General features: G+C 54.4%; 1 protein-coding gene across 6 annotated transcripts; it reads right to left on the bottom strand.

The window, feature by feature from the left end:
* Positions 1-172,100: 172,100 nt before the first annotated feature.
* On the bottom strand, positions 172,101-283,889 carry GRM4 (glutamate metabotropic receptor 4). 6 transcript variants are annotated; one of them, XM_036870021.1, is made up of 13 exons: positions 283,174-283,889; positions 271,600-272,496; positions 234,056-234,272; positions 208,229-208,364; positions 205,154-205,308; positions 202,878-203,018; positions 188,171-188,371; positions 187,844-187,980; positions 185,615-186,550; positions 178,618-178,650; positions 178,404-178,539; positions 176,901-177,031; positions 172,101-172,343 (listed from the first exon to the last, which is right to left on the bottom strand). In XM_036870021.1, the coding sequence occupies exons 2-13, from the start codon at positions 272,116-272,118 to the stop codon at positions 172,290-172,292; spliced, it is 2,796 nt and encodes a 931-aa protein (XP_036725916.1). In that variant the 5' UTR covers positions 272,119-272,496; positions 283,174-283,889; the 3' UTR covers positions 172,101-172,289. The 6 variants fall into 6 exon arrangements, 5 of the variants coding, with proteins under 5 accessions (XP_036725916.1, XP_036725914.1, XP_036725915.1 ...); XR_005021941.1 differs by lacking the exon at positions 176,901-177,031 and adding an exon at positions 176,379-176,544 and having other exon boundaries at positions 178,404-178,650; XM_036870019.1 differs by having other exon boundaries at positions 178,404-178,650.
* Positions 283,890-284,910: the final 1,021 nt, after the last annotated feature.

Raw genomic sequence — 284,910 nt, 5'->3', positions numbered from 1 at the left:
GAAAATGCTACCTTCTCTCTGGCAGCGTCCCTGCTGCCTCAGGTGGGATTAATTGCCACCTGCGTGCCCACTGTGCCTGTCAACGCCTCGAGCGAGGTCCCTCCTTCTTTCCTTAGCGCTGTTCTGTCTGTCTCACTCCCCATTGTGACTCTTCGTTTTCAGACAATGGGATTCTGGGTCTTATTCTTTAAGATTTTGCCAGGCACACAGTAAGCGCATAATAAACGCTTGTTAGGTTGAACAGATAAATGCCATTTGCACCATGCGTGAATCACTTCTTTTCCTTAAAAACTTTAAAAAGTTATTACAAAAATCATCCCTACGGGCTTTTTTTTTTTTTCTTTTTTCTTTTTTTGGCCGTGCCACGTGGCATGTGGGATCTTCCCCAGCCAGGGATTGAACCCGTGCCCCCTGCATTGGGAGTGCGGAGTCATAACCACTGGACCACCAGGGTAGTCCCCTACAGGCTTTTAAACGTCCATGACCGTACCGAAGTGGATAAATAAAAAGCAGAAATCCCTCATCCTTCTCTCCTTCCAGATCTAAACCCCTAGCTCGAGCCTGTGAACGGAGGGGAGAGTTTTTGCCTGGCTGGTAGTTCTCAGAGCTGGTGCCCCTTCCAGCTGCATGGGCCTTTGTTGGTAGTGCAGATTTGGGGCCCTGCACTCTATCTGTAGGAGAGAAGCACTGGAGTCCCAGCCTGAGAACAAGCTCCATGAGTCCTGGTCCAGGCAGGAGTGGAGGTGAGGCAGGTACAGCCCCCACCACAGGAGTTTGGAGCAAAACCCCAAGTCAGCTAATTTCCTGTCTTTTGCCTCCTTCAGCCTCAGTGGGTGGCAGAAGAGAGCCAGTGGGCTGGTGGCCAGCGCCCTCCCCTGGGGGTCCAGGCTGGGGTCGGGGATGGGGCTCTGGCTGGGCCACTAACTTGATTCGGCAAATCGCTGTACTCCCCTCATCTCAAAAAGGCAATGACTCTCTAGATATTCTCCAATGTGCCCAAGCAAATACATGAACGATAACAAAAATCTGTGCTTTGAGCTCTCTGAGTGCTTGCGGTCCGATACAGGGAATTTTATGGGGAGATGCCACCAGTTTCTAGATTTTCAAGGGGAGGGGCAAGACCCAGAAGTGACATGAAAGGGCTTACTTCTCCCCTGCACTGTCCCAGTGTGGACACACCCTGCCCATCATAGCCCGCGTGCCCGTGTTCGTGGATCAAGGCAAAGAAAAACTCCGCCGCATAAATTCACTCTTTGGAAAGAATAGGATGTAACAAACATTTCTTCAGCACCTACTATGTGCCAGGCACTATTGCAGATGCTATGGATACAGCAGTGAAAAAAATGGGCAAAAATAGCTGTCCTGATGGAGTTTACATTCTAGTCTGGAGAAACAGATAATAAACAAATAAAGAACTATGTAGAGAGAGTGTGGGGGAGAAGGGCTGAGGAGAGGAAGAGAGTGGGCGGGGTGGGCTGGGTGGGAGTGGCTCTCGGAGCACAGAACCAGCAGGCCAGGCCCCTCCTGTGCAACTGGAGGAGGAAATCTCCAAACGTTCCTCACCTGAGCCATGGTGAGTGTCAGGCTCTGCCCTTAAGGGGCTTCTGGTGTATTTAGAGAAATACACTAGACTGGCCTCAGGGCCCTGTGGGATTCTCCCCTGGACAGGATTCCCTTCACGAGCTGGCTTCAGACAGGTCGGGGAGGGAGTCAGCAGGTTGGAGGCTTCAGAGTGGGCTTCCTAGAGGAGGTGGCATCTGGGCTGGGCCTTGAAGGATGAGTAAACTCACAATTGCACAGGAGGGAGAGGGCACCCCAGGCCAAGGTACAGTGTGAGCCAAGGTGCGGCAGGGGCTGCTCCACCCACCCCGGCCCCGGTGCAGGAGGGGATGGGCTGCCCCAGCCCCTGGTCTGAGCTTGGCAGGTGCTGCCGGCACAGAGCCCTCCCTGCCCTGGCACCTTTTAGAGGCCTGTGATGCCAGCCTCTACCCTTGGCAGGACATTGATGACCTTCCTTTGTTTCCTCCCAGGCCTCACCTTCCCCTCCCCACTGCCAGCCTTACCCAACAAAGAGCTGTTTCCAGCAAAATCCAAAGAGAAAGTTTCCATCTGGGGGGTGGACTACAGGAAGGCACAGATATCATTTCTCTTTTCTTCAAGGAGACCCCAGAACCGTCATTCCATGATCTCAAGGACAATTCTGGTCCCCTGCAGGTCCCTGAGTGGGCTGGGAAAGCCAGAACAATGAGCAGGTCTGGTGGTCCAGAAAGGACTCGGGAATGTTCCTGTGCTGTTTCCCTTCTTGGAGTTGTGTTATGGAACTGGGGTGAGAAAGTCAAGGCCTTTCGAGCTCTGGATCTTGCATCAGAAGGGCCTGGCTTGCCAGTGAGACGGGGTGGGGGTTTTACATCCATCCTGCAGCTCATTACGGGCTTATAGGCAAGTCTGGGCCACAGGGCCCTGGGGTGAAATATAGCCCAGGGAACGGGAGGCTTGTGGGCAGCTACGCCTGATGAAGGCGGCCAGGCTATTACTTAACCAGCCTGATGGGCTTTACACTCCCAGCGGTGACATTTTTGCTGCGTTGCTTAAAAAAACAGTAGCAGCACTTCCCCCGGTCATTTTTCTACTTTTTCCTCATAAATGAAAAGGCAGATGTTTCCCAGAAGGGTTGCAGCTAGAATCTCATTTCTCCCTAGTGCCTGAGAGCTTGGGATGAGACGAGAGATACTGCAGCCCCTCCGGCCCACCCTCCCCTGCCCACCTCCTCTTATACCCTGGTCCCCCGGGGCCCCCAGTACCCCCCCACCCCCACCCCACCCCCGCTTCATTCCCCTCCTCACTCTCGTTTTCTCAGCTAAATCCTTTTGTCTTCAAGGTCTCTTAACTGCCACTCACTTTCACTCTGCCCTCCCCTCTTCCTTTTCAATCCTACCCCTCCTTTCCTCCCCATTCTCTCCTCTCCCCTCCTCCCTCAACCCTTCCTTCTCTCTCCCGCTTTCTAGGCCTCTCCCGGTTTTGCAGATGAGCAAAGAGAGACAGAAGGAACTTGCCCAAGGTCACATAGCTCATCCCCTTGGGTGGTTTGTGACATTATAGGTGCTCAGGGCCCGTGGCTCCCGTTTCTGTGTCTGCAGCACAGGGGGCTGGAAGATGGGCCCTCGGACTGGGTTGTCTGGGTTGCAGTGTCCACCTAGGAAGCCACAGGTCAGCTAGATCAGACCCTTGCTCTGTGGACCAGCAGCATCAGGGTCACCTGGGAGCTGGTTAGAAATGCAGGCCCCGTCACGACCCCATGCCCCCGCCAGCCTGAGACCTTTTGAATTAGTTTCAGCATTTTAACAATATCGCCCAGGAGAGTCATGGGTGCACGAGCGTTTGCACTGGAGTGCTTTCAGGGGAGGGTCTACATCCCGCTAGTCTTGTATGTCTGTATACCCCTCAGCCGTCCCAGGAGTGTGCTCACAGCCGCTGCGGCACCCCACTCCCCGCCCCTCTTCTGCACCTGGGAAAGCATGTCAGAGTCCCCACCAGGCTGCTGGCCCAGAGCGGGGTGGCAGTGGGCAGAGGCTTGGCTGGTTGCCTCAGGGTCTCTTGATGCTTGATTATGCCCTGACGAATAAGGGCTCGGAGATGTCTGGAGACCACAACCTGGCTGGGCCCTTCTACCTTTTTCCTGACTGTGGCCTGGGCCAAGCCCCCTGTGCCAGGGGAAGAGTGCACATGAGCCCAGCCCAGAAGCGGCGTCAGGATAGCAGGGAGATGGCCTGAGAGCTGGGATCCTGCTCTGTGGTGCCTCCCAAGAGCTGCCCAGGCCTAGTCTCAGGCCTCCCGACCAACATTCTGGGAGCAACCCTGGGAGGAGAGGTGATCTGTCTCCTGGGAGCCCTCAGGGAAGGCAGCTCCCAGCCTCTGTAGCTGGTGTCCCTGGGCTGGAAGGGACAGCTGTCTTCTAATCCAAACCCTTCACTTGACAGGTCCAGCAAGGGGAAGGGACTTGGCTAAGGTCACACAGCTTTGTCTCTTGAGTGTAAGATAATTGGGATGTAAACAGCATCCCCTATCAGGAGGTAAGTGGCCCAGCCCCCAAATCCTGGAGTCTCTCCGACCTTCTCTCCTATGGAGGTCAATGATGGCTGAAAATTCTCTGTTCCTCCTGCCACTGAAAGATGAAGGTGGCATCAAATCTCCCTCCCCTGAGTCAGGGCTGGGCTTGGTGAGTCGTTTAACCAAAGGAGAAGGTGGAATTATGTTCTGGGACTTGACCCTTGGTCACAAGGCACATTGGTCTCCTGGAACACCTGCTCTTGCTACCCAGCTGCTGTGTTATGAGAAGCCCCGAAAGAGGAACTGAGACCTCGGGCCAATAGCCCAGGCTAAGCTCCCAGCCCCGTCAGCACACACTTGCTGACACTGACTCACCTTGGCAGTGGCTCCAGCACCTCATGCCAGGCTGCCCCAGCCAATGTCACATGCAGCAGACGAGCCTTCCTTGTTGAGCCCTGCCAACTTGCATTCTCATGAGCAAAATAAATGACTGTGGCGGTTTGAAGTCACCAAGAATTGGGGGTGGTTTTTTATGTAGCAATATAAAACTGGAACACCCCTGAATCCAGTCTGTCAGCAAATCTTGTCAGCTCTGCCTTCTAAATATACCCAAATCCAACCTCCATCATCTTTTGCTTGGAAGATTGCAAGAAACCAACCCTGCCTCCGGCCCCTTGCCCCCTACGGTCCGTTGTCCTGCTAAAATCGAAGTCAGATCCCACCCTTCTGCTCAAACCTCTACAGGCTCCCCGTTTCACTCACAGTGAAAGCCAGGGTCCTTTCCACGGCCCATAAAGCCTTGTGGGCTCTGATGCTGCTTTCCTCCCTGCCCTCGCTTCCTCCTTCTCTCTCCTCAACTCTCTCCACTCTGGCCAATGGTCTTCCTGTTAGTTCTTGACCATCCCAACTTCACTCCTACCCCAGGGCCTTTGCACCTACCGCTTGCTGAGCCTAAAGCACACTGCTTGCAGATACCCTCCTGGCTACTCCCTCATTTCATTTAGGCTGTAGTCAAATCTTTTCAGAGGGGCTTCCGTGACCACGCTACAGAAAGCAGCATTCCTGTCCCTCCCCAACCCCCTTATCCTGCTGCATCTTTCTCCATGACACTTAGCACTGACATTCTATATGTTTACTTTATTATCTCTCTCCCAATTAGAGATAACATCTCTAACACAGACTTCTTGAGAGCAGGGATTTTTGCCTGTTTTCCCGAATCCCCAGCACTCAACTCAGTGCCTGGCCTGCAGTGGGTGCTCAGTACAAGTTGGTGGAGTGGAGGAACGAGTGCGGGCTGGCCTGGGCTGGGGAGCCTTGCAGGGCGGGGATGCTGCCAGAGCTCCTTCAGAGCCCTCCTGCCTTTCTCCTGGGAACTACACTTCCCAGGGCTCCTTGCCAGGGGCTTCTGGCTCCGGTTAGAGGGCGAGGAGGGAGCATCACTGCTCAGCGGCCCCCCAGCCTCCTCAGCACCTGGTGTCTCCCTCTGGGCCTTGCTCAACCCTCTGCCCCTGGAATGGCTTCCTCCAGTCTCTGCTGCTCATTGAAATTTCACCTGGCTGTCAAGGCTTGGATCTCAATGTCATCCATCTGCCACCTCCTTCCCCAGAAGTCTACTCAGATGGCCATTTGGGAGTTCACCCAGGCTCTGGAGGGCAGAGAGAGCCAGTGCCTGGGTGCCCGGTAGGCAGGCCATCCCCAGGGAGTCTGCCTCTGGGGTCTCCTGGCTGCACGTGGCCAGATGAGGTCCAGAATGTGCTTCTCTGCCCTCAGCTCCCCCTGCCTCGCCTCTCCTCCACGTGGCGCTCTCTTTCTGGATTCCCAGGCTTTTAACATCTGGCCCCCCAGAGGGCTGATACTCTTACCTGGAGACAGTGCCAGGCCCATCATCACTTTAAAAGGCCTCATTTTTAAAAGAGAGCCCCAAGCCCTCCTCCCCAGAAGTTCCGCACCCACGTTTACATCTCTGACATCCTCCCAGCTGCAAAGCAGCGGAAACTGCTTCCAGCTACTTTTATTTAGGCTTCAGAAGGATTGTGGCTGCCGGCAGATGAGGTCTGCAGGGCCCTGGAAGCGAACCTCAGCCCCGAGTCTCTAAAAATAATTTTCTATTTGGCTCCAGAACCTGGTTCTGCTCTTCATCTGCCTGCAGGAGGCCTTGGGAGGGCCTAGATCCTGAAGTTGTACCATGAAAAGCTGACGCAGGAGGTGCTGAAAGGTTGTCCAGCTCCAGTCCTCTCCCCTCCCCCACCTCTGGTGGAGGGCGGGTGTCACCTCTCAGCTGCGTCAAACCTAAGATACCATTCCTTGAAAAAGTAACCATTACGTTAGGTACCAGGAAGGGGAAAAAATGCTACTGATTAAACCAGGATAAGGCATCGATTGTTAGACATATTCCAGTTTCAGGGGTATTAAAATGTGAAAATACATGTGTATCTTAGATGAAATACAGTCCTAGTCTGGGTGGAGTCTGGGTAGAGCCCTTTCCTCTCCAAACCGACACTCTCTGGCTCACATCTTCCCTGGAAAGGAAGGGATAAAAGGTTTGTCTTGGATCCAAAGGCTTTTGGCTCCCACTCTTGCTGGGGTTGTGTGTGTGAGAGGAGACGGTGAAGGGGGTGATAGAACAGAGGACCCAGGGAAGTGGAGAAGGGGGTCCTGTCAGCTGAAAGTGGGAAGCCATCTGCCCCCCACAGAGCCTGCTGAATAATAAAGTCACAAGCCCACGCTGCTGCCTTGTGAGCTCAGAGCAAAACGCGTGGCCTCAGCCCCTGTCCCACTGATCTGAGTCACGGAGGACTAGCGAGTGGGAGAGGACTGTCCTCAGCCCTCCCGGGATTACGCAGCCCCCTGTGTTCTGTGTTCGGAGAGGCTCTCGGCCCCCAGCAGAGGAGGGCGCTGGAGGGAGCCTCGTCCGCTGCTTTCTGAGAGGGAAACAGAAGCCTGCAACCTGGAGCTGTCAACACCAGTCCAGGGAGATGGGGTGACATGGGAAGGACAGACAAGGGAGTGGGGCCCAGAAAAACTCAAGAGAGGAGCATCTGCCTGCAGCAGGAAGGACTGGAGTGAGACCTGCAGTAGGAAGGAAGTGATGTCTCATCCTTTGCAGACTATGGCGGGTACCACCATGTTGCCCACACCCCCCTTCAAGGCCCGAGTGCCTGTTCTCCCAGCAGTGGTGAGTGTGGGCAGCGGACTGCTCCAAGGTGAGCCCCTCTTCCTCGTGAGTGTTCTTGGCTGAAGGCAGCCTCCTCCCTCAAGGTCACCCCATTTTCTGGAGGCAGCCCACATCCAGTGACTGGTAAATGGACAGCATAAAGGATGGTCCCCCTTGCACCGTGTGGGACCACCTGCAGGGCCAGGGGTGGCTGAGGCCTTGGCTGTGACCGCATCACAGCCCAGCTTCTCACTCTGCCCAGTCCTGCCTCCTTCACTCCCCACAGGTGCTGCTCCCAGGAAATCTACACACGAATCTCCATTTCAGAGTCTGTTTCACAGGAGCCTGACCTGTCACAGAGACCCTGAGTAAACAAGAGGGAAGCAGACAGTTCCGCTCTGAGGCCCTGGAGACTCCTCCCTAGCCTGTGGGTCCTCTAGGCTCGGGGGGGAGCTCTAGGGGACTCCCCAGGAGTTTCCTCCAGGTCTACCTCAGCTCCCTGCCCATCTACCGACCCAGAGGAGAGGCAGCAGATACACGGACCATGGCAGGGGCAGGGGATGCAGACAGAGCCCAGGCAGGGGGACTCAGGGACATCTGGCAGGTGATATAACTGCTGGGGGACCCCAAGTGTGGCTACCCCAGGTGATATAACTGCAGGCTCCCCACCTATGTGCACAACAGAGCATATGTGAGCTATGCACAAAGCCGGGGGTTGGCCAGTGTGTAGGTCTGTAGATGATCACGTGTATGGGTACATGTACATAAATGCATGTGTGCACGTATGTGTGTGCACATGGAGGTAGGAGAAAGCTCCTATGTACCTACACCTGGCACGCAAGCATGTGGTTATGAGTGTACATGGCGGAGTCTGTAAGTAGGCGCGAGTGTGTGCAAACAGGCCTGCGTGTTTATCAGTGTGCCTGTGTGTGGGTACAGACAACTCACAGAGGCAACTCACTCTGTGTGTCATCTCCCTCACCAGCTCCAGCCTCTCTCTTGCCTCAGATTCTCTGCCTAAGCTGTCTTGAGAACAGCTTCTTTTCCTTGTGTCTCAGCCTCCTCCCAGAAGCCTTCCTTGGTGAAGCCACCAGAAATTCTAGGCTACCCTGTCTTGTCATGGGGTGTTTTCACCAAAACGATTTACTTATAGGCTTGGCTGTCTCTATTTGCCTGTGTCGCCATCAGACTGAGCGCTTTCTGAGGGCAGGGTTGTGTCTCCCTCATCAGACTGAAGTTCCCAACCTTGAGAACTGCCTCTCTCATCAGGCCAGGATCTTCCCAAAGATGGAGCCTAACTCTGTCTCCCAGACTGAGCTCAATAGGCCCCACTGATAATACCCCGAGAGAAGACAGAGAGCTGAGGACCACACTCCCCTTCCTGGTGACCTGTGTGGGTGTCCAACAGAATGAGCTGTGGGTTGGGCGTTAGGACATCTGAGTTCCAGTCTTGATTCACTGTGACTTAGAAAAACGTTTGCTTTTGGGGGTCCAGGTAGCTCATCTGTAATGTGAGGGGTTAGCTGGCCCCAGGGCACCTCACGGCCCTGCCCTTTGCCATCACAGCTCTGGTGACATCCAGCTTCCAGGGTCCTGTGCGGCCCCCTGTCATTTCCCCTGACTCCGGCCCACCTGCCCATCCCCACTTTAAGCTTGTTAGTTGACCGGCTGCCAGCAGCATCCTCTCCCTCAGCCACGTGGAGGGAATGAGGAGGGTCAGCGGGCCACATGTCCTGGGTTATTACATTGAATAAACTGACAAAAGCCATCAGAAGATATATTGTTTAACAGGAGATTAAAAACCAACGAGAGCGGCTGGGGTTCTGATCCTGACCTCTGTGTTTTTAATTTCTTTTGCCGCTCAAATCACCACATTCTAAAATGATAAAAGTAGCTGTGTTTGCTCAAGGGTTTTTATCGTTAATTGATTTGGCTGAAGTTTTCTCATAAGCCCCATCTTTTGGAACATGCTTCTCATTTTAAGCCTCTAGACTCAGTGAGAAGGAGAGGGTCAAGACCCGTGGGGGCAGGGGTGGGTGTCGAGGGTCACCTCGGCAAGCATCTCCCCACAGGTCAGCAGGCCCAGGTCCTGCCCAGAAGCCCCGGCCCCTGGAGCAGGCTTCTCCCCATCTTTCTAGCTAAAGGGCCAGAGTCTGCACAGTCTCCCCCAACACTAGGCGGGTCAGAGCCTGGCGGGTGCCCTGCAGAAGGCTGGCAACCCTAGGCTGCAGGGAGAGGTGTCTGGTCAGGCCTCATCTCCCAAATCCGTGCCATTCAGTGGAGATCAGAGGCCTACTTGGGCCCCCACTTCCCTAAAAGACCTTCCCCTCCTCTGTCCCTCCCCTCCCCATCTCCATCGGGACCCCTTCCTGGGGAGGAGCCACTACTGACCTTGTTTCCCATGCTCCAGGCCAGGCCTCAGCTCTGATGGCAGCTGGTCCGGGCTTCTGGCTGGGTGATTAGAAAACCTTCATGGAAGACAGATGTTTGTATCTAACAGTGAAAGATGAGGAAGATTAAACAATGACAGTAAGCGTTAAATTTCTGATGGTACATAGTAACATATGTGCCTACAGTAGAAAACATGAAAAACGCAGACAAGTCTTCCATGTTAACGCGAGACCTCGTGGGTGCACGTGAGGGGGCGCCGACTGGAGCCCGTCCCCGGGGCAGGAGGGGGGGTCACCGTAGTGACCGGAGGGCTGAGGTGTGTTAGACATGTCTGGCGGGCCCGCTTCACCTTCACTGCTTCTTTTCTCTTCAGCATGTGGCTCTCTTGGCCTCAGGCTCCTTGTCTCGGTGAGGCTAGAACGACAGCCTCACACCCTCACAACCTCAGGGTTGAGGGAAGAAAGGAGCGCTCTTCCCCAGCTCCAGTTCTGGAAACCGCAGGGAAGTGCTCTGATTGGTCTGGCTTGGGTCACATGCCTAAGCCCAGGCCAATCACGGGGCAGAATCAGGTAAGAGGCTAGCAGTTCCCATTGGTCCACATGGCGATAGCGGGTGGGAGGGTGAAGATTGGGGGCTGGGGGGGGGGTGGTGTTGCCTAAATTGGGGGTGGGGAAATGCAGAAAGGGACACCTCTGCAAATTGTGTCCTAATACTATAAAGAATATACAAATTACTTGTTAAACCACTATTAACACTGGGGTGTAGTTCATGCTAATATATTTTCTGTTCAAAACTCCTCAGTAGGTGAAGGAATTTAACAGAAGAGCAAAGTGAATTGGACACACGTGGAACGATGATGGATAGCACCGTAAACAGGGAAGCGCACTTGAAAACCACTATGAGATACAATTTCCTACCCGTTGGATTGACAAAAACGAAAATGTCTCTCCGTCAAGGATGTGGGAAACGGGAACTCTTCACTTGAACTTGGTATCACTCTTCAGCAGCGCACTCAGCAGTCCTTGTAAAGATGATGAGCCCCTTGCTACCCAGCTACTGCACGTAAATCCCCAGAGACAGTCTCACGTGTGTGTGTGTGTGTGTGTGTGTGTGTGTGTGTGTGTGTGTGTGTGTGTGTGCGCGCGCGCGCACGCACAAGAAGACCTAAGAGCTGCAGCATTTTATGGGAAAAAATATTGTCGATAATCTCACCGTTTATTAACCAGAGAAAGGATAAATAAAGTGTGGGATACTCAGAAATGGAATTCTCGACAGCAGTTAAAATTAACGTTACACGTTATCAAGATGGATTAAGTGCACAAACATACTGTTCTTTGAAAAAAAGCAGGTTGCAGAAAGTCTCGTGCTATTTATTAATATGTAAAAACATGTACAAATATTATGCATTACTTATGGATACATTCCCAGGAAGTAAATGTTTAAAATCATGCATGGGAATGATACCAGCTGAGAGGGACAGAGGGAAGGGGGCTATATAAGGAACTGGGGAGAGGTACACGGAGGATTTCAGCTGCATGTGTAATCTTTACCTGTTTTAAAATGATCTAAAGCAAAATAAAAATAAAATGAGGATCATTCTGTTTATATATATAAATACATAAATGTAGGTATATGGGTGTTTTGTGTCTCTATTTTCTTAATGTCCTGCTGTTCACTTAACGTATTATAATGAGCATGAAAACATGATTTTTAATGGCTGCATAATATCCCCCCAAAGGGATGTGTCATAATTTATGAAGCCATGTCCTGTGATTACCTATATAGGTTTTTTACTATTTTTTTCACACGGTAATGAGTGTCCTTATACGAATTATTTCCTTAGGGAAGAAAGCTGGGTCAAAGATTTGAGCTATTTTTAAGGCTCTTGATAATTATTGGGTGGAGCGTTAGCCAGAACTCTTTGGGTTACTAGTGACAGACCAGTTCAAACTGGCTTAAGAAGGGACATGTGTTGGCTTATGTTGCTGAAAAGGCCGGGGAAGGAAGGCTGCCTTCAGGGGTGACCCAGAGTCCTTGGGGACTAGTCCCCCTCTCTCCATCCCTCATTTCTGCTTTCCTCTGACTCATCGCAGGCAGGCAGCCCCTCTTCTCATGGCACAGGATGGCTGCCAGCATCTATAGGCTCACAGTCTAGTTTCCTAGGGCTGCTGTAATAAATGACAACAAACGTGGTGGCTTCAGGCAGCAGAAATGCAATCTTTCATGGTTCTGGAGGCCAGAATTCTGAAATCAAGGTGTCGTCAGGGCTGTGCTCCCTCCGGAGGCTCTAGGGAAGAATCCATTCCTTGTCTGCTCGGCTTCTGTGGACTGATGGCATTTCTTGGCTTGTGGCCGCATCTCTGCTAGGTTTTCATATTGCCTTCTCCTTTCTCTGTTTAATCTCTCCTCTGTGTGTGTCTGATTTCTCTTATAAGGATACTTGTGATGGCACTTAGGGCCCACCTGGATAATCTAAGATAAGCTTTTCCTCTCAAGATCCTTAACTTAATCATACCTTTTGGCATCTTAAGTTAATATTCACCCTTTGGGCATATAATGTAATGCTTACAGGCTCTGTAAACATTCCTAAACATTAGGAAGTAAATATATCTTTGGAAGGGAGGCATTTTCAGGCTACCATACCATCCCTACTGCCCAGGATACCAGAGGATCCCAGGGGAGGGCTCTGATTGGCCAGCTGGAGTCACATGCCCATTCCTAAGCTGATCACTGTGGCCAGAGCACAGAGGACTTCCAGTTGGCCTGGCCTGGGTTACACACCTAACCTTGCAGCTGGAGAGTGGGGCCAGCCAGCTCCACCTAATCACATGGACAGAGTGGTATCACTGTGGGATGGAGGAAGGGCAGCTCCCCAAAGAATGGGATGCTGGGCAGGCAAAATGCATGTCCTCCAGGGATGGGAGGGGATCTGCTGGGCATTCTAGATGGAGATGCAGTGTGAGCAGAGGCTCAGAACTGAGAGAATCAAGAGTGATAACAACAACTGCCCACATTTACTGAGTCCTTAAATGTGCCAGACACTATTCTCAGCATTTTGCATGTACTAACTCATTGATGACTTACGATTCCTTATGACACAGATGTACTGTTGTTATTGCCATTTTTACAGATGAGGAAACTGAGGCACAAAGAGATGAAGCAACTTCCCAATTTCTCACAGCTAAGAAGCATGGAGGCAGGATTTGAACCCAGGAGGTAGGTGCCCAAGTCTTAACCACCATTCTAGAGGTAGTAAGTGATCCTGTTTGGCAAGAATGTAGGGGCTGTGTGGGAGATAGCCTGAGAACAGGTTTGTTGAGGGTGGACTGTTGAGAGCCTGAGGTCAGACTGAGGCTCTGGGGCTCTATTTAGAAACCACAGGGCCCCAGGGGTGATAGAGCAGGGGAGTCATGGGACCCAGACAGGGCTTTAAGGGGGATGGGAGAGAGGGGGCTGAGGGGGGATGGGCGATGCGGCTTGAGTGAGGATGGGGGCGGCGCAGAGGAGAGGAGGGTCTGCCAGAGGGCCCAAGGGTGGGAGTGAGGAGGGGCCACATCTGGAAGGTAGAGCCGCAGGCCTCAGAGACTGGAGACCTGGGAGCCCCCGTGGCACAGACAGGGCAGTTGGGAGGAGGAAGTAGGAGGAAGCAGTTTGGGGGCAGAGGGAGGAGGGGCTTTCCCATTCGGGACACACTGAGTGGCTCCTCTGGGGGCCCTGGGCCAGGGGCTCGTCACAGATGAGCTGGAGCCCTCTCCGAGGGGAGGAGGGTGGAGAGAGTGCGTCGTCTCTGCCTCACAGCGGGTGGCATTCCTGGGTGGCCCGTCCCTATCCTCCAGCAGCCTGGAGTGTGCCCTCCCTCCTCTGGAGCTGTGGCCCCTTCATCTTCCCAGGGAGCAGTGAGTGGCAGCAGCTGAACTATTTAATAAGTGCCGGAGAGAGAGCAATTCCACCAAGGGCTTCGGCAGAGGATGCCCCTGCCACAAGGCCTCTCCACTCCTGGGTCTGGCATCTCTCGCCCTCTCTGTCCTGCCCAGGGCCAGTGACCTGCAGAGAGCCGGCCACTATCACTGTTCGGGGTAGAGGGTGACCTGAGCCCCAATGCTGGTGTGCCCCATTCCCACAGAGTTTCCCCCTGTGGCAACCTGAGGCCAGAGTGTTTGTATTGCAATTATATTTTGAAGAGAGGGATGCTCTGGGTGGCCTGGTTTTTGAATTGGAGACGCTGAGACCCCCAACAGATACAGGTCAGGGAGAGACAAAGACTTCGGCTTATCAGAAATGACTGTAATGACACAGGAGAGCTGGAGGGAGACCCTGGAATTTGTGAGGTTCTCCCCCCATCCCCCGCCTCCACCTCTGACTTTGCCACTCGATTTTAACTGCCTTCGCTGCTCCAGTTATCAGAGGCCTGATGAGAGTGTGGGTAGAGCCGGGCTCCATCTCCCAGCCCCTAAGATGCCCTCGCGCCTCTTTCCCAGATAGGCATGGGCGTGTGCGCGTACACGTACACACACACACACACACACACACACACACACAATCATAGACATGTACCTAGCTCTCCAGTCCCCTGCCCTCCATGGACAGATAAACCCTCTTGTGTTTACACAGCTTCCCCTGGAGCCAGGCCTCAACCAAGGGCAGTCAGCCCCCACTGGCTGTAAAAGACGGACCAAGTCAGCCTGTGGGGCCTCTGGGGAATCTGGAATTAGGCTCCGAGATCCGTGCTTGGACGCCATGGTATTCTATCCCTTCTGGTGCTGCAGAGGCTGCAAAGCTAAAGACTGTGTTTCCCAGACTCCTGTACACTGAGGGGTTCATGAGTAAGGTTCTGCTAAATAGATGCACCTGCGTGAGACTTGGAAGGCAGAAGTGAAATGCAGCCAGCTTCCTGGTCCTTTGGCTATTTGCTGATGGCACATGGATTTTCCTTCAGCAGCGTTCCTATGTCCAGTCGCCAGCTCTGTGGGAGCCCAGATGCAGATAGGTTGCTGACGGCAGCTTCCAGATCCTGGGATGGCAGCTGCAGCCCTGTGTCCCAGTGGTGGCTCTGGACTCCCCACCTTCCTGATGGGCCAGTTCAGCAGTGCTGTCCTGTCATTCCTGGACGCCCAGCCGGGAGCCAACTCCTACAGTACTTCCCATGGCTTTGTAAGCATCTGATTCCCTGTATTAATTCCCTCTCTGCTTAAAATCCCAAGGCTGCTTCTGTTTCCTGCGCTGGACCCTGATTGGAACAGACACAAATGCACTTTGTGCTAACAGTTGGGACTTTTAGCATGAAGTTAGCAGATCAAGAGGGGCCCCAGGACCACGGTAACTATGAAAGGCCAAAAAAAAGTGAATTCGGGAGTAGAATCTGCAGAAATGGCCCCCCCTCCACCCTACCCAGTGGGAGGAGGCACAGGGGCGCTTTCTCCCTTCCTGATGCTTCAGTGTTTGGGGCACCTGGCCACATGTGGCCTCGTGTGGCAGGATGACACGTCAAAACGTTCATTTGTATTCTGTGGTAACCCCCATCCTGACCTTGACTGTCTCCCCTTCAGTAGCTGGCAGGACAGCTGCTGTCTCAGGGAAGAGATGACTCAGCATAAAGAAACAAGCAGTCCTGGCCTGACTTCTGAGTTCGAAATCACAGCCCTCAAAGGGAGACGGAAACGGCTCACATGATTAACAGTTCAGGAGATCAGGGCAGGTGGATGACACAGAACATGCTTCCTACCCCTGCTTTCTCCCCCAGCACAGTTTTCTGTACTAGGACTTGAGGGAAAGGCAGAGGGAAACCAAGCAGGACTTGGGTCCCTGAGAAAGATGAGTCCTGAGGTCACATGTGGCCTTTCAGCTTGGCTCACTCTGCTACCTGATAGGGTTGCTCAGAGTCCTAATTCCAAATTCCTCCAATCTGATTGGCTTAGCTGATCTTTTCCAGCCAGGCCCCAAGTCAAGGTCAGTGACCAGCCTCTGAGGAAACAGTCTTTGGCTCCGGTGGCCACCTCTGGGCTGAGCAGCCTTGGCCGGGAGCTGAGTCACATGGATGGAGCCATGGGTACCACACCTCAGAGGGTTAGCAGGGGCTGCAGGTGGGGGCCCAGCAGACGCATCTAGTCCCCAGAGCACCCTGCTTCCTTCACAGCTGGTAAATCTCTTAAGGCAGGGTCTGTGCTTTACGGGGCTTTTGTGGTTCCTTCACCTCATTGGTCCATAGTGGAGTCACTGCCATGTCACTTCCAGGATCTAGGAGTTTGGCCAGATGGAATGTTTATTTGCTTTTGAATTTTTCCATGTTGCAGGAAACAACTGCTTTGTTTAAGAATTCCAGGTATCCCAGCAGCAAATTTCCAGCCCCAGTTTCTGCTAATGGCGAGCAAGTTTGGGGCATCACCCAAGTGCACTGTGCCTCAGTTTCCCAAAATGTAAATGCATTTACCAGCATAAAAATGCTATGAAGAAGCCCAAAGCAGACCCTGTAAATGTAAACCCTGTGGGGAATGGTGATCTCAGTCCTCCTCTTCCCTGTCTCTCCCCCAACCCGGCCCCCAGCCCAGGCCTCCCCCAGTCTACCCTTAGACCGGAGGTAGAGAGAGGAGGCACCCCCTGCACCCCCGGGCAGGCACGGTGAGGGGCTGGGTCTGGCCAGGCTGGGGCAGCGAGGTGCTGACAGAGCCTTTCCCCCGTGATGGATGGCCTGCCGGCTGGAGCCGCAGTTCCAATTTGCTCCCCATTTGGACGGACGCTTTACCCACAATTCACCTTGTCAGGGCCACAAATCACTCTGCGCAATCAGACCAAGGAGGCGGTGGGGGAGACGGGAGGCGGGACACAGTGGCTCCTGGAGCAGTCTGGGGAGGGGCGCCACGGGGTTGGGGTGCTGATGGTGTGAGGTTTGGCTCCATCATGGGCCCTCTTTTCCCTCCAAGCCTGCCTCCTGCAAGCTCAGCCATCCAACAGCTCCAGATGACCTGTTCTGTATTCAGTCCTAACCTCGCACCCCCTTCCCAGTTCCCTGCTAGGTGTTCCCTCGTCCTCCTGAAATAAGTACAATGAACACTGTGTTTATTGTCCTACTGCCCCAAACTGTCCTTTGCCCAGCTCAACCATACTGGCTCCATTATGCTTAGAAATCTCCAGGGCCTTCTGCTGCCTTCCGCCCCCTCCACGGGACAGACCCACTACACCTTCAGGCCACCATGAGACTTAGAGCTATTCATTCATTCATTCACTCATTCATTCATTCTGAAAACACCGATTAAGCATTCACTATGGCACAATGGTGAGCAAAACTGAGCCCACAGTCCATGGATGGCAGACATTAATTGAACAATTAGAGAAGTGTACACAATCTCAAACTGAGACAACAGCTGAGAAGGACATGGAGATGGTGGGTCGGCCAGGTCTCAGTCTCTCTCCACTCTCTTCCTTTAAAGCTCTGCTTAGGCTCACCTCCTCCAGGAAGCCTTCCCTGACTGCCCATCCATATACCCCATTAATGGACACTACATGATGGGTCTCTGGATTCAAGACTTCTCCTGGTGGTGTTTGTCTTTCTGTTTAGCCTCCAAGGGTGAAGACTCCCCCAGTTAGAGGCCTGCCTACTCAAGCAGGGTCTGGATATCAGCAGTGCCTTCTCAGGACTCAGTTCAGATGCTTCCTCCTCCAAGAAGCCTTCCTTGGCACATGTCTTGGGCCTGGAACCTGTCCTTTGGCCCCCACCACACCCTGGGCTCAGAAGACATTGGAGCTGCCCCGCTCACCTCCACTGGGTACCTCTGGGCCATCCAGCTTTACCCCAGGGCTCCAAAGATCTCTCCTCCAGCTCTGCTCCTGCCCTCCCCCCACCCTGGCCTCCCCCCATCTCTGCCCTCTGCTAATGATGATGTAGAGGCACAGAGAGCAGGCTTTGATCTACAGCAGCTGCCTCCCTCCATGATGGATTTCCCAGCCTCACATATCACTTTCCCTGGACTGGTCACAGTGTTCCTGGATTCATCTTGCTGAAGGAGCTGGTGCTGCTGTGCTTGGAATAAACAGGGAAGGTGACTCTCCCCGTGTCCCCGGCCAGCCAGGTCCTGGAGGCAGCAGACGGTGAGGGAGTCAGGCCCCACTGATGGCAGGGCTGCTGACTGGCAGGACTGAGTGGTGTCTCAGTGCTGATCCATCTGTTTACCTCTCTGCAGAATGGGGAGAGGCACACGGTACTTCTCCCTCTTGGAGGGACTAACACTTGCAGGGGTGAAGCAGAGAGAGAGGTGAGAGTGCTGGCAAGCTTCACCCAAACCCGGGGGTCTGGGAGGCAGAGGGGGCTGTCACCCATCTTGGTGGGGCCAGAATGTCCCCATGATGAAATCGTATAGACAGAGCGGGCCCACTTTCAATAGCTCCAATGTATGAGCATCTGCTTTTAGACAAAAACCGAATGGGGGACAACTGTTCTCCTCGCAGCGGAACTCACTCTAGGATCCTCAGCGATGCGTTTTCCTGTTGAATTTAAACGAGGAGTTTTCTGCCTGGCATTGATTTATGCTCCCAACCTTTCAGGCACTCATGGCTTGTATAAACGGAGGACCGTGCACATCAGAGGCGGGTCTGTGGAGCTGATCTCAGCGGAGATCCGTCCGCCTACCAGATATGAGGGAGCTGTCGCGGGTGTGGAGGAGGCTGAGCTGAGCGCCCCTGTGCCTCCGCCTCCCCATCCCCCCTCAACCACGTGCTCACATATCAGCTTCCTAGGGTGCGCTGTTCTGACACAGAGATCTGGGGCTTTGGACATTGGCAACGAGCCAGTGTTTCTAGGTGGGGCAGAGCAAAGCTGCTTCCACCCTCCAGGCCCTCTCCCCTCTCCTCTCTCCTCTTGCTCCTTTCAAGGCCCTCTGTTTTGCTCCGGCCCAGGTTTTCATCTCCCCTCTCCGTCCTCCGCTTCCCACAGGTTTCTCCCAATGCTCCCTCCACTGGACAGTCTGCATTCGCCCCTCAGCCCGGCTCTTCACCCTCTCCACGTGCCCAGTGCTGTTGGCACCAGCAGGCATCCTGCCTTGTGGGACTGATTGGGTTCGCCAATGGGGAGGTACCAGCAGGAGCTCAAAGAGTGTGCGGGCAAGAGGGTGGGGCATCTATAGTTGACAGCATCAGGCCCTGCCAACTCCTGCGGGTCAGCTCCTCCACACCCACCCTTTCCGGGCTGCTCTCCCCCGTGCCTCTTCAGGTCTACGGGTGGTCGTGGCTCCCCGTGCCGCCAGCCCCCAAGTACGCACCACCCTTGTTGGTTTCCAGGGTCCAGTGTTGCACCTATGACAGATCGTACCCGTTTGAGGGACTGTTTCCTTCCTCTCTGGTCCTCTATCCTTTCTTTGGTCCTTTTCCTGTCCTCATCTTTTCTCTTTTGCCCCTCCCGGGTCTCATTCCTGCTGGGAAGGGGCTGGTGGCCCCGTGGGGTCTGGAGTCTCCAGCGAGTGTGGTGAGGCCCTTCAACCACTTGGAAGATTCTGAAATTCAGTTATAACTGATTCATCCAGCACGTACAGGCCCAGGGGAGTTGCTTCAGGTTAGTCAAACCCTTAGGAAGCAGATTCAGACAACAGACCCCTTCCCTCAATGTATCTAACGTGGGGTCACATATCCAGTGGGATGGACATTTCCAGTTATTTGCCCAGGACGTGCCCTTCCAGGGCATCAAGGGCAGGGAGGAGAAATTTGATTCCTTGCAGCATTTTCCAGAAAAGGTTATCTCATGAAATGCTCCTTACAAAAGGGGGTTCCATGATCAAATTAGTTAGAGAAACTCTGCATTCTATAAATTTCCAATATGTTTCTTTCTAGCAAAGGCTCTGAAATGCCCTGAAGTAAAAAGTATTTTGTTCGATACTGTATATGTTTGGCCCAGTGTGCCCCAGGCTGGATCTGGGAACCGAAATGCTTTTTTCCCCCCAATGACTCATTCCCTGAGCCCTGGGTTCTACCGAACACACTTTGGGAAACCTTGATCTCAGGCCCAGCATGCGTGGTTCTATGCTGTAGAGTATTTCTTATTTAGAGCAGGCTTTGAGCCATGCAGATGAGGCTGGAGTCCTGGCTCTGGTTCTTAGTGGCAACCAGGTCTGGGGAAAAGCATTTACCAACTTTCAAGTCTCAGTTTCATCTCTAAAAAAAGGAAGAATCCATGGCTCTGAGGATTCAAGGTGATAATCATATCTAGGTGAAGATACTCTTGGTTGCAAGAACATGATTCACGTTAAACAGAAAGGGGGATTTATTGGAAGGATGCTGAGAGTTTTCCGGGTCCCCCGGGGCGGGAGTGCAGCAGGAGGGCCAGTGTCCACACTCCACCCTTCATCTCTGCTCCTCTCTGTACGTCTGCTTCCTCTAGCTTCCTCTGCAGACCATGTTTGTGGCTTCCAGGGGTGTGGGGCTGGATGTGCTCACCCGCAGCCCCCATGGCAGCCTCAGCTCCTGAGTTCCCGTCATCTCTTCCTTGCTGCGGTCTGGACTGAGAGGACTGCCCCTCAGACAAATTCCGATCCCCCAGAGAGAGAGCCTGACTGGCTCGGCCTCGTAAGTGTCTGCTCCCGTCCAATCATCTGTGGCCAGGGTGCCGGGGTCACCCTGGTGCCACATGCCATGGCCCTTCTGTCTCAGGAGTGGTTCTCAGCACACATGGTACAGGGACACCGGCTGAGCAGATGCCCACAAGGATGTCCTACAACATGTAAAGTGCCTGAAAGCAGGGTAAATACTCAGTTAAGTGTAGCTGGTATAATTAAGCAATTCTGTGTCTCTGGCTGAGAAGGAAGTGGAGGTTCGCAATAACAAGGATTGCCGTCCATCTGGAAGGGCTCCACTCACACCCCTCAAACTTCCATGTGTATAAAATCACCTGGACACAGAACACAAGAAATGTTACCCCTCTCCACCAAAAAACCCCCAAAGGATAATTTGGACTATATTCAAATGAAAAACTCTGTTCATCAAAGGATATCATTGAGTAAAAAGGCAGGACACCAAGTTGAAGAAGGTATTTACAATACACATCTCCAACAAAGGACTGGAATTCCAAATATATACAGAACTCCTATAAATCTGATTAAAAAACTGGCAAAAGATCTGAACAGGCACTTCATGAAAGAGGATGCCCAAATGGCCAATAAACAGAAGAAAATGTGCTCAACATCATTAGTCATCAGGGAAATGCAAGCTGAAGCATAAAATGATCCCACTACACACCCACCAGAATGGCTCAAATGAAGAGAGACATGTACCAACTGTCGGGGAGGATGTGGATCAACTGAAACTCCCAGACGCTTTGGGTGGAAGTCTAAATCGGTACAGCTACTTTGGAAAATCATTCACGGTATCTGTTGCACCTGCACACAAGCAAACCCCAGGATGCAACGTTCCACTCGTAGATATGCACCCTTTGGAAATGCATACAAACGTCCACAGGGGTACACGTAGTAGAATTTTCATAGCAATCCTCTTTTGCTATCCTAAAGCTAAGAAACAACCCGATGCCCACCAATGCAGACAAATTGTGGCACAATCATAGGTTGGAAAGCTACTTGGCAGTGAGGGGAAATAAACCACCTCTGCATGTAACAATATCAATGAGCCTCAGAAACAATGCTGGGCAGGAAAAGCCAGACCCAAGTGTCTGTAGAATTCCATACACGTGAAGTTCAAAAGCAGGCAAGACTGGTCTAAGCTGTTAGAAGTAAGGGTAGTGGCACCTTCTGGGGAGGTTGGTGGGAAGGGGACAGGAGGGGGTCTCTGAGGGGCTATTGATGTTTTATTTCTTGATCTGGTGTAGATTAAACAGATGTGCAGTTTGTGAGAATGCATTGAATAATTCACTTATGGCTTATACGCTTTTCTGTATTTATGTATCCACTAATAACATTTATGAAAAAAGTCCCTGCAGGGCTTATGTGAAAGTGCAGATTCTTATGCCCCATTTCCAGAGACTCTGATTCATCGGGTCCTGGGAGGGACCTGGGAGTCTGCATTTTGACCAGCTCCCTGGGTGAGCCTGAGCAGCAGGCTTTAAGCCTGGCCCTGGCCAGCGCTGGGAGGGTTGAGTGGAGCTTGGCTGTTCTTGGTGGCCTGCCCCATCAGCTTGAGGTGCTGGGGGAATGTTTTGGGGTGTGAGCAGGAGATGGGGAGGTGGAAGGGGCAGGAAAAGCCTGTGTACCCGAGGGAGTGGCTGCTCTCCGGAGCACTCACAGTAGAAAAGACAGTGAGTGGACTCCCAGGCATGACCCTTGGAGGGCCAGCCTTTCTCAGGGTGGGGCATGGGTACCAGGAGGGCTCCATTCAAGGTCCTGATTACGTGACTCTCTGGGCCTCAGTTTGCCTTGTGCGATGTGGGGAGGCAAACTCTTTACCGCCTCAGAGGTGGGTTCTAGCTTGAGTTCCAGTTCTGGTCCTGCCCTGGAATAACTGTGTGCCCTTGGGACAGTCGCCTGCCCTCTCTGGGCCTTAGGTTGTTCACCTGTAATACAAAGGGTGGGACCATGTGTTCACCTTGCCACCTGCAAGCAGCTCTCTCCTATTCTTAAGCTGAGACCCTTCCCTGAATACCTCTTGGAGGGTGCTGCTGTCGACAGCACTGGCCATGGACAGTCTGGGGAGCGTTGGTTTCATATCTATTTCCTCTGTAGCCCCGCCCCTTCAGCTGACCATGAGCTCCTGGAGGGCAGGCCTGGGCTCATTCATCTTTGTTTCCAGCACCCCATACCATATCAGGCACAGTAAATGTTGCATTGAAACCTCTCAGGGACTCCCTACCCTGACATGCTGGGGTTCTTTCTGGGAGTAGTACAAGGACACACAGGTCCCAAGGGTAAGAGAATCCACCATGCCATCCCACCTCCAGCTAGCCTATGAGGTGACTTGACTCCTGGTCGCCAAGGGGATCCAAAGAGGTACCGCCACCCCTCCTCCCAGCCTGGAGTCCTGGCAGGCTGGCAGGCAGGCACGTGGAGGGTTGGTGGTTCTGGCTGCCTCTGCTGAGTTCACTTAGAGGCTGAGTTATTAACTCTTGGCTTGGGCAGGGCAGCCAGGGCCCTGGGCGCCCCTTGGAACCAACAGGGGCAGGCCTGCGCTAATTGAAGGCTTAATTAATTTTCCCAGTGGAGGCTGCAGCCAGTGCCTTCTCTCTGCCATCTGGCCGTTTGTCTTCTCCTGGTGGGATCACCCTCTGCCTTCCCCGGGGAGAGCTGACTGCTCCTCCATCTGGGCCCTGAGCACTGTGGGCTCCCAGCTCGGGTCTCCACTCCAGAGAGCTCCTTCCTCGCCTCCTCTACCAGGTCCTGTGCCCCAGGGTCCCTCCTCATTCTTTGGCCTTCAGGGTTACCCCAAGCTTTGGGCGTTTCCACACAGGCCCTGGGGCCTTGCCAGCCACATCTGAATGGTCCACCAGGATGTTCCAGAGGTGGGCAGACTGAGCACTTTCTACTGGCCTTCCGGGTCATCCCTGAGGACGCAGGGTATCAATCTTCACACCTCACCACTGTGAACGAGGCATCCTCTCTGGCCTGATTCAAGAGGTAAGTGGGTGGCCCTGAGGGGTTTGCTGGCTACAGAGGCAGGTGGGGGAGAGAAGGGCTGCCCAGAGGTGACTCCCCAGAGATGCGGTGGGGACAGAGGAAGGAACTAAGGCCAGGGAGCTCCTACAACAAGCCAGGCAACGAACCTGGCCTCATCCAGTCCTAACACTCAGCATCTTGGGGCACCTGTAGGTCCCATTGTACAGATGGGGACAGCGGGGTGCAGGGCGTTAGCTCACTTGATCAACATCCTGCTGTTGTCACGTGGGGTCTCCAGGGCTGGCTGCTCCGGAGATCAGCCTCCTTCAGTTGCACTCCCAAAGAACAGAAGTTTGTCCTCATGAGATTCTGGCTGCACTCTGCATCTCCTCCACTCCTGAGCTCGGGGGCTGGGAAGAGGGAACCAGAGCTGCCTCTGAGTCTCTCGAGGAGCGGCAGGGAGGACGCACCCCCAACCACCCCCAATAGCTCCCAGCTCCCCCAGCCCCTCCCAGAGCCCTAGAGACCCTTCCTGCTGCGGTGCGAGCTGTTGAATGGGATCTTCATGGTGGCCAACATCAGAGGGTCTGGCTCTGACTCGTATAAGTGCTCAGTGGGGAACTTCCACCATTCTGGTGTCAGAGCCTGTCAGCCTCTTAAAGCCACTCTTGGGGGCAGGTGACCCTGGGGCTCCACTCGCAAAGCCATGAAGAGGCGCAGGGCCTTTCTTTCTGGCCTTGAGTCTGAGGTCTGGGGTGCATCACGCCTACCCCCGACCCCATGCCCCCTTCTGCACAAGGCTTTAGACCTGCCCCTCTCCTGGCAGGGACAGGTGACCGTGCACAGGCTAACACGGGAATGAGCCTCCCCTTCCCTTGTCTAGAAGCTCCTGAATTGTTTCCATCCTCTGGGGGTGTTTTGATATTGTCACTCAGAGTGGCGGCTCTCAGAGTCTACACTCCAGGGCCCAGCACCCTCCCCACTCCAGCTACCTGGAACGTGACTCCCGCTTCCTCGGCTAGGAATGCTGTTGCTCCACGAATCCATTACTAAATCTGTTCTCAGGGACCTCAAAGGCAGAAGCGGGCCTCCCTAAATCCTCGGAGCCCCGCCTGAGCTGTGGCTTGGGGACAGGGAGGTGGCTGGGGGCGGGGCTGCAGCTGGGTCCTGGATGAGTGAGGCGAGCCCAGCTACAGCAGTGGCTCCAGTGACAGCAGGACTGGGGCTCTGGAAAGCAGACCGTCTGCCGAGGGAGCATTCACCATGTGCCAGGAATGCAGACCTTGGCGTCATTTGGCCCTGTTGCCTCAGGCCTCACATCTGCAATATGACAGCGGGTCCCTGAGCCCCTTCTGGCCCTGACATTCTGAGCCACTGGGATCTGGCCTGAGAAACGGAGGCACAGAATGGGAATGATCTGATGGGGGGAGGGGAGAGGGTTAGGGTGGAAGGTTGGGGACTCAGAGGGGGAGAGGCTGGTAAGAGGGCAGCACGAGGCCTGCAGTGGGGGCAAGTGGGATCTGGAACAGACTCCACCCTCCTCACCACTGTTTGGGTCTCTCGCCCTTTTGCCGAGGGGGCGAGTGGCTCCTGGCCTGGGGACCCTGGGCTGTGCCCTGAGCAGACACTAGGCGGCGCTGGTCTCTTTGAGAACTTGGCTGAATTTACACCTTGGGAAGGGGTAGTTGGGGGAGGGGCACGTTTTTGGGTGGGATCATCCTGGGCTGACCAGCCAGGCTGAGGAGTGGGAGGCCAGCAGCTGGGTCCCCGTACCAAGGCCTGCTGCCTGTAGGAATGACACCGGAGCCTCTCGATAATGTCCCTGGCTCCCTATGACAGCTTGATTCCTTCTCCCATATCCAAGGTGGGCATGGCCTTCTTAGAGCTCCACCCCTTACCAACTGTTGACCTTGGGCGAGTTATTCAATCTCTCTGAGCCTCAGCGAACACAGTCAGGTTCCTTGCATATTCTGACCCCAGCAGTGAGAGCCTCCCCCGCTAGCCTTCACTCTCCAGGGGTGGAAGAGACAGTGGCTCAGGGTGACTCCTCCCCACTGCAGAGAAAGAGTGGGGTGCAGCCGCCGCCTCCCTGGGGGTGCCCTCCTGAATGGAGATGAGCCCAGGCCTCGGCCCCGCCCCTCTGCCTTGGAGCCGATGATGGCTGGGTGCCTGGGGCCCACTGAGGCCTGCTGACAAGAGCTCTGGCACAGGGGCCCATGGAACCCCCAGGGACTCCTTGCAGCCTCCATCCTCAGCACTCTATCTGCTGGCCCCAGCCTGGTCTTTGAGCATCTGGCTTGAGGCCCTCTCCCTGTGGAATTCTCTCCTCTCCCTCCAAGACAGGGCCTGATGATCCAGTTGGCTCGTTCTTGCCTGGAAGGTACTGCCGCCAAGCCTTCCACATGGAGCCTCCAAACACTGGAGACCGTATGTGTGGTGGGTACAGACCAGGGACTCTGGGGTCAGACTGGTTGGGGGTCTTTTAGAACTGGGGGCTTAGGGGCCTCAGCTTCCTCATCTGTAAATGGAAAGAATAAGAGACCCAACCTCCTGGGGTTGCTGTAAGGACTCTAGGTGATAATGCAGGTAAGTGGAGTGCCAGGCACAGTCAAGTGACCGGTACATTTTAGTTTTCATTTTTTAGCAGACCTCATAGTGGGGAAGAAAAGCACAGAATTTGAAGTCTGACCATTCTAGGTTCAATTCCTAGCTCTGATACTTGCTAACTCAGTTTACCCATCTGTAAAATGGGGTTTAAAGAACGAACCCCCCCCCACCGCTCCCTTCTTAGGTTCTTGTGGGATTTAAGGGGTTCATCTCTGCAACTTGGCTCTGGGTTTAGCACATAGTTGGCGCTCATTATCAACTTCTCCTACCTTCCTTCCCTCTGCTGCCCTTGAACCCTGAACCAGAATCTGAACACGCCTCACCTGATCGTCTTTTGCCACCAGGCCTCGACCCAAGTCGCTGTCTCGTCCCTGCGTCCCTCCACACTTGTCACTCTTGGGCTGCCACAAGTCAGGACTGCCCCGCCCCGGACGGCAGCTGCCGGGAACCCCACCATTAGGCCTAACTGCCCTCATTCCCCACGCCAGTCTCCCTGGGCTGTTCTGAAATCAGGCGAGACAACAGGTGGGAAAGCTCTTTGCAGGCTCTCGATGTGTGAGGGGTTAAGGTGCTGCATGCATTTGACACAAAGAGCCAAGAGGATGTGCCCGCAGTCCCCACAGAGCCCTGTGGAAGCAGAACGCCCTTGGCCCACCGCCTCCTCCAGAGCTGGCCTGGAGGCTGCTTCCCGCCAGCACTCTTGCCTCTCCATCCTAAATGCCGTTTCCCCCCCAACCCTGGCCCCATCTAAATGCCATTTCCCCTGTCTGGGTTTGAGCCACTGCCTACTGTCTGGGGCAGCTGGAAATTTCTCAAATGTCGCTTTGATTTATGGCTCTAGTTAATTCTCCAGGAGGCCCGTGAGATGCCCTGAGCTCTGGAGCTTCAATGGGATAAATCATTTAACAGGTGGTTAAATATTCTTTAAGGTCTGAGGAGCACAGGCAGGGTGTAGACTGGGGGGGGGGGCCCAGGCTGGGGGAAACTTGGCAAATTTCTAACCGGAAAAAGGGAAAACTGTGCGGTCATTTCAGAACCCGTGGCAGCAATTTGTCATAAGCCGCGGCTGAAGACAGAACCTGTGGGCCCCTTCCTACCCTTCCTACCCTCCAGGCATTGGAGGGTGTGGGGAGGGGGGCAGGAGGCAGAGGCGGCCTGCTGGGCCCTCCACAAGCTGTATGTTCCAGGCGTGTGATCTTCCTGTTGGGAGGTACCTACAGGACCCCAGAAGCTTCCAGTTGGGAGTGAGGACTTAATGCCACCAAACTTGGGGCCAGACACAAAGGCAGCCATATGACGCAGCTGGCCGCTCTGAGAGAACAGGTGGTGGGGAGGCCTGGCTCATACTGGACAGTGTGTGCTCTGCCTGATGGCATACAAATACGAGATGACACCAGGCCAGCCAAACAAAACAGAGCCAGGTTGGCACCTGGAGACCTCAGAATTATGCAGTCCCTCTACAACACATCTGCAGGGGGCTTTATGGTTTCAAAGCACATTCCCATCCCTTGTGGAGAAAAGGGAACTCTCCTACATTGTTGGTGGGAATGTAAGTTGGTGCAGCCACTATGGAAAACAGTATGAAGTTTCCTCAAAAAACTAGAGGGCACTTTCCTGGTGGTCCAGTGGCTAAGACTCCGTGCTCCCAATGCAGGGGGCCCAGGTTCGATCATTGGCCAGGGAACTAGATCCCATATGCCACAACTAAAGGTCCTGCATGCCACAACTAAAGGTCCTGCATGCCACAACTAAGAGTTCGCATGCCGCAACTAAAAGATCCCGCATGCCGCAATGAAGATCCCATGTGCCGCAACTAAGACCCGGTGCGGCCAAATAAATAAATAAATAATAATTTAAAAAATAGAATTACCATATGATCCAGCAATCCCACTCCTGGGCCTATATCCAGACAAAACTATAATTCGAAAAGATACATGCACCTGTATGTTCATAGCAGTACTATTCACAATAGTCTAGACATGGAAACAACTTAAATGTCCATCAACAGATGAATGGATAAAGATGTGGTACCTGTATACAATGGAATACTACTCAGCCATAAAAAAGAACGAAATAATGCCATTTGCAGCAACTTGGATGCAACTAGAGATTATCATACGAAGTGAAGTAAGTCAGAAAGAGAAAGATAAATACCATATATCACCGATATGTGGAATCTAAAATACGACACAAATGAACCTATCTGCAAAACAGAAACAGACTCACAAACATAGAGAACAGACTTGTGGTTGCCAAGGGGGAGGAGGGTGGAAGAGGGAAGTATTGGGATTTTGGGATTAGCAGATGCCAACTATTATGTATAGAATGGATAAACAAGTTCCTACTGTATAGCACAGGGAACTGTATTCAATACCTTGAGATAAACCATAATGGAAAAGAATATTAAAAAAAGTATATATATATATATATATGTAAAACTGAATCACTTTGCTGTACAGCATAAATTAGCACAATGTTGTAAATCAACTATACTTCAATAAAAAAAAAATTTTTAAAAAGGCACATTCCCAACCTTGATAACATTTGACCCTCACAACAGGCTCCGAGGTCAGCAGGGCAAGGGATATGAGCCCTGTGTACAAAGAAGTAAACAAGCTCAGAGAGGCTGAAATCCTGCCTGAGGCAGCACAGCTGGCTAGAGGCCAAAGGGAATCCAGGTCAGAGGCTGGGAGGATGCAGCTCACCCAGAGGGAAGGGAGAATCAGGAAGGGGCCCTAGAGATCATGAAGCCCAAAGCATCCTTTTTACAGATAAGAAGACTGAGGTCCTGAGAAGGGCAGAGACTGGCCCAAGGGCGGGACAGTGCTGGAGATGGGGATGAGGTCCCAGGCAGCAGGCCTGAGGGTGGATGCCTGCCCACCCTCTACCCCCGAGTGTCCTCCCCTCGGGACCTCAGTTCCTGGAAATGAAGCTTGCTAGTAGAGTCTAGGGAAGCTGTGTAAACGGAAGTGGCAGTAGCCTGGGTGGGAGGGGAGGGAGGAGTGGGAGACCTCCCCAGGACAGCCTCCCCTCCCTCCCTGGCACTCGCCCCCTGCCCCAGGCTGGCTGTATCCTGTGCTCGCATCTCCCTCCTGGTCCCCCACCCCCTCCTGTCCAAGGCAGCCCCAGGGTGCCAGGGCCAGGCTGGAGTGCGGCATTGCTTTGTGCTGTGGAGGAAGGTTCCTCTGGGGCTAGGGCTGAGCTGTGTGTGGTGAGGAGCAGGAAAGGCCTGGGCTTCAGACCACCCCCTGGGCTGAGCCTGGACCAAGATGGCCAGAGGGACCGTCCCCAGAGAGGCAGGTCTGCTCCAGGGCATGTGGGCTGGGGGCTGGGGTGGGGTCCCGGCATTCCCAAGAGTGACTCCTGCCCCAGCAGTCTGGGCAGGTCAGAACACACAGGAACAGGCACAGGGCCCACGCAGGGACGGAGGAGGCTGCCCTCACCTGCACGCCCACCTGCTTCCTATTAGGAAGTTGCAAGGAAGGAGGTTGTTTAGGCGGATGAATGGGAGGTTCTGAGGGCTCACGAGGCAGTGGAGGATGCTCAGGTTGTGGGCGCGACACTGGCTTTCGGGACAAGGCTAGTCATCCCTTCCCTCTGCTATGACCAAGCCATGGGGGTCCTGGAACTGCCATGGACAAGTGCTGGGGGTGGATCCCTAGGGCATCTGATACCCACCCCCACTGCTTGCAACTGTGTGTGTGTGTGTGTGTGTGTGTGTGTGTGACAGTTGGGCAAATGTCACACCGCGCCCATGCCCGTCTCTCCAGCCCACAGTGGCCAGTGCTGTGTGGCTGCCTGCTTGTGGTCTGGTTGCGACCGTACTGAGCCTGAGGTTACTCTCTCTCCCAGGCTAGTGCCTCCTGTGGCAGGCCGAGGTCTTGACCCCGGCCCCACCCCCAGGTTACATGGCACGGAGCGTGTCAGAGCATGCCACCTAGTCCAGAAGCGTTGCCAGGACTAGAGAGGGCAAGGGAGGGACCCAGGGCCCTCCAATGACCCTGGCCAAGTCCCCCTTGGGCTCAGGCCAGGGCTGGGGGTGGGAGTGAGAGGAGCGCGTCCTTCTGGGCAAGAGGCAGCACCCGGAGCATCCCCCCAGGCTGGGTGCCCCCGTGGCTGTCTCTTACAACGATGGAGGATGAATAAGTCACAGGCGGCTCTGGCTTTGTGAAGCATTCCTCTGTCCTTGGCCTCCAGGGTAATGAACTCACACCAGCACAGCGCAGCTTCATTATCAGCCTGTGAGTACCCAGTCCCCAGCTCTTCCGTCAACCTGCCCACCTGGACCAGGCTTCCTGGGAGGGAGTGACTGCTGGGTTGCTGAGTGGAGCCCAGGCTGGGTGGGGTTTGGGTTCCAGCACCTGGCTTCTCAGCCTGGAGACAACTGTTGCTCATGGATATTGCCGCAAGCTAGTGGGTTGCAGGTGAGATGCTTAGAAGGACTTCCAGAGGAAGAGGCTGCGATTGAGGAGAGGCTTCAGCCTCTGGGGCTGGCAGGAACTTTGGACATCGTTCTCCTTTTGTGGCTGGGGGCCCGGGGTCCAGCGTGGGGGAATTGCTGGCTCTAAACCTCACAGCTTGCTCGTGGCAGACAGGGGAGCCTGAGTTTAGTGCCTTTTGCATTAATTAGGCTTCTGTCCTCCCTGCTGCCTTGCCCCAAGCCCAGGATTGTCTCCAGTGGGGCGCTGACAGAGAGTGATCTCAGAGAGGCAGCAGTGAGTGGTGGCGTGAAGCGAGATCTTAATTCCCTGCCCAGGAATTGAACCTGGGTAGCCTGGATAAAAACTAGGAATCCTAGCCACCACACCCCCTGACTCTTGCCCCCAGTGAAAAATGCATTTCTCACGGAGGCAAAACTGTAAAAACAGGTACAAAGTTTATTATTAGAGACATAGCACAACAAGTGGGAGAGCACACAGAGAAACAGTTTGTTAAGATGGAAGCAAGGCAGAGATGCCCACCCGGAGAGAAACGGTGTGGGCGTTCTCCCTAATGAGGAGGAGCGCAGTGAAGGGGCGGTTAAATCATTTATGCAGAGCAGTTCTTCCGGGTCTTTGTGTACCATTGGCCAATTATCTGGTTTCTTTTTCCTGACCTGCCTTAGGACCCTCCCCAACGTGTGTGCACAACTTTTTTTCCAAGATGGATTACAGCCCAGAGGCCTATGGGATGGCCTTAGCATCACATATTATGGGGTAGTGCCCCCTCCTTTTTGACCCCCCAAGGAGCCTTTCTGTGCATGTGCAATATTTCCCTAGCCCCAAGGATGGGAAATGTATGACCTCTTGATCTTTTAACAGGGTTTAGTCCCACTCTGTCCCTGCCATAAAAATGCCCAATGTCTGGTTATTTACCCTATTTCTGGTGCTGGTTTTAATACTGAGGTGCAGATCTTGAAATACAGACAGGAGTCCGGTCATAGATATGTAGTCCTGGAGCCCGTTTGTCTCTTGCTTCAGGAAATGTAAACAGGGTGCTGAATGAATGTCCGGCCTGGAGCCCATCTTCTTCTCACCCTAGGAGGTGTGAACAGGAGGCCAGTTGTAAATGCTTAGCCTGGAGCCCATCTATCTCCTGCCTCAATAGCAGAGACACCCCTCCATGGAGGGTGGGTACTGGGGGACCTAGTTCACCCTGCCCAGGCCGCCCACCCCTAGGGTGCCTGGGAAGGGGGTCTGGCCTAGGGGTGAGGACCCTGGGGCGCAGGGAGGCACAGGCCCCTCCAGGCCTGGTTCCAGCCACTCAGCATTTACCACTCACCTCCCAGCTTCTGCGGCACCATCCCTGTCCTCCGGAGCACCCAGGCTGGTGGGGCCTGGGTGGGCTGGGCAGCTCAGAGGCCCAGAGTTAGGGCAGAGGGGGCACAGGGGCCCGGGGGAGCCAGGGGTCAGGCCCAGGACGGAAGATGCAACTGATGCCTTCTCTCAGCCTGGCCGAGGGCCCACGCCAGCCCGGAGTTGTTGGCTGTCTGGGGATCCCCTCCCCGGCCGGAACCAGAGATGGGCAATGGAGTCGGGAGGCAGAGCCTTGAAATGGAGTTCAGTGTAGGCAGTGAACCCCCAGTATCAGACAGAGTAGCATCCCCGCCAGCCCCCCTAAAGGCACATTGCACCTCGTCCTGTCTGAACTGTGCCCTCTAGAAAAGAACCTCGGGAACAAATGCACAGCTGACCACAGCTGACCACACAGGCCCCTCCTCTAGGAATCCTTTCCTGGTTCCCATCCTTTCCCTTCCCCACTCCCAGTCCCTGCCTGGGGATTGGCCCTCCTCTGGGCTCCCAACACACCTCTTGCATTAAAATACCTCACGTGTCTGTGTCATCCAAGCAGCCCTCTCCCAGCATCTAGCACGGTGCCTGGCATAGAGCAGCTGCTCCAAAAATCAGCCGCTGAGTCTATGGGTGGCCAGAAAACCACGGTATGGTTCTCATACCGGTTTGCTGTGTGACCTTGGGCAGATCACTTTGCCTCTCTGTTTAGGGTCGGACGGAGCTACTATTTTCTAAACTTTTTTGAAATGCATTTTAATATCAGGACAAAATATATACAATATATGTATCTACAAAACCTAAAACTGAGACAAAATTTCATGAACTGACACAAAATCTTGTGAACCAATGCTTTCTCTTACTATATGTGTTATACTCTGATATTTTGTGTTCTCTTTCCTTTTTTATCCCCCCCTAAAACAAAAGGCTGGTTGCAAACCATAAACTGACTCTCCCACTCATGGGTGGTAATGTACAGCTGGAAAATACTCCCTGATGGTCCCAGGCTTCTCTGTTGCTTGGTGCTCCCCCAAAGCCTTCCTAATGCCCCAACAAAGACATGGATTTTACCATCCAAGACCCAGGGGCAGCAGCACGTTTACGCCACTGACGTTCCCTTTCCTCAGCCTTGTCCTGGCCTGAGACATCCCACCTAGCCTGAGGGCTGCAACTGTGTGCTTCATTCTCAGGAATGAGGCTTGAGGGACCAGGGCGTAGTCCCCAACTGTCTGGGGGAGATTTCAGCCAAGCTGTGCCCGAGTGCCTCAGTTCACAGTAAAGGAACCTCTGCCAGGCTCCCAGAGCAGGGTGGGGAATTAAATCCCACCCTAAACCCCATGCTCCTGCCCTCAGCCTGGTTGGGAGCCTGGTGAAGAGACCTCTGGAAAACTCCACCTCCTGCCCTGTGTCCTAGCCTGGAGATACCTCAGCCGGCCCATGCCCCAGTCTTGCTGGGATGCCAGTGGCTGCCCTCTACCAGCCCAGGACCGCTCCAAGAGGGAAAGGGGGGTGCAATTAGAAGTTACACTGGGACAACAGGCATAAACCATCGTGTCTGGACAAACCATTAAGAGTGGTGACCCTGCGGGGCCCGTCCCCCTCCCCACCCCCAGGCTCAGAAGCAGGCATGAGCCTTAGTGCAGACGCCTCTCGTCAGTCTCTTACCTCGCCGTGGCTGACCACATGGCAATCTCTCTCCCCTGGCAGGCTCTGCTGGCCACTGTCCCCTCCTCCTGGCTGACCAACCCCCAATGTTGGGTGGGTTTTAAAGGGCCAGCCCCACAGGTGAACAGTGTTTGGTGGAGGGGTGACCACGTGACTCAGTCCTGGCCAATGAGATATGAGGGGAAGCCTGCGAGGGGCTTCCGGAAAGGTTTCACCTGACAAGGAAAGCCCCCAGGGGTGGAGCTCTGTGCCACTGAATCTGGCTTTGGCTGTCTGGGTGGGCGGGTGACAGCTCAGAGTTTCAGTAGTCATGGCTGACCCCGAGCAGGACAGAGCAGGACGATGGAAGGAGCCTGGGTCCTGGTTACGCGAATCCTGAGCTGGCTGAGTGACCTTGGACCAGTCACTAGGGCAGGTGTGATAGACACTGGTGGTGTTGCCCGCCCAACATCCATTACCCCTTCTACCACTAAGAGCCCTCCAGTTTTCCTCTGAGGAACCAGCCTTTCGCGTCTCTCAGTATGCTGGTTTGTGTAGGAGTCCCCCCGGCACACACAAAATGCCTCCTGATCCAGGCCGGGCCCATCAGCATTTTCTTCTTCCTGGTCATTATGATTGGTTCAGGGTGAGCACGTGGCGGTCTGGCGGGACCCATGAGGCTCAGTTATGGGGCTTCTGCTGGGACTTGTGGGGCACAGAAGCTTTTGCCTCCACTGGGGTCTCTAATAAGCTGGGACTTCTAGGATCTGGAGCTAGATACCAGCTCCACTTTGCCACCCTGGGAGGTACATGATGCGGAGAGAAAGTCTGAGCCCTAGGGATGACATTTGGGTGTCCCACAGTCAGTCCTAGTCCTGGATGTCCCAGTGGTGTTAGCCAGTACAAGTCACAATACACTTTGAGGACAAGGGTTTAAGCAGTAGTGTGTTAGTAAATGTTTACCAACATGCATTCTGGAGGAAAGTCCTGATGTGTAGTGTTTGCCGATTCCCACAGTGTAAATACTCCTGTGGCTGATTCAAGCTACCAACCGGATGACATTGAACATGGAGTTGGGAAGAGAGGCACACAATTGGCTCTTGCAAGTCCCTGCAGTCCAGCTTCTGCACAAGGCTGAGTGTAAGCTACACTGGCCAGGTTTTCTGACCAGAAAAATCTGACCTGGATACCCAGTCTTGCTATTCTGGGAGGGAACTCCTTCTCAGTTATGCTTGGGCTCCCCATAAAGGTCATGCAAGTATCTGGTGTCTCCATTCATTGTAACGTGGGGGCATTTGTGGTTTCTTTGGACTGCGCTCTGCTGCTTGGGGCTCTGGGGGAGACGGAGAGCCCCTCGCAGCCCCTCTACAGCCTGACCAGAGGCTCTGCCTCCCCTCCCCAAGCCCCACCAGATACTAGCTCATCTTTGCGCTCAGGCTCTGACCAAAGGCAAGAAAAGCCCCTTCAAGCAGCTTCTCTGTTCTCTGCCTCCACTACCTGGGACCTGGCTGCTCATATTTTGTCTTGGTTTGTTATGGGGAGGGCGCACAGGGGGGCAAGAATGAGCAGGAGGAATGCAGGACAGTATCTTAAGCAATTGTCCTGCCACCGGGGGCAAAAGCAGCACCTCTCTCTCCCCGGGTTGTTGTGAGGATTAAATGAGATCATGCCTGCAGAGTACTCGGGCGGGAGCCTCACACGTGTGCTGTGTTCCGTTCCTGCCGGCAACTATCACGTCTGTGTTGCCGTCCTGTCCGCACCCCCTTGCCCCCCGCCTCCCCACCAAGGAAAAAACCCTACCTGCTCCTCCTGAAGCTTCCCCATCTCACTGAATGGCAGCTCCACCCTTCCGGTCAGACCCGATCCTGGGAGCTGTCCTCGACTCCTCTCTCACAGCCCACACCCAATCCATCAACTGGCCACCAGCTCCACCTCCAGATGTGAGCTGGGTCTCACCACCTCCACGGCTTCTCCCTCTGGCCTGGCTGCTCCCTGTCTCTCCGGACGGACTGCAACAGCCTGGCCTCACCGCTCCCGCCCTTACGCCACACTCAACACAGCAGCTGGGCCATCTTGTTAACCCCAAGTCGGATCACGCCACTCCTTTGCTCTAAGCCCTGCGGTGCCTCCCATCAGAGTCCGAGTCCTCCTGATGGGCCCCACACGATCTGCTCCACCCTCAGCCCTGTGCTTCCTCTCCTGCCTCTCCCACCTCGTTCACTCTGGTCCAGCCACACCAGCTACACCCCACCTCTGTGTCTTTGAAGGTGCTGCTCTCTCTGTCTGGAACCTTCCCCCCCACAGTTCCCCCCTACTTGGTGCCTTCAAGTCATCTTCTCAGGAGGGCCTCTCTGCATCCCTGGTCACTCCATCTCCATCCCCACCTTGCCTGATTTGTTTCCCCCAGAGCTGATCAACGTCTCTTTCCCCTCTATGTTTGACAAATCATCTGCTCCTTGTCTACCTCTCCCGCATTGCTCCAGGAGGGCAGGGCGACCAAGTCACTCACCTCGCTGAGATGACACATTCCTGGCTGTCCCGGCGCGCGACCAGAGCCTGGCACAGAGGAGGTGTTCCGTGCATGCGTGTTTGACTGGCTGAGCGCACGGCTCTCTTGGGATAGATTTATGGCTGTTGCTCCCAAGGGGGTTAACGTTTGGAGCTGGTCCACCGTGTGCCGGGTGCTCTTTGTGGTGTGTGGGGATCCTGAGGAGCGGGGAGGAAAGCACAGCCCCTGCCCTTCAGGAACTGCACCCTGCCTGGTGTGTCTCACACCTGTGAGCCGTGGATGACCTGGCAGGTCATGTGCCGGGGGAATGGTACCCACACCAGGGCTCACAGAGGATGCAGGATCCTGTGGGAGGTGTGGGCCCCCAGGCCCAGCTGATTGTGCCTTTTACACCTTCCTCAAGTTCAGATCCAGTTCCTCATCCCTGTCCACGTCTTTATTATCTCCCATCTGGAATATTCCAGCATCCTCCCAGCCACCAGGCAGCTCCCCTTAAAGCAGTTATTCTCACAGCTGCCAGAGTCCCTGTTATAAAAGACAAAGCTAAACGTGCTGCTCTGCTGGTTAGGGCGTCTCCATCACCCACATCAGAGCCTCAAACTGGCGGTCCATGGGTCGAACACAACCCGCAGCCATGATTTGTCAGGACCTTCTTGGCACTGGCCTGCCCAGTGTTTCTGAGAAATTTAAATGCATTATCTTTTACAATCAGGGGACTTCACACATGAATCTGGAGTTCTGGCTTTACTTGAAAAAACAAAACCGGATGTGGCCCCATTGAGCCCAAATCTCTGCAGGCAACAGTGCAAAGGGGCTGAGTGGGGGAGGCTCCCATGAGAACCCTAGTGCTCTCTAGTTGGCCACCGTCCTCACCACTCCCTATTGCCCCTCAGTACCTCTGGGCTTTCTCTGTTCTCTCACACACGCCCTGCTTCCCTCAGTTAGGTCTCATGTGTGACTTTGACGTTTGGGTTTGTGATCCTTGGTTCAGAGAATGGTCTCAACTCCAAGTACACCAGGTCTTCTGTGATGGGCCCCTCCTCACAGCTCTGCTCCAACACCTGCTCCTCCTGGGTTTCTCCTTGGCTCCAATAATAAGGAGCTGCTCATAGTTTCCTACAGTCACAATGACCTTATACTTCTCTGGGCCTTTGCCATCTCCCTTTCTTAGTTCCTACTCATTTTTCCCCCTACTCACCTTTTAAAGCTCAGCCATAGTGGTTGCCTGGTGTGTAAGGCTTACATTAGAGCAAGAAAAGCCTTTAGAACAGGGCCTGGCACAAGAGGATGGTAGCTCTTCTTCTGTGTGCCCAGGGAAGCGCTAAGTGCTTGCACTGGGTCAAGCCTTGCACCTGTTTGTTAAGTTCCATCATTAGCATCTCTTCTGAGTTGCATAAGGTCATACATCTAGTGAGTGGCAAAACTGGGATCTGAACCCACTGCAGAGTAGGGACCCTCTCCTGGACTGTGGAGGGGCCCAGCAGGCAGGCTTCTTTCCATAGCTCCCCTGTCCTCCACAGTTTGGTTTCCAAGCCTGATACCACTCAGTAGTTGCCAAGATGGCTTCCAGAAGCTCTAGGGTCTGTGTGCTTCCAAGTTCATTTATGCAGGAAAGAAAGTGAGAAAGAGTAGCCAATGTCCTAAGCTACATTCCAATTGGACTGGACAGATGCAGGTCACATGACTAGCCCTGATCCAATCACTGTAGAAGACATACAACTGGCTCAGCCCAGGTCATGTGGTCCAGCTCAGGAGTAGCGTGTGCCTCCCCAGAGCCCAGGATCCCCCCAAAGAGATCAGAGGCTCTTGGGAAGAGGGGAAGGGGGAGGGCACAAGTTAAGGGGAAGAACCAGTGTTCCCCATGGATGCCCAAGGGCCACTCCCAAGGGTCTCTCCTCTCTGGGCCTTTCCTTGTGCGGGGTGGGGGGTAGGGGGCGGAGCGTGCTAAAGGGAGGGGCCCAGAATCTGAGGGAAAAGGCCCTTCAGGCAACCTGTGTTGTCTCCACATCCACTAACCCCCCATCCTTCCCTATCAACCTCTGCCCACCTGCCCAGACGGGAGGCCACCCACGGTCCCACCTCCCATGGCTTATCTAGCATTCTTGGGCCTGAGCTGGGGGCGGAGGGCAGGTTTGAGTACTTGGAGGTAAGGAAGCTTGAGGGAGAGACACAGGCATCTGAGGAGGCACGTATCTCCCGTGGTGGATCCTTTCCCTTCCTGGAACCTCATCCCCCTGGGGGGCAGGGCGCCTTCATTCATGAAAATGCCCTTCTTAAAACATCAGGGCAGTGACTTGACCCACAGTCTGAGCATCTCACAGACACCTGTTTTCGTCAGAACTAAACCAAGCCTCCCTGCAAGTGCTGGGGAGCAGCTGCTCCCTCTGGAGCCTCCCACACCCACCCACCCTCAGAGCCACTCAGCTTTTCCAAGAACTTCACTCCTACTCTGGGCTCCTGAGGCCTCTGTCAGCCGGACCTCCTCATACTCCACCCTCGGCCAGGTCTCTGAGGCTTCTGCGCCTTTGCGAAGGGTGCTGCCCTTTGCCAGGACAATCCTGGCACCCGCCCTCCCCTCCTTGGCACTCATGGCTGCCAGGATCCGTAGGATCCTGCATTGTCACGGTTGCCCAGCTCTATCTCCCATCAGAGAAGACAACTCGAGGCTAGGACTTGGCTCCGATGTCTCAAAATCACCAACCCTTCACATGGAGCATGGGACACAGTGGATGTTTCAGGAAGGTTAGTTGAAAAAATGAACGAACGCACACAATATTGCACAGTGATGGTTCAGTCTATTCAAAAGCCCTCTGGGTGACCCTCAGGAGCAAGGGGATTTGCTGGTTCCGTGGCAGCAACACGGAGCTCCTGCTTTGGCACTTGCTGCCTATGGAAATTACCAATGAGAGCAAATCCACAGGTTCGTGGGCTTTTAGTGAGCACAAAGCCAGGTGACTGGATGGTCCCTTTGACTAACTTTTCCTGTGCGGGCTGTGCAGACAGAGCACAATTTCTGAGTCTCTGCTGGTTTGTAGTGTGTGCGTGTATGTGTGTGTGAGTGTGTTTGAATGTGTGGGTGAGCGTGTGTAGTTTAACCTGATTCTACTTCCCTCCCCACCCCATCCTAGCCCTCAGGAACACATCCTGGAATCAAAATAGAAATTAACAGGGATGATAGGGTTGAAGGTACTCATTTTCACCCACATTCATATGGAAACATTAAAATCTGGACAAAATCCTCGAGCTACAAACAGGCTTCACATTGTTTTTGAAAAATAAATATTACACAGGACCCATACATGCACCCACATAACTTACTTAAACAAGGTTTCATAAAAATTTATTCTTCACTGCTTGCCATACCCGCTGATATATTCTACTTTGTGGGTGTGTGTATGTGTGTGTGTGTGTGTGTGGTAATTCTGGTCGCAGCCCATGAAATTGATTTCACTACTCACCAACGGGTCCCCATCTTGCTGTGTGAAATTCCTCAACTTAAGGCACTTCCCTCTGCTCTAGGGTCTGGTAAAAGTGGACATGAGAAGCCAGCTGTCCGTGTGGTTGGTGGAGAGAGGAGGGCGGAGAACACAGCACCACGGCCCTTGGCGGATGAGGTGATGACACAGGACGCGGCTCCTGAGAGGAGACCACCAGCTCTTATAAAGCCGTCAGCAAATGAAGAACCCGGTGGCCATGGGCTGCCTCAAGAGAGGTGGAGACTGCCATTCAGCTGCCAGCCTGGAGGTCATAGAAGTGTAGGCAATTTCCCAAGGCTGGGACGAAGACCTTCCCTCCCTCCCTTTCCTTCAGCCTCCCTGCCTTGCTCACTCTCCGCCTTTCCCCTCTCTCCCTTCTCTTCCCTAACTTCCTTTCTTCCTCCAAGGCCAGCAGGAACTCAGCAGCTTAGTCACCACCCAGGACCTGGCTGAGCTGGCTCCCTGTCTGGACCCTACCCCTCCCTGGTTCACGGCCCTGGCTGAGCCCCATCCTTGCTCAAGGCCCTGGGTGTGCTCCTCGCCCTCCTCATCATTTCTGAGAGTCCCTGGGGTGCCTGATGGCTGGGGGCTGGGCCAGAGGCCAGAGGGCGAAGAGCCTCAGAGGCCTGTCCATCGGTGGCTGGGTACATAATAAGCGGGGGGGCGGGGGGGCGAGGGGGGCAGTAGAAGGAGATCTGCAGATGCTGGTGTTTCTTTTAATGCTTTCTAGACGCGCCGTCCATCCCAAGCATATAATTTTCATTATATGATATCAACATTTAGCTTCAGCGATGGAAATGTCAACTTTAATTATTTTCAAGGAGTCTTGATGGCTCTGGGAATAAATCAATATAAATAATGTTTTCATAAACTCTGAATCATGCTCCTAATAGCTTTATATGTATAATTTTAATATTCAAAACAATTTTTCTTTGCATCTTAGCAATTAATTGTTGCCAAGGGCTCATTTATCTGTTCCCCATTGCTGTCAGCTCAGTGCCCAGGGGCTGGGGGGTGACATATTGGCACAAGGGCCACGTCCCCAATCCTGAGCCACTTCCTAACACTACTGTCCAAATGGTCAGGCTTAGTTTAATGTCTTTTCCCCAGAAAACCATCCCCTTTCCTCTCAGCCCATTTAGTTTACTCACCCTTCTGGCCCACCGTCTCCAAGAAGCCTATTCTGGCCACCACGCCTGGCAAGGATGGGTCCCTCTTCTGCACACACGCGGCATTCACGGCTCCCTACGACTCCCCGGGCTGACAGCAGAGCAGGTGGGGAGCTCGGAACTTGTCCAAGGTGTGCCACACCAGCTGTGTGACTCTGGACAGCTGACAGGTAGCAGTGCCAAGGGGTCATCTATCAGGCAGGGTTCTTATTTGCAGGTCACAGAGAATGACGCTGGTGGATGTGAGCAGAAATGGAATTTATTAAAAGGACACCGGGAAGCTCAGACTCTGCAAGGCAGTCGACTAGGAACAGTGTCTGAAATTCAGCCGCAGAGCTGGTCCGGAGGCCGCGACTGTCACCCCTGAGGTCCCAGCCCCTGCGGTTTACACAGTAGACAGACAGGCCTGGATGCTGGGGGCTGCTGGATGCTCTTGGAAGAAGAGCTGGCCTTGGAAACCAGAATGGTCAGGCCGCCACTGTCACTGGAACGGAAGCTTCTCCCACCCCCAGCCTCCCACTCGAGGCCTGGGATGCTGTGCGCCACTGGTGGGCCTGGGGCTCATGCCACAACCAAGCTGCAAAGGAGCGTGAAAAGTGAGTATCTGGTAGTTTGCATTTCTGTAAAAGGAGGCAAACTTTCTGCTTAGTAGGGAGAGAGGGGCCCCCAGGCATCAGAAAAGGGTTCAGAGGCTGGGCAGCTAAGAAGTAGGGCAAACTACCCCACTGGGGCCACAGACCTCCCTCTGCCCGATGGCTGAAGCCCCTTCATAGCTGTTTTGTTTGATGTTGATATTTTCTCAGTAAAGAACTACACAAATGCAGCTCCAAGGGCCTCCCCCTCCAGTCTGATTCCTGCCCCAAACTTTCAGTTATGATTTACCTTCCCACAGTGACTATTCTCCAGGGGGAAATGCGCTGATGGGTCCAACCTTAGGCTGTCGTCCCCATGACAGTTATATTTCTCAATGTAAATAAATAATTGGCATTCTGGTTTTTAGGGACTCATCCCTTGTGAAATTACAGCCTATGAACCAGTGCCCCTGTCCCTTCTGAGTCACCAGCCATCGGGGGTCCCTTTTTCTAAGGCTGGCGACCTGGTCCCAGTTCCTGGAGACAGGATGGGGCTGTCTGGACAGCTGCTGGCCCTGCCCATGACCCGGATCCAGCAGTGCCTTCCCATTCACACAAGCACTGGGCAGTGTCCTCCCTCAGTCACCGTGCCTTCAGAAGCAGCAATCACACTTGTAGCCTTTGTGAAGTCCCTCACATCAAGGTTTAAAAAAGATCAAGCCCATTAAGGGCTTTATTGAAACATCACCTTCCCTTAAAAAATGAAATTACATTCGATTGGGACTCTCTGGGAAATTCCAAGTTCCATGCTATAGTATGGATGGATGGACGGACGGACGGACGGACGGACGGACAGATGGATGGATGGATGGATAGATGAATAGATGGAGAGCCTGCCCTCCTATCCTAAGACATCAGGGAAGGGAGGATTGGGAGTAGATGAGTCTCAGCTGTGAAAAGCTTTGAGCACGAGATTATTCCTCTTTTGTCTGGGATGGTTGCGGGGGCGAGTTGGGGTCTAAGCAGAGGTAGGGGGATGGGTGAGATGATTTCCTGGGTCCCTTTCTGGGAATTTTCTCTGAAGACGCCCAAAGAGTCAAGACCTGATAAAAAGCAGGGCTTCCCTGGTGGCGCAGTGGTTGAGAATCTGCCTGCCAATGCAGGGGACACGGGTTCGAGCCCTGGTCCGGGAAGATTCTACATGCCACGGAGCAACTAGGCCCGTGAGCCACAACTACTGAGCCTGCGCGTCTGGAGCCTGTGCTCCGCAACAAGAGAGGCCGCGACAGTGAGAGGCCCGCGCACCGCGATGAAGAGTGGCCCCCGCTCGCCACAACTAGAGAGAGCCCTCGCACAGAAACGAAGACCCAACACAGCCATAAATAAATAAATAAATAAACAAAATTAAAAAAAAAAAAGTAATGGGCGAGCAGAAGGTGACAGGACCAGTATCCCTGTGCACATTGTCTTTAGGGATTTACCAAAGGCATCAAAAAATCTTCCCTTCATGCATGGAGAGCAAGGAGCGAAGTTTGAAAGCTCTTCTTTCAAACTGTGTTCCTTCTAATAAAGAAAGAATACAAGGGCTTCCCTGGAGGCACAGTGGTTAAGAATCTGCCTGCCAATGCAGGGGACACAGGTTCAAGCCCTGGTTGGGGAAGATCCCATATGCCGCGGAGCAGCTAAGCCCCTGCCCCACAACTGCTGAAGACCACGCGCCTAGAGTCCGTGCTCTGCAACAAGAGAAGCCACTGCAATGAGAACCCCGCGCACTGCAACGAAGAGTAGCCCCCACTCGCCGCAACTAGAGAAAGCCCGCGTGCAGCAACAAAGACCCCTCGCAGTAAAAAATAAATAAATAAGATAAATAAATTAAAAAAAAAAAGAAAAAATATACAAGTATTTATACTGTAGAGCTGTCCATTTGAGTGCTATACCCAGGGCGACCAATTCATATTATTCCCGAGCAAGATCTTCGGAGATTCACTCTGCATCCCGTAGGCCACTTATCTCTGACATCCAGGGGTTGGCGGAGTATATTTGCCATTATGGCTGCATTGTTTAAAGCTTCACCTCCTTTGCCCCCATACCACCCTTCTCCCCTGCCTCCCACCTGCCCAGATTTTCCATGACAAGCAGCTGCAAATGAGGAGCGCCTACAGGAGGGAGGCCCCCGAACAGGAATTCCTCGCCCCATGAAAAGGGGCAGTGGGATGGCACTGCGGCTTCAACAGAGGGGAGGGTGATGCGAGAGACAGAGAACCGAGGCAGGGCCGTGGCCAGCGTGGATCAGCAGGCTTTCGGAGGCTCAGACTGATCAGTAGGGCTATAAGTGTGTTTCTTTTTTCTGGAGCTGGCCTGAGAAAGAAGCCACCTGGGAGTAGGAGTAGGAGGAAACTGGGAAGGGCTGCCTAGGTGGGTGGTGCTCAGCTGAGGTCTTGAGGACCAGACCCCGGGCTCTTACCTGAGCCTTTCCCATTGGCTGAGCAGAGGAAAGCTGTGGGACAGCCAGGGGGGCCCTGCCAGGGACAGAACTCACCCCATCAGGCCTGGCTTGGAGGGCCTCTGGGGCAAGTGTATGAAGAGGAGCCTGGGGGGTGCAGGCCCCCAGGAGAGGGGCCCGGCTCCCTGGAGCTCCTGGGCGAGGGCCGTCTCTCTTTAGGGTGGCCCCTGCAGGACCTGTGGCAGCTCAAAATGGGATTCTGGCAGGCTGTCTGAGCCTTCCGGGGGTGTTAGTGCTGGCTGGAGAGATGTCCCTTGGGGACTGCAGGGGGGATGGGGTGGAGACGAGGTGCTGGTTGGGCCAGTGGAAATTCTGTGCTGCTGTCTGCCACCCCAGACCCCCCACCCCTTCCTCTGCGGAGGGACTCTGAAACTGTCTGCAGGGGTGAGGTGGGAGGGGAGAGGGTCTCAATCCTGGAGCAAGGGCCCCTCACCTGTCGACCCCTCACTCTCTTGCTTGGAGGCACCTTCCCAGAATGCTGCCCCATCCCTCCTCTCCCACCAGCATCCTCACCTCTTAACCACTGGCTTCATTTCAAAGCCAGCAAAAGGGCTCCTCTCCTCCACCCCTTCAGCCAAGAGATGCCAAGGTTCTGGACCCGAGAGGGGTATGTGGTCCCTGGGGTCCTCCTGTGAATGTCCTGGGTACTTTGGCCCAGGATCTGTGCAGATTCAGCTCTACCCCAGAGCTGGGCAGACCTCTGAGATGGATGCTGCGCTGGCAAACCCTACCCAGCCAAGAGCTGAGCATGGGCTTTGGGGCCCCCAGATGGCTCTCCTCAGCTGTCCTTCTGCACCACCGTCTGGATTTGGGCTTAGAACTGAGCTTCCCTTCCACCTCTGCTCTCTGGCCTCCACTTCCCACCTCCCACCCCACCCCAAGCCCTACTTCCACCTTTTTTCTCCTAAGACATCCCTACTGGTCAGAAAAAGTATATCCGAAGGGAGCTCTGGCCCTTAGCCATATAAACAGGGGTTCTTTCTCAGAAATACAGCAGCCATTTGCCTGTTTCCGGACACCCTTCTGTTCTGTCCTGATACACCACCTTCCCAAAGTGGCTTTTCCTCTCTGCCACCTCCGTACTGCAGCCGCTTTCTCCACCTGCTTGGTGCTCACTGGCCGGGCCCTGCACTTCTGCCCTCTGTGGGGTCCCGGGGCAGGGAGTTCTCCCATCACCTCGGTGACCTTGGGCAAGTCCCTCCTGCCCGAAGGGCCTGATTCTCATCTGTAAAATGAGGGGTTGCGGTCTCCACCATCTCCGAGATTCCTTGCACCTAAGAGTCTGTTTCTGTGATTATGTTGCGGTTTCCTTTGTTGATAAAATGCAGAGAGTAATAAATCCACGGAGACAGGGGATGTTGAGTATGAAGGCTGCTACCTCTGTCTTTTCTGGGATCAACACTGTCATCTACCTTCAAAGAAGGGAGGGGCCAGACCAGCGCACGTGTCAGCCCAGCCCGGAACCCGGGGCTCCCGATCCCCCTCCCCCACATCCCTCCTGCTGCCCACATCCCTCTAGGGAAGAAAGGAATGAGATGCTCTGCGTCCAGGTGCCCTGTCAGCAAAGGTTCAGGCAGATAACGCGGAGGTTAGTGTCTGTTCAGTTCAGTCATGGCGACCGGGCACGGCCCTGCCTTCTAGGGAGCAGACTCGGGTCTGCACAGGGTCCTTTTCTCATGTGACAGGAGCAGGGGTCTCCCAGGAGCTCCCTGTGAGGAAGAATTAACTACTGGCGAAAGGGCCAGGGCAGTCGCAGATGTGGGATAGTGAGCCCACCACGGAGCCCTGTGGAGAGGCAGGTAGGGGGTGGGAGGTGAGGAGCCCAGAAGCAGGGCAGCCATGTCTCCTCGGCCCGATAGGGGCTTTCCCGGAGTACTTGTGGGGAGGAAAATTCTTTGATGGGTACAGTGGATGCACGCCAGCAGAAGTGGAGGGGAATACGCCCCCCACTTTTGGGTCTAGAAGCAAAAGGCTGCGGTTCTGGCCTGAATCTGGGCAGAGGGCAGTTCCGAGCTAGGGGACCCATGGGGGAAGGGTGGGGGGCTTCCACACACACAGGTCACCATGCTTTGTACTATGTGACCCCACTGTGACAGGGCCAGGGGCGAGCACGAGGCCAAAGCAGCCCCTCTCTGCTGGGGTGCTGATGTGTTCTGAGGACGGAGGGGGTAGGGACGAGAGTCCAAGGAGGTGACGTGAGCCAGGAGCCTGGCAGGGCTGTGCCTGCCTCCACCCCCCAGCCCTGCTGTATCCACGACAAGCCTGTCTCCTAGAGGCCAGCTACCCGTTGACCCCCAAGAGCCCCGTCTCCCAGGTGGCCCCCCATCTTCCAGCAGCCGCTTTCTGCAGGGCTGCCTGTGTCAGATTCCTAGAGCTCGAGCAGCAGAGCTGGGAAGGCCCTTAGGATGAAGGGAGCCGCGGGCATCGCCCGAGGACCGAGGGCCTGGCGTGCTGTGCGGCTCCCGATGTACGGGTCAGGGGTTAACTGAAAGCAGAGATGTGAGCTCGCAGGGCTCCATGCTGACTGTTAATAATGATAATTCCATTCATATGTAAACCTCACACCTTTTGCATCATCTTACCAGGTCTTACATCAACCCAGGGCGGTGACCAGGGTAGGTAATTAATCTCCATTTTACAGCTGAGGAACCAGGCTAGAAGAGTTTAAGGACCTCTGAGAGCAGGAGCTCTAATGGTGGGATGGCAGACAGCGGGTTGACAGTTGAGAAATAAGGGGACCATCGACGCCCCCACCCATTCACTTTTCTCAAGACCTTCCGCAGGTCTGCGCCCCCTGTGCCCCCTGCACCCCGAGAACAGGAGCATTTCAGAGAGGAGCTGATTGGAGCCCATGGCTATGCCTCCTCTCCTCTGCGTGTCACGTGTCCTTAAAGGATCGGCCTTCAGACAGATAAGTAAACCCAAAGGGTTCCTGGAAGGCTCCTGGTCTGGGCCATGCAGCACGGAGGCATGTGGTCTGCGGGGAGGAGGCGGCACCGCAGCCCTTATGGACAGACAGACGGAGCCCCCTCCGCCCTTGCCCTTCACAACATTCTTTCATCCTCCCTCCAAACCATCAACTCATCTTCTGCACAGAATGAAGATAAATCACTTCGCTCCGGAAAACCACATTTAGCATCTCCTGCTCTTTGTGGGGCAGGGAAGTTCTCCTCGACAGAGCGCTCGCATTGCAGATGGCTCGCCATATGCCGCCTTCCCGCACGCTCTCACCTTATAAGCAGATTCTGTCAGGTTCTCGGAGTAAAAGCTTAATTAACAAGTGGTGTGTACAATGATGTACTTAATTATCTCCTGCTTTTATTTCTTTGTTGTTTCTTGTTTTTCAAAAGTTTGGTAACAATTACAGACGACTGTTCCCGAGCGCAATTTCTGCACCTCTTTTTTCTTTTCTTTCCCCCGTTTGGAGCCTGGCAGTGGAGTAAGAGGAGAGCTTCCTCTTTTCTCCTCGAGGCCCCTGCTTAGGGCCCGCAAGCTCAACTTGGCCCACTCCAAACTTGCTGGCCGAAAGCTCGGGGAGGCGGTCTGGGCACCTGTGTTTCTAGAAAGAGTTTCCTGTGGTGCTGACCTGCAGTCCAGACCGGGAGCCCAGGCCTCGGCCTCCCTCTCGCTGGGTGGGCGGTCGAGGTGATCCCTCATCTCATTCTTTCTCCGTCTCACCGGTCAATCCGGCACAGTGGGTGTGGCCGGGCTGGGGTGGTAAGAAGGACAGGGTGCTGGGGGGGTGGGGCAGGAGACACTCCTGCCTCAGGGTAAGGACGTGGGCAGTGTTGGGGAGCTGAGCACAAAAAGCAAGACAACTTTGAACAGAAGCACAAGAAGTAGCATATTGGAGGGCTACTGGAGGGCTACTGGAGGGCAAATTTGGTAGGCTGAAGCCAGACCCATGACTGGGGGCTTAGAAAGAAGTGACTGGATTCCCCTGGAAGCCTTTCTGCTTACAATCCCCTGTGACCTGAGGGCCGGGAAGCCCAGGTCTCTAGTGTGGGTGTCTTCTGGATGCATCAGTATGTGTGTGTGTTGGGGGGTGTGTCCTGTTTTAGCGAACCTCCTTCAGAGCTCCAAACTCAGTTATCAACTCGCAGTGACAGAAGAGCCCCCTACGCCCACCCCCCCCCCCCCCGCCCCTGCAACCCGAGCTGATGGTGGCAGAGTCTGAGTCACCACGGAGGAGGTCTTTGTGGCTTTTCAGAGGGCCAAGGGCTGGCTCTGGGCTCCTCAGCTAGCAAGGGAGGGAGTTCCTGGGGCCCTCCATCCTCGAGCACCCTCCCCACCACACCTACCAACATTAGCTGAAACTGGGTGCAGTCTGGGGAGGGCTGGGGGTGATGGGTGGGAGGAAAGGAGAAGACGCAAGGGCAGAAGAATTGCAGAATCAGGAGATCAGGGCTTCCCTTAATCCCTCCAAGTTGAGGGAGAAAGCTGACGGACACTTCCCTGAAATGAAGACAGACAGGCCACGGCCAGCACCACACCGGGAGCCCTTGGTGACTCCTCTTCCCAGGACATCCATTTCCTTGACTGCATCGAGCGGCAGGGGCAGGATGAGTTCTCTGGGCTCTGCAGACACCCCCCCCCCCATCTCCTATCTCTTAGGGAAGAGTCTGCCAGACTCCAGAGGGGTCTGGGGCTGGAGAAAGAAACGCAGAGGCCAGGTTGGGCTCCCTGACCTCGTGGTATACCCGAGCCTGGGACAGTGCCTGGCCTGTGATAAGGGCTCAATAGGCGTCTATAAAATCAATGAAAATTTAATAGACCCACCAGTTGCCGCTTTGCCATGCTCATGGTGACCTGTAAAGACAACTGCCCTGCCCCAGAGAGAGAGCCATAGTTTTGTGTGGCATGCCGGGTCCCAGCTGACCTAAGGGCAGCCTATGGAGACAAGTCAACTTGAGATGTGTCTGGCGGGGTGAAGAGAGAACACAGGGCAAAAGGATTCTGCTTCTCAGAAGGTTGATCTGGGAAGTGCTCAGGGCAGGAGGTGAATAGCAACGGGAGTTGAAGGTGAAAAGAATCGTTGGAAGGAAGAGGTCGCCTGGGGAAACGGGGAGCTAGACCATGGAAAGGATGGAGGAGGAGGAAACAGGTGTGTGCGGCCATCCTGAGGTGAGGGGGGGACTTCCGCCTGCCCTCCAATACCCACCCCACTCGGTGTCCCTCACGGCTTTCTGTCCTTCTGTGTAACCCTCCTCCCCTGCTCAACCTTCCGCTGCAACTTCCGTTAGCTTCAGGGAAGGCCTTGAGAAGGAAAGCTCAAAGGGATGGAGGCAGGAGGTAGGTGCACCTTCTCAAAACCAGGACCCAAATATCAGAACCTGAGCAGTTCCAAAGGCAGAACGATCATTTGGGGACAGGTAAGGGGATCGTTCACCCTAGCTGGGATTCAGGGAGAAGCTCTGAGAATGACTTGTAGGGCTCCAGTAGGAGAATGAACAGATAATCACCAGGTATAGTTTCCCCAGTGCTGGCGTGGGGCTGGGTGAGGGAGCCGTGCGGGGAGGTGGGAACAGGCAGGAGGGGAGTCCAGGGGTGACTAAGAACTTCATTTTCACTGGCACGACGACACGGCTTCTTGAGATTTTTGCTGAACAAGGCAACACTGAAAGAAACACTGGGTCTCTCTCACCTTGGCGGACTCGGAGCCACCAACTTGGCTTTTTACCCATCAGAGAAAAAAACTTCTTCAAACGCATGGTCAGGGAGGCTGAGGAGAAAGGAAAGCAGAAACCAAACTTGACCTGGGGCAGAGAACAAGAGGGTGGGCTCTTTTGCTGACTCCACCTCTGCTCCAGGGATCCAGGCAACAGGGCCCTCTCCCACGTGACTTTCAACCATGGATACAGCCTCTGTCGCCAGACCCCATCCCCCCAATCTAGTCCTCCCCAGGAAGGGGCGGCAGCGGAGAGGAAGCTGCCTCGCGGCTAAAGGCCATCGTCTTGGAGTGGACAATCCCCCTCCCCAACCTGCACCCCGGCCACGGTTCAGGGCCACCTGGGTCAGGTAGCACTTCTCCCCCTTCTGTCCTGACTCATTCCTCAGAAGACCCTCAAGAGGGCCAGACTCTGCTGCACGGGGCTGCTGGGATTCCTCCACTAGGGCAGGGGACAGCTAGGAAGGGCAGGAGGGAGCCCCGGTGAGGGGGCGGTCAGTGACAATGCGGGGACTGCTGCAAAAGGCTTGGAGCTCTGGCCTCCCCGCAGAGGCGAAGGCTCGTTCACTTCCGTAGGTGTAGTTGCGGTCAGGCTGGGGTCTCAGACCGTGTTCCCTGCCGCTCTTAAGGACAGTAATTGTCCTCAGCCATGACACCACACTAGGTACTGGGGATGCAGAGCAGGGGAGGAAGCCCATTTCTTGCTCACTCTTGTTGGTGCTTATCATTTCTACCCTCCCACACCCTGACCAGAAGCTCACTCCTTCAGCCTCCCTGCCCCCCCCCCGCCGCCCCCCCCACCCTCTCACCCTCGCAGGGCCAGTTTGCCCTCTCACATCCAGTCTCTCCCAGGCCCGCCCTCACCTCCTCTGGGGTGGTTTCCCACCCTGAGCTCACTGAGGCCCCGACCTCCCCCCGCACTCCCCCAGCCCGCAGTGCTGGTCCCCAGCCCACCGCAGGGGAGTTTTGTCACTACGGAGACATCAGGGCACCGGGGAAGGAAGAAGAGACTGCAGGGAGGGCCTCACAGTCATCTAAACATCAAATCTGGTCGCCCACGATCTGCTCCTCTCCCACGCTCTGTTCCTCTCCTACGCTGGCTGACCCCTCTGGCCAGGCCAGCTCCATGAAGCATCTTGTGAAGCCTTGCTAGCCTCCCCAGGCAAAACCGATTGTCCCCCCTCTGATCCTCACTTACACTGGTTCACAGCCTGGTCACTGCCATACGCCACACCGTGCTAAACTCCAGGCACATCAGTCTCCCTGGCCAGAGCAGCTGCTCTCTCTCCAGCCTCCTCTTAGGCTCCTGTCCCCACCGGGGGCTTTCTGCTGAGGGTTCCTAGACAGACCCCACCTTTGCTGAGCCAGTCCATGGAGCCGCCCTTCCGATCCTGCTGCGCTGACCCAGCTCAAGCATCACCTCTGTGAACTCTTCCAGGAAGCCACCGGCCTCTCCTTGTCTGCAGAACACTCTGACCCCTAAAAAATGTGTATCACATGCTCTCATTTTAAATTGTTTTCAGGTCTGTCCTCTGCAGAAATCTTAGTCCTATTCACTCCTGTGGTGACAACATTCATGTCTAATAAGGGCTTCCCTTGCTGATGATGAGCATGACGTGGGGTGGGGTGAGGTGGGGTGCAAGAGGCCCAGATGTGTTGCTGGGCCAGGTCTGGGAAGCAGGGCCTTGGGTGCCACGGTAGGGGGCATGCAGGAGGATAAGAAATGGGATGGCTCGCTTTCCTGCCCCCTTGCTGATCAGATGCACCTCCCTTGGGCTTCTTCTACAGCTTTACACTAGACCCACCAGGAAGTAAGTGTTCAGAGAAATTAACACCCAGATATGGGGCTTGCAGTGGTGCCAAGTAGGGCGGTCTCCTTCCCAGGTGGCTGGACCAGGTTACCCTGAGGACATTCCACGTGGAGAAGGGGTGGGGGGTGTCGTGTCTGAAGATGTGCCTGATGGACGCCAGTGTGTGGAGGGGAGCCCAGCTCTTTCTACGAGGCCTGGGGTGGAGGCCACAAGGAGGCAGACAGTGATCATAAGTATCTGGTGGTGGACCCAGTTCTCTGCCATGGGTGTGTACAGGCATCGGCCCGGGGCTCTTTGGAGAGGAGAGGCAGTCTAGGTGAATTCAAATTTCATTCTGACCCTGCCCACCTGGGGGCTGAGGTGGGGCCTCTGTGGATAATTCCAGGTAGATGATTCTTCATGGAGTTGACTTGAAAGTTGATGGCTGGATCGCCAGTGTTCTTACAGCCTAGACTCTCAGAGCCAAAGAAGAGACTCTAGGGAAGTTCTGGAATCCAACCCTGGAAGAAACCAAGCCTTGCAGGCAATCAGTGACTGCACGCCCACTCAGCGATGGCAGAGTTGGAAGGACCAGGGCCCTGCTTCCTTCCCACACCACTAAGATGAGAACATGCATTTCCTGACATGCGGTCTGCTAACGTCTTGCAGGGCTGGGCGCGTGAATGTGCCTGGCCACCAGAATTCATGTAACACCTCACTCTGTTACACGTAATGACCAAGGAGTGTCTCAGACCATCCCACCCGAGATCAGCTGAGGTCCCCTTGAGTGGAAAGACTGGGGCCATGCAAGCAGCAGTCTAGAGCTGGAAAAAGCCAAAGAAAGGAAATGTTTCAAGGGAGCAAAGACAAATAAAGACCAAGAAGCAGCTCCCTTTTCTTCTCTCTGCCCTCAGCCTGAATGTTGCCTTTGGTTCAATGCCTGTTTGGGATTTGTGCAAAAATTTGCCAGGATGACTCCAAATTCCACTGGATGGAGGGTAGGAGGCAACTCTGGCAGTCGGGAGGAAATGGTTCTGGAGCTGCTTTGTGAACCGTGGAACTAAGACCACGCATCCCGTCTGGACACCTGAAGGACCCACTTTTTGAACCTGTGGCTGCCGGCCTGACTGGGTGCCGCAGAGAGAACCGTGCTCTCAAGGCCATGCTTGGCTAAACAGCGCACAGGTCCTTGGGGGGTGGCAACAAGGAATCCTAGCCTACAGTTATTCCTTTGGCATTTTACAGGTTTTAAAGCACATTCCCCGGCGGTGTGGGCAGCAGGCAGATGCCTCTCCAGGTGGATGCCTTTGGAGATGGACCATGGCTGCTGAAGTCTCCTCTTCACCATGGATGATGAGCAAGGAGAAAAAAAGCCTCCCTCTGCAGATGGTGAGATTGACACAGTTCTGGGGTGGGGCAGAAAGACGCCAGGTGGACCTGCGTCTCAGTGCCACCCCGTGTCCCCTTTCCCCTAAGAACAGCCACAGCCCCAGTGTTCAAAGGAAGCTGCCTTGCCCACTTTTGTCCCTCTAAGTGATCACTCCTCTGCTTCCCACCAAAATCTCCAACCCGGTTCCGGTCCCCGCCCCAGGCAGGAGGCTGCTGTCCCCGCTCCCCAACCAGAGCCTGCCCCTCGGGCCCCCAGACCAAGCAGTGAGCATGTTCAGTGGAAATGCTCCTCAGCCCAGCGGGGATCAATACATCAATAGAAATGTCAGGCTGAACATAAACAGAGGGAGGTGGAGGGGGCCAGGGGTAGGGGGCTGAGTGGGCTCTGGGAGAGAAAGAGCCAGACAGTCCTGTCTGGGGAGCAGCTGAGCTCCATCCAGGAAGCACCTCACCTGCATTGTCAACGAAGGGAAAGACTCATGAATTCAGGCCCCACTAATTAGGAACCCGCCATGCCTGAGATCCAGCACAGAGGCAAGTTTGCCTCTCTTCTAGGTCTGGGGAGAAGGGTCTGCAGAGCTTGCTGAGCTGGGTCCCCCGCAGGCAGGCCTTCCCACTTTGGCCTCACAGGCCCGCCGCATGTGATTTCGAGCCATTCCCTTCTTGGGACCATCTTTGTCTTGTGTCCCTTACCAGATTGTAAGTTCCATGAGAACAGAGACTGGGACAGGGAGCCCCAGGAGCCCCAGGAGCCACCCCCCCCTGCCCCCTCTGCCCAGCACACCGTGCCACTGTGCCGCAAGCACCCAGCAAACAGCCAGAGCCCCACCTTGGCTGACTGGGAGCAGCCCAGCCAGGCAGCAGTCAAGCAGGGAAGGCATGAGTCAGAACTCCTTGGCTTCGAGCAGGAGGCCAGCAGTTCTCGTGGAGATGAGTGATGGGAACCACCTGTGGCTTGAAGCAGCCATGGTCCATCTCCAAAGGCATCCACCTGGAGAGGCACCTGCCTGCTGCCCACACCGCCGAGGGAGCGCCTGGGATGACCCTGGATGGTCCTCTTTGCAGAGCTTCAGGGGATGGAAACGGGAACGGGCAACTTGTCAGGATACCAAATAACCAGTCGGCTGGAAACTCCAGGGAGTTCATTTCTGGACTTGGCCACAGAAGCCCCTGTCCTTCCCCTTGGAGAGTTTGGAAAAATATGCCCAGACCAAGGAGAAACGGTTTGGGGGTTTCTTATAGCACGGCTCCTCTGTGGAGGTGGATGGATTTTGGGGGGATTCTCCCTCATGTATCCTTTGATCATGTTTTTTAAAGGAAACAGGAGGAAGCTAACAGGCCTGGTGAACATTCTAGGGTTTATTAAACGTGGCAGGGCTTTTTCAAAGAGGTCACCACACTGCTAATTTTCATTCCTCTGGGAAGTGCTCCAGGTCCCCAAATTCTCTGAATAAAATTACTTTAAAACTTGATTCCGGGCTTCCCTGGTGGCGCAGTGGTTGAGAATCTGCCTGCCAATGCAGAGGACACAGGTTCGAGCCCTGGTCTGGAAGATCCCACATGCCGCGGAGCAACTGGGCCCGTGAGCCACAATTACTGACCCTGCGTGTCTGGAGCCTGTGCTCCGCAATGGGAGAGGCCGCGATAGTGAGAGGTCCACGCACCGCGATGAACAGTGGCCCCCGCTTGCCGCAACTAGAGAAATCCCTCGCACAGAAACGAACACCCAGCACAGCCATAAATAAATAAATAAATAAAATTTAAAAAACAAACAAACAAAAAAACTTGATTCCTTTATAACTGTTACCTTGCTATGTCAACCCACTCAAGGAACAGAAGTTTTATGAGGGAGGCGGGGTGCAGAGTGAGAGAGAGGAAAGAGAAGCAATTCTTGGAGACCAGCAGGGCAGGGCTGGACACCCAAGAGTTCAGCAGGAGGCGGGGACTTGTGTGTCTGCAGAGCAAGGGGAGGCTGCTGCCCGAGCCCCTGGTGGTGGCATCCACACACACCCCTGAAAAATCACTTTGGAAATTCTGTGCTCTGGGTTGACAAAGAATTGTCCCCTTAAGTATCAACTGATTCAAGGGTTCATTGGGTTAAATAAGGGGAACCAGCTAGGCAGAAGAATCTGGGGTTCTTGGGGTGGATTAGGAAGTTATCACTGGAGAGAGGTTTAGGGCAGCTGCTGCCCCAGCCTGGTACCTAGAAGGTCTTCAGGAACTCGGGGATGCCTCTGGGCAGCTGCCGGGCCGAGCAGCCTCAACCAGAGCCAACAGGCCCCTTGCTAAGGAGGCTGGGGTCCTTGCAGACACCCATTCTTTTTTTTTTTTAAATGTTTAACATACTATTTCCCCCTGTGTTATTTCATGGACATGGGTATATTATTATTATTATTATTATTTTAAATTTATTTATTTATTATTTTTTTGGCTGTGTTGGGTCTTCGTTTCTGTAAGGGCTTTCTCTAGTTGCGGCAAGCGGGGGCCACTCTTCATCGCGGTGCGCGGGCCTCTCACTATCGCGGCCTCTCTTGTTGCGGAGCACACGCTCCAGACGTGCAGGCTCAGCAGTTGTGGCTCACGGGCCCAGTTGCTCCGCGGCATGTGGGATCCTCCCAGACCAGGGCTCGAACCCATGTCCCCTGCATTGGCAGGCAGATTCTCAACCACTGCGCCACCAGGGAAGCCCCCAGACACCCATTCTTAAGAATGAGTGGGGTTCAGGACAATTTGAGCTTAAGGTAGGTAGGCAGGGTAGAGAGCAGGGCTCGGAGCCGATGGCCTCCTTCCTCCTCTGAGGGATCATGGGGAAAAGGATGAGTAAAAAGAAAGGATGATGGGGGAGTGGCTCTTGGGGGGATACTCTGGATCGGTGACCCTCAGGTTCTCCACATTGGCCTCAGGTGGAGTTGCATTTGCTTTCTCTAAGTTTTAGACTTGCCTTGGTGGGGAGGTACACAAGAAGGTGCAGGTCCCTGATGTGGCAGGGATACAGAGACAGCAACAGGCCTGGGGACGGACCATAACGGCCTCAAGACTGATGGTGGCTGGGTCGGGCCTGCTGGTGACCTCTTCACTCAGCCAACGATAGTTACAGCATCCTACAACTCAAGGGCTTGGAGATTCACAAAAAGTCCCATCACATCCATTACCTCACTGGAGCTTTCCAAGGGTACTTTGAGATGGGCAAGGAGAGGCAACTGGGTCTCCAAGAGGTGACTTCTCCAAAGAGATGTCACATGATGGATTAGTGATGGAGTCAGCGCTAGACTCCACGCTCAGAGTTCTCGTTTCTGGCCCTTCACCCTCCTGCCCGCCCCACCTCTACCCAGCTGCAAAGGGCCGCTCCCATGGGGAGTCTCCAAGTCACCCCAAGGGAGAGTCACTGGAATGAGAGGCAATCCAGCACTCTCTCTGCTTCTGGTCACCTCCCTCCACATTCAGGCACTTTGCAAATCCATCCTGGAAGGATGCGACAGGGGCACGGTTGCTGGTTGCTACATGGGACAAGAGGTGTTCCCACTCATCAGAACACTTAGAACAATTCACAGCTGGCAGTAAGTGGGGAGAGGGCTGCCTGAGCCCCTTGGGGTACCTGGTTAGCCCTTGTGGAAATCCAACAGAGCCTCTAGGAGCAGGGGCTGCCCAGGGGCTCCACCAACTCAGTGACTTGTAGATGATCCAAATCCATGGGGGCGTGGTGGGCAAGGCAGAGAAGCAGCCTGCCCCATTGCAGCCTGTAGGATCTGCCATCAGGGAGGTTGGCTGGCCTCCCACTGGGGCTGCCCCAGCCCACTGCGAGGCTCAATGGCAGTTAAAGTGGGTGCCCCCTGGGCCTGGGCTCTGGACTCTAGGTCTTTCTGGGTGGGGAGAACATTGGAAGTGGAGAAGAGCCTTCACTTAGATCTTGAAATTCAAGTCTTCTGTTCCTGGCAAGGAAAATAGGGTGGATTTGAAAAAAACTTTGATCTTGAAATAGGTAGTCCTGGGTCCAGGCCTTGGATTTGTCACTGACTAGCTGCGTGTCCTTGAGCCAGTCCTTTGATATCTCTGTAAAAGGCCCCTCACAGAGTGTCTGTAAGGATCAAATGAGGTGACGGGTGGGAAAGGGCGTCGCCATCTGTCAGGTGCTGTACCAAGAAGCGGCTTTATTGTCGGGATTTGGGGGCCCGGGGGGAGGGGTTGGATGCTATGGGGGAGGGACAGGGGCTCTCCAAAGTGTGGGGGCTGCCGAGGTGGGCAGGAAATGCTCAACATGGTTAAAGGGCCACCGAGCGGAGAGAAATGAACCGTCACTGGCTGCTCGGCCTCCCCTGATCTTTTTACTGCGCATCATAAATTATCATCCTGTTTTATTCTCGTTTTATAGCCTCTTCCAGGCCATTTCTGGCGACTTACTCTCTGCTCTGGGCCAATGGTATTAGAAACAGTTTCCTGGTCTTTATCTTTCTCTGTCGACACCTCAAATTCCTGGTAACTGACCCAGCAACTGGGGGGCTTCTGTGACCACCTGTTAGTTGGCTAGGGAAGCATCGGCGCTGGTTGCTGCAGGTGACACCAAAGTTGGGCAGCCTACTGACTGCCCTAGAGTAGCTTGGATGAGCCAGAGGAAAGTAATGCTCTGATTCCACGCTGTGTGCTTGGGCTTGTCAAGCCTGCTTCTGGAAGAGAGAGACTCTCCTCCTGGAACCTGGGCCTCTAACTCAGGCAGCTGTCTGATGAAGACAAACTCTTCAGGGGAGTCAGCTTCCTCTCAGGGTGGATGGTCCAGCCTTTTTGTATTTGGAAGAAAAGTGTTAGGAAGACCTCCACCATACTTTCCATTGTCAGCATCCGGTGGTTCTACCACTGTGAGAAGCTGGGCTGGGAGTGGGGTGAGGTGGAGGAGGGTCCTGACTTTGCATTTGACTTTGTGGAACTAGTCTCGGTTCTACTACTGGTTAGTGGCCCTAGGCAAGTCTCTCCCTCTCACTGGGGGCCAGTTTCCTCATCTGTAAGTCAAGGGGACAAAGCAGATGCCTTCCCGAGTTCCTTCCAGTGCTGCCAAGCTGTAACTCGAGAGAGGTTACTTCTCACACACTGGACACCCAAGCATTTGTTTGCAAAGTAACAGATTCACACAACAAATTAATGTACTGTCAGTGTTACGCACAACACTACTGTCTTTAAGGAAATGCTGGCTTTCAAATGAAGGCAGTGGATTAGGGCAGATTTGAATGATGCTCATGAGCCTTTGGTATAATATTTTTACTGAGTTTTTTGTATCCTGATCAAAGGAGAGGCAAAACAGCAGCAATGTTGTCTCTCCTGTCATTATTCCAACAGAGGAGAATTTTTGTTCCATATAATTCTTATAGTAAATTGTCAATTACCATTTTCCTGATCCATTTCTCTGGCATGACTTTCTCATGCCATGATTTTGTGGATACGAGGTGGTAAAAGATAAAGCAGCACATGCTGAGTTTGTGATAAATGGAAGGACACGGATGGGGACCAGCATTGCAGAACTCACAGTGGTGGGGTGAGGGGGGGCTCTGGGGGGAAGGAAAGAGGCCTACTTTCTACCATGCCAAATAAAAGAGGGTGGCATGGCACCAGAGAGAGGCAAGGTTGGTGCCACTCATACCGGAAGGTATAGGGAGTGAAGGCAGGAGGGAAAAGTGTAGAGGGTGCAGGACTGGGTGAGGGTGATCCCTCTCTGGGCCTCAGTTTCCTCATCTGTAAAATAAGGGCATTGTACCAGATGGGCTCTGTGCTTCGCCTCATTGTCCAGCTCAGAGCGGAGAGGAGGGAGGAGGGGAGTCAGGCTGGGGGTTGGGGGGTGGGGAGGAGACTGGGGTGCATCAGAACGGGCTCTTCCTGGCTCAGCTGCATCTCAGAGAGAGCCCCCGATGGTGGCAAGTTTGGTAGAATTTGCACTCAACCTTATTGATAAACTGATAAATGTCGAAACTGTGCTGTCTGGACTTTTGTTGATAAAAAGTAACCCCCTCCCCCCACCAAAAAATAACAGGTACAGTTTCCAAGGTGAGTCCTGGGGCTACAGAGAGCCCTCTACTCCGCTCTCCGGCCGGTCGAATGCCAGAGCAGTTCTTTTCAGGGTCACCTTTTCAAAGTCTGTTCAAATAAATCCATATTCCCAGTTCAAGTGTAGGTCACAAAATCACACACCAACGTGTGACCTCTTAGGATACCACCTCCCTGAAAAAATAAAATACACTAAGTGTATAATTGTGTGTGTGTGTGTGTTTAACGTTAGGGGACATTAGAAAGAATAAGCTTTTCATTTTCTTCTTTTCTTCTTTGTTTTTACTATGTTTCCTTTGAAAAGCTATGTGCCAGAGGTTGCAATGGTAGAAAGGAGGGGGTAAAAGGGAGACAGCGAGATGTGGTGGAGATATTTTACAATTTATCAAGATATGAGTACAGGTCCCTCTGTGTTTAAACCCCCAAAGAATTCCACGTTGAGCTTAAATTAGGAAGTAATGTTCTTAAGGGCCACCCCGAAGCAAGGCTACAGCTGGAAAAGAGCAATCTGAATTATTAACAGAAAGCAGGCTCAGGTGGCTCCAATGCTGGCTGAGTTTGGGGTTTGAGCCACCCCGGGGTGCAGCTTCTAGACAGACAGCCTGCCTGGGGTGCAGTGGGGGCCGGGATAGAGACTGGGGTAATGTTTCAGAAGTCGCTGGCCTTGGCAAATCTTGGCCCCAGTCAGCCTCAACTCAGGAGGTGAGTTTCCTGCTGCCATGCTATGAGCCCAGCTGTAAACTTCTGGTAAAACTCTGGTTCTGCGATTTGGACCTCCCCTTCCAGCTACCTGCCTTGATTTAACCTTTCTGGGTCTGGCAAAGAATAATCTATTATAATCAAAGCCATTTTGTGTACCATCTTTCACATGTAGAGCACTTCACCCACTCTCAGAGTGTATACACACATCTTATGAGACAATGTTAATTCTGAATAGGATTAAACAGCTCATAAGCCAGTCAGCTCCATTTCCTGAGAATTCTGGAAGGAAGTTTCAAGGGCTGTGAGATCAATTCCCTTAGCCAACAGAGGGTCTGAGAGAATCCCTTTAAAAGACTGGAAAAAAAGAATAAACTGAGATCTGAAAGAATGAGCTTGCAAATATACCACTGAAGGCAAATTCAATGTTTTAAATAAAATTTGACTTAGTGTGACAGGCACTGAGCTAAAGGGCTACCAGGAATGGAAAATAAGACCAAGCCCCAACACCCGAGGGGCAAACAGTCTACCTGGGGCATCAGTCAGACTGTCTGCAAATTCACGGGACAAATCAGAGGAGGGAGAGATCAAACTACACTCCATTACGACCCTGCTTCTCCCTTGCTCGGACCCACTCATTCCTTCCCTTGTCACTCTTGGCGCCCAGACCTCTTTGCGAAATCCTCCGTTCCCAGGTTTCTCCATTGTGACTTGCCGCCGGCCGCCAGTGATATCCACAGGGGCAGACCACCCATTTCTGCCTACATTCCTCCAACCCACCTTTCCTTCTTTATACAGCAAGTCCCCAGGGTTCAGTCCTTCCCGTTTTCTTAGAGAGGGATTTGGCTCCACTCAGGACTAGCAGCTAGAAGGGTGGTCTTCCTGCTCCCCACTTCCTTGCTGTATTCAGGGTTTATCTACAGAGAAATAAAGGAGTTGACTAAAATAGGAACATTCAGAAGTGATAAGATACAGGCTCTTCAAAGATTCCATCAGTTCTGGTCCCTAGTTTATAGCTTCTGATTCCCTTCTGGAAGCACCACTGAAGCTCTGCCCTCTGCTTTTAACACTAAGGGTGTACCAGCCAAGACACAAAGCTGCCCCTCTACAGAGGCTTTCCTGACCCTGTCCCTCCAGGAAGCCGGCAGAGGGCTTTGGAGGGAATCATGGTGAACTGCAAATGCTCCCTGCATTCTGAAATCCTCCTGCTGGGACCTCACCATCCCAGCTCCCCAAGCCTGGTTATCCAGTACTGATACTTGGTTAGCCCTCCCACAAGGCAGCGGCCCCTTTTCTATCATTACCAAGGTTTCTAAGGACACTCACTTTGGGGAAGTGACATAATGGAGCCAAGAGCCTGTCTTCAGGTGATCTGAACTTGGCTCTTCTGAGAAAGAATCTGGGAGGCTGTGAATTTCCCCTCTCAAAACCCAGCCTTTCTTCTCATAGCTCCCCTTCTCAGCTTGGTTCAAACACACACACACACACACACACACACACACACACACACACACACACACACACACACACACACACACACACACACACACACACCAGACCTGCCTTCACCCCCACTTCTACCAGAGACAATCTATGCTGCTTCCTTCTAGTCTGAGACATCCTCTTTCCTGGCGCCCTCTGGCTTCAGATATGGATGGACCACATTAACCTAATTGTCACAGGCCCTGGGGAAAATTCTCCACCTTTTTTTTACATCTCTCAGTATCTTCCCCTTTCAGACCATCACAACACACATCTGCATTTTAAAGGTAAGTCCCTCTAATTCTTGCTACTTTAAAGTCCAAGCTCTAATTAAAAATGGATTTCCCCTTCCTTCCTTCCTTCCTTCCTTCCTTCCTTCCTTCCCTCCTTCCTTCCTTCCCTCTTTTGGGTTACGCTCCCTTGCAATTCACCATGACTTTCTATGCAAGTTTGTCGTAGATGGATTGGGTGGGAGGGCAGGGAGAGGGTTACTGCAAGTGGATGGATTGGGGTCCTCAATGAAAATGTGGATGGTTACAAACTTTCTGTTTTCATGGATTTATGCTAACACAAATGGTATAATTTCAGAGCCACCTTTTGTTTGCCTCAAGGACTAGCCAATTCACTTTACATTTTGTAAAAGGTCTTCAGTTATTTAAAAGCAATGATGGAGGGGGGCGAGGTGGGAAGTATGTCAGAGATTGGTTGCAACCACTTTCAGTTTATTAAATTCCATTTCCTCCAGGTTCCTTCCTATTAGAACGGGTTAGAAGGAAAGGAAATTACTTTTCATCTTCTGTCTTTTCACCTCACTTTCCATCTCCTCAGCTGGAGTTGGGACCTAAGTGAGGCAGAAGGGCAGGGAGGGAGGGAGGGGCTCCAGGGAGTGGAGGCCCCACGGACTATCCAAGGCTCTGTCTGGAACAGAATATGGTGGGAAACGCAGCCCACCCACTCCCTGAGGGAGGAGGCGGCTGGTGGAGAAACTCTTTTGAGGCCCGCATTTTTTTCTTGAGGGAGCTAAGAAGATCCTTTGACTTCAAGGATGATGGGGAGGAACTGGAGGGTTCGGAGAGGAGTGGGGCTGGAAGGTGCCCCAAATTCTGGGCAGGGCTCTCAGTCTAACTGGGTGAGATGCAAATACTAGAGCTCGGGCAGACCCTACACCCACCTCTCTCCTGCTCAAAGGTCTTGGCCTTGGCACTGTCCATTCCTTCTCAAGGCCAAAGACTTGGTTAGATAACGTCTATAGGCCCCCTTCCCAGCCCCCCCCCCCCCAAAAGATGTTTCTGACCCTAGGGACAAATCTGGTGGATCAAGATATCTGGATTAGCTGGGACCTTCCACAGCGATCCTCAATCGCTTCTATTCTGCTCAATCTGAGGCTCTTTAGAGAGTGCATGCAACGCGCCGTTCTCCAAATCACAGGGAGTACAGCTCACTCTGACGACAGGACAGGATATTTGAAATCAGGGAAGTCTCGGGAAACCCTCTAAGTTGGTCTTCACCCCCGGGCCCAGGAGTCCAGAGAGGCAGAGGTCCCCAGAGTCCCACCCCCGGGGAATCTGGGAATCTCTGAGCCAGTGACCGGTGGTGGGGCGGGCCTGGGGAGTGTGGCGCGGGGCGGGGCGAGGCGGGGCGCGGGACGGGGCGCTGCCGGCTCCACCCCCGGTTGGGGGAGCTCTGGGCGGCGCTGGCCGTTGGAGGCGGGCAGGGGCGGGGCGTTGAGGGAAGCCCCTGCTCACCCCGCCCCGCGCGGAGGCCTCGGTGTAACTGTCATCCCCAACGTCTTCCTCAGTCCTGCCGCGCGGCAGAGCCACCCAGAGCTCCCTGAGGGCGAAAGCGGGTCTTGACCAGCAGAAGGGTCCGAGAATGGGGTGCGGGAGGAAGCGTGGATGGGGGGCGCCTTCCTGGAGGCTGGGGAGACGGGAGAGAGGCCCCCACGCTTCTCGGTTCGCGAACCCCCTTGGTCCCAGAGGGAGAGGACCAGCCACCGGCTGTGCCCTCGGCGGGTCGCGGGCCATCAGTCCTGCTGCTGCCAGGAGCGTCTGTTCTTGGTCACTGCCTGGTCCCAAAGCAGGCGAAGGGCGACGCTGGAACTAAAGGGGCTTGTGGGCTTCTGAGCGGAAGGGAGGCATTGCAGGGGCGTCAAGTTAGATGGAGTATGTTGGCGTGGAGGGCGCTCACCACAGAGGTGCAGGATTTGGACCCCAAATGGAAAGCAAGCAACTGTACCCCTCCAACGGGTCATAACACTGTGAGGAGCTCTGGGGGGCCGGGATCTGCAAACTTTATCCAAGTTGCACTTAGCAGTCTGTATAGCCCAGCCTACAACTTGGTTCCCGTGAAATGAGCTTGCTGGGACTGCCTCTGCAGGGGCCACTATGGGCATCCTGAAGAAATGCTGGCATGGAGGGGCTGTGGGGAGAGGCAGGGAGGAGCATGTGTGCAGGGAATGGGCTGGAGCATGCTCTTACAGAGCAGAAGTCAGTGGCATCTCCAGCAGACAGGCCCTCGGGGTGGGAAAGGTGGAAATCTGATGGACTTCAATCAGCTGACAACATGGGCAAACTCCAAGGTTATTACATGAGGACCGGGTGGGGTGTCATGGTGCAAAAGGCTGGGGAGGGCTTGAAGGGAAGAGGGTGAAGCAGTGCTCCAGGTCACCCAGCACCAGACATCTCATCAGCTTTTTGCTAAGAGTCCTCAGCTATCTTTGGGAGACATGTCCTGACCGTGGAATCCTGTTTGTCAGCAAAATGGAGGAAGAGGGGAAGTTTTGGGGCCTTACCAGGCTCCCTATATTAAGAGCCTCAGAGAAATATCTTTGTTTCACAGATTAATCCAGAGTACAGGAAAATCTTTGAGCCTGACCCTGAGTTCCAAAGCTTCTGGGTATCCAGGCCTTGAATCCAGCAGGCATGAGTGTTCGCATCTTAGTTTTTCCATCATGAGCCTCTGGAAAGGAGCTCTTTCCATACCAACATTCTCTCTTCTGGCTAGAACCCAGAGGTGATAACTGTCTCATGACAAGACTTTGCCTGTGTGGCGTATGTGGATATGTGCAAGGTCACAGAGGCGACGCTATTCCCTTATATTCGTCTGATTTTCCAACCTGAGGCAGACTCCCTGGTGGCCTCATTTACCTCTGGGCCCCTGCGGCTGAAGCACTGAACTGGCACAGGGTTGGCATTGGCGATGCACATACTTACTGTATTTTGAAGGCCCAAACCATAGGCACGTTTATACGATCCACAGCAGCAGCAGAGTGGGGAGGCACTGGGGAGCTGATTGAAATCACGTGAAGTATCCAAGGAGGAAGCTCAACGTGAGCTTTAACTACTGGAGAATGGAGCCTGAGCAGGCCTCCTTTGCTCACGCTTGTAGATAACTTGGATGTGCCTTCCGGGAATATATAAGAGCCAGTAGGAAGTTCCCTTCCCACTGGGCCGTGAAGGATTTCTGGGTGGACACTGGGTTATCTATGAGCCATGGCAGTAAATCCCCCAAGGCACCTTCCTACTCCCTAAAAAATGCATGGAGATTATATATTCTCACCTGCCCGATCAGCCTGGGCTAACCTCCTATAGACAGGAGCCAAGGAAGCCCTGGGCCTGCCTGCCCAAAGAGATCAGTGTTGAAAGGGAAATGTCTCTGAGGTGGGTGACAAATGGTCCTGACACTGGGCGGAATCTCAGAGTTGGGAAGGAAGTGAAGGCCCTGTACCCTTGCTGGTGACTTGAGTCTCCAGCTTCAGCGTCCACCCCATTGTGCTCTCTGGAGTTGCCCCATCCCCAGGGGTGACAGGCCATCCTCCCCTGTGTGCTGTGCTGTTCTCTACTTGGCCCTGTTTTCACTGGCCGTGGCAGAACCTTTGGTCCCCAAAGCCCAGGAAACAGAGCCCCCACAAGAACATCCCCAAAAGGTCCCGAGACAGCTGGCTGCTCCAGGAACGTAGGGACTCATGTGTGCCATGAGGGCTTTAAAGGCTATGAAGTGGGAGATTCTCAGATGTGGATCAGGGCTACAGGCCCCGGTGTCATCACATGCCACACATAAAGGTTGTGTTAATATGAGTGCTTTCCAGACCCTCTTCCGAGGCAAACTCCCTCACCTGCTCTGCAGAGTTCACTGTGGAGACATAGGGACTCAGTAGGCTTCCCCTGGCTCAGTGTAGCCCCAGCCCTTGGGGCTCAGGCCCAGGCCCCCACGGGGACAGTGGTTTCCCACTTTGCCCAGATAGAGGCCCCCCAAAAGATGAGCTCACTCACAAGAAGAGCAGATAAGAACCGCAGTATTAGGCCTCCAGAAAACTGAGAACTATCAGAGAATTCTGGACAGTAGTCCCTGTGAGGATCTGTGTTGCGGGCTGGGCGCAGCATCTTATCTCTCAGGGACCCCTGCAAGTGGCTAGTGACAACTATCAAATACTAGACAAGGCAAAGGGAGACTGTCATGTCTGGGGTCATAGTCATGGTTCCTTTAGACTTTAGCCAGAGGCAGAGCCCCCAGCCCCAGCCCCTCGCAGCTCTGCCTGGGAAGAAGCAGGGATGCTCGTTTCTCTCCTCAGCTCCAGGATCACAAGTCCCCTTTTGGGGAGGCAAAATAAAGTACGTGATGGCTCCTTACCTGTGCGTGAGGTCAAATGGAAGCTGGGTGTCAGCTACTTGAAACAGATTACTTTTGTTTGTGTGGTCCTTGTACATCCTCTGGGCCCAAGACATCCATCCATCCCTCCTTGGCCCAACGTCTCCAGTTACTGCAGAGTTTTCCTCCTTCCCTGGATACGTGTCTCTAATATTTACAGTGGGGCCCACAGATGAACGTTAGCCACAAATATAAGACAATGAGGAATTCACCTAAAAACGTGGTCCTGAGACAGTGATACCCCTGGGGGTCCAGGCAGAAGCAAAGCACATCTTCCCTTGGGCCCCTCCTCCCCCAGGCCTCCCAAGTAAATGTGGACTCTCAGGAGGAGTTGCTCTCACCTTAGACTATAGAACCACCAGTGAATTCTGGACCATGGCTCTAGGTGGGATTAGTGTTGGGGAGATGGGAAGATCAGTAATGGGGCAGAGGGGCTCACCCGGCCATGATTTTACTGCCGCTGCTCCCTGCACCTGCCCTTCAGACCGTCTGTCTGCTGCTGCAGAGCCCCTGAGGCCAGAGGGCACCTGCTGGAGGATGAAATGGGGCTCTGGTGGACCTGGGAATCCCTGTGGACTTCCAAAACACCTCTGTTTCTCACCAGCCAGGGGCAATTCCAGATCCAGCGTGGCCCCAAGCTCGGGGCTGGCAGAGGTCAGGGAAGAGGAGGTTGCTGAGGGAGAGCTCACCTTTCCTTCCTTCACCCTGATTGGGCAGAAAAACATGAGGTACAGGCTTGACCACCTCCTGGGCTGTAAATTCTTGTGGAGCACAGGGCCTCTGACTGTTTGGATCATTTATCGCCGCACCCTGACCCCAAAATGCTTTAAGCTACCCCAGTGCTTATCCAGCCCGCCCCCAAGGTTGCTGTGGATTTAGGGCTGGAGGGGCAAGTGTTCCCCAGCTTCCCCCAAATGCCCCCGTGAGAAGAGCCCTGTGGGGAGACACACACGGGGTCATTTAGTCCTGCAGCCCTTGTTTGGATTTTCAGGCTACTTTTTTTTTTTTTTTTTTTTAAAGATTGATTGATTGATTGCTATGTTGGGTCTTCGTTTCTGTGCTAGGGCTTTCTGTAGTTGTGGCAAGTGGGGGCCACTCTTCATCTCGGTGCGCGGGCCTCTCACTATCGCGGCCTCTCTTGTTGCGGAGCACAGGCTCCAGACGCGCAGGCTCGGTAGTTGTGGCTCACGGGCCTAGTTGCTCCGTGGCATGTGGGATCTTCCCAGATCAGGGCGCGAACCCGTGTCCCCTGCATTAGCAGGCATATTCTCAACCACTGCGCCACCAGGGAAGCCCTCAGGCTACTTCTTGATCCCAAATATGTTTTAATGGCCTGGCCTGGGAAAACTTGGCTGGAAGCCTGGCGTGCCAACACCCACATCTCACTGAGTAACCATTTGGTCCAAGCCAAGGACCGAGGTTCATCTTTTCTGGTTGGAGAGGAAAGGACAGATGACAATTCTTTCTTCAGATCACATTAGGATCCCAATAGGAGGAGACACCTTGGCTGGGATAGGGGAAATAAAAGATCAGGCAGCAGGCTGGAGGCAAGCTGGAAATACTCACGGCACAGGCTAGTAGGAGCACAGACTTCCAGGGCCAGGGAAATCTGCAGTTTGGTTTGTAGTAAATACGTACGGCTCTTCAAATAAATTGATTAGCCAAGGATCTCCACTCAACACTCTTTAAACTCTAACATCTGTTCCCAGTAAATAATTCACATACTAGATATTAATTAGAAGGCTTGGGAGGAGGGGATGGCAGCTTAAAATCTGCACTGAGATGCCTTTCTGCCAAGAAATGTGCGCTAAAACCCGCGCCCAGATGTGGAGGAGAAAGTGCTGTGACAGAGCGTCTCCCCCTTTGGTCCCTTAGTCATCCCCCCCGCCCCCAGCCTCCCACCGGCCCCACAGAAACGCCCCTGGAGACAGCTGCTCCAGCACAGCTGGCCACTGCCCACAGCCACAAGAGGGCTGTCCATGGACTCCTAGAACAATAGGCGGTGGAAGACAGTGCCCTCCCCACCCACTCCATCACACACGCCTGCCCCCGCCAGCAGGCAGACAACTATTTGCCTGGGAAAACACCATGTCCTGAATGCAGCCTGGAGGCTCTGCTCGAGCCCTCCTCACCTGGGCCCTCAGACACACACACCCCTCTGACGATGGGCAGAAGTCAGGGGTCAGCGATGGGAAGATCTTAGACCAACCCTGAGGAGACACTCCCCTCCCAACTTGGTGTTCTGGGGGTTCCAAGTCCCTTGCCTCCTTTTCTCAGCAGTTTCCTTTGGAGTTTTGGCATTTTTAGCAGATCATCATTGTTTTCAGTTTTGGAAGGAGCAGGGCTTCTGGGGAGCCCATCAGGGGGCCTTGCATTTACATGCCTGGACAGAGTGGATGGCTGACTTCTCTGGACTGGGCAGCCCAGTTCCTGTTTCCATGGAGTAGGAGGGGTGATGCTCTCGCCAGGCCTGGTCAGTGGGCAGAGAGAAGCGAGTTCATCGTACCTTCTCTGAATAGTTTGCAGCTCACTGAGACCAGCTGGGAATTGAAAGGATGCCCAGGAAAAGTACTTTACACCCTCTGATATCTACTCTCATCAAATATTGGAAGAGTTTCTTAAAGACTGGAGTAGAAGAGCTGCCGGAACTGGCCTGGGCCCTGCACCCATAAGCAGGTGCTACCCTCGTGGGAGAAGTGTTCCCAAGGTTCTGTGGGTGAACTGGGGTCACTGAGGGCTATCTCCACTAGTGCACTTCAGCCCATTTCGACCCTAAACCAGCACGCAGCCTGGGCCAGGAGGCAGCAAAACCTGGACGGGGGGCCCAAACAGCAGGTGTGAGAACTCTGGTGGGAGCTACGTGGCTGCCCAGGTGAAAGGAGTCCAGAAATCACCCACACACCTTTTTCTCCATGAATTAATTGAGCGTTTAATTCCTGAAAGCTTTGGTCTCCTGTACGGCTTAGCTCCATTTTTGTTTCAGAGTCTCTCAGTGCTGTTATTGCAATAAGCATCTGCCTTCTCATCAGAGGTCTTTGAAATGGAATGGGACTGGGCTCTTTATTCCACACTTTCAGAACCAAAATCCAGAAAGGAGGGTTGGTCTCCCAGATAGGTGAGTCCCTCCTGGGGATTCCCCTCTTTCCTACAAGGTCAAAGTTAGAGACCCAGCCCTTGGCGGATGCTTTCAACTCTGAAGGCAAGGTTTGGTGGTTGATAATCAGTGTGGACAGCGCGAGGGTGAACTCAAGTGATGTCACAGTGGGCTGACTAATGTGTGTAGGGCTGCTGTGGAATGGGGGTGGCCTATTTCTTGGAGAACTTTTAAGTCCTCACACCATGGGTCTCAGCTGCAGACAAGGGGGTGGGTGCTGTGTAAAGGAGAAGGGCCACTCTAATGTATTTCAAAATTCAGTGGAGGTGTTGGGGAGGAGGGCTAATCTCTTGAGGGATAGAGGCAGGGCATCCCTCTTACACAGACAAGGAGGCAGTCCCTTGGCTGGAGGTCAGTGTGGCCTCTCTGGGCAGATAATGGATGGTTCTTGGGTGAAAGGCTGAGGGGCGGCTGGGATGGGGCTCCAGACCCTATGCCACCTATTTTGTTGTTTAGGATGGTGCCCGTGGTATCCTCTGAGTGGCCAGTGGTCAGACCACCATTTGGAGAGATTTAAGTTAGATGGATGATGAGGCCGGTGGCCAATGGCCAAGTTAAGTGGCTTTCTTTTCTGTGCAGGGATCAGCATTTCTTAGCCTCTTTTGAGAGGTGCCCAGATTCCAAGAGCAGAAAATACCAGTGAATGAAAAACCAGAAACTGTCCACACACCCAGTAAGAAAGCATAGCCTGGCACAGATCCGCAGAGATGGGAAGAGCACATTCTGGGGGCCAGAGGTGGGCTTGACAGAACAGAAGAGTAGATTGATTGGTCAAAACCCAACCTACACTGCCCACCCTCGCTTTGGTCCAGATTCTAACTTTCTCTCCCCAGTGACTTGTAGGAAGGTTTAGAGCGTCCAGCTGAGGGAATTGGGTTGCGTCTGCAAAGGCAGAGTATAGGGATGGAACCAGGATAGTCATTGAAAGGCAGGGCAAAGGCCTCTGCTTCCTGCTTCTCTCCCATCAGTGCATCCTGAATCCGAGGTCCTGTGGTCTGAGAGGGCAAAGCAGGGGAAACAAGTGTTTTTCTGTTATTTCCTGTGGCTAGAAATGCAGGCAAGGTCAAGAGCGGGAATCTCACAAAACACACATCTTATTTAGCCCACTGCCTGCCTCTCTACCCCCAAGGCTTCCCGAGCCCTCAGGTAAATATCAAACTCTGTCCTCTCTTCTGGAGGTCCCTGGAGTGCCTTACTTCCCCTCTGGCCAGGCCTTCTGTTCCAGTGCAGAGAACTCTTCGCTGACCTGCTTCATCTGCTCAAAGCCTGCCCATCATTCAGATCTCAGTTCCAATGTCATTCCCTGGGGAGCATCTTCCTTGGCCCCTTGGACCTGGCAGCCATCAGGGACATCTCCATGAGCCACTTCCTTGTGGCATTTAGCACACTTTGAAATCATACATTTATTTGTGTGATTATTTGATTAATGTCCCTCTCCCCGCCAAGACTGGCCTTGCCTGGTTCTGCTCACCATTTTCCCTAGCCTTTCTTGCCACGCCCCAGCACTTAATAGGTACTCAATAAATATTTGTAGAATGTATGAATGGAAGGGGCAACCTGAGTTCTTTTCCTCACACTCACCTGTGCAACCCTCATTCATTGGGCAGTTCACCTGAATGGCTTGGCTGCCCGGATCCATGAGGTACATGTAAAGAAAGGGGTCTGGAGCTGCAGGGAGGAGGTTAAAGGCCCATCTGAGACCCATTAGCATAAAGATGATACAGGAGGCCATTCAGAAAACAAACGGAGAAACTCAGGAAACAACTTTCAAGAGCTCAGCAGAGGAAGATGGGCCAGTGTGGAGGGGCAGGGGAGGTTTGAGAAGAAGAGGAAATACAACTGCAGAGTTTGAAGGCGGAAGTGGGGGGCGGGGTCATTGCCGCAGAAGCCAGGAAGTCCCGCCCAGGCCTGGGCAGAAGCTGCCCTGCGCTGTGGGTGGGCAGGGAAGCTGGGACAGCCTGGTTGGAGGGCAGTTTGAAACATAAAAAGCAGTTCCACTTTGGGGACCCTCTCCAACAGAGATACTTGAGTAACTTTGTGAGGACCTACATGCAGGGATAGTTGTGGCAGCGTTGTAATGTTAAAAAAGTCATTAATTGGGGAGGGGCTAAATCCATGGTACACCCATAGGGTAGGATACAATTCAGCCTCACCAAGAGTGATGGGGATGCGATCGCTGACCAGGAAATCCATTGATCCGTTCACTGAAGCTACAGAGCAGTGTGTGCACTAGGATCCCATTTCTGTTTTTACAACAAACTTCTACTGTGTGCATGAAACTATGTGTGTTTGTGCATAGAAAATAGTCTGAAAGGATACATACATACTCTTTTAACACTTGTTTCCTCTGGAGAATGGGATTCAGGGTGGGCTAAGAGGGGAGTCACACTATTTGACCCTCTCTGTGGTATGATTTGGGTAAATATGTATTCTGTGATAAAAAGGAAAAGGAAAGGTTGTAGGGTGTGGAAGGAAGAGGGAATCCTGCACTCTGGGAGCTCAGATTCATTTGCTTCGGGGAACAGAAGCCAATGGCCTGGGTGGAGTTGGGGGGATGGATGGGCAAGCTGTCTACAGACTGCGAGGATCTTTCCAGAAGTTTTCTGGGTGAGTGCCATTTTTGAAAGAGGATGCTAGCTTAAGGAAGAGGCATGGTGGAGGGAAGGTTTATAGCTAATGGGAGGGGTTGGCATGTTGGTGGGCTGAGGGGAGGGAGGTAAGATCAGAAGTAATTTCACAGGACATTGGGGAGAGGGATATTTGGTTGGAGGGCCAGCCTGGGGTGAACCCAAGGGCCCAAGTGGAGGAATCAGCCAAAAAGGGTGAGGAGCATGCTGTGGGGGGCGGGGGATTTGGACGGATAACCTGAGGTTGGAGGGCCAGGGAGGGAGTTCAGAGTTGATGAGACCTTGGTTCTTATCAGGGAATTGAGAGTGGCTATGTCACGGAAAGGGAGCCGGCTGGGAGTGGGGACAGTGTCTTGAGGGCAAAGGTCTGGGAATGGGAAAAAAGTGTTCGTGAACGGCCAGCTCGCTGGCGGTGGAGGGCCCAGCTGCCTGGTGAATCACACCTTTGTGATGGGACAACCAGCAGTTCTGCTTTCTCTAGGCAGAGCTCAAGTGCAAGACTAGAGAAAATGAAAGTTCACACGGTTCCGAGGCTGGGGATGGCATGAAGGGAGGGGAGTGGAGGATTTTCAATGGGTTGACCATGAGGCAGAGAAACAAGATATGGAACTGGAGACCTGCGAGTTGGGATGAGCAACTGCAGTGATGAGCATTGGAGAGAATTGTGGAGAGCCAGGATGGACCCCTTAGGGGATGTCTGGGTTCGAAGTTTGGCTATGGGGATGGGTGGAGAAGAATGGGGACCGAGTTCCTCGGGAGTTGTTAAAATTGTTGAAGTAGGGGCAGTATTGGGGCAAAGATAAAACCCATCTGAGGCCAGAGCTTCAATTCATTCATTCAACAAATATTTATTGAGCACCTACGATGTGCCAGGCACCCTTCTAAGCCTTTCAGGATGGTGAACGCAGGAGGCCCTGGGGCTGCTGATAGATGAAGATGGGAAGAAGAGGGTCAGGCGGTGGCAGGGGTCGGGGGGTGGGACTCCAAGAGGAAGAGGAAGCGTCACCAAGGAAGGACTTAGAATGGTCAGGAAGATGGGGCAAGGAGCCGGGGGGCGCTGGCGGGCTTGGGGTGGACAGAAGAAGAGCAGCCTCACTCTTTTAGAGGAATTGGAAGAGGAGTACCATCAGGGAAAACAGGCTTCAGATGAGGGGAAGGTGGGTGTTAGTGTGTTTCGTGGCTTCCTCATTGTCCCCTGGCCACCTTCCCCCACACGTCGGGCCTCACAGAACGGCTTGGGGCTGGTGAAAGGGGAGAGGCAAGACTTTCCTCTAGGCCCGGGACTGTGACACTCTTCCCTGTGACTTCAGCTCCGGATTCTGGCCCCCAGCCATTGTGTGGAAGTGAGAGAAACGGGAGGGACGTCAAAGATACTCCTGGGAGAAGGGGGTGGATGACGCTCGTACACAGAGGGAAATGGGGCCACACACGAGAGACGGTAGCCCACCAGGTACATCTGCTTCTGCCGTGTCTCAGGGGTTCCCATTAGCCAGCAAAGCTCCCTCTGATGGCTCCTGCCTGTCCTTCAGGCCATCTTGAAGCCACGGGGGGGTGGGGGAGCAGTGGGAGGAAGAGGTCTGGGGGCAGTGGTGGAGCCAGGGGTGCAGAAAGGGCCTGGAGAGAGGTGGGTGGCAATGACCTGGTGACCTGGGTTCCCTCCCGGGAATCTCGGGGAGGACACCTTTCCTTCTACTTGAACACCCTGGCCTTCTCCCATTATGTCACCTTCCAGACTGAGCTCCACTTTCTAGGGTCACCTGCTGTCACTCTGTCCCATTCCCTACACTATTGACCTTGTCATTTGACTTGAGCATCCTGGTCTTCATTCCCCCCTTGGGGAGTGGGCGTGGGGATCCCCAGGTGCTCGAGACCTGCCCGTCTGCACGGCACTAGCAATCAAGTTGTGTTTTTTAGGCTCCAGATGAAATTTCCCGGCAGGATGACCTGGGGCCTTCGACTTCCCCTGCAGGCCAAGAAGGCTCTGCTCTTGGAGGAGGGCCAATTTGAGTCTGGAATGGTCTTTCTGGAAGAGCTGGATGCAGAAGCCATCTGAGGGTAGGAGGGGAGCTGAACTCCTGGCGGACGGATGTCTTTTTTCCTCCTTTTGCCCTCAAAGTCCTTGGAATGCCAGTGAGGGCTGGGACCTCTTCAGCTCCGCCAGCAGGTGGTCAGGCCACTCTCCCTTCTCCTGGCTCCTGGCTCAGCAACTGCTGCTTCTGGAGAAGGAAAAGCGCAGCAGCTGAGACGGGCAGGAAGGGAAGAGAAGGCAGCAGGAAGTGAGGAGCGGGAACTGGAACCCCCCGGGCAGGGACACCATCAGCCCTGAGAGGTAGAGGGGTAGGAAAGGGACCACGGCTTTTGGAAGGAAACACTGCCTTTCCACCTGCAGGTGGCCACGTGCGCGTAGCAGCAGATAATCCTAGGGGAGAATAACAGGAGAGGCCAAAAAAGCTTGCAACTCTTAGAAGAGGGTCCCAGACAGAAGAGGGGAAAAAAGAAAGTGCTGGAAACAGATTTGCTTCTGGGGTAGGTGGCATGGGACAAGGACACACATTCACCTCTACCTGCAGTTAAACCTGCTGGAGGACCCTTTGTCAGGGGGGAGAAGCGGCGCAGCGGTGGGAAGCAGCCCCCCAACTTGCCCCCTCCTCCTCTCTGCACTGCAGCCCCATGCGTGTGCTGGCAGGTGCTGTGCCATTACAGTTCTCACGATGGCCCCCCAACCGGTGCCGGGGGATGCCCTCGGGGCCTCGGACCTGGACCAGAACTGGAGACATGGGAGCATGGCGGGGGGTCCCTCACTGCTCCCGCCAGACGACCCGCCCCTCACCCCTCACCCCTCACCCCTCACCCCAAGCCTTGCGCTCATGAGCTCTGCTTTTCTGCTGAGACTATCGGGCCCACGGCTGTTTGGAAACCACTCTGGTTTCTTACACAGACCAAAGGTCTTCACCTGCCTTATCTTCACCACACCCAGGAAGAGCTCATAGGCAACAATGCCTTGCACACTCCACAGTGGCCTGGAATGTCGGAAATGCCGTGCCCGGCCCCCTGCCAACTTGTGGCCCCAGAGCGGAGCGGGGGTTCCCAGTGCTCCCCCCATAACTTTTATGGGGGCTCTCTCATGCTCTCGATGTATCTAAACCCTACTTTAAATTTCTTTTCAGCTTAGGAAACTCTCCTGAAACTACCTGCTTTGCTAAATGGGTCTTTCCAGCCCCAAAGGCTGTCCTGGTCCTGATGGAGTAGGATTTCAGGAACTGATCCTCGATCCCTGCTGACATATCCTTAGAGACTGGAAGACGCTACACACAGCCCAGCTCAACCCTCTTCTTTCTTGAATCCCTTGAGCTTCCTGGCACCCTTCTCTGGACTAGAAAAAGCCCTATAATATGTTGCTTGAGGTAGAGTGAAGAGAGCCTCAGGTTGGCCTCAGGTGTGGAAGCTCCTGGCTTTGTGTCGGGCTCAGATGAGGTTCTATTTTTCTTTCTGCCGACGATCCCATCGTTTCACCGGCCTCCTGTGCTCAGGAGGGCCCAGACCCTTGTCCTTATCTCAAGGCCACATTGGAGGCCATAAGTCTGTCCACCACGAAGTTCAAGTCTGCCGCCACTCACTTCCCTACTCCCCGAGCTGTGGCTCTGCAGCCACTCCCCCTCCTGCAGCTGGGAATGTAATTATTCTCTTTTTGTGCCCCATTCCCCCCCCACCCCTCTTACATAAGACACAGCCCACCAGGGCTCCTCATACCACCCCATTGATCACAGTTCTCTATTCAGAAACATCCACGCTCAGTTCTTCTTTTGAGTTTTGCTTTTGGGGACCCATTCCTCTTACCCGTACAAGTATTGGACACATCTTCTTTCTGTCTTGGATCTCTTCCTCCTCACACCCAGCCCCCAGGGCCCTGCCTGTTTCATCTTTTCCTATCTGCCTCTCCTGGCCTTCTCACTTGGTCGCAGAGGGAGAGGGATGGTGGTCTGGTTGACCCTGCCCCAGCCTTGCCCTAGCTCTCCTGACATTGGTTCAAGCACACAAGTCCTCTCTAGTGAGGGGTGTGATTGGTGACTGTTCCAGACAAGACGAAAACAGGATGAATGAGGGGAAGGTACGAAGGCTCCGGGAATGTCACCGGGTCCTCCCAGCTTTACTTCCTGGTCTGCAGCGTCAGGGACGGGCCTCCGTCCTCATTTGATGACTCATTGGAGGGGGATGCATCACCCTGTCCCTGCTCCTTCTCATGTTCTTCTCCAGAGCCACGTTCCAACCCCCTCCGAGGCCCCTCTGCCTCAGGCACAGGGGGCTGGCCGGAATGGACTACAGGGACGTCTCCCAGTGGGGTCCAGGTGAAGGCCATGATCAGGAGAGAATGAAGGTGCAGAGAGCGGGCACTGGCCGGGGTCCCTCAGCAGGAGGTTATGGCTGGCCCGGCTGCCCTCTCCAGCACACAGCTGTCCTCTCTGAGTCTCAGAGCTACATGCTCCCCTGACTTAAGGTCTTCTATTTCTCCCTGAAGCATGTCCTAAATCTCACCAGTCACCGTCATAGAGAGTGGGATCGCTGAGCTTTGCTCAAAGTCCCTGACGGGGCGGTGCTTCTCTCCAGTGTGGCTTCTCAGCTTCCTAAACTCATGTTTCCTTTCAGTGAACACACAGGCCTGGCGCCCAGCCAGGCATTCTGATGCACCTCTCGGGTAGTGCGGGAGGCCCCCAGCCTGCACGATCAGGCACCGTGTATGCTCCGGAGGAACAGACTGTCATTCTGCAGCCCACCTGCCCGGTTCTACTGGGCTCTGCACGGTGTGGTTAGTATTGTGAAAACACTCGCTGGTTTCATTTTCAAATGTAAAATTCAAACCAGAATATGCTCTTATTCAAAAGGCATCTCCCTGAGATGCTGAGGCTCTTCTGGGACCTCCAGATGGAATGGCCAGACAGGAAGCCTGAACTTGGCAGGGGTGGGGGGCGGGGGGGCAAGGTGGGACCAGGGATGGGAGAGGTGGGGGTCCCATAGTTGGTGTTGCTAAGAGGAGGGGTCCAGAAAAGGAAATGAACCCAGAACTCAGGTGAAAGTTGACACTTAAGAGGCAGGCCCAGGAGGAGAACCAGTGCGGGAGGATTATGAAAGGGCAGAGGTGGGAATGGAGAGAGAGGTTAGGAAAAATCACTGTCTCAGAAGTCATGGGAAGAGTGTCAGTAGAGGGAGCACAGGTGACCATGTCAAATGCCATACAGAGGTTACCTTTTGAAGGCCTGCACCGTATCCTGTGGACTTAGCAAGGCTGCTAGTGAGCTCTGCTGGAGCTGCAGCTGTGGGGTGCCGTGTGGCCCCGGCAGCGGGGGAAGGGGCTGAATGAAGGTGGTTAGCAGCTGAGGGGGAGATGCCCTCAGAGAGGGAGGGGCTGAGTTTCTGGATTGAGGGAGAACACTGAAAGGAGCGAGTCCCGAGGGGGCAGGGAGGGGGTCTCAGGCCCTGGAAGGCTCCACACACACACACCCCTCCCCCGAGATCCTGGAGGCCTTGGGAGAGAGGCAGGCAGGTGTTGTGGCACGTACGGGGACTCTTCCCGTGTTGGGGGATTGAAAGGAGACTGAGACAGGTGGGCAAGGGCCCAAAGGTGTGAATGTTGGTGAGACACGGGGTCTAAGCAGCGAAGGAAAGGAGTGAAGCCCAGATGTCAAGACCCCCAGGGCACTCCAGGACCTGGAGCTCACCATGAGATTGAAAATGGGGACATTTTTTATAACAACTATTTGTTTAATTCTGTAATCAAATAAAAAGGCGATTAAAAAGAAAAGTGGCCTGAATGCCCATCAACAGTATAATGGATAAAAAATATCGTGGTATATTTCTACAATGGGGTGCCATACAATTCCATGCAACCGTGTGAATATATCACAAAAACATAACTGTTGAGCAAAAGAGGTCAGACATAGAAGACTAGGGACTATTTGCAATCATTTATGTAAAGCTCAAGAAACAGGTGAAGTAACCGATGGGGTTAGATTTCAGGATAGTGATTACTCTTGGGGAGAGAGATCACTAGAAAGGGATGCGAGGAGCTCCTGGCAGGGGCGGGAAGGTGGCGGGTGGTGCTGCTATTCTATCTGCTGATCTCAGGCTAGTTCACGGGTCCATTCGGTGGGTGGGAGCATTGGCCTGTACATTTACAACATGGACATTTTTCTGTGTGTTTGTTCTACTTCAATAAAAAGTTTACTTTTAAAAAAGAGGGAGAGACTATCTAATGTGGAGCAGTTCCATTGGGCTCCAAGGCCAGTCACTTCTGAGGTCACCTCCAAGAGATGCTGGATCTCCTCCTGGCCAGCTGGAAACAGCAACCATCAATATGGCAGCCATTCTTCCAGTCCAGGTGCTGCACCAGGTGAAGAGCTTGCCACCTCTGTCTTCTCCCCCTGCCCTGGCCAGTGACAGTGAAAAATGTTCCAGATGACTAACCACATCACGAATACTAATGGCCATTTCCCCTCTGGAATTCTCCAGGCCTTGTATCCATGTCCCCTGTGGCAGAGCCCATAAGTATGGCCCTACAGATGGGGCCAGCCTGCTCAGCAGGTCGTGCAGGGCCCAGCTGGCCTGGATCCACCCAGGGTGGGGTGCCTTTTTCTAATTTGCCCAAAGGTGCCCAAGAGATTCTCAACAATCCTGCTAGAAGTTGCTGGGCAAATATTCTTTAGGTCTTACAAACGTCTGGCCTAGAAAAAAGTGAACGTGAAAGTTTTACCATAGTGTTACACTAACAATAGTGACAGTGCCTGTGGTGGGTATAGAACCTTTTCTTTTTCATGGCACTTGTGAGGGCATTATCTGTGACCAAGGCTTTGCTCAGCTTCTGGCAAGAAGGACAGAAGCATCTCTTCTGGCCATGATTCCTGTGACTCCCTGGGAGCTGACCAGGTGTCCATGAGAGGCCTGGTTCAGACAGTGTGGCCAAGAGTCCTTCTCCCTCGCCTCTGTGTGTCCCCAGCAGACGGCTGTCATTAGTTTGTAAGATGTGTGTGTCCAGGATCCTGTGCATCCTTTCGCCGATGGACTCCGCGTGCAACCCCACTTGTTCTTTAGTTCCTGCTTTTGAGGTTTGTGAGGGCCCTTGTCAGGGGCTCCCAGCTCCCAGACCCTCTCTCTGCTCATGGTGGCCTTGTGTTCCGCTGCCGGTAGCATCTGGTCACAGGTCTGGACTTTTTGTTCTGCAAGTCTCATTTTTTGAGGGTTTCGGTTTTTTGGGTTTTTTCCTGTTTTCAAGTATTCTCCAAGGCTTCCTGTGGGATTTTTGCTCTTTTTTCCCCTTACTATTGGCCACATTTCATCGTAGTTCATTTGCCTGAAATGGAGGATCTGCAGGGACGTATCTGGGCCTTCTCTCTGCCACCACAGCATTAAATACTATCAGGAGGCGTTAAGAGCCTCGGCACCATCCTGAGGACCCCTCCCACTCCAGGGTCTGTCTCTTTGGAGAACGAACCCAGCCTATTTCCTCTCTTTACGGATGATAAAACTCTGGATTGGAGGAGGCATTTATCTTAACCAAGAGCCTCACCTCAGGATCTCGTCCTGAAGAGGAATCAGCAGTCGGAGCCAAGAGAGGGGAGTTTTATCTTGAATAGTGAAATGGTAGCTGACTGACGGGGAGAACATATGGAACTCATCATACAGAAAATGGTGCAACTGGAAAAGAGAAAGTTCTAGACAGATTTGGGGACACCTCAGGGCAATCAGTGAAATGAGATTTAGTTACTGAAAACCCATCCATTTTGGCTATGTTACAACTGTTGGCTTATCCGTGTATGGTAGGCTGGGCTGTTTAACCAGCCCAGGGGGTGTAGCCACTCCTATTTTCTTCCTTCCTGTAGAATTTCCAGTCAGTCAGAGCTGCAGCCGTGGGTCAGTGGCCTTCCACCTGGTCTCTTCTACCCACTCCTGTCAAGGATGCACCAAGCATTCCAAGTCATTCATTGTATTTCTCCACTTGTGACATGCGTGTAGAAACAGTTACATACTTTGTCTTTGCTTTTCTGCCACTTCCCGGGCCTGTCGGTTGTCAGATTACATGGGAAAATTTCATCGTTACCCCGATTTTCTTCAAATCCCTTTACATTCCCTTCTGATCACTGCCTGTCACGGGGTAGGTACCAATCAGAATCTCATACAGGTTGATGCCTATTGGCATTTTCTCCTATTTGAGTTGAAAAACTACCCTGATTCCATTTGAGTCTCACTCTCAGCAACTTAAAACCATTCATTCAACCCACACATTCAATCTCACAGGCCCTGCCGTGTCTCGTGTCCTACATCTGAGGACCTGAGATGAGCAGGAAAATTGTAGGATGGAAACGCTGATGTTGAAAGTCCATCTATAGCAGGCCTAGAGGGGGAGGGGGAAGATGAGATGGTGAGCTCAGCCCGGAATAACCTGGGGCAGAGGGGGCAGCAGCAAGCCCTTGCTGTGTGTGGACTGATCTGGAGCTGGAGGGTTCTAGAATTCAGGGGCAAGTTAATTAAGGGGGCTGGGGAGACAGAGGATGATGCAGAGAGAGGTGGCTGTAGAAGACCCCAACATACGGAGAGAGAAGAGGCGTGAAGGTTCATGCTGGGGCAGATGCTCTGCCAACATGGGGTGGCTGAGCGGAGAGGCGTTCCGGGCCTTGGGAACAGAGAAGGGAAGTCTGGGAGATGGTGGCCCACATATGAGCCAATGATTGGTGAACTGATGGAAACCTCTCTGGGGCAGCCGCACTTGTGCTGCTCGGGGGCAGGGCTGCCTCACGCCTACTTTGGGAGGGCTTGTCTCTGGCGGTGACTCCTGCTCCTGCCTTCCCTCCCCCTCCCCCTGAGCCTGTGACAGAGTCCACGGTCAGCCTCTGGCCCGGGCACGGAGGTGGCCGTGCGCTGCCTGCCCCCAAAGCCAAATGACCGCAGTCCCTCCCTGCCAGGGCCTTTCCCCACTTGCTTCCTTATCCCCTGCAAGCTGACTCTCTCCAGAACCTGGCCCAGCCCTCAGCTGGTGTGTCCTCTTGGACAGGACAAAGAGTGGAGGGCCGCTTGGGCCTCTCCAGCCCAACCTCCAGATGCCTTCAGAAAAGCAACAAGGAAACAGCAGGAAACAGGCCTCCAAAGGGGTCCTCTGATGTCCTGGCCCCAGGAATCATTCTGTAGTGGCTCTAAAGAGTGCAGTGGCGGGCTTCCCTGGTGGCTCAGTGGTTGGGAATCCGCCTGCCAATGCAGGGGACACGGGTTCGAGTCCCAGCCCGGGAGGATCCCACAAGCCGTGGAGCAACTAGGCCCGTGCACCACAACTACTGAGCCTGTGCTCTAGCGCCCTCGAGCCACAACTACTGAGCCCACGTGCCACAACTACTGAAGCCCGTGTGCCTGGAGCCCGTGCTCCGCAACAGGAGAGGCCACCGCAATGAGAAGCCCGCGCACTGCAACGAAGAGTAGCCCCTGCTCGCTGCAACTAGAGAAGAACAACGAAGCAGCAACAAAAACCCAACGCAGCCAGAAACAATAAATAAATTAAATAAAATAATAAAATAAATTTATTTTAAAAAAAAGAGTGCAGTGGCTTTTTCTCTTTTGGTTTGGTTCTCTTGATTTTTTTGTTATCTAGTTATCTACAGCTTCCCACCCCACCCCTCGCTTCTCCTTATCACTCTGCCCACTCTCCATGGCCTGCCTGGGGCCCTTCTCCTCCAGGAAGCTTTCCTGGTCTGCTCCAGCCCACCATCTCCCCAGTCTTCTGACTACATAGAGCTTTTATTGCCTGCATCCCATATTTTATTTAGTGCTTTATTATACTCCACCGATGGCTTAGCTCTGTTTTAATCTCTAAAGAGTAGTTTCTTGGGCATTCTTTTCTCTATCTAACAAGATAATAAACTCCTTGAGGATAGGCCTAACCTGCATTTCTTTTAAAGCCCTTCACCCCTCACCCTGGGGGATAAAGAGTTTCGAGGGAAGCTGGCCTGTGTGCTAGCTGCCTGTGTAGTGGTGCTGATGGCTCAGTATTAAAGGGTGCTGAGTGAGCCTGGGCACTGGCTGGAAGCAGCAATGACATTGGCTCCAACGACTGATGGCATCTCAGTGGGGGTGGAAGAGAGGGGTTCTCCAAGGGCAATGAAGAAGCTAGACCTGGTACTTAGGACCTCCTCAGGACCAAGGGAATGTAGGGGAAGTTCAGACCCAGGGGGTGAGGTGGGAGTGAGGCAGGGGGATGAGGGGACCGAGAAGGGAAGACCTGCTTGGGAAGGAAGTAGGCTCAAGAACTGGGCTGAGGGGACAGACCCCAGGGTTTTCTAAGCCAGACTGTTGTCTAAGTGGGCGGGCTGGGCTTGGGAACTGCTGCTTTGTGTAGGGGACCCGGTGGGGGGGGCCCTTAATCAGTCCTGTCCCAGCCAGGTCAGCACAGAGGGAGGGCTGTGGAGAAGAGTGATAGGGTTTGTGGTACAGGGAGGGGAAGGAATGAGGTCCTTCCCAGGGTCCAGAGCTGGGGTCCACAGCCAAGCTCTAGGATGACAGGAAACGGGGCACAGCCACAGGGCACAGGGTGGCCAGTGAATACAGGCCAAATTGAACTGAATGACAGGGGTCCTCACCCTTCCGGCTCTGCTTAAATAACCCCCTCAGAAAAGTCTTCTCTGATGCTGCACAGCTCCACTGGCCTCCTTCCCCACACCAAGGCCATCCTGTCACCCTGCTTGTCCTATTTTCTTCATAGCACTTATCATTATCTGGATTTATCTTGTCCATCTCTGTTTCCTTGTTGGTTGTCTGTCTCTCCTCCCTGGCAGCTAAGCTCCATGCAGGCCGGGTCTGGTCATTCTTGGCTGCAGCTGTACCTTCATCTTCTAGAATGGGGCCTGACACCGATGGGCACTCAATGAGTATTTGTTGAATGGATGAATGGGTGGGTGACAACAGAGGGACAGACACAGGTTTCGAGTGGGATGGGGGTCAGATCAAACCTCCTTGACTCTCATCCCAGGACCCAATCCAGGGGAGCTCCCAGCCAGGGAGAGGGCCTACCGGGCGCTGGTAGAGAGCGTGTTCTGGGCGCAGGCCAGCCAGCATTTGCTGACAGATGGCATGCTGAGAGATTTGTGGAATGGAATGCAATTCCAGTTTCATTTGAGCCTGGATCCCTGGAGGCAGGGAGAGGAAGGGCCAAAAATGTGTAGTTCTGTTCCGCCTGCCCAGGTATGGGACCCAACAGTCCCGAGGGGTCTCTGAGGGAGGGGAAAGGAGAAGCATGCTCCCCAGGCTGTCTGACAGAGTCGGGGGGGCAGGTGGCGCTGGGCACAGGGAGCCTATGGGGTGTCACAGTCCTTGGGGGACATTGGCTAGTCCCGCAGTGGGCAGAGGGGAGGGCCTTATCCTGGGTGCAGGAAGGGTGGGGCTGTCACACTGCCCCTGTCCAGGCATTTGGGTGTCCCGGATGGAGGCGTTACCTGGGACCTCTTTCCAGCCTTAGTACGGTGGTTCCAGCTGATTTTCCCGCTCTTTTTTCCAGCTGATCGCACTGTCACTACTACATCTGAACCCCCAGCCTGGCCAACACAATGAGAAGCCAAAGGAATAGAAGGTACCTTGAGATTTCCCCCTGGTCCCTGGGGCCCCTCAAAGTTCAAGAAGTATCAGCTGAGGCAGGAAGGGGCAGGGAAGCTCAGAGAGGAACTCAAGAACGTCAGTGAAGGCGGGTTCTAGAATAGGTTGATGATGCCTTTTTCTCTCTTCTAAGGGGTTCGTTCCTTCCCTCTTTCTATACATGCTAGGGAGTTCCAATCTTTTATTTTAAGAAAGAAAATGTCTGAGCTGGAAAGCAGAACCTCAAGCTGATACCGGTCTGGGTTGGGGATATTTGAGGCTAGAGCCCCGCTCATACAAATGTGTCTGCTGGACAAAATTATACCCAGAGCAAGGATGGGGGTGGCAGACTGCTCTTTTCCCCATCCGTGTCCTCTTGGACCGCCCAGCCTTGGCTGAGCACTTCACCCCTAATGGAAGGTCTATAAGCACCCCAGAGTGTCACCAAAGAGCACTTGACTCTGAACCTTGGGGGACCTCTGGGCCTTGGTGTCTGGGCACAGGGAATGGAGAGTGAGACATGGCTTTGGGTGCTCCACCCTCGTTCCCCGGGCATTGATCAGATGAGCTTCTGGGGCCTCCCACACCGCCATCCCCACAGAGCAAGGGGTCCCACTGAGCATCTCCTCCACATGGACCCACCATCCTCCAAACTTGCCCCTCTTTCCCGTGTGATACCTTCAACTCCCCCACCCTACTCACTTCCTCACTCCTCGTCCCTGTCCCCTAGGTTTGCAATGGGGCTCTTGCCAATTAAGCCCATCTTGCTTCCTGGTCTTGGGTCCAATCTCTGTGGGTCCCTTTCTTGCCCGGGCCTCAGGGTCTTGGTGCAGCATCCTCTTCTCTTCACAGCTGCAACCACCTGCTCTATCTTCTGGGGCTCCTCTCCCTGCCCTCAGTAGTTGCCACCCAGCAGTGCTCCAGCTCTCTGCTTCCTCGTCACCTCCAGTCAAGCATGCGAGGCAACAAGTCCATTTTAAATGCCTCTCTGCTAAGAACAGTGGGGCAACAAACAACATAAGGATGTTCAAGAAATCTCAGAAACGATGATCACAGAGCATGTCCCTGACCAAGAAGTGGCTGGGAAGGCCTTTTCTTCTATCATGTTCTTTGGGGTCCCCAGGCTCTGTCTTCACTTTCCTACCTCTTAGGGTTTTCTTGAGTCTCCTGAAGGTCAGCTGAGGTCTAGTTTGTTCTGGATATTGTTTGTGGATTCACAGGCTGCAGGAAGTCAGGGGGCCAGAATCAGCCAGTTGGAGCAGCACCAGAAGTGGGACCACTGTCCCAGATGGTGGGAGCTGAGGCAGACAGCCTGAGATCGATGGGGCCATGACAGGTCCATGTATCAGTCCCCGAGCCTCCCTGGCAGCCCCTGGACCCCCATCGATCAGGCAAGACCTAGTAAAGGGTCTCATGCAACCCTCCGTGGATGGTCTAGGGGGAGGGGATTTTCCAGGCAGGAATGCCCACACTGAAGGTCTTCAAACAAGGGACTCCCCCCTCTTTGGGACTGATCCTGCCTGGTAGTCTGGTTCATAAGTAGGGGTAATGGAATCCAGGCTGGGGTATCTGGTTGCCAAGGTTTATGGGAATGCCATTTTGGTAGGGATCAGGGAATCTGAGGTTTGGCATAGCTGGTATTCTGGTTTCTGGGGATATGTAGGCTTAAGAAGTTAGAGTAAGTAAAGCCAAGGGGGTGGAGGGCTAACGGTGAGCCTCAAAGAGCCACCAAAGCAGAAACCTGTCTGCAGCACTCGGGATCCTGACAGCGGGGAAGGAGCAGGAGTGACAGTGGGAACTCTGGGGCCCCCTACTAGCAGAGAGAGCACAAGAATTGCTTTCTAAAAGTCTGGGTTGGAGTCAGGAAGGGGACTAAAACACTGTCCCTGGATGAAGAGCTTGGAGGCATGGAGGAGCTGGTGGAGGGACCCTGAGTCGGGACTGTCCATGGGGCCAGGTTCCTCTGGATCATGACCTGGCCTTGAACTTGGCCTGGATGGCCAGCGACTCTTTGGCCTCCACAGGGAACTCACGTTCCACTAGCCTCAACTTCTTGGGAAGAGAATATACACAAGAACAGGGATGAGGGTGGTTTGGGAGTAGAATGAGGCTTTGGGGTCTTAATGGACTAGGGCAACATCGGCTACCATTGTGGACTAGCCAGTTTTCATACCAGAAAAAAACACTTAGGAGCAAAGGAGCAAATCCAGGAATAAAACCCAGATAGAGGGGTGGCCCAACTTTGCAGCTAAGGTTGGAATGTGGGAGTGTTCTGATTTGTTCCAGAAAGAAGGAAAGAGGCAGTGGATGTAATCACCAGCTTCTGGTTTTGAGCAGTGCATTAACCATAATTCCAGGAGTTGACAAACTAGGTTTTGGTTCTGAAAGAAGAGTGTCTAACTTCGTTAATCATCCTCAGTAGGATGTTGAGGACCAGGCTGGGTGAGCTGGACTATGGAATTTTTACTTAAGTGAGGCCCAGGCGGAAAAGGAAGGTGCAAACCTGGCGCTGCCTGAACAGGGGACTCTGGGAAGGAGAAGAGAGAAAGAGAAGCCCCTCTCTAGGGTTCGGCCCCAGAGCAGGGAGCACGTTACCAGCTGAGAAAGCCAAAACCAAAGGCGAGCAGCCCCATGGCCACCTGAGCACAGACTTGCCCCTGGGCCACCTTTCCTGAAGGCTGAGGGGTCGCTGAGTCTGTTTTGATCTGCCGTGGTCCCCACGAGCGATAGGCAGGACCCAGAAGCTGTTTGGCTGCAGAGGTGCCTGGTGTGGGGTCACTCCAGTGTGGATACCAGGCTGGACCCCGTGGAGGCTCGGAGTGCCCAGAGGAGCTTTGCTCAGGCCACAGAAGGCGCCACAACCCTGCACCCAGGGAGGCAAAGAGCCCCACCGTGGGGACCAGAGCGGGCCACATCTGGGCCTGGGACTAAACTTTAAGTCAAACTGGGCATTTGTGCAGTTTTCTTTTAAAGCTATAGACCAAATAAAGAAATTTCATTTTCTCTGTGTTGGTTAAATGTTGCAGCCCTGCCCCATCAGCCACCACGGTTAATCAGGGATGTGGCACTTCTACCTCCAAGAGACCACCTTGGCTGCCAGTATTCCCAGGTTCTTTTCAAGATATTTACACGGTCATTAGTGTTGAGAAACAGAGAGCGAAGAGCTGATACTGACCGGGTCCACAAACGGCCGTGGGCTGAGAGTCCTGGGTCCTGCAAGATGGGCCTTGGCCCAAAGCCCACCGTGGGTGTGCCAACCGTGCCCATCTGGCCCTGGGACCAGAGAGGTGGGCCTGGCTGCTGCTCCCCAGCCCCAGCCTCAGGGTCCAGATAATCCCTGGAGGCTGGGTCAGGGAAATGCCTGCTCAGGGCCTCCTAACTGAACCCCCAGGTGTAGGGGACAAGCCTTGTGGGAGGGGGGTTTCTGGCAGCCACAACCAAGATAGGCAGGGGAGCCAGCCGGACCAGAGTTGGAGATCAGGCCCCTTCCTCTGGGGGCTAGTAGGACCAAAGGAACCTCAGCTCGGACTGAGGATTAAAACATAAAATTGTAAAAGGCTGTAAGAGCCTGGGAATATCCCAACTGGGCTCTCAGCCCAGGAGTGTGCCTGGAGTGGGGCCTCCTGAGCAGGGGGAATGGCACAGCGGCGGGGAGAGGACTTGCCTTCTGGTCCACAGTGGGCAGCCAGGACATTGAGGGGGGCAGATATCTCCCCAAGGGTCTTGGCCAGTGGTCCATGCACAGCACCCGTATCCACTGGGAGAGGAAGTGTGGAGGCTGACGGGCTGGGGCTGCGGCCCAGGCCATCAGGACATTGTCCACCTTTCTGCCATCCTTAGCGTGTCACCTCCATCCTCGTGGTTACAAGATGCTGATGCTCCTCTAGGTACCATGCCCAGAGGGGAGGGACAGGAGGCCTGATGGACAGACTGGGCCTTTTTAGGCTTCACACCTTCTGCTTACAGCTCATCAGCCAGAACCAGCTTACATGTCATCCCTCTGTGCAGTCACTGAGGGTGGCCAGGGAGGACGAAGGGCCTTGGGGTGCAGGCCAGCACCCCAGCCAGCTGTGTCCCGGCATAGCCGCCTCCCTGTCTCGTCCTCCATCCTATGCAGGCCCTCACACTAAGGGCGGGGTCGTGGCTCACTGACCTTCCCGCTGGCCCCTGCGGTGTTGATTGGCAAAAAGCAAGACAGATGTGGCCTCTGCCAGCACGGAGCGGGTGGCACGGTGCGATAAGGTGCAGGTTGGGGCAGCGCAGGGGGGATCGGGAAGCAAATAAGAGTGGTGCAAACCCCAGCGTGGAGGGGGCGAAGGACAGGGAGAGCTTCTCCTGGTGGAGACGCAGAGCTAAGCCCTCAAGATGGACAGAAGCAAGCGAGGGGAAGGAATCACAGAGGGTAGCAATGGACACAACCAAGAAACCGGAATGATTTCAGCTGGAGAGGAGGCAGGGCCAGGCCAGGGCGCACGGGGCAGAGGCGGGGTTCAGCGTGGGCTGGAGACAGGCCTGGGTCTGCAGGGGGTGCAGGTTGGGCTGGGGGCAAAGGGCCAGTGGGGAGAGGACTGCAGTTTGAAAGGCAGGGGTGACAGAGGCCTGAGCTCAGGAAATAAGGGAGATGGAGAGAGCCTCTGGAGACAGACCCTACAGGCTCAGAGAGTGAAGAAGGGGCACGCGGCACACTCAAGTGGCTGGAGAGGGAGAGAGAGAGAGAGAGAGAGAGCTGCTAGCCCAGGAAAGCAGTGGCAGGGCGGCAGTGGTGGCCTTCAGTGAGGGAGGGGACCCAGGGAGGAGCTGATTCTAGCCGGGAGAGGCTATGTCTGGTCGCAGAGGCTGGATTCAAGCACGTTGAGGAAGAGGTGGTAGTCGTGAGTATCTGGTCCAGAAGCTCGACAGAGTTCCGGCCTGGAGACTCAGCCGCCCTCCAGTTCTGTCCCCTGTGCAGACACCGTCACTAGGGACAAAACCGTTGTGCCCCTGGCAACCAGGAAACAAGAGAAAGAAGAGGATACAGAAAGGGTCTTTGCTTTCCTTTGGGCCACCTTTCAGCCCGGGTGGTGGGCCTTGGGTGGGCATCCAGGAGGTCTCCCTCGGGCTCTCCCTCCCTACCCCCACCCCACCCCTTGATCTATACTGCCTTCCCATCTCCCAGCCCCACCAGGGTCCTGGCTGCACTGTGGGAAGAGTCTGGTCAAGAGGCTTTGAAGGTAGCAGGGGAGGCAGCGGCAGCCTCTTTGGGCCTCTCGGACTGTTTCTCAAGGGGTCTGTAAGGGGCAAGCAGCTCCCACCCTGCTCTGGATGACTGGGGCCCCCTGAAGTGGACTTTGCTGCAGACCACACCCACCAAGGCTCTGACCCATTACAGACGGCGTTCACTCTGGGGCGCGCTGGGGGGATAGCTTCCCGTAGTGTGACTCAGCCATCCCCAGGGGGAATCCAGAAAAATCCCTGCCACTAGCTCCTTTAGAGCCAGATGGAGGCAGTGATCTGGGTTCCAGGCTCAGAGGTGCTGCTGTGAGGCCGCCCAGGAAGTTCTGTTTTCCAGAAAATGAGGGGCCTTTGAGTCTTTGAGGGGTGGGTGGTGCGGTAGAGCCTACGAAGACCAGCCCCAGTGTCTCAGGCACCAAGAGGCGAGAGGGGTGCGATTAGTCAACACAGACCCAAGGCGAGGCAGAGCACTGCTGCTGCTGGACAGCCCACACCGTCTGTCCTGAGACATCCCTGCTGCCCAGTCCCGAGAGCATGCACGCTACTGGGCACCTCTTAATGAATCCCCTTTCCTCTTGAACCAACCCGAGGGGCTTTTGTTAAGAACCCTGCACACAAGCGGGAGTGTGGGGAGGAAGCGTCCCAGGTGGTCCCACGGACTGATGAGGGGCTTCGTGGGACGAGGTAAGCCTGGATGGAGAGGGCAGGACCTCCCGGGTCCCGGCACAGATGAGGCAGAAAAGGAGCCCAGGATGGAAAACAGGGTGCGCAGGGCCAAAGCTGGAAGACCTGAGGAGCCAGGGAGGGGAAGAGTTGCTTTTGTTTCCTCACTGGTATAAACAGGATAATAAGAATCATTCACTCATTCATTCATTCATTCATTGAACAAGTATTTTCGGGCCGCAATCACGGGCCTAAGGCCTTGGGGATTCATCTCTGAACAAGACAGACAAGCTCCTACCTTCCTAGAGCTGATAGTCCAGCTGGGAGGGTGGGGGACAAGACAAATGAATATTATGTCCGACCGCTGTGTGTGTGTCCAAAGAATTAAAACCAAAGGATAGTAGAGCAGGGCTGCAGGCGGAGGCAGGCAGCTACTCTTCTCTGGGGTTGGGGCCCCCCCTGGCCCTGCAAGAGGAGGGAGCCACGTGGCTATGGGGTAGGGGCGGGGGCTGGGAGCAGGCTGGGCAGAAGAAGCAGCAAGGGCAGGCCCAGCTCCCTTAGCTGCTGCAGGGTCCTTGGGAGGATGACAGGCCTCAGCATGGCCCCTGTGTCTAAGGCCCTGTGAGGATGGAGGGCAGTGCTCCCACTGGGGAGGTGAGGCCTCACGAAGGAGAGGATGAAGTGGGGGCGACATGGAAGGGTGGTCAGGGTTCCTCTCCTCTGCTGCTTGTTCCTCTGTGAGGTAGGAGGTCAGGGAGGGCTCTGAGGACCAGACAGGACTAACTAGGCTCTACCTAGGTGCTAACTAGAGCTAACTAGGAGCCAGCCTGACCTGTTGGGACGTGTGGTTGGTCGCAGTGGTGCCCAGCAGCTCGGGGAGAGGGGCCTGGCAGCCGCAGAAGCTGGAGAACTGACTTGATGGACATGGGGATTTGGCCAAGACAGCGGGCGTTGAAGCAGGCCCAGTGGCCTGAGGCACAGAGGACCACAGTAAGGTCAGGCTCCCCGAAGGAGGGAAGATGGGAGTGGACGTGGGTCACTTTCTGGTAGAACAGAAGCAGCAAGTGGGAGAGGCCGGGTGGATTTGGCAGGGGGTGTGGCCACCGAGCCTGGCCTGGGAAGAGGGTACCCATGGCCACGCCACAGCACCCATCTTCACCGTTCCAAAACCCAGGCACCCGGTTCTGCCCCATCGTGGAACACAGACCTCTGTTTGGGCCTCAAAACTGCGTGTCTAAACATATTCAGCTTCACTAGCACACGAAATGGAAATTTGGGGAAAAATTAAAATCTCTCATTTGTTTAAACTCTCATAAAAGAAGATAGTTATTCATAGATTTTTATGAATAACCAGAAATTCTCACAAAGCACTTTGTGTTTTGATGGGGAGGAGAAAGGTGGGAAGAGTAATTAGCATTTATTTAGTGCCTACTATATGCCGCCTCCCCACTGGTGGGCAGCGACAGCCCATTCCCCACCCCGCTCCCTCCCAGTTCTAGGCCACTCCGAGTGAGCACGGGACAGCTCTTTTCCCAGAGTCACACCCTGTCCCCTCTGGGCCCAGGGATGGAGGTGCAACCCTGGCAGCCTTTCCCTTCTGACTGCCTTCTGAATCCTGAGTCGAGCCAGGAGGTGGGAGGAGATGCTAGGAGGTGCAGGTTTTATCTGCCGGGAGGTGGAGGGAGGTGGAAGGGCAGTGGGAGCCCTGGGGAGCCAGCATGAAGTTACACTGGAAGAGCGGAGGGAGCTGCTGGAGGGGGTGGAGCCTGAGTGGGCGGGGTTGGGTGGATGGCCCCCGGCTCTGCAGGGCTGGGATGCACCTCTCAGGGCTATGCGACAGCCCTCTGGGCTCCCCCCCGTTGCCCTCCATGGTACTTTCCAGCCTCTGAGCCTGGCACATCAGCAGGCAGCTCGGCAGTGAGTGAATGATAGCCCCACTGCTTGACAGCTATTCCTAACCCCTCTTAGCCTCACTAGCCTTCCCTGTAAAATGGGAGCAGCATGCCTCTCATAGGACCTCTGTGAGGGAGAAAACATGACTAAGCATTTCCAACTCTAAGCATAATGCTTGACACATAACAAGTGCTCAGGGAAATTGGAACAATTGCAGTAGGAGTCAGGGTTCACGGAACACATGCCTTAACCTCCCTCTCCACCGCCTCTCCCCACCCAGCCCACGCTTCTGGCCCCACCAAACCGCCAACCTCTCTCCAGATGCCCCCTGCCCCTTTGTGGTCTCTGCTTTTTGTTAATCTGAGTTCAGTGGGTCTGAAATGCCCTTGACTTCGTCCTTGACCTTGCCTCATGCCACCCTCCCAACCTTCGCTTTCTCCATTTAAGGCCCATTGCTACCTCCCTGGCTCCTTCCAGATCTCCTCCCCGCCCACCTACAGGAGTGCCCTGGGGGCCATGCTGCCAGCTCCTCGCTGCGTCCTCAGCCGAGCACACCTGTGCTGTTGAAGGAAGCTGCCCAGCTCCAAGGAGGACCAGGTGAGAATGCTGGGTCCCAGCCCTGGAAGCAGGGAGGGTCTTGGTGGCCCAAACCCTAAGGAGGTGTCAGCTTGCCCAGGCTCCCCAGGTTCCTGGATTCTGAGGCACTTCTGCCCATCCCCCCACTCCCTCCGGGAGCAGCGGGCACTGTGGGGTGTGGCAGCTGGCAGCAGCTGTGGTCAGGAGTCCTTCCCCCTTCACCAACATCGATCATCTTGATTGTCAGGGATCGTTAGGCTCTCACCATGTGACAGCTATCCCCTGCCTTTCTTAGCAATAGAATCTGCTTTTTAGGTGGAAACAAACTGGTAGCACCACTGCACAGTCCTCCTTGGCAGCCAGGAGTGGCCAGGTGACTGGCTGCCATCTCTGACCACCAGTGGAAGCCACGTTGTGACAATGGCTCTGGAGAGCCACGGCACCACCAAGAACCAGCCCTGGACCAGTCCATGTGAAGGTGAGAGAGAAACATCTATCTTATGTAAACCAACACCATTTTTGTGTGGGCAAACCTGATCCTGACACACAATGCGATGGTCCCTTCCTTCCTCCCTTCCCTCCACCGAGAGCCTCGCGGAGAGCAGAGAAAGGATGGGACGCTCCTAGAGGCGATTTAGAAAGGACATGGGTGCCGAGGAATTCGGCAATGGAGGCTGTGCACGCAGAGGAGGACAGAGCCTGGGGAGGGTTCATCAGTGCAATGGGTCCCCATTGAACTCAGGTCAGTGAACACACAGAGCCCTGCTGTGTACACTACATGTACACGGGGCCAGGCGCTAAGGACGTAACTCGGAGAAGGCCCTGCCCTGCAGCACCCAGGGCACACTGCCCCGGCAGGCTGAGCCAGGACAGTCGTGTGCTAGTAAATGCCTAACAACCAGTTCTCTGGGTTTGTAGTGTTTGCAGATTTCCGTGGTCTAAATCCTCCACCATGGCGATTCTAAGCCTTGAACACAAAGTGCCTGAAAGCGGAACTGGGCAGGCCTGAGATCGGTTCTCGGGGCGGCTCCAGCACACCACCATCAGGGCTTCTCATCACCTGTCGCAGGTCCCCACCCGTACCACGGTGTCTTGGCCCTGAGCCCACAGGTTGCCTGGCCTGGGTTTGGCCCCTGGGAAAGTAGGCACTGGGCCCCGGAGCCTTCCCACCAGCCTGTACCTTGTCCCTGGCAGGTCAGCCGTGGCCACTGTGTAGAGAGGAATCAGGGGACAGTCAGCCACAAGAGCATCCTCTTGAGGTGTCCACTCCCCCTGGTCTCTGCCACCACTAGCCACCCCCTCCAGGCCTTTTCCTGTTCTGCCATGGCTTTTCCTTACCTCCTCATTGTCAGAAGGGACTGTTCCCCAGCACGTGGAGCCCAGAGCCCACCCTCTCCCTCCCAGGCTCCCCGGCCCCGCCCCCACACAGTGCTTGGCAGCTGTCTCCTTCCTGGCCTCTCCTCCCCTCACCCCTGCGGCCCTGCTGCCAACCCCCTGCTTGTCCCAGAGGAGGCTTCCATAGACACTTCCTGAATGTTGCTCCAGGAAGACCGTAGTTCTGTCAGCTCTCTGGTGGCTGCCACAAACTGCTGCCTTTGGAAAGGGTGAATCATCCCCCTCAGCCTCCCTTCCTGGCTCTCCCATCCCAGCCCCAAGACATCCAGGCATCAGCTGCTCCACCTCCAGACAGCTCAGAGCCAGGCCCCCATCTACCCGGCAACCTGGGGGCACTGAGGCTTCCTGGCCCCTGGGTGGGACACTGATCTGGGCCCCCAGCCCCCAGGCTCCAAGGTGCCAACCCTGCAGGGGAGTTGCTTAATGACCTTGTGAGCAGTAATTACACCCCAGGGCCCACTCTTAATAACCACGTATTCTCCCTGTCAATGTGCCTTAATTGAAAATGAGTAGGCGATAAAAGTTGCTGTGAAGTTGGCTGGCAAGCCCTTAACGTGATATTAATTGTAGTAATTAGTAGTCACTTTGTGTTGGAGGCATCTATAAATAGGGGGTCCATTAGTTTAGCAAAAGAGCATGATTTAAAATGCAAATAAAAGCCCAATTAGACAGATAAATCACTCGTCTTTCCCAGCAAATTATCATCTTGTGGGAAGGTGGGGACAGCAGCCACTTTGAGGATGCATTGGTCAGCTCAGGGACTCTGGATTCTTACACCACCTGAGCAATGCATCTGGGAGACTCTCCCTTTAAACATGTTTGCCCAGGCTGCCTCAGGATGCCATCACTCTTGGGGCCCTCCCACAGATTCTATTGTTGTGACTGGTGGTTGGGCCCCCAAGTAGCTCCTCCCCCATCTGCTGATTGGTTCCCTCTGGCAACGTGGCGTACTTTTTAAAGGAACAGTGGCACAGTGTGCCTCTAGGTGCTGGGAGAACGGGCTGGGTGTGGGAGGGGTCCCGGCTTTGAATGCAGCTCCTCACAGTCCTGAGTGAACCCACTGGTGACGTGTGTTGTCCTGTGACACAAGAGTTAAAAAACAGTCACACAACATTGTTCTGGGGGTGGACAACTTACTCTCCACTTCCTACTCCCTTCCACAAAAAATACCTGTGGCAGTTGTTGGAGTCACACACACACACACACACATAACACACACAACATAGAGTATTTCTCACAGGCTTTGGGTAAACATTGGGGGTGGAAAGGGCTGGAAGTAGTAGGTGGCAGCTGAGGAGGTGTTAAGAGGGCTCAGCCTCACAGCCGGGGGAGATTATCTATCAATAGTTCTGCTTTCACTTGATTAGCGCTAGTTCCCAACCTCTTCTCCCAGGCTAGTGTTTCCAGTCTCACAGTTAAGGAGGCCGTGGAGATGTGCCTGGGGACACGGGTCCTTCCCTCTCAGGTCACTGGAGCTGCCAGAGACCTGGTGTTCAAAGAAAGTCCGATCTGAGTTCTTCCTGCCCCCACTTTCACCTGCCATCTCCCCCATCCCATCCTAGAGCCTGTCACTGCTTTATGGACTGTTGAGGCTGGCTCTCCCACAGTATTTGCATTTTAATGAAAGCTAAAGCCATTATAAGATAAAGCAGCCATTCCCAAACCCAGGTAAAGACTGCAATTGTTCATTCTAACAGTTTTCTCTGTTATCCAAGACTTGAGGGGAACATGGGCAATTTGAGAGTATTATCCTCTATTTTAATTTATCCTTTCTTTTATGACACAGGACTTGCAACAGGTGGTGGTACTTGTGATTTTTAATGTCCTATTTGACAAAATAAAATATTGGCAACCGTATGTGGATCCCCAAAATAGTTTTTGGAAATTTTACCAGGGTATCAAATCCAAATGTCTGGGAGCTGCTGAGCTAAAAGACTGAATCAGGGACTTGAGGCCAGATGAGTCAGTTTTGTGTGTGTGTGTGTGGGGGAGGGGGGGCCGGTGAAATAGGGAAGTTTATCAGTAGAGATTTCCCTCTCTCTGCAATAGCCCAGGAAGACAGCTAGATCATGGATAAGAAACTAGGAGGAGGCCCAGGCACCGTCCCATCAGATCTCCTTATATCACAGATGAGGAAACAGGCCCAAGGAGGGAGGATGGGCCAAGCCACACGGTGAGTCAGCGGTCTAGGCTCTGGCCATCGCACACTGAGGGCACCTCCTACATTCCCCACATGCCCCTCATCCCGGGGTTGGCCCCTAAAGGAAACGTCGGAGTAGATGTCATAGGATAGGTGGCATCTGCCTTGGCCTGCTCTCTAGTTCTTCCTTAGCAGGGGCCATTTGCTTACTTCCAGAAAGTAGAAAACAGCCCTGCCTACTATCAGATCAAGAATTTCCCAAAGGAACAAAGACCCTGATCAGAGAGCACACAGACAAGGCCATTCGGGACAGCCTCTTAGAGGGACAGTTCTCCTCCCCCAGGGACAGCTCTCCCCGCTACTTTAACCCTCTTAACTCCCAGATAAAAACTAAGATCCCAGTCACTGGATAGCCCCACTTCTTGGCAGCACCGACCCTAGATTGGCCTCTGCTTCCCCAACCTCTCCTCCAAATCACTCAGCACGGACCCAGACCCTCTAAGATGCACCTCTCAGAATTTAACTTTCCGGATGCTCTGGGGAATCCGCTGGAGGTGTGTTCTCCTTTGCTGCAGCAAGCTAAATAAACCTAAATTTTTTATTACAGGTGTGTTCCTGGTGGTATTTGGTTGTTGGGCTTTGAACATCCCACAAATATTCGAACCACAGTGTTCCAAGCAACGTGGCGGTGACGAAAAGCAACGGAATCCCAAACAGTGTGGCTTAAGAATAGACATGTGATCAATGGAATAGAATTGAGAGTCCAGAAATAAAATCATGTGTCCATGGTCAAGTGATTTCAACAAGGGTAACAAGACCATTCAATGCGGGGAAAGAATAGTTTTTTCAACAAATGGTGATGGGACAACTAGATAGCCACATGCAAAAGAATGAAGTTGGACTCTTACCCAACATCATGTACAAAAACACGAAATGGATCAAAGAACTAAATGTAAGGGGACTTCCCTGGCGGTCCAGTGGTTAAGACTTCGTCTTCCAATACAGGGAGTGCAGGTTCGATCCCTGATCAAGGAGCTAAGAGCCCACATGCCTCACGGCCAAAAAACCAAAACATAAAACAAAAGTAATATTGTGAAATTCAATAAAGACTTTTAAAATAGTCCACATCAAAAAAAAAAATGTAAGAGCTAAAACTATAAAATTCTTAGAAGGAAACATAGGGATAAATCTTCATAACATCAGATTTGCCAATGGATTCTTAGATATGACACCAAAAGCACAAGCAACAAAAGAAAAAATAAATTGGACTTCATGAAAATTAAAAACACGTGTGCTTCAGAAGACACTATCAAGAAAGTGAAAAGACAAGCAATAGAATATGGGGAAATTTTTGCAAATCAGATATCCAAAAAGGGACTTGTATCTAGAATAAAGAACTCTTACAACTCAATAATAAAAAGACAAGTAACCCAATTTAAAAATGGACAACAGATCTGAATAGATATTTTTCCAAGGAAGATATACAAATAGCCAATGAACACATGAAAAGGTGCTTGACATCCTTAGGATTCAGGAAATGCAAATCAACACCACAGTGAGGTACCACTTCACACCCACTAGAAGGGCTATCATCTAAAAATCAGATAACAAGTGTTGGTGAGGATATGGAGAGATGTAAACCCTCAGACACTTGTGTTGGGAATGTGAAATGGTGTAGCCACTTTGGAAAGCAGTCGGGCATAAAAAGCTAAACAGAGTTGCCATATGACCCAGCAATTCCACACCTAGGTATATACCTAAGAGAAATGAAAACATGTCCACATAAAAACTTGCACATGAATATTTATAGCAGCATTATTTACAATAGCCAAACGTGGAAACAACCCAAATGTCTGATGAATGGATAAAATGTGGTATATTCATACAATGGAATCTCATTCAGCCATAAAAAGGAATAAAGTACTGTTACATGCTACAACATGGATGAACCTTAAAAACACCATGCTAAGTGAGGGTTAGCATGAGACAAAAGACCACATATTGTGATTCATCTATATGAAATGTCCAGAGTAGGGAAATCTATAAAGACAAAGTAGATTAGTGGTTGCTAGCAGGGAGTGGAGGGTTAGGGGGCTGTTAAGGGTATGCGGGTTCTTCATGATGTGATGAAAATGTTCTAAAATTGACTGGTGATGGTTGAACTTATCTGTGAATATACTAATTCAATATACTACTAATGAATTGTACACTTTAAGTGGGTAGATTGTATGGTACGTAAATTATGTCTCAAAACAGTTTAAAACAAAATAGATCCAGCCCTTCCTCATGGAGGTTCCATTCTAGAAGAAATCTGCATGAAACAGAGCACCCCACAAACGTATAGTTTCCACCTGACACAGGGTTATGACGGAAAAGCAGAGCAGGCCGTGAGACAAGGCAAGGATGGCTGAAGAACAGGTGTCAGCGAAGGCTGCTCTGGGGAAGTGACTTTTTAAAATATCTTTTTTATTTTACAGCTTTACTGAGTTATATTTTATATATCATAAAATTCGCCCATTTCAAATTTACAATTCAATGATATTTAGTAAATTTACGTGTCGTGCAACCATCACTATAATCCAGTTTTGGAACACTTTCATCCCCCCAATAAGATTCTTTAATCCTATATACAGTTAGTCCTGTTCCTGGCAACCACTAATCTACTTTCTGTTCCTTTAGATTTGCCTTTTCTGGAAATTTTATATAAATGGAATCACAGTGTATGATCTCATATGTCTGGCTTCTTTCACTTAGCATGTTCTGAAGGTCCATGTTGGAGCATGGACCAGTAGTTCATGCCTTTTTATTGCTGAATAATACTCGATTGTACGGACAGACCCTATTTTGTTCATTCATTCCCCAGGGGATGGACAATTAGGTTGCTTCCAATTTGGGACTAGTATGAGTGAAGCTGCTATAAACACTTCACAGCTAGTCTTTGTGTGGACGTGTGTTTCCATTTCTCCGGTAGATTCCTAGAAGTGGAATTGCTGGATCATGCGGTACATGTAACTTTTAAAAAATCTGCCACGCTGTTTTCCAAAGTCTCACTATTGTACGTTCTGTAGGAAGTGACATTGAAGCTGAGACCTCACAGATGAGAGGGAGCTGGCCCTGCAAGGAGCTGGGGAGAGCATTGCCGCAGAGCAAACGGGGCACGTATGAAGGACTGAGGAGGTAAAAACTTACCTGGACAGAGCAGCTGGATTACAAGAGGCCGGTGGAGGCAGAGGGAGAGGATGCTAAGGGTGTGGAGGGGCAGTTTGGTGATGGGATTGGGGGGTGGGGTGGGGGGAAGGTGAGACGGAGCAGTCTAGCATGTCACCAGGTGTCTGGCTTGGGCTGAACACACAGCAAAGGACTGAAGGCTGGGATGTGCAGCAGGGCACGTACCCATCCAGAATAACTTAACATTTCCCAACCTTGCTTGCAGTTGGATGTGGTCATATGACTAAGTCCTGCTAATGCATTTGCAAGTGTCTATAGGGAAGGAGGTGTGACCGTCATCATTTCTCCTTCCTGATAGTTGGAATGTAGATGTAATGTCTGGAGCTCCAGCAGCAACTTTGGATCATGAGGTGGGGGTGACCTTGGGAATGGAAGCCACACACAATGGAGCAACAAGATAGAAGAAGCCTGGAAGTATCTACATTGCCCAACTCCAGGGGTCACCCTTTATGTTATATTCTATGGTGAATAGAATACAGTGTGAAAGGCACCCCCCAGAGTTTGCAAAGCAGCAGCCCTGGAGCTTGGGCTGCTGATACCAGAGTGCCATATCAGCCTCAGCTGCCTGCCTCTGAACATCATGCAGATAAGAGAGAAACAGACTCCATTGTGAGCAACTGCTATTTGAGGATTATCTGCTATCTGCAGCTGGATCTACCCCTAACACCCCAGGTCTAAAACCCAGTCCCATGGTCCTCCTTTCCTTTGCCCAGATCCATTTGTGCCCAGGATGAGCGACTGTTGATTCCCTTCAGGAGAAGCCCCACTTTACCCCTGACAGTGGCCCCACAAGACAACCCACAGAAGTGGAACAGCCGGGATTCCCCAAAGTCCAGGATATTCTGCCTTAAGTCTCACCTGGGCTCATCTTGTGTTTGGTTATCTACTGCCAACCACCCAAAACTTAGTAGCTTCAAACTTCAATTTATCTCTCATGGATTTTCTGGGCTCACCAGGCATTTCTAACTTAGGATCCCCCATGAGGCTGCAGTCAGATAGTGGCTGGGGCAGGAGTCATCTGAAGGTGCGACTGGGCTGGACGTCCAAAATGCCTTCCTCACACAGCTGGCAGGTGGTGAAGGCTGGGAGCTCAGTTGGAGCTGTCTATGGGAGCCCCCACTGGGGCCTCTCACAGCATGGAGGTGGGATTCCAAGGAGTGTCCCAGGAGTGAGCACTCCAGGAGACCAGGCAGGAGACGCAAGGCTTCTAGTGCCCCAGTCTTGGAAGTCGCACGGCATGGCTCCTGCCATGTGGTTTGGGCCAGCCCACGTTCAAGGGCAGAGGACTACACAGAGTGCAAATACTGGGAGACGTGGTGTCACAGAGATACGAGTCTGGAGCTTGGAGGGAGGCTGGACCAGAGACACCGTTTGGGCAGCAGCAGCAGCATGAGTGCTAACCAAGAGCCCGGGAACGGAGGAGCTCTGTGTGCACTTGAGCGTGCGCGTGGTGTGTGTGGGTGTGTATATGTGGCAGGTGTGTGTGTGTGTGTGTGTGTGTGGTATGTACCGTGTGGTAGGCACAGTGTGTGGGATGGGTATATGTGCCTGTACGTGGTTGGGCGCTGGAGGTTGACAGAGAATAAGTGGGATTCAAGGGAGGGATGTGCCTTTCAATTAGCCTTCAGGGGTTGGATTCCCTTTTCTGCTGCCTCCCACTTTCTTCCTTTCGTGCCTCAGCCACCTTCAGAGCTGCCCCGGCCGCTGTCAGGCAGCCCACCTCCCTCTTCGCTCCCCGAAGTGAGGCGGGCAGGGCTCATGGAGGCCCCTGCCTCGCCAGCAGCCCCAGAGGACATGGCTCTTGTCACAGGAGGCCTCCGGGGAGGGTGTGAGGTGCTGCCCGCCTGCCTGGGCCCCGGGGTCTGATAGATGTCACTCGGCCAGAAGTCAGGAGTCCTGGGTTCCACTCCTGCCACGTGGCTGTCGGTACCTCATTTGCATTCTCTGAGCCAAATAAAAGGACTGAATTAGAGCCCTAAGATTCCATCCAGGGTCCCAGGTGGCACGTGGCTACTCAGCCTCTCCCTCTCATTCGTGCTCTCCCATTTTCTCAGGTGAAACCTGGAGGGGGCCGCAGAGGCAGGAAAGCACCTAAGCTCTAGAGACCATCTCAGGCAGCCCCCTGCCTGGGTGCCAGCGTCATATCTGTCTGAGCCAGAGGCCCTCATCTGTCAGGCAGGGCTCAGCGGCTGCAGGGGATGGAGCAGAGGGGTAGTTAATCTTCCCTGGAATATTAATGGCCCCGTCAGGAGTCCTGGGGACGAGCTGAGCAGCAGTCTGCCTTTATAAAGGAGGCGGGTGCCAGCTGGAGCGCAGAGGCCCTGGGAGACAGAAGAGGAGAGAGCAGAGGCACCCAGGGGAGCCAGGAGGGTGGAGCGGCTGGTGGACAGAGGAGGGGCTGCCCCACTGCCACCTGGGCCTCAGAGCCCCTCCCACCACCAACCCCTCTCCCTACCCCCTGCTCCCACTCCCTCACCTCTTCTGTCCCCTCCTCCAGGAAGACTTCTGGCAGTCACACTTGGCTGGGACTCCTGGACCATCTCCATTTGGACTGTGCTTGTCATGCAGACGTGCTGCCCTCCCTGTAATTGTCTAGCCTGGGGGTTCCCAGGTCTGCCGCACACTAGAATCACCTAGAGACTTTCAGTGATCCTGATGTCCTACTCACACCTGGAGATCCTCATTTAAGTGGTCAGGAGAGGGCCTTGTTGTGGATGTTAATATGGTGTTAGTTTCCCAGGTGTTTCCAATATGCAGCCGGGGTCGAGAAGCCCAGCCCTGCTCTACCGAGGGGAGCCCCCTCACCTCTACCAGCACCAGGCTGCTCCCCCCGAGGGTGCTAACACTTATGTGTGTTCACCGCGGGCCAGGTACACTTCTATGTGCTTTATACACTCACTGACCCCTCACAACGACCCAGCGACCCAACTGGTATGCTCCAGTTTATATGGGGAAACTGAGGAACAGAGGGGTTAAGTAACTTGCCCAAGGTCACACAAACACAGGCAGTGGGGCTCCAAAGCTGGGCTCTTAACCACTCTGCCTGGAGCCTACCATAGGGAAGTAACAGATGAAGAGAAAGGCTCAAGATGCAGGTCCTTTGGGAGGAGACACAGGACCAGGAACCAGGTCTCTTTCTGGGAACAGATGCGATGAACTTGAGTTGGGTCCTGGGGAGCGGTGGGGTTCAGAGGGAGAGAGCAGGGGATGTGAAAACAAGCCCAGGCAAGCCTGATCAAAGGCCCGGGCAGTTCACAAAGAGCTTTCTTTCCACCAGTCACCTCAAGGCCCTCGGAGACCTGTTCCAATGCCTGCATTACTGATGGGGAAACCGAGCCTGGGAGTGGGGAGGGGCCAGGCCCACTTCAGGGCGAGTAGGGGTTGGGGTGGGCCCGCATGCAAGAATGTGCACAGCGCTTCCTCCCTGTCTGGGTGCATGTGTGCCCTGAGGTGTGGGGTGCGCAGGCGTGTGTGTGCAGGTCTGCAGGCGTTGGGGGGTGCATGTGTGTCCTGAGCCCACCTGGATGCCTGGCACGCACGCCACCCCAGGCCCCCGAGGGCAGTGGGAGGCAGAGTGCTCCAACTGTACGGGCCATTGGTTCCCCTACGAATAAGCCAGTATGGGGAAGAAGCATCGTTTCGCCAGCGTTCACTCCACTTAATTATTTAAGCCGCCAGCCACTGGGACAGGGTTATGAAGGTGAAATTAACCATCCGTCCTGTGGCTGGAAGGAATACGTATTTTGCCTTTTTCCCCGCTCTTTTGCCTTTTTTGTTCACCAGATTGAATCAATTTATTAAAGTTGCTTACAATCAATTTGGTCTGATTCTCCAACAGTGAAGAAGAGAAATGAGGCACTGGGGTCCCAGGGCCAAATTTCACTCATTCACATGAACCCGCGCCAACCAGAGGGGGCCCAGCCAGTCTGTCACGTGCCACCTGCCCCGCCCTCCACTGAGCTGTTCCAGCCCCCAATCTGAAGGCTGACCAAAGGTCCCAGGAGATGGGGACACGCCCACCCCCAGCTGCATCCTGAACCCTGGGGCCCCTCTCTGACCCCAAACATTTCGAATTGGAACCATATCCTGGCCCCACCTACTGCTCCAGAAGACGTCACATCATTTACACTTCAGTGAGCTGTGCTTTCCAAGGCAGAACCCCACAGGACAGGGGCGAGACAGACACCTAACTCCCCCACTCCACCACTGTGCCTCGGATGCTACCTTTGGAACCACAGGTCATCAGAGCAATGACAATATTTGCTAACCTCTATTGAGAGTTCCCCGTATACCAGGTGCTGTTGTATGAACTCACCTAATGATGTAGATACTATGATTATCTCCCTTTTATCAGTGGAGACACGGAGGCTGGAGAGCTTCCCCAAGGTCACACAGGCAGCACGTGGTTGCGGCACGCATAATGGATGTACTACCCAAAAGCTATTATCAAGCCCCCTTTCTCTTCCTTCCTTTATGGCTGGAAAGCTGAAAGGCTCAACTTCCCAGCTTCCCCTGCTGCTGGGAAGTAGCCCGCAACACAATTTTGGTCAATGAACAAGAGGTAAAAGTCTTCGGAGCACCTCTTTTCAAACAAAAAGAAAAAGCCTAGCTAGAGGAGAACCCTTTGTCCCCCTTTCCCTGCTCCTCTCTGGTTGCCCCTTTTCCTTCTGGTTATTTAAGGGGGACACAGACGTGATGACCAGAGGTGCAGCAGTCACCTTGTAACCATGAGGAGAAAATCAGTAACTAAATATGATGGAGCAGGAAAATCGAAGGATCCCAAGTCCCAGTGACATCCTTGAGCTACTGTACCAGCTCAGGGCTACCTTCTCCCAGACTCGTTCTTGGATGAGCCAAATAAACCACTCACTTGTTTAAGCCTCTCTATCATCATTTCCTGTTACTCACTGCCAAATGCACTCCTAGCTAATAAGATTCAAACACAACAGTTTGGTTCCAGAGCCCCCGATCTTAGCAATCTGGTACTACCTATCACTGAATTTGTAGAGGACATTTTGGAGGCTCTTCACGATACATCCTCTTTGGGGTTCCCTCCCCTCCAGAACTGAAGGGCTATTTATGCCGAGTAACTGGGCATCTGCCTGAGCACAGCTCATTGGTTTTAAAGCAGACACCTGACCAAGAGCCAAGCCAATCAGATTCTTTCTCAAGAACTTGAACCAAGCCCGGCACTCGGTCTCAGGTGGAGAACATTATGATGCCCTGCCCGGATCCCTCTTTAGGAATGGAGGGCGTGTTCCCCCCCAGCTGCTGGAAGTGCCGCTGATAGGAGATGTCTCTCTGCTGTCACCCCTTCAAAGACAGCCTCAGCTGAAGAGAGATGCCTTGCCCGAAGTCACGCCCTCTTCCCAGGGCAGCCCAATCCAATGGCTAATGGTGGGGGGGAGGGGTGGGGGAGGGGGGCGGTGGGGGTGTGTTAAAGACCCAGTCCTCTCACAATCTCAGGTCCAGAGCTTCCCGTGAGATCTGCTGAGGACATTTGGGGGATAGTATCACAACTCGACCTCTCCCTCTGTCTGCTCCTGCATCCTTCCTTTCCTTCCACAGGTGTTGGTCTTGAGAACCTTCCTAATGAACATCCTCCAGGATAAACTCCAACTCAGAGCTGCCTCCCAGGGGGACCCAACCCATGACACAGAGCTAGAAGGACCTGAGACACGGGCTGAAGAGACCATGTCATCCACAGCCAAGAGCCTGGAGCTCAGCGAGAGCCCAGGGAGGGAGCAGAAGAAACTGTTCTGATTCCTGACACTTTCCAGCTCCTGCTGAACCCCTCCAGTTCTGTGAGACATCCCTGATTTCTCATAATACCCCCTTATGTTGATAGCTTGAGTGGATTTCTACTTCTTGCCATCAAACTGTCCTTGAACAAGACATGCCGCTACTCTGCGTTTTATGAATAAGCCCAGAGGCAAGGGGTTTCCCTAAGGTCACAGCAGGTTAGTGAAAGAGGGAGGTCTTCATCCTTTATTCATGTAACAAATAGCTATTGAGGACCTACTCTGTGCCATGAATTGTGTCCATTTGGGGGTTATAACTGTAAACAAGGCAAACATAATCCCTCCTATCACTGAGCTCAAAATCTCGTGAGAAAGAAAGACAAGTAAACAATTACAATACAGGGAGATAAGTGCTATGGAATCACTTAGGAGGGGCACTTATCCCAGGAAGGGAAGCTCCCAGAAACTCTCTAGGGGAGATGACAACTATGCCGAGGCCGACAGGAGAGTAAAGCCCTCCAGGAAGAGGAAACAGAACGTGAAAGGGCTCAGAACTGAAAGGGAGTGATGTGTGGAATCCACATGCTGGTTTTGTCTGCTTGGCAGACAAAACCTTGGGGATTTTGTCCCCAAGGTTCCTTGGGGATGGGGGCCTCAGCTTCCCTGGCCCCATGTTGCTTCTGGGAGATGGTCAGTCACCACCACCATGTCCCTCACCATAGGGTTAGGTCCACGACCCAGTCTAGCCCAATCAGCACCTCCCTCAAGGGTCTGCATCTCTAATGGAGACACACAGGGGTGGAAGGTGGTAAGGCCTGAGGCACCCTGCAGCAGTGCCCTGAAGAGAGTATCCAGGCTACTTAGATGCCCAGAGCTGCCCTGGGTCCTGTCCATCCTGAGACCCAGTGTCTAGCTTTTCCTTCCATTCTGTGCCCTGCTTCACTGTCTCTTCGATAAATCCCCTGTTCTTGTTTCACTCTTTCAGAGTCAATTTTTGGTACTTGCAACCAAAGAATCCTGATTTCAGAAATTAGTACCAGCAGTGGGATTCACGACACAACCCTTAGGGATATGTGAGCTACTTGATATTGGTTTTCTTAACTCCATGGGGCCAAAATCAGTAGGACTCTGGTTCATATTATTTGACAGAAAAGAGGTTACTGATGGTAGGCAGTGGTGAACAGGTAATCGTGCTACACCCTCCAGTCACCGGGGACCATGTGCCAACTGAACGTGAGAGACTCCAGCAGCTGCTGTGGGCCAATTTATAAAGGATGAGGGAAGCTGGGACCATCGGCTGGACGGTTGTTCCTAACACTGGATAATTTAAAGCAAGAAAATGACAGGCTCAAATCAAAATGTTCACCTTAAGGCACGAAATAAAATTCAGGGCCATTATATGAAAGAATCTTTTATTGCATATAGCTACAGAGCTGAAATTGCTGAAGACTGAATTTAGAGATTGATTTTGAAGTTACTGAATTACAGTGTCAGTTGAATTTACAACCCCACTTGGTCCCTTTGGTGAATGGGAGGGCGCTGGTCAGGAAAACGTTAGTATCTTATTGGAGTGGTGGTATCTGGGGGGATGACGAGGACCCCAAGCCTAAGCAGCTCACTGTCCCACCCTTGCGTTCCCTCCTGACGCATCCCTCACGTTTTCTCCCACAGTAGTCAGAATCCAGACTCCGCGTGGTCCAGATGATACAACTCAGAATCAGGGGAAGAGAAGAGGTAGGCCCAGAAAGAATTGCAGGAATTCACTAATTTATATTTCTAAATATAAATTAGTGTGGAGAGGATTTTGAGAATGTCTTGATCAAGTCGGGAGGGATACCGGTGAGGACCGGGCTGCGGTTATTGATATGGGTGCCATCACCAGAAATTTCACATTGGAGGTGCTTTTTCAGGCAGTTGGCAGATGTTCTGACATTTGCAGAAGTCACTAATGCGAATCTGAACCAAATGATGATCTGCACTAATTGGCTAAAAAGGACCAGAAAATCCCTGGCATAATTAGGGGAATGAAGGCAAAACAACCAGAGACGGGAACTCTGAATGGATCTATCAATCGGCACCAATTCCAGGACACTCTCCCTTCCTACTCCCCTTGAGGATGCTATCAGTGAGATAAAGTAATAACCTTGTCTTTTATAATCAAAAAATTAGTGACGTGTTTCAGATATACAAAAGGCATAAAGAATAACACAACAAACATCTGTGAACTTCTTATCCAACTTAAGATATGAAACACGGGAGTTTGAGTCCTCCGGAAAGCAGACACCAAGATGGGATTAGAAAACGCCTGCAAAGGAAAATGCTGGGGAGGCAGAGGGGGTGGGAGGGTCATCAGATCACCACACAGTCTGACCCCTGGGAAGGACAGAAGGAAGGGAGGAAGAGTCCCAGACAGCCGCGCAGTTCGGAGAAAGTTTCAGCAAGGCCGCAGGGAAGTCCTGGAGCCAAAGTCCTCCCAGAGAGGACAGGGGTGGGAGTGGGGTGGTGGGTGGGGATTGAGGGGTTGCCTGGTATCCCTGCCAGGCCCACTCGGGATGGGTGCTGCCTGGGAAGTGAGGCCTTGACACAAATCCAGAGGAGGACTCAGTGCAGCAGTAGGGGGTCATCAGTCAATTATGTGCAGTAGGAGGTGCACATTTTCACGGCCACAGATGAAACATGGCCCAAAACAATCAAACTCCTTATTAACTGTCACCTCCCAAATCTTTAGAATAGGCTCAGCTATTTCCTCTCTGTAGTCTGGGAATTCTGGCAGAAGGGCTGCTGTTGCAACGGTATTTCTAATCTTAGGGTGGGTAGGAGGAGCTTGGCGGGCCTGCGCAGGTGGAGTCCTGTGAAATTAGTGGGCACGGCCATCCCCTAACAGGCAGAGGGCTGGGGGGCGGGGCTAAGAGCATCACAGGGGGCAGAGATTGCTGGACTTTGGAAATTGATCAAGGGTCCCTCGGGATGAAATGAGAGAGCAGCCCACTGAGGCCTCAACCCAAATCTGGGTTGAGTCTACAACCCAAATCCTCTAGGTTTCGTGAATCATGGGCTTCCTTGAGTACCTGTAACTGGGATAGTGTTCCCAGTCCAGGGCTGGTTTGGACCTAGAGATCCTCAAATAAAGGGGTGGGCAGTGTCTTTGGACAAGGACCTGTTGCCATAGAACAGAGGACATGATGCATCTTCCTTCCAACTTCCCCCGAAGGAAGCTGCTGCCCTTTACCTGGGTCGCTGAGCACAGGAGAAGCGGAGGGGACGATTAGATGAGTGACTGGCTAACTCTGACTCCTGGGGACAGGAAAGCCACGTGGTCTGGAGGTCAGAGGGGCACTTCAACAGCTCAGGAATAATGCTGGATCTCACCTGAATTCACCCTACACTAGGTCGGTGGGACCTCAACCCCCTCCAGGAGTTACTTCCCAAGTTCCTGAGAGGAATCAAGGTCCTTGTGGGTGACAGAAAGCCCACATCACCTTCCTGACCAGAAGACTAGGGCTTATTACAATAGGAAAAGCCAGGAGGAAGCCATTTACACTCCTACTACCTACAAATACAGTGAACCAAAGCAACAACGCCACCCCAAGGAGCCCACGAAGATGAGCATCCCCATCAGACACCAGAAAGGTGGAGTTGTGATGACCCTGGTCACACCCGCATTCTATCACACAGACCAACTAGTGTGAAGAATAGCTCGATCTTAGCCCGCAACAGTGGCGCATTGTAAACTTAAGCGGGCAGTGGCTTTGTTTGCAGCTGCTGTTCCAGATGTAGTCTCCGTGGTAGAGCAAATTAATTCAGCCCCGGCGCTTGGTATTCAGTTACAGATCTGGAAAATGGAACGTATTCCACGTGATAAACAGAAAACACCAGAAGCTGTTTGCTTGCACCTGATCAGGACGGTAGTAGAATGTTACTGCCCTGCCTCAGGGATGCTGTTCTTTCTAGCTCCTCCCGCAGCCTTGGACCACCTCCCCATGGGCATCACCCTGCCAATGGGCTTATGCTCTGTATTGGTAGCAAAACACTGATAGGGTCTGACCAGAAGGAAGTCACAAGTGCCCTGGATGTTTTGGTAAGATGTATGTGTGACAGGGCCTGTCGCCTCAGCGAGGATCCTGCCGGTTGGTGGTCTGAGGCCTGTTGGAATACTTTCTTCAAAGTGAAAGAGAATTTGCTGCCACTTGAACCCTCTACCTCTAAAAAAGCAGCCTGAAGATCAACTCTTCTGACACCTTTTCTAAGGAACCTGAAAGCACCCAGCTTTGAGGGGCCCCGAGCAGTGGAGGCTCTGCAGGGCCCCAGCTGTGCTGTAAGCCCCTCTGCCCTTAGCCCTGAGCCAGTGGTACTCAGATTGTCCAGGGCAGGGCACGATGCTGAGCGGGGCTCACCTGCAGCAAGCCCCAGTGGGAAAGCCCCAGCCGAGTCTCTAGAGCTTTTGAGTAAGTAAATCTAATCCTTTGAGGATTCTTGCCATGGGCTCCAGAGAGACTGAATACCTGACCTTGAGTCACCAAGCAGCAGGGGCCTGAGATGTCCATCATGAACCAGATGTCGCTGGTCTCCCTAACCCCATATGGGGCATGCCCAGCAGCCTCTGTCTTCAGTAACCCTGTGCATAACCTACACCAGGGCCTCTCCTTTCTGTCCCACATGGGAATGACCTTTTACACTCTAGGGAGCAGAGACCAGGAGTATCAGAAAGGAATATTTTAGTTGTAACAGAAAACACTGACTTAAAAAGTAGAAAGGCTCATTAAAAAAATACAAAGTTAACTGCTTCAGGTGAGGCTGGATCCAGCAGCCCAGTGATATCACCAGAGACCTTGTTCCTGCCTCTCCTCTCTGCTTTCCATGGTGTCAACATTATCCTGACGTTGCCCTCTCTGACCAGGATGGCTGTCGGCATTCCTGGTGCTACTCTGCTTCCTCCTTCAAGTCTGGTGGCAACTCTTGGGAAAGCAGAGGAGCTCCTTTCCCAGAATCCTCCAACATCCTGTGTCTCCTTGGCCTGAACTGGGTCATGTGCCCATCCGTGGACCAATTCCTGTGGCTGAGGAGCTTCACTGATGGGCAGCAGACATCCAGGCCCCACCCCTGGGGCTGAAGGGAGCCAATCCTATCCTAGTAACATGACCAAGAGTTGGGGGTGGGGATGAGGTGGGGATTTTCCAAAGGAAATGGGGTCTTTATTGCCATAAAGTGGGGGAAATGGATGCTGAGCCCTGTAAACAGCAGACTTCACACAGGGGACAGGGGAGAGGAGGAGAATCAGAGTTGATTACAGAATCATAGTCCCGTATTTTGGCTTGAATCTTATAAACTCTTAGACTCCAACCATGTTCCTGCGGTTTTCCTTCTTTGAGGCCTCTGCGAGCTGTGAGGAGGGGAAGAGAGCCATGGCCCCTGGGTGGAGGGAAGTGGGGAAAACCTCAGAGCTTCAACTTCGTCTGTTTTTCCTGAATTCTACTAATAAGGCTGGGAACCAGGGAACCAAGTCCTGGGGAAACACAGGCCTTTGGCTCAGGTTCTGCGCTTGGAGACTTTTTGCCCTACCTTGAAAGTTATACCACTTTTCACAACAGCCCCCCTTTTTTGTTATGAAAACATTTCACGCCAAAGCCCACTCATGAAACACACTTTTAAAAGTTATATTTCTGCATTACAGTTTTCAACAAAGACATACTTGTCATGTTTACTGGACTCTGCTGTCTCATCTCATGCAGAGATGGTCCTATGGGACACCTCTGTGTCCCGAGCCACGTTTGCAGGGACCAACTGCTTTGCTCGTTGTCATGCGCCAGGCGGTGCGGGGCGAGGGGGCCGTTTCCTGTTTCCATCTGCTTGAAAGTGTTCTCTGGTAAGCTTTCACTTTGCCCCGAAGTGTTTGTTCTCTGCTAGAACTCTGTTTTTCAGCACACGATAACTGTGAGCCCTGCAAAGCACTGCCCATCTCCCGTGCGGGAAAGAGAAATCTTTATCACATTACATTTTAGTTACGAGCCACAGTATTTAATTTCAGGTCGTTGTTTATTCCTTACATAAACTTGTTTTCCTTGTTCAATGGCTGTGTCTTTCTGTGAGAAATTGGGTGCCTTGGCAGGGGATAGAACGTACCGTCCTTTTTTCATTAAAATTAATGAAAATATTTTTTCATTTTATGGTTTTTCATCCAGGAGCAGGGTGTTCAGAAATTAAAGTCATGGAGTGAGGGATAGGTGTACTCTCCCTCCTGCATGTATCCCTGCTTATGACAAGGAACTCCACCTTGGCTGAGAAAGCCTCTTGGGAAGGCAGGTGCTGTTTCATTAGGCTCCTCCGGGCCCTTATATTTTCCCTTCACATGAGGGTGTCAGTTATTCCACCCCCCTCCCATCCCCTAGGGCCCAACAAGGTTCAGCCAAATCTAACTCACAGTGGGCAGGATGGGACGTGTTCTCTCTGGACAGTTCATCCTTGAGGGCATCTCCAAGATGGCTCTAGATTTCCACCTCCCTCTGCAGGAGGCTGGAGCCACGGTGTCTCCTGTTTGAGACACCCACATACCAGGCATTCAGAGCAGTCCCACCAGACGACGGTACCCTCCCTGAGGATCAGAGACCAAAGAGAGAGTCTGTCCCAAACAAACCTGTGTTTAGAATGATCCTCCAGCAGCTGGGCCATGGATGGGTGTGGGGAGAGGGCCGGCCTGGAGGTTGGGGGAGGGTGTGAGGGCGTTAACGCTGTCATGTGCTGCAGCAGTGGCCCAGGTGGGGTAAAGGGAAGCAAGAACACAGGGTGGGCCTGCCAGGACGGGGCTTGGCGGATGGGGGGGGCGGGCTGGAAGGAGGGGTGGAGGATGACGGAGGGGACAGCGGGCTATGATGGGGGCGGGGGCGGACGTGTTCAATCTAGGATGTGCGGCAGGTGGGGTGCGTACCTGCTCTCCAAGCAGACGTGTCCAGTGGGAAACCGGATAGAGAGTGTAGCTCCAGAGTCCAGAGGGAGGTCTGGACTGGTCTGTCTTCCTGGAGAACTGCAGTTTCCTCAAAGTTTGGGACAGATTATTGTCACACCCCCAGGGAGCACCGCACCTGGCACATAGTAGGTGCCGAAGCAATGCCTATTGAATGAACAGGTGCGCTCCAGGCCAGCACAGGAGGCGATCCCGGGGGTCTGTATACACCTACGCATGCCTCTTTGTGTGCCCGCATGCGGGTGGGGATGGGTGTGCAACGCCCAGTGTGGTCTGGCCTGCACCTCACCTCGCCCATGGAAGTTCCTGAGGGGCCACTTCTCTTTCCAGCTCGATTTGTGTGACAGGTGTTGGCAGTTTATCTAACTGGCTAATAAAGAGGATGAGGTGCTAATTCCTTCTCACTTTATTGAATCCTCCAATCCTTCACAGCGTTAGGGCCCTGTGTGTGTGTGGGGGGGGTGTCATTAAAAGACACTTCAGCACGCTGGTTATTGCCAATTAACAGACTCTAATATAAACAATTAATAAAGCCACTGTGGGGGGCAAGCGGGGAGGATTCAATGCCCCAGCCTGGGCCAGCTCTGCCAGCTCCTGGGCGCCGAGGCCCAGATACACACAGATGGCCCTGCCCTGGGGGCGGGTGGTTAGGAGTGATGGGTGCCCGGGAGGTGGTAGAGAGATCCAGGGGGACAGTGCTGGCAGCACGTGCTCAGCCTCAGACCTGGGAGGGGAGGGGTGCTGCAAGTCCAACCCTACGATGCCAAGAGACCATAGTCCCAGGAGGGGAGGGGGGTGGGCTGCCCAAATCCCCAGGGACCACCTGCACAGTGCTCTTTGGACCACACAGCCCACACCATTGCTCCCCCCGCCTGTCCCCCACAGCCAGGCAATGGCCAGGCCTGATGGGTCTCCTCCTCGACCCAAGTCCAAGAAGCCTCTAAGAGAAGCCGGTGTGACTCCGCCCCACCGCAGTCCCTGCAGCTGCTTTCTCAGGGATGGAATGTGCCACACCCGCCTGGGAGTGGCCGTGCCTCTTAAGGGAAACTTTCGGGGGTCGCTGTGTGAGCTTCCAAAAGGCTCTGGCACTAGTGAGCCCACGAGGGCCAGATACCGCCCGAGCTGATCCTGTGATATCTTCCAACCGACCTTAGCGGGAAGTTTGAGGTAAAGGTGGGGAAACACTCGCACCTGGAGGGAAGGGTGAAGCAACAAGCTTGTGTAACTTCATCCCTCTCAGCCAGTCAGGGGCTGGACTCGAGCCCAGGGCCAGGCTCCACAGGCCATGCGGGCTCTAGGCCACGGGGGCAAACTTATTCATAAAAGGGCCAGGCAGTAAATATTTGTGTTTTACAGGCCCCATACAGTCTGTGTCATGACCATCCAACTCTGCTGACATGGTGCAAAAACAACGTAGGCAATACATAACCGATCGAGGCCGTGTGCCAATAAAATTTTATTTACAGACAATAAAATTTTAATTTCAAATAATTTTCACATGTCACAAAATTTTCTTGCTTCTTTTTCAGTCGCTTAAAAGTGTAAAAACTATTTTTCACCCCAAGACCATATAAAAACAAGTGGCGGGCCAGGCGTTGCCCACAGCCCAGAGTTTGCCAACCCTGATCTAGGCTTCAGAAATCTTTGGGACTCCCTGGGCATCCCAAAGAGAACTTTCCTGGGGTATGACCCCTCCAGAGGGAGCCAGGAACCTAAAGTCCCACCACATAGCCTCACTGGTGGAGGCAGGGGGGCAAAAAAGTGAAGGTGCAGACCTGGTTTCACCAGAGAATCAAATGGCTCCAAAGGATGGCCCATGAGGGACAGAAAGAGGCTTAGAGGCAGGATGTGAGTGCAGACAGACAAACAGACATGGATGGGAGTGATGCAGCCGCTCTCCCACAGCCCAGCTGGTTTGGGGGCAGGGCATGGACAATCCAAAATGGAGGTCGGGCCTCAGCGTCTGGAACCGGGACAGCCTCCTGCCCTCACATGGGACTGTGGGTGCCTCTGATGTTCTGGGACGTCAAGGTAAATGAGAGAATAGACTCAGAGGGAGCTGAGACGTTGTCTTTCTTTCCTCACCCCTATTCACCTCATTCATTCAGTCAACATTTTCTTTGCATCTGCTAAGGGTGGCTTGGTTTTCAGTCTGAGACAAAGCCTCCTAGCCTTGCAGCTGTCTTTGGAAATGACCCTGGGCGAGGGGAAGTTGTGTTGTGTTTTGGGTTGCCAAGGACGGTCCTGAGCTGCCTGGGAAGTGAGAGTAAATAGAGGACATCCATGTCAACAGAGCAGGTAAGTAGTCTCTTGAGGGAATCCCTGGATGTTGGCAAAGCAAGTAATTTAGCAAAACCAGTCCTATGTAGAGGCAGTGGGAAGGTGTCCCCGAAGGCTTCATGTTAAAGGCAATACTGATTGATGGGAAAGAGAGAGTGTTAGCTTTGAAAAACCAAGAGGTGACTTTGCCATCTGGCCCCTGTTGGGTGATCCCCCCTTGTCCCTGCCTCAGCTTCCTCGGGGCACTTTGTCGGGCTGGGGACAGGTGGCAGAACCAGAGCTCCGCCATCAAGTCTCGAGCAGCAGGGCCGAGGCCCCAGAGTCATCGATGGGAGCACCAGGCCACTGGGTGGGGACATGAACTCCTCTCATCCCATACCTTCAACTCAGAAATCCTGCTGGCTCTACTTTGAAAATGTGCCCCAAATCTGACCACTTCTCCCCATGCTGCTGCCGCCCTGGATGAGCCTGGAAGAATGCAGTCGACTCCTCAGGGGTCCCCCTGCCCCACAGCGGGTCCTCCACATGCAGCCAGAGCGACCCTCCCTGGTCTCTGTGGTCCCACGGCCCTGCCATCCCTAGAATGCATCCAAATTTTCAGAAACCCTACAACCTCGTGGCCAACACTCTCTCCCTACTCAGACACACCCACTGCACTGGCCTCCCTATTTCCTGCTGATCAGCTTCTCCCAGGCACCCCCAGGCTCGCTCCCTCACTTCCTCCAGGTGACCTCTCACTGACTTGGCTCCTTCCCCCCACCTCCTCCTCATTTGTCTTCCCTGCATTTCACCCTTGCAGCTAGTTTATCTATTTCCAGGTTGTCTTCTGCTACTAGGAATGGCCTGGGGTCTACAGATCCCCAAGGATCCCTGTATAGAATTCTGGGGGTCTGTCAGTGTGGACGGGGAAAAAATCACATTTTTATTTCACTCATCTTTAGTTAAAATTGAGCACTTCCTTCCCTTGTGCATGTCAGCAGGGAACCACAGTATTCGTCACAGAAACTGTGGCTCTGTCACACGTAGAAAGTGCAGATCATTTCAAATCATATTATATTGCAGCAGAAATCTTGAAATATCATTTATACTCAACCCTACTTCAAAAGGATGGTAGTTTTATTAGACCCACTGCTCGATCTTATTATTTAACGCATTAATAAAGAAGCACATGTATTACTCCATCACAATTTTTTCTTAATATTTTGATAACTGCATTTTAATGTAATTGGTTTCCTTTGAATCTTAGAAATTTTATTGTGTGGATTTACAAATGTTATTCTGAAAAGGGATCTATAGGTTTCCCCAGGCGGCAGAGGGGTCCAGGCATCGCATCAGTGAGGAGCCTCTGTTCTAAATGGAAACTCCATGCAAAGAGGGCCTGACACAAAGTAGAAGCAAAATAAAGGTAAGTGGAAGAGAGGAAGGTGGGGAGAGGGAGGGAGGGAAGGAGCCAGCATAGAAGTGAATAAGGCTTAGTGGTGAGACAGAGCCTGAATCAAACTGCCCTGGGTGAACCCAGCTCCACAACATGCTCAGTGTAGAGCCCCGGGTGCATCTTGGAACCGGGCAGAGCCTCAGTTTCCTCATCTATAAGATGGAGTCAATCACACCTGCTTCTATAGTTGTGAAGATAAAATAGTATGCTTGGTATCCGGCCTGGTGCATGGTGAATGCTCAATAAATTATAACATATTTTGGTCAATGCCGTGGCTTCCCCAGTTCTGGGCTTTTGCCCAAGGATCTGGCTTCCCAGCCAGGAAGGCAAAAGCATCCCACAGAGCTCTCCCCCTCTGCAGAGGTCCAGGGCGTTCTAAGGAGACGGAGCCCCACTCCAGATAGGCTGGCAGGACTGGGCCACGGGCAGGGGCTGGAAACAGGGAGAACTGTCCATCACAGCTGGGCTGAGGGTTGTGCCTGCGCAGACGTGCTTGTATAGGGGGGTGTGGGTAGAATTCGAATCATGCCCCTAGACAGGAAGTCCTCCAAGACCCTAACTTGTGAGTCTGAGAGCATTTATGAGACTGGTCATGCCAGGAAGGCATCTGGGACAAACCATTCGGAAGGAGGGCCTGAGGCAAACTTGGCTCTACTGGCCAAGATCCATCCCCACCGCCCTGTGGTCTGAGATTCCCTGTCTTACTTACTCTAAGGCTGCATCCCAGGGGCCGGCACCCTCGTCCTTCCTGCTCAAGGAGCTCAGGTTGGCCTCTTGCCTGAGGCCCTACTTCCCGACCTTCTGCCCATCACAACACCATCACAACACACACAGAAAATGACAGCCATTTTCAAGGCACACTGTGAATAAGGACAAGGAATCCAGAGGCAACCAGCCTCGCCAGCACCCTGAGGGCCGAAGACGCACCTCGCAGCAGCCTCCTTGACCCTAAACAGGCCAGGGCCCTCCTGCCTCGGGGTCCTCACCCTTGCCAGGCCCTCTGCCCTATGTCCAAATGTTCACATGTTCTGTCACCGCCACTTCCTCTCATCTTGGCCCAAGTTCCAGCCGTCTCCATGACCTGCCAGAGGTCTGAGGTGGTGGAAAGATCCTGGCTTCGGAATTGTTCATCTGTAAATAGGACAGTACCATTGGCTTCCTGGGGTTGGCCGTGAGGACAGAGATGGTGTCTGGGCACCCCTGAGTGGAGCAGGCACAAGGCAACTGGGGCCCTGGGATGACCAGTGGCCCCGCCCAGCCTCTGCCTGGGTTTCCTGCCTGTTGTTCTGGACTGGGATCTCCATCCAGGAAGAGGCTCATCCCTCTTGGACCTCAAGTGGACCTGGCCCATCTTCCAGCTCTGCCTTACAGCCTCCCCAGCACAAGAGCAAGCTTTTGCTCATTGGCTCCCCCTAACGTCCTTGGAGGGAAGTGGGCCAACATCATTGTGCCCATTTTACAGATGGGGAATTCGAGGCTTTCAGGGACAAGGTGACACAGAGTCCGGATCTTTGCCCCTGCACAGGGCTGTATGCTCCTCGCCACAACCCTTGTGCTGGACTGAGGGGGCATCCGCTTAGACTCACGTGGGTTCTGAGGTTGTCCTGGGGCCCCATCACTATGCCGAGAGCGGGGCTGTGTGCGTTCGGGGGTCTGCAGTGATGCCAGCCTTCATTTATGAAACCCCGACCACGTGCTGAGCATTTGACTCTGGGACTTGTCAGACCTCACAAGTCCAGGAATAGGTGTCCCAGGCTGGGATGAGGAAGCAGAGCCAGCACCAGGAGTCAAGCCTGGTTCTGGAGATGAGAAAGTCTGTGCCCCTCCCGCAGCACTGCCGGGAGGCGGGGACCAGAGGACAGCTCACGTGGAGAGGAGAGAGGATGCTTGTCTTGAAGAAACTGTGAGTTTGGGGACTGGGGCGCTGGAAGGGAGGCCAGGGCTGGTGGCTGCTGCAGGAGACAGAGCTTTAGCCAGGAAAAGCAAGCCGGCACCCCCCCGGGAGGCACGCGGTAAGCCAAAGGAAGAAGGAAGCTGCCAGAGCATCTGCACCCTCGGGAGCCAACAATGCTTGCGGCAAAGCTGGGGTGAGGAGGGGACTCCTAGGGACCCTGGGATGATGCTGGGCCATGAGCCCCACCACTCGCCATCCCTCCCCTGCCAGACCTGGCCTCCAGGCATCTCAGCCCCTCCTGCCTTCCAGGGTCCAGAGGACCCAGGGACCATCAGATGCAATGGTTCGTGGGTGTTGCTGTACCGGTGTAAGTTTCTGAGGGCTGGTTTACCAGGGTTGGGTAGCTGGGTTTAGAGCACAAGGCATGAGGGCATCGTGTCACTTTTGGTGGCTAGGTGTTTGTGTGCGCTTATGCATGTGTGTGCTTATGCATGTGTGTGCCTGTGTGTACTAGACGTGTGTGCACGTCTTCATGCATGGGCCAGTGCATGTGTGTTTGCATGTACACATGGTGTGTGCATGTGTGTATGTGCATGCGTTCTGTGGCATGAGGTGTGTGGGTGCACAGGCCGTGTACACGCACCTGTATGCACGCGTGTGCATGTGTGTGCTGGAAAGCCCTGCAGAGACAGTGACTGAGGAAGGGGATGGGGGAGGATCCCTGCTGTTCCCATCATCCCCCCTGAAGCTGGCTGGGGAGGCTGTGCGGGGAGCCAAAGGCCTGGGGAGGCTTCTTTTCCCAAAGGTGCCACCACCAGCAGGGAAGGAAGGGAGGGAGGAAGCAGCACCTTATTTAAATGCAAATCACTGAAATACAACTTTCTTTATTAAAATGCAAATTGCACTTCAGTCTCTGACACCTCCCAAGTGCCAAAGCCACAGAACACAATCAGGAATCAAAGCTGCAGGACCCCCCAGTCACCCAGGATGGCAAGAGACCCCACTTGCTGGCATATGAATCAATGGAGGACGGAGGATGGGCCCCGGGTGGGCTTGGGATGCTGAGCCGGATGCAGGTCCTGCCTCCAGGGCTTCCCGGAGGGAGAAGCAACCACTGATGCCAGAAGTGGGAGCTGGAGGTCTGGGCTGTCACCCCAAGAGGAGATCAGGCTGGAACTTGCCACAGGTGGCCTGCTGGCTTCCTGCCTGGCTGGGGCAACACGCTGTGTGGTTTCCTAATGGGCCTGGTCTCCCTGGTGAGCCTGGAGCCCTCAGCTGGGAGATGGTAAGAATTGTTTGTCTGCTTGCCGACCTGGTTAAACGATTGCCTCTTAGGTGGTCGGAACTCGGCTGCTGGGGGCAGAGCACTGGGGTGTCCCGAGAGCAGCCCTCAGCTGGGAGCTCAGGCCCAGGGGCAGGCCTGCCCCCCTCAGCCTCTCTTCTAACCATGGGCTCAGGAGCAGGCTGCCAGGCTGCCAGGCACAGCTGTGAAGGTCATGAGGGCGCTGCCGTCTTCGGGCCCATGCCCTGCTCCCCAAGCTGGGTGACTTGGCCTGGGGCCCAATCCTCTGGGAAGAAGGGAGGGTGTCTTTTTCTTCACACACAGACACACTTGACTTACACCTTTTCCTAATTCATCCACCCGCAGAGGGCGCCTTTTCCCAGTTTGCACAGTCACTGTAGAGGTTGGGGGCCCCTCAGACCCCAGACTCCTCTTCCTTCTGCTCGACACCTTCCTTTCAGATCTTACCTCTCCTCCCTGCTCCTGGGTCCCCCACCCCTGTCTCAACACTTTGTTTCCTCCACTCCTTCCTTGCTCCTTTTCTTCTAGCCATGATCCCACCCTCTCCGTACCCACCCTCTATGGGCCCCTCTGGTTTGTGTCGCCAGAATCAGACTGACACAGAGTCCTTACCCCATAGGGTCTCAGGTAGGTGCAGGTAGTCCAGGGAAGGTGGGCCAGGTCCTTGATGGCTCAGGGCCAGGCTGGCACGTGCAGAGAGCCCAGGGGCGTGGGGGAGGGTCCCGCCCCTTCCATCTGCCGAGCGCTCCTAATATAGGCAGCAGCAGCCCTGGTGCCAAGCGGGGGAAGCAGGGGAAGCAGAAGGCAACTTGGAGCTGGAGGGTGACAGGGCTGCGCTTCCTCCATATAAATAGTCCCGTCTGTCGCCCTGGGGGTGGGTGGCTTCCTGGGGCACTTCTGATGTCATCAGCTTCCCAGGAGAGTTTTGCTGGGGTGAGGTGAGGGCCTATGATAGGGTCTGAGATGGGGAGGCAGCAGTGCTGGGGACCTAAGCCAACACTCCTCGGGGGCCAATGCCTTGGGCAGTTCTGGCCTCTCCCAAGCATTTTCTTGGCTGCCACAGACCCACACCTGGGCTGTCAGGCGATGGCTTGTGCACCTCTGAGATACCTACAAAGGGACCCTTCCTTGACGTCACCCCTGAATCTGTCAGCTGATCCCACTGAGCCCGGGCGCCTCACTGGTCCTGGAGGCCGCCCTGGGGGACCATGAGGAGATGGTAACGTCCTTTAGATCCCCACTTCTCGTGAGATGGGTCCAAGTAAGAGCAATGACGAAGATTTTGGTGAGAGATACAGATAGTCCCTGGCTCTTGCCACACTGGCCTCACCCTCCTCGGCAAGGCCCTGCCTGGGTCTCCAGGACCCGGTTCCGTCACCTCCAGAACTGAGAGCACAAAGCTTTCCCCTCACACCCACCCCAGCACCCCGCCCCACGTTCCCAGCTTCTGTCTGGTATTTCTGAGTGTCCACGTGGGTTTCTTCAATCCCTGCTACCCTGTCAAGAAGGTAGAGGAGACAGAGCTGCCCCGGGTCTGGGGCTGTGCCTCCCCTATCTGACTGGGAGCTCCCAGAGATGCTGCTCTGCCCATCAAACTGGGGGGGGGGGGCAGGGTGGTCCTTAAGGGCAGGTGGTACTGCCCCCTCCTCAAACTGGAGTCTCCCTCCTATGAAGGAGGTCCTGCTGGCCTGCTGGTGGTGCCCTGATCAGGCCCGGAAAGTCCCTGGGGGGTGACGGGAGCTGCTAGGGGTTCTCCCAGACCCTGACTGATAAGAATGGCCTGTGACCACAGTGGGCAGGGCTGAGGTTTGAACAGGAGACGGGCACTGGGCCGCTGCCGAAGGCCGGAGCCTCCCTCCCATAACCTCGGAGCTGAATCAGGGCGGAGGAGGAACCTCCCTCCCCCTGGGGAGACGGACTCAAATGCCTTCAGAGGAGGGGACTGGGGGACTGTGCGACAGGCAAGGAGGGCTGCCCCCTGCAGACCCCTTCGTGCCTGGTAGGTTTCCAACAGTGAGGCTCACACAGAACAGCGAGCACGCGACTCTGCCGCTTACTGGCTCTGTGATGCCAGGAAAGGCACTCAGCCTCTCTGAACCTCGCTTTCCCCCTGAGGGACCTGCAACACGGGGATGACCTAATACAACAGTGCCTGGCACACAGCAAGGACTGTCCTTAGGACCGAGGCCCTGGGGCCTCCACTTCCAATTCTTCTGCTGGATGGGGACCTCCTGGCCCAGGAGTGATGACTGGAGTCAGCGCCGCCCTCCAGCAGCAGCCCTGGGGCAGCCCCACCCCGTGTAGAGCCCTGGCCTCTCCCAGGGGTCCGCAGAGCCCCCGTGGCCTACGGCGCTGCCCTCCCTCCCTGTCTCCTTCCCCAGCCCGCTCCCAGCGTTTCCTGGGATCATCTCCCAGTTCAACTTGAGCGCAGTTGGACTTGAATCCTTGTCTCCGGGCCCTGGTCTGAGCTCTGCACAGCTGTGAGTGAGCTCTCCCCAAGATCAGTGACTAAGAGGCTGGAGCCGGGGTGGAGGGAGGGGTCCTCCCGAAGCCTCTCCAAGTGCCCCGGGGCCAGGGCTGTGAGGAGACGCTTTGTTATCAAGCTCTGCTGACCCTCTGCTGCCTTTGGTGCAGTGACAGGAGCTGTCTCCTGTCATGTTCTTGGTTCATGTTTCAACATCCTCTTATCAGTCTTTCTGAAGGAGGCTGCCAGCAGTACGTAGGTGGCAGCAAATCATGCCCAGTTCTTGAGGAGGTGGGGTCAGAAAACTGGAAGATTCTAACACATGCTAGGCGCTTACTGTGTTATATCTTTTTTACTCTCATGACAACCCTTTAGGCAGGGCTGCCATGTACAGTTGGGAAGGTTGTTCACTAAACAAGGGTATCTGGCCAAGAGAGCAGTCCATGATCTAACCAAGCAGCATACCCGGCATATACCTGTGTCTCTTGGAGGGGAGACGGAAGCTTTTCTTAATTTATGTAAAGACACAGTATGGACCATTCATGGTTATTGAGGTAAGGCCTATTATTATCTCCATTTTATCATTTGGAAAACTGAGACACAGAGAGCTTCAGTCATTTGCCCAAGATTTGACCAAGATTCGGAGCTGAGCTCTGAAGCCAAGAATTCTGGCTTCAGAGCCCGCACTCCTTGCGACACTGCCTCATATAGCCTTGGCAGGGATGAGCCAGTCACAAGAGCTGGAAATCTGCTGAGGGCCCTGACTGCTGGGGCCCAGTCAGTTCTGAGACTCAGGGACCCCGAGTCATCTCCCCTCGGCTCATCAGGGGTCTGGGGGCCTGAGCTGCCCTCCACAGGGGGGATATGGCTGTAGCTGGAAGCTCGGAGACTGGGATTCTGTGGCTTCGTGATTCCGAGAAAGTCACCTTTCTTCATAGAGCCTCAGTTTCCCCACCTGTAAAATGGGGTTGACAGGCCCCACCCTGCCTGCCTCATGGGCCAGGATTTAACCATCCGTTTGGAGGATTTGAAAGAGAAGGAGGTCTTCTCCAATGCCTAAAATCACACCTAGAATTGCCTCAGTTAAAGCTTAATAGGTGGGGGACTTCCCTGGCAGTCCAGTGGTTAAGACTCCGTGCTTCCAGTGCAGGGGGCAAGGGTTCCATCCCTGGTTGGGAATTAGGATCCCACATGCCGCGCAGCCAAAAAAAATTAAAAATTAAAAGAATAGAGTGTTTAAATTTAAAAACAGCTTAGGGCTTCCCTGGTGGTGCAGTGGTTAAGAATCCGCCTGCCAATGCAGGGGACACGAGTTCGAGCCCTGGTCTGGGAAAATCCCACATGCCGCAGAGCAACTAAGCCCGTGCGCCACAACTACTGAGCCTGAGCTCTAGGGCCCACGTGCCACAACTACTGAAGCCCGCGTGCCTAGAGCCGGTGCTCTGCAACAAGAGAAGCCACAGCAGTGAGAAGCCTGCACACCGCAACGAAAAGTAGCCCCCGCTCGCCGCAACTAGAGAAAGCCCGCGTGCAGCAACGAAGACCCAAAGCAGCCAAAAATAAATAAATAAATTTAATTTAAAAAAATAATTAAAATAAAAATAAAAACAGCTTAATAGGTGGGAAGGATAAATTAGGAGTTCGGGATTAACATATACACGCTACTATATATAAAATAGATAAACAACAAGGACCTACTGTATAGCACAAGGAACTATATTCAATATTTTGTAATAACCTATATGGGAAAAGAATGTGAAATGTATATATATATATATATATATATATAGCTGAATCACTTTGCTGTACACCTGAAACTAACATTGTAAATCAATTATATTTCAGTTTTAAAAAAAAAAGCTTAATACATATCTGTCATCTGCTTAATACAACTGTTATTTCCAGATCTGTCTGTGGAGGTCCCCCCAACACCCCACCTCTTACAGCCTGGGAGCCAGTCCTTCACAGGCTGCCCGCCTTCCTTCTCAGATACAGAACAACACAGCCCAAATGCCAGGGCGCTCCCAGCTAATGAATCAGCCTCCAAAACAAGCCCAAACATCTGGCTGACAAAGGGCATGGCTCGTTGGAAGCAGCTCCTTCTGCACAAATATGTTCTTAATATTCAATTAGTATTTATCCACCACGAACAACAATTACGCCATTGACTCTCAATGAAGTGCCTGGTTAATTAATTAACGCAGTCTTTAACACGCTGGCAGCATTTCTCTATGAGCACGACAGTTAAAATAATAACACAGTGACGCCAGGATGAGCCGCGGGCTGGCAGGGGCGCCCTGGGTTTCCCGGGCTCCAGATGTGAGTCTGGAGCTGAGCATGTGCCACACAAGCCATCTTCTGCAGTTTAAAAAGAAAAAGACAAAAACACACTGCAATTTTGAGCAAGCCACTTAACCCCTCCCAGCCGGCTTCTTCCTCAGGAGGGGGCAGGCCAGATGACACCAAGGTTCCTCGGAGTACTAAACGCATGGGTTCTGCAAGTGACATTCAGACCTGTATTGACCCCCCTGCCCTGCTAATTGCCGCACCCAGGGTCCTCCTGGGCTCCACACAGTCCCCTCTTTGTAAACCACAAACCCTACATGTCTCTCCCCTCCACTGGCCTCCCTGTCCCCTCGTTGCCAATTATTCCAGCACCTCCTTCTCAGGCCCCATTTCTTCCTCCTGCTCCTTCCCATGGGGGATCCCCAGAGCTCAGGTCCAACTTCCGGCTCTGATTCTGACCTCTTGCTTCTCCCAGCCTCCCATTCCAATTCTGTCAGCTACCAGCCCCCAGGTCCTGACTGCCCCTGTCTTTGCTTCCAGCTCCATCAGAGCCTGGGTTCACCCCAGCACTCCACTTACCAGCTGTGTGACCCTGGGCCGGTTACTCGACACCCCATGCCTTAGTTTCCCCACTTCTGTGATGGGGACAGTCACATGGGGCATAATCATTGCCTCCACTGCCTCAGTCAGGATGGGCTAACCTGCCCTAACAAATCCAAAATGCAATGGCTCGAACTCAATAGCGACGTATTTCTCACCGGCCAGTAGGCGGGTCCCTGCAGTGCAATGACTCCAAGGACCCAGGCTCTTTCCCTCTTGTTGCTCCCCCTGCCCCAGGGGGCTCTGTCATTGTCCTGGTGCTCCTGGCTGGGTCCCCATAGCCGATGTCCCACTGGCAGAGGGGAAGGAGCATGCGGGAAGCATGACTGCCTTCCTGAGAGCCCTGGCTGGAAATCACGTCCCTCAGTTCACATGGGTGAGAAGGGGTTACACAGACACACATGGCTGCAAGGGAGGCCAGGAGATGTAGTCAAGCTGTGTGCCCCGAGAGGAACGAGGGGACAAAGATGGAGCAGTGCAGCCTCTACCACATGCCCTCAGAGGGTTGTTAGGAAGGTCTAATGAGTTAATACATATAAAACCCTTAGCACTTGGCATATGGTAAATATCCTATAAGCGACTGCCATGATTACTGTGTGTGCCTACACTAGTTCTGTGAATACGATGGCTAATTAGACACATTCCGCATGTGTGAGGACCCCACAGAGGAGGGCGGTAGAGACACATAACTCACCCACCATCATTCAGAATGTGCCGCACCTGAGGTACATTCAAGGTGCCGTGGGACAGGCTAGAGGAAGTGAGGGGCTGGGAGGGGACGTGGGGCTGAGTCTCAAGGATTGGTGGCAATTGATCAGGTGGAGAGGGGATTCCAGGTCCTGGCTTCACGGGGGCATGGCTACCGACCCATGCATAGTTGTGGTCACACTATCAGGACAGAAAGAGTCAGGCTTTCTCCTGGGAGCACGGGGAGCCTCTGGAGGGGATGGGCTAGCACAAGGAAGTGATGTTATCTGACCTGAATTTCAGAATGTTCCTTGGGTGCAAAAAGGAGAGTGGGTTAGAACAGAGCAAGGGACTGGCCCTCAGCGTCCTTTCTCTCTCCCGTCCTGCATGCCCACCAAGTACTGCAGGGCCTGTCAAGCTGACGCTATATTTCCAGACTTGCTTGCAGCTGAGTTTTGGAATATGAATTAGGTTCTGCCAGGTGGAAGCCGTTGCCCATGATCTGGAAAATACAGTGAGGTGAGGCCATCTTCCTCCTTGTCCGTCCTCCACTGGCAAGCAGGGAGAGAAGACATTGAGTAGTTCTGCATCAGTGGTCCAGCATCCAGCTTCCTGGAGAGACCACAGCAGTGGAGACAGTGGCATCCTCATCCTGGCTTCCTGAGCCCTGGTCTCAGCCCTAGGACTCAGGCTGTGTTATTAACTAACGGCTCTAATGGTGGCCTTGGGATTCCCCACCTTCACGATGGAGCAGAGGCAGCAGCTCCCCTGGCGGGCCAGTTCTGCAGTGTGGTGTGGGCATCATTCTTTCAGGCCCTTCCAAGGACTAGATTAACACCTGGATGGCTGGAAATAGAGGCTAGCAGGGAGGCTTCAGGAGTGGTCAAGGCAAAAGATGGATAAAGGCTTGAAGCAGGGCGGTGGCAGCAGGCTGGGGATCTGAGAATAGATTTGAAAGACAATTCTGAGGAGTTCACTAGGCTCATCAGTCTATTTGGGTGTAGATGGGAGAGGGATTAAAAAATGCCCCCAATCTCCTGGCTCACGTGGCTGGTAGAAGAAACAAGCCACTGGTGGAGATAAGAAAGAAAGGGGAAGAGCAGGAACAAGGAGGGAGGTGATGATTCCAAATTGGTTCGTTGGTTTGAGGTCTTGGGGGACGTCCAGGTAGAGGCATCCATAGGCAGGTGCAGACTGGAGTCTGGAGCACAGGAGGAAGACTGGGACATGCTGGCCCAGAGGTGGGAATTCCAGCCACGGGGGAGATGGGTAGGAGGATGTAGACAGAGAGGAGAAGGGGGTCTCAGGGTGAACACTGGGGAACCCTGACATTTAAGGGGTGGACAGAGGAAAATCAGCCCAAGGAAAGGTGTGAGACGTAGGAAGGGACAGGGGCAGAACTGTCCCTCAGTGATGGCAGCAGTGTCACGGAGAGCACTGCAGGGTCAGATGGGGTGAGAGGGTGTCGGATGTCCTTGGGGTTGGAATGCCCTGGGACAAACCCTCCCGTCCTTCTAGGAGGCTACCAGCAGCCCGCAGCATCCTTCTGACGCACATACGGAAATGGAATTTTATCTTCATCTCGATTTCCTCGAGGGCTCCCTTATTCACTGAGCTTCTTGGTGGGCTCCCTGAGATCACTGTCAGTACAAGGTGGGGTCAGAAGCCACATTGTGAGGAATTGAGGAGCGGGTGGGAGTCGAGGAAGTATACTTGGGGAGCTCTTTCCAGGTGTCTGGAGGGGAAGGGGAGGGAAGGGGTGGGGATAGGAAGTGGGGTTGAGGAAAAGCTTTTCTTTGGGTGGGGAGGCGGGATGGGAGCATGACCGTAACCTGGAGTGGGGGAGACTGAAGAGTTGAGACGGCTCCCTCTCCTCCATTTCTACTGCTCAGACTGTGGACCACCACGGCCCGGCTCCCTCTCCAAGGTGTCCTCTCCACCACACCTTACCTCCCATACTCGGAATCACTCATTGGCTCCCCGTTGCCCAAAACGAAGTCCCAGACGCCTTGTGCTCCCAGGCAGAGCCCTCCCTAATCTCCCGCAGCCTCCCTTCCCAACTATTTATCTGCTCTTTCCTCACTGAAAAACCTGCTGCTGCAGCCAACCACTCTGATTTAATTTCCCCCAGATATGCCATAGTCATTCATGACTGGGAAGAAGCCATTTTTGACGCTGTTAAACACTTGTTTGGGTTTCCCTCGATGGTTTCAAAAATGTTGGAAACAAAAGGGTTTGACCCTTTGAGAAGGTGAGCTGTGACAGACACCCACCCAACAGACATGCCCCCATCTTCCCATGTGGGGGCTCAGGAAAGAAGCCTCCTCCCCCAGGGCCGCCCACCATTGCCAAAGCCAATCATGCCAAGTCCGTTGCTCCCTTTTGCCAGTGATTGGGTTAAAGGTGGGCCCGTGGCCCAATTTTGGCCAATAAGTCATAAAAAGAAGTTTTCAGGGCTTCCCTGGTGGCGCAGTGGTTGAGAATCTGCCTGCCAATGCAGGGGACACGGGTTCGAGCCCTGGTCTGGGAAGATCCCACATGCCACGGAGCAACTGGGCCCGTGAGCCACAACTACTGAGCCTGAGCGTCTGGAGCCTCTGCTCCGCAACAAGAGAGGCCACGATAGTGAGAGGCCCGCGCACCGCGATGAAGAGTGGCCCCCACTTGCCGCAACTGGAGAAAGCCCTCACACAGAAACGAAGACCCAACACAGCCAAAAATAAACATAATAAATAAATAATAAATAAAAATTAAAAAAAAAAAAAAAGAAGTTTTCAGGAAAGATTCTGGGAAAGATTTTACTCCCTGATAAAAAGAGAACCATATGCTAGGAGAGGAGCCCTCGTTACCTGCTTTTGGATACTGTGGTGTGAGTATGTGATGTGGCAGCCATTTTGTGATCATGAGCGAAAACCTGGCTGACACTCTGAGAATAGCTGAGTGGAATGATGAGCAGAAATGAGGTCCAGGATAATGTACTGTATCTACCCAAGCTCTTGGCATTTTGTTAAGCAAGCTTGTGACCTTGAGCAAGCTGCTTCTGCCTCCTCATTTGCAAAAAAATCAATAATAACACCTACCTCATAGGCAGTTATGAGGATAAAAGTGAGTTATTATTTGTAAGGCTCTTAAAGATATGCCTGCACAAATGCCTGGAAATATTGGTGTTAAATAAAGAGAAATAATAAAAACTCATATTGCCTAAGCCCCTTTGAGTTGGCTTTTCTGACACTCAGATGGTGAAGAGTAGGTGTCTTCAGCAGAAGGCAGGGGCTGAAAAGCAGGCACGGAGGAGCCTGTATGGAGCCAGGGTGAATGTGAAGGCCTGGAAGGATCTGGAGCCTCTGGAGGATGGGGTACCACGTTCGCCTCTGGCACACCAGCTGGGTGGTGGGGAGGGGCTGCCGTCTGCATGGTCTGGATGGTAGCGGGGGGGAGAGGGGAGACACCCACCCGTCTTCTTCAGCACAGTCTTGGCTCAGAGGGCCAAAGCTATGCCTGCTGCAGAGAGGATTCCAGCATGAACAGGCTGCAAATGGGATGTCCTTTCAGGTGCCCAGGGCAGCATAAGACCAAGCTCTGTGCATCTCAATCTCACCTCCAAACCATCTAAGAGCCATTTCCCTATTTCTGCTGTGAAGTTCCATACCTTTCTCCTTGGTAAAAACTGGTGGCTGAGGGTCCCATGAGCATTTCCATTTCTTGATGCCAGCTGTCTCCAGGCCAGGTAGAACCCCGGACCTCTTGGACTTTGAGTCATCTGCTGGATTCTGTGAGCCAAAGCTTCCCCTTCCCAGGCTGGCTTCACGGGTGTGTCCCCTGTACAGTCACACAGGTTCCCACGCTTCATTTACCACTCTGCTCTTGCCTTCTTGAAATTCTTAACGATTTTTCAACAAGGGGGCCCACTGGGTCCCGCTGATTGAGTAGCCAGGCCTGCTCTTCACCCAGGCTGCCTGGACAGAGCTTCCTGTTCTCCCCAGCACAGACCGGAGCACATGTACATCCCTCCCCTGGTTCCAGCAGGTGCCGCCCTCAGACTTGAACACATGGACACCTCCCCCACTCGCCCACCGCAGAGTCTCCCAAGCACCTCTTCCCACGGCCACCTCCTGGGCTCAGATTCCCACCTCAGCCTGGATGACTGACTGTAATAGCTCCGACCCTCTCCCTCCTCTGCACGGCAGCCACCAAGATCTTTCTAAATTACAAATCCGATCATGTCTCTCACCTGCTTATAACACTTCAGGGGCTCCCTGCAGCTTAAGTTATAAATTCCAAGCTTCTGTGGCCCAGTGCACAGAACACTTCCTGATCCAGCCTCTGCCTATGTATCTAGAAATCACGCCAAGCCATGCCTTCCCTGCCCCTCTCACTCCCCACCCTCGGCCTCACCACCGATTCTTTTCATTCCCAGAAACAGGCTGTTTCATGCTCTGTGTTTCTGCACACACTGTTTCTGCTGCTGGAATGCTCTTTCCCCCGTTCTTCATCCAGTTAACCCCTGTCATCTTTAGAACTCAGGTGCCACCTCCTCCACGAAGCCTCCCCCTGTGCCCACAGCCTCGAGGGCGTCTCTCAGAGCGGTGGCTCTGATTGCCCACTTGTCTGCCTCCTGGTCTCCTCAGCATCCAGCACAAAGCCTCCTGGTGCAGCAGGGGGTGCACTGACCCCTGGGGCACCAAAGTCACTTCCCCTCTCTGGACCTCAGTCTTATGGCTTATTCGTTCAGCAGCACATGCTGGGCGCTTACTCTGTGCCAGGCACTGAGCAGGCACCTTTCATGCAGCCGGGACCCAACCAGACACAAACCCTGGCCTCAGGGATTGCAGTGGGCAGAAGGAGGGGATGACAAGCATGTTAACTAATAAGAACGTGTGATAATGTCCAACGGTGATATATGCTATGAAGCAGGTCAGGAGAAAGAGAGTGACGGTGATGTTGCCTTAGATCTTAGATGGGATCATCAGCAGGGCCCCTTTGATAAGGGGACATTGAGCAGAGCCTGGAGGAAGCAGGAGGGAGCCCTGCTGGGGCCCGGGAGGTGGGGGTGAAGTTCCAAATAGAAGAAATAGTGAGGGCAAAGGCAGGAACGCTTAGTGGGTCCCAGGGACAGTGAGGACACCAGTGAGGCTGGAACAGGGTGAGTGAGGGGGCGGATAGAAGGAGATGAGGTCAGGGAGGAACCAGGGCCAGATCCTGGGGGCCCGCAAAGACTGCAGTGGAAGCCCTGCCCAGCCTCACGGTACCCTCGAAACCACCTGCTCTGGCCCCTCCCACTCCTACAATGAACAGGTCCATCCTTCCATGCCCTCTACCCTCTGCCCCTTGACCTCTCCGCCACCTCCTTCCACCTTCAACACAGCCCTTCACTCCTCCTACCCCCAAACCAAAGAAGCCAAAAGAGGGGAACCCCCCCATGGACCTCCACACTTCCCTGCCTCTTCTCCACCCACCCCATCCCTGTAATAATCCACATCCCGTCGGCCCTCCTGGGATTCCAGGTGCAGCTGTGTACGCAGTGCTCCACACTGAAGCATCCCACCTCGGGGCTCATCCACTCTCTGTGCTGGGGATGCGGTGGGACAAGGGTGGGACTCAGGCAGCCTGCAGCCCAGCAGACCAAAGCGCTGGGGGTCAATAGCCCCAGGGGCAGCCTCATCATGGAAGGTGGGAGCAGGCAGATACACGTCCTTCTGACAGATGATGCTGAGGGGCACCGTGCAGGCTCCTTGGAGGGTCCCCGCAGGACTGACCTCCAGCTGCCCGGAGTGGCAACTAGCTCAATAACACTGGCCCCACGTTAGCTTTTCTTCCTTCTTCCTCTTGTTCCTTCTACTCCCTCATTCGTATTTCCTGGGATCGCCTCCCAAATAAACTTGTCTCCAAGTTAAACGTGGAGTTTAACTTGCACCAAGTCTTTTCTCAGGCTCTGCTTTCAGGGAACCCAAATTAATCCAGTCCCTGTTGTTACACAATGAGAGAGGGGTCCCTCCTCTCCGCCCAGGTCACACCTGTACTCCCACCCCCACCTCCTGGAGAATCCTCCCCAATCCAGCCACCGCTCTCTCCACCACGTGCACATATTCCCTCTCTTCTGGATCGTTTACACTGAAACAGGCTCAAGTCTCTCCCAGCAGAAGGAAAGATGAAACATCCTTCAACCTCACATCCCTTCTGGCTTCTGGGACTCATCTGGCTCCACCTCGCTGGTGCTGGTGCGTCTGGCACCACTGCCCACTCCCTACACCTCGAGACACACTCTCTCTGGTTTCCCCCCACCCACCCTCTCAGGGATGCCTCTTCTCAGACTCCCCTGCCAGGTCCTCCTCCTCAACATGCAGGGACTCCTCAGGCAGAGCCCTGGGTCCTCCTGTCCCCGCAAGGCGTGCTCTCTTTCTGGAGGTCTGCCAGAGCCCCCAGCATCTGCATCTGTGTGTCCAACCCAGACCTCTTCCCCAAGCACACACCCAGATATCCAACCACCTGCCTTTCACCTCTACTTGGATGGGTCAAAGACACAAAATCAGTACATCCAAACATCCCACCACAGCCTCAACCTGCTCCTTCTCCTGGGTTCCCCATCTCAGTGCGGGTACCAGTCTCCATCCAATGAGGGCACAGGTCCCACACCAGCATGGGGTCATCCTTGTTCTTATCCCTCACCCCCATGTCCAATCTATCGCGAGTCCTCTAGATTTTGCCTCCTAAGCCTTTTCTAGATTAGTCTGCTTGTACTCATCTCATCACCACCAAGCTAGTCCTGGGCACTCAAAATTGGATTTGAACTAGGATTACTGGATCAAATACAGAATGCCCAATTAAATTTGCATTTCAGATAAACAATGATTTTTAAAAATATAAGCCTATCCCAAATATTACATGAGATATACTAAATAATTATTTATTATTTATTTGAAATTCAAGGGTAACTCAACAGCCTGTATTTTTTTAATGTCCTTTTCTAGTTAAAATTCCATGAAATCCTTGAACTATTTCAAGGATAGTCTTGTATTTTTATTTGCAAAAACTAGCAATCCTAATCCTAACTGATCTCCCTGCATCTCCACACTGTGGCCTGATGATCTTGTTCAAACAAACTTTGCTAAGTAGACAGTGAAGGGAAGTATGTATATTGTAATCACTAGATTCACCTCTTAACAAAAATACATGAAATGTATAACACAATGACTATAGTTAATAATACTGTATTGTATATTTGAAAGCTGCCAAGAGAGTAGATCTTAAAAGTTCTCATCACAAGAAAAAAAATTTGGAAATATGGTGGTGATGGATGTTAACTAGACTTATTATAGGTGATCATTTTTTTTAATTAATTTATTTTTATTTATTTATTTTTGGCTGCATTGGGTCTTTGTTGCTGCACGCGGGCTTTCTCTAGTTGCGGCGAGCAGGGTCTACTTTTCGTTGCGGTGCGCAGGCTTCTCATTGCGGTGGCTTCTCTTGTTGCGGAGCATGGGCTCTAGGCTCGCGGGCTTCAGTAGTTGTGGCACACGGGCTCAGTAGTTGTGGCCCACGGGCTCTAGAGCACAGGCTCACTAGTTGTGGCGCACGAGCTTAGTTGCTCTGCAGCATGTGGGATCTTCCAGGACTAGGGATCGGACCTGTGTCCCCTGCATTGGCAGGCGGATTCTTAACCACTGCACCACCAGGCAAGTCCCCTAGGTGATCATTTTGCAATAGATACAAATATCAAATCAATATGTTGTACACCTGAAACTAATATGATGTTATATGTCAATTATATCTCAGTTTTTTAAAAATAACAAATAAAATAAATTTTTTCTTTTTCAGGAAAAAAATAAATAAATATTAAAAACTTAAAAGTATAGGGAGGGATGGAGTGGGAGTTTGGGATTAGCAGATGCAAACAATTATATAGAGAGTGGATAAACAACAAGGTCTTACTGTATAGCACAGGGAATTATGTTCAATATCCTGTGATACACTCTAATGGAAAAGAATATTAGAAAAGAATGTATATATATATATATGTATAACTGAATCACTTTGCTGTACAGAAGAAATTAACACAACATTGTAAATCAACTATACTTCAATAAAATAAAACAAATCAAAAGCTAGAGGAAAAAACACTCCTCAGTTAAAAAAAATTAAAAGTACAGAAAATTCGGTTACTAGCATCAACTTAAATCAGTTAATATTATATTAAATGCCTATTGTGTACCAGGCGTGCCTAGAAAATGAAATGTTCCATTTAACCAAATATTCCAATGAGCCAAGTTATCATAGGAAATATAGATCACACTTGTGGCATCTCTATTAGCAAGGATTATAATATAACAATCTAAGCAGCACTAAGACTGAATTCAGCATTTTGAAACCATAGGATGTGTCAGGGTTACCTGTATAAAGCATCTTAGAGGCGCATAAACATTAACCTAGGATCTGGAAAGCACAAAGGGCTGAGTGCCAGGGACACGGAGGTCTGGTCCAGTCTCACTCATGCCTTGTTGTTGGATTGAGGCAAATCACTTCTCTCCACTGCAGTTTCCTTGTCTATAAAACAAGGAGCTAGACTAAATGATCTATCTCTAAGGGCTCTTTTGGCTCTGATTCAATTAACTTATAGTGTGATAGACTGAAGAAGTGCTGACTAATGGTGTTTCTGTTGAGAGAATGCTGAATATACTAGTTTTTACTGTACTTCTATAAAAATAAAAAAGTTCCTAACTTCATATCTCTGAGAGGAGAAGATTTATCATCACTGGACTAGAGGAAATGTGGTCAACTTAGTATGATTCTGTAAGAATGGCAATGGATTCAGAAACTTCTATAGGGACCCCAGAAATCCAAGGACAGAGCAGACATTAGATCCCTAATTCCCAGGGCAAAGGTTCTTGTGGAAAATCTTCACGATGTACTGAAGTCAACATCTGCAAAATGGAATACCAAAGTCTGGAGGAAGTTCACATAGCTTTTTAAGTAGAGCACCTTCCTCCCAGCTCAGGGAAATCCAGGTGGACCCAGTTCCTCAAAGGCATGCAGACAGTAAAATAAAATGGTGTGTTTTCAAGTGGTAGCTTGTGCTTCTCTGAGAAGTCTAAAAAATGAGGATCTAGACAGATTCTTTGATAGACTTAGGAGGCAGTCTGTAATGTCTCAAGAAGCTCTTGTGAAAACTTAGGAAAATAGTTTAGAATCTACTCAGCCTTCCTAAAGTAAAACAAAAAACACTGTAATTCAACTATACGTCAATAAAAAATAAATTTAAAATACCCCCATAATACAGAAAAATAGTCAAATAACCCAAAAGAAAAAAGAAAGGGGGAAACAGGGGACCTGATAACAGAGGTTACAAATGGAAATCAAATCATAAAATGGAAATTCTAATCCAAGCATATCAATAATTACATTAAATATAAATGATCTAAACTTACCAATTAAAAATCAGAGTTATTTAATGAATAAAAAAACTAACAAGACAATAATATGTTGTCTACAAAGAAATCCACTTTATAACGTAATAGTAAAAGGTTGGGAAAAGATATACCTTGCAAACAGTAATCAAAAGAAAGCTGGAGTGGCTATTTTAATATCAGACAAGGTAGATTTCAGAGTAAGTAAAATTACCATGGATAAAGAGGGACATTTTATAATGATAAAAGGGTCAATTCACCAAGAAGGTAACACCCCTAAAAGTGTATGTACTTAGCAACAGAGCTTCAAAATGCATGAAGCAAAAACTGATAGAAGTGAACAGAGAAATAGATAAGTTCTACAATCATAGTTGATTTCAACACTCTTCTTTCAGCAGTTGATGGAAAAAGTAGATCAGTAAGGATATAGAACTGAACAACAACCTTAACAAACTGGGTCTAATTAGCATCTATAGAACACTCTACCCATAAACAACAGAATACACATTCTTTTCAAGTGCACATAGAACATCCACCAATATAGACCATATCCTGAGTCATAAAATAGATCTTAACAAATTTTAAAAATTGAAGATATACAAAGTATGTTCCCTGACCATAATGGAATTAAATTAAAAGTTAACAATGAACAAGGTAACTGGTAAGTCTCCAAACACTAGAACTAAAACAACATATTTATTCAATAGAATACTACTCAGCAATAAAAAGAGACTATTGATTCAACAACTTGGGTAAATTTCAAAGGCATTATGCTGAGTGACAGAAGCCAGTCTCAAAAGGTTATATATGTAAGATTCCATTCATATGACATTCTGGAGAAGGCAAAACTACAGCAATGGAGAACAGATCAGGGGTTGTAGGGGGGACAGATCAGTGGTTGCAGAAGATGGGGTGACTACAAAGGGTCAACACAAGGGAGTTTGGAGCCGATGGAATTGTTCAGAATCCTGATTGTGATCGTACAGAAATTTAATATGTATGAAAACTCATAGAACAGTACAACCCGCCCCAAAGTCCATTTTTTACCATACATTAACTTTCTTTTTAATGTTTTAATTTGACCCTGTCATTCTCCGGCTGAAAATCTTTCATGGCTTCCCAGTGGTCTTGGACAAAAGCCAAACTCCTCAAAGGCAGGGTCTCCAGCCCATCAGCCAGCCTCCTCTCCCACCTGCAACCCTTCACTCTGCATCCCAGGCACATTAGCCTTTCCTCAGTTCTTTGAAGATGCAGGCTCTCTCTTACCTCAGGGCCTTTGCCCATGCTGGGTCCCCTTGCCTGGACGCTTCCTTCCGCTTCTCTGCAGCCAGCATTTGTGAGTTGCAGGAAGGGAGTGTGTGAAGAGGCACACTCTAACCTCTTCTCCAGCACCCCCAAACTGGTGGGCGGCTTCTCCCCCAGCCTACCCGGTTCACCTCTCCCCTCCTCTGCCCCAATCACCTCTGAACTTGTCAAGGTCCCCAAGGACTATGAGTTTAAAATGTACATTGCAAAGTAAACCTCAGAACGTACCCCTCACCAGGGATCTTCAAAAACCGGCGGGTTGGGGGTTGGGGGTGATAGGTGGAGAGATACTGAGGAATGCGGATATAGAGCATCTAACCCAGGAGGTTAGACGTGGGGAATCTGTATTTCTGCCAGACCCCAGAGGCCTCGGGTGGTCTTGGGACCTCTGTCTGGGAGGCACTGCCCCGTCTCCGCACTCCCCTCTTGGCGCAGAGCCCACGTGGGGGCAGCTTCGGATAGGCGCCCGGGGGAAGCACAGGGCCGAGCCCCCTCTTTGAAAGCAATTTGGAAACCTTTTCATTTCTTCCTTTGTGAGGAAAAAGGAAAACAAGGCTGATTTCTCTCCACATAATTGTCGGGGCACCGGAGAGCACGGGAAATGGCAGGTTTGAGCGCACCAGGCAATTTGCTGGCTTTCAGGGCTGGCGGTGCGATAGTCCCTCCTGGGCCTGCGCCCCGCGGCCTCCGCCTCCCTCCCAACCTGTAGCGGGCGGGGGAGGGGGGGGAGGGGTCCGGGAGCCAGGCTGGGATGCGGGGCCTAGGGTGGCGTCCAGACTGTGGATAGTCAGGATCGGGGTGCCCCACTGAAGGCTGGGGGTGAGGAGACTGTGGGGCCCCAGTAGGGACACTGTCCCCCAAGGCCGCCCCTCCTCCCTTACCCCGCCTCAGCCTTAAAGAGCCTTCACTACCCCTCACTGCAGGATCGTGGGTGATGAACAGAAGGGAAAGGCCCCGGTGGAAGGTTCTCCCAGACCACAGGCTGCCTCCAGAAGGCCCCTGAAGGTTCCTGGAAGGGGCAGAGGGGCCAGTCATCCAACTAAGAGTCGAGGTGCTGAGGGAGGTGGACAGTGGGGTGGGAGGCCTGAGGAACACAGCCCACCCCTGACTCAACCCTGGGTCTGTGCTTCCAGTCGGTTCTACTCTCAAAACATATCAAGTTGTACATCAACTATATCTCAATTAAAAAAAAAAAATCCAGAATCCCAGCCCTTCTCTTACCTCCACTGTCCCCACCCTCATCCAGGCCCCATCACCTCCCACCTGGACAGCCCAGGTAGCTTCCTCACTGGTCCCTGGCTTCTTGGTCTGCCCTCTCCACTCAATTTCCCCTCAGAAGCCACAGAAACCTGTTGAAACCTTGTCAGATCCTGTCCCTCTCCTGCTCAGAACCCTCCCCTGTTCCCCATTTCTTCTGAGTGAAACAGTGCACACAAGACCTGCACCCTAGTACCCCCCTGACCTCGGCTCCCCCCCCGCCATCTCCCCTCAAGCACTGCACTCCCACTTCCTCAGTCTCTTTCCTGCTCAAACAGACCAACCTCAGGCTTTGGCGCTGGCTGTTCCCTCTGCTGGATGCTCTTCCCCCAGATATCCACAAGGCTCCCTCGCCTGCTTCAGGGCTCTGCTCAAATGTCACCTTCCCAGAGAGGCCGTCCCTAATGGCCCCAACGTGAAAAGTTGCCCTCCTCCTGCCACTGCACAAAGTGTCCCCCCCCTCGCTGTCCATGGTGCTGACCATCACTTAAGCCTTTGTTTAACATCAGCCCCATGAGGAGCTGTGGTCACTGCTGTGTTCCCAGCACCCAGAGCAGTGCCTGACACACAGGAGGTGCTCAATCCATATTTGTTAGATGAATACGAGGATCCCAGGTCAGGACTCCCGCTCCCACAGATTCCCACCTCCCCATCTTCACACCTCACCCACCACCCACCAAGGAGGGAGGTTGGATGTAGAATAAGGTGGGGAGGGAGGCAGGGGGTGAGCCACTGCCCCCAGACACAAGCCTGGGACTCAGGCCAGGCCCTTGTCCACCAGAATCACACTCCACATTTCCTCGGCAGTGTGCCTCCCCCTCTCCTGGTCCCCCACCACCCTTTCCAAGCTGCTGCTCTCCCTGGGGCGTTCCCCACATGAGGACTGACAGAATCACCAGGGCTCCTACTGCTATGCCAGGTGCTCAGCCTTGTCAACTCACCAAGTCTCACAATAATACTACGTGAAGTTGGTGCCTGTGCCCACTTCACAGGTGAGGAAACTGAGGCCCAAGAGGCTTAAGTGACCTACCCAAAGATATACTATGAGAGTGAGATTCCCACCCATACTGCTGGATGCGGGGGCCTTTTTTCCTGATGCCGCAGCCCCAAATTCCAGTCCGCCCACAGACCTGTGAGCCCTTAGGCCAGGTAAGTCAGGAACCACCTGGTTACAAGTGTGGTTATCACTACCCACTCACCCCTTCCCCCAGCCAGGTGGCCAGAGCTCAGCACAGCAGTGGTGATTATTTGAGGGAACGGGAAAAACTTTTGTCTATTGAGTTCCTGCCATGGGCTGGTTATCGTGCCGAATGTTTTACATACATCACCTCCATGAGCCTTGCCATGACCCCATTACACGGATGAGTGGACTGAGGCCAGAGAGGTTAAGTAACCTGTCCCATGCCGCTCAGCTAAAAAGTGGCAGATGGGGCTTCCAGAGCGGCCCCAATACCCCAAGATGATCTGCCAAGTTCCTGAGGCTTTCCTGTCCCTCCTCCCACAAACCCCCGTGCCCTCTGCCTGGAAAAGTGTCCCTGCCAGCCCCTCCATGGCAGGGGAGAGAGAGCAGACAGTCCAGGCACAGCCACCAGAGGGTGGTGGGGGCAGCCGCCGTGTTTATTAATTTTCTGCCTCAGTGGGTCTGCAGCCCCAGCTGGAGCCTGCAGAGTTGCCATCCAGTCTATCAAATAATTCTATCTGGGAAGAACCTGGCCTGCGAGGGACCAGGCTGATGGGCCTTTAAAATTTAATTGCCGTACTAAGTGAGATTAGAAGTGGGGAGGTGGGCAGGGTGAGCCCAGATGAAAGTATGGCATGTTAGAGGAGGCAAGGGGGGCAGAGGAAACACATTTCTGTCAATCCCTCTGGACCCTGGCATCCCCCACCTCCTGCGCCACCTGGGTGGGCACCCTGGTCTCAGCCCCCTCAACCTCCCCATCACCTGGCAAAGCACTGGCTCCCTCGTGGCCCGCTGTCCCTCTGCTTCTCCTTCCCGACCCCACGGGCTCCTCCAGGCCAGCCACACCAGCCTAGACACCCTTTCCTGATGTTCTCTGCTCAGTCTGAGGTCTTCGCCTTTGCCCATGCAGTCTCTTAACTTAGGGTGCTGTTCTTCCTTCACCAACTCAAACTCTCGTCATCCTTCACAAGCCCTCCGGTGGTTTCTGCTCCCGCATCTCTTTTGCTTACACGTGCTCCCTATGTCAGGAAGCAGCACACAGCCTTCTCTGTGGGTGACCGAGCTTCCTCCACCACCACTGCCTCTGTCCTAGCCCTCCCTCCTAGGAAAGGTTGTTCATTCAGTGGCCCCCTGTTCATCCCTGCCCACACAGTGTACCCATCAAGCTCCTCCCCGGCCGCTGGCCATGGGCTTGGGGCTCAGAGTCAGGGGTCCACCATGGGTGCCAAGGGCCAGGCTCGCCGAGGCTGCAGCCTGTGTGGAAGGAGAGGCACGGGCTATAAACTCAAATCCCACCCACCTCACCCCACCTTGCTTGGAAAGGGTGCAGCCTGGTCACTTGGCTATGGTGACATGCCAGGATTTTCAAAGCCGAGCTCTTTTCTCAAATGAAATCTAAGTAGAATCACCATGTTGCAAAACAGATAAAAGTCAGATTTTGTTAGTACAAATGCACTTGATACGCTCACACGGATGCCATATTCTGATTGTAATAACAGAGAACAATTACAGTAAGATTAGATGAGAACAAGGCTGTTTGGTTGAACATAAGATAAAAATAAGGGATATACAGTGATGGTTTCCGTCCTCAGCCTCCAACTTGTTTCCACATCTTGCTTCTGTTGTACATTATTACTTATTCATACAGATAAGTAATTGCAAGTTAAAAGAGGGTTCTGTTTCTTTATTATCTCTCCTTGCAATGCTCTTCAGTTAAATACAGATCCACTCAAAGCAACCTTTCTGGTGATTTCGCATGGGTTAAAAGTTGTGTAACATAATTGCCAGCCTATATTTGTTTTGAAATAATGTCCTATCATAAAAAACGGTATTGTAAATGAACTTGAGTCAAACATTTGTGGAATCTGCAGGGCCTCCAGAGTGCCCCAGGGGTCTGCAGACGTGGTTTGTAAGCCACGGACTTTGCAGCCACGTCTCACTTAGCGATCCCTCCTCTTGGGGCCAGGGCCCTGCCCCCCAAATCTAGTTCATTCCTTGCTTCCCTCAAAGTTGGGAAGGATCCTAGGGCTACGTAGACCAAAACCCACCTTGTGCAGGAATTCCTCCATAGCCCCTCAACAGCTAGTCCTCCGGCCTCTGCTTGAATGCCCGAAGTGACGGAGAACTCACATTATGAGGCTGCCTGGTCCAGTCCGGTCCATGATGGAGCAGCTCTAATTGTTAAACATCTCTGTGAGCCTGTTTCCTTATCTGTAGAATGGGCATAATATTTATCAAGCCTGACTGCTATGAAAACCAAATAAGATGACACTGAGCTGGCACGTACTGTTTCCTGTGTCCTTTCCTGCCTTCAAAGCAGCGTCGTTTTAGAGATGCAGACAGCCTCAGGCCCACAGGACAGGTACATGGTATGGAATATGCCATGTAGGGTGGGCAGGGGTGGGGATGGGGAGTGAGAGTTCCTCTGGGACGTCGCTAAGGGAAGCGTGCCTGGGGAGGGGGCCCACGGGCGTGAAGGGGGCTCGAGCTCCCAGGGAGCTTCACCAAGTCCATGCGCCCCACCCCCTCCCACCCACAGCTCCACCCCCCACCCTGGCCTCAGAGCCTCATCGGTCTTCCCTCCTGTCACCAGAGCTGGAGCCTTGTCAAGGAGGCGAGGGGATTAAAGCCCAGGGCCAGCCACGCCCCCGCCAAAGAGCTGGCACTTCATTACCCGTCTGCCCCGCTGTCTGTGGCCATCGATCAGCCCCGGCCCGAGCGACCTCCAATCGATAGGCAGCATGTTATGTACTGGACTTTGTCCTGAGCCAGCTGGGAAGAGGGGAAAGGGGCCATGTTCCTGAGGCAGAGAGGCCCAGCCACCAGCAAGCCCCGGGGTGGGAGGGAAAACCCTGGGGCTGGCAGCGCTCTGCCAGGGGTCAGGGGTCCTGGGCCCGGCCCCCACGGGCATGGCAGCTGACACCGGCAGAGGTCTCTGGGCCTCAGCATCCTCTGTAAGAGAATCAGGTGGAGCCAGCAGGGCTTGAAAACTCAGCTCCCGCAGGGCAGCAGGTCCTGAGGATGAATGAAGGGGTGGCATGGGGCCAGTGCCCTGTGCAAAGGCAAGACCACCTTCCCTCAGATTACCTCACTAGTGTTGATCAGGAATTCCCAGACTAGTTGGCTTAAAATTTTACTCCTGGGAGAGGCTGAAACTGCAATCAGGTTAGTTATTAAGTCTTGATGGAGCTTAGCATAAGTGACTCCACTTGGGGCCTGTTGTTTCTTTTTAACATTCGCAACCAAAATATCTGAACTAGGACTTGAGCAGGAAAGGCATCCTGGCAGTGGGCACAACATGGGTAAAGATACAAAGGCAAGGAAGTTATAGGAAGTGTCCCCAGAATGGGGATGGTGAGTGGTCCACCCAGGCGAGAGCAGAGCAGGTATGTGGGGCTCATGTGCATACATGTGTGCACAGGCGTGTGCACACATGTGAGCCTGTGTCCCTAGGGAGTTTGAAGATGTGGAGGATCAGAATCTGGAATGGGATAAGAGGCCGGAAGGGTGGACTGTGCCAGATCATGGGGAACAGGAACATCAGGAAGCACCATGAACAGATGTCTAGGGCGTCCTAGACTGATCTGGCCCAGTGTGGAGTGGAGAGAGGCTAGAGGCAGAGAGGTGGCATGGGGATCTGGGATGGGGCAGTGGGAGAGTCGGGACCAGAGCTGACTTCCCTGGGAGGACATTGCCAGGGAAGAAGCATGGCATTGGATGCGGGGGACAGAGAGAAAGTGGGCTGCTATTTCCAATCTGGATGGCCAAGGAACTGAAGGGTTATTGAACTACAAAGAGAAGCTTGTCTTGGTTGGTTGGGTTTGGGACCTGTGGTTTAAAGGTGAAACTGGACCAGGCAGTTGGAATTACTGATCAGGAGAGAAGCTGGTGGTTTAAACCAACTTAGGAGGCATTGGCATGGAGGGGCCCACAGGAGAAGACAGGTTCTCCAAGAGAAGATGTCTGTACCCATCAGAGCTAGTTGCCCACCCACGGTCCATTCTGTGTCCAGTTAGAATTCTGACACCCATCCCAGTACGTGGGATTTTTCTCCATAAACTCAGTACATGCTAATAAAAGTAATATATTTTTGCAAAAGATAAGACAAAACAGAAGAGAGAAGAGTAGCCATGTTTTATATTTTTGCAGATCTCTTTAAATGTCTGGCTTAATAGATGGCAGCTGGGTCCTCGTATCTGCTTCTACATTCAGTCTCCTGCAATATGTTGTTTTGGTTGAAGTAGATAAAGAAAATCTGGCCTCCCCCAGATAATGGAGTGGAAAAAGAGGGGAATTCTGGTAGCCTTTTCCGTTGTTGTGGGCATTCTTCTCTGATACTACACCAAACCTTGACATGTGGTAGATTCTGGAATCCGAACATTTTCAGTTGCTTAATTCTGTTACATTCAAATCCACTGGTCTATCTTGCACTTTGAATGAATCTTTTACCCATGGATGATTTTGTGACATCTGCATTGGTCATTTAGAGACAAAAGTCTTGAAGTATTGGGAGGCTCATAGTAGTAGATAAAAGTTGTCCAAAATCCAAATTTTTGTTTGAAATCTCAAACTTTACCACCGGCAACAAATACTGTCAGTTGTTTTCCTTGAAGTGACAAGTTCCCTTCATTCATTTTCAAGAACACTTATGTCAAATGCCTAAGACTGAAAATCTATAGTTTGTCTACAGTTGTTTTTTTTTTTTTCAAGTAAAATTGGTGCCCCATGAAAAAAAATGGCTGTTTCAGCTTACAATTCAAACAATCACATAAGTGCTATCCTTGGAGACAATTACCGAACAACAGTGCCCCCCTTATCTATGGTTTCACTTTTCTCAGTTTGTTACCCACAGTCAACTGCAGTCCAAAAATATTAAATGGAAAATTCCAGAAATAAACAATTCGTAAGTTTTAACTTGCTCACCATTTTGAGTAGTGTGATGAAACCTCTCGTCATCCCACTCCCTCCAGCCGGGTCCTAAATCATCCTTTGTCCAGCCTTTCCCACCTGTTAGTCACTTAGTAACCGTCTCAGTTATCAGATCGACTGTCAAGGTATCGGTATCGCAGTCCTTGTGTTCAAGTGACCTTTATTTTACTTAATAATGGCCCCAAAGCACAAGAGCAGTGATGCTGGCACTTCAGATACACCAAAGAGAAGCTGTAAAGTGCTTCCTTAAAGTGAAAAGGTGAAAGTTCTCAACTGGATCAGAAAAGAAGAAAAATCGTATGCTAAGGTGGCTAAGATCTACGGTAAGAGCAAATCTTCTTTTTGTTTTAAGTTATTTATTTATTTATTTATTTAGGCTGCGTTGGGTCTTCGTTGCTGCGCGCGGGCTTTCTCTAGTTGCCGCGAGCAGGGGCTACTCCTCGTTGCAGTGCACGGGCTTCTCATTGCGGTGGCTTCTCTTGTTGCGGAGCACGGGCTCTAGGCGTGTGGGCTTCAGTAGTTGTGGCGCAGGGGTTTTGTTGCTCTGCGGCATGTGGGATCTTCCCGGACCAGGAATTGAACCCGTGTCCCCTGCATTGGCAGGCGGATTCTTAACCACTGTGCCACCAGGGAAGTCCCAGAATGAATCTTTTATTGGTGAAATTGCGATGAAGGAAAAAGAACCTCGTGCTAGTTTTGCTGTCACACCTCAAACTGCAAACGTTATGGCCACAGTGTGTGCTGAGATGGAAAAGACATTACTTTTATATCATAAGATATTTTGAGAGAGACAGAGAGACCACATTCACGTAACTTTTATTACAGTATATTGTTCTAATTGCTCTATTTTATTATTGTTAATCTGTTACTGTGCCTAATTTATAAATTAAACTTTATCATAGGTATGCACAGGAAAAAACATGCTATATACAGGGTTCAGCACTATCCGTGGTTTCAGGCACCCACTGGGGGTCTTGGGACGTATCCCCCGCATACAAGGGGGGGGCTACTCTACTTCAGGATGCGGCAGAAATACTTTCTATGTGCTTCCCATTCTATCACACAGAATATTAAGAAGATGTGTACTCAGGGACAAAGATTTAATAAAGTTAATGATTTTTATTGGCTCATCAAGGACATTCTTAGTGAAACTGGTTTTTTCCTTTCCTGCCATGCTTGCTGATGAAGGATGCCATGACTCCGGGTGCGGTCTGATGCCACCACCTAGATCTGTGCTAAGGCAACAACATTTTTAAGCACTACAGATTTGCACCATCAGTTCCAAATATCAACACGGTGAAAACGGCGAATAACATGTCTTCGTATCACTACGAAAATAGTTTTGACCTCTCAGCCCCCTGAAAGGGTCTTGGGACCACACCTTGAGGACTGAGCCCCTGAAAGTAGAAGCTATAACACTTTGTCCCTGGGTCCTTGGCACAGAGATGGTGCAGAGTAACAGTCAGCAGTGCTGAGCACTCACTGGGAACCCGATTCATCACCCTCACAACAGCTTTTGAGGCGGGTACTTTTAGTATCATGCCCATTTCACAGGTGAGGGGACTGAGGCACAGAGTGACCTCTCTGTTCAAAAGAGAATCGTGCCGACCTCCAAAACGAGGCTGGGAAATGATTACACTCTACGTTTCTAGTCAGCTCTTCAAATTCTACAGAGCTCCATCAGTACCTGGGAACCTCCCAGGCACTCCTCGACAGCTAGGAAATCTCCTCGCTTCTTCTCATCCCTACACTGCAGTCAGAGAAACAGAGAAGCCAAGAGACTAGAGCCCACGTCTGCCAGGGTCCCGGACAACAGAGCTAGCAAAGCAGGGCTCCGGCAGCAGTGCCCAGCCTGGCCCCGGGTGCCCAGTGGCTAAGCAGCCCCAGCCCCTCACCCCGAAATGCATCCCCTCCACTCTCCTCCTCCCCATCCTGGGACCCAGGCCCCGTGGACAGGTCCGGCTCTGGTTGGGCTGTGTGACCTCAGAGAAGTGACCTCCCCTCTCTGGACCACAGTCTCCTCATCTAGACAGTGGGCTGGTGGATGGTGGCCTGGCCTCACTGATTCCAAATTTCCCTCTGGCTCCCCATACCCACCGTGCATGCCAATCGCCTCTGGGAGCCCGCTGACAGAATCAGTTAACACACAGACGCCTCTCCTCTGTTTGCTGAGGCCCCTCGAGGCCCCGTGCTCATTTTCTCCCCCTCCCAGAATCGCAGAAAAGTAAATAACCACCCTGAGATTCTCCATTGGGTAAACAACCTAGAGTTTGCTCTCCAAATTGCCACCCGCCCCACCCCGAAGGCTGCACCAAAGACTGACAGGTTTATCTGTAATTCATGGCCCTGGATTCCCTGTCACCACTGCTCCCCACCTCCCCCAACGCGTGTGCTGTCAGGGTGCAGGGGCGGGAGGAATCCAGGGTGGTGGGTTGCCAGCCAGGACCAGGGGACCCCATGCTAAAAGAGGCTCACAAGGAGCCAAACCCCAATGTCGTGGTCCCCTGCATCTTGGCCTGTTCTGCGGCGGCGTGCTACCCAGAGTCACCTCCCCAAAGCTGCCCAGGGCCCTCTGGCCTGAGCTGAAACTCTCCTCTCTCTGCCCCAATTTCTTGCCACCCCAGCTTCTTCAGATCTCTGTCCCATCCTACCCCTCATGACCACACCCTCCCTGTTCTCACCTCCGGGTCCTCCTCCCCATCCCACTCTAAGGAGCCCCTATGACACCCACTTTCCCCGCCCTTGGGTCCCCCCAAGGTGTGTCTATCTATCAAGACGCAGCACCGACTGAGGTTATGGGGACCCAGGCCCTGAGGAAGCCCTGCTCTGAAGAGCCCAGCAGACAGACGGGAGGATCACACCATGACGGAGGAAGGGCTCTATCACGTCGCTGTGTCCCAGGCATCCTCCCTCCCACTTTTTCAGGTGAGGAAACCGAGGCTGGCAAGGCAAAGGGCTTGCCCATGGTGACACAGCTGGCAAGCAGCTGAGCTGGCCTGGGCTCCAGGCCTGTTTCCTGACCTTGGGAAGGACACAGCTGCAGAGCAGCCAAACACTTTGGACCTGGATTTCAACCCTTGGGAGTGTCTGTTAACAGCTTTGAGCCTCAGTTGCTTCATCTGTAAAATGGGAGCAAACAACCCCTGCCTCAGAGAGGCATCTGTCATCTAGCAGGTATTTTACAAAGCAGTAGCTCTAATAACAATAATGATAATATCCCACTGACACTGGTAATAATAATGCTATTATTATTACTATTACTAAAATTATTGTTGCCAGTCTGATGACAGTCCCCAATTCCAAGAGTGATTTTTTTTTTTTTTTTGGCCGTGTTGGGTCTTTGTTTCTGCGCACAGGCTTTCTCTAGTTGCGGTGAGCAGGGGCTACTCTTCGTTGTGGTGCATGGGCTTCTCATTGTGGTGGCTTCTCTTGTTGTGGAGCACGGGCTCTAGGCGCACGGGCTTCAGTAGTTGTGGCTCGTGGGCTCTAGAGCACAGGATCAGTAGTTGTGGCACACGGGCCTAGTTGCTCCGTGGCATGTGGGATCTTCCCAGATCAGGGCTTGAACCCGTGTCTCCTGCATTGGCAGGCGGATTCTTAACCACTGCGCCACCAGGGAAGCCCCTCCAAGAGTGATTTTTAAGGGGTAGTTTTGCCAGACAAACAGCCTCTCTGATGGCCCCAGAACGAGAGCCATTAGCCAAGGTTCAGACTCCCCCAACTTGGTTGGGGGAGTGAGGAGGGAGTGGAACCATCACAGCTGGGAACAGAGGGTAAGTCTGAGAGGGCAGAGGACACGGGATCCGACAGCTGCAAGTGAGGCTGGCCTAAGAATATTAAGATTTGGCGAGTGAACATCACCAAACATTAGCAAGATGGCAAGAGTCCAGTCGATAACCTGCTGAGGGACTGGATAAGGAAACCTCACCTCCAAATCCCTAAAGCCCCAGAAAGAGGGCCCTGGAAGCCCAAGAGGGTTGTCTGGGGACAGAGATGGCAGCCTGGAGCCAGCCCACAGGCACAGGCTAGGAGCTGGTCCAGACTGAGACGTCTGTGTTAGGAGCCGCCCACATTCGGAAGATTCTGCCTCAGGCGGGAAAGTCCCCTGCCCAGGGTCCAGGCAGGTGTCAGAGGGTTTCCCACGGTGTGGACCAGAGGGGGACCTACGTGTCCTGGAAGGTAACAATGCCCTGTGGCCACCTCAGGTGTGAGGCCCAGTGTTCAGAAACTGTGGCCACTGCATGATGTGAAATATGGGCCAGTGGGAGCTGGTCACAAATCCGTGGTATTGGCTGGCTCGGGTTTTCACATGCAGAGAAATACATTTCTATCTTGTTTAAGTCCCTCTTAATTTGGGCTTCTGCCACACGACACCCATTCTCAGTAGTAAATAACAGAACCAACTGCCCCTTTATCACTCCTCTGCCTGGGTGGGAGGGGCCAGTCACAGTCTCTACAGCAGAATCTCTTTTTATTATTTTCTGTTTAATCTTGTATTATAATTTACTTTTTAAAATAGGTAATAAATGCACATAGTACAACATTTAAAAGGCACAAAATTTGCCATTAAGACTAGGTTTGGGGACTTCCATGGCAGTCCAGTGGTTAAGACTCCGCGCTCCCAATGCAGGGGGCACGGGTTCGATCCCTGGTCAGGGAACAGAGATCTCGTACACTGCAAGGCACGGCCAAAAAAAAAGACTAGGTTTGACTGTAACAGAGACCATCATCTGACAGTGGCTGAGACAAGGTAGATGTTTATTTCTCTCTCACATGAAAGTCTGGCATAAGCAAGTGATCCAGGACGGTCCTACACCCCGGAGAGTTCAGGGACCCAGGCTCCTTCTGGCTCGCTGCTCCACCACCGTGCGTGTGTCCCCTCCTCCATGGTCCACTATGGTGGCCATGATAGCTGTGTCCCAGGCAACAGCAAGGAGGCAGAGAAGACAAGGAAAGGGGCCAAGGACACACCAGCTGTCTTTAAGGAAGGTTTTTAGAAGCTGCCTCACGATGCTTCTATTTACACTCCACAGACTAGAACTTAATCACATAACCATGAAGCTACAAGGAAGACTGGGAAACGTGGTCTTCCCCTCCGCAGCCATGTGCTCCAGGGGAGAGCAGAGATTGGTGAACATCAGTCATACAAAAGATGTACAGTGAAGACTCTCTGGTGGAGATTCTCTGGGACAGGCATGAGGGAACTTTCTGGGGTGATGTAATGTTCTCTATCTCGATGAGGTTGGATTACACAGGTGCATGCATTTTTCAAAGCTCAAGGAATGATCTACTTAAGATTTGTGCATTTCACTTTATGTAAGTATTATCTCTAAACATGGCTAACAAACACAAAAGAAGAACTGTAAACGAATACTGAGCTCTAGTTAATGATGCGCAAGCAGAAGTGTAGGGGGTGCGGTATACTGATGTCTGCAACTTACTCTGAAATGCATCAAAAAATAAGATGGGTGGGTGAACTGAGAGATGTGGGATAAAGTCAACCTAGTGAGATGTCAATTGCAGAATTCAGGTGGTGGATAGATGGGTGTTCTCTGTCCAACTCTTTCAACCTTTCTGTATGCTTGAAAAGTTTTATAATAAAATGTTTATTAAAAGGTCACCTTGGCCTCCATCCCATCCTCTAGCCACCCAAATCCTCCTAGCAGCTTCTGTGTATCCCACTGACAGTGGTCCAGGCAAGTGCAAACATAACGCATACCCAACAGTCTTTGTCTTATCCCAAGACCAGCCTGCTCCCTGTACTGCTTGCTCCTTGATTGAGAGAAACCCCTTGATCAAAACCCCCCTGGGAGCCACTGCCCCCTAGAACTGGCCCAGGCAATCAAAGGAGGTCCCCTCTAGGGACCTCCCCTCATCACTTCAACATCCCCATAGCTTCCCTGCTGCCCATCAGCCCCTGACCCACACCCCGCCTGCTCAGTGAGTCCCATCAGATCTAATGCCCTCCCTCTGCAAACTGCCACCATCTTCTTAGAACCTTCCTGCCACCTCAGGGCCTTGTGGAGCCTGGCTGGTTCCTTCCCAGTAACTGCTAAGCCCCTCTCCTGCACCACCCCCCAGCTCCTGCATACTTGAGGATAGATGGGGCCAGGAGGTATCCTCCTGGGCTCTCCTTGGTCCCTTGGTCCTCTTGGTCCAGACCTTTCTTTAGGTTCCTAACCCATGGGCTTCCTTGCCACCCTTTCTAGTCGGCCCTCCTGGTGACTCCAACGTCCTCCTGGTGGCCCTTTCCAGAGGTGAGGCTCTGACTGGGGCTGCAGGAGGTAGCGTCTTGGTGAGGTATTGAAATGGGAGCAGGGTTCTGGCAGGTGGAGAACGGAACATGTTCCCACAGGGCCGGGGGTGGGAGGGGGCAGGCTCAGTCAGGAAACGGTGGTGTGCCTGGGGCGGCCGCAGGGTCGGGAGGAGGAAGCAGAAGGACAGGAGGCCCCAGAGGGAGAGAGGACAGGGCCTTGACGCCGTGCAGGCAGGCACGCGAGGGAGGCTTTGGGGGGAGGGCGTCCACCCCATCTGAGCTTGAAGAGGACAGAGCCTCCCCAGGCCCTCAGGGAGGTGTGGGGTGTGAGGCTGGGAGGGAAAGCCATTCTTAATTTGGAAAGGCGTTGCTAAATTCCCCTCCGTGGGGACTGTGGCAGCCTCCTGCTCCCTCCAGCGAGGTTTGAGAAGGCTGCTTTGTTCCAGAGTTTCTGAACATGGTGCTCAGGCGCAGTACCTGGGGACCGACCAGGTATTGATTTTCCCCCAGCGGATTTGCAGAGAAGCCTCGCTCAATCCTCGGGTCGCCAGGGGCACTGCTCCAAAGCCCCAGTCCCTCTACCTCTCCCTCCCTTCCATCCTCCTCCTGCAGCTTCCCTGCCCATCACCAGGCTCAAAGCTGCAACCTCTGAGCTTCAGCCCAGGCATCGCCTCCTCCAGGAAGCCCTACCTGAACCGCCACCCAGGGGTGAGGAGCCCCTTCTCTGTGTGCCCACTCTGCGCGGGCTTTGCCCCACCCTAACCTCTGTGTGTCGCAACTCCTGGCTTAAGGTGGGGCCCCCATTAGCTGTGTCCTGTGTGTGTGTGTGTGTGTGTGTGTGTGTGTGTGTGTGTGTGTGTGTGTGTGGCAGGGGTTGGGAAAGTGGCCTTCCTGCGGCTTGTTGTCTGTCTTTCCTATGAGGCCCTAAGTTCACTGATAACTATTCAGCCATCAACATGGATTTGCCCCTGCTCGTGAAAGGGTCTGTCTCTGTGCTTCCTTTAAAAGAGGACACAGCTGTCAGAAGCCCAGGTGTAAAGACTCAAGTGGGACAAGTGGTTGATTCAGTTTCTAGCTGTCAGATTTGGGAGGGTAGGGCAATCAGGGGCAATTCCAAGAACTCACAACCTACAGATATGACTGATCTAGAAAGAACAATGGCATGTCACTGCCCTATTACCCTCTCGCAGCATTTTCTTATCATGAGGAGAGATGAAAGACATGAAACACCATGAAAGATGAGATAGAGGAAAGACCCAGGGAGATCAGAGCTCAGCACTGAGGTTCTGGGCTTGTTTGTTACCGCAGCATAACTCAACCTATCTTGACAACTACAGAAACTGCCCGGTCAGATAGGAGAACAGCCACCGTCTCACCTTTGTGTAGTCGAGGAGATGTGAGCACAGAGACACAGGGCAGCACATCCAGCCTCTCAGCACTCACCAATCAATCATTCAACAAATATTCATTAAGCACATACTATGTCAGACATGTTCCAGGCACTGAGGATACAGTAATGAAGAAGGGTTGAAAGTGCTTACCCTCATGGAGCTTATAGTCTAGTGGGAAAGAGACAGGCAATAAATAAATAAGCAACAGATGCATATAATGTTTTCACAGCACTTATGAAGAAAAAGCAAAGCCAGAGGATAGAGGCCTGGGGAGTGTATGCTGTTTTAAATGGGGTGGTCGGGGGCTCCTCTCTGAGGAGATGACATTTAAGCAGAGACTAGAAGGAGGTGAAAGGTGAACCATGTGGGTATCTGGGGAAAGAGTGGTCCAGGCAGAAGTGACAGCAAGTGCAAAGGTCCTGAGGTAGGAGTCTACTAAGCACCTGGTGTGCATCCTGAATCCTGAGTGTATCCTCGGTCTCCCTCGCTCTCTCCAGCAGCTAGGGAGAAGGACAATGTTGGACGAGGTTCAAAGGGAGTGAATCAGGCAGGCTGCCCTGGGACTTCCTCCCTTTGAGTCCCCCCAACCCACAGCCCTGGACCCCCTCTGCCAGCCCTGCCTGCCATCCCTAGTTAATAGGTATCCACATAAGCTGCTTTGTGCCAGGAATCCAGAGCATTGCCTTCTTTGCCTGCCAAGTCCCCTGATTTTTTACTCAAAGCCAAATGCCATTATGCCTAACTGCCTGTTATGGGACTCCCCAGCCTGGATCTTGTGGGCCAGGAACCAGACTGTGGCAAGTCCTGTTCCTGAAGAGGGCCTGGAGCTTGGGGCTAAAGGCCCAGTACAGGGTTACAGGAGGGGAAGCCCCCAAGTGTTCCACTCTGAGGCCAGCTGGCCAAGGGCGATGTTTCCAAGGAGGCCACCAGGGCTAGGGTTAAACCACAAGGCTGTGGAGCCAGGTGGCCTGGGCTTGAATCCCAGCTCTGTCCCCCGCTAGCTGCCCACTATGGGCAGGTTGATTACCCTGTGGGTGCCTCTCACCTAAAAAATGGGGGTGATAATAACAGGGTGAGTGCGAGGTCTAAATGAGATCATATCTGTAAGGTTCTTAGCCCATGACAAGTGCTATAAAAGTGTTTTTTAAGTAAAAAAGAAAGTGCTTAGTGAAGTGTATTTTAAAATCACTCTCTTCCATGTAATTGTATTGAAAATGTTCAGTAGGAAAAGGGTTCACCCCCTTTAAGAATAATCTGGAAGAAACTGCTTCTGTCAGCACAAAAGTCAGTGATTAGGAAACAAAGCAAGAGTTGCCAACAGTTTAATTAGTTCCTTTTAGCGCTTAAGGCCAAACCCAGAGGCCTGTACAGGTGGGAGCAGTGACTAGCCTGGGAGGGGCCAGCACACCCTGGTTTAGGGGCATCCGCTGGCAGGGACCCCCCACCCCAGCCTCGGTGAACACGCTGAGTTGAATGGGCAGAGCCGGGGGCTCAGCCTGTAGGCATCTGACCCGCAACAGCCAAGGAGGCCCAAGGCGAGGGGGACTGTGGGTGCCAGGGCCTGGATGGATGGATGGAACACAATGCAAGTGTATTGAGAGAATGAAAAGTCCAGTAGTAACAAGAGGAATAGAAAGTCAGCAAGCTACGTGGACCAGGCCTCCACTGTCTATTCAAACTTTCTGCACAGATATCATCTTTCTTTTTCCATCTCTTTGATTACTAAGGCACACTCTCAGTTTGTCCTTAAAAGGGGGGAAAAAGCACGACTGGAGGGTGCTAGTCATGAGCCTGGTGCTTTCCAGTTCTATATCCACGTTGGTGGCATCTGTCTTCCCTTGAGGGCAGAAACAAATGCCAATATGATTTATCAAGCACAGATAGGAAAACTGAGGTTAAGAGTTCTGCGAAATTGCTGAGCTCAGAGACCTCCCACAGAGCAGACTTTCCACAAGAGGGGTGTTCAGTGGTCAGGACTGAGGCTGGGGTCCCGGGTGTCCCCTTCCCTCTTAGATCTCTCCACCTGCCCCTCTCCCTCTCCCAGGACCTCGTCCCTGGTGTCTCCCTGAAGAGCTGCAACCGGACAACAAACTCCCTTCAAGCAACGGCAGTCACAGGGATGGAAGTTAATTTCTACCAAGTGCCAGAATGCAGTGGGGTTTAAAAGAGAAAGCAGGTTTGATTTTTGTATTTGATTTGTATTAGAAATCTATGACTATTCCCACTGCCACCCTTAAGTAAAATAAATCACCCTTAAATAAAATAAAATAAATCTCAAAAGTAAGTTAGCTATGGTGTTAGAAGTTAGGACAGTGGTCACCTTTAAGGAAGAAAGAAAGGTATAATTATATTTACTGACCAGGGTGGTAGATGTGTTCACTTTGCTGATATACAATGAGCTATAAACTAATGATTTGTACATTTTTCTGTATACATGTTGTAGCGGTTGCTAAAGCTGGTTCACCCTAGTTCATGAGGGCCAATTGTTAAACAGGAATTTGTGAGTCAAGTGTCAAACTGTTGGTAGCTTAAAATTAACCATTAAGAGAGTATTTACATCATTAATTTAACAAAATTTACAAATGAGTAATTTTTCTTTTCCCAAACTGCATGTATTTCTGTTATACTGCAATAAAAAAAGTTTTAAAAAAAAGAGAAAGCAGGATGCCTAGAGAAATTAAGGAAGACATTCATAAATAGAGAGCTACACCATGTTCCTAGACTAGATGACTCAATATCGATAGTGTCAATTCTCCCCAAAATGATCTGTAGATTCAGCAAAATTCCAGTCAAAGTTCCAGCAAGTTTTTTGTGGAAATTGACAAGCCTATTCTAAAACATACATGAAAGTGCAAAATACCTAAAATAGGCAAGAGGATCATGAAGAACGAAGATGAATGACTTAAACTACCTGATTTTAAAACTTTCTATAAAACTACAGCCATTAAGACACTGTGATATTGGTGTAAGGGTAAATAAATAGACCAGTATAAGAGAATAGAGAGAACCCCAAAATAGACCCACCCATGTATGGTCAATTGATTTACGACAAAGACACCACTGCAATTCAGTGGAGAAAGGATTTTCTTTGTCCCTCCAACCAGCCTGGTCCCATCATGGGCACCAGAGGGAGGGAGGGGGCTGAGAAAGGAGATGATGGGGGAAGGGGACTCACCCAGCTTTTGGTGAGAGGGGCTGGTCCTCTGTGTGTCTGTGTGTGTGTGTGTGTGTGTGTGTGTGTGTGTGAACAGCTTCCTGAGGCATCAAAGGCAGTTTTTTTCCCCCAGAGGGACACCAGGTTGTTGCATTGTTGGGCTGAGCCACACAGAATCAAAGTTGCTTGGTAATGAGGAGCCGCTGCCAGCTGGGGTGTGACCTGGGCAGCCCAGGTCCCTCCACCTCCAGAATCTGCTTCATCCAAAATCCAGGCCAGGCCAATCATTCTCCCCTCCCAGCCCCACCTTTCCACTAAGGATCTCTCTGGAGACCAGAGCAAAGGCAAGAGGCTTCAGAGGCAGCCAGAGGGCTTGAGGGCAAAACTAAGGGAGCACAGGGGCGAGAGGATGACAGTCAGAGAGACCAGAGACCAGAGAGGGGCGGTGGAATAGTGACGAGAGGTGATCTCTCTGCCCACACAGGTGTCCTATTTCACAAAGATTGGAACACAGATGGAAAGCACTAGAGATTTTTGCCCTCTGTGTGCTTCTGGCCAAGGACATCTGGAGAGAGAAGTTGCAGGAGGCCCACGAGCTCCTGGGCTGGGGCTGCTCTGAGAGAACAGAAGGAAAAGGAGAGACAGACCTGCACACAGGGACTTCCCCCTCCATAAAAACTGCGGCATGAGGTTTGAGTAATAAGAGCTTACACTTCTTGAAGACTCACTGTGTACCACCCCTGTTCTAAGTACTGTATACTTGACTCATTTAATCCCCATGACAGCGCTATGAGGTCAGTACAATTACTATCTCCACTTTGCAGATGAGATAACTGAGGCACAGAGATGTTAACTAACATGCCCAAGACCACACAGTAGATAAGTGGCAGAGACAGGTTTCTGACCCAAGTAGCCAAGCTGAACACGACTGCGGGGATGGGGAGTGGAGGAAGGCGCTGAAAGGATGTTGGGGAGCAGAGGGGCCCCGGCAGATCCGCGGGAGTCGAGTAGGGCGCGGCGGGCTTCCGCGGTCTCCATGGCAACGCGAAGGGTTGGGGGAAGAGGGGAGACGCAGGGGGAGAAGAGAGGCCTCTGTGCATTGATCTCGCGCCAGACAGATTCAATCCCGAGTGAAAATGGATTTTTTAATGCATCTATTAGCTGCTTTGAAAACGCAAATTGAGTTCAGGAGAGACGGAGGCCGCCATCAGAAAACAATTTGGCGTCTAAGACCCTGGGGGGCAGGGGGCGCCCTAGAACGAGGTGCCCATCCCCCAAGCCTGAGCTTAGCCTTGGTGAGGGGGGAGGGAGGAGGTACCCTGGGGCCCTTACCCCTCCCCAGTCCCCAGGGTAAGGGGATCTAGCCGTGGGGCAGCTCTGCCACAGAAAAGAGCACATTACTGCCCCAGAGGGAAGCCAGCTCTCCTGAAGGGCACAATACCGGAAGTCTTCCTGGACGAGGCCGAATTCTGAGGGGCCTTTGAAAACTCGCATTCAGCAAATACTGGGTTCAGGCAAAAATAATGCTCAGCAAGCTTTGGCCCAGCGCTTTACAATTTATAAAAGGCTCCCTCGATAGCTCTTAGTTGAGTCCTCCTAAGGGCTACAGAGAGCGGGTGTGTGATTCCGTTTTACAGTTAAGGAACTCGATGCGGAGGAGGTGTGTTGCCAAGATCACTCAGGCAGGGCCCAGGCTAGAATTCCCAGTCTCTGTTTTGTGAGACCCACGTCTCTGGGAGGGAAAGGAGCTGCAGGAGCCGGCCTGGGCCAGAGGGCTTGGTAAGCAGGGAGTCAGATTGACGTGGCTGCGGCCAGAGAGCAGGGCTGGCCTCTCCACCAGCTTTCAAGAGAGGCTGAGGGGGGCTGGAGGAGGCAGGAAGTAGAAGGGAGGGATGGAGGGGTGCGGGTCAGATACACAATTACTTCTCTTCATTGTCATTGGCTGTGTGTGGAGCCTTCTTTGCATATGCAAATAAATTCATCCTCCCACAATTACGCAGTAATCAGGAGCAAATTACCTTCTTGCTGTTTACTTTCAGCGTCCTTAATTAATCTGGTTATTAGATGATTAATGAAGCTTATTTGGTGAGAAATTCATAGCAAAAATGGAGAAGGGGATGTGTGTGTATAAGGGGTGTGTGTGTGAAGGGGGTGGGAGATGGTGCACTTACCCAGAAATTGAGGCAGTCCCTGGGCTTCCCTTCAGCCTTCTCAGCCTCTTTCCTGTCCTCCACAGTTTCCAGCACACACCCAGACCCACCTTTCCTTTCTCCCAATGCACCATTCCCAGCTCCCTCTTGCAGCCCATCACCTCCTCCAGGAAGCCTTTGGGGATTGGAAAAGTGGCCCCTAGTGTCTTCCAGAGTCCCTTGAAGGCAGTGGCCACAAACAGGGCTGGAGGTCGAGAGTTAGTTCCCTAGTCATCTCTGTTGCCCCCCAGGGCCCACTCCAGGCACCCTAATTCTCACACTGCCTCATGTTCAATGCCCACCCCCCTGCTGTGTCCAGGCAGTGTTCCAAAAGTGGTCCTCTGCCCTCTACAGGCAAAAGTAACCTCCCACAGCTTGTGGACCAGATCTCTGTCCAGAAGTTACCGAGTGTGTCCACCCTGCACACTCACACACACTGACTGGGCTGTGAAACCAGCAGACTCAGCTTGAGAGAACACTAAGATCATATTTCTTTTAATAATTTACCAGTAACAGTCTGAGGCCCAACCTGCTCATGCTGGCAGTAGTCAGGATTTCTCCTGAGGTACACTTCCCTAGACAATTTCTGGGCCTCCCAAGGACAAGTGTTCATGTCTCCAGTTTTATCCTGGAGTCATTTGTAATCTGACTTTTGTCTATCCAGCTGCTCTTAAGATCTCTTTGGATTTCTGCTGTTTCACTACAGTGTTTCTAGGTCTGGGTTTCTCTTTATTTACTCTGCTTCAATTCTTCATGCTTCCTTCCCAGGATTTGTCTTTTTTATCATTTCTGGAAAATTCCTAATCAATATCATTAAGTATTGCCTCCCCCAATTCCCTCAATTATCTCCTATGGAATTCCTAGATGACATTTGTTAAATTCCTTATTCTATATCCCATGTCTTTTTTTCCTCTTGTTCATATTTTTCTCTCTGTGCTGTGTTATGGCTAATGATTTCTTCAAATCTGTTTTCCAGTTCAGTAACTATCTCTTCAACTGTATTTAATTTGGTGTTTAACCTGTGCATTGGGTTTTACATTTCAATGTTATCATTTTCATTTCTGAGTCTATGTGTTCACTTTCATATTTGCCTGGTTTTCCTGGTAGCATCTTTATTTCTCTAAACACTTTTAACAAGTTTTTGTTTGTTTGTTTTTGTTTTTTTAATATTCTGGATCTGATCATTCCAGTATCTTAAGTCTTGAAGGTCTAATTTGGCCATTTGTTGTTTTTACTGACTCACTCATGAGCAGTTGTTTCCTCATGTGCTTTGTAATTTTGTATTGCAAACTCAAGCTTAGCTGGGTTCTACACCTGGGACTCCTGCACAGCAGGAGTTGAGGGTGTGTCCCTCCCAAGAGAATTTGCTTTTGCTTCAGCCCTGTGCCCCAGGGGCTACCAATACACTTGGAGTTAATTTCACTACTTGAAGTTTCCTTGAACACAGGTAATGCAAATGTTTATCCTAAACCCTTGTGTGGGCAGGCCTGTGGTTACAAACAAAAAGGCTTTTTTTTCTATCTAGAACACAAGCTGAAATAAACAAATATTCTTATCATTTCTCTTTGCCACTGGAGACTTTTTTTCTCTATCCTTTCACAAAACCTGTAGCTTTGAGAGTCCTGGTTTTTGTTTTTTCGTTTTTTTTGTGTGTGTGTAGAGGTCTCAGTTTCAGCTCCCCACCATGAGTGCCCACAACCTGTCTCTTTCTTCCTTGTGGAGCCTTTAACAAGACTCTAGGCCTTTGTTTCTGGGCCTGGACAACCATGTCCCCCAGAAGACATTTCTGGTTGTCACAACTGGAGGAGAGAGTTGCTTTGGCAACAGCTGTTACTCTTCCACAACCTCCCTCCTCCCCTGACCTCCAGGTCTCTTCACCCCCCTCGCTCACAACCTTAGAGAGAATGTCCTTACCTCCCCCCAGCCCAAGACCCCAGTAATTCCTGCAGCAAGAATATGCATCCCGGGCTTCCCTGGTGGCGCAGTGGTTGAGAATCTGCCTGCTAATGCAGGGGACACGGGTTCGAGCCCTGGTCTGGGAGGATCCCACATGCCACGGAGCAGCTGGGCCCGTGAGCCACAACTACTGAGCCTGCGCGTCTGGAGCCTGTGCCCCGCAACGGGAGGGGCCGCGATAGTGAAAGGCCCGCGCACCGCGATGAAGAGTGGCCCCCACTTGCCGCAACTAGAGAAAGCCCTCGCACGAACCGAAGACCCAGCACAGCCAAAAATAAATAAATAAATAAAAATAAAAATAGCTATAAAATTTAAAAAAAAAAAAAAAAAAAAAAAAGAATATGCATCCCATCCCTCAAGAGTCTGTGTCAGGCTTGTCCACTCTGGAATCCAGAGCCTGGCCCACAAGAGATGCTCAGTATTGACTTGCTGAATGAATGAATGAGGCCCTGCTTCTGGACCCAGCAAGGCCATTATAATAAGCGAACGTACATTTCCTGGCTTCTGGGTTATTCAACTTCAAAGTGACACCATGTTGGGACAGCCACAGTGCACATTTAGGGAAAACTTTTCTCTAATGCTTCAAGGGCACAGCCAGCCGGGCTAGAGGAGCTCCTGATTTCCATAACTAAACAGGGCACTTAACCTTGCAAACTGCCGCATCTGTGCTCCAATTTGTGGTGACTTTACAGTTTCCTCCGAGAACAAATAGGGCGGACTCTTGCTTGTTTGTAACTACAGGGCCCAGCCTGGGATGAAGACAGACAAAGCAAAGGGAGCCCATTCCAAAGCCTTAATTCTCCACCTCCAAAAACTCAAACTGCCGCAACCCCCAACACTCTCCCTGGAAAGAGCAAAACAAGGTCTTTGTGGTCAGAGCAGTCCCTGTAATTCCAAGGTCATTCACTCCATTCATTCATTCATTCAATAAATATTTGTAGAATATCTCCGTGTGCACCGTTTCAAGCATCTGAAGTTTAGTAGAAAATAAAGTCCCTGCCCACTCAGCGCTTTTATTCTCCTGGGAGAGACACCATCAATATACTATGCCAGGTGGGTGATAAGGTCTATGGCTGGAGTAATGGGGGGGTGGGAATGCCGTTTGAGGGGCATCAGAAAATGCCTCTCTGTGAAGACAACTTCGTTCAGTGAAAGTAAGTGCGCCAGAATTGGTGGAGGGGAGGGAAGTTCGGGAAGAGAAAGGGGAACATAGGAAGGAAAGGAAGCTGGAAAAACACTAGGGCCCCACCCCATTGAGCCTCATGGGCCTTGCCTAGAGATCTGAGGTTTATTTTCACCGTGATGGGAAACCTGGAGGGTTTAAAGCAGGGACATGAAAGAATCCGATTTACATTTTCACAAGGTCCCTCTTGCTGCTGCATAGGACCTGTGTGAGGAAGCAAGAGCTGAAGCAGGGGGCCTAAATAACCCAGGCTAAGTGAAAGACAAGGGAAGGGGGCAGGGCACAACTCTTTAAGAATTACATAGCCACACAGCTGTTGTGGATATGACATAAACTGGTTAGGACTAAGTCCAAGATGGTGGAAGATTCGACTTCCAGTGGACCTTGAGCCTCATTATACGCTCATTGTAATACATTAACTAAATGACACACCCACAGGTGCCAGGACAGTTCCAAGGCCAACCATAAAAGGCCAAAAAGTGGGCAGTGGCCCAATTCCTGGAAATCCCCGCCCCTTCACCAAAATAGTTGGAATAATCCTCCCACTCAATAGCCTATGAAATTACCCAGCCCATAAAAACTAACCACCCCATATTTTGGGGCCCCTCACCTCCTGAGATGGTCCACACTCTGTCTATGGGGTGTGTTTCTCCCAGAGCTGCTCTTGGCCTTTTGAGACGGACCACATGCTGTCTATGGAATGTGTATGTCTCTAAATAAATCCACTTACCTTTCAGTTTGCCTCTTGCTGAATTTCTTCTGCACTGAGACATAAAGAACCTGAGCTTCATTAAGTCCTGAGAACAGGTGTGCAATCTTAATTAAAAGACAGTGTGTTCGAGTCCCAGCCCGTGAGTTCAAGTCCCAATCTGAGTATTGGCTGAGTCCCATCTGAATTGTGCAATTTCATAAGGATAGTGGTGGTTTGCACCAGATGGGAAGGAGCGGTTGGATTTTGAGACACCTCCTAAAGGCAAGCCACCAGGACTCGCTGACACACTGGATGAGGGGTGGGGGTTAGGGGTCAAGGTTGATCCTATAGTTTCTGACCATGAGGCTGGTGGGGCCTTTTATTGAGAGGAGAGAAGAGGGAGGAGCAGGTTGAGGGGTGGTCGAAGGTCTGGATCTGCACATGCTAAGGTGCAGGTGCCTGGTGATGGGGTTCAGAACAGGCCATCCCAAAATATGACACCTTGGCATATGGAATATTTTAAGCTGAGTGTGTTTAAAAACGGCAGAAGCAGGAAGGTCACCCTGACCTACCTCCCACCTTCCTTCCCTGAAACAGGTCATAAAACCTTCATGAGACAGGTGCTCTCCCTACGCCCCATGAAAGGAGCTTCCTCATCTCCGAAGACAAAGTGGTGACAAGAAGGAACCTAACAAAGAGGCCCTGCTAAGTTCTCCTAAGTTTATTACACTTACCTCTAGAACTCTCTAACCTGTCATATTTTTGTTTTTTTTAAAGCTGAGGCTAAAGTGATTTTTAAAAATTAATTAATTATTTCTATTTTTGGCTGCATTGGGTCTTCATCGCTGGGCGTGGGCTTTCTCTAGTTGCGGTGAGCGGGGGCTACTCTTTGTTTCAGTGCGCGGGCTTCTCTTGTTGCGGAGCACGGGCTCTAGGCGCGCCAGCTTCAGTAGTAGTGGCTCGCGGGCTCTAGAGCGCAGGCTCAGTAGTTGTGGCGCATGCGCCTGGTTGCTCCACGGCATGTGGGATCTTCCCGGACCAGGGCTCGAACCAGTGTCCCCTGCACTGGCAGGCGGATTCTTAACCACTGCGCCATGGGGGAAGTCCCTCTAACCTGTCATATTTCTATGCAGCTGGCTTCTCTTCATCAAATATAGCATAAAAACACTCGGTTCTGTTTCTTCGGCTCTTCTTTCCTTATGAAGGCTCCCATGTCATGTAAAGCTTACATTAAATAAATGTGTATGCTTTTCTCATGGGAATCTGTCTTTGTCCGTTTAATTTTCAGACCCAGCCAGGGGTCCTAAGAGGCTGAAGGAAAACTTTCCCTCCCCTATGCTGGCAGAACTGGGGAATGGGGAAGGAGCCACACAAGTCAAGTTCAGGTGCAAGAACAGAGAGCTGGAGATGCATGTCTGGGAGTCAAAGCCACAGGACTAGCCCCTAGGGAGAGGGTACAGCTGGAGAAGGAAAGGAGTCTGTGGCCTGAGCCCTGGACACACAAGCATCCAGAGGTCATTAAAAGTGCATGTCATGCCCCATCCTGCTTAAAGCTTTCCAGTGGCTTTCTGGCTGCATGGTGCCGGGTCCTGGGTGATCTCCCCTTGGGGTCTTTGACTAAATGCTGCTCTGGTCCCATCTAACAAAACTTTAAAGCAAGACTTGAAAGGATTGAACCATTTCCAAGTAACTTAACCACATTCTGGACAAACCTCAAGAATATTTGTATGTACACAAAAATAACCAGCCCCCTAGGAGGTAAAATTTACAGTATCTGGAATCCAGTAAGAAATTACCAGGTATACAAAGACAGACGAAAATGCAGGCCATAATGAGAAAAGAAATCAATCAATTGAAACCAACCCAGAAATGACATGATGACAGAATTAGTAGACAAGGATATTCAAAAAGTTATTATAACTGTATTCCATGTGTTCTGGAAGTAGAGGAAAAATTGAACATTTAACTAGAGATATGAAAGATATAAAAAAAAGACCCAATCAAGGGGACTTCCCTGGTGGTCCAGTGGTTAAGAATCCACCTTCCAATGCAGGGGACACAGGTTCGATCCCTGGTCGGGGAACTAAGATCCCACATGCTGCGGGGCAACTAAGCCTGCATGCCGCAACTAGTGAGCCCACGCACCACAACTAGAGAGAAGCCAGCGCACTGCAACAAAGAGTCCGCGCACTGCAACGAAAGATCCTGCATGCTACAACGAAGATCCCGCATGCTGCAACTAAGACCCGAGGCAGTCACATTAATTAATTAATTAATTAATTTTAAAAAGACCCAATCAAGCTTCTAGAGTAAAAGAAAGCTACAACGCTGAGATTAAAAATGCACTGGACACAAACAACAGCAGATTGGATATTGCAGAGGAAAACGTCAGTGGACTTGAAGACACAGCAATAGAAACTATACAATGGGGAGTGTGGTCAAGACGGCAGAGTAGGAAGACCCTGACCTCACCTCCTCCCACAGGCACATCAAAATTACAACTATTTACAGAGCAACTGTCTATGAGAACAAACTGAAGCCTAGCAGAAAGGATTTTCCACAATTAACGATGTAAAGAGAGAACCACAATGAGATGGTAGGAGGGTTGGAGACATGGTATAGTCAAGACGCCCACACTCGGGTAGGTGACACATAAACAGGAGTGTAGTTACAACTGCAGAGGTTGTCCCCAAGGAGTGAGAGGGCGGAGCCCCACACTGGGCTCCTCAGCCTGGGGATTCTGCATCCGGAAGACGAACCTCCAGAATGTCTGGCTTTGAAGGCCAGCGGGGCTTGCCTACAGGAGAGGTGAAGGGCTGTAAGAAATAGAGATTCTGCTCTTAAAGGGCACCCGCAAAATCTCACCTGCTCCGAGTCCCAGCACAGAGGGACTGTCAGACCCACTTGCTGATCTTGGAGAGCCTCCTGGAGAGGCAGGAGGCAACTGGGACTCTCCCTGGGGACACGGATGCTGATGGCAGCCATTTGGGAGGCTTGTTCTACCACAAGGACACTAGTGCTGGCAAGTACCATTTTGGAGTCCTCCATCTCGCCTGTTAGTGCCTGGGGCTTGCCTGCCAACCAGCAGGCCAAGGACCCCCTGGACCAAGTAGCCAGCCACACCAGACCCGGCCCCGCACACCAATGGGCTGGCCCCAGCCCTAGGACCTGGCCCCACCCACCAGCAGGGGGCAGCCAACCAGGCCAGGGGTCGGCCCTGCCACCAGTGCGCCCACAGTAGCCAGCCCTGCCACAACAGAGGGGCCCATGCAGTCCACATGGGGGGCACCCTAGACTATATAGCTCTGGTGACAGGAGGGGAGCATGCTGCTGGGCCCCATTGGACATCTCCTGCCTGAGGCCACTTTTCCAAGATTAGGAGATGTAACCAACCTACCTAATACCTAATACATAAAATAAACACAGAGAGTTAGGCAAAATGAGGAGACAGAGGAATATGTCACAAATGAAGAAACAAGACAAAATCCTAGACGAATTAAGCTAAGTGGAGATAAGCAATCTACACAATAAAGAGTTCAAGGTGCTCTCACCTTCGGAGATGGCCACATCTGTAGAGTGTTTCTCCCAGGGCCATTCACACATTTTGAGATGAACCACATTCTGTCTATGGAATGTGTATCTCTAAATATATCCACTTCTTACCTACCAAAAAAAAAAGAGCTCAAGGTAATGATCATGAAGATGTTTAAAGAACTCAGGAGAAGAATGGATGAACCCAGGGAGAAACTTAACAAAGAGTTGAAAAATATAAAGAAGAACCAGAGGTGAAGAATACAATAACTGAAATAAAAAATATATTAGAAGGAATCAACAGTAGATTAGATGATACAGAGGAATGGATCAGTGAACTGAAAGACAGGTGGAAATCACCCAAGCTGAACAAAAAAAATTTTTTTTTTAATGAGGATAGTTTAAGAGACCTCTGGGACAATATCAAGCATACTAACATTTGAATTATAGGGGTTCCAGAAGGAGAAGAGAGAGAGAAAGGGGCAGAGAATTTATTTGAAGAAATGAGAGCTGAAAAATTCCCTAGCCTGGAGAAGGAAACAGACATCCATCCAGGTCCAGGAATCACAAAGAGTCACAAACAAGATTAGCCTTCAGAAGTCCACACCAAGACAAATGGTCATTAAAATGGCAAAAATTAAAGAATAAGAGAGAAAAGGGAATCTTCGTGCACTATTGGCGAGTATGTAAATTGGTGCAGCGCTGTGGAAAACAGTACGGAGGTTCCTCAAAAAATTAAAAATAGAACTACCATACAATCTAGTAATTCCACTTCTGGGCATTTTTCCAAAGAAAACAAAAACTTTAATTCAAAAATAGAGGGGCTTCCCTGGTGGTACAGTGGTTAAGAATCCGCCTGCCAATGCAGGGGACACCGATTCGAGCCCTGGTCCAGGAAGATTCCACATGCGGCCGAGCAACTAACCCTGTATGCCACAGCTGCTGAGCCTGTGCTCTGGAGCCCGCAAGCCACAACTACTGAGCCCGCGCACCTAGAGCCAGTGCTCCGCAACAGGAGAAGCCACCTCAATGAGAAACCCGCACACCAGAACGAAGAGTAGCCCCCGCTCGCTGCAACTAGAGAAAGGCCATGCACAGCAACAAAGACCCAATGCAGCCAAAAATAATAAAATAAATAAATTTTTAAATACCCAAAAATATATATGCACCTCTATATCACTGCAGCATTATTTACTAAAGTCAAGACATGGAAGCAACCTAAGTGCCTATAAATAGATGAATGGATAAAGAAGATGTGGTATACATATACAATGGAATATTACTTAGCCATAAAAAGGAATGAAATCTTGCCATTTGAGACAATGTGGATGGACCTAGAGCATATTAAACTAAAATAGACAAGTCAGACAGAGAAAGACAAATACTGTATGATTTCACTTGTACGTGGAATCTAAAAAACAAAACAAACGAATGCACAGAACAAAACAGAAACACACTCATAGATACAGAGAACAAACTGGTGGTTGCCAGAGGGGAGAGGAGTTGGGGGATGAGTGAAATAGGTGTGGAAGATTAAGAGGTACAAACTTCCAGTTATAAAATAACTAAGCCACAGGGATATAATGTACAGCATATGGAGTATAGTCAATAATATTGTAATAACTTTGTATGGTAACAGATGGTAACTAGACATATCGTGGTGGTCATTTTGTAATGTATAAAAATATCGAATCACTACGTTGTATGCCTGAAACTAATATAATATTGTAAGTCAGTTTTACTTAAATAAATAATTTTTAAGTTAAAAAATAGAAACTAGGGGGCTTCCCTGGTGGCGCAGTGGTTGAGAATCTGCCTGCCAATGCAGGGGACACGGGTTCGAGCCCTGGTCTGGGAAGATCCCACATGCCGCGGAGCAACTGGGCCCGTGAGCCACAATTACTGAGCCTGTGCGTCTGGAGCCTGTGCTCCGCAACAAGAGAGGCCGCGATGGTGAGAGGCCCGCGCACCGCGATGAAGAGTGGTCCCCACTTGCCGCAACTAGAGAAAGCCCTCACACAGAAACGAAGACTCAACACAGTCATAAATAAATAAATAAAAAAAGAACGTGAATTTCTTAAAAAAAAAAAAAAAAAAAATAGAAACTATACAAAATGAAACACAATGAGAAAAAAGATTGAAGAAAAAAAAAGAACAGAGCATCCCTGAGTTATTGGAAGAAGGTCTAATATACATGTAATAGAAGTCCCCCAAGGAGAGAAGATAGAGGGAGGACAGAAACAGTCCTGAAGTAATAATGACCCAAAATTTTCCAAATATAACAAAGACTATTAACCTACAGATCCAAGAAGCTCAACAAAATGCAAATACAAGAAACGTGAAGAAAACCACACCAAGGCACGTCACAGTCAAACTGCTTAAAACCAGTGATAAAGAGAAAAATGTAAAAGCAGCCAGAGGAAAGTGACATTATATACAAAGGGACAAAGATAAGGATGATGGCACATTTCTCCTTGGAAACAACACAAGCTGGAAGACAGGGAGCAACATCTTTAAAGAACCGAGATAAAGGCTAGAAGCTGGGAGAGGCACTGGGAGACTGTGCCCGCCACCCAGGGACGAGAGGTGGTGGGAGCGTGAGGTCCAGAGGTGGCAGTGGGCATGGAGGAGAGGACAGAGAAGATGGTGGGGACTTAGCCACACATGAGAGGTGGGGAGGGGAGGTCTAGGGGAAGGTTCAGGTTTCTGGTTTTCATGGCTGTTGATCACCAAAATGGGAAGAAAGGAAGCGGACCACATTTAGGAGAAGACTGAGTTCCACCGTGGACCATTCACAGAGAGAGAACCCTGGAGAATTGTAGCTAGTGCGGTGCTCAGAAGGAGGTTTGGAAGCTGGAAGAGAGATAAATTTGGCATTTATTTGATGATCTATTAGACAGGATAGGAAAAGCTATAAATTAGCAACCAATCCTGAAATCTCAGCATCCTAGCAAAAACGAGATTTATTTCCTGTGCATACAAAGTTGGCAGAAGCTCTCCTCCAATCCGTGATTCAGGGAGCCAGGTGACCTCCATCTTATGTGCCACCGTCTCAACACGTGACTTCCAAGGTTGCCGCAGCAAGAGAAGAAAAGTCTGGAGGAAGTACACCTGTGCGCTTCCGGAAGTGATGGACATTGTCACTGCCCACAGCTCATTGGCCAGAACTGGTCACATGGCCTCAACCCAACTGCAAGGGAGGCTGGGACATGTAGGGGGAGGACATGGAATATTGGGAAAGTACTGAGGTGGAAGAAGAAAAGAGCAAATGGACACTGGCCTGGAGCTCCAGAGGGAGCCCTAGCATTTGAGGAGTGGTTGGAAGAAAAGAAGCCCCAAACCACAGATGAGCGTGGGTGGGTGGGCAGAGGAGGAAAGGAGGGCACATTGTCCTGGAGGGTAAGGCAACCAGGGCTCCAGGGTGGGCTCATGTCCCCTCCTGACCTCCTGTGTTTTCACGATGCTTCTGTAATCATCTTCGGTAGATATTTATCTCCATTTTGCAGATGCAGAAACTAAAGTTGGGAGAGCTGAGTGACTTTGGTGCCCAAGTAACAGAGACCAAAGCCAGGGTTCTAGCCCCAGACCCCTCAGTGGCTCTGTGTCCCCTCCCCCGCCTATGCACAGCCAGGACCTGGCACAGCTGTCTACCTCCCCGGACAGCGTGCACAGGTGGCTCCTGCCTTCCAAGCTCGGCCCCCTGCTTTCCCAAGTACAAGCTCAGAAAGGACAGCGTTTACCAGGAAGATGGTTTGCGGGGCTCCCTGAAAAGCACTCCTCCCCTAACTTCCTAGGTTGACCAGGATGGTGGTGGGGAGGGTCATTCTGGGGCCTCTCAGATCTTGACAAACCTCTCGACTCTCTGGGCTCAATTTCCTCCTCGGCTACTGTACATGTGAGGGGGTAGAGTGCATGGTCATTGGGGTCCTGCCCAGCTCAGACGTCTAGTTCTATACCTACTTCACCAGCGAGTCCATCTCCCACACTGTGGTGGAGGGCGGGGCTGGCAGGCCCACCCTAGACTGGTCCCCAGCTCCCCAACAACCCCCATCATTTCTCCATCCTCTTCCGCTGCCCACAACGTTAATAAAGCCTCTTCCTCCAATCACAGACAGACCACCAGGGCTGGGGAAGCCAAACGAAGGGCCTGATTTGCAGGCCTTAGTGTGTGCACAGTTGCCATAGCAACTGACCCTAAAAGACTCTTCTTTGCATTTGCCTCACCTTTCTGTACACTGGAATGTTGGCTGCTTACCCAGCCTCTGAAGGCTCAGAGCTCAATACCTCATTTAATGGATGAAGAAACTGGGGCCTAGAAAGGGAAAGCAACTTGCCCAATGGCACACATCGAGTTAGCCGCCGAGCCTTACTTAGAATCCAGGTCTCCTGATTCCAATTCCAGGCTGCCTGTCATCCTGGGGTGGGGGTGAGGGGGCAGATGGGGGCCAGTTCCCTATCCAGTGACCAGAGTGGTACAACCATGCTCCCCTCAGGCCTCTGGGGAAGACCTTGGGAAGCTACAATGAAGAAATGAACCATTGGACTTTGGGCAGGGACTCAGTGATAGAGCTGAGGGCTGGGGGCTGGGGGTGGGGTGGTGGAGGTGGGGATACAGCTAAATAGGTTCCTCTGGGTCTCCAGTCCCACCCCCTCCCCCCAATCCATTCATTCAACTAATATTCATTATATGCCTGCTGTGTGCCAGGGACTGTTCTAGATTCAGCTGTGATCAAACTGACATTTGTGATTTATGATCAAACTGACAAAAAAATCCCTGTCCTGGTGGAGCTGACCTTCTGGTGGGAGGATGAAGATAATGAACAAACCACATGAACGTAAGATGATGTCTGGGGTGAGGTGGTCTCCAGAAAGTGGTGGAGGGAATGCTTGCTACTTGAGTTAAGGGGATCTGGGAAGTTCTTTCAAAATCAAGTCTTTCAAAACTTACCTGTCCCCGCAGTTCCACGCCTTCAGGGCAGCTGGTGTCTTGAAACCTGACTCCTATATGGTTGCCAACCATTGCCGTGTTTTAGGAGAACATGCCTCGACCCAGAAGCCTGAGACTTTAGCGGTAGAATTTGAGGTATCATAGATGGCAGGTGGGAAGACGTTTGGGGGCAGTGGCCTCCCTGAAACGACATGGGCAGCTGCCCTGTCTGTTCCCAGCATGGCCTACGGGCTCCAAGAGGATCACCCACCACCAGTCACCGGCACCAAAATAATGACTGAAATGCAGTTCTTGGTGCATAAGGAGCTCAGAGTTAGAGAGAACATCAAGTCACAAGTGCTCCTGAGAGCAGATACCAGGTGCCAGCCTCGGTTAGCAGACCCCTTCCTGGTGAAGGAATTTTATTCATTTATTAAGGAAATTTTCAAACATCTGTAGCAGGAGAGTAGTATCAAGAATTCGCAGATGCCCAAGCGCAGCTCAAGAACCATCAACTCAGGGCTACTCTGGTTTCAGCTCCACACCCTTTCTGCCCACTGGAATCCTCTGGTTTTCTGGAATACTGGAATACTGGGGCTGGTTTTATAAGGAAAGAACTGGAAGAACAGGAAGCTCGTCTCCCCCAAACCTAACCTGGAAGAGGAAGACTCCAGAAGTGCAAGCAAGGGCAGCCAACAAGGGGGGAGTCTTGGGCAGGAAGTACCTGGGGCAGACCCTGAGGTTAGGGAGGCTCCAGGGGTACGTGCTCCCAGAATGGGGCTCCTGGTCCTGCCGATGGAGCAGAGGATCCTGGCTGGGGCAGCCAAGCCCCGTTTCCTGCCCCAACTCCATCTCTCTTTGTTTTCTTTCCCTCCTCTTTTTGGCTTTTTTCCCTCTAATTATGGGCTTTATAAAAAAAAAAAAAAAAGGCAAATTACGGTGACATGCTTTAATTATCTGCCAAGCAATGGCGGGCTGAATTACACAGGCAGGGCCTTGGACGTTACCTAAAAATAAAGCAAGAAGCCTCATTAGATGCTAATTGCTGCTTTAGCCAACTGAAGTGAGATTTTGGCACCGTGTACCACTCGGTGCCAGGGTGTCTGCAGGGAAGTCGAAGCCCTGGGAAGCTCAGAGTGCCAGGGCCAAGGCCTGTGGGGCAGTGGGGCAGGGCAGGGCAGGCACAGGGGTAGAGAGGGGATCTCGTGCCAGGGAGAGCCCCTCAGTCTCCCCTCAGTGTTCAGTGGCTAGATGGAAACCCCAGGCTGGGGGGAGGGAGCAGCGTCAAAAAAAGTGAGAGCATCAAAAACAAGGGTCCATGGTCTGACCTCTGGCCGGGGAGGGGTCCCACAGCCTCCTAAAAGCTCAGCCTCCTCCTGCGGGCTCCCGAGGACCCCTCCCTGGGCCTGGAGGCTGAAGTGGTGCAGGGGACCTGGCGTGGTGCTAACAGGCCGCTCCCTGGCTCCCTTGCCTCCGCCTCTAGGGCCCAAGGAGACAGGATGGGAGAAACTGACCATAGGACACTGGAACTCAGAACCAGCCCATCTGAGCTGGAAGGTATCCAAGCTTAGATACTGCTTCCAAAGCTGAGTGCCCAGGACCCTGTGAGTTCCACAGAGGTGTCCCGTGTGCCCAGCCAGCCTGGGAGCTCAGTGGGCTCCTGCTCAGGGCAGGTAGTAGCCTGGTCCTGGTTTTGAGCCTCAAAAAGCTCTTGAATGGCATTCTTCTCTACAGGCTGCAGAAACCCCAAGGTCTGATACCACACCTGGCTCGTTCACCGCTGCATACCCGGGGCCTGGCTCACAGTAGGTAATTAATATCTGTTGAATGAATAAGGAAAGGGGTCTTATCAGATTTGTCTAGATTTTTCCAGGACTCTCTTGGTTTTAGCACTGAAAGTCCTGCATCCCAGGAACTCCCCCAGGCCCCAGGAACCCTAGGCCTGAACTCCACCCTCCCCCTGCCCTCCCACAAACATATTTCAATCTCACACATTGGTCTTTTAACACACAGTTAGTCTTAGGCAGTGGTTCTCAAACTTGGTTTTGCACAGAAGTGACCTGCAGGGTCTATAAAATGGGCTTAAGGACCCACCCCCAGAGCTTCCAGTTCAGCCCACCTGGGGCGGGGGTGGGGAGGAAGCCCATAATTTGATTTTCTAACAAGTTCCCAGGGATGCTGATGCTGATTTAAGGTTCTGTTGTTGGAACGTTGATTCACCTGGCCCACTGGGCTGCCCCTGATCTCCTGGGGAGCTTGTAAAGCACACTTGTGCCAACCCACCCACAGGGCCTCAGATCGTCCTTCTGGGGAGGGCCCAGCATCTGCATAGTCTAAAAGTTCTGGTGAGGTTAGAATCTCCACTAGCCTAATCCTTTCATCCTGCCCTGAGGAGAGCAGCCATGGGGTGTGCCCCTGACCTCACCCCTGGGCCTCTCACTCGGAGGCTGAGGCCCCAGGGGAGGGGTGAGTGCAGAGCCTATGGAGACCCCATCACCCCTCTTGCAGAGCAAAGGTTTCTGGGGGCTGCCGGCTTGGTCCAGGGAGCCAGGGACACTGCAAACCCCCCATCTCATTGAAATAGAAAATCCTGAAGATACAAATATCTGTCCACCTTTCTTGGGTGTCCCATGAGACTGGTGAATTAGTAATATGGGATGGAGAGCAAACATGAGCAGCCAACTAGCCCAGGAAGGTCTTCCCCACCATGTGCATCAGGGCAGGCCCCACCTGGGCCCACCTGTGGAATCCCAGCCCTGGCCTCATGGGCCGGGATGTCTTCCGTCCCACACTGCTGCTGCAGGCCTGACTTCCACAAGTCCTGCAGGGGACTGGTGCCTCCTCTCCAGCTCTGGACCACAGAGCCTGCACACCTCTCCTCTGTGCCAGACCCAGTGGCTCAGCATTCACACCCCACCTGAGTCTTCCCCACTTAACTCACTCGTTCCCATAATTATGTTTCTTTGGGACCATCAGCATTTCTAGGCTGTTTGGCTCCCTGAGGGCTGTCTCCCCCATCCAACTGGTGGCCTCCTGAGGGCAGGGCCTGGATGCCCCGCCTCCCACCTGCCCCTTCTCAGAGCCCCAGGCAGGCTGGACTCGGCCAAGCCTCGGGATGCCCGATGGGCCTAAGCCCCACCGAGAGCCCACCCTGGCCTGGCCCTCGGCCTCCTCCTCCCCCTAGGAGGCCTTGAAGGGAGGGGAGCAGAGGGGGCAGCACCCGCCTTGGAAGGAAGGTGATTCTCCCTAGAACCTAAAAGGGGGCTCCACAGATGTGGGGGACCTGGGAAAGTCCTGGGCTGAGCATCAAACCCTTGAGTTCCAGGCCAGACCCTCAGTCTAGGCCAGACCCTCAGTCTAGACTTGGGCCCCAGCATGGCGATCACTGTAGAGGGACATGGACCAGAGAGGGAACAAGGTGCCCAGGCTGGGGGTGCTATCAGAGAGCTGGCCCCACTCCCCTTCTACATGCAGCTCCTCCCCACCCCACCCCCACATATACTGCCCTGGAAGCTTCTGGAGGACGCTCTTGGACTGACACCCTAGTTTTGCCTGATTATCCTGGGGCACTGGGTAGAATCTATGCCGGGTGGCAGTCTCAGGGACCATTCTTCGAAAGCAAGATGATCAGTGTGAGACCTCCTTCCCTGCCCCTTCCCTTACACACATATTTACTGAGCATACAGTAGGCACTGCACACACACGCAGTCTCACACAGACCCTCGGGGAGAACGGACTCCCAAGTGCAGCCCGCCCCCCAGGAGTAGATGGGCTGACAGAGGGGCACTAACACGTGGCATGATTGAATGCCCCAGCCTCACCTCTCACACACGCCCACACCTAGTCCCCTCCTGCCCCACCAGGTCCCTCCAAGCCCCGCCCCCCATCAGGTAGCGGAGGAGGTGGAAGGGGGTACAGGCCTGGGGGTGCGGCAGGAAGGGGCGGCACAGGCAGCCAGGGCTCTAGCTGCTGCCTGTGGGCTCATTGTGTTACTGGCTCTATAATTTACCCCTGGCAGGGCCCAGCCCCTGAGCAGCTCACGCTCCCTATCTCCCAATCTGCCACGGAAGCCAGCTGCTGTGAACGCACTCTCACACTTGCCCAGGACAGGCATCCTCACGACATGGGTGTGATGTGGACTCACACCCACGTGCGCCTAAACAGACAGACAGACACTCCCACAAGACAAACAAGCTTGAATATGGAAGTGCAGGAGCACCTCCCTACACACAGATAAAACAGACACGCACAGGGCTGGGGGAAGACACTCACACACACACACACACACACACACACACACCTGTGCCGTGCACCTGGCCCACCTGGCCACGCACCACACACTCATCACCAAGACAGTCACACGTCAGCCCAGCACCTGTGACCTGAAGACAGGACAGGCAGGAGGGGAGGGCTGTGGATGCTGGGAGCCCCGGAAGGTGATTTCTCAAGAGGAGAGTTTCCTGGCTGGAAGGAGAGGAGCGGCTCAGGTTATGGGATGGGGTGGTGGGGCTCAGGCATGAGGGATGTGGGCCAGAGGAGAGGCAGGGCAGAAATGGTACCCTCCTTAGGGGCTGCAGGACAGAGGACAGGGACAGAACAGCCCCCTTAGGGGAGTACCAGGGGCTGATTTCTGGAACCTCCCACAGTGTCCTGGCCCCTCCCTGCCCAAGGACTCTCCAAGACCCCACCCGATGCCAGCCCAGGGAGCAGCCTCCACTGCCCCCAAGCCCTATGTCCCTATCAGCCATTTCCTCTTTCCCTCTAACTCCAGGCTCTCCAGCTTCAGGCTGGGCCAGGGGTCCCACCGCAGGACCCTCAGTGGATGTGAAGCCAGGGTGCAAAACCATGTGTTTACTTTTATTAGAAATGTTCTTGGTATAAAAACAATCATGCGCTACACATTGTCATCAATAACCATCACCAAACACCCAGGCACTGAACTCCGTGTCATCAGCAGGAGGGGCAGGCGGGCAGGACACATGGCAGACGGGCGGGGGCAGGCGGGCAAGCTGCGGGCCATGGGGACACACACAGAGGCCACCAGGAGGACGCAGCACTTTGCAAGACACTCGAGATTTGTTTTAGTTTTGGCTTTTTTGTGTTTTGATTTTTTTTTTTTTCCTTTTTTCTCTTTTGCGACATGTAAGATTTGGTGAATTAGGAAAAGATGGCAGGGAGAGAGAGCAAAGGTTGGATGTAAATGAAGGTGAGGAGGCGGCTGAGGACAGGAAACAAAAATGCACAAGAGGAGAGACCTGGGTGGAGCACAAGAGAAAAGACAGGAGAAAGCTGGAGACGGCAGAGAAAAGGCAGAGACAGAAAGAAGATACAGAAAAAGCAGACAGACACAGAGAGAACAGGCGATACAAAGAGAGAAGAGAAAATAAGGACAGGGATGGAGACAGACTGAGAAGGTCACCAATAGGACAAAGAGAGACAAGGGAGAGAGAAAACCAGCGTGGGGGCCCTCCTGTGGTTTGCGGCTGGGAGGGGCTTTGGTCCAGGACACAGGGTCTTGGGGTGGCCTGAAGCTTCCCCGGCCCTTCATCCTCCTCCTGTCACCAGCCCGGCTTGCCCAGGCAACCCAGCAGTGACCGCTGGGGGCTGTGCTATCTTCAGCACCAAGCCACGTCCGTGGGTGCCCACGGGCAGGTAGGACATCAGCTGGGCCCCCCTGGGGTGGGGGGCCTGGCCCGACGCACCATCCACAAGGGTCTGTTCTCCTCCTCCTGTGCAGCTCCGGTGGCCTAGCTAGATTGCATGGTTGGTGTAGGCGACGTAGGTCTGTTTGGTGGCCAGTGCTGGAACGAGAGAGATAGGGGGAGGAGGAGTCAGGGGCTGTCTTCTTCCAACGCCCCTTCCTCAGGGGTGTGGCCCTGCCCACGGCATCAAGTCCGGACCCCTGAAGTGAGCATCCCCCAGACCGGGGCAGGGTCCCACCCCGCCCCTCGCACCGCTTCCCCCAGACTCATCCCACCCACACCCACACCTGGGCTGCTGGCCGGGAGGGCCCTTCCCTCTTCACTTTGTCCCTCTAGGAGCACTGCCTCCCGACCCCAACCCTCTGTGAGTGTCACACCCCACACGGAGTCCCTGCCACCTCCTGGTTCCACCACACTTTAAGAGAATCGTTTTTATTTGTGATATACTGTCTTCAAGTATAATCAAGGGGGAGTTTTTCAGAAGTTCAACACACACTCTGGAAGAGCACATGTGAAGAATATACGTAGATGGCAGCCTAGTGGAAGTGAGTGGAAAATGGGAACAAAGGAGATAAATAATTCAACCAGAGAGGGGTCTTGCGAGGCTAGAAACTGAGGCGTATGACTGATTTGGCCCTCTCCCCATGCCCAAGGGAAACGGAAGTCCTCCAGGGCCCCTCAGGCCTCCGTGCAGCCACGCTTTCCATTTCTGGGTGTCCTGACTCGCCTCAGCCTTGAGTCTCTCTTATCTGCACCCAACACCCTGGCCCCTGCTCACCCCCACTGGGACCAGCATTGCCTCTCTGGGTGTCTCCTCTCCCCGCCACAGCCAGGTGACAACGTCAGCTCCCCTGGGCAGCACGAGTGCCCCCACCTCCACCCCGCCGGGGTTCACGCCTCACGGCAGCCTCGCAAGGAGGCCAGATAAGCAGCACCCCCATTTGACAAATGAGGAGCTGAGGCCAGAGGGGTGAGGAGCCCAGCCAGGTCCTGGTTTTTGTCCTGTCCTGCCAGGGTTCAGGGTCTCCCTCTGTGGCCTGGGGACAGCTCAGTGAGAGTAATTGAGGCTGGTCTGCTGGCGCTGAGAGAGAAGACTAGATGGGGGAAAGCCCTGGTGCCCTTGGTCATAAAACTGCCTTGACTCCGTGAGGATCCTGACAGCTCAGAAAAGAGGGTACATCTGCCAGGCGCAGCCAGGGGTGTCTGCCTGGAGAAGGTGACATGGAGGGGAGCAGTGTGGTGGGCTGCACGCTGACCACCCCCAACCCTCTCTCCCCATTTTTCACTGCCAAGTTAAGGACCACGTTTCCCAGACTCCCTTGCAGCCCCACGTGGCCCTGTGTGACTACATTCCTGCTAATGACAAGTGTCAAGGGCTGTGTGCAGCTTCCATGTCATCTGACTAAAATAGACTGCTTCCCCTGTACTTCCTCTCTTTTCCCTTCCAGGGCCAGAACAGACACTTGAGGTCAACCAGCCTCGGCCATGAGGATGAGGACAACCCTCTCGGAGCTGATGAAATGACAAAATGGAAGGAACCCGGGTCCCTGCACCTGCCCATCCCCCATGCACTACGATATCAGAGAAAAACAAACATCTGTCTGATTTGAGCCACTCTGTCCTGGGGCCTCTTTGTCACAGCAGCGTAACTAGAAGCCCACTCATACAGGCAGGACTACTGTGTCACCCTCTCAGGGGTTCCCCCGAGTGTGGGAAGAAGCAAAGTTGCCGGGGTGGGGTGAGCAGAGGGGACACCATGGGACCAGTGCGGAGGCATGAGGGTCAGAGTGCAGCTGAGCTAAAGGAAGAACTCTCTCCTGGCCTGAGCTGAGAGCGAAGTGGGTCGCTTTGTGCGGTAGGTGAGCTGAAATGTTCCCTGTCAGCAGAAATATTCAAGCGGAAGATGAACAATCACTGGGCAGGGAAGTTTCATGTTTTAGGTGCTACTGGAAGGAAATGGTGCCCACGACACACAAGACAACATTAAGAACACAGCACAGCGCCTTACAGTTTGTGAAGAATGCCCACCTTCATTTCTAAAATGGCCCAGGTCCCTCCAGGATGCTGGAGGACCAAGAGGGGAGAAGAAGCACAGACCGGGCATCATTAAGGAGGGGCCTGGGCTGGGAGGCACCAGGGGAAGAGAGCTGAGCGACAGGAGGCTGGGACCTGGGGGTGGCACAAGGTGCTGAAAAGGAGGCGGAAGGTGGGAGGCCAGCGCAGATCAGCCTCTGGAGACCAGGGCCTCAGCCTCCCTCTGTGACTTCAAGCAGCTCCTCCCCTGCCCTGTGAGGCTGTGGTCTCCCTGCCAGTAGCAGGAGAGGAGTAGCCCTTTTTGCCTAGACTTCTTTTTCTGTGGGGCTTTGGCCACCCCCACCTCTCCACCCCACTCTCTCCCCCACCACCAAAAAAAGAGCCGGCAGCTGGCTCTGTGAATCACGAGCCCGCAGGCCAAGGCTGGTGAGAATCAATTCCCCAGGGCTCCATCACCCCTTGGGTGAACTGATAATTATTGAGATTCTAAACCTGTAAACCTGTCAGCAGCTCCTGGCTCAGAGGTGAAGGAAAACCTCAGCAGCAGCAGCAGCAAAATCTCCACTGACTGCAGGGAAACGGGAGCCTGAGGGTGGCCGTAGCAGCACCGAGAGCAGTAGGGACGAGAGAAAGTGGCGGGGAGGTGAGGGACAGCTGGGCCCCTCTTCTCCCTGAAACACCAGAGCTGCCTCCTCTAGAAAACCCAATCTGTAGGTTTCAGAACCTAGAAGCACATTCGGCCCTCAGCTATAAGCTAGGAGCCCCAGAGTCCTTCAGCAGAGCCTCAGTCTGACCGTCTGGAAAATGGGAGCAATGATTGTGCCCGGGGCCCCCAGGAGCTGTGAGGCTCAAAAGGAAGAGTTCTGGCCAAGAGTCAGGACACTTGAGGTCCAGCCCTGCCCTCACTGGTGTAGGGGATCTCAGCACCTGCCACGCGGCCTTTCTAACAAATTGAACCTCTCAGAGCCTCAGCTCCCTCATGTTAGATGGGATGATCATAAACCCTTAGCTGCTTTCAGCCACGGCATGGATAGAAATACACTCTAAACCCTGCAAAATGGTAGGCGAAGGGGCAGGGCTGAATAACCACAGTGATGAGGACAGGATGGGGACAGCGACACTCCAGGGGCAGCCTCGGCATGGGGGGGAGGGGGGGAGGGTGTGGGCAGAGGGACCCGACCCATCCCTCGCCGACGACAGGCCCTGGCTGCTGGCTTTCAGTCCCCACCGCCTCAGATAACAATTAGCTGGGCAGCGGCAGGCAGAGCTGTCAGCCCCCATTTGTCGGCCCCATGTTTCCTTGCCTAATCTGCCTGCAATCGCGTCCCTGAATTATTTATTCTGTTGTTTGTTTAAAGATACGTGGCCTGCCAGTGACAGAGTGAAAAATGTCTCTGCTCCGCGGGAGTGACACCTCCCCACTCCTCCCGCTCACACCCCCTCCATCTGGCTGTTCCCAGAATTAATCACCCAGCTCCTGCCCAGCGCCTCCACGGCCCCTGTTGTTACCGAGCTGAGACAGTGGGGGCAAGGGGCACTGGCCTCTGGTCCTCAGTGCAGGGCGCCATGGGGAGGGGCAGCTCTCACCCTTCCCTCACAGGAAGCAGGGGCTGGGAAGGCTGGGTCTCCCCTCGCCATGCCTGCACACCCCTCCTTGTCCCTTGTCCCCAGGTGACCAGCCGGAGCAGAGGCAGAGGCAACAGTGTCAATGAGGTGACATCAGCACTCTGTGACAGCCCTGTTCCTGTGGTCCCCTCTGGCCTGTCACAGCACCATGAGGGCCACCCTCTGGGATCAGGGTGCTATCTCCTGTTAGATACCCATGGTCTCCAGAGGGCTGATGCCCCACTCAGTCTCAAGAGCCCTGGAGCAGAGTAGGGCCTGGAGGGATGGGACCCAGCAAGGGCGAGTCTCCATGGGAAGGAGGAAAACTAAGTCAGGAGCCTGGGGCAGGGAGTGGCGAGGGGTCCGTGCTTAGGATAGGAGGGCCTGGTTAGGGGCGGCAGTGGGGGTTTCTGCACATCTGCGTCGACAAGAAAGGCCAAAGGTGGGGAGGCCCACAAAGACACTGCCCCTTCCCATCGCAAGTAGAGGGCCCACCTGGCATCTGAAGGGAATATCCCAGGCTGTAGGTACAGGGAAGCTGGTGCTCTGGGAGAAAGAGCAGGACTGGAGAGAACCAGATGTCATCTGGTGGAGGGTGTGGCCAACAGAGTCATCAGGGGTGTCCATCAAAGGGGGGGGGTGGTGCTGGAAGCCAGGTACACTGCTCAGCAGAGAGAGAGAGGGAGGCCATATGAAGTCAGGGTCAAGGGAAAGACACTGGGTGGGGCCAGCCAGTCACCACCTTGCTATGTGACTTCAGGAGAGTCACTCACCCTCTCTGGGCCTCAGCTGGGGATCCAGCCCAATCCGGGCCTCACAGGACTGCTGTGAAGATCACTCACAGGGGAGAGAGCTCTGGGAAGTGAAAAATCCTGTTTGGATGTGGGAAGCTACTTTCCTCCTTTCCACGGCTGATATTCCTTCTACACGTGGGAATGATGTTGAGAATGGAAGATGCTTCACCCAGAGCCCCAGCGCGGGGAGCCTGTAAGAGGGGCTGTCCCAGTCCAAACACACCTGTGAGGGGAGGTCTCCTGTTTCTCCTGATCTCTTGGTGGGTGACAAAGGGGCTCCTCTCTGGAGCCTACGCTCACCAATGTCCCTCCTGCTGCCACCAACAATGTCCACTTCTGGCCTTTCTCCCAGTACTAGAGGGAGAAAGCAGAGTGCTAACCCCAGGTGCCACCAGGATCTGAAACTCTCCTGGGGAGAGGGGCTCTTCTCCTCCTCCCCCACCAACGGAAGCCCCCCAAGACTCTCAGAGAGCAGGGAGGCAGGAGGAGCTGCTATGTTAACCATTTGGACACTTACAGGGTGTCCAGGGAGGGAGTCAGGTGTGCAGTGGGGCAGGGGTGACCACAGCAACCCCTCAACCCTGTCCGCCCGGGAGCAAACAGAAGCGAGGCCCCTGGAGGCCCAGCCCACAGGCCGGAGGCCTCGGTCTCTGCTCAGAGGCAGCGGGGATACCACGTGCTGCTGTGTGGCCTGGGTGAGTCCCTCGCCTTTCTGAGCCTCCCTTTCCTCACCTGTAGCAGCAAGTAACTAAAAATCACTGCTTTCAAGGTGGCTGTGAAAATGAAAACTGGTTCCTGGCAGGTGTGGCCCACAGTTGGGGTTCAAGAAATGGTCACCACTGTTACTGGTCCCCCAAGGCCTAACCTGTCCCTCACATGCCCTGCCCCTCTCTCCTCTCTGTCCCTTCTCGTCACACCGAGGGCCAGCTCCAGGGGGCACAGGGAAGTAGGCAAAGATGGTGGCCCTGCTCCCTCCTGTACACATCCCTCAACCACTGAGGGACCAAGTCCTGCCCAGGCTTTGGGTCTGCCCCTCAGATGCTAAGGGTCCCACATCCTCCCCTCCCCCAACCCTCTCAAAGCACAACCCTCTACAGTTGAGGTCTCCTTGGACACCTCCCTGAGAACCACGGCTCTGCGGGCCCTCCTGCCCGCCCCAGCCCTCACTTATCCATCCCAGGGCCCGTATTCTGAGTCCCCATCTCTCAGGGCCCTGCCAGGGGGCGGCTGGGCAAAGCCAAGCCGAGGGATTTCAACTGTTCTGGCACCAGGGCCACAGCTCCCAGGTTACCAAAGAGCCCCAGAGCAGTGGCCCTCCAGACAATCCCTTCCCCAGGGAGACTGAAAGGGCACAGGCCCAGATGTGGACTCCAGGGCAGAGAAATCCCGAAGTCTCAGGTCACTCTGCCTGAACCGAGGCCCCCCCAACACCCCCCCACCCCGCCTCTCCCTAGGTAGGCAGGGATCCCTGGAAAGGAGAGGCTAGAGCGGAGCAGGGGGCGTGTGGAGCGGGACCTGGACAGACCACATTACCCGGTCAGAGTCGGGTAGAGGGGGCTAAGCTAGAGCCTCAAGCCTCTCTTCTGGGTGGGATCGGCTCACCTGCGGCCTCAGGGCTCTCCCAGTGCCCTCATTGGACCAGACTTGGGGGGGAGGCTGACCTTCTCCAGGAAGGGGGCGGGGCCTGGGCGGGCCCAGAGGGAGAGGGGCGGGGCCAGGCACTCACCTGGAGCTTCCAGGTTCTCGCAGAGCTCGGACTTGGCCTCGCCGTTGGGCCGGAGGCTGCCCTTCTGCGTGAACTTGTTGGACATGGTGGCGGCGGTGACGACGGCTTTGAGGCTGCGCTTGCGCTTGGGCACGTTCTGCTCCGGGTGGAAGAGGATGATGTAGACCTTGGGCATGTAGAGCATCCCCAGGGATACCGAGGCGCTCAGACTCACCGAGACCGTCAGCGTCGTCGTCTGGATGTACAGCTGGGGGCAGGCCGGGGGCGGTGTCAGGGCGGGCTCCGCCCCGGCCTCTCGGGGGCCGTGTCTGAAGCCCACGCCCTAGACAGACACAGTGGGGGACAAACCCAGGGACTGCCCTGTGTCCCGCTGGCTTCGGGCAGAAGGGAGTTGTGGTATAGAGCTGGGACTTTAGACCAGAATCCCTGGATTCAGCCGGGCTCACCACTGTCACTGTGTGATCTGGGGCAAGTCACATCCTTGGGCCCCAGTTTCCTCGGGTATAATATGGGCATGATAATTATAGCCCTTTCCTCATAGGGCTGTTGTGAGTTTGAAATGACTTAATAAATGGCAAAAACATGTAAAATAATATTTGGCACATGGTCAGTGCACAAAAGTGTTCACCACTGTTATGTGCTATTTGGTAGAGGCCCCTAGGGAGGGGCCCTCAGGGGACAGCTGACCCTCCTTGGGGGCAGCGCCCCCTGCACAGGGCTGGGAGTGAGATGAACATCTGTCGGTGCCTTGTAGTAACTCCCAGTGGCCATGGCACAGCCCCTCAACCGCGCCCCCCATTCAGTGACTGTCCCCCCACATGCCACCCTGTGCAGAGCAGGCCGCTGGCACAGGAGCTGTGGCCTGATCGTGATCCACTGATGGCAGCCCAGTCAAAGCTCATTTCACGCTCACTCACCAGCACTAACAGTGACAGATGTTTAGCAAAATGAAAGTCCATTAATCTGGGTGTCGGGTAATCCATTCTTCAATAGTGGGGCCTTCCAGGCAGGGCCCGACAATTCCCACCACCCCCGCCTGGGATCCCCTCCCCACCTCCTCCCTCCCTCCGGGTCCTCCAGGCCTCAGCTGCCCCTCTGGCCCCCTCAGCCAGGGTGGGGCCAGGGGAAGCCCAGGCTGTGGCCCCCAGGTCTGGGTATGGGAAAGCAGGAAATGCTCTGCGCCCAGATCTGCCGTTTCCGGGCCTGGGCCCCTCCCCTGGGGCCTGGCTAATGTACCACCTCCTCCAGGAAGCTCTCCCTGAATCTCAGCTCTAGCCAATCCCCCATGATAGCCTTCACTCCTTGCACCCAGCCCAGCAGTGGGGGACCGAGGTCTGGACTTGCCTCCTGAGGTCACAGGAGCCCTGAGCTCATCTGGAAGTCTCTCGAAAGGAGGGGCCAGGTCCTCCCATTCTCACATTCCTCCCCATCTCTCGTCCCTCTCGTAAATACCTCATGACCTGGATCTGAAGGCCTTCATCCCAGCCACTCTTCCCCGGGTCTCCTTTGGGAGAGGGGCTGGAGAAGCTCTAGGGCCCGAGAGGAGAGAGGTGTGTGACCCTGAGGAAGTCTCATCCCCTCTCCGGCCCTCAGTTTTCTCAACAATGCAATGGGATAATAGCACCTACCTCACCCAAACCATGAGGCTACCCAAGTGCAGACTGTGAGGCCACATGAAACTTACAGGGCACCAGAGGTGGGTGGGGGGGAAGGAGGCTGGGAGTGTAGAGAGGCTGTTTCATTTGCCACCATTCAGAAAATGTCACAGGCCTGGGGAAATGAGAGCTTGTTCCCTAGTGAGCACACAACCCTCTGTCCTCACACGCAACCCACACCCTCACCGACAGGCACAGTGCTGCCGCCCAGCATGTGGACCGGGAGACGTCGTGACAAGCCAGTAGGAGGGTGCTGGCCACCTCTCCCACCCCCTGGATGGCACTGGGGGCCAGGGCGGAAGGAGTGAAGGGGGACAGTCTCCAGAATATCATAACAGACCCTTGGAGAAGACAGTGGAAATCTGGGCTAAGCAAGAACGGGCTTGTTACCTGGGTCTTCACTATTGACTGGGGGTCCCGTGGGGACAAGGTGTGTCTCCCTCATTAGACTGGGGGTTTCCTGAGGGGAGGGGTGTCTCTCCTTTTGCACTGGGGGTTCTTGGGTATAAGAGTGTATTTCCAGGGCAGATATCCATCTTAGGTCTTTTGCCCCCAGCTTGTTGATGGGAAGGAGGTATAGTTGGGCCAATATGGGGATGGTGGGACAGGGGTCAAGTACCCTCTCTGGGCAGAGTGAGGCCTGCAGTGGACACAGCCCTGTATGGGGGTCAGGGGGCTGGGTTCCAGATTCCACTCTGCCCTGACCCACTGAGGGATGCTGAGCCCCCTCCACTAATACAGGCAGAGTTCGCTCCATGGGCATGCACACTCGGTTTAACACCTTGCGGCCGCCACCTTGAATCCTGAATAATTTTTGAACAAGGGGCCTTCGTTTTCATTTTGCTCCTGTCCCTGAAAACTATGGAGCCAGCCCCGAGCACAGGCCTCGGTGTTCTGTTCTAATCTGCTTTTCGGCCTAGGAGCATTTCTGCACACAAAATACAAGGAGGGGTGTAAAGAGATCAAACTTGGACAAAGCTGCCCCAGTCTGCTGGGGCCCCTCCCCGCCAGCATGGGCCCTGGGGGCTCCTCTAGCCATGCCCAGGCTGGGGGCAGCTGGCCCTGTGCACAGAAGTGGGGCTGTGCACCCCCAGCCCCTCTTCTTGCCCCAGGGTCTGGAGTTCTCACCCCACCACTGGCTCCAGCATTGTTCTGGGGCCCCCCGGGATGAAGGTGCATGTCATCACCAGGAGGTGTAGCGTGTTAACCTTGTCAGAGAAGCAGCGGTCCTCTGGAACCTCTAGCCTGCAGGGATGGGGCCCAGGCACGGATGCAGGTCTCAAACGGATGCAGAGTAAGAGGCGGCTTCCAGGATGTGATTTTACCTTCTCTCTTCTTCCAGGATGTGATTTCACCTTCTCTCCCATCCACCCATCCTCCAGCCTGAACTGCCACCCCTCCTGCTCCCCTCTTTGACTTTGGTCAGGCCCTTGCTACACTCCGTCCTCTGCAAGGAATCCTGCCTTAGCCTCACGAGTCACTGCTCCCCAGAGTGAAGGAGGTTGTCAGAGCTGGGTTTGATGGGGGAGGACAGAGGTCACCTGGGGTGAGGCCAAAGGCAAAGAAAGGAGCTGCTGTGGAGGTGGACAATGCAGTTCCTGTCTTGTGCTCGGTCTGGTGGGGGGCACGGAGGAGTCCGCCTGCTTCGTGTTTCTGCCCAGGCTGACCCTGGTGGGTCCTGAGATCCTCAGTCTAACAACCAGACAAATGACCTTCCCCACAACCTGGCCGGCCTCTGAGGCCACGGCCCGCCCCAGCCTGGCTGAGCAGTAACCCCAACCGGTGGAGAGACGATGCCCCAGTCAGCTCAGGGTAATGGCACGCGGCTACGCAGGTGAGCCCTGGAAATCCAGGCCAACATGGGAGATCCATTCGCCTGCTCACCAGAGCAACATGGACAGCTTCACTCGGCGCCACCTGCAGCCTGGGGGACAGGCGGGGTTGCAAGTATGCATGCGCACACACCAGGGCATGCACAGATGCTCACAAATCCACACTCATGTACCCATGCAACCCTGCATTCACACACACACACCTGAACTCACAGCCGCACACTCCTACCTGACTCAGATACACCTGGGTTCTCACACACACACACCCCTTCATGTACCTGGGTACACACACATGTGCACACACAGATGCACTCAACACACCTGCACACATACTTGAACACACACATACACCTGTGCACACACACACCTACACTCAAACATCTGCACATACACTGCTGAGCATGCACACTTAATCTGCACACCCAAATACACCCTAGCAGCCATGAACCCTCAGTGCACACACCTGTCCATCCCCACTCAATCTGCACACACACACACACACACACACACTGCCCATCCACTGCTCAATGTGCACAAAAAGGCACACACACATTCTGTACACACACACTTCTGTACCCATAACACAATTCCCCATAGTAGCCCCACTCCACTCCATCTACACACACACACACACACACACACACTAGCACCCAGGACCCAGCAGTCATTGGGGCTGTTTGTAGCTCAGACATGACACAGCACAGATAGAGCCCCAGGGTTGCCTGAGCCTCTAAGAAGCCTGGTGGTCTGAACTGGAGGGACTTCAGAGCTCCCCTCCCCACCCTCGCCTCATTCAGAAGCCCAGAGAAGGAGGGGGTGTATCCCATGTTGACACCATCATGAGCAGAGCTGGGTCTCAGGACCATACGCTGGTGTGGGCCAGCCTGCTTTGTGACCCTGGGCAGGTCCCTCGCCCTCTCTGGGCCTCAGAGGAGATCATCTCAGAGGCTCCTTTTCATAATCTGTACTGAGAGGAGCCTCCTAAAAAGGGAGAAATCAGAGGCAGGTGGGGTGGCCTGGAGAGATGGGGGGAGGGTGCCAAGAGGGGGGCTGGGCCCCAGCACCTGGAGGTGGGAGGGTCTGATAGCAGGATGACAGGGACCGCACTGGGAGCAGCGTGCTGGCAGGCAGCCAGGGGAAGTAATGGGAAGGCAGAGCAAGGGCCTGAACCGCCATGCTGTCGGCCACCTGGCTGTGTACCTTTACACCCTGAGGAGGCGAGGGAAGGGGCCTCCTGGGATTGTTGAGGGTAATGTCTCAAGCTGCCAGCTTCCTGGGGCGTGGGCGGCTTCCACTGATGGCTCCATGGGCCCCCTGGGTGCTGCGGGGCGTGCGGGCCTCTGCCTGCAGCGGGGAAGGCCTCTCGCTGGCCTGCTGGGGGTGGAGACCCAGCCCACCGTGTGAGCTGTTCCTCAGCGGCGGTGGCTTTGGCTCAAGTGTGCAGGGTGGCCTGGAGCAAGGTCTGGTCTCAGACCTCAGGGCGCTCACTGCCAGCCTCAAGGTCTGCTTCTCAGAACCCCCAGCCTGCTGGGTCACCATTGGAAGACAGGCCACAGGCCTGTCTGCACCAGACCCAAGGGATTTGGGGTGGAGGGCGCAGCTCCTGCCCTTGAGGAGCTGCTGGAGAAGGGGTGGGCGCCTACCAAGGAAGGCCCAGGGGGAGAGGTGCCCCAGAGCTGCAGGGAGTGGTGTGGGCTTGGGAGGGGCTCCTGAGTTAGACAGAGTAGGTTCAAGTAGTCCAGCCGTGCCTCCTACTGGCTGTGAGACCTTAGACAAGTCACTTCACCTCTCTGTGCCTCCACGTCCTCATCTGTAAACAGGGATGGTGAATCTACGCTAGCCCACTCTTGTGGTGTCTGCTGACCACCAGGTGAAGTGCCTAACATGTGACAAGCAGCCATCCGTGGTTGCTTTGACTGCCGCCTCACTGAGGCCAAGCATCCCTAGGAGCTCACACCCAGGCTCACCCTTCAAATGCTGTCCACAGGACGGCGCCTCCCCCAGGTACAGATCTAACCCAGCCCTCGTCCCTGAACCCCAGACTCACATAGTCAACCACTGACTCAACAGCTGCACTTGGACGTCTCATGGGCATCCCAAACTCAGCACCTCCAGAGGACTTCCGGATCTCCGCCCCCCATAGGCTCCGCTGCCGTCTCTACCCCGCCCTGCACCCCCCCCCACCCCAGTGCAGACACTCCTTCCTTCCCATCGCTCACACCAACGACTGTGGAGTCATCCTGACTCCCCTCTGCGCCTGTCATCCCACATGCACTCCATCGGAAACCCAGCCAGCCCCACCCCCCTGACACAGCAGGAATCCCCCGCTCCTCACCACTCCTGCTGCCAGCAGCTCCTGTCTGGATCATTACAAGCACCTCCAGCAGGGCTCCACCCAGCAGCCACAGGGATCCTTTTAAACCTATGTCCCAACGCATCCCTCCCTGCCCAGAACCCCACAGTGGCTCCCTTCTCACTCCCAGTAAAAGCCAACATCCTTCCCACAGCCTCTGGGTCCTACACCATCTGCCCTGTCTGCCCCTTGACCTCGTCCCCTCCACCCTCCTTCCCAGCCCCAGCCTCCTTACGGTGGGTAAACGGCTTTTACACCCCTCATGTTGTGTGATTGTTACACCACCTGTAAGGACTGCAGAGGAAGGGTCATGGCCCCAATCTATTGATGAAGAAACTGAAGCAGAGAGGCCAGCTGGCTTGCCCAGGATCCCACAGTTAGACACAGAGCTGGGGTCCTCGGTCCCTCTGATTCTCCCTATCTCTGGCCTCTGACTTCAGTGACTCCCAATCCTTCAAGATAAAACCCCCTAGCACTCAGGCAGCGCTGGGGCAGTGATGTGGGCAGAGTCCACGGGGCCCTTGGGGTGTATCTAGACCCTCAGGCCAGGCTGGCAGGATGGCCTGACAGAGCCAGCAAGAGGCGGCTCATCGGCAGCTCCGGCCAGTGGAGGGTGGACCCTCAGCTGATGCTGCCAGGTACCCCCGCCTGGCCTTCGGGCTGGCTTGGGGCCAGGGAGAGAGGGAGCGAGTGCCCAACACATCACCCACCTCGGGGACCCACGGGGATCCTGCAAGGGCAGAGAAGAGGGTGGAGAGAGGAGGAAGAAAAGAGGAGTGGACAGAAAGGAAGATGGGCTGAGTAGGGAGAGAGGTAAGGGAGAGTATAGAAAAGAATGGGGAATTCCCTGGCAGTCCAGTGGTTAGGACTCCACGCTCTCACTGCCGAGGGCCCGGGGTTCGATCTCTGGTCGGGGAACTAAGATCCCGCAAGCCACGTGGCACAGCCAAAAAAAAGAATGAAAGCGGAGGCAGCATCCCAGGCTGGCAGAGAGGAGAGAGGAAGGTGGGAAAGAGATGGGGAGGAGAAAAAGGTGGGGTGGGAGAGGCAGGGATGGAGAGATAGGGAAAGAGAGAGGAGAGGGAGAGAGGAGAGGCAGAGGGTAGAGAGAGGGTGGGAAGGAGCAGGAAGGAGAGAGATGAGGAAGCGGAAGGTGGGGGGGTGGGCAGAGAGAAAAGGGAGAGGAGGCAGGAGAAGAGAAAGGGAGAGAGAGAGGAGAGAAACCCAGAACCTCGAGAGAAAACTGAGACAGAGAGAAGACAGAATGAGGCAGGAATGAAGGCACTTCCAGAGCAAGGTGGGAGGCCAACTAGCCCCAGGAGGCTGCCCCCTGCTTACCGCCCTCACCCACCCCCAGCCCCTGCCGCTCACCTTGTCAGCCGACTGCGAGGTACCAAAGAAGATGGGGATAAAGGCGAGCCAGACGATGCAGGTGGTGTACATGGTGAAGCCGATGGGCTTGGCCTCGTTGAAGGTCTCAGGCACTCCGCGCGTCTTGATGGCGTACACGGTGCACGTGACCATGAGCAGCATGCTGTAGCCCAGCAGGCAGATGAGCGACAGGTCCGAGATGTCACACTTGAGCACGCCCCTGGCGAAGCGGGGGTCGAGCGTCCGCTGGTCCTGGAAGTCCACCACCGAATGGGAGGGGTCCACTACAAACCACACGCAGATGCCCAGCAGCTGCAGGGAGATGAGGCTGAAGGTTATGGCCAGCTGCGAGGCAGGGCTGATGAAGCGCGGGGCGCTGACCGACCGCTTGCCCTGCTCGAAGATGCGATAGATGCGGTTGGTCTTGGTGAGGAGGGCCGCATAGCTGATGCTCATGCCGAGCCCCAGGAAGATCCGGCGCAGAGAGCAGGTACCCAGGTCGGGCTCGGCGATCATGAGGAAGGTGGTGGCGTAGCACAGGAAGATGCCCGCCAGCAGCACGTAACTCAGCTCGCGGCCCGAGGCCTTGACGATGGGCGTGTCGTTGTAGCGCACGAAGGTGACCACCACGAAGAGCGTGGCAGCGATGCCCACCACAGCCAGGAAGAGGGGCAGCACGGCCCAGGGTGAGTCCCACTCAAGCTTGATGATGGGGATGGGCTGGCAGCCCGTGCGGTTCTCTGTGGGCCGCATGTCGTAGGGACACGTCTTGCAGGTGTAGCGGTCCACCTGGTACTGGTACCCCGTGCAGGGCTCGCAGTGCCAGCAGCAGGGCATGCCCTTCACCGTCTTCTTCCGCTCACCCGGCTGGCAGGGCAGGCTGCAGAGGGAGCGGGGCAGCTGCTGCCCGCTCCCCGGCCATTGCATCCGCTCTATCTGGCAACAACAGCGCAGAGGAGCGGGCCTCAGGACGTGCCGCCAAGTGCCCTGGACCGCCCCACTGGTGGCACCAATCTGAATCACTTACTTAGTGATTTTAGTTAGATGGCTAAAATCCAGCTGCCCGGGCCCTGCCAGGATCAGCTGAATCCAACAGTTGCATTTAAATAAGCTCCCCGGGGCAGGATTCAGACCCAGCTGACCATGGGGGAATCCTGCTGGAATACAAAACTCCCAAGGGTCATATGGAGAAACGCCCAGAGACTGGCAGTGACAACCTAGGGTCACATGGCAGAGTGGAGAGAACCCAGCAGTCCCGACTCCCAGCCCCATGAGGCCTTGCTACTCAAAGTGGTCCCCAGACCGGCCACATCAGCATCACCCAGGAGCTTGTTGGAAATGGAAATTTTTGGTCCACCCCAGACCCACTGACACAGAATCTGAGTTTTAACAAGACCCCGCGGGTGACTCCTGTGCACCCTCAAGTAGAAATGTGCTATGGCTCAGCCCACTGGGCCTCCCCCAGGCAGCACAGGGACTTGGGTTCAGAAGAGAACAACGAATAAACATTCAATCAGAGGACCAGTAATGTGTGCCCACGGGTTAGCGTTTCTTTGCATCTTGCTCTAAATGAGTGCTAGTCACTGTTACATGTCTCTGAAGACACAACTGCTGCAAGCTAAGGAGCGATAGAAGCTGGCACGCCCTACTGAATGTGTCACAAAGTTCTGGAAAGTAAGCGAGAGCCCCATAGAGCTCCAGGCACTGGGCAAAGGGCGCCTGACTACACCTGGGAGCCGTATTCAAAGCATCAGTTCTAAATAAGTGGCGTTTAGGAGAGTTCATGCTTAGAGAACAGCAGGCTGTGCTCTTTGCCTTAAGATGTCGTCCTCCTCTGTCCAGACGCAGTCCTCCCCTTCCTCACCTCTCTCCCCCCCAACCACCCCAAAACTTTGAGCCCCTGAACTCCAGCGTGACTTCATCTATCCAGAGTTCTTGCCCTGTGAAGGGGCAGCAGGCAAGAAGACCCCAGGCCAAGGGAAAGGGCAGGGGCAGGAAGGGCAGCAGAAGCCCAGCCGCCCTGTTCTTCTGTTTCAGGGTTGGGGGGCTCAGGGCCCTCTGAGGTCTATGGTGGGACATGGAAGGAAGCCCCAACTTGGCAGCAGCAAACCCGGGGGCAGGGCTAGTCGGCAGCTGCCTCCCCTTGGCCTCCCCTCCCAGGGTTGGGGTGGCCTCTCTCCGCCCCCTAGCCCCCTGGGACCCCTCCCTGCCCTCCCGCCAGGTGCTTACTCTGAGGTGCAGGTGGTCAGTCCAGGAGCCGATGACCTTGTACTCGGCAGAGCCGTTGTGCAGCTGGTACTGGTAGATGTCATAGCGCCCAGGTGCGTCTCCGTTCTCATTGAAGGTCACAGGGTTCCCCGCGATGCCTGCGGGGGCCCGTGGGGGTCACACACTCAGTTTCTTTGCTGAGCCTTCACCCAGAGTCAGGAAGGATCGTGAGCCCAGGGCAGAGACACCTCTGTAAGGAACCCCTTGGAAGCATCTGAAAAGACCCCCCCACACTCCCACCCCATGGAGCCCCAGGACCCCTTCCCCAGGGTTGGGTGGTGCCCCCACCTGAGAAATTGACGCTGCGGATGTACTTGAGCAGCTGGGTGCCGTCCACAGGGTCCATGCGCGGGCAGAGCCCCACGCGGCCCGGACACAGGTCACGGTGCATGGCGTGCAGCGCGTGGCCCATGGCGTACACGGCGTCAATCACAAACTGCACCTTCCCCTCCTGCTCGTACGCTGAGTCCTGCCCAATGCGCTCGCGGTCTACAACGAAATATTCAGAGTGGGGGCGCCCATGAGGCCCACCATCCTCACAGATGTATGGTGGGAACCACAGCAGCCCCGTGGGGCCCGGAGAGCCCACCTGGGCACACCTAGGTCTCTGGGCCCCTGGCCCAGTGCTCGCTCCATCACCCCAGGAGATGGTCTTGTGGAGGGCCTGGGGGATGGTCCTGAAGGTCTGCTGCCCTCCCTACTGTACCGCTGGACCCTGTGCCCTGAGGCCCCAGAACAGCCAGGGCAGGCTCCCTTGTCCCCATCACCCTTGGAGGGCAGTGAGCCTGCGGGTCTCCCTGTGGCCGTGGTGCTTGCCTGCCCTCCCCCAGCCTGGCCTGGACCAAACACGGGAGCAGCTGGCCCTCACACAGGCAGGAGCTGTGACTGTCGATGAGGGCAGTGGTGCCCTACAGCAGCTCACCCATGGGTAGCCCCAGCACAGGGTACGGGTGGGGAAACTGAGGCCCAGAGAGGGTGAGGGACCTGCCACAGGTCCCTCAAGATTCAGGACACCAGATGCCCTCAATGACTTCCAGATGCCCCAGACACCAGAAGGCACCATCATCCCCATCCACTCCTCCCCCATGTCAGTGACATCCCCCCATTAGCCACAGTGAGTGAGCTTTGCAAAATGGGGAACCCACCCCACTCACCCCCTTCTCACTGCAAACAGCAGTGGCTCCCCAGGGCACCGTGGCCTCCCATCCTCACCCTCTGGGCTCTGGGCACACCCAACCCCTCTGCTCTGGGCCCTGTGCAAACTCCTTGGCTGCTGGAGGTCTCGATGTCCTCTTGGTAAAAAGATCATCATCCTGCCTCACAGAAGTGCTGTGAGGCTTAAATGAGATGAGATACAGAAAACATGTGGCACATAGTGGCTGACTAAGCCACATTGTTATTATGCTTAAGTGGTCAGAATAGAGGGTTTCTAAGGTGGGCTACAGAGGTCCCGGGGCCAGAGCAGGCCAGGAAGTCTTTCTGGAGGAGGAGGAGCTCCTGGCCTGGGCCCTGGGTAATAATGATGATGAAGAATAAGGACTGCTAACTTCTTTTTTTTTTTTTTTAACTTGCTCCTGTTTATTGTTTTTTTTAATTTTTAATTTATTTTTGGCTGCATTGGGTCTTCGTTGCTACACATGGGCTTTCTCTAGTTGTGGCGAGCAGGGGCTTCTCTTCATTGCGGTGCACAGGCTTCTCACTGTGGTGGCTTCTCTTGCTGCAGAGCACGGGCTCTAGGCACATGGGCTTTGGTAGTTGCAGCATGTGGGCTCAGTAGTTGCAGCATGCGGGCCCTAGAGCACGCGGGCTTCAATAGTTGCGGCACGTGGGCTCAGCAGTTGTGGCGCGTGGGCTCTAGGGCACATGGGCTTCAGTAGTTGTGGCACACGGGCTCAGTAGTTGTGGCTCACAGGCTCAGTAGTTGTGGCACACGGGCTTAGTTGCTCCGCAGCATGTGGGATCTTCCCAGACCAGGAATCGAACCCATGTCCCCTGCATTGGCAGGTGGATTCTTAACCACTGCACCACGAGGGAAGTCCCAAGGGCCGCTAACTTCTATGGAGCATCCACTCTGTGTCAGGCACTCTTCTAAGCTCTTTATGTATATTAAGTCATTGAATACTCAGAACAATGCTATGAGGTGAGTAATTATCCCCATTATAGAGATGGAAAAACTGAGGCACAGAAAAGCTCACTGGCATTCCAGGACCACAAAAGCTGGATTTGACCAGGTGCTCCAGATCCCAGCCTGTGCACCACACTACACCTGAGAGATTGTAAGAGCCTGACTGCAGGGGGAGGGCAGGAAAGTGGGGGGGGGGGATGGGGCAGGGGCTCTGAGGTGAGGACAGAGGGGCCGGAGGATGACAGAGGAGAGGAAGGGAGAGTGCTAGGGAACCCCAGCTTCCCCTCCCACAGCCCCTGCATACAGCATGGCCTGCAGCCTCCTCCCTCAAGGCCAGGACAATGAAATTTACCCTCACACACACACACACACACACACACACACAAACACACACACACACACACCCATGCCTCCCTGTTAGAGGGCCAGTGCTGCACCTTACAGAAGTAATTCCCCAGCGGCCAGCAGGGTGAGTGGCTGCACCTGTGTCCCACCCCATGGGCCACAGGCCTGGGTGTCCCATGTCTGTCATGTGGGGGGTCAGGTTGAGGCCCCAGGGATCCACAGATCACCCCCTAGATTCCTCTATTTTTAGCCAATGCATGGTCACTGTGACCTGCTGCCCAGGGCTCCCATGGAGCTGATGGCACATCTCATATCCCTGTCTTGGCCACCAAGACTCTGTGACCAAGGTCAGAACCTGACTCCAGTACCCCAACCTCAGGGTCAGAGATCAAAGGTCCCCAGTACACAGACTGGACAGTTTAGGGGCAGATGCCCAGTTGGCTCTGGGGGCACTGCTGGGTCCAGAGAGAGCCCACAGCTTTTACGGCATGGCCTTGGGGCTGGAGACAGGGTAGTCTTCAAGGGGGCTCACCTGGCTCTCTCAGGGGTCAGCTAAGCCCCTGGCTACCCACTACACTTCATTCACACAAGACTGTCTGGGCTGAAACCCCAGCTCTACCATGTCCTCTAGCTGTGATCTTGGACCTGCCACCTCATCTATCGGGCTTCAGTTTCCTCATCTGCAAAATGAGGATAATGATGGTACTTACCTCATAGGTCGGGGTAGGGTCCCTATGAGGATAAATGGGTTTATATTCACAACGGGTCATAAGGAGGGGCCTGATGCTTGCCAGGTGCTGCAGAAGTTTGTTAAACACAAGGGTACAAAGAGTTCTAAGCCCTGCCTGCCTCGGAGCTCCTGGGACAGCAGAGCTTTGCTAACAGGCAAAGCTCTCTCTAGGCCACGGCACAAACGGAGATGGATGGACAGGAGAGGCGAGTTCTCCAGCCTCAGCAGCCTGCCCTCTTGTTCAAGGCTTCTGATCACAGCTTCTGAGAGCCAGGAGAGAAGCGCAAGGGACAATCCTGTCCCCAAAGGGTGACAGAGGGGCCTGGGGCAGGCTTGCATGGAAGGCTCCAGCCCCAGACCCCACCATCACCCCCAGCCCCCAGGTCCTGCCCTCTGTATCCCGCTGCTCCATGCTCCCAAAGCTCCCATCACGCCCTCATTTCATATGGATGAGAGACTGAATTACTAACCAGGACGGAGGGGGAGGCTGCAGCCACTGCAGAGAAGAAGCAGCTCTATCCCAAGGCCAAGGACACACCAGGCCAAGGGACCCTGGCTGAGCTGCCCTCAGCCCCCTCCTCTCCCTATCTTCCCAGGGGTCCCTCCTCAGTGGTCCAGCTGAAGCATCCATCCCTGGGCCACGTGCTCTCACTGGGGTCACGAAGCCACCTGCACTGGCACTGGAATACAGATGACCCCACAGGAGGTCCTCACCAGGGGAGCCCACCTCTGCCTGGGGAGGTTCCCGTGGGAAGGGCTTTGGGGTCCTGTGGGCTGTGGGCTGTCAGCAGCCCTTGAGCACTGCCCCTTTGGGATCTCCACCCCAGAGTTGTCATGGTGCCAGCCATGGACTTCTAGAGATTTCCCAACACACTTTCACGTCCTTGACTTTTGTCTCAAGTCTGCCCCCAATTACAAATGAGATAACAGGGCAGTGAGGTGCCCTGCAAAGGGCCTTAATTTGAAAGGGAGCGGCGGGCCTTGAGTGTGACTCCCTACACACACACACCCCTCAAACTCCAAGGGCACTTCCCCTGAGCCCCACAGGAAGCAACAATGACAGAGCCTAAGTGTGCTCCCTTTGGGGGAGGGGGAAGGGATCACAAACACAAGTCAAACAAGGTCAAGACATGCTGTCCTGAACGTCGGAAGCTGTGCCCATAACCAGTGCAGCTCTCCGCACACCCTCGACTCTTCAGCAAATAACCCTGCAGCATGGCTGGTGCTTCCTCTCCCCCGAGCCTCTGGGATGTAGGCCAGACTGGCCCCCATCACAGAGGAGGTAACTGAGATTTGCAGGTGGTCGAGTACGGTACCCAGAGCCTTGAGGGAATCCTGGCCCCCAGCAGGTGTTCCTACCCACCTGGGGATTGGCCTGGCTGGTGAGTAGCTGGGATTTGAACCTGGATCTCTCTGGCTCCCAAAGAATTTCCACCACCCTGAACTGTCTGCCTCCTTCTTCTCCCTCCATCCAGCCCCGACCTGCCTTTCCCCTTCTCTGGGGCTCAGGCCTTGCCCCAATTGTCTGGCCAGGCCTAACCAGGAGCTAAGGATCCCTGTCGCCAGGGCTGGAGGAGGCAGATGGCCATGGAGGGAAGCGGGGGGGTGGGTCAGAGAATCCCCTTTCATGGGTGGTTGGGACCCCCAGGCCCAGACAGGGGAACCACAGTTCTGGCAGGAAACAAGACACACATTTCTGAGAGCTCCTAGAGGAGATAAATTCCAGACACATGGCAGCAATGACAGCAGCAACAGTTTGAAGATGTCCTAATTGTGTCCCGAGGCACAGTGAGCCGGAGATGTGTTTGGCTCGGCCACGGATGACAGCCAGCCCCGGAACCATCCTGGAGAGGATTTTCTCCGTCCAAACCCCGCAGCTGTGGTTACTACAGCGACTGCAGCCTTTGTCTGCAGGTTGTAAATTGTAATTGAAATGAGTTTTCAAGGTTGAAATAATCAGAGTTCCTCCCTGTCTCCCTGCTCACCTCTCCACGACTACTCACCCCACCCAGCCACAATCCTCCTGAGTTCTAGGCTCATGTGTACACACACACACACACACACACACACACACACACACACACACACACACACTCCCTCACATAAAGGTATACAAAATCAGCCACATATACACTCACATATTTTCACATCTACACGTATAAAGTAGCAACACACAAACCTGCATGCATTTATATACATCCCTATACACACATCTATGTTCAAACATGTAGAAACATAAGTGTCCATATAAACACATACTCTATATATTGGGTTGACCAAAAGTTCGTTCGGGCTTTTTTTAAGATTTTTTTTTTTTTGATGTGGACCATTTTTAAAGTCTTTATTGAATTTGTTACAATATTGCTTCTGTTTTTATGTTTTGGTTTTTTGGCGCGAGGCATGTGGGATCTTAGCTCCCCGACCAGGGATCGAACCTACACCCCCTGCACTGGAAGGCGAAGTCTTAACCACTGGCCCATCAAGGAAGTCACTCGTTTGGGTTCTTGTAACATCTTACGAAAACCCGAACAAACTTTTTGGCCAACCCAATACACAACTACACAATTAACATGACACTCCTACAAGCATGTGGTCATTCAGATTCACTGTCGGCTGAGAAGTCCCACAAGCAGGTCCTGACAAGGATGTGAGTACAAGTGTTTCATCTGGGTGGTGATGGCTGGAAGCACAAATCGGGGGGTGAGGAAGTGAGGCGGAGACGGGAAGGGATGGGAAGACACTAACGCCAGGTGTGAGGCTCAACCCTGTGGGGGGCTCTAGAAAACTGTGTAGCCTATGCCTCAGGGCTGTCCCATCTGAGGGGATAAATAGCCCCGCTCCCACCAGTCTCAGGCTGCAGACTGCTCCCGGGGGCATTAACTCCATTGGCAAAGCAGGGCTGGGGAGCGCCGAGGGGACCTGGGGCACCACACCCACAGGTTCAAGTCCACACGTGTAATCGGCGTAGGTGTGTGGACATACCACACACATCTACACACATATAAACTTGCACCTACATACAAATGCACAAACATACACACCGGTTTTCATCCCTTGTGCAAACTTCCAGGGAGCAGGATAAGAGGGTCCTAGGATGCCCCCCCCCCCCAGGGAGAGCTGTCTAGTGTGTGGTTCTGCCCTGGACCAGCCATATGACCCTGGTCAAGTAAAATTTACATCCCCCAGATGTAAATCCAGGGTAATAATACTTACCTTGAGGGGCCACTGAGAGGATTCAAGGAGGCGCAGACGTAAAACACACAGCATCATGCCTTATACATAGTGCTCTCGAAGCCTCCGTTTCCCTCTCCTCCCTAACACTTCCCCGCGGATAACTCCCCACCCCCGGAGGCCTCCCCCCCAGCCCTGGGCCGCCCCTCCATCCTGTCTGCAGCCCGGCACGTGCTGGGTCTTCCCAGACCCCCAAAAGATGAGGGTGGGGGGCCCAGGTCAGCTCACCCACTGACACTCAGATGGGGGAGGAAGCTGCCACCTGTGCTTCCTGGCCAGTCCCCCTCTTTCCTGACTCTGCCTGTGGTTGAGCCATTCTCCTCGTCACCTCCCTGGAACACGCAGGTCTTTCTGAGGGTCCCTGAGTCCTCTCCGGAGGCCAGGCTCCACCACCCCGGCATCCCCAGAAGTCACAGAGCAGGCTCCCCCTCCTTGTCTGGAGTCGCACCCTTGTTCTTCAACCCCACTCACACCACGGTGTCTGCCAGCCCCTCCCCTTGAACTTTCAACCTCCATCAAGCCACCTGTTTTCCGGGTAGGGCACCTCTAAACAACTCAGCCTGGTCCCCCCACCCCTAGATCTGTTCCGCCAAACTCTGCCACAGCTCTCCGCCAACTCCCGTCCTGGGGACCCCTGAGCCAGCCCCAGTGTCTTGGGGGGTTAGGTGTGGGGGCCCGTAACGGTCACCCCCTCCGGGGGCGGGGAGGTGAAGGGTCTTGCCCAGCAGTGGGGGCAGGGGGTGGCGGCTCCTGACTGTCTCCCAGGTGCTCTCTTTCTGGCTCTCAGTGGTGGTACAGCCCAGGGCTCCCCGAACTTGAGCCAGCCTCAGGCCCCTTTTGAAGGAAAACAATTCTGTCCCAGGATGATCCTAGGATGAATATGGCCCCAGGATGAAAATACTGATGTCAGAGGCTGAAGCCCTGGCAGTGACAGCTACTGCCAACTGCAAATGATCACAGAAGCAGAGAAGTTGTCTTTGCAATCTGTAAAGACCGCTTTCGGAAGGCCGTCGAATGAAAATGCCAAGTTCAAGAATCGTCATGGAACTCCTAGGTCCCTGAGAGTCTGACCTCAAGAACGTATCCCCAGATGTCCACAGACCCTAGTTCAAGAAACAGGACGTGGACGTCCGGCCAGATGGGAGCAGCTTGACACCCCACTCCCCCGCCCCCCCATTCAGCCTCTCACTGGCCTGCTGAGTTGCTTAGCATCTCTGAGCTTCAATCCCCTTGTCTGTAATGAGGTCGGCTCCCGGGACCATTAGAGAAGAGTGATACCTGCAGCAGAAGCCACACTCGGCACCTGCACAGGCCAGCTCCCAGGGAAGGCCATTCTCTACCCCTCACTGGTTCTGCCCAGCCCAGGGGCCTGGGCTTAGCTCTCCCAGACAGGGTCAGACTAGGGCCAGGGGTGAAGGGGAGGCAGCTCGCAGGGCCAAAGTCACAGCCAACTCCCCATGTGGATGCCCCTTCTCCCCCATCACCCAGCCATGCTCCTTTTCCTTCCAGGAGCATCTAGTTCTTCCTCTACTGGATCTTTGCTGTCAACATAGAAATATGTTTTAATTTCTTCCATTTAAACAGAAACCGTTTCTCGACCCCACTTTTCCCCCAGCTAGCATCCCTCTCTCCCTGTTTACAACAAAACTTCTCAGAAGGGTTGTCCTTACTCACTGTCATCAATTTTTCTCTCCTCCATTTTTCTCCTGACCAACTGCAGTCTGGGTTTTGCACCCACCTCTCCCAGGAATCTCCACGTGGCTATGCCTGACCCTCCACCCACCCCCCCCCATCTCAGCGCACCACCAAGAACCTCAGAGTCATCCTTGATTTTCTGTCATCTTTCTCTCACCTCAAATCCTTTAGCAAACTCTGAGGCCACACTGCAAAACTGATAAAGAATCAGACTCCTTCTCACCATCTCCATGGCCACCACCGGCTCCAAGTTCCCATCACCTCCCACCTGGACTACAGCCCCGGCCCCTGACTGATCTCCAGCTCTGCCCTCACCCCCATCTCTGCTCCAGGAGGCAGCCAGAGTGAGCCCATTATAACATAAATCTGATCACGTTAATCCTTTTTCAAACCCTGCCATGGCTTTGTCTCATTTGGCATTAAAAGACTAAATCCTTACAAATTGCCAACAAGGCCCACAGACCTGTGCCACCCCGCCCCACCTCTCAGACTTCATCTCCTACCTGTTGATCTCTCTGCTCCAACCACATGGGTCTCCTCACTGCTCCCCAGACCTGCCAGGCCTGAGCCTACCTCAGAGCCTTTGCACATGCTGTGCCCTCTGCCTGGCATGCTCTTTCCCAGTCACCTTCCCAGTGAGGACTTCTGACCTCCTGATTTAAAGGTGCAACATCCCTAGTCTCCCAGAACTCTCCAGGAGGCCTCCTGGATCTGTCCTCTCTGGTCTCATGATTAAGCTCTCTGGAGGCTCTCAGCTCTGACTACTGGGACCACACCATCATGTACCACCTTGTCTTCAAGGCCATATCACCTCCCACCTGCAGGGGGAGCTCCCCAGGGCAGGTCTGTCCCCTTCACAGAGCCCAGCACAGGGCTGGGGACACAGTCAGCCTCTGAGTAAATGCCAGCTGAACAAGTAAGAAACAGCACTGAGGGGAAGGGCTCAGGACCCCTGTGGCCACCAGGTGGCTGTCGGCTTGGGCAAATGTGAGTTCCTCTAATGAGTGGCACAACATGGCGCATAGTAGGTAATCCTAAATGTGGGTCTTCCTTCCTTTCCCCAGGTTCCTTTAGGAATGTGGAGGTGAAAAGAGCCACAAAGCCAGGCTGGAATAGCCAGAGGGCCCTGGGGCTAGGACACCAGCTGGCATGAGGCAGGACATCCCTGGAGCCAGATGGCCAGAGTTCAAATCCCAGCTCTGCCATTTACTACCTGTATGACCTTGGGAAAGTCTTTAACTTCTCTGTGCCTCGGCTTTTTCATCTGTAAAATGGGTTGCTGTGAAAAGCAAATGCAAAACACTAAAACAGAGCTTGCTTGACATGTAATAAATGCTATATAAATATCAGCTGTTATTATTGTTATTGCTGCTAGCCCAGGCTGGGTGATCAGCATCTCCCCACACATCCCCAGCTGCCATGCGGCCACCCTCCCTCTCAGAACTCCCGGCCCCTGGGAGCAGCAGGCAGTAAATTTCTCCTATCTCCTCATAAACCAGGCCTTCCTCCGCTCAGCCATCACCTGGCTGGCAGTCCTGTCAAAAAGACGGATGCCACATCTGCCTTGTTTACAGCTTTAATTCCCAAGCCCTGCTCTGCAGGCTCCTGGGGAGGGGGCCAGGAGAGGAGGTGGGAGGTGGGCACTGCCCTCCCGCAGGCCTTGACAGCTGCAGAGACGCCCTGCTCAGTGACCCCTATCTCGCTCAGGTGTGCAGCAGCCCCGCAGGCCATCTTCTAGTGCTTCCAGCAGATCACCTCCACTCCTTCTCTGGGAAACCATGAGCGAGGCAGCTCTGCTAGGGACAGGGCTCTGGGGGATGGAAGTGGGTAGTATGATCCCCATTTTACAGATGAGGAAACTGAGGCCTCAAGAAGTGACCTGCCCCAGGTCGCACGGCTAGGAAGTGGCAGCACTAGGATTCACACCCAGTTCAGGGGGACTCTCACAGTTGTGTACTTGAGAAAGAATGGGTGCCCACGACCCCTTGCCACTTTGAGACACACCAGCCCACACCAGCCCAGTCTCCAACTGCCAGTAACTGCCACTCTTCTGAGACTCTCTGGCCACAGAAGCCCTCTTTGCCAGCCACTTGGCATCTGGAGGTACTGAGGAATTAACACCCTCTGGGAACAGCCAGCAATGATTGACGGGAGTTGGTGTACACACACCCCAGCTCCCTCACACCTCCAGAGGGATGACTGCCAGGCGTGCTCCTTTCTGTCTCCAGAGCCCCCGGGGGGAGTGAAGCTCCAGCTGTTCACAGTGGTAACCTGCTTGGTATCACACCCTTTATGTCTGCCTTCCCTCCCCTACCAATGTTTCCTGGGATTCTCTCCCAAAGAAACGACTGGCTCTCAATTCCTTGTCTTGAGGGGAATTCAACTTTTTTTTCTTGGCCGCGCTGCACGACTTGTGGGATCCTAGCTCCCCAACCAGGGATCGAACCCGAGCTCTTGGCAGTGAAAGTGTGGAGTCCTAACCACCAGACCACCAGGGAATTCCTGAGGGGAATTCAACTTAACACAGCCTTGAAGGATGGATCGGATCTTCCCAAGTGTAAGACCCCAGCATGAGAAGGTCCTTCCCACCCTCTGAGAAGGTCATCAGGCCCATCTGTTGCCCTGGGGAAGGAAGGCACGGACTTGGCAAAGCAAAGGGCAGTGGAACACAGGAGTGGCACTCGCTCATGCTGAGATCGTGGGCCGGGCCTGAGGGACTGAGACAGGCAGAGGTTGACTACTGAAACCATTGAGGGGACCAGAGTGGGCCCACCCAGTGTGGATGGGCGGGCAGCCTGGAAGAAGTGAGCGTGAAGCTAGGCTCGGGAGACAGAGTGAGGCAGGTGGAGAATACAGGGCTAGCTGAGGGCAAGCTGAGGGCAAGCGAGAGGGTGGCTGGGGCCGTGGGAGGAAAGGAAGTGGGAGAGGCAGGTGGGGCACCAGCTGGAGAGCCAGGTTGCCTGGGTATGAATCCAGCTCTGCCAATTCTCTAGCACTGCGATGTTCACCAATCACCTCAGCGTCCTCTTCTGTAAAATGGATGCAACACTTGTGACAGCCTATACCACCCACCCTCAGGATGGTGTCCTCCCCATCGGGGATCCCACAACCGACAGAATCCTTACGGCAGACTTGAGCTGTTAAATTACCCAGTTGTAGGTAAATCCCACCTCTCCCCCTCCCTCTCTATCAACAACCACCACCATTTTATCAGCGCTGATCATACACATCCTTTTTCAGCCAGCTTCTTCATACTCTTCAAACACATCACCAATCCTCCCAACAACCCATTGAGATGGGTGGTGACTTCCCTGCCTTCTCTGAGACTCAGAGAGGCTAAATAACATGTCCAAGGTCACACAGCAGGGAGGAGGCAGAGTCGGACCCAGACCCTGACACGTTGACAGGTGCCCGGTCCAGAGCCCGTACTCCATGGGTGTCACCCCAGCCCTCCTGGCCTAAGGTACAAGCTCAGCTCAAACCTGGGTGGGGCCATGAGAAGCCAGAGCTGCCTCCCCCTCACCCAGGGTGGGTCTGAGGTCCCACAAACATTCCCAGCAGCTCCCCCGCCACCTCACCCAGAGATGGACGGGCTCACTGTGCCTGACGTGGGGCCACCCAAGGACACTTACCAGCCTCTGCTGGGGCTTCAGATGCAGCGAGAAGGATCCAGGTCAGCTGGAACATGCTGTCCTTCCACCCCTCCCTGTGACACACACCCCAAGCTCATCCCGGGCTCTGAGGCTTTGCTCACGCCTTCCCCACTGCCTGGGGTGCACGCCGTCACCCCTTCTATCACCCACCTCTCCTTCTGAGGCAGTGGTTCCCATACTTGGCTGCACAGTAAACCACAGGGGCACCTTTTAAAAATCCTGATGCCCAGGTGGCACCCAGGGCCAATTACATCAGAATGTCTGGGGCTGGGAGCCAGGTGTCAGCATTTGAAAAGATCCTCAGGTGATTCGATGTGAACAAAGCTGCTCTTGCCCAAGGTTCCCAGCCCTAAATACACATAAAATCCACTGGGAGAGCTTGAAAAACAATCCACCCCTGAGGTTCTGCTTAGTGGGTCTGGGGGTGGGGCCCTAGTAGAGCTCTAAAAGTTCTAGGTGATTCTGATGCACAGCCAGGCTTGAGCACCACCCTCTTACAGTTCACCAAGTGCCTCCAATCAGCTTTCTCACCTGCACCCCCAGACACCCTCTGGGCTGGCTCACCACCAATCCCATTTCTCAGATGAGAAAGCTAGAGTCCTGACAGGGTACAGCTGGCCTCAGGTTCCCAGTGAGGCTCTACACTCTCCTGAATCCTGCTCAACCCCTCCTTCCCCACCTGCTCTGACAGCCCACACACCTCCCTGAGGGCACCTAGAGAGGTGCCCGCCTCCCGCCCCAGTTCACCAGCAGCTGGGGAGTCCTGATGAGGACTGGGAGTCTGGAAAGAGCTTACAGGGACTGACCAAGGCCTTCTCCCTGCCTGCCCCTGCCAGACCAAGAGGAGACTCCAGAAAGCCCCTCTCCCTTGGCGAGCCAGACACAGGGACCGAGACGCCCCCTTATCCATGTTGCCCCCACTTTCAGTCTCACCCATCCCCATCGCCAAGCCAGGTCTCATGACCTATAATCAGGGTGAACATACAATCTTCCATCCCCACTTGGGCACTTTTGAGAATAAAAGGGGATGCTCTCAATAATTATGCCAGGAAAAGAGAAGTACACAGGATGCTCCTACCCATGAGGGCCCAGCCTCCCACGCCCAGGCATGTTTGTACTTCTTACACCTTTGTTGTGATTACTGCCTCATAAAGACCTTTGCTGTGCAGCCTTGGGCAGGTTGCTTGACCTCTCTGACTCTCCATAGCCTCCATAATATGGGGGTCATAAGAGCCCCTAGAGTTGTTGTGAGGGTGAAATGAGATGATGTTAAAATGTCTGGAACATAGTAAATGCATAGTAAAGAGAGGTGTTTATGGTTATTAGCTCACCCAAGAACGTCGCCCCTACGTAAGACAGACATGCACATATATACCTTCTCTTTTAGACACTCATGTACATACACAGTCACATACAGTCACACACACAAGGGTGTACACACACTGCTGCCTACACCCACAGGAGTTTGCCTGAGTCCCCAGGGGATACCCACAGTCCTAAGTAGCCACGATTGCCCTGGCCACCAGAAGTCAGCATGCTCCCCACCGGCCCACCCACCTCACCATGCTCCCTCCTCCCCTGGCCCTAGTGGACCAACCCCCCTGCCCCCAACTGCCAGTGATTGCATGCAGCATGTCCCTGCGGCTGATCCAGTGGCCCTTGCTCATCTGGCCCTCTGCCCAAGCTGCACCCATCAGTCCAGGAGACTATAAGAGGGAGTTCATCATCCTTGCATGGGCACCACTCACGGTTGAGGGGTACACAGAGCCCTCCCAATGTCCCTGACACCAGGTCCTGCTGCAGAGCTACCCAGACAAAGAGCGCACAAGGACCCACATCCAACTGTATCAAAGGTGAACGCGCCAAGATGGCTACTGTAGGGGTCTGAGGGCCTAGAGCTCAGACCTGGGTCCACATCCTGCTCCACCACCTTTCATCTGCGGGAACTCAGGTCCCTTTACTTACCTTCTCTGAGCCTCTGTTTTCCAATCTGTAAAATAGACCCATCGTCCCAGCCTCCCGTGGCTCATTCCCTGTCCTTTTCAGGACTCTGCTGAAACGTTACCTTGCAGGGAGGCCATCCTCTTTCTTATCTATTTTGTTTCTACTGCACTTTTTCCTTCTGACATAGTCTATAGTTTACTTACTTATCTTGTTTATTGTCTGTCTCCCTGTTAAAATAAAAACTCCAAGAGCTTTTTGGCTCTTTCATTCACTGCTATATCCATGTTGCTTAGAAAAGGGCCAGGGAGGGCTTTCCTGGTGGCACAGTGGTTAAGAATCTGCCTGTCAATGCAGGGGACATGGGTTCGAGCCCTGGTCTGGGAGGATCCCACATGCCATGGAACAACTAAGCCTGTGCACCACAACTACTGAGCCTGTGCTCTAGAGCCCGCGAGCCACAACTACTGAGCCCACATGCCGCAACTACTGAGGCCCGTGTGCCTAGAGCCCGTGCTCCACAACAAGGGAAGCCACTGCAATAAGAAGCCCGTGGACCACAACGAAGAGTAGCCCCTGCTCACTGCAACTAGAGAAAGCCTGCACGCAGCAACAAAGACGCAAAGCAGCCAAAAATAAATAAAATAAGTAAATTTATAAAAATAAATAAATAAATAAATGGTAGGGACTGTGTTTAAAAAAAAAAAAAAAGAAAAGGGCCAGGGAGTGGGAGTCAAACTGGTGTCTGTTGAGTGACTGTGGGAACCTGGAGGGGTTAGAGATGGTTTCTGTAAAGTGCTCAGACCGGTGAGCGTTAGGATTCACAGGGCAGCTGGGGTCAGTCAGTTCTGTGGGCTTGCCAGAGGGGCGTCCAGATGAAGCCCAAGGTAAGCAGCCAGACGGCACCTCTGCCCAGACCCAGGAGCCCCTTCCCCTACTCAGCAGCGTCCTACGGCTGATGGTCTGAGAGATCGAGGAGGTTTCATCTACCCTAAGCCCACCCATCGGCAAGGCCCTGGTGTCAGACCTTCAGTCAGTCCTGGCCCCGCCCCTTCTGTCCCCACCACCTGAGGGCTCCGCCCCTTCTGGCCCCCAACTCTGCCCCCAGGCAGCACCGCCTGGGCCCCTTGACACTGCTAGCCCTGCGGTAGTGTCCCGTAGCCCACCCCACTTGACACTCTCAGCCTTCTCCCCCATAGCCCCACCCCCTCAGGGCCCACCCTGGCCCCGCCCCCTGAGGCTCAGTCCCACGCCCCGCCCCACGCGCGTGCTCACTGGTGCACTTCTTGACATGGCTGCCTTTCTTGAGCGCGTGGCGGCTCAACTTGCAATGGAAGTTGTCCTCCCAGAACTCAGCAAACCAGATGTTGCGCCGGTTGTTGTCCAGCGTGCGGCTGGAGAAGTAGCGGTCGAAGCCTGGCAGGGAACCAGGATGTCAGGACCTCGCACCTCCCTTCCCCACCCGCCCCCTCCCCTTCCCGCTTCCCGCAGCTTTCATGTGGCCCAGGCAGAGGGAGGCGGAAGGGAAGAGCACATCCTCTGATCCAGGGCCCAGCCGGAAAAAACAAAATGTGGACCATTTCATTTTCTGCACAATGAAAAGAGCTGTATTAAATTCCAGGGAGAGCCTGTGTAATCTTACAACTGCTTCCTTTATGGAAGACGTACAGGATGAGGGTGCTTCCACTGCTTCTTAACCACCAAAATGGTAATATGGGGCCTCTTTGAGAAGGAGTCACCTGGGGGCCCTGAGATAAGAGCAGAGAGGCTGGTGGGGGGCAGGCACCCAATCCTGGGAGCACCTGGGCGTTCTAGTTCTGAAGAGGAGACCGGACCAGAGAGTGTAGGGAATGACCCAGGTCACACAGGTAAGATGGGGAGCTGGATCTTCCTCCTTCAAGTCCAGAACTTCCCCATCACTGACAGAGGCAGCCTCCTTCTCCAAATGCTCCTAAGGGCTTACCCACTCTGCTCTAAGCCTAGAAAACCCCATCCCAGGGTAGGCAGGCTGGTGAGTGAATATCGCCTTCTGTCTCCTACCAGTGCCCCTTCTATATATATCATGATCATTCCGTGTCATGGGCACAGTTGTCTGACTGTCGGAGCTGTCAGGGAGGTGCTGGCACTGGTGGGGGACTGGCCTTAGAGCAGAGTTTCTCAACCTTGACCCATTGACACTAGGCCCGATCATTCTTTGCTGGGGTGGGGGGCGGGAGCAGCAGGGGGCTGTCCTGTACATTTCAGGATATTGAGCAACATCCCCGGCCTCTACCCACTAGATGCCAGAAGCATCACTCCCTAATCGTGACAACCAAAAATGTCTCCAAACATTGCCAAACGTCCCTTGGGGATCAAAATCACCCCCAGATGAGAACCACTGCTCTAAAGGCTCCTCTGATGTCCCAGAGAATAAAGGGATTTGTCGGGCAAGTCCAGGGTTCAGATCCCAGTTCTGCCACTTAATAGCAAGTATGTGTCACTTACTGCCACTACATGTCACTAAATCTCTCTGATCCTTAAACATATTCACCCACTAAATGTGGATAAAAGTTTCTTTTGGGGTTGCAGAGAAGATTGAATGAGATGTCTGTAAGGAGCCTGGCGTTTGCGGGTACCAAGAGCCATAGTTATTGTTATTTTGTGTTTATTATGGCTTGAGGCTGAGAGGGGAGGTGTGGAAACTTCTGCAGCCTATGCTCCCTCTGCCTCAGGGTGAGTAGAGGACACGGCGGTGTGACCCACATCCCTCCCCTGCTCAGGTCTCTTGGAAAGTTTGGTGGAAGCAGATGTCTGCAGGCCTTTCCCCCTCCATCAATGCTGGATTCTATTGACCGGAGCAAGAGCAGGGGAGAAGGCTCTGGGAGCCTGCTTCCCCCATGGGGAGGACAGTGAGGTCCCTGCCAAACTGAGCCATTAATAGGAACTTCAAGCCTCACGCACAGCAAGGTTCTGGCCACAGCAACCTGTTCCTTCCCAGGGTGACTGGGTTCTGCCCCAAGAGGAAGGGATGCTGGGCAGGGCAGGCGCAACCCCTGCCCCCACACCCAGGGCCCGCCAGACCCAGGGGGGCTCTGCAGGGAGGCCCCTGCCCCCTGGCATGGCACCCTCTTCTTGTAGCTTGCTGGCAGTGCCCAGCCCCATTCTGGCAGAGGATGTGCTCCAGGCAGGGCAGGGATCTCACCTCTTCTATCCCAGATGGGAGAAGGGATGAGAGTATACAGGGATGAAGGAGAGTCCTTGATAAGTAAGCCTCCTATACTTGCCACCATCTCCCACACCCACAAATATCTGAGACGGAAGGAAGAAAGGTCCTGAATCTGGATTTGAATCCCACTGGGTTAAGTGTGGCCAGAAAGGCTTCCTATCCCAGAACCTGAGCACAAAGAAGCTGTGAGCCAAGGAAGAGGAAAGACAGGATGCAGGGAGACGAGGAGCGGGAGAGGAAGGGCATGGGGCGATGATAAGAAGGAACCATCGGGGTGACGCTGACAGCGGTGGTGGATGGTGCCGGGTGAGGGCGGCGGGCGTGCCGTCCGGGCTGCCGGGCCTACCTCGCACGGACATCCTCTTGGGGAGGATAGTGACGGCACCCTCGGCCACCTCCTCCAGGTGCAGCACAGGGGCGATCTTGGAGCCCCAGCTGTCTGAGCCCATCCAGAAGAAGTGGCCGGTCTGGTTGGCCTTCCGGGCCGCCTCCAGCACACGCCTGTGGGAACACGCACCAGCCCAGCCCAACCCAGCCGTGTCTGCCCACGCGGCTGCCGCCACCCTGGCCACGCCTGCCCTTGGCTGACCCCTTTCCCCGAGGCCCACACCTGTCCCCCTCCCAGCCTGTGCCTGGATCCCCCATCCTGACCCACATGAGCCCAGGGCCCATAGCCGCCCCAGCACCCATGTCGTACCCCCAGGCCCACAGTTCCCTGCTGCCCTGGCCCACACCTGCCCATAGGCCCACGGCTTCCCCTCTCACCCATACGGCACCCCTAGCCCCTGTCTGTCTCCCAGACCCACTCCTGTACCCTAGGGCTACCTCAGTCCCTGCAAAGACCACAGCTGTTTCCCTCAGTTTGGACCTGCTCCACATCTGACTCAGGTCCCCAGAACCACATCTGCCCAGGCTCTGTCCTCTCAGGTACATGCCACCCTGGTCCTAAGCCCAGACCCACATCCCTTGGCCCTTTCTCACATTTATATCCACTGTCTCTCTCTCTCACACACACATACACACACACACCCCACTACACCCTTCCCCCTCTGCATGCCACCTCCTTCTGTGACAAAAGTCCAGGTGCTTCAAAGAGCTGCTCCCCACACCCTCCTGGATGGATGAAAGGGTGTGGGCAGCCAGGGCCTCACCCCTCCCCAGGCCCCCAGTGACAGTGGTCCTAGTCAAGTCAGGGGCCCTGGAGCCCAGCACAGGGCCCAGCCCACAGGAGGCTTTCAGTCGGTGCTTAACGGATGCTTGAACTAAGTGGCCCCTCAGAGACATCTAGGAGGAGAAAAATAGGAAGGACTGGGCAGAATTCTCCCAACGCACCTCCTTCCACGGGGGAAGAACGGAGCAAGCAACTTGCTCAAGATCACACAGCAAGAGGCCAGGATACTAGAAACTGTCCAGGCCCTTCCCATGGACAAGGCCAGGACAGACTCCAGGGCTTGGGGTGGCTGCCGGGCCTGAGCAGCCTGGGGCTGCCAGGGAGAAACATGTTTCCCAACCCTGGGGCCCACACCTGCCCTCCTCCATCGTCTCCTGATGGACGTTTCCAGACCCCCAAAGCTGCCGCAGCCCAGGCAGGGCCCAGTAATTGTAGGTGAGGCTGCTCTCAGAACCCACACCACAGCCTATCGATACCCGCCTGCATCCGGCCAGCCAGAGACGACCAGAGCTCCCAAGGCTCCATCTCTGTAAAGTCACCTGGGTTTATTTTTACTTCTGTTTGCTTCTGAACCGCCTGTGGATTTCCAGAAATGCATCCCCCTCCCTCACACACCCCCACCCCCCGCAGCTGCTCAGGGAGTCAGTCTCAGGCCCTTCCCCCTCTCCCCCAGGGGCCTCTTCTCTGGGACACGTGGCACCTTCATCCTCCACTCCCCGCGTGTGGGTCCGTCAGAGCCGCACAGGAGGCCTGGAGTGGGGTGCGTCCCGGGGTGCAGTGGGACCCAAGTAGTGCTGGGCTTTGGGGTGGGAGTAGGGGCAGGGGGGCAGCGACTGGTGACTGCAGGGAGGGAAAGAGCTCAGAAGGAGCCCCTCCTGCCCCAGTTGCCAGCAGACCTGTGGCAATAGGAATTTAGGGGATCTGAAAGCTTTGAGGGGGTCAGGAGCAGCCTCTGTTTTCAGCTTGGAGGTGCCAGATGGATCCTGAGGACTCCCACGCCCTGGTCCTTCGAGGCCTGAGAAACACCTATTAGAGTTGGTCCTTGCGGCTTTTGAGGCCTTAATGACCTTCCCGAACATCCCCCTCCACCCCTCCAGGGACCTGACAATGTCTCCTGGGGGGATATCTGTTTTGCTGAAACTCAGGAGTCCAGGATGGGGTCTTCACAAGTGGGAAAGAGTGCTGGAAAGAATGCGACCCAGAGAAGATGCTGGTTAGCAATGGGGAGGCGGGTGCACAGGGGGTGGACCAGGCAGGCTGGGCTAGGCAGGTGGGCAGGTCAACCGGAGGACACAGCGGGCTCTGACAGCTCAGGCCAACTATCTGAGGGAGGAGGCCTGGGGAGAACCACATCTCCTCTGCCAATCAGACTCTGAGCAGGGGCTGTGTCTCCCACTCAGACTAGGGAATCAAGGAGGCCGGCCCCTCTTTGCCCTAACATACAGTCTCAGAGGGGTAGTAGTGAGAGAAAAGGCAGGAAGAAGGGAAGTGGGTTAGGAGGGGTGCTCAGGGGTCATCTTTTAAGGGCACCTGAGTTTCTGACCTGAGACTCAGGACCCAGGGGCAGATGTGCAGAGAGGTGGGGTGGTCCAGGGTTTCTGCGCTGCATGGTTCTGGCACCCGGAGTCCACCTGCCCCCAATCTGCAGATGTGGAGACTGAGGACCAGGGAGGGGACAATTCTGCCCACAGTGAGTGTGTGCCCAAATCAGGACTAAAACCTCAGCCCAGGCCTCCTCCCACTACTCTGAGCTCACCGAAGAAAGGAGGGAGGGGCTGAGAGGTGGCCAACCTTGCCAGCCTCTGCTCGAAGCCCCTTATGAACATTCCTGCATTCAATACTCAAGCAACACCATCAAGCAAGCATAATTAGCTTCTCTCTTTTTTAAAAGCAGAATAGAAGCCCTGAGAGGTTGAGAAACTTGCCTGAGGTCACATAGCTAGCAGGATGGAGAGCAGGCGAGGAACCTAGGTGCTCTGACCCCAAGCCCATGGCCTTAGCCCCTCTGTAAAAGTACCTGCTTACCATCCCCAGTTGGTAGAATGGATGCAGGAAACAGCGAGGGGAAGGGGAGCCCATTAACAGTAGCCTGTGCCCCAGCAAGAAGGGTCTCCCCACCACCCACTCACTGGCCCACCCCATCTCTCTGGACCCCAGGCTGGGTCAGGCTTGCCTAGGAAGGTCTCCAGCAGGGATCCCCGGCTCCCAAGCCCCATCCCAAGCCCCACCCCAAGCCCCACCTGCCCTCACCTGATATCATCCTCATTGGCAAAGATGATGACCGCCCTGGCGTTCGAGGTCTCCAGGAGGCGCCGGATGATCTTGTCAAACTCCCCAGGCTTGGGTTCCCGTGGTATCTTGACCGACTGGGCAATGCACACACCCCCTGCAAGAAGGGTACCAGTCAGCCTGGGGTGGACAGAGTCTCTCCCCCAACCCACACTCCTGGGGGCTGCTCACGGCCCTGTAGCCTGACTCTTGGCTCCCAGGTCCCCATCTCTGGGCACGAGCTGTGCAGTCGGCATAGCCACAGTGGGAATTTCGGCTCCACAACTCACAAGGTTGGTGACCCTGGACATGTCACTTAGGTTCTCTGTGCCTCAGTTTTCATAAATAAAATAGGTTGTTAGCAAGAGGCAATGCAGCATTGTGCTTAAAGCTAGACTGCCTGGGTTCAAATCTCAGCTCTGCTACTTACCGCTGTGTGATCTCAGGCTGGTTACTGAACCTCTCTGTGCCTCAGATACATCATCTATAAAGTGAAGATAATGATACTACCTATTTCATAGTGTTGTTATAAAGCTACGTGAGTTCATGCATATAAATACAATAATATCTGGCACATAGTAAGTGCTCAGTAAACATTGGTTCTTTTCAATGTAACCACCTCATAAGGCTTTTTGGAGGAGTAAATCTGAGAACGAGAGCAAATTGCCCACCCTGGGCCATTAGTGCCTCTGGCACCCACATCCACACACACCTACCAGGGCTCTTGTCCCCGGGCCCCATGCTCATCAGCAGGCCCCTTGGTAAGAGCAGTGCGCACACGGCTGCTGACTCATGCCCACATATCCTGGGCAGCGATGCTGCAAGCCCAGCTACAGTCCTCATCCAGGTCTTCCCAGGTTCCCTTCCAGGAACCCACAGGCCACTCAGTGTGTAAGTCTCTCCAGCTCCCACCCTGGCCTGGCAGGGTGCCTTGATACTCGAGGCCCCGCCCATCATATTTGTGATCAGATTCCTAGCAGGGAGCTCAGGAGAGCCCCGGAAGGTCATTCTAACCGGAGTGCTTTGGGTGGAGGGACTGGAAGAGCTCTGATTGGGGTCAGAAGGTCTTTAGGGGCCCTCCTGTCACTCCTTCTTCTCTGGGCCGCCGCCTACCTGGCTGGGTCCTGGGGGAGGGGACCCAGGGCCTACCTGCCTCTCAAGCTCATGCCTCTGCAAGAAGCCCAGCCGCCAAGTCTGCAGGAGCCAGGATGCAGTCAACACACCCCGGAATTCACAGCCAGGCCATGTGGCTTACAGAAACCCTGGGAGCACTTTCCACTTCACCCAGCCAGTCCCCAGCCTCAGATGTGTCTCTCCAGTGCTGGCAGGGGACAGGTATCATGCGTGTATTTCAATCTCCCCTCATCTCCTGCTACAAAAGCACTGTGCACCACTGTTTCTATCAACTGCATTTGACAGATGAGGAAACCGAGGCTCAGAAAAGAGAAGTGGTTTACCCAAAGCCACACAATTCCCTGCCCTACTGAGGTACAGAATGGGGGGACCTCCAGGGAGTAAGACCCCCCCAGGACCCCAGGTGGCAGAGTCAGGGCTCAGCTGATGGAAAAACATGAGGGATTACTCTTGATGAAAGCAGATCCTTTATCTGAGACCACTACCTTCCTCTGGGTCCCACTCAAGGGTCTCAGCCCAACTCCACCTCACACAGGATCCCTTTAGGGCCCAACCAAACTATCCACCTTGGCTGCGCACCTGGCTGTCACCCCTGGGCACCCCCGAGCCTTCCGCACAGACTCCACGCACCTCTGCATGGAGGACTGGCTGCAAGGGGCTCCCAGCGCAGCGAGATGTAACACACCCACCTGCCCCCTGGGGAAAGGTGCCAGCCCCCAGCTCCACCCAAGGAGGGCCCTTTACTCCTGGGCGTAGGTGGCAACCAGGGAAGGCTGCCCAAGGGCGGTGACCCTGAGCCGAGTCTTAGCAGGAGGAGGCGCAAGCAGCCGGGGGTGGGGCATTCTGGGAGAACAAGGTACTCACACTAGAATGGGGGCTGCTCTGTGCCAGGCACCTGCAAGGCCTGGAGCCACACGACACAGACACATTCTCACATCGCCAGGAAGTAGTCCCCCTGGTTCTCTGCACCAGTCAAGGCAGCCACGGCCCTCTGCCCCCTGCCCTGACCAGCACCCACCTCCCTTACTTTCTGCCACTTCCGGGCAGACCAAGCTCCTCAAGACCTCCTAAGACACCCAAAGAAGTCCCAAGCACAGGAGAAAAGCAGGTCGACCAGGGGCTCATGGGGGAGGGAGAGAAGGAGAGAAGGAGGGAGGGTCTGGGGTCAGGACGGGGCCCCTCTGGTCCCGGCTCACAAAGAGAGCCCGGGGAGCCAGTCTGCTGCCCACAGCGCTGGCTCTGCCCTAACAGAGGCCGGGCAGACACTCGGCTCCCAGCTAAACCCTCCATATGGTTCCTTTCCAGTTAGAAATTGGCCCAATTGCTACATTTCTCCCCCTATCTGGGGAGACAGATGGACAAGAGGAGGAGGCTGGCTGAGGGGTTAGGACGTGCCACCTGGCTCCAGGAGGGAGGAGGGGGCAGAGGGGATGCAGGCATAGAGTAGGAGTTAATTGTTCTCAAGGAGGGAGAAACTTTTAGATTAAGTCATATTTCTGGGCAATGCTCCCCTAAGAAGTTCCATAGGATGGCCCCACCTGACACGCCAGGGTATATCTTGCAGGCTTCGTTTTGCTGGTGAAAGAAGAATTAGGTGACCACAGCTCGGTCAGCTCAAATGTGAGCGAGTCACAAGGTACTCGAGATGAGAGCTGGTCTGAGCGGGATGCGATATTCTTACAACCACAAGGGTGGGGGGACTGGAGGGGAGTTTGGGGGTTTATGCAGAGCTCAATACCAGTGAACGTTTATAAAGTGCCTAATGCCTTTGAATATTATTCTGCATATTTTGCATGGATTCACTCATCTGAGGTCAGTATCATCAGCACAGCTCCAATTTAGAGATGAGGACGCAGAAATGCAGAGAGGTTAAGTGGCTTCCCCAAGGTCACACAGTGAGGCACAGAGTGGGGTTTGAATGCAGGCTGTCTGGCTCCCGAGACCACCCCTTCGCCCAGTCCAATGTGTCACGACCGGTCACGTGGAGTCAGGGACCACCTGGGACCCATAAATATGGCTGGGCACAAGGCTTACCCTGGGCTAAGTACCACTGGTGTCACTGGCCCCACAGTGAGAAACCAAGTGTCTCCACGGCCCTCCTGACCCCATGCCACAGCCAGAGAGGACTGGAGTGGCCCAAGAGGGACCGCATTTACTAAGCACCCACGGCATGTCTGGCACTCAGTGAATCCTCACACAACCTGGGGCAGGGGCTAATGGCCCCATCTTACAGATGTGGAAACTGAGGCTTGGAGGTGCTAAGTAGCCTGACGGAGGTCACATGGCCGGTCAGTGGGCCTGTAATCCAGGTCTGTGTCCAGAGCCTCCCTCCGGCAGAGAAAGGGAAGGCCCCAGTCGCTGGGTCTCTGTTAACCCCCATCTCCTGCAGCCCCTCCCCACCCCTGGGAAGATCCCAAGTCTCATGCCAAGCCCGCCAGCCCTCCCATGTCCAGCCCCTGCCTCTGCAGGGGACCATGTCACTGTGGGGACCATGACTAGCACTACCCTGGGACGCCCTCTTCAAACCTCTCCACCAGGGCGGGGGCACTTCTCTGCACCCCTCCTCCTTTACCACAAGGACTCTCTCTTTGGATAAAAAAAAATCCATGAGTCCATACTGAGAGCAAATATAATCAAATTAAACCCAAGCAGCAAGGAACAAGCCCATGCACTATCTCTGCACAGAAGCTGGAACCCTCCACCTGTCCCAGGCTCCAGGAACAGGATTATAAGAAGGGGGGCATGAAGGAGTCTGGGGTTCCCCGTGGCTCCCCTAGGCCTTCCTGGGTCGCCCTTGGCAAGCCTCTCACCCCACACACAGCCCCAGCCCCAGCCCCCTGTCCAGCACCAGTTGCCACATGCCAGCTGCAAGCTCCACCATCCGCCCAGCCAGTGCCTCCGTGCAGGGCCAGGGGCAGGAAGCCACAAGCACTTGCCAGGAGCATCTGAGTGCCTGGGGGCAGTAGGGACCTTGGAGAGCTCCTGGCCCAAGTGCTCTGGGAACAAGGAGACTGAGGGCAGACCGCACCAGCGGGTCTAGAATCCTACAAGCCAGCGTGTCCCCCTCCACATCCTTCCAAGAGAAAGTCACACACGGGTGCAAGGGAACGTGCCCAAAGATGGTCACTGTGGCGCTGTTTGAAACAGCAAAAAAATGGAAACCACTTAAACATTTTACAACAGAAGAATGGCTAATCTGTGGTGTGTTTGCACAATGGAATATTATGTAGCTCTCATGTATCAGCACGACAAAACCCTGAAAACATAAAGTTGGCTGATAAAGCAAAGTGCAGCACAATCTGTCCCATTTATGTAGAAATTCAAAGCCACATATAATAAGATTTATTCTATATGGACACACACATATATACGAGCAAAAGCTGCATGAAGGCAGATTTGGTCTATTGTATGCACTGCGATCTCCCAGTGCCATTAGGTGCTCCATAAATGCTTGTTGAATGACTAAACAGGGACAAGAAGGGAACTCATCCCCTTCAGAGTCGTGGGTAGAGGGTACCTCAAGGGAGGCAGGGATGGAACAAGATTGAGGGCTCCGTGAAAGGGCTTCCAGGCAATCCCCATTTTATTTCTTGGAAAAAAAAAATCAGAAGCAAATACAAGATGTGAAGATGTAAATGCTTGGTAAATGTGGACCCCAGAACCCAGGCCAGACCAAACTTTCAGACACGAGTGACAGTGAAGGCATTCAGTCCCTCTGTGCGCTGCCCTGAGCCTCTTTGTTCATCCGTGACACGGGGTCACTCGGCCACTCCCAGCCCGGTGGAATCCACAGGACACTGGAGGGGAAGCACGTGGGGAGCCCACCTGGGGCTGCCCTCCTCCTGCCAGCCATCTGGCTCCCGAAATCCTGCCTCCCCCTGGGGACAGGCTCTTTCCTGGCCAGCCCTCCCCGGCGCTGGAACCCTGCGCCTCCCCCAGGCTCCAGGCACCTGCCCTGACTTGAACGTGACATGGAGACTCCACTAGTGAAACTTGATATGGGTTTCCTCTTGTATTTTGTGGTCTCTGCGCCCTTTCCATTTGCAGTCTGGTGACCTTTCCCAGTGTTCTCTGGGTCCAGCCAATATATCTGTGTCAGTGTCTGCCTCCAGCTGCACTCCCCAAGGGCAAGGCCGGCTCTGCATGTTTGTTTGTTCATTCGTTCACTCATTCATTCATTCATTCAAGAAGTGTCCTGCTCAGTTCCTGGCACATTTGGTCCTTAAGAAACAATAGCAAGTAGGGACTGCCCTAGTGGCGCAGTGGTTAAGAATCCGCCTGCCAATGCAGGGGACATGGGTTCGAGCCCTGCTCCGGGAAGATCCCACATGCCGCGGAGCAACTAAGCCTGTGCGCCACAACTACGGAGCCTGCACTCTAGAGCCCACGAGCCACAACTACTGAGCCTGCATGCCACAGCTACTGAAGCCCGCGCACCTAGAGCTCGTGCTCTGCAACAAGAGAAGCCACCGCAATGAGAAGCCCGCGCACCGCAACGATGAGTAGCCCCTGCTCACCGCAACTAGAGAAAGTCCGCACGCAGCAACAAAAGACCCAACTCAGCCAAAAATAAATAAATAGATAAATAAATAAAATTAAAAAAAAAAAAAGAAAAGAAAGAAACAATAGCAAGTAAAACCCCTTCCTTGGGAGCTCAGTCTAGTTGGGAAGCAAGACAGGAAGAGAGAGTGACCAGCCCTAGGAGGGGCACAGGAGACAGCACTGCTGGCCACACTGGTGGTGGGGAAGGCCCCCTGGGTGCCAGGCCCACCGCACGCTTCCCCAGACACCAGCCATCCAACAACGCACCCTGTCCTGCGTGCTACCGCTGCTTTTCCTTCACTGAGTCAACGAGTGTTTACTGAGCACCGTTTAGGTGCTGGGATGCAGCCGGGAGGAGGACAGAGCCCCTCCTCCCATACAGCTCTCATTGCAGGGCAGAGGAGGAAACAAGTGGAGTGAAGTGATGGAGGGAGGCTGGGGGCTGCATCCTAGGGGGCAGGGAGGCTCAGGCCGGGCCACGCAGTGGCAGCAGCAGATGTGGACTCTATTCAGACTTTTTTCCAGGAGCTACAGCCTGGCCTGAGAGCCAGGAATTGAAGACACTTTGGACTTGTAAATTCCACCCGCAAGTGAGAGATCGCTGCTGAAATGCCCTCATTTTTCTACCCTTCGCTGCGTGGGATTGTCCACACTTGGCTCCCTCCATCAGCAGAGATGACCCAGGGAGCTTATTTGAGGGCAGGGCCACAGAGACCTGCAGGCACTAAGGACTCAGCAGGGGGGCGGGGGGGTTGGTCATCAGCCCAGTTTCCCGCCTGAGGTGTCTCCCTAATGTCCTGGTGGACTCAGGTTACACCAAGTATGATCACTGCACCTGTGCTCAGCTTCCTTCTTCTCTTGGCACCTCCCTGTCCCCCACGGGACGGCTCTCTCCACTCCACCCATCTAAATAAGTCCTCCCCACTCGCTCCAAGCAGCCCCCAGACCCCCTGCCTTCACGACACGCCGACCTGTGGGCTGAGCCTAGCCCGGTGGCCCAGAGCAGGCAAAAAGAAAAAGCCTCCTCCTGGAGCAGCCCGCCCCTGCCCAAGCTCACCCCAGGTAGGGGGCAATCGGGGACCTGGGCTCCGCTGTGCCTTCCCAGAGCCCTCAGCCACATCCTCCAGGCTTGGGAATCCTCTTGCTCCCCCATCCTTCATCCTCTCACTCACCAGGAGACCCACCCTCGCCAGGAAGCAGCTAAGCAGCCAGCCCGCAGGCGGTGAGCAGCGAGGTGACCCAGACAGGGCACTGTGTCCACAGCTCCAAAGCCCTCTTGCTCTAACACCCAGGGCCCTGGGATCACATCCTGCAACCCAGGCTGTTCCCTCATTCCAAGCAGCAGCCTGGGCTCTGGGCTCCGGACCAGGGTGGGGAGAAAATCCTCCTCCAGAGCATCGAGCAATTTCCCTGCAGACAAACAGTGCAGGAGGCCAGCAAGACTGGGCTCTTCTCCTCTCTCTCTCTTTCCCTTTTCTTTTTCTTTCTTTCTTTTTTTTTTGTCTTTTTAAATTTAAAAAGGGAGAAAAACATAGAAAGACAAATCCGAGGAAATCAAGTGGAAAAAATCTACATTATGGCAAAACAACGTGAAGGCAGCAAATTGCAACATGGAGAGAAAGTGGGGATTGTTAACAACCCAAGGCGGTCCCCCAGGCTCTGCTAGGTTCCTGCCAGAGAGGGAGTTGGGGGGAAGGCATGAAGGAGGCTGGGAGTTACCCTGGACTGTATGGCCTCACACACACACACACACACACACACACACACACTCACACACACACTCACACACACACACACACACACACACTCACACACAGAGGTCTTTCTCCCTGGTCCTCCCTTCTTTCCCTCCCACTCCAAAGCCAGGCCCTCCCCCCAAACCTGCTCTCAGGAAAGGGAGTTACTCAGAGGGCTCAGTGACTAACATGGTGTTACTTTTGTTTTCAACCAGGAAGGAAGTCCTTGTCTAAGTAAATGGAGCCATATGGCAGATTCCAGGCAGCAGAGCTGTGGCTGAAAGGGCGTCTGAGGTCAGGAAGGCACCCAGGCCCTGAGCGAATGCCCCCTAACCTGTGGCTGTCCGGGGTGAGCGGGGCTGGGGGGCACAGCGAGGGGTGGACACGCACTCTGGCTGGCTCTGGCTCCACAGAGGGCGTGAGGGCTCTCCGGGAGGCAGCTCAAGCCTGGCTCACGTCCACCATCCCCCTGTCTGCTCCACTCCTGGCCCGACTCCCCACCCTCCGGTGTCCACTCCAGCCTCTTTCTAAAGCACAAATCCCTCTGACACGTGGCTCCCTGCCTGCAACCCTTGGTGGTTCCCCACCATTGCGTGTTTGTGTGTGTGTGTGTGTGTGTGTGTGTGTGTGTGTGACATTCAAGGCCACATCTCCTCCTCAGGTCTGGTCCCTACAAAAATCCACCATCCGACCACGTCTGCTGCCCCACCAGGCCTTAGCAGAGGCTGTTCCCTCGGCCAGCCCTTCCCTTGCTGGGTCCCAGTTTCTCCTCGGTGTCTGTCTCTCCACCCCATCCCTCATGGGGCCCAGCACACATGCTGTGCCTGCTTGGGTCAGGCAGTGACCCACGCTTGCTGGTTGAATGAGTCACTGAGTGCCCGACTGACAGGGATGGGAGGGCTGGCGGGGCAGGAGCCGCTGGCACGGGCAGAGGGGCAGAGGCTCTGTAGGAATCTGAGGTAGCCACCTGCTCAAACCTTCCCACTTCCTTTGGGAACCTCCCTGACCCCCAAAGCCCGCTATGACCTCCCCTCTGAGCCACCACCTGGTCACACGGAGTGCCCGAATGTCTGCATGCACAGGCTCTGGGCACCCACTTTGTGCCGGGCTCTGGGCTGCAAAGGTTATCCATGCACAGCGCCTGCAGGACACACTGGTGAGCTCCAAGTACACATGGTGCTGGGCGTCATGCACACCGGGACCTCTCTCTCAGTCCTGCCTTCTGTTGGGAATTTACTTCTCCACCTTGATGCAAATTCCTTGCTACGAGCGCTCAAGAAATGCACATGCAAAAGAACAAGTGGAGAAGTATAAGATAGCCATGCAAACTGGCCGGGCCCCAAGGGCCCAGAGCCAAAGATAGCTGGGCCAGTAGAGAAGGGCATGAGGGCAGGGCGACTCCAGCCCTGTGGACACGGTGGGCCCACTGTGAGAGATTTGGCTGGAGTCAGGAAGACCCAGGTACCAAGGGACAATGAGGGGGAAACAGTCACTCCGGTTTCCCAGCTGCAGATGTCTCCCTGATATACCCCGTCAAAGGTTGGTGCAAAGCGTAGATACTGCACCTGCTCTCAGCTTTCCCCTCCCCTCCGGTCTGAGACAGAGGGGAAGATGCCTGCTCCACTGCTTCCTGGCTGTGTGACTTTGGACAAGTTACTTAGCCTCTCTGAGCATTAGGCTTCCCATCAGTAAAATGGGAAAAAAGCCGGGTGGGGCTGGAGTGAGGGTCAAATGCGATGGTGTTTGTGAAGGCCTGGGTTGGCCTCCTGGAGCCAAAGCCGCTGGGGAGCAAGTCCTAGTGGGGGTGGGGGCTGCTGAGGCCGGGGGTGCAGGGACCTCATCACCCAGCTCGGGTCAGGACCCAGGGCTGGTGAGAGATGCTCTGGGGACCAGAGACACCAGCTGAAACTGAGAGCTGTCCCCAGGGACAGAGTGCTGGGCAGAACCTGGGGCCTTAGCCTAGAGGCCCAGGGACTATGCAAGGCAGGACACACATCCTTTCTTTCCTGAACACGCTCAGCTCATCTCCCCACCCCTGCATCACTCCCAGCCCCGCCTCGCCACACACACGTGGTGACACACCCCCTCACACAGTCACATACCACACATCACTACAACCTCACACAATCTCACAGCCACACAGGCTCACACACTAACCACACCGCCCCACACAGCCACGCTCCCCACGCCCAACCTCCCAAAGTCACACCCTCCACACAGCCACACAGCCGCAGACCCAGGCGCACAAGTCAGCTGTCCACATCTCCACCAGCCAGCCCGGCCACACCTTAGCACCATCAACACCTCGCCTTTGCTACTGGTGCAGGCGAGCCTGGCTGGGGGGTGCTAACGGGGATGGGGTAGTGACAGGGTGGAGGGGTACAGCACCTCTGTCATCCACAACTATTTACTGAGGAGCCTCAGTGCCCCCCATCCGGGCAAAGTCCTCAACTTTCCTCTGAAACCAGGCCGTCCACTCACACCCACCTGCCCCCATAGAGAATTGGGCTGGACCTGCAGATACGGGGGCACAGGCATCAGAGAGCTGGCTTGCTGTGACACAGGAGGCCGAGGCTGGGCACAGATGGGGCCCTCATCCCACCTCAATCCCTTACGTGATAAGAGCCAAGTCACCCAACCTCTCTGAACCTCCACATCTGCATCTGTAAAATGGGACGGCCTTCTCGCCACTCCCCAGACGTGGCAGGGGTGTTGTGAGGATTAAAGGGATCACCTGTGGACAGGCCTGGCCCCTGGGGGTATATTTTGGGGAGGGGGAGGAGGCAGGCTGTGGGGGACCAGCCAGGGCAGCTGTGGGGCTCAGGGCCCCTGAGCTGAGTGCTGCTGTCCCCTCGCTGGGAGGCCGCTAAGCAGCGCAAGCTGTTCAGAGCTGCATTATTCATGGCACTCAGCTCTGAGCAGAGGGAAATTTGCTGAGTGATCGACCTAATATCTTAACACAAACCCATTTAGGTAAAACACCTTTGAAACAAGAAAAGCAGAAAAAAGGAGAGAGAGAGAGAGAGAAGGAAGCAAAGGTGTTTGGAGGCAGGTGGTGGCAGGAGGGGACTGAGGGGGGAGGGGCCCTAAGACTGATTTCTGGCCCGCCCCCACCCCAAGGCCCCCCAGGAGACCCCTGCCCCCCCGGCCCACCTCCCCCCACTCTCAGTGGCCATACCGGGCATTCTTCAACTGAGGGAATCCCCCCCATTCCTCAGATTTTGTTCAGAGAGGGAAAGGAGTCTGCCCAAGGCTCACACAGCAAGTCAGGCCAGCCAGCAGCCAGAAACAGGACTGCTGAGTGTTAGCTCAGAGTCCTCTGCTGAAAAACCCCTTTCAGAACAAGACGGCCCAGCTCCAGCGACACACCTAGGGGCTGAGATCACGTAGCAGCTTTTCAGCCCCTTCCTCAGCCTCACGACTCCACACTCTACAGCAAGACCACTTTCTCCAACGCAACTCAAATTTTCCCACCCTGGAGCTTTTGCTGGTCCCTCTGCCAGAAATACCCCTCCTGCTTCCCCACCTGCCCAACCCCACCTCGGGGCTCAGTTTCTCCACCTCCTCCCCCACAAAACATCCCAGAGTGGGGACTCATCACTGCCCACCCCGGCTCTCACCTCACCCCTCTCCGCTGGCACCCGCCATCATCTGCCTAGGCTGTCGGTTTGTGACTCTCGTGCTTCAGGGCATGAAGGCTGGAGCCAGGTTGCCTGAGTTCAGATCCTGGCTCTGCCACTTCTTAGCTGTGTGACTCTAGACAAGTTACTCACCTCTCTGGGCCTTGTCTCCTCATAACAAAGCATGAAGAATAAGTGAGTTAATACGTGTAACAGTGCCTGGCACATAAGTACTCAATAAGTGTTTGCTGTTATAACACGGTTGTCCGTTTCCTCCATTTAGCCCATAAGCCCCTTCAAGGGGCTTTCTTTCTTGACTGTATCTTTCTCTTTCCTAACTCCCCGGTTTCCAGCAGAGTGTCAGGCATACAGGAGGTGCTCAATCAATGTTGGTTGAACTGAGCCTAATTTCTGGCAATGGTGTCTGTCTGGCCTCTTCACCCCAGACCCCTTGGGAAGAGAAGACAGCGCTGGGCTGGTGGTAGAGACCTCTGTGTGGGGTAGGGGCATGGAGACGATGACCTCTGGCCAGCTCCAGCCCAGAACAGGAAGCAAGGCTCAGTTGGGCAGGGAGGGGCCAGGGTTTGGGGTCGGCAGCCGGGCCTGCGGTTTGGCCAGAGAGGAACAGGCAGCTGCAGGCTGGGATGAAATATTTAGGAGCCCACATCCCCAGGAAGTGGAAACTGACAAGCAAAATGAAATGTTGAGATGTAATTACCCAGATAGGCCAAGCATGTCTCCCCACCGGCGGCGGGCTCAGGCCCCCCCAACGTGCCACAAGCAGGCACTGGGTAATGAAGTCCTCCCGGACCCTCTCCCACACCAGCTCTCCTCTTCAGGCCAGGGCAGGGGGAGAGACGGTGAGAAGCCCGGCTCTGGCTCCTCCAAGCCGACACTTTTGAGGGAAGAACAGCAGGAAATGCAAGGAATGGGGGGGTCTGGGCCCAGCCTTGGCTCTGGATGTACCTGGGGTGAGGCCTCAGCTTCCTCAGCCAGAAAATGGGGCTGCTGACACCCCCGGCTGGGAAGGAGGATGAGACGGTGGGCGTGAGTGTTCTCCATAAACTGGCTGTGGTGGAGGAGGGCAGTGAGGACAGCGCAGACACCAGCCCGACCCTGTGGACCGCCGGAGGCTTTCCTGAGGTGCTGGGCTGCCTGGGACTCGGGTTAGTTAAGAGTTGGTAGACAAAGGTCAGGGACAGAGGCCCAGATGTGGCCCTGAGCTGGAGAAGCGCTCACCCCACCCCCCCAAAACCTGCCCCAGGCTTTCCCGACGCTGTTGGGGAAAAGCTTGGGGCCCCACAGCCTGGGGGCCTGCTTGGCCAGATCTGGGAGTGCAGAGACAGGGACCAGGGAGGGCTGGAAAGGGGACTCCAGGCCTGGATCCTGGGAGCAGCCCTGAGTGGGCCTCAGGAGGGCATCCGGGGAGGTGGGGTGGGAGAAGCGTGCTCAGCTGATCTTGCCCTTCCTCTGGAAGGCCAGAGCTGGGGCAGGGGATGCTACCATCTGCTAGTTTTTCTCAATAGGCATTTGGGGTCGGACATTTTTCATAGTGAGAGACTGTCCCATGTTGTAATACAAGGGACATCCTGGGAATCTGGGCACTAAGTATCAGGAGGGACTCGGGTCATTGTGATATTTATGTTGACATTTAAATGCTCTCCAGGCACTCCGGCCCTGGTAGGACTGCCCAGAGCTAAGAGGTCTTTTAATTAATCTAAACCAGAGCCCTGGTCCCTCTCCAGGCTGGCTCCATGCCCCAGGGGCGGGTCCAGCCTCACCTGGCAGCAGCCAGCTGACCCCTCAGGCCCGAATCCCCTGTGTCCCCCGACTCCTGTCGACACTGCCTGACCAGACCAGAGCCCCACACCTGCATGCAAACCTCAGCCTGCCCAGCCTGGCCACCCCACCTCTCCACCAAAACTGATCCCACCCCAGCACACCCGTCCCTCCCACCTTCGCTGGCTCTCACCTCCCTCAGGGCTCAGGGCAAAATCCAAACCCCTCAGCCCAGTCCTGAGGCCCTGCGGCCTCAGCTCCCATCACTCCCCACCTCCAAGGGCACCTGCAGTTCCCAACACTAGACTGTTCGCTCTGCCTTTATGCCCAGTTCCCCTACCCAGACTCCTTCAAGTCAGCTCCTGTCAGTTCTTGAGGATTCAACTCAGGCCCCCTCCTCCAGGAAGGCTTCGTAGTTGTCTCCAGGCTCCTTCTCCCCTCGGTGCCGGTAAGAATCGCAATGTCTCAAGCACTGCACTTAGCACAGGGAAGGGAAATTACTGGACTAGATGCCTCTGAGCTCCAGGGAGATGGCCACTGCTGGGCCCACTGCCGGGCACAGAACAGCCACTGATTCAGCAACAATTTAAGCTCTTCCCGGTGCCAGGTGCTGCCCTCAACACTACGGGGACAGCCACGGATAGGACAGACAAGAATCCTGCCCTCTGGGAGCTGACTTCCCTCTATGAAGTAGACTATAGATGCTGAGGAATGAATGAATGAATGAATAAGTGAACAAATGACTGAATGGACTAATTAATTAAGAGCTGGCCTATTGTCCAGAAGGCCTCTTACCCCCATCTCCAGCTCGTGTCCCTCCACCCTCATCTTCCTGTCTCCCCCACTCGGTCCCCTGCCCCAGCCTCTCCCTCTCCCACACACACATTACTCCATGGCCCTCACATTCAGGCAGCACTCTTCAGTCGAATAACGTTTGCACATGTTCTCTCATTAGCTCCTCCCAATCAGCCCACGTCTTAGGTGCTACGACCATCATACAGATAAGGAAACCGAGTCCCAGAGCCTAGTCCCAGCTGCCTCCACCTTCCCTTTCTCCAGCCCATCTGCTCCCTCTCCTCTGCCTTTCTCTCTCTCTCTCCCAGCTTCTGGGATATCTGGCACGTTTCCACCTCTCTCCGAGCCTGTTTCCCCATCTTAAAATGGGGCAGGCAGAGAGGTTCTGAGAGATGGTAAACAGAGCCCGTGCTTCCCCTCCACCACTCTGCAGCCCCTACTGTGTCCACCCCAACCCCGCTCCATTTCCTTTCCCCTTCCTCCCTCCTCTCTCTTCTTGCTTGTCACTTTGTCCCCTGCTTCCTCCCCCATCCTAAGGCCTCCCTCGGGCCCCAATACATCTGCAAGATGGTCGTTAGCTTTCCTTCTGGCTCATTAAAAATGAGAATTTGCATAGAATATCCATATGATCATTCTATCTATAGCAAAATGGGGCACAGATATAACCCGCCACATGAGTCAGGGAGAACAAGGAGGACGGTCACAAAGGGACCGGGAGCACCCAACCAGGAAGAGGCCAAGTGCTCACCCTTAGGGTCTGAGGCCTCAGAGGCAGCCCCTCACCCCTCCAGACCTTTCTTGGCCTTTCTGATGGTTAATTCACCCATTTTTGTCATTCTTACAATAACCAGCACTGTAGGGACTACAATTACCCCATTTTACAGTTGGAGAAACTGAGAGCCAAAGAACAGACACACAGCAAGTCCGTGGAAGCCCTGAGGGTCAACATTGTCTGCCATGGGCCGACCTACCACTCTCACTGTCAGGAATGCTGCCCCCTCCTCACTCTCAGAAGGAGGGCATCGTGAATAACCACATTCAGTCACTCAGCTCCCCTACCCAGAGCACCCTGCTGCTCCTCTGAGACAGGCCCACCGTTCTTCAAGGCTCTCTTCCCATCACCCCCTCCTCAAGGAAGCTCCCCTTCCCCCAGTTCCCATCCTAGCACCCCGCTCCATACAACAACAATTTAGCCAGATGCAGAGATTTTTGGAGACAACTGCTTCCAAACCTCTCATCCCAGCTATATAATTGCATTCAGACCTGCCTCATCCCAAAATGGATTCGCAGCAGTGCCCAGAAATAAACATATTTGGCTAAAAGAGAAATGGATAACAAAATCGAGGGGAAGGGACCAGCACTTTACAGATGAGGCTCCGATCAGCATCCAGGGACCGGCCATTTATTTGTTGGGGACCTGAGCCAACCAGGGCTTCCCCGGTGTCTGGTGCTGCCGCTGTCCGTGGTGCTGAAGCCAGGAACGCCTGGGCGACGCCCCTGCCCTCTGCCCACACGCAACCCGGGAGCAAGTCCTGTGGGCTCGAGCTTCAAAACATACCCCGGATCTGTCTCTTCTCACCACTCCCAGCCCCTTGGTCCCAGTCATCATCCCTTCTAGCCTGGAGGACGGCAGCAGCCTCCTCACTGGCCTTCCTGCCTCAGGCCCACAGTCTCTCCCCCACACAATGGCCAGAGGGATCCTAGTAAACCCAAGTCCATTCACGTCCCTCTTCTGCTCACAACGCTCCCATGGTTCCCATCTCACTCAAAGCAAAAGCCAAAGTCCTCACAGTGGCCCAGAAGGCCCCCTGTGATATGCTCCTCCCCTTCTACTTCTCTCCCCCTCATTCACTCTGCTCCTTCTTTCTTCTTGGCTATAGTCCCCAAATGCCAGGCAGGCTGCTACCTCAGGGCCTTTGCACTTGCTGATTCTCCTGCCTGGGGCACTCTTCCCACAGATCTCTGCATGGCTCACTCCCTCACTGTATTTAGGGCTCTGCCCGAATGTCACCTCTGCAGAAAAGCCTTCCTTGACCACCTGTGTTATAGTCTCCCCTACCTGCGCCTTCTGTCTACTTATGCTGTTTTGTTCTTGTTCATAGAAATGCCCATCAGTTCCTATCTGAAATTCTATTATACGGTGATGTATGTACTTGTTTACTATAAGCTGCCTCTATCTCTCTCCCCAAACATGAGCTCACAAGGTCAGGGATCTTCATCTGTTTAGTTCACTGCTGCATCCCCCATGTCCTGGTTCAATGCCTGGCACATAATAGGTGCTCAGTAAATATGTACCCAGCAAATGAATTAATTACTGTATAGACGTGAGGGGTGAAAGGGCTGAAGAAATGCCCCCACTGCCCTCCTTACCAGCCACATCCCCCCAGAGAAGGCTCTGTGATCTGGAGGCCTGGACTCTCTCCTTCTGAGTCCCTAAAAACCCCAGGAGCACGAGGGAAGCCATCACTGAAAAGGTGAGCATCAGGGGATGCATTCCTCCTGATCTCCAGGCCCCGTTACACCCACTTTTAGACAGAGCCCCTCACAGGCTCATGCAAGGCCACACGTGACTTGGTGACTCCTGTCACACACACATTGTCCATCACAGGAGCCGCTCCCCCTCCTCCTTCCCTGGCTCTGAGAGAACCTCTGGCCTCTGTGTGCGGCGGTGTCGGGGGGGAGGGGGAAGGGGGGGTCCTCCGAGGTCCATCCATCTGACTGACCCACCAACGCTTCCCTGGAGAAGCCAGGTGAAAGGCATCAGACACCTCATTGAAAGGAGGGCTCCACCCACCTTCCTTCCCTCCAGCTGAGCTCCGGGAGTCACACAGACCAGAATGCACATCCCAGCTCTGCATCCGACAAGCTGTGAGGGACTGCACCAGTCCTTGGGCAGCCTGAGCCACGGTCACCTCCTCTGTAAAACGGGGACAATTCTCAGGACGGCTGTGTAGGAGCTGGGGCCAGGGTCTGGTAGCTTCGATGAGGATGGGTAACGAAATGTTCCCTAGAAAATTGTATATTAAAACAAAAGGAGGTCCAGGGGTCTTCACACAGACCAGGCCGGGCTGGCTGAGGGGCTGGCGCAGGAGGCAGAGCCTGGGGCTAAAAGGCTCTGGGAAGAGGGCTGGGTGGGTGACACAGGATAATAAGGCAAAGATGGCTGCGGGCATCCCTCCGTGTGTCCACGACATGCATGCGCCCATTGAAAAAGGCGCACAGCCCCTTCCCGGTCTTACGATGAAGGACTGGAGGCTCGGGGAGGGGCAGTGACTTGCCTAAGGTCACAGAGGAGTAGGGGATGAGGCTGAAACCAGAACCCGCCCAGGACACTCAGCAGCCCCATACTGGCCTGAAGTAGGAACCTCAGGGTAGGGTGGGAAGGAAGCCACAGTGCAGGGAAAGGGGGGATAGGGCTTGCTTTGGTGACACCTCCAAGAAGCTCAGAGTGGGCGGCTGTGGGTGCTGGAACCCTGCCTCAGATAGGAAAACAGGCTCAAACCCAGTAGTCAGCAAACAGGTGAAGAGGGCTTCCTGGAGGTCCAGGCCCAGCCCGGAGCTGGGGGTGGTGGGGGGCAGGGAAAGGTCAACAGCCTTTGCCACCTGTTCTTTAACAAAGGGGAAGAAATCGGAAGGGATCCCTAAATGTGGGAGCCTCGGAGGACAGATCCCAACGTGCTCCAGTGCAGAGGCTCAAGGAAGGGGAGGAAAAAGAAACAAGGACAGGAAAAGGAACTTGAAGACAATGGGGTTCAGACCAGGTTTAGAGATGTGTTTGTCAAAAGGCTCAGAGGTAAAAAAAAAAAATAAACCAAAGAGGCCAAAGGAGCTGAGGAAACAGATGCTGTGGATGTGGCTACTCTGTGGGCTCAGGTCTGGGCTCAAGAACAGACACAGCAGAAGCCAGAGGCCAACCCCATGGTACCCGGACCTCCATGTGGTGAGGACAGAAAAGCCAAGAGAGATGGGTGAGAGATGCAAAGACCCACATCACGGGGGACCTCAGAGGTCCCCTGACCCATCGCCTTCACATTGGTGATGAAGCTGAGGCTCAGAGAGGGAAAGTGACCAGCCCAGTGTTACACAGCCACCCAGAGACAGAGCCAGGACTACAACTGGGTCCTGATCCCCACTTCCCACTCTGATGAATAATGGTGAAAATTACACCTCCAGAAGCTTAGTGCTTAGTGCAGGGCCCAGACTGTGCTAGTTAGTGCGTTACATGTATTAACTCACTTAATGCTCATGGCAACCTGGAAGGCAAGTGCTTCTTTTTTTTTTTTTTTTTTTTTCTGCAGCACAGCACGGCTTGCGGGATGTGCTTAGTTCCCTGACCAGGGATCGAACCTGGGCCCCCTGCAATGGAAGCATGGAGTCTTAACCCCTGGACTGCCAGGGAAGTCCAGGGAAGTGCTATAAATATTCCCATTTCATGAGGTGGAAACTGAGGCCCAGAGCCCCTAAGTGACTGCTCAAGATTGCACAGTTCATGGTGGCCAAGCCAGCATCTGGGCTCTTAAGCCCTCCACTCTACTGTATCATCCAGGGAGGACAGGATTCACAAAGGGGCTGCAACCAGCAAAGGAAAACTTTTTTAGACCTGGAAGAAATCTTCAAACATGTTCCACAAAGAAGCCCGGTGAAAGAAAATGTTGCTTCCTGTCCAAGAGGGAAGGGGTGCAAACTCAGAGCAAAAAGCGTTCAGTGTCCATTCTGTCTCCTTCCTCCTGTCAATCCCGTCAAGCTTAGAGGCAAACTCGGATGGGAGCATGTCCCCATTGTGATAGGCCAGGGCGAACACATCAGAGATGAGTCAGAGAGAGAGAGGAAAAGTGGCCTGATGACACCCAACCCACGGGACTCACAAAATCAAGAAGTGCCAGCACCGCACCGAAGGCCAGAAGGGCAGAGAAATTAGAACGGACAGGCGAAGTCCCCACGGCAGGCCAGACAGCTCAGGGTTCACCTTCAAAGCGGGACAGAGACTGACTGGGTAATCACTGAACAGTCACACTGATGCCAGCACCTTGCCAATCTCCCAGAGCAGCCTGGAGACCCAGCTGGTACGTGGTGGGCCTCACAGCTTGGCAGGGGATGCCCATACCAAGTCCACTGAATTTCCACCCACAGAGCAGTGACGGGCAGCAGACCAAGGGAGAGGAAGATGCAATTTGTCTCAAGTTGGGGGCAGCCTGGTTGATAAGCTAGAATGGTGGGGACTGACTCCGGGGTGGGGTCCACTCCCCGCCCACATTCTTGGAAAATGCATGGTCAGTGGGCAGGGCTGTGGGTCCCTGGGCTGAGAGGCCCAGAGATCTCCCCTCAAGAAGATGCTACAAGCCATCCTGTTCTCTTATACACCAACCCAAAGCCAGTGGCAGGACGCCTCCCTGCTTCCAGCGCCCTGCCCCATCGGCTAATCTCAACCACATTTCACCTGACTGAGGGTGAGAAGGTCGCATGCTCCAGGCTCTGTCCCCATACAGTTGGACCCACTCGTCCCTGAACCAAAAGACCAAGCCTGAAGGGCCCCCATGATGAGCCTTTGCTTACGAGAAGGATGCCTGGAGTCAGGGGCCTCGGCCTAGGAGGACCCAGCCTGCCAGATGTCAGAGCTGGACCTGCAGATGAGCTGACGTGCCCACTCCTGTCACAGATGAGAGACGGAGGCCCCAGAAGGGCAATGACGTGCCCAAGGGCACAGGGCTGGTCATCTGTTCATCCTACAAACATCTATTGAGGCCCCACTGTGTGCTAGGGACGGCGAAGGACACAGAGCCAAGGGGGTCCTGGCTTCCACGGCCTCAAGGGGCCCAGTCAAGTGGAAGAGGAAGAGGGGAAATTCAACAGGCACTGGGGCAGGTATGATTGGGGTTCCCAGGAGGCCAGCCTAGGGGAAGATCACATGCCTCCCAGGGTAAGCAAGTCTGCAGGGAGGAGGGGCCTTGGCACTGAGCCGTGTTGGGCAGAGAAGACTCCCCAGGGCCCTAAGTAACTTGGACATGGCAGGTGGACACAACAACCCCAAGTGCCAAAAAACTGTTAAATGCAGGGTTGACCTGAAAGAAACCGCTCAGCTCCATCTCACATGGGTCCCCATCCCACGGCTACTAGGACCAGGCCAGGCCCCTCACTGGGGTCCCATCTGCCTGCTCACGCCTTCCTCCAGGCTCCTGCTCACGCTGTTCCCCCGCCTGGCACACCCCTTCCTTCCTCTCCACTTGTCCAAGTACCCCTCCTCCAAGCCCTGCTGGACTGCCCATCTTGATGCGCTGGGCCCCTTGCAACCCTGGAGTTCATCTCTTCACCTCAACACATGCGTCATCACATCCCTTCATTCAATTATTAAGGCAAACTCTCCTGGGCACCTCCTGCAGGAGGGCAGGGTGCCAGGTCTGGCTGGGCACTGCTCTTCCCACGCCCGCTGAGAGCTGGCAGAGCCCACTGCCTCTCTCCTCTCCTCGCGCAGGGGCTGGGTACCCAGTGGACGTGAAATAAATCCATGAAGTCCAGGCCAGTGGGAGACTCGAGCGGGGTCTGGAAGGCTGAACCTCTTCCCGTTCCTGCCCTCTGGGGCAGGCAGCACCTCAGAACAAAGCATCCCAAGGCAGGCGCTGCGGTGGAAAGGATATCTGTCCTCAATGAGTCAGGATAGGGTTGGGGGCAGCCAGGAGCTCAGAGGGGAGGGCAGGGTCCCAGGGCGGCCTGACCCCAGAAGCCCGTGCTCTGTCAGCCTCAGTCTGCCCTTCTATAGACTGGGAGATCAACCTTTCAGGCCTAGGATGGGAAGAAGGGCTAAAGAGGTGAGTAGGTGGCTGGATTTCATGATCACTCATCCCACAAACATTTACTGAGCAACTACTCTGTGCCAGGGACTGTGCTAGAGGCTGGGGAGGCACCAGAGAACAAAACAGGCAAAAAATCTCTGCTGTCATGGACCATAAACAAATAAAAATGTACTTGTCAATTGCTATAAAGAAAAACAGAGCAGGGAGCAGGGAATGGAGAGCAGTGGACTGGGGAGGCAGTGGTCAGAGAGGCCCCTCTGCAGAGGGGACCCCTGGGAAGGCAGCTGAATGCACTGAGAATGCAGCCACATGGACAGCCAGGAACAGAGCTTTCTGGGCAGAGGGAGCAACCAGTGCAAAGGCCCTGAGGTGGGCTTGTGCCTGGAGTGTTAGAGGAGCCGTGAGGAGGCTGGTGTGACTGGAGAAGAGGCTGAGAGGGGAGTGGAAGGAGACAAGGCCCGGGAGGGGAGGCAGCAGAAAGGGGAGCTTCTGGATCCTGGGGGTGCCCTGGGGCAAACCTCTCTCCTTTCTGGTCTCCCGGAAAGATGACCAGTGCCAGCCCCTCCGGGTGGCACGGCTCTTTCCAGATGGCCAGCTCCTCCCCGCTCCCCTTGGAGCCTCCGTTTACAGCTGGAGAAGCTGAGTCTAGAGATGTCACAGAGCCAGAGGGATGAGGTGCCCCAGCCTTGGGCCTCCAGCTGCCAGCCCTGCCACTCCGCTGCGCGGATGGGCCCATCTAAATGCAAGTCTGACGCTCAGCCCTGGGAGTTGGAGCTGGAGGTCAGACCAGCAACAGCTTGACTCACCAACATCTCCGGAATACCAATGGTGGATGCGGGGACACAGCAGGGAGATGAGGCTTTAAATTTTCCACCGTGTGAGGGACAGGACATCCTTCAAGGAGCAAGCCTGAGGCTCCCACGCCCCTTCCCACCACACCTAGAAAGGCCCTCCCATTCTCACCCGAGGAGTACAGGCCTAGATGTGCCCAGGGTGCTGGAATCACTCATTAGAGAACCAAACTCCCAAGGTGGCCCCATGGAGATGCCCCTGCCCAGAGCTGACCTGTGTGTCCTTCCTATGACGTGCACCAGAGATCAGGAGGCCATGCTGGATTCAAATCCCACTCCTGCTACTTTCCAGCTGTGTGGCCTCAGGGGAGTTACTTAACCTCTCTGAGCCTCAGTATTGCCATCTGTATAATGGAGTTGTCTTGAAAGACAAATGAGTTAACATGTATGAAGCACATAAAATGGGGTCTGGTCCACAGGAGGGCTCCATAAATGTTACCTACTAATATTATCCATTGTCCTGTCACCCACACAGGAGCCCTGGGCTCTGACACTCAACACTTCCTTGTGATCTTAGACAGGCTCCTTGACTTCTCTGAGCCTTGGTTGTCCTCATCTGTGAAATGGAGCACTAGTACAAGTAAACTGAGGCTCACACAGGGCCCCACTGATACGGAAAGGCTGTGGGGGTATAAAAGTTTATACTCCAGACCCCAACCCCCGAGAGCACCCAGGACAGTGGTGGGAGGCACCGAGGGTGGGGCCCCATCTGTGCCACCCCCTCTAGCCTTCATCTCCCTCCAAGGGTGACTCACTCACATTATCTCCGGAGCCCAGGCAGGGCCTGCTCTACATACCTAATCCCAGGCCTGGTTGTGTCCCTAGCCTTTCCCTTGGGCAGCCTCTGCCTGGCAGGGAGAGGGGGAGCCCTGCAGCCAGAAGGCAGCGCACACCACACAGATGGGGGATGCGCCCGACACCTCACAAAAGCACACACATGCCCACGACCTGCTGCAGACACCAGGGCAAGCAGGCTGGCCTGGGCTCCTGTGATTTTGTCCCTCATCCTGTCCTTGGACACTGCCTGTGGCCCCACGCAGGGCCCAGCACCACCCCCTCGGGACTTCCATCACTCCCCGGGTCTCCCCAAGAGCGGCTGGCACCAGGGAGGGCTGGGGCCCAGGCAGCCAGACCCCTAATAACAACCCTCCAATGTGCATTCCTGAGCGCCTACCTCCATGGGCCGGGAGCACATTTCATTCTGATAACAACCAGTTTCATCCCCATTTCGCAGATGAGGAAACCAAAACCGAGAGAGGCTGAGTGACTTTCCCAGAATCACGTGGCCAGTAAGTGGCTGAGTCGGAGCCCAGGTCTGTCTGTCGAGGCCTGTTCCTTAACCATGCACTGCCATCTCTGCGATATAAGCTGGGGGAGATGGATAGCATGGGGTAAAGGGCCTAGGTCTCACAGCCTGGCTCCAAGTCCTGCTCAGCACCTCAGTGTGTGAGCCTGGTCCAGCCACTTCACCCCTCTGAGCCTCACTTTCCTCATCTGTAAAAGGGGGACAAAACACTGGGCCCACAAGATTGTCATCAGGATTCACGAAAGTGCAGTGAGGCTGCCTGGCACAGTGCAGGGTTCAGTCAAGGGCCATAGGCTGGCTCAGGGCATAATCCACATGACCAAGTGACTGGGGTGGGAGGGCACTGCTGATGGGGACTGGAAAGTGCAGCGCCAGAGCTTTCTCTAAGCCCTGTGCCAACGGCCCAATAGTGCTGGGTGCTACCCAGGAGCTCCCCACCCAGAGGATGGAGCTGGGTTCCAATCCCAGCTCCTTCACGTTCTGGCTGTGTAGCCTTGGGAAAGTGACCTACCCTCTCTGGCCTCAGTTTCCTCATCTATACAAAGGCCATAATTATGCTCCCTGAAGGACCCAGAGCCCAGCACACAGGAGGCACCCAGGACTTGCTGGCTGAGCTCTCACCAGGGCTCTGACGTACACCCTCAGCCTGGCGAGCGCACCCTCCCGTCCTCCCCGCTCCCTCGCACTCCTCTGAGCAACGCGAAGATGATTTATACTTCAGAGGACGAATCAATACGATATACAGCAAAGACATCTTTAATCTTTCACAGGGATTAGGCAAAAGGTACAGCGGCCCCTTTCTACTGGCCGCTCGATTCTGATTTCAATTTGGGCAGCTGGAGCGTGGCTTTCTCTCTCTTTTTCTTTTCATTTGCCTAAAGATGGTTCTCCAAATCAAATTTCATTTAGCAGGCGGGGCGGGAAGACCTAGCTGCCCAGCCAGGGCCCCCGGGGCTGCACACCCTGCCAGGGGGTCTGCGGATGAGGGAGGTCCGGCCAGGTGGGAGGCCAGACCCTCAGCAATGGGAAGGAGTGCAGGGGGCAGGGGCACAGCTGTGCCCCTGCGCTGGGCCCGGGCAGAGCAGCTAGTTCTCTTACTTTTCTAGGGGTCCTTTTAAAAATCTTGAGTAGACTTTCTATTTTCTAACTACTCAATGCCTGATTAGATGCTTGCAGAAAATTCAAACAGTAGCCTTAGCTTCAGCCAAAACGCAATGCCCTGACCTCACCCCAAACCCATGCCTCTCTCACGCTTAACACATCAGCATGTGTCCCTCCAGGCCAAGTGTGTGTGTGTGTGTGTGTGTGTGTGTGTGTGTGCACGTGACTGTCATACCCCCATCCCTTGCACAGGACTGGTCCACATGGGTCTCAGTTACTGCAGTGGGAAATGGGCAGAAGACAGAGTGACAAAAATACAAAGCAGTTAAGACCTCTAGTCCTGGAGCCAGCTCGCCTGGATTCAAATCCCTTCTCCACCTCTAACCTGCTCTGTGACCTGATGCCAGTTATTATTTGGTGTCTCTGAGCCTCAGCTTCCTCCCCTGTAAAACGGGGGTAACTGCTTCATCTGGTAGGACAGATTACCCAGAACACCCGGTATAAACAGAGGCTCAGCATGTGCCAGTGGCATAGGGGAGGCTATGTTGAGCACAGGGGGTGGCTTCCAGGTCCCTATGGCAGGGACCAAACACAACTGAACACTAAGATTCTGGACCTCTGTCCCTGCCCCCATCCAGCACTTTTGTCCCCAGATCCAACAGAAGTTGCACCTGAATCAGGAAGGCAGTGGGCTTGTTTGGGGAAGGACTCAAGCCATCAAGGAGGAGAGGAACCTGCAGAGCAGGATGGGTGGAGCCAGTGCAGAGAGGTACCCAAGTCTGAGCAAAGAAAGAAAGGATTTGTGGGCAGTCAGAGGGAGGGGCGGGGGGGCTGGGGTCTGACACTGCCCAGCCTGCCTGCAGGTGGGAGTGGGGTCTGTCCACCCCCTGCTTCCTTCCGCGGGGGCCCAGCTGCTGGAGCCGCAGCCATCAGTCACACTGCCCCACTTCCGCCACCCCACCGCCCTCGCCGCCAGGTTACAAGCACCCGAGCTGCTTCGGCTGTACAATTAAAGGGGCTTGTCTGAGATTTATAGCAGGATTACGCCCGCAGGGTGTTACCAATGCCAGCCTCTGGACACTCTGTGGTCCTTAGGAAAGGCAATTAGAGTCCCGGGGCTCTTCGGGTATAAATATAGAGACGCCATCCCCCAAGGTCAAGGGCGCCACAGTGAGCTATTTAGAGACAGGGCCTTGGGAGAGGCCAGGAGAGGAGGCAGAGGGGCCCCGTCTGCGGGGAGGAGGGTCCGCCAGGAACGGAAGGGCCTCCCTGCTTCCTTCCATGCCCCACGCAGCACGGGAGCCGTCCCTTGGCCCCCACAGCTCTGAATCAGCTTGGCAGGGCTCACCAGCCCAGGTGGAGCCCCCAACCCAGGGGCCTGTCTGCTGCCCCAGATGCCCACACACACACACAGTCCCACGCAGGCTGTCCTGCCTCAGTGTGACCATCGGAAAGGACCGGCCAGAGGCCCAGGTCTGGGCCTGCCGTGGAGGTAACCCTTGCTTGCTTAGCCTCTCCTTGCTTGCTGATAACTAGAAGCTTTATCACTTTGAGGATGGCAATTCAGGAATGCAGTGAGTTCGGCGGGCAAGGGGGCCTGTGGTAAGTGGGGAGGAGAGCAAGTCACTTTCCCACCCTTCCCCGAATCCCACCCACAGGGCACCTACTTCCCTGAGGCCGGCACAGCCCCACCGCAGCCCCTGCCCCTCACCGCACGGCCCAAGTTTAAGGATTCTGAATTCCCAGTTCCTCAAACAAATCCTTGCTCCAAGAAGCTGCTGGTTGGCCTCTGGCTCCTGGGTCCCTGAGACGTCATTGAACAAGCCCACCTCCATCCCCACCTCCTTCTCCTCCTCTCTGCCTGAGAACAGGGGCTGTTCCATCAGCTTCCATGCTGGGAATATTGACAGTCCCTCCGTCTGCCCAGCCATGTCCGCAAAAGTCATTCACATCCACCCCCAGGCCCCAGCAGTCACCCAGCCACCCGCCCACAAGGCCACAGGCTCAGAGGAGAGACTCAGGCCCATGAGGGGGTGGCCCGGGGCAGGAGAGTCCCAAGGCAGAACCCAGGGAGCGGCTCCCAAGCAGTGCTCGGCCACCATGCTGTGACATCCCCCCGGCCCCAAGCACAACCCTGCAGGCGGGCGCCGGACTCACCGTCCTCACGGGACTTCTGGATGAAGGCCTCCACGCCGCTCTCACCGTAGCTGCCCTCTGAGGCTAGCGTGGACACGTAGTTCCACTTGAGGGCACGGACGATGTCCACCATGGCCTGGGCCTGGTACGTGTCTGAGGGCACCACGCGGGAGAAGAAGTCGTAGCGGCTGTTGTCACTCAGGTCGGGGGCTGTGGAGGCGTAGCTGATCTGGGGGATCTGGGGGCGAGAGGGGCCACTGATGGGGGCGGCTGGCACCTCACCCTGCCTGGCCAGCACCAGCCCCTACACCCCAACCTGCCTCCCACCCCATGGCCTTGGGACCCCACCCCCAGCCCTTCCCATGGGCACTGCCTCCTCTCGTCCTGGGGGACACCCCTTGACATGGGCTGAATAGGTCCCAGCCCCACTTGACAGAGGAGGAAACTGAGGCCCAGAGAGGGTGGGCAAATGGTTGGTCAGCCCCGCCCCTGGCTCTACCCAGGGTCCCAATGCCTCCCACCCCCACTCAGCTCCCCTGCTCCCATCTCTCCCCAGGCCTCTCCCGACTCCCAGCAGGAGTGAGGCTGGCATCAGGGTGAGAAGTGAGAGGCATGTCAGCATCAAGCCCTCTAGAAAGTCTCCCAACCCACCTCACCTGGGTCTTGTGGCCGGTGGTCCCTCAATAACACACACGTACACACCCCAGTCATAGGGGATAACGCACATGCATGTACACACGTACACGCACGTGCGATCACACACACACACACACACACACACCCCACGGGATCCTCTGGGTGCCTCAATTTACATAAAGAGCTGGAACATCCCAGCTGGAGAGAATCCCCAGGTGGCTGAGACGGTTGGCCCAGGGATCGAGTGGGAATTGGGATGGGGTGGGGATGAGGGTGGTGAGAGGGGCCTGAGGGTTTATCTGGTCCACTCCCTGCCCCCAGGCAGCCTTTCTTGTCACCCCCCCAGCAGACCCCATCCCCACAGCTCCCTCTGGGCCCAGGCTCCTTCCTCCTGCCCAGCTCAGAGGGGACAGAGCCCAGGTTCCAATTTCCGCAGCCCTCGCCCCGCCCCACAGATTGAATCCCAGAAGGCCAGAGAGAGTGGGGCCTCCGGGAAACCCTCTCTCCGCAGCCTGGGACACAGGGCCCACCCGGTGCCACAGCCTCTCAACGGCAGACTCCGGGCCTCCTGGCCCCAGCCCGGCTCCCCCAGTCACAGGGCACCTTCCTGCCCTCACACCTCCCACCTGGCCCCCCAGGCAAAGGTGGGACACGGAGCTCTCAAGCTGCCCTTCCTCCTGTGGTTGACATCCAACATCCCCAAGGGACATGAAAGGGGCCGTGTGGACCCTCCTGAGCCTCCCCCACCTTCCCCCCACCCACATCCCCGGTGCCCTCCTCAAAGGGCTCTCGTCTGCTCCCGGCTCCCCAGGACCAGCCAGTGGCCCGTGCTCTCCACCCCCTGCCTTGGTCCACACCGACATGTACCCTTCCTGTGTGCCCTTTACCCTGCTCTCAGTCGTCCACGGTGACAGGGTGAAGGGCTGGGCATACTGATCTGGGCTGATGTCAAATCGAAGATTGATCCCCCTAAGGAATAATTAAGATTCAATCCTGGCAGAAAAAAATTAATGGCCAGAATTTTAGTCCACATGGCAACTGAGGGTGGGAAAATATTCCGGGAGCCAGAGGACTCCAGGAGCCCCCTGCACATGGGTTTGCCCACCTGGCCTCTGCCTAGGGTGTGGCTATCCCCAGGGGCAGTGGGGGGATCCACCTTCCACTGGGGTATATACTCAACCTGCTCTGAAACTAAACAGGGGCAAAGCTGCCTCCCGGGAGAGAGCCAGGGGCTAGAGGCGGGGTTGGGCAGGACCTTCCACCTTAGACTCTCTGTATGTTTTCCACGTAGAACCACGCAAATACAGCACATGTTTAGAAAGCAAACCTCACTGGAATGTTCCAGAGCACATGCGTCCCTCTGCCTGCCTGAGTCAGCAGTGTCTGAAAACTAGCCCAGTCCTCTCGGCCCTGGAGGGCACTTAGCATGAAAGCAGCACCCCCTACAATGCGGACTCTTGTTGGACATTTGATGATTCATTCAAAAAGTATCGCTATTTTTAAGGTCTGATGATGGTATTATAGGTGCGGTTGGCTGGCTGGTTTTTGAGTCCCTAGCTCTTAGAGCGCGGTTTCCCCACCTCAGCACTGTTAACGCTTGTGGAGGGGAGTGGGGTGTGATTCTTTGTTGGCGGGCTGTCCTGTGCCTTGTAGGATGTTTAGCTGCACCCTTGTCCCCTACCCACTAGATGCCAGTAGCACACCCCTCCCCCAGTTGTGACAACCAAAAATGTCTCTAGACATTGCCAAATGTCCCCCGGGAGACAAAACTGTCTCCAGTTGAGACCCACCATTTCAGAGATATGTACTAAAATATTTAGGCATGAAGTGATATGATGAGGTCTGGGATTTGCTTCAAAAGAATCGCTGTGGGAACGCGTGGAAGAAGAAATAACACTGGCCAAGAGCTGACAACTGTTGACTGGTGTGGACGTGGAGGTACACTGCCCTGTTTGTTGTACTTTTGTGCGTGCCTGAAATGTCTACATTTAAAATTTTTGACAGTAAAACAGAACAAAATAAATGTCACCCTTGGGGTCATCCCTCTGAAGAGAAGCGCCCTGAATCTGGAGCTGACAATGGAGATGCAGGGCCACCACAGCAGGTCCCTGAGAGAAGATGGCCGTGTTTGTTTGTTTGCCAGCTCACCTCTGCCAGCCCTAATCACACACCCAGAAATCCACTCGCCTCCTGATTAGAAGCAGCTTGTCTCCTACTTCTGATGTGTTTTCCCAACACAGGGCCATAGGGCCGGAGTCAAAAGTGCCCGCTCAGAGGAGGGGCAGCAGGTCCAGGGAGGTCTTGGGGCTGGTGGCCGAACAGGCCAGAGAAGCTCACATGAGGCAACTTCTCATCCCTCGGTCCTCCTTCCAAGCCACCTCCCCCCTCCCCTCCCATCTGGGCACTCAGCCTGGGCAGGGACAGCGGATGGACAGCTGTCTGTCCAGGTGCCGGGACTCAGAGCCTCCCCCAGTGAGCTCAGCCTGCGTCGGCCGGCTTCAGATCCAGGCGCCGCCCCTGCCCCCTGCACACCCTCATTCCCATAAAGGGTGGGAGGGCCAAGCATGGGATTCCTGCAGGTGTGTATGTGTGTCAGCCTGCAGGAGTGCTCAGGGCCTCTGATTTCTGAAGCCCAGGAGGGGCCCCTGCGCTGCCCCCAACCATTCCTGAGATCCTGGAACAGGGACCCTGCCCTGAGATGATGAGGGTTGGGGAGGGGTAGAGCCAGCTTCCTGAACAGGGTCCAGGGGATAAGCCAGAATCCTCTTACACATCGCCTCTGCCAGCTCCTCCTACCCCGCCCCCTGCAGGCTCCCTCCTCAGCTCCAGGCCCTCCTGAGGCGCCCAGGAGGATGGCCTGAAGCAGTGATTTGGGAGTTAAACTGCTCAGGTTCAAATCCCAGGTCTGCCATGCACCGGCTGGGAAACCTGGGGCAGGTTACTTCACCTCTCTGGGCCTCAGTTTCCTCCTCTGCAAAATGGGAATAATTCCAATCCCTTTCTCATAAGGTTGTGAGGGTCACGTGTGGGAACTCACGGGAGGTGCTAGGGGCAGCGCCTGGCAGGCAGTCAGCACTCAAGGGTTAGCTCTGATATGGGTTATTATCCCTCCCCCTGCACTTCCTCCTGGCAGCTCTCTCTCTGTTTTTACGCTCTAGGACTGTCCCTGGTGCCTCCCCCTCCCACCCCCAGCTCTCTCTCTGTAGTCACAGAGTTATTGCTTAGTGGGGACACCTCCTGGGGCTGGCAGGTCCCCCCAAGCTCCCCTCCCTCCCATCCCCACCCCAGCCTGGAGTGGAGGGGCAGAGGCAAGGACCGCCCTGGGGACCCCATGGGCAGGGGGATTGTGACAACCTGGCCCTAGTGGGGCTCTGGCATCTCCGCAGCTCTCACTGTCCCCGCAGCCCAGCCGAGAGGGAGGGAGGCGCTGGCTTAACATCCTCCTCAGAAAACGTTCCTCTCCTTCACAACAGCCATGCCCATCCTGTCCCACCGCCAGCTCCTCCCTCTCCGCCTCCCTCCTGCTGTCGCCCAACACGTAGAGCACCAAACTGTGTGTTGGGCACTGTTCCAGGTGCTGGGGATGCCACACCTTCCTATTGCGCCCTCATGGGACAAGAGTCAGCAAGAAGTCAGACTCCAGCAGCCCTGACCAACGACGGCTGTCCTACTCTGGGGCCATCTGTCCGCCTGTTTCTCTTTCCTCTCTGCCTGCCTCCCTCTGCCCACAAAGCCCAAGACCTCATCTCCCCACATCCAAATCTTCCTGGTGCATCAAGGCCCAGCTCAGGTGCCACCTCCTCCAAGCAGCCCCCCAGGGGCCTTCATCCTCCAGAGAGCCTGCTCAGACCTCCCGCAGCACCAAGTCGGGCTGCTCCAGGGGCACTGAGCACATCTTCCCCGTCCTCCCAGGTGTTAGGTATTTGGCCACTTAACAATTCAACAAGCATTCTGAGGCACCCCGCGTTGTGCTGGGCAAGGCCACTGGGGAGACACTGAGGGGAACTGGGCTCATTCCACCCCCAAACCCAACACTCACTGCATCTGGGGGACACCCTGGGGAGGAGGCAGGTGGGATGCCCATGAGTGGCACACAGTGTGTCTGCAGCTGGCACCCAGCAGAGCCTCACGCCTACAGAAGTATGAAAGGGGTGAGTGACTGAAGGGGGAAATACATGAATAAACACTCTCTCTCCCTCCCTCTCTTTCTCTCTCTCTGGCTTCTGGAGTGACAAGGAGGTCCCTGCCACATGGGAGACAAAAGCTGCTTCCGGGCTTGAGCAACAATGAAGATGAATGTCAAGCACATGTGTGTTTGTGTGACATGTGCACGTGCGAGCACATGCTGGAGCATATGCCCTGAGCACACAGCACACTCATTGATTTATTCCTCTTACCAATAGTCACCGAGCGCCAACAACCTGCCAGGCACAGCTCTGAGAGCAGGGGTAGGCGGTGGACACTGCCCCGTGAGGCACCCCATGTAGACAGGGGCAGGCGATGGAAAGGCGATGCAGAGCTGGTAGATGGGGATGGGGCCCAGGAGGAAAAAGAAATCAGGAGAGTTCAGGGGACTGTTAGGGAGAAGGCCTAGGGAAGCCCCTCTGGCAGGGTGACATTTGAGTCAAGACCCCAAGGAGGTAAAGGAGGCAGCCCTGGGTATTTGAAGGAGGGCTTTTTAGGCAGAGGGAACACACGTATGTACGTGTATGCACATGTGTGTAAGCATGTACATGCATGTGTATCTGTGTGTTCCAACCTGAATCTGTTCTGAACCTGCCCCAGGCCTGGCCAGCAGCCCCAAACACCCCCCGGGGCACAGAGACACTGGCTGGGATGAACGTGGTGCCCCAGGTGCCAACAGCTCAGGCTCTGGGTCACTGGCTCCCCAACCAGCAGAATCTGAGGACCCCCTGAGAGTGGCCGGTCCCCATCCCACCCCATCCAGAGGAGTGTCGGGGGATAAGCAAGCTGCCCAACATCTCAGAGTGCCCCAAGGGCCCAGTCCCCACGGCCTCTGAAGGCCAGGGCTCTGTCAAGGCCAGGGTTTTGTTCATAGCAGTCAGGGGTGAACCTCCCACCCTGACCTGTGCAAGGCCTGGGGAACCCCGAGTCAAGCAGCTGGATGTCTGGGGCCATCACCACGGACACCTAGGGCCACCTGACAGGAACCCCAATGCTCTTCCTGTGAGCGTGAGTGTTTAAAAGCCCCTCCTCCTCCCTCCTCTTCCCTAACCCTTGCCTCAGCACTCTCTGGAGCCAACCTGCCCAGGGCTGTGCCACCCAGCTTTGCCATCCAGCTGTGCCACCTTAGGCAAGCAGGCAGCCTCTCTGGGCCTCAGTTTCCACCCCTATAAAGCAGTCACAGTAACAACAGAGAGGACTGCATTAGTGAGAACACACACAGGGCTGAAAACTGTGCCCAGCACATGGGGGCCCTCAGCAAATACTAGATACTATTAGAGAGGGAGGCAAGACTGGGACCGTTGTGCCCATTTTTCAGATGAGGAAACTGAGGCTCGGAGAGATGAAAGTGCCCTCTGAGTATCAGAGCCAGGAGAAATCAGAAACAAGGCACAGACCCAGCTCCCCTGCCTCCCTGTTCACCGTCCCCCAGTCCTGGCCTCAGACCCTGCACACCCTCCCAGCCGACTCTGCTCTTTCTGTTCCACCCACAAGCCAGGCCGGGCAGCCACACATTGAGGCCGGGATCCTGAAGCCCCCTCTGGCCACCAGCCCGACCCAGGCCAGGACCCAGGCAGACCCCAGGACCCCCACCTGCCTGGCACAGCCCCTCTCACTCGGGGAGCAGAGGACCCTGCATGGGGCCGGTCAGACCCCGGAGTGGCTGCCTGCTCCTTGCCCTTCTGATCCTGGCTGCATGAGGCCTCGACTGCCCAGCTCTCAGCATCGGCTGTTTTCTTTGCAGATAAAAGGCAGCCAGGTTTTAGGTACATGAAAGCTGCTCAGGCAGGAATGTACGGTTCAGAGAGCTGGCGAGAGGGCAGAAGGCCAGCTTCCAAAGGCCTGGGGCGCCGTCGTTTCCCACCCGACCCCTCTCATGGCCTGAGCCACACGCCCTCTGCTGCAGAGACGGTGCCCGGGAGGAGCAGAGGTGCTGCCAGCCCACCTCCCTACCTCCCCGGGGCCTCAGGGACAGGAGAGCATCTCACTGAGAGCCAGGCACACAGTAGGCGCCCCCCATACCCTTGTGGATCAGCGACCACCTCCTCTCAGCCAGGCGCTGAAGACACGGATTTAAATAACCCATCTTCTGGGCTTTCCTGGTGGCGCAGTGGTTAAGAATCCGCCTGCCATTGCAGGGGACACGGGTTTGAGCCCTGGTCTGGGAAGATCCCACATGCCGTGGAGCAACTAAGCCCGTGCGCCACAACTACTGAGCCTGAGTGCCTAGAGCACGTGCTCCGCAACAAGAGAAGCCACCTCAATGAGAAGCCTGTGCCCCGCAGAGAAGAGTAGCCCCTGCTCGCCACAACTAGAGAAAGCCCGCATGCAGCAACGAAGACCCAACGCAGCCAAAAATAAGTAAATAAATTTATTTTTAAAAAATAAATAAATAACCCACCTTCAGAGAACCAGCCTGCTGGGGGGGTGGGGGGAGGAGGTCCTCAGAGTGAAATGCCTCCAGGCTGAAGTGCCGGGTTGGGGGCAACAGGGATTCACTGCGGGGAGAGTCAGACTGTGGGTCCTGAGGAGAGAGCAGAGGCTGGCAGGGTGGGTCGAGGGTGTAGAGAGATTGAAGAGGAGAAATGGGGCGGTGCAGAGAGGGGGGTCAGGGGGAGTTCAAGGCAGCTGGGAAGGGCAGTCAGGTGAAGGAATTGGGGTACGGCAGAGGGGGGTACAGTGGGGGGACCCAGCACGCAGAGGGGCACCTGCCCTCAGTCCTGACCCAGCCCGACTCTGAGAGGGACCCCAGGGTTCAAGAGCAGAGAAGCAGGCTTCCAAAGCCTGGAAAGTGGGGGATGCCCTGAGCAGGGGGCTGGGCTGGCGTCTGGGTGGTCTGTGGTCAGCGTGGTCTGTGGAAGGACTGGGATGGGTCCCCGATGGAAGGATGGTCTGCCAGCTGCCCTGGGCCTCATCCCAGCCACACGCTAGGGCCTTTCCCCTCAATAACCACCTTCCCCCCAACCCACTGGGCCATTTGGGGGCCACCGGCCACTTTCCCACAGACCCTGTGGGAATTCAGGCCAGGCCGGTCCAGGGCGACTCACTTCAGGACGCCGTCATTAATCAGATCCCATTACCCTGTGGACACAGCCCAGCTGCCAGCTCCGGACCCCGAGCACCAGGTCACTGGGGGCCGGGCCATGTGCCCCGGCCTGGCCTGGGCCCGCCGACCTCTGCCCCAGCACAGTCCATCAGCCTGCCCAGCCCACACTGGGCGCCCTGACTAGGCCTTCTGCCCCTCTTGCTGCCCAGGGCACTCGGCCTCCCCGGCTCTGCCCCCTCCCCAGGCCCGGAGATGGGGTGTCCTCCTCTGCCCGAGTCACACAGGCCCCTCAGGCCAGCAGTCGTTCCCCTCCTTGACCAAGAAATGGACATCAGTCTCCAAGGCTGCAAGTGCTATCTTAAAAGACAGTAAAATCTGCCCACAAAGCCATGTGGTCCCTTCGCCTGGGCCGCTCTGTGGCCACCAGCCTCCCCTCCCTCAACAGGCTCCCAGCCCACCCACACACCTCAGAAACTCTGTTGATTCCATCATGAATTCACTCATTCAGTGCTTCCCTGAGCACCTACTAAGCACCTTGCACAATCTTTAGCACTGGGGTAAACTCACAGAGACCAATCCCCGCTTTCATGGAGCTGACATTCCAGTGGGAGAGGTGCCACTAAATGAGCCCGCACGTGACTAACATGGGTGCTGGTCCTTAGAGACACTTCCAGCTCCCTGACTTCCTGGCACCTGGCAAAATCCAACCACCTGCCCCTCATGCTTGGCCGGGGCCACCTGCCATGTTCTGGCCACTGAGCCGGGAGCAGAAAATGCTACCATTTCGAGGCCAGAGCACCTCATTGCCATTGTGAGACCCTACAGGGTACATGTTCCCCCTGCTACCGTGACCAGCAATGTTCCAGGCCAGCCTGGTCCCTGAGGAGGTGGGCAGAGCACTCAGCCAAATCATGTGGACATGTAACATAGCAAGTATTCAGTTTACGTATTTTAAGCCACAGAGATGCGGGGGCTGTTTGTTCTTGCAGCACCTCCTCCTGATGCTGACAGACACAGGGGGCGTAAGCTCTAGCTCCAGGAGAGCAAGGAATGGGTCTTATTTACCTCCACTTCAAGAGCCTGGATGTGTCTGGTTCACACCCATCACAGGCTGGCTTGGGCTGAACTGAATTAAATTCACACACACACACACACACACACAGAGAGATGTAATCATCGTCATCCTGAGAATGAGCATTTATTGAGTGCTTACTGTGTGCCAAGAACTGTGCAAAGTGGTTTTATATGACTAACACCTTTAAACTTACAATAACTGTATATGAAGTGGGCCCTCTTATTCTCCCCATTTTCCCAAAACTTAGGTACAGAGACATTAAGTAACTTGTGCAAGGGCACACAGCTAGTGATTGAGCTATGATTTGAACCCAGAGGAACGAGATCCAGAGCCCATTTTACTGCCATGTAAAACCTCAGCCTCCCCCCTTCACAGGTGGGCCTACATATACATGTACACGTACACACACACACACACACACACACACACACACACACACACAGAATCTGAGAGTGATGGCAGTAGGCTCCAGTGACAAGGAGGGCCGCCCACATCGACTGTGGCCGCAGCGGGGAGAGCCAGCCCTACTACCCCTCTGTGTTCAGCCAGCACCTCCACTCCTGGCTATCACACTATGGGCTGAAATGGTCCATCCATCCCCATCACAAAGGATCGGGCAGGGGTGGGGGCCAGGGGCCCCACAGGGTTGTGTAAATGGCTCTGCTTTGAGCAACAGCTAATTTCTGAACATAATTATTAATTTCATGCTTATCATATGCAAACCTCTGTCTCCCAGATGAGATGAAATTGATTTAATTAGAAATTCCATCATCAAGCCTTTTGGATCCAAGCTTTTAATTAGGGTCACCAACCCCACCCATGGCTGCCAGAGAGTGGGTTCATGGCCCCTGACTCCCCCCAAGGCCCCAGGCACAGCCAGCATGTGTAGGTCCCTCCACTGCCACCAGGGCCCCGCTGCCCAGGTCAGGGCCCCTCACCAGGACCCTCACCTACCTCCCACCCACAGCACGGCCCCACAGTCACAAGGGGCATCTTTTTCCTTCTGGCATCGTAATGGGGAAATAGTTTGGGAAGAGTTCGTATCATCTTGTAGCTGGAAGGACTGAAATGTTTAAGGTGGCAGAAGACAGGAGAGATAACAGGTCTCCCCTCTTCCTGAGAAACTCACACACCAGCCTTCTTCTGGGACCCCCTGCTGGGTGCTAATAAAATGCCCTTTACAGCTCAGCTTAGGGCCATCTGTCAAAATGATCAACAACACTTGGCATTTTAACAAAGCATTTTCAACACATTATCTCTGACTTCATCTCCAGCTACCATCCTGGCCTCGCTCACGTGGCTCCAGCCACACTGGCCTCCTTGCTGTTCCCTTGAACATGCCAGGCACACTCTGCCTCAGGGCCTTTGCACTGGCTGTTCCCTCTGCCTGACTGCTCTTCCCCCAGGTCTCCCCAGAGACCCATGTGGCTCGCTCTCTCACATCCTTCCCTTCAAGACTACTCAAATATCACCTTCTCAGACCACCCTATTTAATACCAATCCAGCGTCCCTTTCCTGCACCCCATCTCCACCTCCCTTGCTTTGATTTTCCCCATAACAATGATCACTTTCTAACATGCTCTAGATTTACTTGCTTATTTCATTTATTTTCCGCCTCCCCCTAAAACATCAGCTCCATGAATCCAGGGGCCTTTTTTTATTCCTCACTGTGTCCTCGGATGCCTGGCACAGCATTTGGCTCAATAAACTCAAGGGCCACTTCATTCCCTCCACACAGCCAGCCTGAGGACAAGCTCAGCAGGGCCGCAAGCACCTTAGACAGGTGAGGAAACCGAGGCTCAGAGCCTTGGGGCCTTGCCAAGGTGACAGAGACGACCGAGTTCTGATTCTCACATGGTCTGACACTTCACCTGGGTAAGTGGAGGGCATTGCTCTGCGGAAGGGGGCCACTCCACAGCAGCGCCCTGCTCACGGAAGATGCTCTGAGGTCTCCCTCCTCCCACCCCAGGGCTCAGCTCATGCACCTCCTGGGGCCCTATCCCCCTGATTTCACAGTGATATCCTAGAAGGCACTCGTTGGGGGGCCATCCCCCACCCACCTATGTCTCTCCCTCCCGGGAACCCACCCAGCCTCTTATCAGGAAAGCAAGGGGACACTTGGGTTAATTTCCAGGCCTGCTCTGAATTATGTTTTCCAGGAGAGAACCAGACAGATGCAGGCAACACGCCTTTGAACAAATATTTCCCCAGAAAGTGCTTTATTCAGTACCTTGTCTCACCCTTTTAAACATTATATGTTTTCTTAGGAGCCCAGGAAAAAAGGGGGGTTGCCGATAAGGCACGGAGCCTGGAAAAGAATAGAGGGCGCAGAGTGGAGAGCCTCGCAGGGCTGACAAAGGAGCAGGTTCTGATGCAGGCTCGGGGGAATTACCGCAGATAAGAGCCGGCGGGGGAGCAGGCGGTGTAAGGGCGAGAGGAAACAAGATCCTCAAATCAGCACTTGTCCTATTTCATAAGCAAAATTTAGATCAATAAATTACACTCACTTTTGCAGGTTTTACATGCTGACTCCGTAACCTTGTCAAGAGTGACATGTGGGGGGAGGCCGAGGGACGGAGGAGCCCAGAGTCTGGGGAGGAAGGGTGGGGGCCAGGGGAGCCCCATTGGGCTGCAGTGCCTGCACCCCCTTCTCCTAGAAGGGCCCAAAGCCCAGGTTTCCGGAGGTGAGAAGCAGGCCACCACACCCTCTGCCCACTGCCTCGCTGCAAGACTGCAGGCAAGTCACCGCCCCTGTTAGCCTCAGTCTCCTCATCTGTCCAGTGGGCACAGTGGTGAGAACCAGCCTCTGTCAACAGACATGAAAGCTTGGAAAGAGACACAAACATCCAAGCTGCCAGGAGCCATTATTATGTGTCTGATACATACCAGGTGCGGCAGCTACTGATACAGACTCTCCTGTTGATTCTCACCACACCCTGAGGGAGCGCGAAGGTTTCCTTCGCCCCGATTGACACGAGAGGCTGCAGCTCAGAGCTGAGGCCCATGCCTGGGGTCACCTAGCGTTGGGGCTGGGAGCCACACCCAGGCCCACCTAATGGCCAAGCTGGGCTTTCTCCATGCCATGAGGCTGCCTGTGGGCCAGGGAGCCGGGCAGCACCCGGCACCAGGCCACACCCAAGTGTCCAAGGGGCAGGGGCTCGGGACCAGCCCAGGGGGCTGCCGTACCCCAGGGCGTCGAGGCGAGGGTGCGGCTGAGCAGGGACCGGGCACTCAGAACCGGCCGGGCTGGGGCCGGGCATCCTGAGAGCCTGGTGGGGCGGCAGAAGGCAGGAGGCTGCGCAGGTATTAGCAGAATCCAAGCAGGTCCAGGAGCTACCATTTCAGAAGCTCCTACACCACGCCCAGCACTCCACAGGGATTCTCTCATTTAATCTGCAGACAATAACCCCACAAAGGGAATGCTATTATTACCTTCATTTTGCAGATAAGACAACTGAGGCCCAAGAAAATATGGAAACAAAATCACACAGCAAGTGGCAAGGCAGGATTTGAACCCAGGTCTGACTGACTCCGGCACCTGGGCGCTCTCACCCCTACGCCCCGCCTGGCACATACTCCGTTTTCGTTGCCAGCCTCCTGCCCTCTGCCCACACCATCCCTGCCCCTGGGAAGCAGCCAGGATGGGGAGCCAAGAGTCCTTGCTCCTGGCCTTTCCTCACCACATCTCTTGGACACACACTTCCCGTGTCCGAGGCTCAGTTTCCACATCTGTTCAATGGAGGTTTAATGAGCCCTGGACTCACAAGTAAGGACAGAGGATGGGGCCTCCACGATGTGGGGGTGACATCCAGAAGCCTCTTCCACAGAACCCGCTGAGCCCACCCCCAAGCTGCGGGTGTCGGGGGCGGGGCCGGGACAACCTCAGTGAACGGGGTGCCCCTGGAGCATCTGTAACGGCACTGTCCTGCTGGCCAGCGATGGGGGCGTGGCCAGGCGGGGAGAGATGAACCACGGCGTCTGCCCAGTGTTCTCCCAAGTCAGGTAAACGTGCTGCGCTGCGTGGAATATATGGCTCTGTATTAATATAATATGATATAATGGGATGTACGAACATTATCGAACACACAAGCCGATAAAAGTCACATCACCATCACTCCAGGTAATTTACATCACAGCTCAGCCACAGCCAGGCTGGCAGGGAGGAGGCCCCACTGGAGCGAGGGAGCCTGAGCCCTGGGCTGGATAGGGGAATGGGTGGGCCAAGTGCAGCAATTTAGCCAAGACCACAGGGCAGGCTGACAACTAGCCACCTGCAGAGCTCATCTCTCCCCTGCCCACCCCCCTTTGACCCAGCACTGCCTCCCGGGTCCCTGGGATGGAGCCAGCTGCTGAGAACCCAGCCTGCAGGGGGCACCGCCAACCTCCAGGGGCTTCTCTGATTCCTAGCTGCTCCCACCGCTGTCCTCAGGCACTGGCAGCCCCTGGCGCTGACCCATCTCTCACCAGCACCCTCAGGAAGGGGGCCCCATGCAGGTGTACCTGGGGTGCTGTTCTAACCCAGGGTTCCCTCTTGGGGGACGTTTGCTGTGGAAGCCCCATCTCCATCTGCAAAACAAGGGTTTCTGGGCCCTGGCAAGGGTGGAGGTGATATGGGCCTCTCACCCCATCATGCATTCATTTAAAATATATTTACAGAAAAAAAAAATATATATATATATTTACAGGATTTCTCTGGTGGTGCAGTGGTTAAGAATCTGCCTGCCAATGCAGAGCACATGGGTTCAATCCCTGTCTGGGAAGATCCCACATGCCGCGGAGCAACTAAGCCCGTACGCCTAGAGCCCGTGCTCCACAACAAGAGAAGCCACCACAATGAGAAGCCCGCACACCGTAACGAAGAGAAGCCCCCACTCGCCGCAACTAGAGAAAGCCCGTGAGCAGCAACGAAGACCCAGTGCAGCCAAAAATAAACAAATAAATTTATTAAACAAAAATAAAATATATTTACTGAGCACTCATTCTGTGCCCAGCGCCATGGTAGGCACCAGGGAGACCACAGTGAGCAAAAGCAGACAAACCGCTGTTCCCGTGGAGCTGAGTCTCGTGGGAGAGACGGTCTCTAACCAGATACGCACACCAACACATACATAATCACAACCTCTGAGATGGTCTGGGAAGAGGTCGGGGGAGTGCGGGGGGGCACCTGTGAGAGCCTGGAATAAGGGCCTGAATCCGGTCAGGGCACCCAAGGAGGGCTCCCTGAGGAGGGGCAGTGAGCTGACACCTGAAGGATGGGTAGGCAATACCCAGGTAAAGAGGGAAGAACAACCCAGATAGAAGGTGAGACAGGTGCAAAGGCCCTGTGGCTGGTTCAAGGAAAGGCAAAAACACAGAGGATGGGAGACTATAGCATGAGACACGGTTGTACTGGAAACAGATCCGGGGCAAGATGGGAACCACCAAGTGCATTGGGAAGGCTACTGCACTAGTCCAGGGAAGAGGTGAGGGTGGCCTGGCCCAGGGGTGTGTGTGGAGATAGAGAGAAGTATGACCCCCCCCAAAAGCCCTCCAGCTCCAAGTGTCTCCGTCTGTGACAAAACTCTCAGTGAGCCCTCCCCTGAACTCTGAGCGCACCCAAGACCAAATGAAGAGCCTGAAGCCAGGAGCCAGGCAAACAAGTTCTCCGGGGTCAGCTGCCCGCTTCTCCTCTGGGCCAAGCCCATTCCTTCAAGATAAGTGGGCTCCTGGGGATTCTCCAGCTGCCCCAGTGACATAGCAGGTTGAGGAGGGGCCAGGGACCCAGCCCAGAGCGGAGGGGAAGCTACCCCGCCTCTCACCCCCATTGCTGGCACCTTCTACCGCTCTGAGATCTGGCCAGGGTGGAAAGAGCCTGAATTCTAGCCTGTCACTAACTCATCGTGTGACCTCAAACTAGACCCTCTTCCATCCTGTGCCCCAGGTTTCTCACCTAATAATCATAAAATAACAATCACAGTAATAACTGACATTTACTGAATGCTTACTATGTGCCAGGCTCTGTTCTCAGCACTCATTTATTTCGTCCTCACCAGACACCTGTCATCAAGGTACTAGCATTCCGCCTACTTTACAGGTGAGGAAACCGAGGCCCAGAGAAGTTGAATTACTTGCCCAAAGACATGCATCTGAACTCTCGCCGCTGGGCTCCACCTGCCATCAGCCTCTGCCACCTCCCCGTGGAAGTAAGGATTGACCTGAATCACCTCTGAGACACCCCAGCTCTGTTGTGCTGCCTCTGTGCCTCTCAGCCCAGAAATTCGGCCTCCAGCCTGGAAGGGCCCAGCTCCTCCCAAAGGATGGCAGGTAGGATTTGGGGGGGAATCTCTCCCCAGACCCTTCTGCTTCCTTCCATCTACTGCAGAAAACTGCAGATGTCTGATTCCGTTCAGCGACCACAGCCCACCTGCCCACAGTGTGCCTGGTACTGTGATGGGATGGGGACAGCACGGTCCTGCCCAGTACTGAGGACCTGCTCTATGCTGTTCCCCCAGCAGCCCAGGTGGGATGAGTCCCGGGCACCCACCGAGGTACCAGCTCATGAAGGCAGTGGCCCTGGAACTTCCCTTCTTACTTCTCCTCCATCCTGAGGGCACCTCCCAGGAAAGTTGCCCGCCATGCTCATCTCAGGTCTGCTCTGGGGTCTGACCTGTGACTGGGCCTTCTAACCTCACTAATTTAATTCTGACAACACCCCTTCCAGGTGGACATTGCTCTCTGCACTTTATGCGCAGGGACCTGGAGACAGGAAAGAAGTCGTTGGCCCTCAATCCCTCAACTACTGATGGAAACCCAGGCCCACCAATGCCAGAGCAGGAATCCTTCCATCCTGCTGCCCGGCCTCCCTCCAAGCCCACAGCGAGAGCCACCAGCACATCTGGGGCCTGTCCAGACAATGAGGGGACAGGCAGGACATGCCCACAGACTCCCCCTGTCCCAGCCCACGTGTCCAGTTTCCAGCAACTGGTGACCTGAGCTGACACTTCTCGCTGAGAGGGAAGCCCGGAGCGGATCTTGGCGCCTCCCACCTGGTCCCCCCAACTCAAGCCCCTGCCCCAGAATCTCCATAAAGCCAGAGAGTTGACAAAGGTCTGCCCGTGAGCCCGGGCCTCAGCAGGTCCCACTGGGGGCAGCCGCTGGGAGCAGTGCCCGGAGAGGGGTCCCGTCTCCCAGCGCAGCCAGGCCCAGCAGACAGCGGGCACCTGCAGGGACAATTCAGAAGGGCCCAAAGCCTCCCAAGCATCTCCCCAACACCTGCTGCCTGGCCGACTTCAGCTCTTACCAACCCTCCCCCAACTCACTTCCCTCTGGCCACACTGGCCTCCTTAAACAGTCCCTGAGCCCCAAGCATGGTCCAGCCTCACAGCCTTTGCACGTGCCGTGCCCTCTGCCCGGCTGGCTTCCCCCCGCAGAGCCACAGAGTACATACACCCCTTCACTCATTCACATCTCTGATCAAACATCACCTTCTCAGAGAGGCTGTCACTGAACAGCTCATCTCAAACAGCCCCACACCCCTCCCTGGCCCCTGACCCATGGCCCTTCTCACTCGACTTGATATAACACATCTCTGCTGGAGGAAGTGTCTGGAGGGAGCTGTGCCTCACAGGATTGGCAGCCTCAACAGCCTGTGAGTCACAGGAGTTAGAGGTCGAGCTGGTGCCCCTCCCCTAGCCCAGGCTTCAGGGCCATCTATCCTGCCTGGCAGCTCTCCTTCACCCGCCCCTTCCTCCAGCTCAGGCCTGGAGATGAAGACTGCAAGAAGGTCCTTTAGGGTGGGCTGGGGGAGTGGAGGGTCAGGAGGCCACAGGGAACAGCCTCTCTCCAGGGGACCCCTGTGTCCCCCAGGCAACACGGAGCCAAGCAGAGACAGGTCCCCCCATGGTCACCTTCAGGGCAGCCAAGGCCTGCCCAGGTGGACACTCCAGGTAATCCAATCTCAGGCTCCAGAGTATCAGCCGATGGGGGCAGGGACCAGTGAGGAGGAAACACGCACACACAGACACAGACATGGACACACCTGGCAGCCCTGCCAGGAGCCGGCAGATTCAGTCCACCAAAACTGAAGGACCCGCTCACGTTCATGTGCCGAGGGCGTCGCGTGCACACACACACACATACACAAGTGCTCGCCCCTGCCCACTCCACATACACCCAGGTACACAGACACGAGAGCACACACTACACACACAGAATTACATGAGTCACACACAGATACACCTAGAGGCAGACGGTATGCTCTGAGCCAGGCATGCACACTAGGTCTACCTGGGTGTACCTGAGACACCCGCCCCCATATTCAGGAGCACAAGCTCACACAAGCATGCCCTGAGTCCCACACACACATCCTGGACACACATGCTGACAGTGGCTCATGGTGCTAAATATACCTGAATGTGTGTGTGTGTGTGCACGTGCACACACACACACTCCTGTATAATCAGGATGGGCAGGGACAGCATTTACTGTGCATTTTGGGGAGCACAAAAGAATGTTCATAACACCCCCTGAACTGTCACCACCCTGCCCAGCTGCCCATCAAGCAGCTGGAACTCTCAACTGCCCACAGTGAGCAGGAAAGTGCCGATCACTCTCCCCCCTTACCACCCGGCAAGGGGCGGTTTTTCTGCAGGGTTGATCCAACCAATAGGAGATCCAGCCTGGCAGGGGCAGAGCTCAAGGTGGGCGAGGGCTGATGAGCCTAGACAGGGTCAGTGGGGGTTGAGGGGACCGAAGGACTGGGCACCAGGGGGAGGGGCAGCCCAGAGACTGTGAGCCCGCCTGCCATGCTCGTCCACCTGTCCCGCTCCCTTGGATACCATGGGTTGGGGAGAGGGCTGGAGTTGGCAGGCCTGTCCCTCACTCCAGGCCCCAGCCCACCCAGGTAACTGGCACTGCTGGAGGGAGAGCGCCCTGACTGGCCAGCACCTCCCACTGTTCCCCGGGTGTCCAGCACTTCCCTGAGGCTGCAGGGACGTGAAGATCCCCAACAAGAAATGGGGGCCTTGCCCAGAGACCCCGAGACAGGGGAGGCCTCATCCCTCACCACAAGTCGTACCTAAATAACTGTAGTGGAAAAGAGGGGCAGGATCGCTCCTGTGAACCAAGCCCCGCTCCAGCCCAGGGAGGAGAGAGCAGTGTCGGTAATTTGTTTTAATAATCCTGCTGAACTGGGAGAAAATTAACAAATGAGAAACCAGCTCGAAATTAATCAAACTTCCCTGTCCATCCCCCCACCTTCCATCTCAATGAAGGTTATTTATCCAACGCGCAATAGAACACAGAATTAAATTAAACAGGCTTTTTCTTTGAATCCTCTCCCCCAGCCCCAGGGAGGCAGTGTCTCCCGCTCACAGCTCTATAAGCAGCTCCTGGAGGACCTCAGCAGATCCACGGCTCCCGACAGCAATCAGAGGGGCTTCCCCAGAAGGAGCCCCACAGTGAACGCACTGCCAGTCTGGGTCTCACCGCCAGCTCTCTGCCAAACATATGAGCGGCAGATAACTCAACCACCCTCCCGAGGAGGGACAGAGGGAGGTTCCTGAGGTTGGGCCTGAGCTGATTGGAGGCTGGGGAGTCCCCAGGTTCTCTGTGGGGGAGAGAAAGGCTTGGTATGGAAGGTGGGGAGCGTGAGCAGCCCCCCAGATGAGGACAGTCTGGTGCCCACAGCAGGTTCCAGCTGGAAACACCCTCCTGGCCCCAACCTCTTGGTGGGAAGGGGCCGGAGGGGGCACAGGGTACAGGGGAAGCTGAAGAAGGACCTCCTGTGAGGACAGGACTCAGCCCAGGGCTCAGGCATCAGGGGGTCACAGCGTCACCCTCAGGGCAAGGGTGCACCCCACACCCACCACTTCCTTGGGCAGTCTGTCCGGCATGTGCTTCCCTAAATACCTCTTCCCTGCAGCTTTTGAATCCATGCATATTTCAGCCAGGGTCACCACCTACAGTCACAGGTTCCTAAATCACTACTCTCAGGGCCCCCTTCAACCATTCCCTTCGGTCTGCCCTCTAGCTTTGAAATTTGTAATAATAATGGCCTTCCCTCCACAGCTTTCACAGACATTCTCCCATTTAAACCTCACATCAACTCAGTGAGGAAGACATTTGCCACGAGGCTCACCTTATGGTGACTGAGGCCCAGAGAGGGCCCTGAACAAGGCACATCCAGCAGTGGCTGAGGGTCGCAGCCGCAGCGCGTCAGGGATTGGGGACCAGGGGCATGGGGCAGGGGGGCAGGAAGAACAGGGCTCTGCAGAATTGCCAGGCCTCCTGAAAGCCTCCTCAGGGGCTTTCTGCGGAGGAGGGCTGGGAGCTGACTGCCCCCTGGGAGGAGGGGAGAGAGAGGGAGGTTATTACACATAAACTCCTCCATGCCTGCCTCTGACACGGCTACACCTTCAGCCCACACAGGGCAGCCAGGGGGCTTTTGACACCATAAATCTGATCCCATCACTTTCTGCTTAAAACCCTCCACAGGCCACTCATGCATCTGGAGTGAACAGCCACACTGTCCTGGGACCCAGAGCTCCTGCTGACCCAGCCCTGCCACCTCTTCTCCTCCTCTCTGAACAGCCTCCTTGTTCTTCAGATGCACCAAGAATGTTCCTGCTTCGGGGCCTTGGCACTGGCTGTGCCCTTCACCCACAATACCATCCAGGTACCTGGTTCCCTTCCTTATTTGCCTGGGTCTGTATTCAAATGCCCCTTCCCTGACCACCTGGTTTAAAAGAGCTCTTCACCTCCTCCATCACTCTCGAAACCCCTGGCCCTCTGCAATTTTCCTCAACAGCACCTGTCACCTCTTGAATTACTGCTTGTTTACTGTCTTTCTCCCCCTTTAGAAGGTCAGCTCCATGTGGGCAAGGATTGCGCGTGCTTGCGCGTGCTTTTGTTCCCTGCTCTATTCCTAACCTAGCCTAACATATGACTCACTAATTATTTGATTGGTGAATGAACGAATGAATGAATGACACTATGCTTAAGGCCATCATTCGGGCCACCATATGGCCCTCCAGTCTGAAATGTTCCATCAGTCTCCTAACCATTCTCTCAGCCTCAGGCCTCGGCCTGCAACCAAACCTCCACTCCACACCCAAAGGAATATTTTAACCCCCAAATCGGACCAAGGCACCATCCTGCAGGATCAAGCCCACACTCTTGGCCTCAGCCCCTAATCCACCCCAACTCCCTCTCCACTGACCCTCTCCCATGCCAGGAGCCCTGCTGCATCTATGCCAGACATACCTGAAGTTCCAACCATACCTGTCCTTTCCACTGGAGCACTGTCATGGTTCCCTCTCTGCCTGCAGGACACCTCCTCCAGGCAGCCACCCCATGTATGCCCTGTCAGAACCGACCTCTCCCTACTCTGAGCCCCCACACACCCTCTCCTGTACCTCCACCACAGCCCTCCCACACCCCCAACTTGAGCTGTGACAAATCATATGCATGTCATACCTCCGCATCCAGGAAGGACCCAGATTTATTCACTGGCAATCTCTCCCATCCCCACCACCTGCTCCGGTAGCTTGCACAAACTTGGAGCTCCATACATATTTGCTGAATCCAATGGAACCAGTTCAAACACAGCCCAGGGAGAGTGCCCATTAAGAGGGGCCTTTCCTCCAGGTTGCTGCCATTTCAGGCTGCTCTGAGGACAAATGGACCTTTAAGTGTCACTTAATTGCAACACACAGGAGCAGCTGGCCCCGCATTCCACTCACCTCTCCTTGGGGGTTGCCTGGGAGGAAACCGATTCACGGCGGTTGAGAGGTGACCAGGGCCCTGTTAAAATGGCAACGCACCGCCTCTGGTCCAGCCACCAGCCCATTATAGCAGCTCCTGGCCCACCCAGCAGCTTGCATGTTGAGCACACGTGTGGCCACCCCCATGGGTGAGAACAGCAGGCACAACACAGCCACCAATGAATTATTTATTCCGTACATTGTTAGCACAGCAGACAGAGTAACCGTGTCTCCAGGCTTCAATTAAAATATCAAGGCGCCTGCACCGTCTGCCCAGCCACATGCCCAGCTCCCACCAAAACTGGCAGGATAGCACCTCCTGGGAAGCTATAGCGCCCCCAAGGCCAGCTCTACTGCCCCCTCCTCTGCTTCCCAACAGCCAAGTCCTGCTTCAGCACCATGGACAGTGGCCTCCAGGCTCCTCTGGGGCTCTGCCCCTGAGACACCCAGCACACCTTTCAGGGCTCTAAAAGACCATTTAGTAAATCGATGACCTGAAAGAGCCTTTCCAGATTCCCAAAGCGGCCCTGGGACAAGCCTCAGTGGGTTCTTAGCCTAACTCCCATTCTCCATCCGCTCCCAGCCCACCCCTACAATACCACAGCACATGGCTGGAAGGCAGGAGTTCAAGGCCCTCACCCCAGCTCTTCCCCAGGCTCCTTGACAACTCTAGGCAGGTCACACCACCTCCCTGGGCTCCAATGTTTTCACTCGGAAAATGCAAATGAGGGTGGCCAGGCTGTGACCTCAGGGATTGTCACAACCAATGGAAAGGGATTTTGACAAGGTACAAATGTTGGCCATGCCAAAAGAGGGCTTTAATTTCATACGGGTGGGTTTCTTCAGCCTTCCCACCCCTATCCCAACCTGGAAAACCCTGATTCTAGGGCACAGGCTCAGGATGAAGAAAAAGCTGACAGATCCTTCAGGAGCTGGCTGGGTCACAAGCTAACTAGGTCACCCACGAGATTTAATTCAACAACCCCCGGACTAGAATATGAGGCCGAGTGAAATCAAAGTGGGCGAGCTGAAAAAGAGCAAGAAATTCCAAACACATGCCGCTGAGAACTGTGGAATGAGCAGAGGCTTCAGGGATAGGCAGTGCTGAAGGCCTCCGCTGCTTTCTGGACAAGCCTCAGTTTCCTCACCTGTAGAATAGGGCCAGTGCGACAGACTTCCTAGCCAGTGACTTACATTTGATAACCTATGTGAAACTCCTGACACAGGGCCAGGCACATAAATTCAACTATTCATTTTATGAAGCACCTATCAGGTTCCAGGCCCTAGAGATAGAGCAGACAAGAAAAGGGACACAACCGTGCCCTGTAGAGCTGACATCCAAGTGACCAATGCTGTTATCCATCAGGATGTCAGGAGAGGTGGCATTCAAGATGGGCCTTTGAAGCACAGGTGGAATTTCCAAAGCAAAAAAAATGTGGCAGGAAGCTATAATCCCTTTAGGGAAATGTTTGGCAGTTTCTCCTAAATCTAATCATTCATGCAGCCAAAGAGCCAGCAATCATATCTACTCATATTTATATATATAATATAAATGAGCACTAATGTCCACTAAAAGACATGTACACAAATGTTCAGAAGAGCTTTATTCCTAATAGTTAAACACTGAATTCAGCCCAGATGTCCAGCAGCAGCAGAATGGGTAAATGAATGCTGACCTACACAAACAATGACACAGTGGAATAGTGCAGAGCAATGAAAAAGAGCAAATCATCAAAATACCCAACCACATGGGGGAATCTCACAGATAATGTGAGTGAAAGAAGCCACACACAAAAGACTGACTGTGTGACTCTGGTTGTATGAAGCTCAAAACCAGACAAAACTAATCTATGCTTTTAGAAATCAGGCTACTGATTAGCCTTGGGGAGGGAGGGATGTGGGCTGGGAGGGGCTCAAGGGAATGTTCTAGGGAACTGAAAATGTTCTGTATCTTAATTTATAAAAGCTCATCAAGTAATGCCCCTGAAATTTGTGTACTTCACTGTGTATAAGTTATACTTCAATTATTTTTTATGTAAAGAAAAGGTAGACAGAGCATTCTTCAGGGGCTGAGGGAACATCAGAAGCAGAGGTTAGCAGATTGGACATTGCAGGGGGTGTGGTCAGGGAATGACCCAGGGGAACTGGGCTGGAGCTGGCAGGGGCTGGAGTTGAGGTGGGCGAGAAGGGTACCAAGGCAAGGCCACCCTGGGAGCCCTGGGGCTCCTGCCTCCTTCTCCCAGACCCCTCCTGCCATGTATCCCTCCTGTCCACAGCAAATGGTGCGAGTGAGGTCATCTCCCCTCCCTGCTGGACTGGCCCCCTGCCCACGCCCTCCCTCAGCCACCATGCTGGATTGCAGTCCTGGAGCTGAATTTCCTGGGCTTTGGGGGCTTTCCTCCTGAGGAGGAATCAAGTGAAGCCACAGTCCCCCAGCCTCAGGCCGGCAGTCCAGCTGGGCACCTCTCCCCACCCCCGTGCTCTATGCCCACGGCATCACGGAGGACACCTGGTTCTGCCTCCTATGCTGCACCTGCCACATCCACCTTTCCACCCACCCCCAAAGGGAGCACCTGAACACCCGTCACTCCCAGGATAACCGCTCCAATTAGGTAGGACCCTGCCACCTCCTGCTTCCCAGCACCCAGCACCCCAGCCTTCACCGCCATGACTCCTTGTGGAGGGAGAGCCCCCTGGACGTGCACAGACACGGCCGAGGAAGCGGCTCAGAAACCTCACACCCCACCAGCCACCAGTGAGACATGACACAAGCCCACTCGTTCCTCTGGGTAGCTCCTGAGCTGAGGCCCAGGGGCCAGCTTGGCCGTACCTCCCACGATCCACTACATGAGGCTGCACGGAGGTCAAGTCAGAATCAGCCACAGGACCTCCTCTGGCCACAGGGCGCCACCGAGTCCAGCCGTCACCTCTTGCTGGCAAGAGTACAAAAAATTACAAACACACTTGCCCTTTGCCCCAGCACGTGTCTGTAGCAATTCACCCTACAGAGACCCGCGGAGTGGCCAATCACAAAATTACCCATCGTGGTTCTTTGTAAAAGCACAAGATCAGAAACTACTAAGTGTCCGTCCTGAGGAAACAGGAAGCAGGCAGTCCTGGGGGCCACACAAAGCCCTTTCGCGCTGACAGAGGCGAACCCCAAGAGCACTGGGAGCTCACCCAGCAGGGGCTGCAGATGTGTGAAAATGGAGGGGGAGAACACACGTGTGCACACACCCCCCACGTGCTGGTGAATGTTGCCTGGAGTGGGTGACACGGCAGCCACGCCCAGGCTGAGAGCTCTCTGGAAGGCACGCAGGGAGCGGTGGCACGCAGGCGAGGCTGGGGCTGGGGTACGTCCTCTGGCTCCTTTGAACACCCAGGGGAAGGTCTGATGCACTCACGCAATAATGCTGTCACTGAAAAGGAGGCCGTGCCTAGGGTGCTCCAGGTCCCCCAGCGGCCAGACAAAAGGCTTATTCCGGAGAGAGAAGCATCTTTAAAGGAGACCCTGTCAGGTCCCCAAACACACACACCCTCTCTCCCCGACCCCCAACTGAAATGCTTGAGAGAGGGGTCAGGACTCAAGGCCAGGAGAGCCCAGCACAGGCGGTGGGGGATCCCCAGTCTGGTGTTGGGAGGCGAGAGGAGGGGATCCTGGTCCAGGCTGAGCGGCCAGGCCCAGGTGGGAATGGGGGCAGAGAAGGCAGGTGAGGGGTCTACTCTCCTCTTATTGAGTTTGTTGTACTTTCCTAATTGATTTTGTGTCTATGTCACTGGGATACTTAGGACCATCTTAGAAACCACTTAAGCAATTTAAAATAATCAAAGTACTTAGAAGGCACTTAACGTTTCCTCACACTTCAGGCTTCCCATAAACCCCTTCCAGCTGCGACCCAAGGCCATCCTGCTGTCAAGAGCGACCCCTATGGGGAAGGCGGCCGCCTGGTCAGGCCCAGCTCCTGCAGCCCCAGGCAGGTGTGAGAGCCAGGCCCCCACAAGCACACCAGGCTCACTCTCTCTCTCTCTCTCTCTTTCTCTCTCTCTCTCTCTCTCTCACACCACCAGGCCATTGGACGCAGATCCCTCTGCCTGGAATGCCCTCCCCTGCCCACCAGCACTCCCCTTGACCTAGCTAATTGTGTCCTGGCTGGTAAGCCTCAGCTAGTTGTCCTCTTACAGGAAGCCTTCCCTGATACCTCCCCCCCAGGCAGGTTAGAGGCCCCCCTCACCCACCCCCAGGGCACCTTGTCCACCCCCATTAGAGCACTCACATCATTGTCATTGAATTACTGCCCCATTCAACTCCCAAGGTCAGGGTCCTTGGCCTAGACTCCGTGTTTCTAAAGCATGGCACAGTCTGCACAAAGCAGGGGGCCCTGATGTTTGTTAAGCAAAACAATGAATCCAAGCATGACTTCACAGATGGCGTCAAAGAGGACATCCCTCCTCTGGATGAAGCCAGAGCCCAGCCAGGCTGCGGCCACCCTGGAGACACCACAGGCTTTACTCCCTAGGGAGTAAAGGCCAGCCCTGACTGAGTCTTCACCATCATCGTCATCCTCATTTTATAGATTAGGGTATCCTAGCTCAGAGAGATCTAGCAACTGGTCCAAAGCCACACAGCAAGTCTGTGGCAGAGCCAGGAGGGGCACTTCCAAATGCAGGTCCAAGAAGCCCCCGGGGACTTGATGAAATAAGACTCCACACCATGACTGTCTCCTTAGAAGGGCTGGCTTAGGCCCAGGCACCCCGGGAACACCTGTGTTAACAAGCCCCTGGGGATCCCAGTGGTGAGGCAGGTTTGGAAACCAGTGCCCTGGCACAGAATGTGGGGAGCAACATGGCAGCCTCTGGGAGAGTTCAGGAGGTTTATTCCCCATGAGTCTGCAATTCCGCTCCTGGGTGTGACCCAGGAGAAACTCTCCAAGAGCACAAGGAGATGCTGGCAAGGATGGTTACGCAGAACCAGTTTCGGGGAACCTGCCGAGGTGACCACACAAAACGGACAGCAATCACACTGGGCACTGTTGCAGTGGAGAGCTACCTGGAAAAGGAAAGGAACAAAGAAAACCGCAGAGCAATGTGACATTGAGCACCTGCAGAACACACACAGTGTGATCCTGTGTCTATCATGCATACAACAGGCAAAACAGAACTAAGTATTATTTATGGAGAGATGTATATGTATGTATATATATATACTTTTTTTTTTTCAAGTGCACAGGAATTAAAGGAATTAAAAACAACCCATACAAGACAGTGCTGGGGCCGTCTCTGTGGGGGGAAGAAAAGGAGTGGGATGAGGAGACGCAAGCAAGGGCCTCTGATTATATTTGCAATGTTTTCTTTTTTAAAAAGAAAACAAGTTTTGACACAATTAGAGTAAAATTATCAATATTTGACGAAGCCAGGGGGTGGTTACAAGGGCAGTTCATTATATTATTCTCTATAATTTTCCATATGCTTGAAAGAGTGCATTATTAAAATATATGATGCCCGGTGAATGAGGGAAACCCCTTCCTGTCAGACCCACATGGGAGATGCCATTCATCTTTAGTAAAATAAAAGGCTCTTTGTGACAGCTGGGTGCACCCCACTTCCCTGCACCCCACTTTCCGTAGGTCTTCTCTCTGAACTGACGGTGGAAGCCACGCCCCTCACAGCCCCACCCCCCCAGGCCTAAACTTCAAATGTCTCCCACCTGGAATTCACTCCTAAGGGTTAAGCTTTGCCCTCTTCCTGCCCCTCTGGGGTGGGGGCCACATTGGATTCCCTGGCAGCTTCCAGAACCTGAGCCTGGAAGGGGGGAGGCTGCTCAGCCTGGGAGGAAGCTGCACTGAACACAGACGCCCCCTGCCGCCTGCAGCCCTGACAGAGGCTAACGCAGCCCTGTCCTCTCCCCTAAACCACAGCCCCAGGGCGATGGAGAATGAGGTAAGAGCTGCCTCTCTTTGCTCTGCAGCCCTAAAAGGAGACATGGAGGACCATCAGGGCCCCTCTCCACTCTGCCCAGGGCGGGGGTAGGACCCAGGGGGCTCCCGCCCTCCAGACAGTTCAGCTGTGATGAGTTTAAAATTTCCCTGGGCCCCCGGCCTGGTGGCACCCTCACTGTCCCTGCGCTGGGCCAGGGCTGAGCAGAGCGCAGGCCTCCTGGTCACCCTGGGGCACCTCTCAGCAGACCCCAGGGAGAAAGGGAGGCCCAGGGAGGATGGAGGTCCAGGAATGAGGGATGAAAGGAGGGGGTGGGGAGAGTAGCGCATGAACACAGGGCGCCGCAGCTACTGTCCTTGAGCACCTCTGGGCACGAGGCCCTGTGCTGGCCACTCTACATCATCCCATTTAACCCTCACAACCACCCTCTCCATTTCACAGACCAGAAACTGGGCTCAGAGAGGTTACGTGACCTGCCCAAGGTCACAGAGCAGTACGTGGCAGAGCCAGGATTTTCCCTTTTTGAAGCAGGTCCACACCCCTGTGCCTGGCCTGGTCTCCCCACAGCCCTGCGAAGCACACAGAGCCAGCCCTTGTCACCCCACGGGCGAGCAAAGCGGAGCCCAGAGCAGCATCAAGGTGTACCCGCGGCCAGGCCATACCTCCAAGGAAATTTCTGGAGCTCTGTGGGAGGCAACCTGAGTCAGGAGTGGGGGCCTGGGTGGGTTGGGCACCCACTAGGAAGTGCTCAGCGCTGAGATACCGACGACCGTAATCCAGGTGTGAGGCAGGTGGGTGTCCAGAGCTGGCACGAGGCTGGGGGGTGCCCGGCCGGGAGCAGGTGGGCTTGGCAGCCGCTTTACATCCTACCTGAACCACGGGGCCCCGGGATGAGGCTGCCCCAGGTCACCCGGGGAGAGACCCAGACAGAGCCAGAGAGAGTCCAAAAGGGACCAGGAGGAAGAGAGAGATGGGGGAGGCCATGAGAGGGAAACAGAGAAAGCTGCAGAGCGAGACAGAATGAGTCAGAGGGCTGGGGACACATGTACAGAGAAAGAGGGCCTCAGACTAAGGGTGTCCCTGCTCCCCTCCCCCGACAGAGCTTCCGGCCAGGACTCTCCACAGCAGCCCCAGCACCAGCGCCAGGAGGCGAGGCCTGGGCCTGCGTCTCATCACCTCGCCCCAGCCCAGGCCCCCTGAGCAGGTGGCAAGTGAAAAGGTCAATTGGAATATAAAGCAGAATTCTCCTTCTTTTCATTTCCAACATGTCTTGGTCATAAAAATGCTAGTTTAATAATTCGGGGGAAACCGAAAAGTACACAGTTCAAACCGGGCTGGGCAGAGGGAAGTAAAGTGGGCTTAGCCCTGCAGCCTGTGCGCCCCACCCACGCGGCAGGCACAGCTCCCTCGTGTGGTCCAACTCCTGGTCCCAAGGATGGCAGGCTCCCTGATTTGTCTTTCTGTCTGTATCCAGGCCGGGCACCAAGAGAGGTCCAACCCAGTCCTGCCCTCAACGTGCTCATGAACTTTGGGGAGACCCAAGAATGCCACACGAGAAACCCCATGTACCCCAGGATTTCAGACCTTGGAGGGTCAGGAAAGTCTTGGATGTTGAGTCAGGGCTTGGAGGAGGAGCCCGACTCTGCCCGTCAGGCATCAAGGAGGACATTCCAGGAGGAGGGCATGGCCCAGGCAGAGGCGGGGAGGCAGGCTTTGGAAAGCACGGCCCACGATCAAGGAAGGCCACGGGTGGTCAGCCTGAACCCTGAGGAGTAAGCTCGTCGCTCCTTCTGCAGGAAAGGCTCCAGGTAAAGGACTGGGGTCAGAGCCCACTTAATCCAACGTCCTCGGCTCACAGACAGGGCAGCCAACCCACCCAAGGTCACACAGTGAGTCAGCAGCAGAGCCAGGCCCAGAGCGCAGGTCCCTAAGCTATGGGAGACTTCTGGTAAGGGGACCCTCAGCCCTCCCCAAGGGGGGAGCCGGAGATCTCCCTACCGTCCCCCACACCTAACTGGGAGGGTCGGGAGGACCCCAGGACCGTCACACAGGGGGACTCGGGTACACTCACCAGAGTCATTCCTCTGCCCAAAGCCAGCGACCTGCCTCTCTGCCCCACAGAGCCCCCCACCCAGCATGGCCCAGACCACACCCCTCCTCGAAGGCCCCTTGGATACTCTGTCAGCAAGAGATGAGGACAAATATTATTGACCCTACTGTGCGCCCACCCTGCCACCCGCTCCCCATTCTTATCATTCTGCATCAGCACCTTGAAAGGTGCATGTGATTCTGCCCATTTTATAGATGACATGGTGAGGTCCAGAGAGGCCCAGTGATCTGGGGCCAGGATCTGAGTGACCTACTGTGTGGCTGCCTGCAAGGCCATTGCTCTGGGCTGACCCCCCAGGGCCAGGCACTCGGCCAATATCCAGAGTCCCATGCCAGGCACTGCCCTGAGCTCTTTCTGTGTATTCCTCATGTAATCCTCACAAGGCCTTATGAGGTGGGGGCTACAAGGGTCCCCATTTTACAGACAAGGAAACTGAGGCACAGAGAGGGGCCTCCCAGGTAATAAATGGCAGAGCAGGGGTATGAACCAGGCCATCTGGCCCAGGGCCCATGCTTTGACTACTGAAAGCTACTGCCCCTCAGGGTCCCCGTCTGCCTCCCTCCTGTCTCCAGCTCTGTTCATCCTCAGGTCAGGGAGCGGGGAGCAGGGAAATGAAGGGGGAGGAGTTAGAAGAGGTACAGGGGGCTTGGGAGGGGGAGGCCAGAGGCCAGCACGGGGAGAGCCAGGAGAAAGAACTAGCCTCTCACATGGGCTCTACCCTTACATCTCCTGCCCATCACCTCTGTGGCTTCACAAGGACTGGTCAAGAACCACCTACCTATTTTACAGGTGAGGAAACTGAAGCCCTGAGAGGCTCAGTGACTTGCCCAAGGTCACCAGAATCCTGGTAACCCTCCTCCCCCAATACCCTTTGCAGCTAGAAGGAGCAGATGTGGGTTTTGGAGCCCCCTTGGTCCTCCTCTCCCTGGTCCCAGGGCTGTCTGGGTCCTCCCTCTTGAGCTCCTGGGTCAAGTCATCAACCAAGCACAGTCCTGCCACATGGCCTTTGCACTTGCTATTCCCTCTACCTGGAAAACTCTTCCTCCAGATATTTGTAGGGCGACCTCCTTCACTCGACTCAAGTTTATGCACAAATGTGCCACTTCAAAAAGTCCACCTCCAACCATCCTAAGTTGGCACCCCCACCCCCCATGGCTTTCTAGCCACTTCCTTGCTTTGTCCTGCAAGGAACTGCTCTCCCGTGACAATTATACGTTTATGTGTTTTACCTGTTCACTGCCTGCCTTCCCTTCAAACGTGGAAGCCCACGAGGGCCAGGCCTCCATCTGCTTTGTTGCCTGCTTTGTAAAGTTGCTTAGCGTGGCGGTTCTCCACCTGGGGTTCCACGTGAGTATCACCTGGGGAGCCCAGGCCCCATCTCACATCAATTAAATCCAAAATCCTGAGGTGGGGCTCGGGTACCGGGGAATTTTAAATTCCCCAGCTGATTCCAATGTGCAGCCAGATGGAGGCCACAGCTCTAGCAGAGGGAGGCCCAGAGGAGATGTTCAATACACACTTGGTGAGTGAACGAATGAATGGATTCTTACAGATGGGCCAACCAAGGTCCAGATGGGGGACAGCGAGCCAGAAACCAGCAGTCATGAACTTGAGCTTCCCCAGGCTCAGCCCCACCTTGGCCACTCCACAATGTCACACACCTCGCCCAGGGGCCCTGTCAGCCCTACCCAGGCTCCAGGAGCCCACCAGGCCTCCCTCCAGGGCATCTCCAGGAAATCTACCCAGAGGCCCCCCAAAGGCCTCCACTCCTTTTCATTCCCAGTAATGAGCCTGTTTGCCAGTCCAGTGATCAGAGCTGAAACCCTCTTGTTTCCACTCCCGAATTTCCCGTGTTCAGAGAGGTCCTGCAACCCGAAGGTGCACATCAGAGGAAGTGGGCTTGAGAGGGCTGCGGGGTGGGCGGGGGCGCTCGCTGGAGAAGCCAGATGGGACAGGAATACCGGGACACCGTGGAGGACTCAGAGCATTCAGCCAGCGGCCAGCTGAGCCTCCCAGCAGGTGTGCAAATACAGACCCAGCCCCAGGGCTCCTCACCACTGGCGGCCCAGGAATCCAACGCTCCCCAGGTGACTATGATGAGCTGCCAGGCTTGAGAACCACTAGGCGATGCAACCTGTACCCCAGTGCCCCACCCACAGGGAAGGACTTGCCGGGAGCACAGAGAGAATTGGCAACTCAGTGGTCAGGGCTGTTCCCCAGGGCCACGTTTTCCCTCCCCTCACCTCCCTCCCCACTCTGTTTAGATGCTGGCCTGACCCTGGGTCTTGAGGCCCCCTCCCCAGACTCCCACCACAAAGGGACACCTAGGGTTTGGGGGAAAGAGAAATGCTGTAAAAGCAGAGGGAGGGCTGTGTGGTCCTCACCTCAGGAGAACAGGCCCTGACAGTCACCCTCAGCAAGACCACTTCCTACACCTCCTCCTTTCCTCCCCGCCCCCCTCGGCTGCTTGGATAGACACCTTAATGTCTATCCAACCTGTTCTCGTAACACCAGCATCCCCTAAGCACCCGCTAAAGGCTTTGCATACTTTATCACTGCTGCCAAATGAGTATCATTACACTCCTTTTTACAGATACAGAAACTGAGGCTCAGAAAGGCCACACAGTGAGTATTGGGCCAGATCTCACCCAAGACTATCTGATGACCAAGAGAAAGGAGAGCAGAGCGGTGAAAACGGTAGATTCAGGGCCGAACAGCCTGGGTTCATATCCCAGCTCCACCACTTACTAGCTGTGTGACCTTGGGGAATTTGCTTAGCTTCTCTGGGCCTCAGTTCTCCGTCTATAAAATGGGGATAACCACTGTACACCTACCCCTGGGGGTTGCTGTGAGGATTGGGGCAGACCCTGACACAGGATACATGCCATGTAAATGCTGTGATTATTTTACCCCAACGACCTCTTCAGGAGGGTCCCTCATTCACTCCCGAACATTTACTGAGTAAGTCTTCTTGGGACAAATCTCTAATAACAGCCAACAGTGGGACATGGGGATACCCTTTAACGGGGAACAAAGCATTAAGCGAAAAGAATTCCGTAAGTCAGCGAGGAGCTGGAGGTATTTGGGGGGAGGAAACAGGTGGCCCAGGGGTCACCAAAGTGGTGGGCACTAGTGGCCAGTGGCTGGACCCCATGGTAAGGTGAGCTTAGCTACACTTATCCCCATAGCCAGGAGCTCATGCAGGCTCTGCAGACGGGGGCCACCCTGCTGTCACCGCAGAGTTTGGGGAGACATGGGGGCTGCAAATGGCTCACTCTCCATGAGTCCCTTCAGCCATGATTTCCTGAGGGCCCCCCATGGATCTGGCATCTGTTGGGGTCCTATAGGCGCAACTTAGAGGCCAGCAGGGGTCAGCTGATGGTCTCTGTCTCATCTACTTAATTCCAAGGGCATAGCTCAAGAGCAGTGCTAGACAATATGTAAATGAACAGGCATGGCTGCGTTCCCATAAAACTTTACAGACACTGAAATTTGAATTTCATATAATTTTCCTGTGTCATGACATATTGCTTTTAATTTTTTTTCAACTATTTAAAACACGGAGACCATTCTTAGCCCATGGGCCATACAAAAACAGGCAGCAGGCCAGAGGGGAAGCCAAGAGAAACAAGAAAACAAACAAAGAAATACGGACATGACTACAAACTGTGGTGAGGGTCATGAAGGGGAAGATGGGAAAATAATATAGAATAACTGGGGGATGGAGGGTGTTTCTCTGAAGAGAGTCCACTTAAACTTTAGGTTGAATGAGAAGGATCCAGCCTCAAAGAGTAGGAGGAGAACATTCCAATAGAGATGGGACAGCAGGTACAAAGGCCCTGTGGTGGGCAAACAGCACAGTGTCTTCAAGGAACATAAAGAAAACAGTAGGACTGGTATGGAGTGCACCCAGGAGAGGCAAAACGATGTGGTCAGGGCACCAGGTAGCACAGGGTCTGTCAGACTGGCAAGCATTTTGGAAGTTTGCGTTTTAATCTAAGAGCAATGCAAAGTCAAGAAAAAGTTTAAGCAGGGTGGGGAGCAGATTGGATTTGGCTTTTAGCAAGATCGCTCTGTTAGCTGAGCAAAGGTTGGGCTGTGGAAAGGCCTGTCTGGAAGCAGGGAGAGGAGAGAGGTTTCTTCTGGATCCAGGTGAGAGCGCACAAGGTGGGGGTCGAGGAGACTCCAGCACGAGGACGTGTCCTAAAGGAGAGCCTGCAGGATTTGCAGATGGTAGAAAGGCAGAGGTCAAAAATGCCACCAAGTTTCTTGGCCTGGGCGCTGCAAGGACAGAGCTGTCTTCAAGGAAGACAGGCAGGCTGTGGGAGAGTGGGTGGACCCTCTTGAAAGTTCCTCCTGGCTGTGCAGTGAAAACACTTTCAAGACAGGAAAGCCACATCCTCAACAGAACATGGGGTATCAGCTGAGCCACAAAGGTTCCCCAGGAGCCCTGGGCCTGGCACTGAGGGGCAGACAAGCCAAGCACCTGGCAGGCAGCTTTCTCTAAAAAGCACCACAAACCCTTACAGCACTCACAGCCCCACGAGGGACAAGCCCTCACAGGCCAGGCTGACGTGGCACAGAGAGCCAATGTCGCCCACCAGTGTCCCTGGCCCAGCCTCTCCTAGGAAGCTGGGCACCTGCCCTCCACCAGCTGGCTGGCATCCCCTCTCCCACCTGCCCCTTCCTGCCCTCCCTCCACTCCACCCCACTCTTAGTGCTCAAACCCCACTGTGGTGACAGCCAGAAAACCCTCATTACCTGCAAGTTAAGTTGGCCACTCAGTCTCCACACTGCAGGGAGACACCTGAGGCCCAGCAGATGGTCGGTCCTCTCCAGGATCAGCCTCAAAGGTCACCATCTGTCCCTGCCCACCCGGTCCAGCCTCTCCACATCAACGGAGTCTCCCATGCTGACTTAAGGCCCAGCTACAAGCTGTGCAATGACATTTCCTGCAGGCTGACTGTGTGCCAGGCACCAGGCTAGGCCTTTTCTGGACATTAACCCTTAATTCCCACACCAGGCCTAGGAGACCACTATCATCCCCATTTTACAAAAGGAGGAAACTGACGCACAAACAGGCTAAACGATTTGCCAAGGTGGCGAAAGCTGTCTGGCTCCAGTGTCCAGATTCTTAACCACCATACTAGGCCATATTCCCATCTTCAAGCCTCAGTTTTTGTCGTTGTTGTTTTTTTCTCCACTGCAAGATTAATGAGGGACTCAATGCAATGATTTCTGGATCCTTCTGAGCTCTTACAGGTCAAGGATTTGAAAACTGTTTCCTTCCAGGGCACTTACTATGTTCTTTTTCCCCCCAACAATAACTACTCTCAGGAAAAGATCTCATTGGCTCGTTCATACTATGGTATAAGTGACTGGTAGGGTGAGTAGATATGGTGGATATGCTGAGGTAACTCTGGTGGTGCAGCGATTCAAACCCAGATCTGACTGGCTTCAGAACCTGGGCTGTCCCCACGACATAGTATTGTAGAGGCCACGTCCTCTGCGTTAGGCTCTCCTCTGAAAAGTATTCTTTACCTCCATCAATATTCCCTTAACTAGGAGAATGGAGCCAAAATGAAGATGAAGGAGAGGGTGGGAACAGGGGAGTAAAGGATATAAGCTGTCAGACCCACAACTTCCCAAAGTCAGGGCTTCTGATCCCTAATGAAGGCCTGGGTTTGAGGCCCACTTCCAACCCAGTTGCTTTGGGCAGGCGGTCTGGAAGGAGTCAGTTCTGGGAGCTGGGACCTGACCACAGCCCTGGCCCGTCCCTTAATCAGGGCTCAGTTTCCACATCTGTACGACAGGAAGTTGGCCCCTCCCAGCTCTGGCAGGTGTGAGTTTTGCTCATACCCTGGCCTTGACGGAACCCCATCAGCATTCTCCAGGCAGGAAATTACCCCTCGTGCCCCCAAACCCAGAGCTCCTCTCTAAGCTTTGCACAGGAAATCCACCTCACGGAGGACAGAGAGCTGTAATCACAGCCTCTGGGAGAAGTTCCCAGCAGACCCCACTAATAGCCTTGGCGGAGAGCGGGACTGGGGCGCAGTGATGCCCTTTGAAACAGACACCTGACACCGCAGCTCCCCCGGCCCCCAAGATGCCCCTCCCTCATCCTTCCCTGCCTGAGGCTCTGCACCTGACCTCCCTCCTCAAAGTTCAACCTTTTGGTCTCTGTAAATGGCTTTTCAGTTTCTGGCCCAGCCTCTCATTTCTATCAGTTTAATTATTGAGGAGCCCTCTTGTCGCCAGCCTGGAACATCAACGCTGTTAAAAGGGACCCAGGGACTTCGGACCATAGCCAGCTGTCTCCTTCTGGCTCTCTCCCCATCTCCCCCACCGCCCGTTCCCTTTCCTTTCCCAACAGGACCCTTCCGTCCCCCTTCCTTCTCCCCTCCCTAGGCCTCTACCTCCCAGTCCCATCTTGCTCTCTGCGCAGGCTGGGGGAATCCCGACCCGCCACCTCCCCACCCACTCATCTCCCTGTGATCTGAGGAGGCTCAGACAAAACCCAGGCCACGGCCACATTCATATGTGACCAGATGGGCAGCGGAAGAGCTCTCGGCTGGTGAGGCCCTTTGGCCCCACACCCCCTCACCCCACCAGCGACCTTCCCCATCCTGGAAGAGGTCAGCATAGCAGTCACAGCCCACTGCTGCGTGGGGCTTCCAAGAGCCCGCTTCAAGGCCTAACGCTGGCAGCGACCTTTCTTAGAGCCTTTGCCATGTGTCTGGTGACACCTCTCAGCTCCTTTGATCTTTTCCACCTCCCTATAAAGTGGGTACTGGTTCCCTTCTGGGACATGGTGGGGAAGGACCCTCACCAATGTCATAGCCCCAAGGGCCCAATCACGTTGATTTATCATCTTTATAAAACACTTTTTAAAACACCCAGACTCACCAAGGTGTTTAATACAAAGCTCAGAAAAGGACACTGCAGCAGCTCCACCTGTAGTCTGGCCTTCTCAAAGGCTGGGGGACTGTGCCCCACTCAGATAGGACTCAGATAGGATGACATCTGCTGACCCAGGTCGCCTCACCTCCCAAGCCCAGGGAAGGCAGGCTGAATTGATGACACAGCTCACGAAAGCCATCACTAGGCCCTGGGACCACAGAGCCTTGCTCCCCCTCCCCTCTGGGTCTCTACTCCTCACTGCAGAATCGGGCAGGTGGAGGGACTGGACCGGTTTCCCATTCCCCAACCATCCCACCAACGAATGCCCACGAGCAACACTGCTCCCCAGGGGTTGTTCAGATTGCTCACTACAAAGGCAAAGTCTCCTTCAAGTCTCCTGCTTCAGCGTGATTTTGCATCCTTCAGAATGCAGCCATTTGTTTTTAAATTAAAATAGTGTTTTCATCTGGATCATCAAGCAAAACCAGCACTACAGGAAGAAGGCCCCAAGGCAAGGACTGCACAGCACACGTGGCCCAGACCAGCCTATGGCAAAGTTCCAACCCCGCCCCTGCTGTGACAGGACACCTCCAACCACCTTTCTTTCCCACCTACCCCCGCAGCCAACACAGGGGCATTCGCACCATTCATCCCCACTTCTACCCCACCCCCCAGAAATGCCCCCCAAGTACTGAGGCATCATGGGATTGGGCAAACGTGTTCCAGAAAGGGTCCAGGAGAGACGGCTCCAGCCTCAGCGCTTCCCATCCTGCATGAGGCCAAACAGCCTCTCTCCGTCCACTCCCTAACTCTGGAGCCTTTGAGGAGACAAGGGGCCAATTCCAGAGGCCAAGAATCTAACACCAGAGTGAAGAAGGGACCCAGAGGCTCCCTTTGTGCCTCCCTTCCTCCTCCTCACCCTATTCTCTCTCCCTCTCTCTCTGTCTCTCTGTCTCTCTGTCTCTCTCTCTTTCTCACACACACACACACACACACGCACACACACACACACACACACGCACACACGCACACGCACACACAGCAAACGAGGAGGCTCCCAGAGAGGAGCAGGCACATAATTATTGGTAAAATGCTTGTAATGTTTTTCTCTCTACCCAGTAGCTTTCAGTAGTTTTAGCAGCTTAGCGAAGCACTTGGCTCCAATTGAATTGCAAATCAGCAGCTCCGGCCCCAGGAAGAGAGGAAGGGAGGCGGCAAAGAGGGGGCAGGGAGGGATTCCAGAAGGAAAGGGAGAAAGGTGTGCAAGGAAGAGGGGCAGAAGGAAGGTAATGAGCCAGGGAAGCTAAGTTCAGGGCCAAGGGCACCAGAAACAGGGACTGCCCGCTCCTCCAGGCCTTTTCCCGTCCTCATCTCCATTCGCTGCGGGCTCAGTAGCCAACACCTCATCCAAAAAATCAGGACACATCTTCTGACTATAATCTTGAGGTGGAGCGGGAGGGCCACGCGGGGCTTTCTCAACTATCCAGGAGAAAAACAGATCTTTCTTGGCAATTGCAATTATTGAAAAACAATGTCAAAACAAAAGTCTTGCTTTTTCTCCCTGGCAATCTCCAACATTCACATTCCCATTCTATGTTTATCTTTTAACCTGTCTACCTTTCTATCTACCTAAATTTCTATTCGTCCATCTGTCTGGGTTTTTTATATTTCTGTCTGCCCATCTCCGCCTCCCTTCTGTTGTTCGCCAGTACTTCCTTTCCCCCCCTGGTTCAGAATTCCCCGCAGAGGAGCGGAGTTGATCAAGGAGCTGCCTGCAGCAGGTGCTGTTTCAGCACCACGGTCAGCACCACAGAGCTGGGTCCCTCCTCACCACAGGTCAGCCCCAAATTCTCAGATATTGCTGGGGGTGCTGGGAAACACACTCTCTCCCTCGGATTCAGGAGGAGAAGAAGAGAGAGGAGCTGGGCAGGCACTAACCTTGAAGAGGCGAAGGATGTTGGCCACCATGATGGAGACCGAACTCCCTGAAGCACCGATGACACCCACCACGCGCTCAGGTTTAGTGATGATGGGCGGGCCGCCGCTGCCACAGCGGACCTCCGTGCCATCCTTCTCAATGAGCGCCTGCACAAAGGTCAGCGACTGCTCCAGGGCATGGGTGTCCCTGGAGCAGGTGTCCAGTATGCGGGCGCCCAACGTGATGTTGGGCAGCAGGTCCGGGTCATTGTTAATGCGATCTAGAGCAAAGAGCATGGCCTCCAGCCGGTGGATGCCCTTTTCCTTCTTGAGTTCTCCGCAGGCCTTGCCCTCTGAGCCCCGGCCGTGCACCGGGAACAGGCCTCCCAGAGTGATGTCACCATCTATGCGGATGGAATTCATTTGAGGGTGGCCTTTGGGCTTCCCCAGGGAGGAAGGCACCCAGGGCCCAGACAGGCTGAGGAGCAGGCAAAGGAGCAGCCGGGCCCACTGCCAGCCCCAGCCCCTCTTCCCAGGCATCTCGGAATTCCCTAGAGATCCATGAACGGCAGGCCTCCCTCCTAGCCGTGGTGGGCCCCTGGCCCACAGCCTGGGGGAGCAGGGGCAGAGCAGCCCCCACAAGTCTCTCCAGCACAGCTTCAGCAGCAGGGCGGCTGATGGCAGCCAACAGGCTGAACCATACTGGTGGTCCTCGCCCCGCAGGCAACGCTCAGTTACGGGCACAGGCCATGCTCCCAGACGGCAGGGAGTGCCTGGGGTGCAGCAAAGCTCTGGGCTTGGTCCCCACGTCCTGCAGGCCTGTTCTTGGTGGATGATTGTGAAAGCAGGAGAGTGCTCCTAGCTTGGCAGATCTTGGCATCAAGGAGAAAACAGCTCCAATGCTCTCCTCTTACCAACCTTAAAGAGAGAGAGAGAGAGAATCAAAGAGAAGCCCAAAGAAGACATTAGCAATTCGGATCTCTCATCAGGAGCCTGAGAGCAGGAGATGCTGGAGGTTATAGCCAAAGACTCCACAAATCTCCTGAACTTGGTTTCCTCCCAGCTGCTGCTCGACTTTGGTCCAAATGGGAGAACTTGAGGCAGAAATTGGGTGGTGTTTAAAGATTTCTTAAGGCCTGTGCCCACTACCATCAAACCCGAGGCCTCAGAGAGCACTCTCCCCAGGCAACAGCCTGGGAGGCTTGGGAAGAAGAGAGACCCCTCTCAACACTCACCCACAGGAAGGAGCAGGCAGAAACCGGTCCCACAGGGCACAGCCCATTTCAGAGATGAGGAAACCAAGGCCCAGAGCAGGAGAGCACCTGACCCAAGTCACACAGGGGGCGAGCAGCAGAACGCCGCCTGGAACCCAGCTTTCTGGCTCCCAGCTCTGGAACCAGACACACTTGGGCTCCTTGAGGACTCAGAGACAAGGAAAGCCAACAAAGCCCCAGGAGAAGTCTGGCTGAGAGCTGCTCAGCCTGAAGGCCAGGGAGAAGCTGGGGCTGCCGGGGTTTGGGGTTCTTCTGCTGAATTGGGGAGGGCTAGGTGGACCCTCCCATTTCCACCCCAGCTGCACCCCCACCCCGGGAGGGGGGTGGGGGGCGGTCAACCAAACTGAGGCTCATTTTCTCTTGCTGGGCCTCCCCCTCCCCTCCCCCTCCCCTCCCCCCTCTCCCTCCCCTCCCCCTCTCTAAGGGTCTTTCTCTCTTAGTTTCTCTTTGCTCCTTCTCTCTTCCCCACTTCCTCCCTCTGAGAGTGGGGCTTGGGTTCTGGCCTGAGCTAGTGCACATTGTGATGATGATCGTCGTTAATTATTGTTGTTGTGATTAAATATTTATCTGCAAGGGTGGAGGAGAGAGTACCAGCTCTTCCTCATTCTCATGGCTAATTTGGGCTAATTTCCCCAGGACTTCCTTGTGTGGGCCCAGCCTTCCCTTACCACCAGCAACCTCCCTCCCCTCGACTCAGGAGGCCCCAGGGAGAAAGGCGGAAAGCTGAGCCAGGGCTTGGCTAGGGGGAGACCCCAAGGCCCCCTTCCCCATGGGTTTGTCAAATGAAGACCAGCAGCCACTCGCCCATTCTGTGCCTCAGTTTCCCTAGCCATTTGGAAGAAGAGCTTGTGTTTGGGTTGGGAGGTGTCCCTGGAAATATGGTCCCTCTATCAAGACCAAGTGGTGGTCTCAGAACCACCCATCCCCCACCCCACAGAGTCCCTGACTGCTCCAGGTCTGTGCAAGGGGTAGAGGAGGAGAGGGGGCACAGCCCAGGATCCAGCCTCAGCCCCCGGGTTTCTTCTAAACCTTCACCTCACATCTTACCCCCGCATCAGAATGCTCCCTCCTCCATTAGCTCCTCAGAGGCCAAGATTATGGCTCTTAATTCTCCTCAGCCCCCTTCTGCAGGTGAACCAGTAGCCCAGAGGGACCATGTAACTCTGCCAAAGTCAAACAGCAAGTCAAGGCGGGTGAGGACTCAAAGCCAGCACCAGTCACACTGAGAGAGCCTGGGGAAGCTGGCAGGAAGCCAGGACTCAGTGACCTAGGGCTGGCGGTCTGTGCTTTGGGGAAGGCTTAAGAGCTGTTAAAATACAGGAGAGGGGCAGCTACACCTGTGTGGAACCCTCATCAGCACTCACCCCTTTGTGTGAGTAAGTTGTCAGATCTCTCTCCCAGGGGGCTGTGGGGAGTGAGGGGATGGGGGATACTAGCTGCTGAGGCCAGTTCTAGGGGATTCAGAAGAGAAACAGCAGAAGCCTCAGACCACCCCGCAGTCCTGCTGCTGCCCTGCTGGAGGCCACACTTGTCCCCCTGGGGAGTCCTCAGTTTCAACATCTGTAAAATGGATGGGCTGGAATAAGACCCAGTCTGGAGGCCATCCCGTCCCTGTGGGGGCATTTCAGTTGTCACAATGATGGGAGAGAGTCACCTACTAGTCTGCATCCAGGCAGGGTCAGGGATGGCATGGGCGAGACAGCCCGCACAATGAAACACTGTCTTGTCCAAATGCCAGTTGTGCCCCTTGGAGAAATAACTGCAAAGGACAACACAGTGCTGTGTGCCAGCCACCATGCAAGTGCTTCTCAGGTGACACTCACGTCCCTATGAGCCAGTTGGGACTTTTATCCCCATCACACAGATGACGAAGCTGAGGCACCAAACGTCAAACAGTGACACAGCCCAGGGACACAGAGTTTGTGCAGGCCGCCCAGGCCCTGACCACCCCACCACGCTGGCCCCGAGCGTCTCTCAGGCCCTGCCCAGTTCCCACATCCTAGGAAGTCAGGCTTGGTTTTCTTGAATTTCAAATGGAGGGATTTTTGGCATCAGGACAAGGTGGTGAGCCGAGGCTGCAACAGGGCAGATTCAGGCTGGGAAACCAATGCACAGCAGCTTCTGACAGTCAGGCCCTGCTCAGGCTTCCAGATCCTTCGTGAGGGCTCAACACTGGCTTCTCTTGAAGCCTGAGCACCTCTGGGCTGATCAGTGCCCGCACACAGACACACACAGACACACACACACCATAGGCAGGGGAAGGACAGAGGCCACACAGGGGAAGGAGGCCTCAGTGAGGAGAAAGGCAAATACTTGCAAGATGAGAATCACGACCGCAAGGCCCCAGGCCCTGCCCCAAGCTGCTCAGACACCCGCAAGGCCTCCCTCCATTGGACTGGGTCCCAGCCTGCCTGCAGCGAGTCCCCTCCAGCCCTCAGACCTAACAGGCCTGCCTTTTCCGAGCTTCTCCAAGAGCTGGGCAAACCACTGCCTCTTTCAGCCTCCCCTCCTTCCTTTGATCCTGCATAACAGGCACCAGGGAAAAGTAAAAATACCTGGGAGTGAAAGGAGCCAGGAGAGCAGAGGCTGGGGGTGGGGCGGACGGGGAGCCAGGCTGATCCTCCCTCCCCCACGGGGCACCTCCACCTGCAGGGGAGGAGGGAGCTGGGATTCCTCAGACCACCACCCCCCCAGGTCCAAAACAGCCAGGAAGGCTCAAACCGGGACAGTTAGAGGGGGTGAAATCACCAGGATGGCCACCCACCCCCAGATGGGTCTCCTCTCCCGTCCTCAGTCTCCCTTTCCCACCTCCCTCCTCAGCCCCTTACTCACTTCCCTCTGTTGTCCCTGCTAGATCCTTTCGCTCTGGGGAGGACAGAACTAGGCAGGGAGGGATGAGGAGCACAGGGTAGAGCAATAGTTCACTGGCCAATGGCATTTTCCAGAACATTCTCCCTCAGTGAAAGGGGATGGGGGAGGGGAGGCTGGGGGGAGAGCTGCAGTTGGCCCCCTCCCTTAGCCCAGCCAGCCCCACCACCTGAGGATCTCTCAGACGCCCGAGGAACTGGCCAAACCTACCTCAGTGACCCCTTCCGAGTCTTAACAAGCAGGATTCCAGGCTTTTCTCCTGCCTGACCTCAACCCTTCCCTCTCCAGCCAGGGCCTGGGCCAGAAAGAACCACAAACCACAAAACAACAACCAGAAGAGAGCTACTGTGACTTAGTAAGCTCCAATTTAGTTTTCACTGAGCTGCTTTTTCTTCTCCCAAAGCTAAAGAAATAGAATTCTCCCAAACACGAAATAAAGGGCAGAGTCGGAGGGAGGGACCCTGCGCTTTGCTTCCAGGGGTGGGGGCCACAACCAGAGCGGCTCCGTCTCCCCTCCAGCCCTCCGAGGGGACGCTCAGCCTCCTGGCTCCTCTGCAGGCCAGCAGGCCAGCCCCTAGGGCTGAGCGGGTGGAACGAGGAAAGCCAGGTCCAGAGAGGACTCCCCGCCTGCCCGGGGTCCCCAGCACACCCTCCCGACATTCCTGAGCCAGGCCTCCGGACCTATGGTGGCCCTCCCCCTCTGCTTGCCCCAGTTCCCTCCAGCACCTACTTCAGCTCTCTTCACCTTGACCTCTGCTGGGCCCAGCCCAGCCCAGGTGCTGGGAGAACTCAGGGATTGTGAATGGAGGAGTGGAGTGGGGTTTGAACCCCCTGAGCTGTTTAGACGCCTCATTGCCCACATCTCACATTTCCACAAAAGGACCGGCTGGCAGCTCCACTCCCCAAAGGGGACAGTGAGGGAGAACCTGAGGCCTCTCCCCTCCTTCCTACACCACCCCCACCCCCTTGGGACTGCAGGTCACCTCTAAGGCCCCCCTCTCTCCTATCCCCCTGGGGACTTGCGCTGGCTGGGCAGAGGTGTGGTTTGCCAGACAGTCTCCTTTCAAATGGACAAAGCCGAACCCAGGAAGCAGGTCATCAGAAGCCCGCTCCCCCCGAGCTGCACCAGCAACAAATCTCCACCTGTATGATTTGGGTCCTTAAGGAAAGGGGGTGACCAATTATCTCCCTCAAACCCCAGCAGCACAACCCTCTCCCCACCTGGACCACAACTTGGGGGGATCACATCATCCTCATCTTGATATCTCTGCATCCCAGCCTGCACGGTGCCTCGCATCCCCCACCAGGGTCTGTGGAAGTGACTGAATGATCCCTGGGGTCTTTCCACCCTTCTCTCCCAGATAATCTATTTCTAGAATAATAGGAAGAGTAGCCTTGCTCCAGGCACTGACCCAGCCCGAGCCATGTTCTAAGAGCAAGAAGGAGGGAAGAGTGGGGGTCTGGACCCCATGCCCCCTTCCCTTCAATTCCCTGAGCTGTTCCAGCTCCCTGGCCTGATCAGGAACCTCCCAAGTTCAGACACCCCAGACCTCACTTCAAAAGCCATCCTCTCCCTGTTCCAAAACAAGGGCCTGGTTCAGAAGTGACTGGTTCTGTGCTGGGCATGCGGTGGGCACTGAGAAATGCGTGTGGAAGGAAAGAAGGAAGGGATGGAGGACATAATTCCTGAGCTTCATGCCAACGGAAACTAAGAAGGGGGAAACAAACCAATTGCCCATGCTTCCCCGACCCTTGGATTCCCTCCAGCCTCCTCCCTGTGGGGCTTACCCTTCAAGTGAGCAACTGAGATACTTCTTCTTCCAGGAAGCCTGCCCTGATGATTCTAGTTCCCCTTATCTCCTTCCTCCACAGCCAATACCATAAAGCCTCTCTCTGTGTGTTGTTATTTGGCACTGATAAGCCTGGGAGCACGTTAAGGGCCTGGGTGCACAGCACCGCCCTCATCTCGGTGTCCCAGTGCCCAGCCCAAGGCTCAGAATGCAGGAAATTCTCAATCAACAACCAGACAAAGCCAGGTCCCTGCCCAGAGCCAGCACAGCACCACCCTCACCAGTGTGGAGCCCAGGGCAGGGAGTGGGGGTCTGCAGCAGCATTCCAGGTTCCCGGAGTGGGACTCAGACCTTACCCTGAATTCTTACAACCCTCTTGTGTGGGCAGTCATGGAATATAATCCATGACCATTCAGCTTTTCAATGTGCCATCCGAATACGTGCTGAGCTCCTGCTGTGTGCCAGACTCTGTTCTGAGCACTGGGGAAACGCTGGAAGTGAAAACAGATACAAACACCTGCCCTGTGAAGCCAACATCCCAGTGGGGAGTGGCGCAGGAGAGACAATAAATACATCTACACACAGATGGGTGGCACTTCAGGGGATCAAGGGGCTATGAAGACACACAAGGCAGGTAAGGAGAAAGGGAATGACTCAGAGGAGCTTTTTCAGAAAAAGATAGTCAGGGAAGGCTTCTCAGAGGAGGTGGCATTAGAGCAGAGATTAAAAACAGTAAAGGCATGAGCCATGTATCTGGGAGAAAAACATCCCAGGTAGAGAGAACAGCAAGTGCAAAGGCCCTGGGGTGGGCATATGATTAGCATTCATTGTTCAAGGAACAGCAAGGAGGTCAGCATGACTGGAGGGCAGTGGGAAGGGAGAGAGGCAGGAGAGGAGGTCAGAGAGGGCTCCAAGCACAAGATCAAGCAGGACCTTGTAGGCCATGGTGTGGATGCAGAAAGGAGGGCCCACTGTGAGCACAGCAGGCAGGGACTTGGGACTAGAGAAACCAGAGGCTCAAAGGCAGCCACCTGCTAAGGCCACAGCAGCTCCCATCAGTTGGAAGGCAAAGCAAGCAAACCTCATTGGCACTGGGTCCCACCAGTTCAGCTCAGAAAATGCCCAGCCTTGACCTTCCCACTCTCCCAGAGCCAGGGGGCCAGCCACCAAGCTCACGCTTGCTCAAGGTCTCCTCCAACCAGCAGCCCCCATGCAGACCCCCAGGCCTCTCCTTCTGGCCCCAACTCACCCCACCCCCACTTGCCAGGACCATCCAGTTTTCCAGCACAACATCCAAGTGGGCAAGTGCCTTTGTTTGCAGTTGTTGCTATTGTGGGCTTCCTGCTAATGCTCTTTCTTCCTCTCTCCTCCTTCTTCCTGTCTCCCCTCCTGAACCCCGGCACTGCCCTGGAAAGCGGGGGCCCACTGGCTTAGGGAGTCCATGTCCAAACCCTACTGCCTTGCACAGCCACGAACAGAACCACAGCGGTGGGGGAGACTTCCCACCCTAAGGCACCCTGAGGCCAGGCACAAAGAAGGGGCCGTGACATCTGAGAAGCAATCACCTGCCAAAAACTTAAGAATCCAGGTCAAGTCCCCAATCTTTATTTCTATATTCAAATCTAAAAATAACCCTGTAGCGATGAAGTGTTTTTACTAGAAGTCATAGCCCAACCAGAACACGGGTCCAGAGACTAGTCTGTCCCCCTGAGGGACAGAGGGGTGGCTGGGAGGGTTGAGTGTGGGGGACCCGGGGAGGACTCAACCTCCTGGTCCCGATGCAGGTGGCCCAGCCTGGGACCACCAGCCAGCTGAGCTCCCCAGGGCGTCATCACAGCCCCTGGGCGGCCAGGGCTTTCTCCAGGAGAAGAGGGAGGCTTAGGGAGACACCACAGCTTGCTCGTCAGCATGGCTCCAGCCGAAATGGCACGGGCTGTCATTATGGGCTGGCATTTCCCAATTACTGCAGATAATATCTACCTTAATTGAATGGGGTCCAGATAATGTCATTATGCACTGCATTCCCCAATTTATTTAATATACGTGTGTACACATATATTTATGCCTCACTGCTGCCACGAGATTGCTAAACGGTGAGGTTAATTATAAAACATTTCGACGGGAGTCATCAGCTTTCATTTAAGGGTGATTTTTACTATCCTTGTGGTGCTCGTTTTTCCAAGGAGCCAAGAGAAACTTGGACAGGCGGCTAGAGACTCTCTCTGCCCTGTGGGCTGGGGGGCTGGGAGGCAGGGCTGCAGGGCAGGCTTCATCTTTCCTAAGCAGGTTCCCTTTATAAGCCTCCCTTTCAGGAGCAAAGCTCAGGCAGGGAAAGAGAGGTTGGGGGAGCAGAGGGGGGGGCGGTACTGAGGCAGAAGCCCCCAGAGCTTGACTCCAGGACTGGCGGGGAGCAGAAGCTCGCTGGGAAGGCAAAGCTATATGCCTGGGGTTGGGCTGAGAGGCAGCAGGGAGACAGTGGAAGAGAAGCAGAGCAGAGGACAGAGGGAGGCCAGAAGCTGCACAGCCAGGAAAGAAACAGAGCTCCCAGGAGCCAGAGAAAAGGCAGCCTGCACTCTGGCAAGGACCAAAGGCAGTGAGATCTTGAAATTAATTTTTGATAGTCCCCTGCTAACTAGGGCAGAGTGGACACGGAAACAAGCCCTCCCTGCTCTTTCCAGGAGCCGCCACCAGGCTGGGCGGTGGGGGGGTGGGGGGGAACAGAAAGCTGGTGCCCTCCACTCGGGCCCGCTGCCCACCAGGGGAAGCCCCTCGGCCTCCTCCCTCAGGTTGGCCTGGGCAGCCAGCAGCTCTGCCAGCCCCAGTGAGCAGGGCCAGAGCCCAGATGCCAGCTCCCCCGTGCCTTCTCTGGGTGGCAAAGGCGGCCTCACTCTGCAGAAGTGAGATAATCTCCCATCCAGCAGCTGGCAGGCCCAGCTACCCAGGCTGCCAGTGGGGCCTGCCCACTGGAAAATGGGGTGCTAGACTGAGCAGACGAGGACAGCAGGGGTGGGCAGATGTCTTGGGGTCACTGGTAATTAGAGGCTGCCGGCCCCACACTTGTCTAAGGGAGAGGATGTGTCTAGTGGCTGTAATTATAAAGCTCAGAAGCCCATGGTCCTGGTGCCATCGTTTCCTGCCAGCTGTCCCCCTGCAGCGGGACAGGTTCGGGTGTGGCCAAGCATCCTGGAAGCTGGGCAGGGGACCCCTCGGGAAGCAGGTGGGGGCTGCAGAGCCCTTCTGGTCTGGGCCCACCCCCGCCCTGTCTGGCCAGCACACTGCTCATTCACAGGCTTGCTCGCTGACTCTCTCACCTACCTCAGCTGCCTGCCTGCCGCTGTGCAAGGCGCTCCCTCCTGGAGATGTCAAGCCTCCAACAGAATGAAGCCACACAGAGGAAAGTTGGGGGAGGAGAGAGGAGGGAGGTGGGAGGAGCGGCCTATGCTGGACCACTGAGGCCAAGAAGGCAGCTCAACTCCTGGCATGCTCCCTCCTCCCCTTCTACCAGCTCAGGACCTATTTTATGGGATGTGCTGCATGCCCCACCCCCAACATCCCATACATCTCTCTCCTGAAAATCCACCACCGGTAGAGCATTCCTTTGGGTTAAGCATTGCCTTCTTCCTCTCTGAATCTCTCTTCACAGCAAATGCCCCTGGGATGGGTAGCCCTAGAAGTGAGCAAGATCTCAGGAGGGAAGAACTTTATGATGTTTTTGTCCCTGACAGGTGTGAAGATGTTGACATTTAAGGGAAAGTTGAGGGCTAGAATGACAAAAGTTGGGGGGAGATGAAGACAGTGGTCACCAAATTCACAAGTGGACAGGCATGCCCATCCAGGGCTAAGCAGAGGCTCAGAGGCACCATCCCCAAAGGTTCCCGACCCCATCCCAAGGACAGAACATTAGGGGCTGGGAAGGCCCTCCAGGAAGTGGTCCTCTAGGGGATCAGGGAGAGGGGCAAGGGCTCTGACCCCTACTCCCCTCTGTAGCCGCTTCGGGGGCCCTTGCTACTAGTCCCAGGGCCTGCCCAGGAGAGGAGATAAGCCCCCTGCCCTGTCCGTTGGATGTCCACACCCAGGAGCCTCCAGACTGCTCTGTGGGAATTCTCTCTGCCACGTCAGGAGGGGTCATCAGAAAAGCTCCTGCAAGTCCTCACCTTTTCATGGAAGTTCTCCCACCACCTTATGCCCTGAGGCCTCTGAGGAGCAGAGGTGCCCACCCAGAGCCTGGGGCCCAGCATCCAATGTGGAGCCAGGGAGAAAGCAAGGCAGACCCAGGACACATCCTGGGGAAGGGGCAATGGGAGCTAGAACATTCTTCACTTCCACCATGAGCTGGCCCAGGGATGGGAGGCTGTGGGAATGGGGTGCCCAGTATGGAGACTCTTACAGAGCTGGCCGCCCTACCAGCCCTCAGTCCCCAACCTCACCCCAGAATGGAGGAGAGGAGGGACTATGAGGAACACACACACACACACACACACAATCCTCCCTCCACCACCATCTGGCTTTCTGCCAGACTGACAGAGGGGCAGACAGACTAACCACGGCTCCAACAGACACGTGGCTTGGGGCACCCCATTAAGCAAGACCAGCTCAGTCCCGCAAAGCAGCTTTCTCCCGCACCAGGGGCAGGGAGGGTGACCGGAGTAGGGAAAGAGACAAGAAGCCTCCTCCAAAAAGGACGGAAAGTCTGAAGGCGGGGGTGTCACTCGCGGCCTGGGGGAGGGGGCGCTCTTAGGTTCGGGCCTCAGGACTCCCTGCCGCCACTGCCGCCCCATTTCAGCACAAACAGCCTCAGACCGTCCCGGTGCGGGGGCGCCTCTCGCAGTCGCGGCCTCCCCCTCCCAGCCCCGCCCCCGCGCGGGGAGGGGGCGCTTTCAGCTCCTGAGCGCCGGGGAAAGCCGACCCCGGAGGGGACCCCCCCACACACACACAAAACACGCACACACAGACACTCGGCCCGGCTGCCCGCCCCGCGGCCGCGTAGAAGCAAAGGTTCATCAGGGTCCCGGAGAGGGTCGGTCCCGAATATCCGAGAAGCACCTGACCGTGAAGTCCCGGGGCCGCGGGGAGACCCCAGACCCTGGGGTGCCGTCCCATCCCGCCTCCGCCGAGAGCAAGCCTCCGGCGCCGGGGTCGGTCGGAGACGAAGGCGACGCTGGGGCGGCCACGGGAGCGGGACGCGGGGCTGCTGTGGGTCAGGGAGCAGAGGCGCGCGAGGCTGGCGCTGCTCTCCCGCCGGGAGACCGCGGGGAACGGGGGCAAAGAGCGGCCCGCGCCCCCGCCCGCCCTGCCTCTCCGCAGAGGGGGCGCTCTGATGCCGCCGCCCCCACCTGAGCGCGGGCTCGACCCCCTAATCGGGGGAACCCGAAACAACCCCAGGCACAGAGACACTTTCCCCCAGGCCCGCGAAAGAGCCGCTGCCCTACTGCCTGTCTCGGGGCGGTGGGACAGCCGGCCCCAGCCCCGAGGGGAGACCCTCTAGCCCGGGTCCCGCGCCCTCCAGCCCTGAAAGCTCCGGTCCGCCGGCCCTCTGGGCAGCCCCGAGCCCGGGAGCTCGTCAGAGGCCACATCCCCGAGCCCTGGAGTCCCCGCCGCAGCTCGTGCCCCAGAGGCCGGAGGGCACGGTCCCCTCTGCCCGTTCCCCGCGGGCCACAACTCACCGCGCGCCGGCGAGGGCTCGGTGGCGCACCCGCCCGCGCCGGGGGCGCAGGGAGGCGGCGGCCGGAGGCTGGCTTTTCGCGGTGGCCGGAGCCCGGGCCGCGGCGGGCGGCTCTGACGCTGCGGTCCGAGCCCGGCGCGGAGCCGCCCGGAGTCCGGGACGCAGCGGGGAGGAGCTGGCGGCCGCCCGGCCCGAGCCGCCTCCAATCGCGCGGCGGTCGGCTGCTGCTCCGGCGAGAGCGAGCCAGCGAGGTAGGGAGCGGCGGGCAGCCTTGCTCCGTCCGCCGCGGAGCCCGACGTCCGAGCCGGAGGGAGAGAGGAGGCGGCTCCGGGGCGCGGGGTCCGGCCGAGGGCTCCGGGCTAGGAAGGGAGTGGAGCGTGAGCCGAGCAGCGAGCTCAGCCGGCTGAGATGCGGGCACCCGGCGGCGCCGCGGCAGCTGCACGGCAGCAGGAAAGAAGGAGAGCGAGCTTGAGAGCGCGCTGGAGAGCGAGCGAGCGAGCAAGCGAGGAAGACGCCGAGAGGGGAGGCTGCGGGAGGGGGCGGGCGCCGGGAGCACGAGGGGGCGAGGGGACCGCAGCCGCTCAGCCCGACGCCCACTCTGCTGCCGCCGCACTCGGGAAGGCGGGAGCCCTGCCCGCCAAGTTTGCTCTGCAGGTGCGGCCGAGCGCGCGGCTTCCGCCGGCCTTTTAAAGAGAGAGCACCTGGGAGCCCACCCCCGACCCCGCACCTCCACCGCCGGAAGGCTGGGGCTTGCCCAGCTCCCCGCCACCCCTCCGCACCAGCCCCGCCTTCTGCTCCCCCTCTCACCACGCCCCACCGGCGCCCTCTCCTGGAAGCCCCCTTCTCCCCCCTCCCCCGGGGCGGATGTTTGCTCCTCGACCCAGAGGACTTGGCAGGGACCCCTCCTGACCCCAAAGGTCGAGGGTCAAGGAACATAGCATCCTGACACACTCCCTGAGAAGTACAGCAAATACAGGGATGCCAAGGGGTCACGCTCCTCCCCACCCCCACCCCCATCCTCCCTGAGAATCACTAAGACCCCCACCTTAGGCCAGCTTATCACACATCTGCACCACGCACGTGGCGTGTGCCCCCATGTGGCATGTTCATTTGCACACCCCACTGCTCCTGGTTTGAGCATATGACACAGGACGGGAGGGGGAGGGGATTCCATTTGCCCCTGGTCACACAGCCTTCAGGAGCCCCTTCCCACTGAGGTCCCCTCCACCCCAGAACGCCACCAGGCTTGGGGAACTCCCACTCCATGGCCCACAGCCCACTGGTCTCCCTCCAGCACTGGTCTGCAAAGTGTAACAGGTGGCCTGGCTGGCAGACAGGAGCGAGCCTGGGGAAAAATCCCTCAGCCAGGGAGAAGCTGGAGCCCCAGCTCTCCTCCTCCCCAGGGGGGCTGTGAAAAATCCCAGGAGAGGGCTGGCCTTAGAGAGGAAGAGAGGGAGGGAGCCTTGCAGCCCTCTTAGGATTGCAAGAGCATCCCATCCCAGACTGCAGAAGTGTCTTCAGTTAGAGCTGTGACAAGTGACTGTCCTTGTCCCAGGGAGGGTGCTCAGCACAGTGACAGAGAGCTGTCGGGGGGCGGGGGGGGGAGAGTGGCTGACCAGCGGCCTCCCTCCCCCACGTCAGTACCTCAGTCATCCTGGCCGACCTGCAGAGTGCCATCTGGGCTCCACTGTGCCCAGGCCTGGGGGGATTCATGCCCCCCACAGCCCAACCCCTCATT

This window comes from Balaenoptera musculus, chromosome 11, assembly GCF_009873245.2.
Source record: "Balaenoptera musculus isolate JJ_BM4_2016_0621 chromosome 11, mBalMus1.pri.v3, whole genome shotgun sequence".
Classification (NCBI taxonomy): Eukaryota; Metazoa; Chordata; class Mammalia; order Artiodactyla; family Balaenopteridae; genus Balaenoptera; species Balaenoptera musculus.
The sequence above is the reverse complement of the archived record's forward strand: the minus strand, read 5'-3'. Positions and strand labels throughout refer to the sequence as shown.

Coding starts and splice junctions, on each gene's coding strand:
- GRM4 (XM_036870019.1), bottom strand. CDS start 272,118: ATGCCTGGGAAGAGGGGCTGGGGCTGGCAGTGGGCCCGGCTGCTCCTT. Junction 188,372..202,877: donor CCATGTCAAGAAGTGCACCA/GTGAGCACGCGC, acceptor ATTTCGTTGTAG/ACCGCGAGCGCATTGGGCAG. Junction 177,032..178,403: donor CGAGAACCTGGAAGCTCCAG/GTGAGTGCCTGG, acceptor TTCTCCCTCTAG/TACTGGGAGAAAGGCCAGAA.